The sequence below is a fragment of the Pseudorasbora parva genome, chromosome 5 (genome assembly GCF_024679245.1).
Source record: "Pseudorasbora parva isolate DD20220531a chromosome 5, ASM2467924v1, whole genome shotgun sequence".
NCBI lineage: Eukaryota > Metazoa > Chordata > Actinopteri > Cypriniformes > Gobionidae > Pseudorasbora > Pseudorasbora parva.
Genome location: NC_090176.1, coordinates 48,828,319 through 49,116,676, shown reverse-complemented (window position 1 = coordinate 49,116,676; position 288,358 = coordinate 48,828,319). Strand labels below are relative to the sequence as shown.

At 37.0% G+C, this 288,358-nt stretch overlaps 4 protein-coding genes across 14 annotated transcripts in view; 1 reads left to right on the top strand and 3 right to left on the bottom strand.

Annotated features, from left to right (window-relative positions):
• The window catches only part of tanc1b (tetratricopeptide repeat, ankyrin repeat and coiled-coil containing 1b), a 237,498-nt gene extending 149,583 nt beyond the window's left edge, over nt 1–87,915 (top strand). The window contains exons 9-27 of one of the 2 annotated variants that reach the window (XM_067444606.1): nt 8,577–8,858; nt 9,536–9,684; nt 41,349–41,580; nt 45,992–46,158; nt 50,507–51,114; nt 56,904–57,012; nt 58,064–58,186; nt 62,026–62,262; nt 62,338–62,520; nt 64,930–65,008; nt 69,443–69,576; nt 70,280–70,403; nt 73,111–73,286; nt 74,068–74,200; nt 78,342–78,371; nt 78,483–78,574; nt 80,248–80,394; nt 81,246–81,346; nt 86,746–87,915. In XM_067444606.1, the coding sequence (XP_067300707.1) occupies nt 8,577–8,858; nt 9,536–9,684; nt 41,349–41,580; nt 45,992–46,158; nt 50,507–51,114; nt 56,904–57,012; nt 58,064–58,186; nt 62,026–62,262; nt 62,338–62,520; nt 64,930–65,008; nt 69,443–69,576; nt 70,280–70,403; nt 73,111–73,286; nt 74,068–74,200; nt 78,342–78,371; nt 78,483–78,574; nt 80,248–80,394; nt 81,246–81,346; nt 86,746–87,877 (4,238 nt within the window). In that variant the 3' untranslated portion in view covers nt 87,878–87,915. The remainder of the gene's footprint in view (nt 1–8,576; nt 8,859–9,535; nt 9,685–41,348; nt 41,581–45,991; nt 46,159–50,506; nt 51,115–56,903; nt 57,013–58,063; nt 58,187–62,025; nt 62,263–62,337; nt 62,521–64,929; nt 65,009–69,442; nt 69,577–70,279; nt 70,404–73,110; nt 73,287–74,067; nt 74,201–78,341; nt 78,372–78,482; nt 78,575–80,247; nt 80,395–81,245; nt 81,347–86,745) is intronic. The other variant, XM_067444607.1, reaches the window with a different exon arrangement.
• A 21,761-nt stretch (nt 87,916–109,676) lies between these two features.
• Nucleotides 109,677–134,462, bottom strand: LOC137076197 (WD repeat, SAM and U-box domain-containing protein 1-like). 3 transcript variants are annotated; one of them, XM_067445133.1, is made up of 13 exons: nt 134,370–134,462; nt 134,224–134,267; nt 131,810–132,223; nt 129,529–129,716; nt 128,550–128,636; nt 126,588–126,681; nt 124,107–124,140; nt 123,504–123,544; nt 120,857–120,963; nt 118,088–118,114; nt 115,817–115,996; nt 111,701–111,835; nt 109,677–111,524 (listed from the first exon to the last, which is right to left on the bottom strand). In XM_067445133.1, the coding sequence occupies exons 3-13, from the start codon at nt 132,205–132,207 to the stop codon at nt 111,373–111,375; spliced, it is 1,443 nt and encodes a 480-aa protein (XP_067301234.1). In that variant the 5' UTR covers nt 132,208–132,223; nt 134,224–134,267; nt 134,370–134,462; the 3' UTR covers nt 109,677–111,372. The 3 variants fall into 3 exon arrangements, 2 of the variants coding, with proteins under 2 accessions (XP_067301234.1, XP_067301233.1); XM_067445132.1 differs by lacking the exons at nt 134,224–134,267; nt 134,370–134,462 and having other exon boundaries at nt 131,810–132,250; XR_010905243.1 differs by lacking the exons at nt 109,677–111,524; nt 134,224–134,267; nt 134,370–134,462 and adding an exon at nt 114,504–114,730 and having other exon boundaries at nt 111,703–111,835; nt 131,810–132,250.
• A 169-nt stretch (nt 134,463–134,631) lies between these two features.
• On the bottom strand, nt 134,632–242,610 carry LOC137075703 (bromodomain adjacent to zinc finger domain protein 2B). 8 transcript variants are annotated; one of them, XM_067444603.1, is made up of 38 exons: nt 242,455–242,610; nt 220,719–220,778; nt 190,537–190,642; nt 187,483–187,671; nt 184,399–184,545; nt 181,285–181,433; nt 180,731–180,943; nt 178,524–178,877; nt 176,036–176,462; nt 174,779–175,039; nt 174,072–174,126; nt 172,977–173,085; nt 172,792–172,893; nt 171,699–171,912; nt 170,700–170,792; nt 169,824–169,885; nt 169,559–169,624; nt 169,105–169,170; nt 168,472–168,516; nt 168,181–168,213; nt 164,367–164,432; nt 163,988–164,128; nt 162,820–163,074; nt 161,419–161,642; nt 160,462–160,536; nt 159,903–160,134; nt 159,442–159,504; nt 155,693–155,837; nt 153,346–153,890; nt 151,544–151,811; nt 149,171–149,326; nt 148,938–149,098; nt 147,793–147,977; nt 145,104–145,239; nt 141,428–141,574; nt 139,650–139,933; nt 139,416–139,559; nt 134,632–136,050 (listed from the first exon to the last, which is right to left on the bottom strand). In XM_067444603.1, the coding sequence occupies exons 3-38, from the start codon at nt 190,637–190,639 to the stop codon at nt 135,873–135,875; spliced, it is 6,093 nt and encodes a 2,030-aa protein (XP_067300704.1). In that variant the 5' UTR covers nt 190,640–190,642; nt 220,719–220,778; nt 242,455–242,610; the 3' UTR covers nt 134,632–135,872. The 8 variants fall into 8 exon arrangements, with proteins under 8 accessions (XP_067300704.1, XP_067300706.1, XP_067300700.1 ...); XM_067444605.1 differs by having other exon boundaries at nt 134,633–136,050; nt 168,187–168,213; XM_067444599.1 differs by having other exon boundaries at nt 134,633–136,050; nt 147,685–147,977; nt 180,731–180,940.
• Nucleotides 242,611–259,970: 17,360 nt separating this feature from the next.
• Nucleotides 259,971–274,012, bottom strand: cd302 (CD302 molecule). Its single transcript, XM_067444596.1, has 6 exons — nt 273,853–274,012; nt 272,069–272,194; nt 271,867–271,977; nt 262,371–262,553; nt 261,276–261,299; nt 259,971–261,055 (listed from the first exon to the last, which is right to left on the bottom strand). Exons 1-6 carry the CDS (start codon nt 273,938–273,940, stop codon nt 260,853–260,855), a joined length of 735 nt encoding a protein of 244 aa, XP_067300697.1. The 5' UTR covers nt 273,941–274,012; the 3' UTR covers nt 259,971–260,852.
• Nucleotides 274,013–288,358: the final 14,346 nt, after the last annotated feature.

Sequence of the window (288,358 nt, the reverse complement as noted above, 5' to 3'; positions counted from 1 at the left end):
TAAAAAATGAAGCCCATTAATTAGGACAATTATTTTTTCGGTCATAATTTGCATGGCAATTATTCTTATTTTCAACCCAAATTCATGCATATTATGTCTAAAAACAAAAAAAAACAAAAAAACATTTAAATTGTCATAGAAAAGGAGAATTTGGGGCTTAATTTTCTTCATGGAAAAATATACAGTATTTATGGTTCATGATTTTTAGTTTTGAAGTGAATCAAACGGACGCTGTGATTGGCTATTTGTTGCACGTGTCACAGTTTCAGGTGCACGCACTTGAGAGTTGATCGCAAACTCTGGATTAAAGGAACTGTATGTAAGAAATGTATTTCAATTAATCATAAAATGGCCCTGATATGTCACTAGACATTAAGAAATCATGTTAATTTCAAATACTTATATCACTGACAACAATAGTCTGGCCAGGATATTGTCATTTAAAAGTTGTTGTTGCAGCCCTCAACTGATGTTGATATTGACATGACTAGCTCCTCCTTCCACCTATCGACCAATCACGAAGTCAGTAGTGTTTCAACATTCGGGTTGCCAGATCTGCTCTAGTTACCACAGCTGCAGATCTACAAACGTTCCTGCTGATCCTGCAGCCAATCTGGCAACCTCCAGTCAGGGGGAGGGGGAGAGGGGGCAGTGATTGCAGTAACAGTTTTGGCCACAATCTTACATACACTTCCTTTAACCCTGAATTGACAGAGAACGTTTATACCGAGCTTTGAGAAACAGTTGAACCAGGCTGGATTTATCTGGATTTGTCAACTCTAAACCTACCCTGAAACTCAGTTTGTTCAGCTAGCTTCATGCAACAGGCCTCAGATGTGACGCTACAAGTCAGCTGATTTGACAACGCGGAAAGATCGGTGTATCCAAAATGAGTAGGCAAATGTGGAGCAACAAGGAGGTAAAATGCCTAATCAATATTTGGTCCGACGAGCATGTTTCGAAAATGCTAGAAAAAAACGCACAAAAAGCATGCCTGGTTCTTCTCATCAAAGGACCTGTGTTGCCCTCATTAGTCGGGACAGGCGACGGAACTGCCGTCTCTTTGCAGCAGATCTTCATTTCTGCATACAACAGAGGAAATCCTGCTGCTGTTTTGAACATTTTATGAGCTTTTTGTGAGTTCTCAGCCGGTAAAAATAAAACCATATGAACATGCATAAAATGGTCACGTTTATCCAGCACACAGCATTGTTTTTAATGTTCAGTAAGCGAGCTCCGTCGCGAAATATACGTCATAAAAGTTGACCAATCAGATTGTGACCGTATCCCTATGCCTTTGGTTCGGTAACTTTAGGTTCGCTGTTAAAAATGCCAGTGTGAGCGCTAAGCGGACCAGGACTTAGTGTTTTTTTTTTTCTTTTTTCGGTTGAACACACCCTTAGAAGTAAACGGCCACGGCTATGATTGGATAAGATTTGCATATTCAATAAGCTTTAGCTCCCCTGTCAGTTGACATGAGGGAATAATTGTTTTGAAAGTGGCTGGAATAATTATCTGACGGGGCTCAGTCTCAAAACGTATTCATCAGACAAACACATTGATTTATCTCTCATCCACCCGTGATTGATTTATTTTTGTATTACTTGGCCTGCCCAATCGGTGAATATAACCATGAGCCACACACACACACGCACGCTCTTGAGACACAACGTAAATCAATTAATGTTATTTTACTATTTAAGATTCACCGACCTGCCGACAGGCTTACGTTTTGGTAGCCCGTCTGGAAAACACACAGCCCCGGGACGTTGGGATTTGCCAGCCCTTGGAGTCTGATCTCGCAATAAACCAACAAATTAGGATTTCTCCAGCCTGTGACAGCGTGCTGTATGCTCTGTTAGACACGTCACGTACACATAATCAATACGATCTGTAACAATGAAATAGCTACTATCACATAAAAAAATAAAATAAATAAAAAACATGTTTTACTCATAAGTGTGTTGTACCATTCCTGTCGGATCCAATATAGAAGGCACAGCAGTGTGTTTTAATCTCACTGTCTGCAAATCCAGCTCGACCTGTAGTCTTGTTTACAAACGATTATCTTGCTATCTTCAGCGTGTTTATTGCTCGATAACGCAATCAGTTTAGCTCCATGAGTCGGTGGGCAGGGCTACAGAAGCAGCGTACACATTGAGGCGGCGGTTCACCAAAAGTTGATCCCAAAAAAAAAAGTATACCTGCAATTTTTTATATATATTTTCATAACTTGCACCTTAGGATGCACTGATACAGATTTTAACAAACAATATAACTTTTATTTTATTTTATAGATTACTATGTTGATCATGTTTTATATGAGTCCAAAAACGCATGCATTAAAGTTAACTAGCTAGTAGGGATGTCACTATCGATTATTTTTGCAATTGAGTAATCTGTCAACTATTTTGCCGATTCATTTTTAATTTTGTGGTAATACAATCAACCTAAGCAAACAATAGCCTTTAAAATGACTTGATACATGTATAATAACAATGAGGCAATAATAATTGGTTCAAATAAAGTATCAAAAGCAAGTAATCATATGGTTTTATTGAACAACAGTTCAAATGCATAATGTACAGGGTTTGAAATTAACTTATTCACTCTCAACTTATTCAGCCACTCAATTGGGCTACTAAATTTTACTGGCCATTCAGAACTTCTACTGGCTGAAAAAGAAGAAAGAAATAAACCAGATTAAGTATGTCACAGTTTATATATTTTGTGTCAATTTAATAAATTTAATACAAAGGTATTATAATAATAAGACACAATAGGGCTGTTACCAATCAAATGAAATAAATATCAACAAAATTGATCTTTGCAGTGCAGAAGAAACACAGAAGCTGCATCTGAAGTGACATGTAGATCATTTACACAGACTATTTACTGCAGCTCAGAGGTGACAAATTATTAACCTGCAGTTACGATATTATCGCAGACAATATGTATCGCACACCTCTAGCTTATATATAATATAAATTGGATCTCATACAGTAAATTCTTATTAAAAGAAAATCCTGTCATCCAGCCATCTCTTTCCTTCCTATTTCATCCTCATCCTTTCCACCAAAAATGTATTTTAGGTGGACAGATCGATAGAGTCAAAGAACATGAAACCACATGGAACAAAGCAAACCTGTGCTCTCAGGATAAGCCATGGTCTGCTAAAATTGTAGTGAGGAAGTGCTGTTTTTCAAGTATCACCACATTGTTTTGTTTATCTTCAATGCAAAGGGACAAGCGCGCTGTGAAATTATTATTTTTTTGCGTAGTTACGTGTATGTTAGAGTAAGCTAGATATGCGCAGATTCTGTGCAAATACCCTGCATGATGACTCATGAGTTAAGTATTTGCTCTAAATCTGCGCAGATTTGGCTTGCATTAACTTCCCCAGCAAAGTGATTAAACAATAATTAGTAACCCGCCAGATTGGCTAGGGATTTTACTGCATTACCCGCCACAGTTGATTTTTACCCACATTTGGCAGGTGTTAATTTCAAACCCTGATAACGTAATGTACATAATATTAGAGCCCGACTGATTTATCGGTCTACTGATTTTATTGAATGATATGTCACTGCAGTCGCAGTTATGTCGGCATTGTCGTATATGCCGCGATATGAACACGTGCCCACGCATCTTACAGCGCGTGAATATTCACACAAAATTATGTAAAAATACCTTTCTTGTCGAGTATCATCGTAAACATAGTCTTTGTGAACATAAGTGAACTACATAAGTGAACGTAAACATGAAATTTGCCATCACCACCAGCGTTATTGGTAATTTTCACAATTTTCTTGGCCAACATAATATCTTGTATGGATATCTGAACATGCAAATATATCTAAAGGAAGCTTCATGTATATAAGTTTCATGAAAAAAGCTAAGAAAATCGCGACTAACTTTCATACAGATGGGATTTAGAACGATGAACGTAGTTTTGATTTAGATGCTGTTTAATGTTGATGATCACATTATTTTACATATGCCTCTGCTTATATAAGATTGCTGGTTTCTGCTGTTTCTTCGCCTGTGTTTTGATCAGGAGACTCTTTACTCGTTCGAGAGATGTTTAATAGCGCCCTCTACCTGGAAATCTTGTTTAGACTTACAAGAAAAACATGAAAATAACTTTTTCATTTGTATGTTTGTTCTGTTGTATTTATAAATAATGTATGTATATAATATTATATACAAAGAATAACAGATGATATATTACTATCTGACTTTTTTTGCTCCATAATATTGGTATCGGCCCCCAAAAACCCATATCAGTCGGGCTGTACATTATATAAACATCATATATTATGTTTATACATAATATTTTCTGTAGATTACACAACTCAGTGCCTTCGTGCAGTTAATTAATCAAAACCAGTTTCTGGCTTTTTTATGCTATATCTGATATGCTGATGGTTGCACCTCGACATTTTAGTCTGTTTATTTATTTATTTTTTAAATTGTAAAATAAAATTTGACCCAAATATGTTCTTGACCACACTGGCAGTCTGAAACTGTTGGATGGTCTTTTGATAAAAACTTTTCCGTATAGATCTGTTAACCCACTCAGGACTTGGATGTGAATAAGGAAACGCTCTCCATGCACAAAAGGAAGTGTCTTAAATAGTTAAGTCCATTAATAATGCAAGGGAACATCGTTAAATACACATGTTTTTCCTCTCAGTCCATCTGTTTGTCTCTTTCTCTTATATAAACGCTTGTGTACCCTGAGGGTCGAGCTAATGTGTGTTCTGCAGGAGCTGCTGTGTGTGTGTGTGTGTGTGTGTGTGTGTGTGTGTGTGTGTGTGTGTGTGTGTGTGTGTGTGTGTGTGTGTGTGTGTGTGTGTGTGTGTGTGTGTGTGTGTGTGTGTGTGTGTGTGTGTGTGTGTGTGTGTGTTTGTGTCAGTGTTCAGCTGCTATTCTGACCCTGTTGAATGTTCTGATGAATAATGACAGACATCCAAGGTTTGATTCAATCACAGCCAATGGGAGCAGAGATTCTTTACCTCTGATGGGGGCAGGATTCGCCTCGAGTGTTTTTTATTCCAGTTTCTACAGGCAATGTACAGTCCCTGACAAAAGTCTTGTCGCTTATCTATTTTCTAGAAATACCTGATATTAACCTGACTTTTAATTAATTAATTGGTGTTAGAAATAGCTCATATGTAAGGCTAAAACCCTCCCAAATGATGTTTAATGCACTGAAATAAAAAAAATTCACAGAATTTTTTTTATCATTTAATCAAGACAGAAAGGTCAAATTTGGGCAAGACAAAAGTTTTGTCGCCTATACAGAAATTGAACAAATTTACTGCAAATACAAAAATATGTCAGCAAATTAAGTTTTGGTGCTGTGAGATTCAAATTTAATATCTTGTATGACTTCCATGAGCTTGAAGGACTGCATCCATGCGGTTTGGCAAGGATTCATACAATTTATTGATGAAGTCATCAGGAATAGCTAAGAAAGCAGTCTTGCATGCCTCCCAGAGTTCATCAATATTCTTTGGTTTCGTCTTCCATGCATCCTCTTTCATCCTACCCCACATATGCTCAGTGATGTTCATGTCTGGTGACTGGGCTGGGCAATCCTGGAGCATCTTGATCTTCTTCGCCTTGAGGAACTTTGATGTGGAGATGGAAGTATGCGATGGAGCACCGTCCTGCTGCAGAATTTGGCCTCTTTTATGGTTGGGAATATAATAGGTAGCTAAGATTTCTTGGTATTTTAGACTATTGATGTTGCCTTCCACCCTGCAGATCTCTCGCACACCCCCATACTGGATGTAACCCCAGACCATGATTTTTCCGCCACCAAACTTCACTGTTTTCTGGGTGAATCTCGGATCCATTCTGGCTCCAGTAGGTCTCCTGCAATATTTGCGGCGACTGCGGTGTAATTCAACAGAAGATTCATCTGAAAAATCCACCTTCTGCCACTTTTCCAGCGTCCATCCTTTTAGCAGGCTGTGGGCCTTGGCAAATGCCACACGGTTTTTCAATTGTCTTTTGTTTAGTGCTGGCTTCTGGGAGCTGATTCGACCATGGAGGCCATTTCGAGACAGATTCCGACAAACTGTTCTGGTTGACACAGGGACTTCAGGTGACTAGGTCTCGTGGAGCTCTGCTGCAGTGGAAAATGGGCTGGCCTTGGATTTTCAAGCCAACAAACGGTCCTCTCGAGCAGTTGTCTTGCGAGGTCTGCCTGACCTGGGCTTGTCAAAAACGTATCCAGTCTCTTCAAATCTTTTTTTTATCCTCTGTACTTGACGCTGAGACACATTGAAGGTGTCTGCCACATCAGCAGTGGATCTGGTCTTCAGCCTCTTGATAATCAAAACTTTAGTCTCAGGGTGAATCTTAGGCATGTTTGCAGAGGTCTAGTTGCAGTTGATGTGAAGGTCTAGCGTACTGGGGTTCTTTTTATACACACTTGAGACCTAATTGATCCATTATTAGTCACAGGTGAAGCTCATATGACAAGGCGACAACACTTATGTCTTTGCAAAAATTGACTCAATGGGCTTTACCAAGCTGTGAATATTAGAATACTTTTTGAAAGTTTAGTTTTTCACTGAAACATTATCAAAAAAGCTGGTGGGATTAAAATGAGCCATTTCTTGTAAAAAAGTCTTGATTAGAAATATATTTCAGTGGCACTTTAGGTCAATTTGTACACAAGTGACACGACTTTTGTCAGGGACTGTACTGTATCAGGTGTGTGAGGGTTGAGTGTGTGTTCGTGTGCAGGTGCTGGATTCCAAAAAGTCTCAATTTCATCTGAGAATGCAGTGCTGACATGCACACACATAGTATATGTATATTAATATCACTCTTTGTAAATATCAGTATTTCACTGAAGAATTACTTGAGCATGACCAGCACGATGAATCGTTAAAAGATCGCAATCACGTATCAAACACCCATGCATGACCAAATGACCACGAATTCACTGTGTGTTAAACCTTTTCCAGGTATATAAACCTAAAAAAGTACGATTACAGAGAACATTACAATCTGTGTTTTCTGACTCAGACAGTGCAGTTTGTATGAAACTGCTTCAAAACCACACGGTGGCATTAAGTCATAAGTACTGGGATAAAAGTTTATATTTTAGATATAATCACCGATGTCTACGGTAGTGATAAGGTTTTCAAGTTTTATAAGCAACTTGATGCTTCAAATAAAGGTTGTATCGATTACATTCTTATACCAGTAGGTGGACTGTTAAAAGTGTGTGTCATTGAAAAAACACTGATTTATCTAGTAATGCAACAATTACAATTTTGTCAGAACCTCTAATAAATGACTATTATTTTGTTATTTTATTTAGTTGTCTATTCTGACTCGTGGGAGAAACTTGATCTCTATTTTTAGCACAAAAAAATTGTGATTCTCAATTTATCCGGAATCAGCTCTACCAGCAGCATAATTATGTTTTGTTTTATTTCATTTCATTATTTCTTTATTTTATTTTTCGGGCACATGCCTATTATCAAGTTTTTTTTAGATTTCACAGGTGTTTTTCCTGAACGTCTCTAAAATATTCTTGTTAAAAAAGGAAGCAACATCAGTGTGATCATAATATGACCGTGTCCAGAGCTTTTTTCTTCTTGAAGTTCTTTAAGTGGAGTGTTTACAACGTATAGTGCTCAGTAATCTGCCTTAATGTAACTGCCTTTCTCCTGTTGCGGGCTTTGATCTTGAAATTAGCTGCTGATACAAATAAAAGCGAGCTACAGGACTGTGAAGCTTCTGTTGATGGACTCCATCTTCTCCATCTGTGTTTTGATCATCGCTCTGAATCCACTCCAGATGTAGTCTTTGACAAAAATGCGATTTTCTCAGCTTTTTGTTCAAAATGTAGCTTTTTTATGTACCATACCAACATTCAAGCGTTGATTAAAAAAGAATGCATGAAGCTAGAATAAAACAGGGTTTCTTTTTGTTTTTTGTTCTTTCTTTTGATATATTACGATATTCATAGAACAAAAATATTCAAGGGGCCATTAAACTTCTGTGTAAATGATCAAAAACGCTGGCGGTGGCTAGCTACATTTTTCAAAAACGCTGAAGGGGAAAGAGATAATAGCTGCTCAAACAGCCTTTCCAAGCACTTGACATCTTTATTTTATGTCAAAGGTGCCCAAATGGTTGAGAAACACTGATAAAAGTTCATATATAGCACTAATATCATCATATCAGTGACGCATGGATATCATGGATATCCAGTTTTCTGCCACTGTATGCCATTCATATTCACACAAGCAGCTACTAAAAGTGATAAAAGTTCATAATATAATGTCACAGTGCTGTATTATGTGTATCATTGTGTTCTTTTCTATGCTTATTTTGTATCATGCACAATAATAAATAAATAAAAATACTGCCCCTGAGTAAGTTAGCTGCAGGAAAATAGTTTTTTGTGAAGTATTATCCATGCTTCTAAGGTCTGGTCAGTTTCGGACTTGAATAAGACATGAAGATAAGGATGCATGTACATGTAACGTGCATCCCCTGATTTGTTTGCATGTGATTAAACCTGTGTGTTGTGTGTATTGCAGCTCGCTTTGCTCCGTACAAACCCACTGACATCATGCTCAAGCCGCTGCTGTTTGAGGTTCCCAGCATCACCACTGACTCTGTGTTCGTGGGCCGCGATTGGCTGTTTCAGCAGCTCGAGGATGACCTGAGGCCCAGCGAATCAGGCGAGAGCTCCGGGTCCATCCTTGTCGGCAACGTGGGTTTCGGCAAAACCGCCATCATCTCCCGCCTCGTGGCCCTCAGTTGCCATGGCGGCCGCATGCGACAGATCGCATCCAACAGCCCGAGCGCATCTCCAAAAAGTGAGTCCTGAACACACATGCTCAGGAGTCTGGATAGTCTTGCCTAAAAAAAAAATTACATTTAATTCATATGTTGCATTGAATTAAATGTAAGAGTTTACACAAGTCTTATGCACTCATCAAACCTGCATAAATATGAACAAAAATACAGTAAAATCAGTAATAATTTGAAATATTATTACGATTTAAAATAACTGTGTTCTATGTGAATATATTGTAAAATGTAACTTATCCTTGTGATCAAAGCTGAATTTTCAGCATCATTACTCCAAGATTAAAGCGTTTATTTGATTTACAAATCTTTTGTAACATTATAGATGTCTTTACGCTTACCTGCTTTGATCAATTTTATGTGCCCTTGGCTGAATAAAATATACATTTCTTATTAATTATTGACCCCAAACTTTTGAAAGGTAGTGTACTTCAATCTCAAGCTGAACAATCAGAACAATTTTATTAGCAATGTATATAATTCTTGAAAGAAAATTTCTGTGAGGCATGTAATCTACGACGTGATGCATGTACAATATGTGCGTTTACACAGACCTTTTATTTCCAAGAAACAATAATGACGGTCTGAGTTGTTTGTGTATTGATGTTTGACTCTTAGTCTTGGTAGAATAACACCAGCTGGTGATGTTTGAGCTCATGTGAATATTCATATGTCGCGTGTGCAGGTGAGCCGAGTTCAGATCTGCCTCTGAGTCAGCCGCCTCAGCCGACCCCTCCGCCCAGCGCCACCAACACCCTGCGAACCGGCAGCTGTCCCAGCACACCTGAGCTGCAGCACCGGCGCGAGGAGGCCGTCAGACGCCTGGCTGCAAAGGTACGTGCACAAACCTTTTCATTAAAAGTGGAAAAAGATGTTTGCATAAGCACCATAACTCCCTGTGTTTTCATGTGTTTGAGCGCTAGGACTGAGAGATGAACCTGTGAAATCCATTTTATTTTTTCTCAAATGAATTTAATTTCTCAAATAAAAAAGTTTTAATTCAATTTGAATTAAATGTCAGTAATCAACAAGCATGTCTAATTAAATTAAATCATGAAACATAATTTAAAATCAGGTGATTAAAAGTTTAACAAAAATTACATGTTTAGGGCCCTATGAAGTGTTTTATTAAAAAAATGTCTGGTTTAATGAATTGTTTCCACCAGAACGCTGATTCATTGATTCACTATTCATTCACTCTGTGGCATTTTGAAATGTTTTAGTAAAAGTTTAGTTTGATAAATATTGCTATCTGTATAATAATATTGGTGCATATAAATTAACATTATCAAAGGGTCATAACGCGCACAGTTTCTGCCAATCTTATGTTAATCTTGACTACCTATAGAGTAGTGTTGATCCTTCATATCTCTGAAGAGTCTTTAGTTTTATCAGGTTTATAAAAGGCAGATACGCTGTACCGATTCTTTCTGAACAGCCGCACTCGTGGAGGAGTGCAGTGGGCAGGGCTAAAGAGTCAAAAACACAAACACACACGCCTATGACACTCACACACACAATACATCATGCCATTATCCCTGGATAACTTTTTATTCACTATATGTTGTTGTTGTTCACATTATATGCACTTACACACCTATTGCCAACAACAACAAAAAACACATTTGATTCAGTTTCACTCACCGCCTGCAGTTTACAGTCATGACCGGGAACACACACACACACACATGCAGAACTCCAGAAACGCCATCTGCATCCACTGTTCCCTTAACACTGGGTTATATGTGAAGCTGAACAAGGTGATCTTTCCTTCACACCAGAAACACACTTCTTTACTGACATTGTTGATCTCGTGATCTAAAAACACAACGTTGGCGCCGACAGCTCCTGTTACAGACAGAAGCTTGTTGATGAGCCTGGTCTTGCGCTCTCTCTGGTTGGTGTGTGTGTGTGTGTGTGTGTGTGATTCTCATCTGGGAGAAGTGCCCATACAAGCAATTTCACCCTTTATGATGTCATACAGTTGTCTGGCTATCACCAGACCAAGCTCAATTTTAAAATTGAACATTGGTCTGGGGAGTCTGCTGTGTATTTTTTTTCACTGCACAAGAAGCGAGACAAACGAGCATTATTTGAATGACTCTGCATGCAATTGGATAGTCCTTCAACCAGTCAGACCACAAGAGGAGTGATCAACGGGCAACTACCCATCATTTTGCTATCTGTCATCATTTTAAACCCGCCAATAGCATGCCAGGTGGATAAGCCAGTCTGTGATTGGTTCCCATAAAAGTGTAACAGAAGCATTAGAAATTAATGTACAGGTTTTACAGACTGAGTTGCAGAGCAAAATCAAATCGCTGGCAGATCAGGCGGGGTTTACCCAGTCTGGTCATACAGGGCCATACTCGAAAAAATGCTAAAGGAGTGTATTTGGCACAGAAATAATTAATCAAATGTCTAACTAGTTTTATGAAACTTTGGCCATGTTTAGCATGAGAATCAAAGCATTAGAACCCCCTTCAAATATTAATGTGTTAATTTAGTGAAAACCAGTTTTTACTCCAACCCAGATCTCTAACAGCCACCCCATAATTTAATTTTCTGTTAGAAAATGAGCTGTATGTCGAGAGAATGTTGGCTGAACTCATGAAGCTCGTGTTTCAGGACTAATGCTTACACATTTGCTCGTGTCAACCTTAACCAAGCTCAAAATCCAGTCCATGTTGATTTGACACATTCCTGCATGGACCGAATCCTCCATCAGAAGCAACAAAGCCGTATCTGGTTTTAGCTTCCTGTATGTATAGAACATTTCACACAGCCGTGTATTGAAGTGGGCGGCTCATCCGATGGATCTTTCAGCTGCGGTCCTAATGAAAACCCACAGGTGTACAGCAGCCGAATCACAGGTGCAGGGTCACGACCCCTGCCTCATCTACAGTGCTGACAGTCTCTTATGTAAGATGTTTATGTCACAGTCCTGTTTGGATGAACGCTTAATGTGTTCATATTGTATTTCAAAACACTTTTGCTGATATTGAGGTGGGATACAGATAGAGTTAAGGACAGGTGTGGTGTATGGGTAAGTTAAAGGCTAGGGTTAGGTGTAAGGGAAATGTCAACAGTGTAGTTATAAATGTAATTACAGAAATTAATTACAGATGTAATTACATGCATGAAGTTTTTTAAATCTAAGTACAATGTAAAAGCATGTATGTAAACAATAACTGCATTGTATCAAATTATTAATTTAAATGTTAGTACATAGTAGTTAAGGCCGCCTAATATAAAGTGGGAATAAAAGTTTTTTATTCACATTGTGCTTTATGTCAATATGGGGTCAAAATTAAGTAATAACATTTGACATCAATGGATATTGTTTTGTTCAAAATGATTGTGTTTTTGATCTGTGACATTAATGACAGCATATGGAATTTATTGTCTTTGAGAGCCTCTGAAAGAGAACCAAACACATCCATCTGCTATACTATGAAATATGTATATGCATAGAATATATTAAATTTAATCAAAATACTTTTACAGATACATTTATTTAGCTTTCAATGATTAAAAGGCTTTTTCATGTAAAGTAAAATGTGTATAGTGCTTTTCATAATACACATCGTTTCAAAGCAGCTTTACAGAAAATCATAATGGTAATGTGCATAATATGTTCATGCCTCATAGTCGCATTTAGTAGATTAGAGCTGTTTGCTAATATAGTTAGATTTTGCGGTGACACGAGCAGTCAAGCAGTTGAGATTTTCTGTAAAGTATCATTTTACATGAGTATACATAATTTATGCATGCAGAAAACGTTGGACATACTTATTATATCCAGTTATATAGTGTTTTTGCCTGCAGAGTTGTGCATCTAACAGCAGTGTTTAAATGGACCGTGTTAACCAGCCAAACTTTCAACCCTTGGTTTGTTTGTCTTACACGTTCATGCAAACTCTTACAGTGTTTGAAAGTTTGAGAATGTGAATAATTTTAACAAAATAAGAGGGATCATACTGTCCTGAATAAGATATTTTAGATAAAAGATGTATGCATATATCATTTATAAAAATGACCCCATTCAAAAGTTTATGAACCATTGAATCTTAATACTGTGTTGTGTCCTGGATGACCCACGGATATGTTTTGGGATGGTTGGTCTTGAGTCTCTTGCTTGTTCTGAACGTTCTTCAGAAATATCCCCCTGGTCCTGAAAAATCTTCAGTTTTGCAGCATCTTTTCTAGTGATGAGGAGTCAACTCCAAAAGAGTAAATTCCTCGACTCTGAATGCCCCAGAGTCGGGGTGGACTCCAGCACAGGAATCGACTTTCAGTGTCGCTGTGTCGAAATCGCTCACTTGTTTACCGATTCTCTAATCCCTATTAAGTGCATGGCAGTGTATTATAAGCAATGAGTGAATTAAATAAAGCGAGGAATTCAGACACTGACACACCGCGTGTGTCAGAGAGCTGTCACCGAGACTGTCACATTTGAGTGCTTACTTTAGAAAAAGAAAACAGTCACAGCAACTTTAGTTTGTAATTATACATGCTAGCTTTAGTTTATTTGATGATATATTAATGCAATAAATATAGATTTGGTCTTCCATTTGTGCCTAACCTTGTGTTCATAATCAATAACCATAAATCATTAAAAAACGCACATCAAGAAGAAACACAAAAAAGTGTAGATTATTGTCTGTATTTTAGAATATAGTATCTTTAACTCACCTTTTAAGACAATCATGTGCATTTAGCGCCATCACTCTACAACAGCAGTTTTTGTGACTTTTTCCTCTGTAAAATTAGCATCGGCAACTGCTAGGTAGAAACGTTGATAGCCACTCATCGCTAAATTAGACTAATTTGGACGGTCACGCTAAAAGTGTGCGGTTTCAATTAGGGGATTTTAAGGCTTGTGTCAAGGGGAAATAATTTAAGTGTATAACAACTGCAAATTTGTCTTATTTCTGACCCTGTTGTGATGTAAAGTAAATAAGAGTCAAGGAGTCGATTCCATAGATCCTACAGTGGGAGTATGAAGTTTTTACGGCTCTTAGTGCGTCATGTTCCCTTCTGGAGCGTCAGTAAATGTTTGAACCTTTTTTTTTTTAATAGTTGTATTTGATTCCTTCAATTGTCCTCAGTGGAAGGAAATTCAACTGCAAGTTTAACTGCTCAGGACAAACAAGAGACTCAAGAGCAACCATCACAAAACAACACAGCCGTTGATTATCCAGGGAACGATACACAGTATTGAAAATCAAGGGTTCATAAACTTTTGAACAGGGAAATTTTTTTGTCTTTTATGTAAAATATCTTATTCAGGACAGTACTAGGAAAAAAACATGCATTTTGTATGATCTCTTATTTTATTAAATGTTTTCACATTTTCTCAGATTCTGCAAGGGCTTCACAAACTTTCAAGCACCACTGTATGCTCTGTATGCTCTCTTGCTGTTAGAATTGTTAGCATTTCCACTGTGCAAAAATTATTCCCTTTCTGTTTTGGAATTTCTTACATTATAACAATATAGCTGTTAAATTTATGTTAGGTACTTGTCAAAACATCTTGAGCAATCACTTTGCACACTGACCATTTAAAACAGTGGTTCTCAAACCTGTCCTGGAGGACCACCAGCCCTGCACATTTTGTATGTCTCCCTCATCTAACACACCTGATTCAACTCATGAGCTCATAAGTAGAGACTGCGAGATCTGAAATGGGTGTGTCAGATATAGGGACATACAAAATGGTGGTCCTCCAGGACAGGTTTGAGAACCACTGACTTAAAATGATATTACCGCGTTCAGGCTCTTATGCAGTCTAGACAAAACACGTTATTTTTGTGTGTAAAAAACGGGTTTTTTTTTTCACCATGCAGCAGCTCATTCTGTGCCCTCAGATGATTTCAGAGGTGTTTTGTTCATAGAAATAGGTTTTATGCAACTGCAAAGTCGCATTACAGATGAAGTTTCTCTCTAGCACAATGCATGGAGCAGACGAATGGAAAATTAAATGTTGGTAACACTTTATTTTAAGGTTCAGTTATTAACTATTAACTAGCTGCTTAATACCATGCATATTACTAGGATATTGGCTTTTTATTAGTACTTATAAAGCACATATTTATGCCTTATTCTGCATGAACTTATTCTACATCTCTTAATCATACCCAATACCTAAACCTAAATGCTACAAAAACTACCTTACTAACTATTAATAAGCAGTAAATAAGAAGTTTATTGAGGAAAAAGTCATAATTAATAGTGAATGTGTTCCCCATGTAAATATGTGTTCCTAAAGTGTTACTGAAATGTTTTATATTTTCTTTTAGTTGTTTTTCTTCAGGTAGATTTGGATATTTGTCTCGTTTTGATGCAGACTCGTGTCTTGTATGAAGAGCACATGCAGTTGTGCTGTAATGTTGCTAATGGACTGTGATAAATATGTGGCGATGTCTCTATTTTTACCACGGCTGTTTTATTCGAAGACCCGCGCTTCAGTGTGATGAAGTATTTCCCCTCAGACTGACTTGATGGAAGATGTAGGGGTGGGCGATATGGCAAAAATATCATATCACAGTTCCTTTTCATGTTGCTTTAAGAGTATTTTGCAAGTCACTGAGCAGCACAGCCAAACTTATTTCCATTTTTAAAAATGTTGCCTTAAAAGCTAACAAAGCATAAGAGAAAAAAGAATGGCAGACCACTTAGGTAGGGGTGTAAACTAACATTTAACAATCAGTAATTTTTTTAGGCAAAATAAAAAATAAAAAGTCATAGTTAATAATGACATTTTTGGAGCCTAATCTAAAGTGTGACCCAACATATTTTTTTTATAGTTTAGTAATGGTAATTGTCTTTTAGCTTCTGACATGTGTTGTGCACAGTAGACCAATCACAACAGACTGAGCTTTCTGGCCAATCAGAACAGAGCAGGCTCGTGGAAAGGAGGGATTTAGAGAGACTATTCATCCGTCGAGTCGTTTGAGAATCATTGAACAATGTGGTGATGTGTACTGTATATTATGAGAAGTTTTTTTTTACCTTTGATGCATGAACACCTGTTATTGGAGACTGAAAAACTAAATTAGGAGCCTTTACAATGCCATAAGAGGGGCACTTTAAATTTTAGAACAAACATGCAAATTATAGTACAAATACAATATGATACAGATTAAATAAACTGTGTTTTAAAATGTCCAGCTACAGTACGTAGGTGTTTAACAGTAGCATTTATCCAATACATTGAATAATCAGCACTGCATAGTCTTAACTTTATGAATTAAATATACACTGATTCTTATTAAAGCTACAGAGTTACTCAGTCAGGAGCAGTGAGTGATTTTGTCTTTTGTTGTTTAATTAACATTGGTGCTGTAAAAAAAATCAATTTAATGGTTCCTCGCTGAATAAAAGTATAATTTCTCTGAATATTGCATCTGTGCAGCAGGTCCTGCGGTGTAAATGCAGTCGTAGATTCCTCATTAGTGCTCGCTGTGGGGAGAGAACGAGAGAATCCCGGCGATGTGTCTTAGGATGTGTGCTGTTTCAATATGTCTGATTCTGCTTTTGAAGTTTTTGAAGTTCATAGAGGAGGGACTGGAGCGATGCCAGCGCTGTTGTTTGGAACGGCTTGTTTCAGCCTTTTGAAACGCCGAGGACTGAAGTTGAGATGGCATGAACCCGAAGACCCTTTTTATTCTTCTCTGTTTTTGCTGAACTCAATGGCTGTTCAAGTCCCTATCTCTGCATTCACTCTGAATAAACCAGAACTAGTTCAGTGACCTACTCTATATTGATTCAGGTTTTAGGAACATGATTGTTTTGTGTAACATTCTTCATGAAGTTCTAACATCACACCAGGCATAATGCATGCATAATTATTTAGGACCCACATATAATATACAGAATATAATGTCTAGGACTTCTGTTTTTAATAAGTCATGCAAAATAACAGGTAATAATATATATGTGGCCAGATTTACTAACAGCTTGCTCCAGCACAAACCCTGTCAGGATTTACTTAAGATACGCAGTGAAGAATTAGCGCTGAAAGGCCTGGACAGGGTTATTTTTGCGGCTGATCTTATTGCATATGCATTGGTAGGAGTTTCTCTTTCAGACGCGGTATCTACTCGTCAATTTACTGGTGTTTGTGCCATTATTTACCTCCCAATAAAGTAATCTTAAACCAGATGCTAACTGGTAGATTGTGTTGTCATTATGGAAATGATCGGCTATCGTCTTTAATTTGTGTGTCATTTGTAGATCATGCCTAGATTTTAACACTCACATCGGCATCAGTCCCTTAAACTGTTAAAACATACTTTAATGCTCCATTTTCCTGCAACAATAAAAATGTGAAGTTTGTACAAACATACAAACGTGAACCAAGCATTTAGACCCTCTATTAATAAGTTATTTATTTAATTGAGTCTTTAAAAGAATCCAATTAAAAACTGACAATTTAACAGATGTGTCTTTTAAATGTCTGCAAATTCACAGGTTCTTCTCCGAATTTCAACTGTTATACTGAACTCTGATTTTAGTATTTTCAGCGTGTCAGAGACGGGCACTCGAGTGGCCTTTTAATAGACTTCAGACTCGACTCGGATTTGACCTGAAAGGGAAAAAAACACTCTAGCCTTAACCTTAACTATTGAGGAAGATGTTTTTTATTTATTTATCTGTATCGAGTGCTTAAAGTTGGCCGGTGCTCACCGCTATGCACTATCAGCAATTCGACATTATATTACAGTGCTGGGAGACTGTAATTCTTCTGCTTGGGAGAGATTGAAACTTAGGCATGGTCATCCACGCATGGACATTTCTCTGGCACATTTTCACTTAACTCTCGTGCAGATGCACTCGCCCAGTTTAAATATCTCTCTAGAGCAGTTTCAGTGGAGAACACACCCTTATACAGGACAAAAATCATAACATGACAGGTGATGAAATAAACTGTTGAGGGATGCAACAGCACTGAGAAAGAATTAAGGTTAGAGACCACGTGTAAATATTTCTTGCAGATTTTAACATTTACATATTTGTATTCATTATTTCCAGGCAAAAGGGTGATATAAATGTTTTCGTCCAGAAATACTTTTTTAATAATTTTGCAGTTATCTCACAACTTTTTGCTTTTTTTTTTTTTATAGGTTATGAAGGTTAATGTTGAAAATGTTAACATTTAAAATAACATTTTAACAAATAACAAAAGCATTGTAAGGTTGCAACATAACAAAATGTCTTTCTGAATCCACTGTATATATTATACGCTAACACTTTATTTTGATGCTTGACTGACTATAGATGTCCTACTGACTATAAGTGACTTTGCAAGGTCATGCAACATAGGGCGAGATTAAACAGGGAAAATCAGCGTGAGAGCGCAATGGGAGTGTAAAGTTCTGCGTGGGATCTACTGGTAGAAAAATACTGATTCAGCTCGGACTGATTCTGCTTAAGACTAAGTGGGCAGTTCTTACGGAGAACATGTTGTAATATGTTGCAAAAAGTCTGTGATCTACCAGTTAGCGTCTGGTTTAAGACAATTTTTTGGGGGGCTGTAAATAATGGAACAAACACCAGTAAATTGTTGAGCACAAACCTTTGTAAATCACCTTGTGTGATTCATTTAAATCCTCTCCTCCCATAAATACTGCATCTGATAGAGAAACTCCTACAAATGCATATGCAATAAGATCAGCCGCAAAAATAACCTCCTGACAGTGATTTTTTTAATGCCAATAGAGGGTTTGCACTGGTGCAAGCTGTTCGTAAATCTGACATGTAACACAACCAATCACAGTGTGTTTTGTTTTGTCATGTTTAGGGATGTGAAAATGTAAAGTTGATGTCCCTGCAATTACAGACAGGCGTGGATCTATAAATGATTCATTTAAGAACGTTGTTCAAGTTTACTGCAGCGATGGAGCCGCAAACTTTAAAAAAAAAACTCGAAATAAAGTGTAACTGACTGCTAATATGCAAACATTGGGAGCACAAGCACCTATTTTTGTTCCACTTCAAGCACTGGTTTTGATTTCAGACTCGACTCGGACTCTAGATGAAAGACTTGTGAGCAACATATACAGTAATATCAATAAGACAGATCTGTGTGATCACAGCTTGTGTGTTATCTAAAGGGAGAAGTAAGCATTGTTTAAGAGAGACACTGACAAACAGACAGTTTTCTGTCGACTTCATCAGTTCTGTCGACATCAGAGAGTGTGTAAACAGAGACCCTTATGTATTTTCATAGAATATTGCATTTCATGAGGCTTGAAACGCAGTGCTTTGGATTTCAGCGGTTTAGCTGTCTCCGTACATGTCCGTCTTAATAGGCCGAGCTGTCCTCCGTCAAACGCAATGTGAGCTAAATGATGTATCAACCGTGTTTCCCGGGGGACCTGCCGTCCCTCGAGTGTTACCATGGCAACAGGTTAGCAGGATGGTCATTTGGTCGCATTTAAAGAGAATTGCACCCATGTGGGCACCGAGACTCAGGGACGACGGCAAACATGCAGCAGACAGCTGCAAATTACATATTCACAGATAAGACAAAAGCACTTAATTAGAGGCTCATCAGTAATCGGTTTACAGTGTTATGCTACATTTTTAACAAATGATTGTGTGCCATTTTGCAAAAGAAATAGTGTGTGTTTTAATCAGTCCCTGCATGCATCCGTCACATAAGCGCAGGCTGATTATTATGAGCTCTTTCCATTAGTTTGATGCCTGATTAATTCACATATTTGGGGCTGTGTTAATGGAGAATTGATTAATGTTATCTTTTTAATACCTTTTTTTCAATTATACATGGAGATGGTAAATCTAGACACACATACAACATATTCTCCCTAAGAACTGGCCACTTAGTCTTAAGCAGAATCAGTCCAAGCAGAATCAGTATTTTAACTTATTGTTTTTCTGTTCTTGCGTTGCTTCCGTAACATTATTGTTCTGTTTGATTAGAAATATCAGTTAATAACTTTATTTTTGGTCATTTTATTTATTTATTTATTGCCTGTACTTTATACGGAGCTTGAATTGAAGTTTATACTAAATTTTGAAACTCCAGCGGACCCTTAAGCTGTCAGCAGAACTGTCCTGCATTTTGCAGACTGTCTCTGCTTGTTTGCAGTGCAAGGGTAAATAAACAACTTTTTTTTTTATACCAATACAGCCAATACAGTCTATGTGTAACAGTTGATAAAAAAAAGTAATGCAATGTACTTACTGCCTCAGATGCAACCGTTCTAATGATGGACAACATTTTTTTGACATTCGTTGGTGAAAAACCTTGTAACTCCGTTTGAGCTTGATTTTAGAAAAATGTTAAAGGGGGGGTGAAACACTCAGTTTCAGTCAGTGTCATGTCAATCTTGAGTACCTATAGAGTAGCATTGCATCCTGCATATCTCCGAAAAGTCTTTATTTTTTTTATAATTATATAAGAAAGATGCGCTGTTCCGAGTCTTTCCGAAAAAAGCCGAGCGGGTGGGGGCGTGTCGTGTGAGCGGAGCTAAATAATGACGTGTGCAGCAGCGCGCTGCTATTGTGTTGAGTCGAGTGCGTCATCCCTAACAGCGGGAAAAAAACTTTATTCAAAATAAAAATATGGCTTTTAATCAGATACAGCCATACATCTATGATCCGGAATCAGACCCAGAGGCTGCAGTTGAACAGGAGCAGCAGCAAAAACGACTAGAGCAGGACGTCTGTATGTGGTACAAGTTATACACTAACTATATAATATGCTTAGCGGCTTGTGTTATTTACATATTTATACTTGAATTATATCGTCGTATTTTTGTCTTTGAAGGTGTACATGTGGGAAGTGCAGTTGTGCACGTGTGTTTGTGTGTTTACGCGTGGTTTGTGTAGACAGTAAGCGGACCGGTTTTGCACAGCAGGATTAGTTAGTGTTTACATAGAAAGACACGGAATAGTAGCGCATTTGAATGAAGAAGCGCGCTTATTTAGTTCAACATATTTCCCCCGTCTTTGTGTATTGTTGTTTGGAGTGCTTTTACAATACACAAACAACAAGTTACACATATAGTGGCCAGCTAAACAAATGTACACGCACTACACATCGCATGCTCCATTGATCAATTAACTATACGTGATCATGTTTGGGCTACTTGATGAGCATAGGCAAAAACACAGACATTTGAAGCAGTCTCACTCACCCTTCTAACGTTGGGACTGCTCCATCCTTCAGCATTAGGCGATCGGGAAAATCCTGTGTCGAGCTGGGCCTTGTTTATGAAACAGTCGGCACCGAAATGCAGCGAACAGATATAAACATTCGCGCAACTCAGTTGCTGATCCGGAAAAGCAAATTACATCCACTGTTGCCTTAACGCTGGGTTTTGGGGAATCTGTGCAGGACTGTCTTGGTCTGGCAACCAAAAACGCACTTTTTGATGTCATTGTTAATTGTGCACATTACCTGTGCAGCAAGCCAGCGCTTTGATGGGCGTAGCCTGTTACTTTCGCTCTCTCCCTCTCTCTCTCTCACGCGCTTCCGGTAGAATTGTCCGTAAGGCCCATACAAGGAAATTCCGCCCCCATTAACGTCAAAGGGGACGCATGATCTCAAAAAACTTGCCGAAACTTATGACTAACCGGAAGTAGTATTTTTGACAAAGAAATACTCCCATCAAACGTCCACCTTAACTTTTGAAACTTTGTCTATGTTTAGTATGGGATTCCAAGTCTTTAACAGTGTAAAAAGATCAGTATGCATGAAACAGCATTTCACCCCCCCTTTAAAGCAGCACCAGGTAGGTTTGCTCTCGGGGTCCCCCTACAGTTGGGAAACTGTATTGTCCTCTACTACTGTCGTAAACTCTGTCATCCTACATCAGGGGATGGGCGCCTGCATTTGTTGACATGACAGCCATGATAGCCCTGAAGTTCACATGCAGGAGTTCTGCTTGCGTCGCGTGTGAAATGTCTTCATCCCAGGTACAGTGGCATGTTTCAGCATGTCATATGAATATAATTTCATTGGTTTTATTTTTTTCAAGCGCAAAATGATCGCGATGCTCATGTTTACAAGCCAGCGTCATTATAGTAGCCTAGTCTATTGGTTACCGTTTTACAGAATCTATATGATACTTCAGTTCAATGTTTGAGTGGTAGGTAATAACCTTACATCGTCAATATCATAATATCAAGCTACCATAGATAAATCTGCAAATTTGAAAAATCGATTTGTATTATAGCTTTAGGCAAGAAAAATAGACAAATATGTTACTAAATATCAGACATGTTAGGTATCCTAAAATATGATAAGGTTTTGTACGTCTTATGTATTTACATTTTGTGATAATTGAATAAAAAAAATTTACGTAATAGTATACACTGTCGTATTTTGAGTTTTTTGTCCATTTTGAATTTGTTTGATTTTTGAATAAATTCACTTTTACGTAATAGTATACACTGTCGTATTTTTAGTTTTTTGTCCATTTTTACTTTTTGTGATAATTGAATAAATTCACTTTTACGTAATAGTATACACTGTCGTATTTTGAGTTTTTCGTCAATTTTGAATTTTTTTGATAATTGAATAAATTCACTTTTCCGTAATAGTATACACTGTCGTATTTTGAGTTTTTTGTTCATTTTGAATTTGTGATAATTGAATGAATTCACTTTTACGTAATAGTATACACTGTCGTATTTTGATTTTTTTCATCAATTTAGATTTTTTTTGATAATTGAACAATTTTACTTTTACGTAATAGTATACAGTCATATTTTGAGTTTTTTGTTCATTTTGAATTTGTGATAATTGAATAAATTCACTTTTACGTAATAGTATACACTGTCGTATTTTGAGTTTGTCGTCAATTTTGAGTTTTTTTGATAATTGAATAAATTCACTTTTACGTAATAGTATACACTGTCGTATTTTGAGTTTTTTGTTCATTTTGAATTTGTGATAATTGAATAAATTCACTTTTACGTAATAGTATACACTGTCGTATTTTGAGTTTTTCATCAATTTAGAATTTTTTTGATAATTGAATAAATTCACTTTACGTAATAGTATACACTGTCGTATTTTGAGTTTTTCATCAATTTAGAATTTTTTTGATAATTGAATAAATTCACTTTACGTAATAGTATACACTGTCGTATTTTGAGTTTTTTGTTCATTTTGAATTTGTGATAATTGAATAAATTCACTTTTACGTAATAGTATACACTGTCGTATTTTGAGTTTTTCATCAATTTAGAATTTTTTTGATAATTGAATAAATTCACTTTTACGTAATAGTATACACTGTCGTATTTTGAGTTTTTCATCAATTTTGAATTTGTGATAATTGAATAAATTCACTTTTACGTAATAGTATACACTGTCGTATTTTGAGTTTTTTGTCCATTTTGAATTTGTTTGATTTTTGAATAAATTCACTTTTACGTAATAGTATACACTGTCGTATTTTGAGTTTTTTGTCCATTTTTAGTTTTTGTGATAATTGAATAAATTCACTTTTACGTAATAGTATACACTGTCGTATTTTGAGTTTTTTGTCCATTTTGAATTTGTTTGATTTTTGAATAAATTCACTTTTACGTAATAGTATACACTGTCGTATTTTGAGTTTTTTGTCCATTTTTAGTTTTTGTGATAATTGAATAAATTCACTTTTACGTAATAGTATACACTGTCGTATTTTGAGTTTTTTTGTCCATTTTGTATTTGTTTGATTTTTGAATAAATTCACTTTTACGTAATAGTATACACTGTCGTATTTTGAGTTTTTTGTCCATTTTGAATTTGTTTGATTTTTTAATAAATTCACTTTTACGTAATAGTATACACTGTCGTATTTTGAGTTTTTTGTTCATTTTGAATTTGTGATAATTGAATAAATTCACTTTTACATAATAGTATACACTATCGTATTTTGAGTTTTTCATCAATTTTGAATTTTTTTGATAATTGAATAAATTCACTTTACGTAATAGTATACACTGTCGTATTTAGATTTTTTTCATCAATTTAGATTTTTTTTGATAATTGAAAATTTTTACTTTTACGTAATAGTATACACTGTCGTATTTTGAGTTTTTTGTTCATTTTAAATTTTTGATAATTGAATAAATTCACTTTTACGTAATAGTATACAGTGTTGTATTTTGAGTTTTTTGTCCATTTTGATTTTTTTTGATAAATGAATGAATTCACTTTTACGTAATAGTATACACTGTCGTATTTTGAGTTTTTCATTAATTTTGAGTTTTTTTGATAATTGAATAAATTCACTTTTACGTAATAGTATACACTGTCGTATTTTGAGTTTTTTGTCCATTTTGATTTTTTTTGATTATTGAATGAATTCACTTTTACGTAATAGTATACACTGTCGTATTTTGAGTTTTTCGTCAATTTTGATTTTTTTTGATAATTGAATGAATTCACTTTTACGTAATAGTACACTGTCGTATTTTGAGTTTTTCGTCAATTTTGAATTTGTTTGATTTTTGAATAAATTCACTTTTACGAAATAGTATACACTGTCGTATTTTGATTTTTTCATCAATTTAGATTTTTTTTGATAATTGAAAATTTTTACTTTTACGTAATAGTATACACTGTCGTATTTTGAGTTTTTTGTTCATTTTGAATTTGTGATAATTGAATAAATTCACTTTTATGTAATAGTATACAGTGTTTTATTTTGAGTTTTTCATCAATTTAGATTTTTTTTGATAATTGAAAAATGTTACTTTTACGTAATAGTATACACTGTCGTATTTTGAGTTTTTTATCCATTTTTAGTTTTTGTGATAATTGAATAAATTCACTTTTACGTAATAATATACACTGTCGTATTTTGAGTTTTTTGTCCATTTTGAATTTGTTTAATTTTTGAATGAATTCACTTTTACGTAATAGTATACACTGTCGTATTTTGAGTTTGTTTTTGTCCATTTTGATTTTTTTTGATAATTGAAAATTTTTACTTTTACGTAATAGTATACACTGTCGTATTTTGAGTTTTTTGTTCATTTTGAATTTGTGATAATTGAATAAATTCACTTTTACGTAATAGTATACACTGTCGTATTTTGAGTTTTTTCATCAATTTAGATTTTTTTTGATAATTGAAAAATTGTACTTTTACTTAATAGTATACACTGTCGTATTTTGAGTTTTTCATCAATTTAGATTTTTTTTGATTATTGAATAAATTCACTTTTACAAAATAGTATACACTGTCGTATTTTGATTTTTTCATCAATTTAGATTTTTTTTGATAATTGAAAATTTTTACTTTTACGTAATAGTATACACTGTCGTATTTTGAGTTTTTTGTTCATTTTGAATTTGTGATAATTGAATAAATTCACTTTTATGTAATAGTATACACTGTCGTATTTTGAGTTTTTCATCAATTTAGATTTTTTTTGATAATTGAAAAATGTTACTTTTACGTAATAGTATACACCAGCCTTTCTCAAACTTTTTTCAGTCAGGGCACCTTTCAAAAGTGCATACAATTTCAAGGCACCCCAGTTTAAAATATAATTTAAAAACACTGCATAACCCAAATATAAATGCAAATGTCCTGTTTATTTAGACAGGACAGTAATGAACAGAGTATAATCCGCTAATATGTTTAACCCTTTCACACGTAAATTTAAAACATTCTGGCTGACCCCCCATGGTGAGTTTTTCAAAGCGACCGTTATTAATGTGTCACTTTATGGTTTCCATGGTGACGCGTCATTGCTTGTCACGTGACGCACCGCAGCAACAACAGAGAATGAATGATGATCTGCTTTTATGTCATTTTTCCTTTTTAATTCAAAATATTCACAATTTTTTTAGATATGGCCTGAAATATCTGATATTCCGATTGTCAAATATATACAAGTGGCAGTGTTTTGTCATTTAAACATCTTTATAATGATCGCGTTAGTTGAGCTGTATGCACGATGGGCGCCGCCATCGCCGCAGCAGGCGCAGTTCAGAAAATCGGATCTGTTAGATTTAAGTTACAAGACGTGAATTCATCCACTTCTCCCAAAATACATAAAAGTAAGTGGCAGGTGAACTGGCAGAAGAATAGAGTAAACTTTAAAGTTACTTAGACAATGTGTATCTGATATGAATAAAACTAATTATAATGGAAAGGATTATTATTGCCTCTTCATTTTTCATCATTGTGTATTTTTACAAACTCTAAAGGTATTGTTTTTTTAGTACGTATACGTTTGAAACCTAAAATAAACATTATGTGGCTGAAAACACTGAAAAGTTGTGATATATGACAGCTCTGAGCGCGCCTGTCTCTGGCTCAGTGCAAGCGAAAGCACATTTGAATGAACGTGATGCACTGACCGTTCTAATCACATGCGTGAATGTGTGATCATATGTGCGAAAGGGTTAAAAAGAAGAAGAATGTATTTATGTACATTCAAATATATTCTATATATGAAATTTCAGATTATTATTATTATTTTTTTTTATCCAACGTAATTTTTTGGCGGCACCCCTGACACAGTCACGGGGCACCCCAGTGTGCCGCGGCACCCACTTTGAGAAAGGCTGGTATACACTGTCGTATTTTGAGTTTTTTGTCCATTTTTAGTTTTTGTGATAATTGAATAAATTCACTTTTACGTAATAGTATACACTGTCGTATTTTGAGTTTTTTGTCCATTTTGAATTTGTTTAATTTTGAATAAATTCACTTTTACATAATAGTATACACTGTCGTATTTTGAGTTTGTTTTTGTCCATTTTGATTTTTTTTGATAATTGAAAAATTTTACTTTTACGTAATAGTATACACTGTCGTATTTTGAGTTTTTTGTTCATTTTGAATTTGTGATAATTGAATAAATTCACTTTTACGTAATAGAATACACTGTCGTATTTTGAGTTTTTCATCAATTTTGAATTTTTTTGATAATTGAATAAATTCACTTTACGTAATAGTATACACTGTCGTATTTTGATTTTTTTCATCAATTTAGATTTTTTTTGATAATTGAAAATTTTAACTTTTACGTAATAGTATACACTGTCGTATTTTGAGTTTTTTGTTCATTTTAAATTTGTGATAATTGAATAAATTCACTTTTACGTAATAGTATACACTGTCGTATTTTGAGTTTTTTGTCCATTTTGAATTTGTTTGATTTTTGAATAAATTCACTTTTACGTAATAGTATACACTGTCGTATTATGAGTTTTTTTGTCCATTTTTATTTTTTTTGATAATTTAAAAATTTTACTTTTACGTAATAGTATACACTGTCGTATTTTGAGTTTTTTGTTCATTTTGAATTTGTGATAATTGAATAAATTCACTTTTACGTAATAGTATACACTGTCGTATTTTGAGTTTTTCATCAATTTAGATTTTTTTTGATAATTGAAAATTTTTACTTTTACGTAATAGTATACACTGTCATATTTTGAGTTTTTTGTTCATTTTAAATTTGTGATAATTGAATAAATTCACTTTTACGTAATAGTATACAGTGTTGTATTTTGAGTTTTTTGTCCATTTTGATTTTTTTTGGATAAATGAATGAATTCACTTTTACGTAATAGTATACACTGTCGTATTTTTAGTTTTTTGTTCATTTTAAATTTGTGATAATTGAATAAATTCACTTTTACGTAATAGTATACAGTGTTGTATTTTGAGTTTTTTGTCCATTGTGATTTTTTTTGATAAATGAATGAATTCACTTTTACGTAATAGTATACACTGTCGTATTTAGAGTTTTTTGTCCATTTTTACTTTTTGTGATAATTGAATAAATTTTACTTTTATGTAATAGTATACACTGTTGTATTTTGAGTTTTTGTCCATTTTTAATTTGTGATAATTGAATAAATTCACTTTTACGTAATAGTATACACTGTCGTATTTTGAGTTTTTCATTAATTTTGAATTTTTTTGATAATTGAATAAATTCACTTTTACGTAATAGTATACACTGTCGTATTTTGAGTTTTTCGTCAATTTTGAATTTGTTTGATTTTTGAATAAATTTCACTTTTACGAAATAGTATACACTGTCGTATTTTGATTTTTCATCAATTTAGATTTTTTTTGATAATTGAAAAATTTTACTTTTACGTAATAGTATACACTGTCGTATTTTGAGTTTTTTGTTCATTTTAAATTTGTGATAATTGAATAAATTCACTTTTATGTAATAGTATACACTGTCGTATTTTGAGTTTTTCATCAATTTAGATTTTTTTTGATAATTGAAAAATTTTACTTTTACGTAATAGTATACACTGTCGTATTTTGAGTTTTTTGTCCATTTTTAATTTTTGTGATAATTGAATAAATTCACTTTTACGTAATAGTATACACTGTCGTATTTTGAGTTTGTTTTTGTCCATTTTGATTTTTTTTGATAATTGAAAAATTTTACTTTTACGTAGAAGTATACACTGTCGTATTTTGAGTTTTTTGTTCATTTTGAATTTGTGATAATTGAATAAATTCACTTTTACGTATACACTGTCGTATTTTGAGTTTTTCATCAATTTAGATTTTTTTTGATAATTGAAAATTTTTACTTTTACGTAATAGTATACACTGTCATATTTTGAGTTTTTTGTTCATTTTAAATTTGTGATAATTGAATAAATTCACTTTTACGTAATAGTATACACTGTCGTATTTTTAGTTTTTTGTTCATTTTAAATTTGTGATAATTGAATAAATTCACTTTTACGTAATAGTATACAGTGTTGTATTTTGAGTTTTTTATCCATTGTGATTTTTTTTGATAAATGAATGAATTCACTTTTACGTAATAGTATACACTGTCGTATTTAGAGTTTTTTGTCCATTTTTACTTTTTGTGATAATTGAATAAATTTTACTTTTATGTAATAGTATACACTGTTGTATTTTGAGTTTTTGTCCATTTTTAATTTGTGATAATTGAATAAATTCACTTTTACGTAATAGTATACACTGTCGTATTTTGAGTTTTTCATTAATTTTGAATTTTTTTGATAATTGAATAAATTCACTTTTACGTAATAGTATACACTGTCGTATTTTGAGTTTTTCGTCAATTTTGAATTTGTTTGATTTTTGAATAAATTTCACTTTTACGAAATAGTATACACTGTCGTATTTTGATTTTTCATCAATTTAGATTTTTTTTGATAATTGAAAAATTTTACTTTTACGTAATAGTATACACTGTCGTATTTTGAGTTTTTTGTTCATTTTAAATTTGTGATAATTGAATAAATTCACTTTTATGTAATAGTATACACTGTCGTATTTTGAGTTTTTCATCAATTTAGATTTTTTTTGATAATTGAAAAATTTTACTTTTACGTAATAGTATACACTGTCGTATTTTGAGTTTTTTGTCCATTTTTAATTTTTGTGATAATTGAATAAATTCACTTTTACGTAATAGTATACACTGTCGTATTTTGAGTTTTTTGTCCATTTTGAAATTTTTTGATAATTGAATAAATTCACTTTTACGTAATAGAATACACTGTCGTATTTTGAATTTTTTGTCCATTTTGAATTTTTGATAATTGAATAAATTAACTTTTACGTAATAGTATACACTGTCGTATTTTGAGTTTTTTGTCCATTTTGAATTTGTGATAATTTAATAAATTCACTTTTACGTAATAGTATACACTGTCGTATTTTGAGTTTTTCATCAATTTTGAGTTTTTTTGATAATTGAATAAATTTACTTTTACATGATAGTATACACTGTCGTATTTTGAGTTTTTTGTCCATTTTTACTTTTTGTGATAATTGAATAAATTCACTTTACGTAATAGTATACACTGTCATATTTTGAGTTTTTCGTCAATTTTGAATTTTTTTGATAATTGAATGAATTCACTTTTACGTAATAGTATACACTGTCGTATTTTGAGTTTTTTGTCCATTTTTAGTTTTTGTGATAATTGAATAAATTCACTTTTACGTAATAGTATACACTGTCGTATTTTTAGTTTTTTGTCCATTTTGAATTTGTTTAATTTTTGAATAAATTCACTTTTACGTAATAGTATACACTGTCGTATTTTGAGTTTGTTTTTGTCCATTTTGATTTTTTTTGATAATTGAAAATTTTTACTTTTACGTAATAGTATACACTGTCGTATTTTGAGTTTTTTGTTCATTTTGAATTTGTGATAATTGAATAAATTCACTTTTACGTAATGGTATACACTGTCGTATTTTGAGTTTTTTGTCCATTTTGAAATTTTTTGATAATTGAATAAATTCACTTTTACGTAATAGTATACACTGTCGTATTTTGAGTTTTTTGTCCATTTTGAATTTTTGATAATTGAATAAATTAACTTTTACGTAATAGTATACACTGTCGTATTTTGAGTTTTTCATCAATTTTGAATTTTTTTGATAATTAAATAAATTCACTTTTACGTAATAGTATACACTGTCGTATTTTGAGTTTTTTGTTCATTTTGAATTTGTGATAATTGAATAAATTCACTTTTACGTAATAGTATACACTGTCGTATTTTGAGTTTTTTGTCCATTTTGAAATTTTTTGATAATTGAATAAATTCACTTTTACGTAATAGAATACACTGTCGTATTTTGAGTTTTTTGTCCATTTTGAATTTTTGATAATTGAATAAATTAACTTTTACGTAATAGTATACACTGTCGTATTTTGAGTTTTTTGTCCATTTTGAATTTGTGATAATTTAATAAATTCACTTTTACGTAATAGTATACACTGTCGTATTTTGAGTTTTTCATCAATTTTGAGTTTTTTTGATAATTGAATAAATTTACTTTTACATGATAGTATACACTGTCGTATTTTGAGTTTTTTGTCCATTTTTACTTTTTGTGATAATTGAATAAATTCACTTTACGTAATAGTATACACTGTCGTACTTTGAGTTTTTCATCAATTTTGAATTTTTTAGATTTTTGAATAAATTCACTTTATTCAATTATCACAAATTCAAAATGAACAAAAAACTCAAAATACGACTGTGTATACATACTATTACGTAAAAGTAAAAATTTTCAATTATCAAAAAAAATCTAAATTTTTGAAAAAAATCAAAATACGACATTGTATACTATTTTTTTGTCCATTTTGAATTTTTTTGATAATTGAATAAATTCACTTTTACGTAATAGTATACACTGTCATATTTTGAGTTTTTCGTCAATTTTGAATTTTTTTGATAATCGAATGAATTCACTTTTACGTAATAGTATACACTGTCGTATATTGAGTTTTTTGTCCATTTTTAGTTTTTGTGATAATTGAATAAATTCACTTTTACGTAATAGTATACACTGTCGTATTTTTAGTTTTTTGTCCATTTTGATTTTTTTTGATAATTGAAAATTTTTACTTTTACGTAATAGTATACACTGTCGTATTTTGAGTTTTTTGTTCATTTTGAATGTGTGATAATTAAATGTTACGTGCTTATAAGATGTAAACGGGATGATGACGCAACATTTATGCAAGATGTGACTGTGGAGGTGCAGACAGGAAAAACAACCATAAACAAGAATGTAGTGAAGCTTAAATGATTTATTAATGTAATAAAATCAAATGTAATATGTTCCAAAAGAACCAATAAACATTTAAACACAAATAATAAACAAGAGAATCGCCCAAATCAATAAAATAATCAAAACCAAACCCCCACTACTACTACCCCAAACCTCTAAACTAACTAACAAAGAAAAATGTAGAAACAAAACCGAGATCTTCAGCGTATACGACGCTTTAAATAAACTACGCTGAATATCAAAACAAAAGTACAATTGAGGGCGAATTCTCCCTTTAACTAACTAACACAAAAAGAACTACCTATCTAAATAAGACAACATTAATCCAAATTAATGACTAAAGACAATCGGAGACATAAGACCTGGCTGAGTAATATACTGCGTTTGTCTCTCAACATCAGCGTGTAACACATTGATCTCAGAACACCTGTGCGCAATCAACTCTAGCGTATGCACATATTCGCTCGGGCAGGACTAGTATAAGAACAATTCTAGGAAAAAGAAGTTAACGCAGAACCAAGTCAAGTGTCTAGTAAATAATATATTTCAGAAGACAACAGAAAGTGCGGAAAGGTGAGTGAGAGCTCGCGCTGATCAGCCCTCACTCCTCATTCATGAAAACCGGGGCCTTTTAAGATGCCAGCACGTCAGCGGATTGGTCGAACGTCACTCATTGCGTCGAACGTCACTCATTGCGTCGAACGTGATGCAATACTGAACAGCCGAGTCTCCCGATGGTCCAAAGAATACTAATAACACAAAAGAGAAACAAACCAAAACAATACAAAACACATGGAATGTAACATGAATACATTCACTTTTACGTAATAGTATACACTGTCGTATTTTGAGTTTTTTGTCCATTTTGAAATTTTTTGATAATTGAATAAATTCACTTTTACGTAATAGTATACACTGTCGTATTTTGAGTTTTTTGTCCATTTTGAATTTTTGATAATTGAATAAATGAACTTTTACGTAATAGTATACACTGTCGTATTTTGAGTTTTTCATCAATTTAGATTTTTTTTTGATAATTGAAAATTTTTACTTTTACGTAATAGTATACACTGTCGTATTTTGAGTTTGTTTTTGTCCATTTTGATTTTTTTTGATACTTGAAAATTTTTACTTTTACGTAATAGTATACACTGTCGTATTTTGAGTTTTTTGTTCATTTTGAATTTGTGATAATTGAATAAATTCACTGTTACGTAATAGTATACACTGTCGTATTTTGAGTTCTTTGTCCATTTTGAATTTTTGATAATTGAATAAATTAACTTTTACGTAATAGTTTACACTGTCGTATTTTGAGTTTTTCATCAATTTTGAATTTTTTTGATAATTAAATAAATTCACTTTATGTAATAGTATACACTGTCGTATTTTGATTTTTTTCATCAATTTAGATTTTTTTTTGATAATTGAAATTTTTTACTTTTACGTAATAGTATACACTGTCATATTTTGAGTTTTTTGTTCATTTTAAATTTGTGATAATTGAATAAATTCACTTTTACGTAATAGTATACACTGTCGTATTTTGAGTTTTTTGTCAATTTTTAGTTTTTGTGATAATTGAATAAATTCACTTTTACGTAATAGTATACACTGTCGTATTTTTTGTTTTTTGTCCATTTTGAATTTGTTTAATTTTTGAATAAATTCACTTTTACGTAATTGTATACACTGTAGTATTTTGAGTTTGTTTTTGTCCATTTTGATTTTTTTGATAATTGAAAATTTTTACTTTTACGTAATAGTATACACTGTCGTATTTTGAGTTTTTTTTCATTTTGAATTTGTGATAATTGAATAAATTCACTTTTACGTAATAGTATACACTGTCGTATTTTGAGCTTTTCATCAATTTTGAATTTTTTTGATAATTAAATAAATTCACTTTTACGTAATAGTATACACTGTCGTATTTTGAGTTTGTTTTTGTCCATTTTGATTTTTTTTGATAATTGAAATTTTTTACTTTTACTTAATAGTATACACTGTCGTATTTTGAGTTTTTTGTTCATTTTGAATTTGTGATAATTGAATAAATTCACTTTTACGTAATAGTATACACTGTCGTATTTTGAGTTTTTTGTCCATTTTGAAATTTTTTGATAATTGAATAAATTCACTTTTACATAATAGTATACACTGTCGTATTTTGAGTTTTTTGTCCATTTTGAATTTGTGATAATTGAATAAATTCACTTTTACGTAATAGTATACACTGTGGTATTTTGAGTTTTTCATCAATTTTAAATTTTTTTGATAATTGAATAAATTCACTTTACTTAATAGTATACACTGTCGTATTTAGATTTTTTTCATCAATTTAGAATTTTTTTTGATAATTGAAATTTTTTACTTTTACATAATAGTATACACTGTCGTATTTTGAGTTTTTTGTTCATTTTAAATTTGTGATAATTGAATAAATTCACTTTTACGTAATAGTATACACTGTCGTATTTTGAGTTTTTTGTCCATTTTTTTACTTTTTGTGATAATTGAATAAATTTTACTTTTACGTAATAGTATACACTGTCGTATTATGAGTTTTTTGTCCATTTTGAATTTGTGATAATTTAATAAATTCACTTTTACGTAATAGTATACACTGTCGTATTTTGAGTTTTTTGTCCATTTTGAATTTGTGATAATTGAATAAATTCACTTTTACGTAATAGTATACACTGTCGTATTTTGAGTTTTTCATCAATTTTGAGTTTTTTTGATAATTGAATAAATTCACTTTTACGTAATAGTATACACTGTCGTATTTTGAGTTTTTTGTCCATTTTGAATTTGTGATAATTGAATAAATTCACTTTTACGTAATAGTATACACTGTCGTATTTTGAGTTTTTTGTCCATTTTGTATTTGTTTGATTTTTGAATAAATTCACTTTTACGTAATAGAATACACTGTCGTATTTTGAGTTTTTTGTCCATTTTGAATTTGTGATAATTTAATAAATTCACTTTTACGTAATAGTATACACTGTCGTATTTTGAGTTTTTTGTCCATTTTGAATTTGTGATATTTGAATAAATTCACTTTTACGTAATAGTATACATTGTCGTATTTTGAGTTTTTCATCAATTTTGAGTTTTTTTGATAATTGAATAAATTTACTTTTACGTAATAGTATACACTGTCGTATTTTGAGTTTTTTGTCCATTTTTACTTTTTGTGATAATTGAATAAATTCACTTTATTCAATTATCACAAATTCAAAATGAACAAAAAACTCAAAATACGACAGTGTATACATACTATTACGTAAAAGTAAAATTTTTCAATTATCAAAAAAAATCTAAATTGATGAAAAAAATCAAAATACGACATTGTATACTATTTTTTTGTCCATTTTGAATTTTTTTGATAATTGAATAAATTCACTTTTACGTAATAGTATACACTGTCATATTTTGAGTTTTTCGTCAATTTTGAATTTTTTTGATAATTGAATGAATTCACTTTTACGTAATAGTATACACTGTCGTATTTTGAGTTTTTTGTCCATTTTTAGTTTTTGTGATAATTGAATAAATTCACTTTTACGTAATAGTATACACTGTCGTATTTTTAGTTTTTTGTCCATTTTGAATTTGTTTAATTTTTGAATAAATTCACTTTTACGTAATAGTATACACTGTCGTATTTTGAGTTTGTTTTTGTCCATTTTGATTTTTTTTGATAATTGAAAATTTTTACTTTTACGTAATAGTATACACTGTCGTATTTTGAGTTTTTTGTTCATTTTGAATTTGTGATAATTGAATAAATTCACTTTTACGTAATAGTATACACTGTCGTATTTTGAGTTTTTTGTCCATTTTGAAATTTTTTGATAATTGAATAAATTCACTTTTACGTAATAGTATACACTGTCGTATTTTGAGTTTTTTGTCCATTTTGAATTTTTGATAATTGAATAAATTAACTTTTACGTAATAGTATACACTGTCGTATTTTGAGTTTTTCATCAATTTTGAATTTTTTTGATAATTAAATAAATTCACTTTTACGTAATAGTATACACTGTCGTATTTTGAGTTTTTTGTTCATTTTGAATTTGTGATAATTGAATAAATTCACTTTTACGTAATAGTATACACTGTCGTATTTTGAGTTTTTTGTCCATTTTGAAATTTTTTGATAATTGAATAAATTCACTTTTACGTAATAGAATACACTGTCGTATTTTGAGTTTTTTGTCCATTTTGAATTTTTGATAATTGAATAAATTAACTTTTACGTAATAGTATACACTGTCGTATTTTGATTTTTTTCATCAATTTAGATTTTTTTTGATAATTGAAAATGTTTACTTTTACGTAATAGTATACACTGTCGTATTTTGAGTTTTTCGTCAATTTTGAATTTTTTTGATAATTGAATAAATTCACTTTTACGTAATAGTATACACTGTCGTATTTTGAGTTTTTTGTCAATTTTTAGTTTTTGTGATAATTGAATAAATTCACTTTTACGTAATAGTATACACTGTCGTATTTTTAGTTTTTTTGTCCATTTTGAATTTGTTTAATTTTTGAATAAATTAACTTTTACGTAATAGTATACACTGTCGTATTTTGAGTTTGTTTTTGTCCATTTTGATTTTTTTTGATAATTGAAAATTTTTACTTTTACGTAATAGTATACACTGTCGTATTTTGAGTTTTTCATCAATTTTGAGTTTTTTTGATAATTGAATAAATTCACTTTTACGTAATAGTATACACTGTCGTACTTTGAGTTTTTCATCAATTTTGAATTTTTTAGATTTTTGAATGAATTCACTTTATTCAATTATCACAAATTCAAAATGAACAAAAAACTCAAAATACGACAGTGTATAAATACTATTACGTAAAAGTAAAAATTTTCAATTATCAAAAAAAATCTAAATTGATGAAAAAAATCAAAATACGACATTGTATACTATTTTTTTGTCCATTTATAATTTTTTTGATAATTGAATAAATTCACTTTTACGTAATAGTATACACTGTCGTATTTTGAGTTTTTCCATCAATTTAGATTTTTTTTGATAATTGAAAATTTTACTTTTACGTAATAGAATGTATGCACTGTCGTATTTTGAGTTTTTTGTCCATTTTGAATTTTTTTGATTTTTGAATAAATTCACTTTTACGTAATAGTATATATACACTGTCGTATTTTGAGTTTTTCATCAATTTTAAATTTTTTTGATTTTTGAATAAATTCACTTTTACGTAATAGTATACACTGTCGTGTTTTGAGTTTTTCATCAATTTTGAATTTTTTTGATAATTGAATGAATTCACTTTTACGTAATAGTATACACTGTCGTATTTTGATTTTTTTCATCAATTTAGATTTTTTTGGATAATTGAAAAAAAAAATATTTTACGTAATAGTATACACTGTTGTATTTTGAGTTTTTTGTCCATTTTTAGTTTTTTTGATAATTGAATAAATTCACTTTTACGTAATAGTATACACTGTTGTATTTTTAGTTTTTTGTCGATTATTTTTGTGATAATTCAATAAATTCACTTTTACGTAATGGTATACACTGTCGTATTTTTAGTTTTTTGTCGATTATTTTTGTGATGATTGAATAAATTCACGTTTACATAATACGTATGTTTACGTGGGGGTGGTGGTGGAATTGACGTATATGCCAAAAAGCAGTCGAATTTTGTAGTTCTTTTTGTTCTCGTTTATGTTTAAATGTACGATTAAAAACGATACAGACCTCGTCAGGCTATGGCAGACGTGTCATTCAACCTATTGTAAGTCGATGTATCATCACAAGAGTCTTGAAAATATATTATGAAGGTTGAAAAGCACCTAGTGCTGCTTTAATAATATAACAACACAAGCTAGTGTCTGACCATACATGAAGCCACAACACTAACTTTGACAACAAAGTGTTTAATATGTTATATGGTAGGGGGTGCTATTACACATCATCTGTAAAAGTATAGAATTGCCTAAATAAAACATGTGAAGAAGCAGAAACGAGTGATATCATATGCAAACATCTGCATATGTCAAATAACGTGCTCATCAACATTAAACAGCAGATAAATCTAAACTATCTAATGTTACTGAATTAAATGTCACAGGACGTGCCAGGACAAGCTACAGGACTGTGAAGCTTTGTGGGTTTTGATGGACTCAATCTATTCCATCTGTGTTTTGATCATTGTTCTGAATCTGATCCAGATGTAGTCTTTGACAAAAATGCTTTTTCTCAGCTTTTTGCTCAAAATGTTGCTTTTTTAATAACAATAAAAAAAACAGACACACTGTGTGATTTATAATAGTCCTTTATTTTTGTTGCTTGTCAGTCTGTGCGAACATGATCCTCATGTCACACTGTGGGATCTCAGCTGTCATTAAATGGATAGTTCACTTTAAAATGAAAAATCTGTCATCCTTTACTCACCCTCAAGTTGTTTCAAACCTGTATGAATTTCTTTCTTCAGCTGAACACAAGGGAAGATATTTTGAAGATGTCAGTAACCAAACAGTTAACTGGAGCGTGCGTGCGTGCGTGCCTGCGTGCGTGCGTGCGTGCCTGCGTGCCTGCGTGCGTGCGTGCGTGCCTGCGTGCGTGCGTGCGTGCGTGCCTGCGTGCGTGCCTGCGTGCGTGCTGGTTACTCTTTAGCTCCGCCCACTGCACGCCTCCATGAGCTCTGCTTTTTTCAGAAAGAGTCAATACAGCGTATCTGTCTTATAAATCTTACTCTTGGTAAATATGAAGGATCAATACTACTCTATAGATACTCCAGATTAACATGAGACTGGCAGAAACTGTGTGTTTTATAGACCCTTTATATAGAACAATAAAATTATTTTATAAACTGGTTAATGATCATTTCAAATAAATCTCTGATCAGAAAGTTAAAAAAAAAATTTGTTTTAATGTTCCTGTTAAAATTTTCGTTTCTTGAACTGGTTCAGAGCCCTGGTAAGAAATCAAACAAAACATCCAAGTTTTCTCAAGTTATGTTTACCACAGACTTTATTTAACCCCATTATAAAACCAGCTGTGAATTAGACTTCCGGGTCCTTCCGTCAACCCTGCCCAACTCTATACAGTTCTGCTCATGGTTTAGTTACTGCTTAGTGTCTCAAACCAACGATTTCTTTTGCTGTCTAAATCCTGTGTGACGATTGTCTAATCAGTTTGTCGAAGGGTCAAGGGAAATGCACAGCAATCAGGAGATTGAGCCTGTTAATGTGCGCTCTGAAACAAGCGCTTTGAGTGTTCACTCAAAGTGAGCGAGTTAATGGTCCCTCCACCTGAAGGAGCTTTAGATTGATGCTCTTTTCCCAGACCTCATCTCAGGGTGAAGACCGTGCCGTTCCTATTAACCCCAGCTGTCCAAATGGGAAATATCCCCATCTGTCAAATGGAGGTTTCAATAATAAATCAGGACAAATTAAGAGGGTCCCTCAGAGGGCCGTGCCTCTCGGTGCCCTGCTGTCTCGCCCGTCTCTGCCAGGTTTTCTCACTCTGGCCAAACTAACTGAGAGCGCTTCTTTTGTCAATGGTGCTGAACTCTGCTGTTAGGACATCACTTCACTTCAGAGAGAAATATATTTCACTTAATGAATTCTCTTAGATGTGATTCTTCCTTTTGGCTATGTGAGATTTTTCACAGGAGGAACTGAATAAAGAAATAAATCTGCTTGAGGTTGAGCGTTACAGTGATTTTAACACAGATCAAGGCATGGAGTCCCTGAACACTCGTGTGCATGATAAACTCGCCTGAATTTACTTGGGATCTTTCTTGGTGTTGTCGTCTTTAAAAAAAAACTGTTACTCATTAAATACATACAGAAATTGTACATAATACATATAGTGAAAAAAAAAAACATAATAAACAACTGCTAAATAATGGGAAATAAAACAAAATTTGTTGTTGTCTTTAAATATTCATTAAGCTTAAAGTGTTAAATAAAATTGTAGTCTACTTAATTTCATGTGTGATTAATTAAAATCATGAGACTAATACAATTTAACAACAATATTAAAAGTTAACTATAACACATTTGCAAAATGTATGTTTATTTTTTTAATCCAAATTATGTTTTCTGTTTTCTGGATTCTATATAAACAGTTTAATTAAATTAATTGAATTCATAAAAACATCAATTTATTATTCTTTTTTTTCAGAAATTCTGTGTTGTGTTTTTAAGTTGTTCTGGTAACCAAATGAAGTCATAAAAAATTAATTTATCTTTTAACAAACTTTTTTGTCAAACGAAGTAATGCACAACAGAGCTTTACTGTTAAAATTTAAACACCGAAGTATAAATAATGATTGGATAATAATATTGTATTATTGTTATTAGTGTTAGTATCATATCAGATGTTATTTCATCAAGTTCAACAAATTTCTTTTTTTTAATGGGTTGCCTTAAAAACCTTTGAGTTTCTGTGTTTATGATATGATGATCTTTGAGTTTTTCTCAAATGAAATGATAAAATGCTCATGAAGTGACTCTCAGTGCGGCTGTGGATAATTCTGTGAAATTGTGTGTTATACAGTCATTTCTGTTTTTATGACTGTATTCTGCGTTTTCCGCATTGCAGAAATCATAGGGCCCCATGTTTGTCCATTTCTCCCTCCAGCTGTGTTCAGATCCTCACACTTTTATCTGTTAGGCGGCTGAACATTGGAAGCAAGATTATTAGATGTAGAGATTGGTCAGAAATGATCTGGCCATAAGAGGCTGAAACTCTAATTTGTGTCCTGCATTATTTATCAAGTGCAAACAGTGGCATGATTTTGGGCTCCAGTGTTAGATCAGCATGGATTTAGAGCAGCTCCTCAAGGGCTCACAGACCACATGCTGCTCTGATATGAGCTTCAGTTCAGCAGCCAATAATAATAATAGCCCTATAATAAAAACTAAATGAGTTTGATCTGTCAACCATCCCATACCACACTGCTCTGGATAACAACAGAATAGCCCAAACAAATGACATCTGCATATTATATTATATTATATTATATTATATTATATTATATTATATTATATTATATTATATTATATTATATTATATTATATTATGTTATATTATATTATACTATATTATATTATATTATATTATATTATATATTATATTATATTATATTATATTATATTATATTATATATTATATTATATTATATTATATTATATTATCCTTCCATATAGTCCTTTCATCATGCTTTTTTATTGTTTTTTTGTTTTGTTTTATTTCCTTCATGATTTGTAGTTTATTTTTATTTATTTTTTAACATATTGTTAAATCTGTGCATATATATATGGAAATTATTAAATATTCTCATTCACGTTTTCTTGGGGTCCTAAAATGTCTTTAAAAGTATTTGCTTTTACACAAATTACAGCCATAAAAAGGTCTAAAATCAGATCAGAAAGTCTTAAATTCATACAGTTTTGGCATTAAATTGCATGCACTGGAAATAAAATTATATTTCCATGTGTTTCTGTCTTGTTTTCCAATACAAATATCCAAACATCTTTGATGTGCCTGAAATATGCACATACAAGATGATATGAAGATTGATGCATCAACTTAAAATGCATAAAATAAAGACTTGCTTATGCTTCAAACAAGAATACATGTCTGTCATAATATCTATCTGTTATGAAAATTTCCCTTTGAATAAAGCTGTTTTTGGCAGGTCTTTTTTAATTTTTGTCAATTTCACAGAAAACAAGACTTAATATTTTGTGTCATTTCTGCATCTCAAGTAAATGTGTCTTGATTGAAGAATCTTTAGTTAATTGCACTGGAAATAATACTGAGGAAGAACAGATGTAACAAAAGATTTTTACTGTATTTTTTTTTACTGTATTTGATTATTTTGTTGAAAATAATCAAAATAATTTGATTATTTTGTTGAAAATAATCCCCCCCCTCTCTCTAGGTGGTGGCGTATCATTACTGCCAGGCTGATAACACATACACGTGTCTGGTTCCTGAGTTTGTGCACAGTGTGGCTGCTCTCCTTTGCCGAGCGCATCAGCTGACCGCATACAGAGAGCTGCTGCTGAAAGAGCCGCACCTACAGAGCATGCTCAGTCTGCGCTCCTGTGTGCAAGACCCCATTGGTGCCTTCCGCAGGGGGATTCTGCAACCACTCATCAACCTACGGAAAGGTACAGAAACACAACCGGCCTGTCAACATTCACAGACTAACACATTCATCTGCTTTAAAGGTGCATTAAGGGATTTTTGAGAAACACTTCATATTTGAAACAACAGCATATATTGTTTCTGTGAAACATAGCAAAACCAATTTTACTTGCATATGGAGCTGAAACTCCTCTGCGTCTGTTTTCAGGCCTCCCTGTTTACGTTTCTTTAGCACTGGAAAGCTTTTCTAATATTAACTCGGGGTCTAAAGCTCTTGCCTGATTATAGCCCTTCATTTTCTAGTGATATTCCTCTGACCATTTCTCTTTTGTAATGTCTCTCAGCCATCTCTCTTTCTACAGTCTTCAAATCTCCCTCTTGCTCGCTCTCTCTCTCTCCTCCCCCATCATGAGTGGACACGCCCCTTACTGCTGATTGGCTCATTCTCTCTCCTCCCCATCATGAGTGGACACGCCCCTTACTGCTGATTGACTCACTCTCTCTCCTCCCCATCATGAGTGGATACGCCCCTTACTGCTGATTGGCTCACTCTCCTCCCCATCATGAGTGGATACGCCCCTTACTGCTGATTGGCTCACTCTCTCTCCTCCCCATCATGAGTGGATACGCCCCTTACTGCTGATTGGCTCACTCTCTCTCCTCCCCCACTTTATAATCCACTTTCAACAGCGTTTCTCAGAAATTTCTTACTGCACCTTTAAAACATGTTTGTGGTTTTGTTGTGAATGATTCATCAGTTGAACAATATTGCACAGATGACCATATCATTCAAACATTCCTTCCCTGCATTTTACTAAGAAATACATCACATTATGGAATCAAAATGGGTTGCAAATGTTGCTGATTTTAATTCCATAATTGAGTGTTTTTTTGGCCTGTCCTCTGGCTCTCTTAGGCCTTCATCCATTACAGTTCAGAGAAGGTTATGTGGACAGAATGAACATCATGAAATGACAGATTTTTATTAAAGCGGATGAGTTGGGATGTCATGCGTTTAATGTTCGGCAGATGGTCAGATTATATGAATGGGGTGAATTTGCTTTGTTGTTGCATTAAATGCAGAGAAATCTATTTTCCCAAGGCTTATTAGCACATGCACTTATGTTCTGGCCCACATTTATTTCTTAGAATTTAATCAGTGAGATGAATTAAATCAATCAGACTTAATATTATAATAAGACTAAATTATAAGACCGTCTTAGTTTGTTCTCAAAAAGAATGATGGGATTGACAATCGAGGACCTGTTCCAGTTTATAAAAAAAGATAATACCTGAACTGAATGATTTCCATGACATTTGCTTTAGTTAATAGTTTATCCACATCTTATAAAACAACTCAAGCCTCTGTTTTTCCTCTTGATCCTCTACAGGTTTATATTGCATCATCTGTGCATTTATTTGCTCTTAAAGCTCAGGCTCTCTTTGAGTCTCTGAGATCTCAAGGTCATTGTGGAGGTCCAGTCTTTTGCTCAGCTCGATCGATATTTTATTGTAGAAGTGTGCATTTCAGACGCAGATAAACAAACCCTGTGTTAGTATGATGGAAATGGAAGACGCTTTGGATCAATAAAGCCTCGTGAGGAGAGAGGACAAACCAATCTAAAGCTCTGCCTGCACTGAATTTTTTTTCTTTAATCAATATTATTTTATATAGTTTTTCCTTTCTTCATATTGTTTTATTTCTTGTTATATGCTTTAAATTTTATAAGCTTAAATCTTACATATATGTGCACTTGCTGCCTAATATATCCCACCCATCTAATTCTTAATACATTATGCAATCTTGATTCAAGTACACTGGTCTTGTTTTTTAGAGTGTTTAAGATATTTTACCTGGAAAATAAGACTTAAAGAATTTAAATATCCCTGAATGTCCACTCCAGCCGTATACTGTTGAAACTGGCTTGAGGGAAAGAGTTTTTCCTGAAGCTCTCCATCATGCCATGAAGAAGTCAGTGCAGAGATTTGTGATGGATGTTTAAAAGCAGGAGGCTGCATGGCCATATTCCTCATTCAAATAATAGTTCAAAGCTGAGGAAGTGCAGCTCTTGATCTGTCCCTCGCTGAAGAGCTTTTTCTCCTGTGTCTCAGTGTTATTCTGCGGTGACTGCTGGGCTCTGGGAAGTCGCTCAGATCTCCTGTGTAATGAATTATTAAAGCTAGTCCTATCGGCTCCGGAGGGTAACGCTTCATTTGAGGCAAGACAATGTTCCACATCTGGAGACTTTAATTGTGAAGTGGACTGATCTGTGCTCATCATTTCACAGCTGCTGTGAAAATCCAAAAAATATATAGCAGATTGATAAATAATAAATGGAATTGTTTTATTAAGTTATTTATCTGAGAAATGTTGAAGTCAGTCTCATCTGCATGGGAAACTTCCTTATGTTATATAGCATAAGGATCTCTTGAAGAATAGATGTAATGACCACATAACTCAAATGATGGAACAAACGTTTGCACATCTAGAGCTGGATCTAAAATTACATGAGAGATTTCATTAGTACACAGGAGACTCATTAGCTCAGTAGATTTACAGTTGTTCTTATGATCTCTCTTAAACTCTTTATTGGTATATGACCATTTATTAATAGATAATTTTGACTCAATCTGGACGAGCTGCATTTGAAGATGTAGATTAACTCACCAGTTAAGACCACTTTTTTAATATTTATTATAATGCACAAAGTGGTTATTTTCTTGATCATAATCCATAAACTAATACAGTTAGAGTAATGAACTGTACATTTAGAATAAAGAAATCATGGTGACGTACAATGGGTCTCATCTGTGAACATTAGTTAATGCATTAATTTTCATGAACAACATTTGACAACAACAATGACACAAACAATTTATTTTTTTGTGAATGTTAATTTTCATGATAGTTAACAGCAGGGTTAGTATTGTTAACTGCACACCCCCAATTTTGGAAAGTGTTTTTTTTTTTGTGTGTGTGTGTTTGGCGAGCATAAATGACATGCCCAAAATAAAAAAGGTTGCTGCTCATAAGTCATTCTGAATAGACACATAACCAACATATATTTAGAAAGCTGACACTTGAGAGTTTACAGTTTACGGCTCACAACTGTTATTAATATGGAGATGATCTCAAATGTAAAAACAAATATAAAACAATATGACACATTGTTTTTTTTAAATGTATAAAAATATGATTTATCTGTGTTGTAGAAAATTAGATACGGAAGCTGAAGCCACAAGTCTGTTCATGCTTCATTTTAAATCTGAGAATGTTATCTCCAAAAAACTATTAATTTTATGAAACATTTATTAAGACCATGTCATGTGATATTTTAGAGAAGGGTGATAAAATGATATTTTATTGCCCCTTTAAACAGCAACTTGCAGTCTATTGTCTAATGTGTGCTGATATGAACTGCTCCATTCACGTTTCTATTGTTCTCACTCTTTCTGCCGGTATGAGACTTAACCTTCATTAAGTTCAAATTATTTTATCCTTCTTTTGTTTGTATTCAGCCATTATTAGCCTTTATTCTGGCATTATGGCTTGCAAACAAAACAGAAAATGTGGTGTGAATTATTTTAACAAATTAGTTTATGAAATAGAAAAGCTCCAGGCAGAACATGTGCAGTAGAGCTGCAATAAGCATCAAGCTACTGAACACAATTTAAAAGATTAATATTACGCTTTTACTCGAAACTCTTTAAGCCACCATTGAGTGTTTTTATTCACTTCTGATTGTGATCCAATGGGGATTGTAGTGATCTAATGTTGTTAAAATATGTTTTGTACAGCCTTTTATATGCAGCTAATTGCCGCACCTGCTTAGCATGTATAATGCAAACATCCATTATTGATATGAAAACCGCACCAATCGTATGAAAATCACACACAAACCATATACTATCGTAATCGTGTGTTTATTAGCTTCTTGTTTTACGTGTAGAAAGGTTTCTTTGGAGTTGTTTTTCAGAGAGCTAAGAACAAGGAAGTGTACTAGACAGTGTCATCTAGAAGGAAGGAATTATGGCCACTTAAGATGATTAACAGCTACAGATCTCGAATGAGCTCTCTTTGTGTCATAACTGACACCAACCAGGAAAAGGAGAGACCAAGCTCGATCTAAATGCTCTTTCAGCTCTTCAGGTTGCATCATTCAGTGGGAAATGAATAGATATTCTGTATGGCAAAGTTCATGTTACCTAATGTTAACAAATGAAGCCTTATCAAAAAAAATGTTGCCATTATAATTGATAAATGCAACTATTGAACATTGATGTCTTTTATAAAAGCTCTGCTTTGTGTCATGCATAACAAAGAACCATAATAAATCATGGTTTTCTCAACTCCTTGCAATTTGGCATTAAGCATATAATCCAGATTACTGAGGGCACCTGCTGCATTTTAATGTTTTTAATTTTGTCTCTCAGAGAGGAAGATTCCCGAGGAAGATTGCATCATCTTGATTGACGGACTGAATGAGGCAGAGTTTCACAAACCAGACTATGGTGACACTGTCGCCTCCTTTATCACCAAGATCATCTCCAAGTTCCCCAACTGGCTCAAACTGATCGTCACTGTGAGAACAAGCCTTCTGGTGAGACATGAATATGTGCTGTTATCTGGGAGATTTACAGCAGCAGGTCACGACCCAGAAACTGGTGGCCATGGTCAGCAATGCTAAATGCTCTAGTTAGGATAGCAAATGATCCACTTTTAAAAGTGTGTTTTGTTGTTGATGTCAAAGGTTGTCAAATGAGACAGATGTCAACACGGACTAAATATATATAAGGTTGTTAATCGATGGTATTTGTTTCTGTTCAAGCTGTCAGCCCACATTAATTGGCTTACTGTATATTTAAAATAATCATGTTTAACAGCAGAATTCATAATGAAAAACTACATTACTCATTAGGGCTGTCATTTTTGAAAAAAATCTAATTCGAACGGATATCAAATATATTAAGCAATGTATTCGAATATATTCGAATATCTACGACCTACCCTTATTTTAAAAAACGGACACCACCGTAACGGAGATTCAATCACTAATGCATTAACAGTCTGACAGTCATAAACAGGACTCAGGCCACAGCCTGTATGGAAAAATAAATTGTTAACTTAATGTTTGAAACAGCAGGTTATCAACTTAATCGATATGAAGTGCCTATGCAATCATCACAGCTCGGTTCTCCAGGTAAAATGTGTGTTATTTTGGCAAGGTTGCCTGGTAAAATTTGCATTCATGGGTCTATATATCACATAATAGTCGCTTCAACAAGCGGACATAGAAAACAACCCGCGGGGAAAAAAACGCAGACTTGGCAACACAGTGCTGTTGAGGTTTGTTGACATTTGATAACTAATGTAATGCGTCGCTTCGTTGCTCTGATTGGTTGTAGGTCTGTCCAATTGAGGTCTTTCCTGGTTGGGTTGAAACACGCCCCATAATTACAGCCCAATGGAGCAGTTTCAGACTCATATTCTGACTAGAATTGAGTATGACTACGTCAGGCTCTGAAATCTGATGCACACCTTAATAATATAAACTGTCAAATCAATCACATGAGAATATGAATATGTATTTTACTAGGCTATTGTATGGGCTAATACTTCCAAAACCTGCACCTCTGAAAAAGAAGGGCGCTGTTGCACTCTCTAGTCTTCTTCTTATTATTTAGTTTCTTTTTGGTGGTGAGAAGTGTTTTTGTCAGATTCACCCAAATTCTTCTAATGTCCTCAGATCAGGTTTGGTCTTATGTTCACCATTGCAGACTTTCTCCACCTCATCTTGTCACTTTGGGCTGGAGAATCTTGTAGCTCTAATGAGGAACATTGACCCTTCAAATGAGACTGTATGACAGCTAGACAGTAATCCAGACAGTAGGAGGTGAAGAGGAAAAGGGAGCGAATTCGAGAGCGAGAGAGTGTTCATTTTGACAGCTTGAAAAAGGTAGTGCTCGACTAGCAGAGCAGAATCATCTACGTTTGATACGTGTCAGACGGCAGATTGGAGTGTGTGTGAGTGAGAGTGTGAGCACAAATGTGTGTTTTTGTACTTATGAAAGCTTCCTAATGTCTTCGGCGTCTAGCTGTCACTATAAGTGAGGAGAGCCAGTCTAGGAATGACCGATATTTTTCAGCTTTTTTGACTATTTGTTACATCTTGATATTTATGAATTCGCTCTGAAATGGTTTAAAAGGGAGATTTTTTATTTATTTACAGTCACTGTAGCCTAGTAGATGTTTGATGTAAGCAGGAAAATACACTAAAAACAGTTAATCAGATTATAGGCATGTTTTCAACACAGTTTTTTACTAAATGAACACCAGGAAGAATCATTTGCAAGCATTTTTATTTATATGCACCAATATTACAATACATGCTTTTGCAAAAATTTTACTTACATACACTATCATTCAAGATACTAAACTTTTTACTTTATTGAAAGCTATATTTTTACCATAGCAAGGTTATAATAGAATCTATAATTTAAACTTCAATAGTAAAAACTGTGTTAGAGTTGCAATGTTTGGTTAATTTCAGTGAATCCATTCAAAACTCTGATCCAATGATGCATTTGAAAATGTTCATGAAAGTCTCCACATTTTAATTTATTAAAGCCGTAAAGCCCGACATATCCAATAATAGTCTGAAAAATCACAATTTTGTGCATTTCAGCGGGGCAAATAAAAATCTGACCCGGTCTGACTGGGCCAATAGAAAAAATTGAGCCCTGATATATTAAAGGCACAGCTAAATGTGACATTTATTATAATGGTTTATGTGAAGATTGCTTTGTTCACTTACATTAAAAGTTGTTATAGTATTTAAAGCCTAATAAATGTTCAAATTAATTGCTTTCGGTTATACTGTAATGGCTAAAATTGAGCAAAAAATCTATTTCATAGAGACATCATTATCTGTGATACTGCCCTTTATTTATTAAAAAAATGCCATTAAACACATATTTTTAAAATATATACTGTCTTAATGTTGTGTCTACATTTATTTGGAGATTAAATGTGAAATTATTACAATATAAAAATCTATTAAAAACGTTTATAATCGCGATTCATTACAGAAAAATGTGCGATTAATTTGCGGATTTGTTTTTACTCGTCAGATATGCATCACATAGGGTAGGCTTTATAGGATTAAAATGTACCTGAAAATATATGTACGTAAATATTGCTTTATTTTAAAGGTGCATGTGAATGATTGGATATGATTCTTGATACAGTTTGAAAAAACATGCCTTGATCATTTGAACTAATAATCAGGCATTTTGTCAGGTTTCTAGTGGGATTTCATCTGTTCAGTCTATGATGATGACAGTCTAATGCATCGCCGCAGCCTTTGAAGCCTTTCATCCAGCAGTTTCTCCAGGTAGCAGGACGCGTCTCACGGGGAACGTGTTGTTGTGGTTCCTCATCAGCGTGTTGTGTGGCCGCTGGATGAGATGTGTGTGTGTGTGTGTGGTGTAAAAAAGATTTCTCTCTCAACTGCGGGACTGTGTTATTGCTGCAATATGAGCAGCATTATTAGCCTTATTGACTTACAGGTGTGTGTGTGTGTGTGTGTGTGTGTGTTCCTTGTTTGGCAATACTTGTGAGGACACAAATGTCCTCACTTATATAGTAAAACATGAAAATGACCCACTAGTGAGGACATTGGACTGGTCCTCACTAGTTAAAAAGGCTTACAAATCAGCCAAAACATGTTTTTATTTAAATCTGTTGATCTGCACATGTTTCTGTGATGGGTAGGTTTAGGGATAGGGTTTGGGTTAGGGGATAGAAAATATCATTGACCTGATATAAAATCAATGGAAGTCTATGTAATGTCCTCACTAATATAGTGAAACAAACCTGTGTGTGTGTGTGTGTGTGTGTGTGCGTGCGTGCGTGCGTGCGTGCGTCCGTTTGTCTTCCAGTTGACTTTGTTGACCTTGGTGATTTTGAATGCATGGGTAAGAGTGTAAAGAAAAAGCCATTAAGTGTTTATCAGTAATGTGATGGCATGTTTCATTGTCTATAAAATAAGCTTTTTGGTCACATGACTTCCTGACATACTAATGTGTTATCTGTAATCAAAATATGGGGACAAACTTAGTAGTCATGAAACATACCATGAAAATATTTTTTTTATTTAATAAAAGTCATTATTTTATCAAATCTAATTTTATTAAATTATGAAACATTATTTATATTTTTGGGGGGGGGGGGGTGCATTCGTCTGGTACACCACTTCAGTGACTTTTAGTTGGTTATTTATTATGATAATATTTTTTTTAATTAGCATTAGTTCAAGGTCTAATAACTATTTAGACTATTTAGGTAGAACAAATATTTGACAATATAAATCCTTTAAAAATAATGCTTAATATGATTTAAATTGGTGTTTTCAGTGTTAAAACTAGTATAAATATTATAGTATATTATATTGATATTACAAAAAGTTTTCAGAGGCTGTTCAACGTAAATTTTTCTCACAATGTAAAAATGTCATTTTATACTCCTCTATATGATTGTTTTGAGTGTTTTTAGTTTTTTTGTGCTTTTAAAAAAAAATCTAATGTTTATGCGAAGGATTTTCATAAAAAAAAAAAAATAATAATAACAAAATATATATATATATACATTGAAGCAGAGAATGGAGCTATATATATATATTATTAGAAAAATAGATGAAATAATAAAATAATTTAAAATCAGGTAATTCTTTATGACTAATAATATTGTTAAGTATTTTCAATGAATACTTTCCACTTTTATGGGAACTGCACTGAACTGAATTCAGAACTTCAATGTATATGTCAAAAAATCTACAGGTTGAGAACGACCCAAAACATAATTTGACCACCGAGTCCTGTCTAAATGAGGTTTATGTGAAACATTCTGGATGCATTTCTCCACTTGACATTCCCGCCTTGTCTTTGCAGGAGATCACCAGTCTGCTTCCCTTCTCCAAAATCAGCCTGGACGAATTCCCGGACAACAAGGAGATCGGGACGGACCTGAACGCCTACATACAGTACCGCATCAACGGCAGCCAGAACATACTCAACAACATCTCCCTCAACGGCAAAGCCGACCCCATCATCGTGGGCAAAGTCAGCTCGCACCTCACCTCCCGCAGCCAGGGGTCGTACCTGTACCTCAAACTGACCCTTGACCTCTTCGAGAAGGGTCACCTGGTCATCAAAAGCGCGAGCTATAAGGTGGTGCCTGTCTCTCTTTCGGAGCTTTACCTGCTGCAATGCAACATGAAGTTCATGAGCAACTCTGCGTTCGAGCGCGCTGTGCCCGTTCTCAACGTGGCATTGGCGTCTCTTCACCCCATGACGGATGAGCAGCTGTTTCAGGCCCTGAATGCGGGCAACACTCGGGGAGAGCTGCTGTGGGACGACTTTCAGCAGAGAATGGAGACCCTCTCGTGTTTCCTCATCAAACGCAGGGATAAGACGCGGATGTTCTGCCACCCGTCCTTCAGAGAGTGGCTGGTGTGGCGAGCGGATGGAGAGAGTTCGGACTTCCTGTGTGACCCCAGGTGAGCTTCAGTGTTGTGCAGTTTGGCGTTTACAAAAAGTGTCTTACAGGAGCTTGAGAGAGTGGAGGAAAAACTGGTCTGCGGTTTCCAAAATATGGTTAAACAGCTGAGAAATTATCCCCAATATAAAATTTAAAGTCGTTATTGTGTTACAGGAGAAAATCATCACATACACTTCACAAAAAGTAGTGTTAGACATTTTTTTTATATTTGATTTAACATAGGATTTATTACACAAACTTTTAGGCAACAACAGCCATGAGGGTAAATGATGACAGAATATTGTTTTTTGGTCGAACTATATATATATATAGAAGTTAAAATGGTACAGCTACAAGGCTGTTGCTAGGCAAATATTTTAATAATAACATGAGTGAAGTTGTATAAAGAAAGTAATCAGCAGGATTGATATTCAGCGGTAAGCACATGCTGCTTTGTTGGATTCAAACGCTCAGTTTAATAAAGAGTCCATAGCTTGACTCTATTATTGAATGCTCAAGTCTGCGTTTCTATGCAAATACAGGCACAAATTCACCCCCAGCCAAAAAAAAAAACCTTTAAAAAAGTCACAAAATCTGCATAATATCCCTAGTGAACACTGCACTGCGTCTCTGAGCTCTTGCACATTGGCTATTAAAGAGCACTTAATGTAAGGCTTGAGTTTGACAGCTCTGTTAACACTCTTACGACCGGCAGTGAATCAGATGAATGTCTCCAGCTCTAATCATTATGATGGATGTACAGTATGCTATATTGTATGTTTAAATGGACGTTTAGGTTTAGACGTTGTTCTCTTTCATCTGCTGAGCTCCAGACACTGAATGTGAATTTACTGACTTCATTAAAATAAGAGCAGGAGTTTCCTGATTGGATACAGACAGATTGTGTGAGATCCCAGATCGGTCTTCCCTGTGGGCTAATGAAATATTGTGATCTCTTGAAGAGATGATGAAAGCCAGTGCTGATTTAAGATGTCTGTGCAACATCCCGTTTCCTCTTATTTAATTACTTCGAAATAAATAACTAGTCCAGCTTTGATAACAGTCTGACGTTACTAAAACCAAAACATGTTCATGAATTGATATAAAACAAATAACTGAAATAAATAAATAAATAAAAACTAAAACTATATAGACAAAAACGAGTAAAAATTGCATGCATGATATATCGCTGTCAGCCGATATACTGTGTGTTCATTTTTAATGTTATCAGTATCGGCCTGATAAGAAAATTTAGCCGATATATTGAAGCGGATCAAATGTATTGAAATAACTTCAAAGGGAAAATACAGTTCAGTGCGGCAAGTCTGTCATATGAGCTTAATTTATTGAGAACTTATAATATCAATTATAATGAGAACATTGTAGTTGTGTGCTTAAGGCATGGCTTTTATAGGGCCCTATGAAATCCATTTAATCTTTTTCCAAATTCATTTATTTATTTATTTTGTATTTATTTAATGGTGAAATTAAACTGTAGTTATCAAAAACCATGTCTAATTAATTGAAATCATGAAACGTATAAAATATTTAACAACAATGTATTAAAAGTTTAACAAAAATAGCTAGTTTAGGGCACTATGAAATACTTTTTTCTCAAATTCCATTTTTTTTTATACTAAATTCTGTTTTGTTTAAATTACATTTTAAATGTATGTCTAATTAGTTAAAATCATAAAAACATCAATTTATTTTAATTTTATTTTCATTTCTATTCAATGTTTTTCGCAGAAATTCTGTTGTGTATCAAATTAAGACATAAAACATTCATTTAATTTATCTTTTAATCATATGAAATAAAATTTAAAAAGTCAAACAAAGTGCTTTACAACAGAGCTTAACTGTCAAAATAAAAGAGGAAGAAAATTTCCATGATTGTTCTTTCAAAATTCCACTAAAATGTTACTATTATTATTACATTAAGTAGCTCAATTCTATTGTACAACAGTAATATGTTCCTGTCTCAATTTTTTCAAATTAAATCAGACTTTATTTTGACGGATTGCCGTGAAGACCTTTGAGTTTATGATTTGAGCATGATTTTTTTTTTCTTCCCAGACCAGTTCAGCAGAAATATAGTCAGAGGCTGAAAACACCATGTGTGTGTGGTAAATAAAACCATTCATTCTAGGGATGGCGAAAACTAAACATTTTTTTCACCGACCACCGAGCCTCATTAGCCGGTTGAAACCCGTTAACTGATTAGTTTAAAATATGCTGCGCTTTTTAAAATAACAGCCGCGAGCCGCGCCTGCAATTTCGCAACTCTGTCGCATCTCTCTGCCGCTCTGCCTCCCGTTCTCACCATAGACTGGAAAAAAATATGGACGTAGTGTCCGTGACGTCACCCATAGGATTCTGATAAGCCGTTCTGAAGCGTAAAGTAGGGGCGAGCTGGGCGTTGCCATCTTGTGAGCGAGTCATCGCATGGCACTCCCGGATAACATAAAATGGGCAAAAAGGTGGGATGTGCGCGGAGCTGAGGTGACGCAATGACTATAGACGGCAGACAAATGGCTATCCACTTGTAACCACGCCCTTAATTATGCAGTACTTTAAGGCTATAACGTAAACGAATGAGTTATAAAATAAATTCACCCCCCTCACAGTTGTCATGAAGATCAAAATTAGCCTTATAAGCCAAAACCACAATTTGCACCAGGCTGTAAACATGTTTTTTTCTGCTGTAAAGTTGGGCATTTTAACATGGGGCTCAATGAGATTCTGCTCCCTTCTGGAGCCTGTCTCTAGTGGCCAGTTGAGGAATTGCAGTTTACATTACTTCCGTATTGCCTTCAAGAGAGAATGCGGGAGGTTGCCGCTTGGTTCTCACACACACACACGCACACACACTGTGCCGGCGCTGCCACCTCCCTTCCACTCACGTCATTTTTTTAAAATCCCCTACAGCGCGAAACGTGTCCCGCAAACGCGGCACCGAGGAGCTTGTTTGTAATCAGAGAACAAATGGCTCCTTAGTTTTGAAATGGCTTGTGTACAACAGGGCTATTCAAATCTTACCCTGGAGGGCCAATGCAGTGCAGAGCTTAGCTCCAACCTTAATTAAGCACACCTGAACATGCTAATCAATGTCTCCAGGATCATTTGAAAATCAAAGGTGGGTGTGTTTGATTAGGGTTGGAGCTAAACTCTACAGTGCATTGGCCCTCCAGCGTAAGATTTGAATAGCCCTGGTGTACAAGGTGATCGCGTTGAAAATAAAGGCATTTGTCTAGCGTTAGAAGCTCATTTGACACATTGCCACGGCTCGTTTAAGAAAATGACAGCTCCGAAGAGACGCCGCTTTAGTTCGAGGTAACGTTAGTGCTAACAATAATAAAGAAATATGATGTGCTACTACTGTATTTAAGCACTGTATCACACAAGTTGCAACTTACATCTGTGTCGTTCTTTTTGGTGAAATGGTCCCACACTACTTTTCTTTGCACGCTTCATCCTGTCGTCTACCCTGGCATTTACCTCGAGTGTTTACTTTTTGCAAACCTTGTGAGCGCGCAAACCCAAACGCTGTGACCTCGCGCCAATTTTTTTATTGGTTTATTGAGTACAAACAGGCGAGTTATGAAAAATGGAGTGTGAGGGATTTGTTCACTTCACACAGAAAGATTTTGGAATGAGACGGCTAACTGTAGTAGCGTTTAGTCCACTGTCTATAATAGCCTAATTTAGAGATTTTTTTTTTTTTACCGACAACGTTGATACAGTCAACCATCAGTCAAACGGTCATCGGTTAACATCCCTAATTCATTCACACAGACACACGCAGAACATGCAGGATTCATATTTAAAACGTCTTTTGTGGTTTAATATTCACAGACGCTAGTCTGCTTCACAATTTGATTTAAGTGTGCTGACCAGCTTTTGATTTTTTCATCAAATATTTGACAAATTCCGTGTTTTACAGTAAATCCCATTTTTATGAATGGATTCCACAATTCCGTCCACGTTTTTCACGTCGCAGAAATCATAGCGCCCTAATTTTAATGGTGAGACTTTTGTTTTTGTAATCAGGCTTTCAAAAATTCAAAGATTTAGATGTATTGGCAAATGTATTGTTCATCGGCTTTCAGATATAAAGAATTTTCTGGTTCGGCCAATAAATCCCTAATAAAAATGATACTAAAATAACTGGTTTGTTGCAGATGCGGATGAACTGTGGTGATCCTAGACTCCAGTTTAATTTGAAATCCCTCTCCTATTCTCATTGCAGTTTGTGTCGAGTGCTCTGATTGGCTCGTCTGTGTCCTATTCATCACTCTCCAGGTTCAGACTACAAAAGTTGGCTCTAAAAAAGAGGGACTTCTAAAAAGTTCCCTGTGACTCTGCCTTGTTATTCCGCTGCTGAAAGAGGAAGAAAAGAAAGGAGACGGAATGAGTTTAATGTAGAGGAGATATAGTGCTGATCAAAGCCAGCTGCATTCATGCGTGGCCTTTTAATGAAGCTCGGTTAATTAACACCAGTGAGAGCTGGGGAACGCTAAAGCAGCCTATCCACACTTCTCCTGTGTTCAACGGGCTCCAGACGGACCCAACGCATGCCAACACGGAGACGCTTGCAGAGCCTTGCATCAAATACAGCTTTTAGCCAGAGATTAGGTTTGACCCTAAATTACATGGAATTAATCCTTGATTAAAACATGGGAACAATCTGATGTTATAAAGGCAGAAGCTGAGATGATAATGCTCTTGTATACACACTGGTTGTTTTCAGAGTAAGTGAGCTAAACAGTGGTGTGTCACATGACCTCAAAGCACTGCATATTTAACCGGCCACTTAACATCTTGGAAATTGAAATATAATTTTTGATTTAGTTTTATTTAATTGCAATCTAAATGGCCTTAATATTTAACAGTCAAATAGTAAGTCAAGGACTTGATGTTAAAAAGCACAAAAGTATGTTAAGAGTCTCATGGTTAAAAAGCTCACAGGCATTCTCATCCTTCACCCGTTTGCTGTCATCAAGGACATGAATGAGAATAAGGTTTTTTAATAAACTTTTCAAAATGCCGTGTGATAAATAGCAAGAGTGAGCAAAAGAGCAGGAATATACTGCAACCCTCTACGCACACCTTGGCAATAGAATCGCCATTGGCTAGTATATTTTTTTGTTTAGTCGCCAGACTTGTATACTTTATTATATTATATTATACTTTTAATTAAAAAAGCTGTGCCATTTTACAAAGATATTAATACATTTGTGTGTGTGTGTGTGTGTGTGTGTGTGTGTGTGTGTGTGTGTGTGTGTGTGTGTGTGTGTGTATTACACCAAATGTATTATTATCTTTGTAAAAAGCACAGCTTTTTAAATATCTGAACGAACACTCTTAACATCAGTCAATCAAGCATTAGAATATTTTATGATATTATTATGATCAAGCATTTTGTAATGATAGAACTTTAGTAATTAGTAAAAATGTATGAATGCATATTTTTTATTTAACTGAACTTTTGACTGGTGGTGGTGCTTAAGATATTGTTGGTGTTTCTGTAAAAAATATAGATAATAGTAATATAATAAGTTTGATTGAAATTGGATTGATGAGCTCCTGGGTTCATGAATATTAATCACGTTGACAGCATTCGCTCTGATTTGCTGAAAATCAAAACAGGTACAGGAAAAGATGAGCGCATTTAATGGCATTGTAGAGGGTTGTATTGTGTGTATGTGGTTCTGGCACTCAGCTTGTGTGTCTCTCGGTGCTACTCCTCATCTTATTCCTGCATGAGTGTGTGGTGGGACAGGCGTTCACACAGCTGTGTTTCTGCAGGAGTGGACACGCACTGATGGCCTTCATGTTGTCCAGGCAGGAGGGGAAGCTAAACAGGCAGCAGACCATGGAGTTAGGCCACCACATCCTCAAAGCACACATCTTCAAGGTACTATCTATCTATCTATCTATCTATCTATCTATCTATCTATCTATCTATCTATCTATCTATCTATCTATCTATCTATCTATCTATCTATCTATCTATCTATCTATCTATCTATCTATCTATCTATCTATCTATCTATCTGTCTGTTTATTCATCTATCTATCTGTCTGTCTATCTATCTGTCTGTCTGTCCGTCCGTCCGTCTGTTTATCTATCTATCTATCTATCTATCTATCTATCTATCTATCTATCTATCTATCTATCTATCTATCTGTCTGTCTGTCTGTCTGTCTGTCTGTCTGTCTGTTTATTCATCTGTCTGTCTGTCTGTCTGTCTGTCCGTCTGTTTATCTATCTATCTATCTATCTGTCTGTCTGTCTGTCTGTTTATTCATCTGTCTGTTTATTCATCTGTCTGTCTGTCTGTCTGTCTGTCCGTCCGTCTGTTTATCTATCTATCTATCTATCTATCTATCTATCTATCTATCTGTCTGTCTGTCTGTCTGTCTGTCTGTCTGTCTGTCTGTCTGTCTGTCTGTCTATTCATCTATCTGTCTCTCTGTCAGTCTGTCCGTCCGTCTGTCTGTTTATCTATCTATCTATCTATCTATCTATCTATCTATCTATCTATCTATCTATCTATCTATCTATCTATCTATCTATCCATCCATCCATCCATCCATCCATCCATCCATCCATCCATCCATCCATCTAACGTTCTATCTATCCAATCCATTTATCCATCAGTCATTCTGTCAGTCCATCCATCCATCCATCCATCCATCTATCTGTCATTCTATCTGTCATTCTATCTATCCACCATCCATCCATCCATCCATCCATCCATCCATTCGTTATTCATCTCTTAATACTGTATAATGTAGTTCCTTTCAGTTATTTTTGCTCTCAGTTGGTGTCGAGGTTTCACAGAACACACTTCACCTTTACAGATTAATGTCCACTATAATGTCAACTATAATATGAATACATATGAATGTACCATTTAAATATTTATGATACTATAATATTTATGATGTGTGTTCTTCTGAAGGGTCTGAGTAAGAGGACCGGTGTGTCGTCCAGTGTTCTTCAGGCCTTATGGATCAGCTGTAGTACTGATGGTCTGTCTGCTGCTCTGGCCTCCCTGAGGAACCTCTACACACCCAACGTCAAGGTCAGCACATTCATTTACATTGAAGGTTCACTATGTAACTTTCTGCAAAAACAAAACTGCATGCATTTTGTGGAAGAACATTGTTTTGGTTGTGTTTTGGCTCTGCTGATGAATATGGTTATCCTGCTGTTCATGAAAGACATGCGTCGAAGTAGCCGGAGAAGCTTCTCTATTTACAGATATGATAAGACACGCATGGACGAGTGACGTATGTACGCAATTTCCCATGAAAACCATCCCACTAGGTCTAAAATATACTTATAATATGCTTACCATAGTGAATCATGGTATGACAAAACACGTTTTGAAAGAAGAATGGATAATGTATTGACTCAGTATTCAAATTTGGTTACATAGTGTACCTTTAAATGCATTTACACTGTCTAGCTGTCTTCTCCATATAATGGTGTTGATGTGTAACTGTATCTTCACAAATGACTCGGAGAGAGCCAATTAGAATCTCGTGTTTGCCACTGACCTTTGACCCCTGAACTCATCTTCCCTGTTCCCTCTTAAATGACAATACAGCTCCTCATGTGTAATGAGAAGGCATCATTAGAAGTCCAGCACTCACCACCGTTATAGTTCAGACATGTCACTTCATTTTAACCAATAATGTGTTTATATAAAGATGTGTTTATGGGAATTGAACGAGCAGGAAATGACCCAAGCACTGATTCTTAACACTCAGTTTGACAGCAGGTTCAGACTGAATACAATTTTGCATTACTGTGATGCAAAACAAAATTGATTATGTCTGTACTGATCAAACATGGAGATCCTCTGGTAATCATCAGATTAATGACGCATGTCTTCACTCCATCGGTTTGATGTGAAGATTATAAATAGAAATCAGATAAACGTAGGTAAAAACACTTGACATTTTAAGTAATTACCAAACCATTTAAGATTTAGTGCTAATTTATTAAACTAAAGGTCAGTTAGAGAAAAGTCGTCCAGATGATTCCTCTGTGTGTGTAATAGAGGACACTGTACTGAGACTCCAGAGCAATTATCAGCACGAATGATGGATTTTAGCTTAAAGCAAAAGTGATTTGATTTTCATCCTCATCTATTAACATTCATAACGTCCTCTACCTTATGGTTCTTCTTTTGAACTCTGTGCTCACAAACACATTGCTCACAATGACAGATGGCATAAACACACTCTGTTTTATCCTCTAAAAATATTATTATTTATTTATTATATATTTTGAAAATTAAGCCTGTATTTTAGGTCCAAATTTGTATTGCGACATTTTTATGATAATTAAGCACTTTTACCCTATGAATCAGAATTAGAATTAGAAAATTATTTCGGTTTTTAATGAATAATTACTATAATACACCATAGGATATAATACATATATATACACTAAATTGCCAAATGTATTGGGACATTCCTCCAAATCACTGAATTCAGGTGTTCAATCACTTCATGGCCACAGGTGTATAAATCAAGCACTAGGCATGCAGACGCTTCTACACACATTAGTGAAAGAATGGGTCGCTCTCAGGAGCTCAGTGAACTCAAGCGTGGGGCCGTGATAGGTTGACACCTGTGTCCATTTGTGAAATTTCCTCACTACTAAATATTCCACGCTCAACTGTTTGTGGGATTATAACAAAGTGGAAGCAATTGGGAACAACAGCAACTCAGTCATGAAGTGATAGGCCATGTAAAATCACAGAGTGAGGTCAGCACATGCTGAGGGTCACAGTGCACAGAAGTCGCCAACTTTCTGCAAAGTCAATAGCTCCAGACCTCCAAACTTATGTGGCTTTCAGATGAGCTCAAGAACAGTTCGTAGTGAGCTTCATGGAATGGGTTTCCATGGCCGAGCAGCTCATCCAAGCCTTACATCACCAAGAGCAATGTAAAGCGTGGGTTGCAGTGGAGTAAAGCACGCCGCCACTGGCCCCTTAGAGCAGTGGAGACGTGTTCTCTGGAAAGACCAATCAGGTTTCTATGCCAAGCAATCCGATGGACGAGTCTGGGTTTGGCGGTTTCCAGGAGAACGGAACTTGCCTGACTGCATTGTGCCAAGTGTAAAGTTTGGTGGACGGGGGATTATAGTGCACGGTTGTTTTTCAGGGGTTGGGCTTGGCCCCTTAGTTCCAGTGAAATAAACTCTAAAAGGGATCCCCTGGTGTTAAGACTTGTATGGCTTAATATAACAAATGATGTCTCTTACTGAAATATGTAGTAGAAAACCCATAAAAGCTCTACGTTATCTACGTTATTTAAAAAAATATATATGTTTTGCGTTCTAGGTTGATGACGTAGAATGGTTGCACTCGGCAATCAGCTGGCGCTACCCGTAGCTAATTTTACCACAACGCAACTCAAAAATTGTTTCAGAGTTAAACAAAACCAATTCATTGCATTGTAATTGTACTTAAAACACACTCAAACATGCACACACAAACTCTCTCACAGACTCACACACCCCAACAGATCGGTGCGAACACACACATCCACACACTGTCCGCGAGCACACACATTAATACATGTGCACACGGACATCGTGTGCACACGGACAAGCAATGAATTGGTTTTGTTTAACTCTGAAACAATTTTCGAGTTGCGTTGTGGTAAAATTAGCTTCGGGTAGCACCAGCTGATTGCCGAGTGCAACCATTCTATGTCATCAACTTGGAGCGCAAACAAAATGGCACCGCCCATGGTCCAAATATAAAATTGATTTTTTTCAAATAACATAGATCTTTAATGGGTTTTCTACTACATATTTCAGTAACAGACACCATTTGTTATATTAAACCATACAAGTTTTAACACCAGGGGATCCCTTTAATGCTTCAGCATACTAAGACATTTTGGACAATTACACTGAAAAACAACCGCAACCCCAAAAAACAAAAAAAATTTGTGTAGTGGTGTGCATTACTTTTATATGAATGAATTTTGGGGAAATGGGCTTAAATGTCATAAATTTTCTTTTTCTTTTTTGTATGCTATGTAGAATTAATATATTATATACCACATTATAACACCACCATCTGTTAAATGATTATTTTGTATTTATACTTTTTTTTCTTGGTAAGCAGCTATGGGTGGATGTATTTTTTGCTCATAACCTTTGAGCTCTTTCATTGCAAAAAACTAATGATTTTCTCTCCTCATCCTGAGCTCATTAAATATGGTGTTTTCAGTTCCCGCTATCTCACTTGTACCAAACTGTTAAATGTATTTTATGTTTTTTCTCCTCCTGGTGTAAAGAAGTCGTCCTTGAACTCTTTACATTGCTCTCAGTGGATGTTCGTCGAGTTTGGCCCCTGTAATTTCTGCGTGCAGCTGTATTTTATATTTATCTTTCGCCTCTTCTTCTCCATCTCTCTCTCTATTCCTCAAGGTGGAGTCTAAACATTCTCATGTGGTTTTGGTAAATAAAACAAATTTCATTTCCAGGCGCTCTCGAGCCTCTGGGGTCGCGCAGCCGCTGCTGATTAAACGTTTGTTATTCATACGCTTATCAAAAGCAGAATCCAGGCTGATTAATGACTGGGACACAATGTGCCGCCTCGCGCTGGAGCACTTAATGAGTCTGTGAATTGTGATCAGCATGCTTTACCAATCAGCAGTTTGTTCGTAGTGAACTTTAAACACAGGATGAGGCATTGTTTTACAAAGAAAGACACAATATGAGAGCTGGCAGAAGATAAATGACAACCGACGGCTCTGAACGACTGAAAATCAAAGTCGATTTAGGGATTTGGTTGAAGAGTCTGAAAGAAAACTAAAAGATGTCTGGGAGTTCTTGATTCAGACACATAATAAACACAATCTGAGCTCTAAACGGTCTCGTATCGGTCTCTAGGTGAGCCGTCTGCTGATGTTGGGTGGAGCGAATGTCAACTATCGTACGGAGGTGTTGAACAACGCCCCGGTCCTCTGCGTCCAGGCTCACCTGGGCCATCAGGAAATGGTCGCCCTGCTGCTGGAGTTCGGAGCAAACTTGGACGTGGTTTCGGAGAACGGCATGAGCTCTTTGTGTTACTCAGCGGCCGCTGGTCATCTGGGGCTGGTCAGTCTTCTCTGTAAGAGAGGAGCAAAGGTAGAGTACAGATACTGCTACATAGATTCATGTTACATGCATATTGATTAATTCACACACGTCTTATGTGGTCAGGTGGATCACGTGGACAAGAGCGGCCAGTGTGCGCTGGTGCATGCAGCTCTGCGGGGTCATTCAGAGGTCATCGAGTGTCTGCTGGAGCTGCCCTGGAGCAGTGAGGGTCAACAGGACCTGAGTCTGAAGAACAAAGCCCTGCAGCAGGGGCTAATAGCGGCCTGCAGTATGGGACACATTCATGTGAGCTCTCACACACACACACACACACTCTGCCCCTGCCCCTAAACCTACCCATCACACACACACACTGCCCCTACCCCTAAACCTACCCATCACACACACACACTGCCCCTACCCCTAAACCTACCCATCACACACACACACTCTGCCCCTGCCCCTAAACCTACCCATCACACACACACAGCCCCTAAACCTACCCATCACACACACACACTGCCCCTACCCCTAAACCTAACCATCACACATACACACTCTGCCCCTACCCCTAAACCTACCCATCACACACACACACTGCCCCTAAACCTACCCATCACACACACACACTGCCCCTAAACCTACCCATCACACACACACACTGCCCCTACCCCTAAACCTACCCATCACACACACACACTCTGCCCCTACCCCTAAACCTACCCATCACACACACACACTGCCCCTGCCCTTAAACCGACCCATCACACACACACTCTGCCCCTGCCCCTAAACCTACCCATCACACACACACACTGCCCCTTCCCCTAAACCTACCCATCACACACACACTGCCCCTTCCCCTAAACCTACCCATCCTACCCATCACACACACTGCCCCTACCCCTAAACCTACCCATCACACACACACACTGCTCCTACCCCTAAACCTACCCATCACACACACACTGTCCCTACCTCTAAACCTACCCATCACACACACTGTCCCTACCTCTAAACCTACCCATCACACACACTGCCCCTACCCCTAAACCTACCCATCACACACACACTGCCCCTACCCCTAAACCTACCCATCACACACACACACTGCTCCTACCCCTAAACCTACCCATCACACACACACTGTCCCTACCTCTAAACCTACCCATCACACACACTGCCCCTACCCCTAAACCTACCCATCACACACACACACACACACACACACTGCCCCTTCCCCTAAACCTACCCATCACACACACACACACTGATTTATGTCAAATTGTGTCAATGTTTCACTTGAGTAATTTAATTAATTATAATAAATGCTCTGAAGTCTGAACAATTACAGCTGGTACCTATAAAATCAAATCAGCATCAAACACAAAAGCTGCTGTAAATAATGTTGATCTAAAAACACAAAATTTGATCTGTTAATATACCTTTTTTTTTTATTATTCAGCTCTGTTGTCAACCATAGCAGTAGATATTGAATTATTCACTGTTATCGTCTAACTCTGTGACAGGAGTGTCTGCAAAAACAGCCACACTAAACCCATAATTAATCTCAAAATATTATAATATGTGTCAAATGTTGGATTTAAAAACCCAGAGGAATTCATTACAGGGGCATTTTGTGCTTTATACACAGCTTCACGGTAATAAACGGGAAAAACCTGAATCCGTGACGCAAACATCAAATTCTGCGGGAACGCTGCTGTAATAAGGCAATAGTGTTGTTATTCAGCTCAAGTCAGTTCAATTTTAATTAAATTCAGTTTAATAACCGCTGCAAAATACGTCAATTTTGATGGTGTTGGTGGAGACAATCAATGATTTTACTGAATTATTTTTATTTTTTTACAAATAAGAGAATAACTAAGATCCAATAAGAGAAACTCTTCTCATAATGAACTTTCTGTTTGGCACAAAATTCAAAATGCACCAAAAAATGTCATACATGTCTTAAATCTACTCATTCTTCCATGACACTAGAACATGTTATCCAACAGACACTTTTTCACTGTTACCTAAAAAACACTAAGAGGAGAATTATCAGTGTTTACTTGTGTAAGATTTATTTACACATGAATGTCTCTCAGTCTCTGCTGTTTAAAATTGACTGCAGTATACAAAAAACTAATATGGTGAAACATTGTTAAAAAGTAAAATGATTATAATAATAATAAATAAAAGCTGAATTTTCAGCATCATTACTCTGTCTTTAGTCACACGATCTTTCAGAAATCATTCTCATCTGAGGATTTGCTGCTCAAGAAACATTTATGACTATTATCAGTGTTAAAAACAGTGTAACATTTTCTTTTCATTCTTTGCCCACATAAGACCTTGAAGTTCAACAAATGTTATAGGTGTGGTAAGGATGTGGTTGACCGTGGGAGAACAGCCATAGCAACAGAATGAACACTCTCTAATGTCAAGCTGTTTGAGCCTTTAAAGAAGATCTTTTTCAAGAGCTTTAATCTAAACGTATTCATTTAAACCAGCTAGTTTAATGATTGCAGTCAATGCACATGGTTTTTCGATTTAAACAATGTCAATTCCAAAAAATGTATTTAAACAGAATAACTTAAAAAACCTGATTTCAGCCCCTGTGTCTTGCATGCAGCCCGCTGGGGACGTGTCTGAGTCTTCATTTGCTGTTCTGTTCCAGTATTGCTTCTGATTGATTGTGAGATGGTGTTTTGGCAGGTGCTGGAAGGCTTGTTGATGCTGAATAATGAACTGGAGGTGCAGATTGATGCCCACGACACACTGTGGGGCGAAACAGGTACGTTCTGTTTTTCTTCTTCATATTTTTCTCTCAGTCATTATTCCTGTGTCGTTAGGAGTCCAAATTGCAGTCGGTGGGCAGCTTGCAGTCAATTGTGGGTATCTGTAGATGTTTTGTCAGATCATACATTATCACAATTAGAGATAGGGCTACTAAATCTAGAAAGGTTTAGCTTTTTAAGTTGGATAGATAGACAGACAGTAGACCAATCAGCTGTGCAGTCTGATTATTTAGTACTTTGCCCAGCCAAGTTTGTCTGCTGTAGATCGTGTTTGAGACGTGGCTTCTGTCACGAGTTCATTGATGTCAGACGTGGGCATTCATCTTATTTCATTACACATCTCTGGATCTGGTGGCCTGAACTTCAGTCAGTGAATTTATGTGCCGCTGTAAAGGAAGAGAAATGGTTGTATTGTAAGTGAGCGCTGTCATTAAGGGAATTATCCAGAAGAATTGTGAAGAGTCTTAGATTGACCCTTCAAAACCAAGTTTCTCAACGCTTTTAAGTCACATGTATTCAACAGCAGGAGACATGCAAAGATAAATACAAGACCTTGAGCTAATAAATGCATTCATTACATTTCTACCTATCATTCACTAAGAAGTTTTGCACTTTTGCATCCCTTCCCTGACACTTATTAAAAGGCTTATTTTTTACTGCCTCGTCGTCTTTAACGGTCACATATATGCATTTGGAAGATGCATTCAAGGTTTACACTCGTGATGTGTACTGTGAATGTGGGTGGTCATGTTGAAATTAATTAATTCGTCTCCTGTCTGAAAAGTTTTATATTTGCTCTGTTTTCACTGGGGAGGATGTGTTTGAGTTTTCATAGTTCAATGATTTAGAGTCGTCATGAAACGAGGCCACATAGAAACATGCATATCTCAGCATCATGTGTGTTTGTGGTGTGTGTGCGTTGAGGAAGTCAAAGACTACGGAGGACTTTTAAACTCCACAAGGATGTGAGACATGAACTCAAACAGAGATTGAACAGATGAAGCTCTTTCCCCAGGCAGCTGTTCACCTCTGAAAACATGAAAGCTGACACACTCTCACTTAACGTGGGTTTTCATTTGGCTTGTACAGTATATTAACACTAAAGTTGAGGTAGCGTTTGTGTTTATATATTATTTTTAATTATATATATAAAAATAATTTTATATATATATATATATATATATATATATATATATATATATATATATATAAATTAAAATTACACATACATTAACATTTAAATAAATATAAATTATGTATTTAAATATTGAAAAAAATATATTTTTCATTTGCAGGCCTGGAAAATCATTAGGGAAAAATGTGTATTTATTCTTATATTTTATAATAATTCATAAATACATTATTCCTTTTCATGCCTGTAAATGTCATGAAAAGTAATGAAAAAGAGCATTAGAGATTGCTCTTTGTCAGTTTAACAGTTTAAAAAAAAAATAACACCAGTAGTCATCATTGACAGGAACATATTATAAACACAGTGGGAAGCCTGGTTTTTCATTCACAAAATATGAAGTAATTTCTTTGAAATCATCCTCCATTAAAAAAACGAAATAGGTTCATTACCAGAAAAGCAGCCGTGATGTTCATTGTTTTAATCTTCAGACCCGGAGCAACCCTCTCTGGGCTCAGAGCCTCATGATCCCGCTAACAAACAGAGCTCAGGTGAAGGTCATTTCCATTATCAGACCGCGTTGAGTCGGACCTCCAAACACATCTCTCTCTCGTGTTATCCCTATCGAACGCTCTGGGTTCAGCACATGATTTATTAAAGGCTTTAGGAATAACTACGGATAAGATGGATAACATAGATGGATGGATAAACAGACAGTCAGATAGATAGATGGATGAATGTATGGCAGTTGCTGCTGGATGGATGGATGGATAAATAGATATTGATGGATGGATGGATAGATAGACAGATGGATAAACAGTCAGATAGATGGATAGATAGATAGACAGACAGACAGACACACACAGACGATTGATAGATAGACAGACAGACAGACACACACACACACACACACACACAGACGATTGATAGATAGACAGACAGACAGACACACACACACACACAGACGATTGATAGACAGACAGATAGATAGACAGACATTCAGATAGACAGACAGACAGACAGACATTCAGATAGATAGATAGATAGACAGACAGACAGACAGACAGACAGACAGTAATTCAGATAGACAGACAGACAGACAGACATTCAGATAGACAGACAGACATTCAGATAGACAGACAGACATTCAGATAGACAGACAGACAGACATTCAGACAGACAGACAGACAGACAGACAGCTAGATAGATAGATAGATAGATAGATAGATAGATAGATAGATGGATAGATAGATAGATAGATAGATAGATAGATAGACAGACAGACAGATAGATAGATGTATTTCTGTCTGTTTTTTTAATGTGGAAGGATTTTTGAGTTGTGAACATTAGTGTGTGTTTCACAGCACAATCAGCTCTTTTATCTGAAACGATCAAAGAGATTTTGATTCCTCATGACTGGAGTCCTTTGATGTTGTGTGGGATCCAGACTGCAGATTCCCAGTGTTTATACAGTTGCATTGTGGGGGATTGTGTGGGGCGTCTCAGGTTAGCAGACGCTGTGTCTCAGTCCCAGGTGGGACGTCCTAGTGAAGCCTGAACCCTGCTTCAGTGGGCTTAACTGCACTGAAACTAATGTCATGGCAATGTAAAATCACATTATGGTTCTGAAAATAGCCTTGATTTGCTTCAAGCAAAGAATGATTTCTTTTTGTTTTCTTTCGATTTTTGAAGTGATCTGGACATGTTCTCGATCTGTGTGAAGGTTCACTGTTGTTGTTTCTCGAGTATATGAGCTTGCAGGTCTGCTGAAGCACGGCCAGAGTTCAAGACGACCAGAAAACACATTCACCTTCAGCTCTGTGAGATCAGTGGGAATACTGAGAGTCATTTTGATATTGAAGCAATAAAAAGCCCTTTAAAAGCGTGTTCTAGATGAGTTTCGCACGCGTCCCTCTCTGTACTCTAGCATTGCTCCATCTCTCTGTCTCTGAATGAAAGCAGTGCTCTTGTGTACAGATGGATTTTGTGATTCTTGAAGACATCACTAATGGCTCAGCCATCTTCTCCAAATGGACGTGTAGAGTCTCGCTCCTTTAATCTCGCTCAAACTGCAGAGCGCTGCTAGTCATGTGACCATCCGTCACGTGTCCGAGACGACCCAATCAGACCAGAGAAGCTTGTGCTCTAATAAATCATCTACGAGTGATCTCATCAGATTTTATGGCTGAAGCTTTTACTATCCTTAAAATACTAGGATAATTATTATTTTGTAAAACTGTCATCAGTTATGAAATCAGTGCTATGAGTCCTGATTGGATGAGCTGTGAAATACAGATTAATACACGCCTATGATGCACTCATAATATTAATGCCTCAAGATTACATGTAGCTTGAAACCATAAACCAAATACAATTATTATGCTGTTTACATTGTTTACATAATTATTATTTTATATAATTTGTATTATAATTACTATTTTATATAATTAAATAATAAATAAAGAATAATAAATAATATTTATTTTTATTTTATTTCATTTATATTTTAGATTATTCATATAAGTCAATATATAATTATCGTCATATAAATTGTATTATAATATAATAATCTATAAATAATGTTATATAATTACTATTTTATTTGTATATAATTATATTAAATATTTTATTAATTAAAAATAAATGTTTTATTTCTTTTATATTTTATATTATGTATATAGAAGTCAATATTATATAATGATTGTTATATTAATTTATTATAATTTATAATATAATAAATTATATTATAATATTTGAACTTAAAAATAAATGTTTTTTCTTTCATTTATATTTTATATTATATCATTATTGTTAGTTTTTATTATGATTAATCATTTATAATATATTCAATAATAACCTATTATCATTTTATTATTATATATATATATATATATATATATATATATATATATATATATATATATATATATATATATATAAATAATGTAATTTATTTTTTTATATTATTTATATAGAATTTAGATTTAGATTTTTATATTTAATTTTGAATAAAATCCCATAATGCATGTTTGCATTTCTGTTTACCAGTTATTTTAATATCATTGAGGCACTATTATAGTTTTTGTTAATTAGATTTTATTTAAGTCAACTTTAAGTAATTTTGTTTTATCTAAACAAAATGTCAATATAGTTTATTAAGTTTTAGTTTTTATCTTTAGTTATTTAAAAATAAAAAATGTTGTAACTTTTTATTTCAGTAAATTTGATATTCTTATTTTTAAGAAATAAATGTTTTTGGTTTTAGTTGACGATATAACGAATACCTCTGCTCTTCACACAGCTCTGTCTGCGGCGGCAGGACGGGGGAAGGTGGAGGTGTGTGACTTCCTGTTGGAGCGAGGGGCGCAGGTTCAGCAGGTGAACAGGAGAGGAGCGTGCGCCCTGTTCTGTGCTGTTCGACAGGGACACTGGCAGGTGGGACGCTGCAAAACACACACACAGCAGTGCTTCCCTCTTCAGGGAAGAGTATTTAACTCTTTTGCCGCCAAACACAGATTTTTCCGTTATTTGTGAGAAAACGCTTCAAGGCCAAACACAGATTTTTCCGTTAAAAACAAATTCTCTAAATTTTTGATTCTCCTGATCAAAACACGTGAGGAAGATGCAGTAAAACAAGCGATCGCATGTAATCATATGCATATGTAAAATAACGTGATCATCATCATTAAACATCATATATCATAAATCAAAACTGCCTAATGTTAGTGAATGAGACGAGGAGCAGGATAAGCTCCAGGACTGAAGCATTAGAGGTGTAGATGGACTCGATCTCCTCATCTGTGTTTGATCATCTTTGAATTTTGATCTGGAGTCAGACTTTCAAAAAAACATGATTTTCTCAGCTTTTGTTCAAAATGTAGCTTTTGTTTTTATGAAACTTACCCATATTCAAGTGTTGATAAAAAAGGAATGCAGGAATATAAGATAAAACATATTTTGTTTGTTTAAAAGAAGAGGGTCAGCTCTTTATTTTGATACGCATGCTCAGATATTCATTAAACTCAATATTCTATGGGCTATTACATTTTTGTGAAAATTGCCAAAAACCCTGGCGGTGGCTGGCCACTTTTTTTAAACACGCTGGCGGGGAAAGAGTTAATGAACTGTCATCTTGCAGATTGCAGACCTGTTGCTGCAGCATGGGGCGGATGTGAATGTAAGTGACAAACAGGGCCGCACACTGCTGATGGTGGCCGCGTGTGAGGGGCATCTCAGCACGGCGGACTTCCTGTTGACTAAAGGTGAGTGCCACGCACAAATGCACTGTGAGGTTTATTCATCAGCATAATCTTTTGCAGTTTTTGGCTTTTACAAAGCAACATATAGTCAAGTCACCTTTCTTTATCAATCAATCAACTTTCTTTATATCGCGCTTTTACAATGCTAATAATAATAATAATGCGTTCGATTTATATAGCGCTTTTATATAGCAGCCATATTGCGCCAGAACGCTCACCACACACCAGCTGATTGGTGGAGAGGAGACCGAGTGATGAAGCCAATCAGGATATGGGGATTATTAGGAGCCCATGATGGACAGGGGCCAATGGGCGAATTTGGCCAGGATGCCGGGGTTGCACCCCTACCCTTTTTCCGAAAGACATCCTGGGATTTTTTTATGACCACAGAGAGTCAGGACCTCGGTTGAACGTCTCATCCGAAAGATGGTGCTCTTTGTCACTATAGTGTCCCCATCACTATACTGGGGCGTTAGGACCCACTCAGACCACAGGGTGAGCACCCCCTGCTGGCCTCACTAACACCTCTACCAGCAGCTCCTGGTTTTCCCAGTTGGTCTCCCATCCAGGTACTGACCAGGCTCAGCCCTGCTTAGCTTCAGTGGGAAACCAGTCTTGGGCTACAGGGTGATATGGCTGCTGGCTATGTTTCAAAGCAGCAATGCCGATTGTTTCAAAGCAGCTTCACAGTTTTAAACAGGAAAATCAGCTTATTTTAATTTATCATAGAGCGACAATGTTGGCAGACCAATATATATATATATATAGTCAAATAGCCCACACACAAATATGTCGAGATGCCGTTTTGTTAAGTATCCTCGTGTAACAGTCCGTTATGTCTTACGTGAATGTAAACACTGAGAAAGAGTGTGTGTAACAGTATATTGGGTCCGTGCAGCTCTTAAAATGACAGCAGCCTAATAAATCAAGCAGTTATTAATGATAATCAAATAACAAAAGACATAGTTTTAAATAAGGATTGTTCTATATTTAATGTATACCGCAGTGTTGTTTTATATTTGCTAGCTTTATTCAGCTTCTGTTGTAGGCTATTACTATCTGTATAGCACTGATAGTTCATCTTCCTGAAAAAACTAAAGCACTGTTTATTTCATTTGTATTTGTATTGGTTTTGTTTGTAATTAGTTCCTTTGTTCTTATTTTATTGCTGACTGTTTACTTAAAGTGATAGTTCACCCAAAAATCCTGTGTGTATATGACATTCTTCCTTCAGATGAACCCGGGGGGGTTAATAAAGCTGCGTGGAGCAGTGATATGACGGACAGATGCACTTTTATGGGCTTCAAAAACAGAGAATTAGCCAGGACTTTTTTAATTTAACTCGAATCGTGTTCATCTGAAAGAGGAATGTCATATACACCTAGGAAGACTTGACTGAGTGTAAATCATGGGCTGATTTTTATTTTTGGGTGATTTAACCTTTTAATGTCTGTAACTGTTTTAAAGACGTTTTACTTGCATTAATGAACCTAGTATTAGTTTTTGCAGAAGAATCGATAATTATGAAATTTCATTGGCATTCAAATGATTCGTATTATGAAATAAGACTTTGATCATATCACCCGCTAATAATTATGTTAAATAATCACGATTTCAATATTGACCAAAATCATCATAATTATGATTTTTAACTGTTACTGTCTGAGAAAGGCTGACCCACTAATGCTAGTCAATGAGAAGAAGCTCAGTCGACCAAATTTATTTATTCGATTAGTCGTAGAAAAAAAAGAGGTCACAACACGGTCCGTGAGGGACAGATTGTATCACGGCAAGCCCGTGTGGCGAATACAGTATATCAGGCAGGAAATCCAAACGCTCACCTATCATCCATCAAACTCAGGCAGGGCTTATCATTACATGTCAGTAGTAGCCTAACGTTAGGCACTTTACATGGCCGCTCGTGCTAATGTTAACCTAGAAAAATGTGCTATCATTAGGCGCATATCCAAGTGTTCAGAAGCTAAATTAGCGTCGCGTTTAACTTCATGAATGAGTTGAATGAATGATTCAATGACAAATACATTTTTAATAGTCACTTGGTGCCACTTGTGTAAATATGCAATTAATAGTCTTTATTTGAAGCGTGAAATAACTTTCAAAAGGTGATTTGCTCTATTTTGATCACTTCAGTAGTCAATATCTGAACTACAAACTTTTATCCCAGTACTTCTGTGATAATACGAGTTATTAAAACCCAGAAATAATGATATTGTGTGGTTGAAGAGACTGAAGCCATTTCATACCTAAACATGACAAACACAGATCTGAATGTTCTGGTGTGATTTATTCAAAGGTTTAATAGACACAGGCGACTCATCAGTCAGGAATAAGATTGCGTGGGTGTTTGAATCAAGATCGTGATGTAGAACAATGTTAGCAATTATTACAAATAATCTTTCTCCTTCCTGAAACCATTTTTCAATGCCATCCCCAGTATATATTTAAAACTTAGATGATTGACTACTTATCGACTAGAAAGTTTTTTAGTCGGTGGCATCCCAAGAAATAAGTTCAATTCAGCTATAAAGCAGCTCTACAGAGGACAATAGTGTCAATTATTCAGCTCGAGTCAGTTCAGTAACAGTGTCGATGTAAACTAAGTAAAAGAGCAAACCTGTTGTTTGAAAGTCAGGCAAAAAGTGGCAAGTTTCCAGCAAGAGTTCAAACACACATCCTCTGCTTTTCCCAGGTGCCTCTTTAGCGTCGGTGGATAAGGAAGGGTTAACTCCCCTCAGCTGGGCATGTTTAAAAGGACACAAGAACGTCGTTCAGTTTTTGGTGGAAAAGGGTGCAGTTATCGACCACTCCGACAAGAATGGACGCACACCGCTGGACCTGGCTGCCTTCTACGGAGACGCAGATATCGTGAGTGAATAACACTGATTAAAGCTCACGGCGGGCGGTGGGGCTCTTTTTGATCTGAGATGCGCTGTGGGAAGGTGCAGGAATAATCTGAGAAATGGGGTTTTGCTGCTGTAGATTTTGAACTGGTTATAAACACGAGGCAGGATGACAATATGAATTGAAGGTAAAGTTATCTGACAATGTGACGGATGTTTTGTGGTGCTGTTTAGTGAAACTAAAATCTATTCCGGTGGATAATTTTGACTGAGATGTGTATAATCATTTGAGGGAAACATTATGAGACACATCAGGGAATAGGCTTTTTGCAGTTATTATTTATACACTACCATAGAAAAGGGTTTTTAATGTTTTTCAAAGAAGTCTCTTCTGCTCAACTACACTACATTTGATCAAGTATACAGTAGAAACAGTGATATAATTTATTCCTGTGATCAAAGCTGAATTTTCAGCATCATTACGCCAGTCTTCAGTGTCACATGATCCTTCAGAAATCATTCTAATATGATATGTATTATTTTTATCAATGTTGAATACAGTTGTGCTGCATCAACACTAATACATTTTCTTTTTAGGATACTTTGATGAATAGAAAGTTCAAAAGAACAGCATGTATTTAAAATACATGTTATAACATCATAAATATCTTTACTGTCACTTTTGCTCAATTTAATGCTATCTTTTTTTCTTTCTTTTTTTAAATCTTGGCTTACCCCAAATTTGGTGTTGGACTGATTAAATTCCTCCTTTTCCTGACCCTGATGATTTGAAGTGTGTTTTGCAGGTTCATTATCTGGTTGAGAAGGGTGCTGTGGTGGAGCATGTGGACTACAGTGGCATGAGGCCGCTGGATCGAGCCATCGGCTGCAGAAACACCTCCGTTGTGCTGACCTTACTGAAGAAAGGAGCCAAACTAGGTGAGATGTGCACTTCCACTGGATAACACGGATAAATCTGTTATCAATATTCATGCATTTGCTTTGAAATGAAAAAAATGTTTTTTTTTTCCAGTCATAATTGGACTAAACAGTTTTGAAATGGTTTAATTCATGACAAAATTAGAATCAATGCATCTTTTTATTAAATCAGTTTAGAGTTGATTCACTAAATCAATGGTCACTATCGTCAATAACGAGATTGTAATATTTATTAGCCAATCACATCTTTCCTCCTGAAGCTCTTACTTCACGGACCCTTCTGAGTGTGTGTGTGTGTGTGTGTGTGTGTGTGTGTGTGTGTGTGTGTGTGATCTGCCCACAAGCAATCATAGTCTTTGTTTATGAGAATGTTTAACATCCAAATTAGTTTAGTTCAGTATTATTTATTATGATGTTATAAACTAGCTTTGATAAGATGTTTAAACATTATTTAAAGGTGGTTTATGTCATTATTTATGACAGAAATTACACTTCACATAAAATGAATAACTATCCTATTAACTAATCATAGTCACAATTAAAATTAAAACACCGTCTGAAGTAAAGTGTTTCTAGCATAGCAAAGATTAAATATATGGTGGGTTGCAGCAATTATAATTAGCAAAGTTTAGAGCTAATCAAGCATTTGTTGATCTAGGATTTATTTTAAAGATGTGTTGAGCCACTCAATGTTAAACACAGATTAACAAATCAGGGATTAAAATTCTAATCTGCGAGTCATTTTGTCTGCCGTGATTGATTCGTTTTTGTAATTAAACGTCGATTGTTAAAATTCCATTTTCGTTTTAACCTCCTGACCTGCGAGTTAATCTCTGACTGAGATTTAAATAATGGAGCACTTTACTTTTACATTTAAAGGCGTCCTATCATGCGTTTCCACTTTTGCAACTTTAGTTAGTGTGTGATGCTCCTGTTTGAGCATGAAAAAGATCTGCAAGGTTACAAAGCTCAAAGTCCACTCCGAAGGAAGATATTTTATTTAACACAATCCACTTTCCAAGAACTACAATCAACGACATGTTTGGACTACAACGTGATCTTTCTGGGTTTATTAAGTCATAATGTTACTCATTTTTAATAATCTCCGCCCATGGTATACATAAATAAGGATGTGAGGCCTGGTTGAGCTGTCGCTATGTTAAAGAGATGCTGTTTTTTTCACCCCGTTTCCAAAACTCATTTGATTGGCTTTCCTAAGGCTGATGAGTTGTTCAAATTGATTTTAAACTTTGTTCCTCAACATTATAACCCCAAAGTTTATCTGTACTGCACAATTTGTTGAGAACAGCTTGTTTTCTGTTTGTATAAGCTCTCGCTTTTGTAAGACGTTTCATTGCTCCTTAGAAAATAATAGCCATGGTTTTGTAATCGATTGCTGTTTTTATAACAATAGCTTTCCGACAAATATCACAATTAAATGGTGGATAACATTGAATCTATAATGTATAAGAAAATTACAAAACACACACCACTCTGAAATGTCCTGTGAAATCTTTTTAGCACTATCCTCTTGTCAGGGTCTGGATTGGGCTCAAATTGGTTTGAAAATAATGCCATCAGTAATATTTACATCTGAATAGAGCCTGTGGTTATTGGAGGGGCGGGACATTTCTTGAACACGCTCTAAGTGGTGCCAATCACAACACACTGGGCCAGCTAACCAATCAAAGCACATTTCGTATTTCTAAAGGAGTGGCTTCATCGAAATTGGCACACTCGAGCCAGACTGGGGAGAAAGGAGCTGTAATAATGTAAAATATTTGAACAATCAAGCATGAAACTTTATTCTAGTACACCCCAAACAAAATCAAGACAAAACCTTTACTTAATATAGATTTAAGCTTAATACTTATTGGTGCAACCCACCCATAGTGTCTGTCAAATGTGCTTTTTAAATCAGATTCCCAAATGTTTGGTCATCCAACCCTCTTTGATGTAAAATATTTGCTTTAAGTTCCCATGAGATTAAGATATTTCAATAATTTAACATCACATGCACATGTTCACAGTTCTCTGATGTCAGTTAATGCTCACATGACATGTAGTTAAACAGGGCTGTAGGCAGGGTTTTAATCACAGAGGTCCCAAATCTGAGCTTGTTCAGGGGCTACCCAGAGACCATTTTAATTTCTCTGATCTACATATCCATTTTTGTGCCTTCAAACATCTCTAAATGCGCATAAGAAATAGCTTTAAACCATGTGATTGGGCAGTAGATTATCTGTTAATACCTGCTCTTTCCTTATCTCCATCACTTTCTCTCAGTCATCACTCTCTTTTCTTGCCCTGTCTCTTCTCCTAAAAGCTGTGCTTTGACTGATAGTCTTTTATTCTGTCAGTGAAGAAAGTAAACATAGGGTTAACTGATATTTAATTTACTGATATTCAGTTTTAATTTACTGAAGTTTTCAAACACTAGGTAACTAAGTTTATTAAATTCATTCACGATATGTACACTTATGAAAGCAGCTTAATTAATGTTTCTTGTCCCCTCAAAATGACAGTTACTAATTATTACATTACATGAATCATGCAAATTATATTGGTCTATTTTCAATTAAGGGTGCGTTCACACTTGTAGTTCGGTCCGGACCAAAAAACAAAAACAAAACATATAGTCCTGGTCTGCTTAGCGTTCACACTGCCATTTTTAACAGCGAACTTAAAGTTACCGGACCAAAGGCATAGGGAGACGCTCACAACCTGATTGGTCGGCTTATATGACGTAGGAGCTTGCTTACCGAACGTCAATGCTGTGTGCTGGATTAAACGCCATCATTTTATGCGTGTACATATGGCATTATTCTTACCCGCTGAGAACTCATGAAGAGCTCATAAAATGTTCAAAACAGCAGCAGGTTTTTCTTCCGCTGTGCAGAAAAGAGACGGGCGTCTCTTATGCAAAAGAGACAGCAGTTCTGTCGTCCGCTCCTGCTAATAATGGGCAACACGGGTCCTTTGATGAGAAGAACCAGGTTTGCTTTTTGTGTGTTTCTTCTAGCATTTTCAAAACATGCTCGTCGGACCAAATATTGATGAGGCACTTTCTCGTTGCTCCACGTTTGCCCTCTAACGTTAAAGTTATTCATTTTGGATAAACTGATCTTTCCGCGTCGTCAAATCAGCTGCATGCGTCGCATCTTGTGACATTACGCCCTGTTTTTTGGTCCGTTTACATGTCTTTGGTCCGTGTTGTGTTCATATATCAATCAAACCGCACCAGAGTTCGTTTGGAAGCGGACCGAGACACATCTTTTTAGCGCTCTCGGTCCGCTTGTTTGGTGCGCTCCAGGGATCGGATGGCAGCGTTCACATATGTTCAAATGAACTGCACTAAACGAGCAACCGCACCAGGGTTCGTTTTAATCGAACCAAACATGACAAGTGTGAACGCATCCTAAAAATGGTGAAATTAGATAAGTTTGTTACCTCACACTTTGACTGTTTACTGAAGCGTTGAGTCGTGCTGGAATTTGAGCTCAGCAGCTCCTGTGAACATAAAGCCCGCCTACTTTGATTTGTCATGTTATTCAGCTGTAATATTGAATTTCTGTTTCTTCTTTTAAATAATTTTCATAAATACATCAGTAGCAGGTTTAGTATCAGTGATACTGGCTTTATTCATAAAATATGCCATTACAACAGCCTTTGTTTCTACATAAATTTGGAAAGTAACTAAACAATTATAATATTAATGATTTAAAAAAAAAACTATAGTTTTAATCTTGATTGATCACAGAAGAAATGTGATAAGTAAAAAAAAAAATGTAGTCGAGTGACAGCACTATGCACAACATTTATTATATACACCTCAGAAAAATACAGCCAAAAGGTGAATAAATAAAACTATTATTTTGACAGGTTTTTAAATGTTTTTTTTTTGTTTTTTTTACTTATCAGCTTTCCTTCAGCTCATGAACATTTAGTTTGGGATTTATTTCCTGATTTATATTAATAATTTATGTTGGTGTGATAGTGAAACACATTTAAATTTTGGAGACTCTGTCTGGTCTGGTGTGACTGAGGTGGATGGACGTTACTGCATTTTCTCTTTGCACGTCTCTTTCTGCTGTTTTTCATTCTTCTCTCTTTTAACTGCTTTCACTAAAACCATCGTCAGGCTACAGAACGTCACCTTATGATCGAACAGGTACACTCTTTAGGTAACTTTATTTCACGCTAGTTACATTCTTCTCCTAAGCTGTGTTTTTAAAGAGCGGTTTAATGTAACAGACCACCTCTTTCTCTCTCTGTATCCAAGGTAACGCAGCCTGGGCGATGGCGACCTCCAAACCCGACATCCTCATCATCCTCCTGCAGAAGCTCATGGAGGAAGGAAACCTGCTGTATAAGGTAAGACAGTTCAAGTTGTGTGTAATTACACATAGATTTTACTAGCTCCAAGTTGATTAATATCCATTATAATTCATAATTATATCATTTAAATAAATGACCCATCCATGAGGGTGACTGGAGTGCGAGAAATGTTGATTGTGATTATAAATTATATACATACACAGATCAGGCGTAACATTATGACCACTGACAGGTGAAGTGAATAACACTGATTACTGACTACTGTTAGTGGGTGGGATATATTAGGCAGCAAGTGAACATTTTGCCCTTACAGTTGATGTGTTAGAAGCAGAAAAAATGGGCAAGCGTGAGGATTTGAGTGAGTTTGACAAGAGCCAAATTGTGATGGCTAGACGAATGGGTTGGAGCATCTCCAAAACTGCAGCTCTTGTGGGCTGTTCCCGGTCTGCAGTGGTCAGTATCTATCAAAAGTGCTCCAAGGAAGGAACAGTGGAGAACCGGCCACAGGGTCATGGGCGGCCAAGGCTCATTGATGCACGTGGGGAGCGAAGGCTGGCCCGTGTGGTCCGATCAAACAGACGAGCTACTGGAGCTCAAACTGCTCAAGAAGTTAATGCTGGTTCTGATAGAAAGGTTTCAGAATACACAGTGCATCAATTTGTTGCGTATGGGGCGGCATAGCAGCTGACCAGTCAGGGTGCCCATGCTGACCCCCTGACCTCGCTGAAAGCACCAAAAGTGGCACGTGAGCATCAGAACTGGACCACGGAGCAATGGAAAAAAGTGGCCTGGTCTGAGGAATCACGTTTTCTTTTACATCACGTGGTTGGCCGGGTGTGTGTGCATTGCTTACCTTGGGAACATATGGCATGCTGGGAAACCTTGGGTCCTGCCATCCATGTGGATGTTACTTGGACATGCTCCACCTTCCTAAGCATTGTTGCAGACCATGTACACCCTTTCATGGAAATGGTATTTCCTGGTGGCTGTGGCTCTTCCAGCAGGATAATACTCCTGACAGCACAAATGCTTCAGAATTGGTTTGAGGAGAACAACAACGAGTTTGAGATGTTGACTTGGCCTCCAAATTCCCCAGATCTCAATCTAATCGAGCATCTGTGGGATGTACTGAACAAACAAGTCCAATCCATGGAGGCCCCACCTCGCAACTTACAAGACTTAAAGGATCTGCTGCTTACATCTTTGTACCAGACACCACAGCACACCTTCAGGGGTCAGTGGAGTCCATGCCTTGATGGGTCAGGGCTGTTTTGGCAGCTAAAGGGGGACCAACACAATATTAGGTGGTCATAATGTTGTGTGTGTGTATAATATACAAGATAATAAAACTATTGATTTATAAAGCTAATACCATTCAAGAGGGTGAGTTGGACTGACAAAACAGTGTAGCATAATCATTCTTAAGATATTTGACAGCTGAAGTCAATCATAATCAAGTATGCCCAGAGATGAGTCTTGATATGTGATAGTGTCTAAATGCTTATTAAAATGGGAATGGTTAACTCCACGTGTCTTATTAAAGCGGTGAGCTTCACTCTAGGAGAAATGGGACTGGAAATAAAGACACATTGAGTGATTGTTATCAGAGCATAAATGAGCAGATGATGTGTGTATGTGACATTTAACAGATTGACATTTGTGTCAGGATGATCTGAGTGATTGATGAACTTGTTTTCTCATCTCCTCAGAGAGGGAAGATGAAGGAAGCGGCTCAGCGCTATCAGTACGCATTGAGGAAGTTTCCCAGAGAGGGTTTCGGTGATGAACTGAAGGCCTTTAAGGAGCTGCGTGTGTCTCTGTACCTCAATCTCTCCCGCTGTCGCCGGAAAACCAATGTAAGAGACCAGCATTAGAGATCATTAGACACCTCACCTCACATTATTTCTCTTTACAGCAGGCGGCTGGTTATTTTAACTCTCAGACATCTTAAAATTTATCAGGAGATAGACATAAATGACATCCAGATTTTGTTCAGTATTCTGATATCAAATCAAAAAATAACCCACGATAAAGTTTTAAAATATAACAGCCTGGCAGTCTCATCTTAGTTATATTTAATATTACAGTATTTAATAATATTTAAGGTTTAGTTTAATTTTGTTGTTTTCTATTTAGTTTTTCTTTTTTTTACGTATGTGGTTTCTATTTATATTATGCTTATATACATTTTTAGATTTAGTAATTTTATTTTAGATCAATTAACAATTTAATTAATAGTTTAAAAGGGCTATGTGCAAGGTTTTTTTGGCCAGTGTGAACCGCTTGTAACGTAACTGTAAAAACTGAGATTTTGTGCCCCATCTGGGACATTTAAAGACATCTGGAGCAGTGAGCCGAGGTCTAGAGACGCCCCTGCTAGTTCTTCTGATCTGGATCAATCAGATTGTGTTTTTTCACTTCTCAAAATGTCAGACACAGCAAGACGAGAAAGATGCAAATGACTCTTGTGGGCTTGAATTGATTTGAAGGTCTATTCAGAAGTAATAGCCCGGCACCAAAAGGTCTCCCGACACAATACAGAGCCAATTTCCAGTCTGCACCTTTGATTGATGACACAATGAACAACATCTGAAGAGTTCATTAATTAAATCACCTATTATTTAGACCAATTTACAGCTATTCAGCAGTCCTGTGGTGTGAATCTAAATTCAGCAACTCTGACGTTCCCCTCCTCTCTCTCTGACAGGACTTTGGCTTGGCTGAGGAGTTTGCCACAAAGGCTTTGGAGCTCAAACCCAAATCGTACGAGGCGTACTACGCTAGAGCCCGAGCCAAACGCAGCAGCAGGTCAGACCACCGTCTTCAGATCCAATCCTAGTCACAATTGCATGAAATATGTTGTTTTTCTTGCAGCTCATATGTATTCGGTTCGTATTTTTGTGGAGACTGAGATATACTACCATTCCAAGTTTGGGGTTAAAAAAAGAGGTTAAATGAATACTTTTATTCAGCAACAATGCATTAAACTGGTCAAATTTGACAGTAAAGAGAAACACATTTGATGTTACAAAAAAATTGCACAAAATGCTTGTTTTCCACAGAAACATGAAGCAGCAAAACTGCTTTCAACATTGATAATCATCAGAAATGTATATGTATATATATATATGGGCTGGGTATCGATTTAGATTCAATAGCTCTTAAATAGATTTGATTTTCAACTCGATGCATATAGATTTAACACATACTATTAATAAAAAAAGAACAGTGTGCACAAGTTTACAAGTGGGTAATTAAAAAGAAAAGAAGAGTCACAAACCTGCAAATTAAACTGGTTTTATTTTAGGTACACTCGGGTACATTAAAAGTATTTTATACAGTTTTGTTTTATGGATATTTTTATAACATAAAAAGGATATCGGATGATTTTCAGCCCGTCATTTGTGCATGTTACTTTCATACACGAGAATCATGTTCAGTGCCGTTTCTAGGCATAGGCAAACTAGGTGGTCGCCTAGGGCGCCAACAGCTGGGGGGCGCCAGTGAGCCCCCGCCCCAACAAGATTTTTTTGTTATTTCATATATATTCTATTATTAATATTTAATACTTTTGCTATTTCAAGGCATTATGATTAGTTGCGATTATTGGAGTGAAGTCACCATGGTGATAGTGGCGCTGCTGTAATAAAATGAGATCATGTAGAGGGCGGCAGGGAACGTCGTCATCCGTGGCGTTGTAACGCTTGTGTCCGAGTGAAAAATGCGGATAGCTCACTTAATGTAACTGGAGTGGATGCAAACACGGAGGCGATTAACATCAAACAGATCGCACTTTATTCCCCGCTGAACTCTCATCACAAACTCCCTTTCCGTCCACAGCATTACTTAATAAAACAAAATAACTGACTGTTAGCAACAGAAAACAGAAAATAATCCCCACACATGGGAGCTCCAGACTCAGTGCGCACATACACAAAATGCAGACTTCGTTTGCTGGGAGCGCGCGCAACTCTTAAAGGGGCCACACCATATTTCTACTCGTTACAGCGTGCTTTAGTTTCATCATCATGAAAAGGTCAAAGCCATCAGGGGCTCAGTATCGTAAAAAGAAAAAACAAAGCGAAATATACAGGTATGTTAAACTACTTATTGGTTACTTGTTCTCTACTAAGCTGGTCTCATAACGTTGTGCAAAACATTACACTGAATATTAGTACTGGACGGACCACACGCAATGCTCATTTCAGGTGCAGAACATTATAGCAGTTCATTTGAATAAAAAAAACATTACATCAAAGATAGCTGTTTAGTGTAAATTGATCAAGTAGGCTTAAGCCTAGTTCACACTGCCCGATTTTTGCCCCGATTTTGAGTCGCCGACAGGTTTTGTGAAATCGCCGACAAATGCCCGAGATCACAGGCAAATCGGTGCTCGTGCACGCGAGTGACAATCACTCGGTGTGAATAATCAAAGACGCGATCAGCGAGAATCGCTGACGAGTCGCCGACGCCGGTGAGATATTTGGCATGCTAAATATCTGGACCTGTCGGCGATTCAAACTCCTGCTGTGTGAACAGCGTTCTGACTGAAAATTACACCGACAGCCAATGAGAGAGTGAGATACAGGGCCGCAGGAGGTTCAGGGAGGAGTTATAAAGCAGAATTTCAGTATTTTAATAGATATATTTACAATTCTATCAAACAGAAACAAAGGCCAAACATTTGCACATCCAGCCACAGCAGCAGCACATTAAATAATTATTTATTTACCTCAAACTGTCTTTGCAGAACTCAATCCTGGCTCCCTCTGTCTCTCCAACAATTTCTTCCCCCATAATCTTTTTTCTTTTTCTCCTCAAATCAGCGCACATACAGTTTGAAGCAAACTTTGTGCAGTTTATCATTTTTAATAACAATTCCAAGTTTCGCGCGAGAACTCCGGTCTGACGCACGTGTGATCTCGCGTTGTTTACTTGTCACATCGCACGTGTGTTTGGGAAACACCGGAGAGCGAGAGAGTTGTCGGCGATTCTTCCTCTTGTTCAGTCATGCAGTGTGAACTCCTCTGTCGTCAAACCATCGTGCAGTGTGAACACAGCAGTGACTGAATGATACCCCAGATAGTCATGCAGTGTGAATAGAGCAATGACCCAACGAGTTTGAAAATCGTGCAGTCTGAACTAGGCTTTACTGTCATAACCATAGGCGTCACTAGGCCCTTTTTTATGATCTTATGCCTCAGCCCCCCCTAAAAAAATATGTGATTAACCTTTAAAACATATGAAACTGGCGCGAGGCTTCGGCTACGGCTTCGTCCCGTCTTTTAGTCTTTGTGTCAGTGTGTTCTTCAATCCGCAGCAGCGCCGAGTGACATGGTTTTCAAGCTATTGTTATCTAATTTTTTGGCCTTCAGAACATCTTAAAATACACATAATTATGTAGATCATAGAAATCAACATTTTCTCGGGGGAGCATGCCCCCGAACCCCCCCCAACATCTGTGATCTCAGTGATAATAAACCTAGCTACATTATTCGATTAATGCATGTACAATATGCCCATGAAATAAGGAAGTCATATTTGCTTTATAAGTTATAGTTTAAAAAGGGGGGGGGGGGGGGGGGGTGCAACATATGAATCTTGCCTAGGGTGCCAGAAAGGCTAGAAACGGCCCTGATCATGTTCATACCTGGACACAAGTAGTTGCTGTGGTAACAGACAGCAATACCTTGACTAACTTTTATTTGAGGAAATCAGTTTATAATATAATCTATTAGGTTTGAATTATTGGTCCTGTGCTGTCTGACTCGGTTGATTTTAATGTGTCTATAATGGCTAATGTACGTGCTTAAGTGAACGCTCAAGTTTGATCCTAATGCAAGGCAAGCATTCGCATGTATGTGATTATTTTTAGCGGTTGTGTAGATTTGTAGTACTACTACAGTATTTCACCTCAGGATTACAAAAGGCGACAATGCACCGGAAGCTGCCATTTAAGCTCTGAATAAATGAGTGACATGTGCGCCTCTCGCTCCTTTGTAACATCACGCAAGGCAAATGGGTGAAATCTAGTGGAGAAGACTAGTAATTCGATTTACGTCAATCTTGTTTAAAGCTACACTGTTTATTCTTAGCTAAAAACACTTAGTTCTTTCAAAAATGTGTTAATGTATATTTATATGAATGTATATTTACTTCTTTCAAGTAATAAAGTATTCTCTCAAGTTTATAATATGCCATTGAAAATACATACGGGTGAGGGGTTCGAATGCCGGTCGCCATGTTGCCCCTCCATCTTGAAAGTACATTAGCCAAAGAGGGACATACTCGTTAAGTCAAGCTTCGCCTTTCGCTTAGCTCTCCCTCGCAACTCCGTCACATCAACTGATCTCTGCTCACAGAGAAAATGATATAGCTTACAATGTAAACTTTGCCATCGCTAGTGATGTCGTACAATATACAGAATAACGATAGCACTGATAAACGTTACTTTACTAACTTGCTTTCGTCTGGGAACCTGATAGCTGATGTTAGCAATGAAATGGTAAAAAAATTACGAAACGTAAAACTATTATTCATTTTACATAGATGTCATAACCTACATGTTAACTGACAAATTAAATAACTGCAAATTATAATTGTTTTCTAAAGTAACCTCAGCAATTGAAGGAACACTCATGGATGAGGTCGAACTGGAAGCCATGTTAATCTTGGACTAAATCAGCCACCGTAGGAGTTAAAACGAAATTGGAATTGGGAGGAACAGAAACTAATATTCACTGGATGGTCATATACCTTTTCACCGCTAGATGGGGGAAAAATATCACAGTGTAGCTTTAATGTTAGCGGAAATAAGTTTGGAAAAAAATATTGATTTGAGGACTTGATGGACGAGAATTGATTGACCACATTTAAAAAAAAAAAAAAAGTTAACCAGCCCTTTTATTTTATATATTTATATATATATATATATATATATATCCCATTCAAAATATATAACTTATAAATAATGATTGTTATTATAAATAAGATAACTGTTTTAATACTATGCATATAATATCACTTTACAATAAGGTCTCATTTGTTAACATTAGTTAATACATCAACTAACATGAACTAACCCTGAGCAATAACTGTTACCATATTTATTAATGTTGAAATACAGTTGTTCATGTTTGCTCATTAAAGGATTAATTCACTTCAGAACTAACATTTCCTGATAATTTACTTACCCCCATAGCATCCAAGATGTTCATTTCTTTCTTCAGTTGAAAAGAAATCATTCCAGGATTTTTCTCTGTATAGTGGATGGGGTCCAAGGGTTTGAAGGTCCAAAGGGCAGCTTCAAAGAGCTCGACATGATCCCAGTCGAGGAATAAGGGTCTTATCTAGCCAAAGCATCGACCACTTTCTAAAAAATAAAATAAAAACATTTATATACTTTAACCACAAATGCTTGCCTTGCATCTCTGCAGTGGACCCTCATTACATAATCAAATTGAAAAGGCATGCTTGACGTAGGCGAAAGGACCCAATGAGGAGGAGGGGTCCAAATTAAAATTTTCACCTGAGAATTGGAGCCAATTTTCAGGGATGTAAAAATGACTTGATATGTAATTGAGTTGAACACACAATACTGTGTTGAGATGTGTTGCCTTGAACACACATTTGGTTTTTGATGACTGAAAATGTATACAATTGACCAATTTACTCATGGAGCTGCATTAACATCTCCGTATCTGTGGGACTGAACCATCGAGGGCCTTTAAAATGAAAACACCAAAAGGAAGTCATTTTTACACCCCTTAATTTGGCTCAAAATCTCAGAAAATTGCTGAATTGTCATTTTGACCCTCCTTCTACTAACTCTTTAAATATATGTTGTTAAATATTTTGGCTTTCATCACTATTTATGCTTGTCTCTTCAGAATAAGTATCAACACAATCAAAAATTTGAGCCGGGGACTTCTGGCCCTGTAGAAGTGCAGTACTACATTAGCTTACATGAACTAATAAAACTAATAAATTGTAAATTATCATAATATAATTCATTCCATACCAAAAACATGATATATAATTGACTATTGTACCCAACTGTTGAGTATTGTCAGTTTAGTAATATTGTTTTGAAGATCTACCGTGTTAATTCTCCTGGCTCTCATACAGAGATTGATTTGTGTGCTTGGCCATTCTTAATTTTCCTTACGTTTCTCTCTCCTCCATCTCTTTCTGAACTCTGCTCACAGACAGTTCACCGCAGCGTTAGCGGACCTGCACGAGGCGACCAAGCTTTGCCCGAATAACCGCGAGATCTGCCGACTTTTGGCGCGCGTGGAGGACGAGTGTAAGCAGATGCAGCGCAGCCAGAGCAAACAACAAGGGCTGTCTAACCTGCCAGCGGACCAAGAGCTCGCAGATCGAGAGGAGGATGAGACAGAGCACATCGATGAGGACGAGGATGAAGAGGATGACTCTGAGGCCTGGTCTCAAAGCATCTACTCGCTAAACAGGACTTCTAACGGCCGCTCGGTTTCACCGCCTCGCAAACAAAGCCTCCGACATCCACACAGGGAGTCTGTTGCTCAAAAGAGCCTCGTTTTGCAGCCAAGCAAACAGGCACAGATTGTCAAAACCAACCAGCACCTCGGATCGATACAGGTCAGTTCTGCACGTCCAAAAAACACCAAAAGCCAGTCGCAATACGCGCCCTCCAGCCCGATCCCCAGCCGCCATATTTCCAGCGTGCTCAAAGCCGGACCGGGCATCGACATCAGCCCATTACCGCCAACCAACGATGATCCAGGACGCCACGAAATTGAGGATCTTCATCATGTCCAAGTGCACTCATCTCTAGATGGGACTGCCCTGTCCGTGACCTCTGGAGCTCAAAGTCAGGAGCTCAGAAAAGACACCAGCATGAGGGTTTCCAGCTCCACCAGCAGCCTGGCATCCAGCAGCAGTTTATCAGATAAAGGCCCGGACGTGCGCACCAAGGACAAGCCCAAAATCAGCCAGACGGGCTCTGTGGATTATAAACCTCGACCGTTCATGGGAATCATGGACAAAACGGCTCGATTTCAGCAGCCGGCGCCTCGCGGTTGGCAGGGTCACTCCACCGAAGGTCTGACGGGTGAGATAATGTACGCCAAACCGTCCGGCTCTTATTATGAGCACCTCAAGGGTCCTGCGATGGGCGGCCTGCACAACGGGAGTCTGCATGCTAAAGAGTTCTGCCTTAAAGAAACCAAACCGGTTCTGGCCATGGCTCATTCATTCACAGACAGTATGCAGAAGCAGCCCGGTTTAGCTCGAGACAACACCTCCATTCATGTAGCGTCAATCAAACCAAAGAGATCCTTCATAGAGTCTAATGTTTAGGACGTTCATATGCAACAACCCCTTGCAAACACACACATATAAATCCGTTCAAACATTTGGAGTCAGTAAGAAATAATGCATTTATTTGATTGAAAATAAAGACATAGAAAACAGATGTTTTAAGTTGTAATATTTCACAATTTGTATTGAATTTTGAATCAAATACAGTACTTATGAACAGAAGAGACTTTGTAGAAACTCAATGTAAAACTGCACACAAGTATTACATTTATTATATTATGAACATTTTATTTAAAATAATATTGTCTTTGAAATAAAAAAATCATAAGCTCATAATGTAATAATTTTTACATTGAAAAATGTATAACATTATGGTTTAAAACCTATATGGTGAGTTTATAAAAACATTATTAGTATTTCCTTACTGTACATTTAAAAACAATCTAAATCCAGTCTTAAACTACCTATGAAATGCAATCTTTAAAAATAGTCACTCAGTTATTATATAAAGCATTACTCCTTTACAGTACATTTTGATAAATATATCTAAAATCTTATAATAATTGCATGAACATTTCACAGGTAGTTTAAGACTGGATTTAGATTTTTAAAATGCACAGTCAAGAAATACTAGTATGTTTTAAAAGCCATTACATTTATGACAATGATGAGTTTATAATGTAATAATTACAGCTCAAGATTTGATTACATTGAGAAAATTATACATTATGAATTTGATTAAAAATGTAATATGTGCAGATTTTACATGATGGCTTCATTCGAAAACATTATTAAGAATCTTACCGACCTCAATCTGTTGAATTGGTAGGGTTTGTATAAGCATAGATTTACAAAAAAAATATACAGTCAAAAAGTTTGGACCCACATACTTTCATCATTATTGCTATTTTCAATATCGTAAAAGAATGTTTCAGCTCGTCCAATTATTATTATTTTTTATAAATTGCAAGTTTTATAAAGTAACTCCTATGTAGGCACAATTTATATGTCTACAAAACTTATTTCAAGCCTTTAGATCAAAGGGGTGGAAAGATCATGAGAAAATTAGTATAATAATAGTGATAAATATAAATATATACATATATAAAGAACATTCAAAAACAATATTCATTCATAGATATATGAAAATGTAACATTTATATTGTGAGGTTCAGACTTGTGTTAATTGGCTAAGCCGGTGCAGTTGTCAGCTGATTTATGGCTCTGTTTCTACTCGTTTGCCTGAGCATCCACGATGGCTATTTTTATGCCCTTCAAAAGGGACCATAATGACCCGTGTGCGTCTGAAGCGGGGCTCGATCACTGCGTCACATGACTGCACTGAACCAGTGGAGGGGCGGTGAGGTCACAGCACTGAAGGACTCGTGCACGCTCCACTATGTAAATATGTGTTTTTCACCTTTTACGTGAACACCATTATTTGACCGTCTATCTACAGAACAAGTGTACTTTGAGTTTATGCCTTTTTGTTTGACATGATGTTTGCGGTTATTAAACTTGTATCTGGTCTGTTTGTATGTTTGTATATTACATTTGAAATTACCCTACAATGTTGAAACGTTCTTTCCTGCTTGTTATTCCTGTCTAGGTTAATTTATTTGCGGCGCCTCCGGCTTGGTAACTGTCAAAGCAATATATTTTACATAGTTATTTTTGCACAGCTACTTTTAAGAGAGATATGAAACAGAAATATGTTTTATGAATATGAAACAACGGAGGCCATCTGAGTTTGAGCGCATGCTAAAGTTTATGTGAAGGAATTGGAGAAAAATATAATTCAAAGGTATAAAAGTGATGCGTTTGAGATGAGCAGATGTTCTTTGAAATGTGTATATATATTATTTTCTGCAATTGGTGCCTCATGAGTTGTGATTTGTTACTGCATATTCTGTATTAAAAATGAATTCATATCTGCCATGATCTACGGGAAATAAAAACCCCACTGGAAAAATTATTTCTTCATTATTATTAATCGTAGTGAAGTGTTGCGCTATAATTTGGACAAGATAGTTCCGATAAAATTAAAACAAACATACACTAATTTCCACACTAGCAGGAAATTGTTTCGACGTGCTTATAACAATCGCCTACATTTATTATCTTATTTATTTCCCACACTCAATGTTACAGCCATCAATAATAAAATGGCTTGTGTAGTTGTTTTTGTGCAGCTACTTTAAAATACATATGAAATGGAAATATGCTTTATAAATATGAAACTATTGAGGTCATCTTAATGTGAGCGCATGCTGAAGACAATATGAGAAAATATAAACAGTTACATATATAAAAGGTTTAATAGGTGCATATGTTGCACACAAAAATGTGTATATTATTTCTGTAATTGGTGCCTCATGAGTTGTGAACTGTTGTTGCATTATATATTTAAAAATTAATGAATTTCTGCCATGATAAATCTATGGGAAATAAAAATCCCACTAGGATATTTTTTATATAATTTAATAACTGAAGTGTTAAACTGCAGCAGTGCACCGAATTTGGACTGGAAGGTAAAGTCTTCTAAAACGTTTAATTAAAATTAAATAAATAAGATTTTCTGATCACTGTTATTGCATAACACTTTAAAGGACAACTCCGGTGAATTTTTACGTTTATCTTGATCGTTATATCCTTTTGGAGTTATTACAGTTAATGCCCAGAGCCCCCCCTCAGCTAAAACGGCGCTTTGGGGGCATACACGTAAAGGGTGTCTTTGTGCCTCTTAACTAACACAAAATGCAATTAAAATGTACGTCCAACATAAACAGGGCCCTCACACGACAACGAGATGAGTTTAGCCACTTAGCCATTGTTTAAATAAAAATAAAAATGTGTTAGACGACTAGCTGTGTCTCGCGTTGAAGTCCCGTGGGAACGCCGTTGTAGCCGGAAAAAAGGCAAATTAGTCCAGTGGGGAAGAGCGTCGTGTGTGTAAAGCATGATTATTTTATTACTGCACATCTTTCCTCAAGCCGAGTGTGCCCAAATGGAAGGATAAATAAAATTTACATTACCTCCACAGTGGTTGCACCCGTCTTCGACCACGGAATGGCATTTTTCTTCAACGGGCCCGGCTGTGTTGTGTCTGTGTAAGTTAGTCGAGTGTTCGCTGCAAATTTTCGCATTCTGTTGCTACAATTCGTAAAGGCACAAACATGAACCATTTCTTGAAAAAAGAATTTGGAAAAAATCCAAGTCCAGGCACTCAATAGGATGCAAAAGTAAAAAAGCCTTTATTGGTAGGGCTAAAACATTAAAACACCAACGCGTATCGGCCCATTGGCCTTCATCAGGGTGTTGGTAACAAACAGACAGGATCAAGCACTACTTATAGTTGCATTGGTTTCAGGTGTGCCACTCTGGCACTTGCAACACAACTTTTGCCCACTACAGGCAAAAGTTCAGATAATGGCTAATGCCAAAAGTTAAACCATACAAATACAAGGTAAAATAAGAGATCTCCAAGTGGAAAAAAATGGAGTGACACCAATACAAACATCTTGTGTACTCCATACAATTATGTCCCTAAAGTCAATAAATGTGAATAGGCTAGTTACCCATCTTACTTCTGAATTCATTGTCAAGATTTTTCTTCTGTCGTTTTAGAACTATGTTATGGGCATTACAGTACATTCAAAGAATAGTAAACATTCATGGACAACAATACACTGTCACTATTGAGACACAGCCATTACAAAAAAAGGTGAGAGGTCAAAATCTTCATTGAGACCTGGATGACTGGTGGCCCTCAAGGAACAGATCCAAAATGTCTCCCTTTAAGGCGTTTGATGATATCCCCACCCCTGGCATCAAGGCGAATAGCCTCAATGCCCACTACTCTTAGGGTCGAATCACTCCCATGTTTTACATCTAATGTTTGGCCATTGGATAGTTCATATTTCCAGTCCGAATGGCATATAACTAGCCTATTCACATTTATTGACTTTAGGGACATAATTGTATGGAGTACACAAGATGTTTGTATTGGTGTCACTCCATTTTTTTCCACTTGGAGATCTCTTATTTTACCTTGTATTTGTATGGTTTAACTTTTGGCATTAGCCATTATCTGAACTTTTGCCTGTAGTGGGCAAAAGTTGTGTTGCAAGTGCCAGAGTGGCACACCTGAAACCAATGCAACTATGAGTAGTGCTTGATCCTGTCTGTTTGTTACCAACACCCTGATGAAGGCCAATGGGCCGATACGCGTTGGTGTTTTAGGGCGTTTTCACACCTGAAAGTCCGCACCAAGGTCCGAACCAAAGTTTGTGTTTGGACATTTGGTTCTTTTTGGTTTGCTTTCACATTGCAGTTATGTCAGCGCACCAAAGAACTTTACATGAAGCACTGGCGTCCTGTCGTCATCATCTGTGTGGGCTGCAGCTTAACATTGATTGGTTTGTTAGCGGACGTGCGTCTGACGTCAGTGTGTTGTCAATTCAGCGGCTAACTTTGACAAGAATGAATGAACAGACGCATCGTTGCCAATACTCTTAATTATGGGATTACTATCTGCAGCACCAACTATACTCGAGGCAAATTCACCAAATGAACGTCCTCGTTGTGCAAATATTTGATCGGCGCCGACAGGAAAGGAGGAGCTCCTAGAAGATAGGCTTTTTAGCCAAACAATGCATTTTATTTTATAGTTATGTTTAAATATTATAATGTTATTTTTAAATTTCATCTAGGCTATATTGATTATGAAACGTGCAAAGATGTGCAATATATTTCAAAGTCATCGAGTCAGAAATAATTTTGACCACTTCATTAAGATTTGTTTTGTAGAAAGCTTTGTATTTTGTATCTTAATTTGAATAAATGTTTCATCATTTGCCTGAATTTAATAAATAAGCTTAAATAAATAATATAGCAGACATCCCGTGACGGAGCAATCATTTGCGTTGCTATATATATATATATATAGTCAAGCAGAGCACGCTGTTCACGCGAGCTGACATGACTACACAAGCGGTTCTGTTTAAAATGCTGCGCGCTCCATCACTGCATGTGCTGTAAGTTTAATCTGTGTTTTTTCACTAATCCTACACCAGAACTTCCTGTAAATGGTCTGAAAGTCCGAACTATACAGAAAATGCTTTCACACAAGAAACGAACCAAACCTTTGTTCTGTTTGGTCCGGACCGAGACTACCTCTTTTCGTCGGACCAAATTTCGTCTGTTTGGTCCGGACCATGGTCCGAGGGAGGTTTCACACCTGTAATCTTGGTTCGTACCAAACTGAAAAGTCCGAAAATCCGGACCAAACAAGGTAGGTGTGAAAGCACCCTTAATGTTTTAGCCCTACCAATAAAGGCTTTTTTACTTTTGCATCCTATTGAGTGCCTGGACTTGGATTTTGTCCAAATTCTTTATTTTCCAAACATTTAACTAGGGATGCACGATATTATCGGCACAACATCGGAATCGGCCGATAAACGCTTAAAATATATAAATCGGCATCGGCCAAAATGAAAAAATTATGCCGATATGCCTTGCCGATATGATAACGTGTTAATATGCGCCTGCAATAACTCACGTGTGCAAGGAGTGCTACAGCGATAAGACCATGTCAGCACTGCGGTCATTCTTGAAGTGAAAAAAACCTAATACATTGCATACAGTGATTTATATTGACTGTTTTTAAATGCTGCCTTAAATTTGTGAATGCACGTGACCGTCAGCAGCAGATTTGCCTGGTATTCACAACAACTAGTCCAAAACGAACCCAAAACAAGCCCAATCGCGTCTCCCCACTCTCTAGCGCATGCGGCAGCCTCCACAGTAGCAGAAGCTCCTCCAGGTCTTAGTGCCCGACCTCCAAACCGCTATATATTTATACATGTAGTGGGGGCGCTGTTGTTACAGTTATACAATGAAAAGTAGAATACACTACTTGTTACACTAACTACTAGAAGTAGTTATACAGTAGAATTTTAATAAACTAAAGTTACTTCTTGTTCTGAATAAACAAATCAGTAATGATGTCATAAATCACAAGCAAGACACTTGTACATTAAATACTTTTATATGCCGTGTATTATTCTGTAATAAAATTTTAGGAAATGGATGATGAAAAATAATCCAAGGAGCTCTACAATAGGTGTGCACAAATGCTAAATCCCAAAATACAATATTTAGGTTACAGCTGCATCTGGGGTAAAAAAATATTTTTTTATTTTATTTATTATTGGTTAAATGTATTATTGTTATTTTCAGGGCTTTTAATATACTCTTATCATACAAAGAACTTTATTAACATTTATTTATCTTCAACAAGAATCCTTTTAGTAAGGAGACCTCAGAAATCTGAAACCAGAATGAAAAAAAAAAGTTTTTGCTCAAAATGGTGTTGGTTCCAAACAAAGGTAACAAATAAACATATATCGGCATCGGCCAAAAGGAGCTGAAAAATATCGGCATATCGGATATCGGCAAAAATCTAATATCGTGCATCCCTACATTTAACCCTTCCAAGAGCACCAGAAGGTGCAAGGGATTCCAGCAGCGCTCCAGTTCTCTTTTGTCTATGAACCATTTCTTCTTCACTTGTGAGCCCAATCAGATCATCACTCTAGTGATGTCCGGTTCACGAATGAATCGTTCTTTTGAACCGGTTCTTTTTAGTGAACCGGGAGAACTAGTTCACCAAATCGGACTGAATCGTTCTAAACGGTTCACGTCTCAAATCAGCGCTGATGAAGTTACTTTAGTTGCTCACTTTCTGACATGAGTGACAGTCCCTCCGAATAGAAATAAACTAATGTCTTGAATTATATGTTGTAACTCCAACCGTTCACTGAACTGAGTCATGTTTTGCTGAGAGATCTGATGAACTCACGAGCAGCTGATACTGAGCACGCGCTTGAAACCGAACGAGCAGCGGTCCTCTGATCAGCAGTACAGAACCGAAAACTGTTTCTCTCGGACACGTTCGATACGAAGAATTGATGAGCCGATGAGCAGAGCCTCTTCATACACACGACGCTCTTCCCAACTGGACTATTTGCCTTTTTTTCTGGCTACAACAGCATTCCCACGGGACTTCAGCGCGAGACACAGCTAGCCGGCTAAAACAGGTGAATTTAAACAATGGCTAAGTGGCTAAAGTGACATCTCGTTGTCATGTGAGGGACCTGTTCATGTTGGACAGACATTTTAATTGCATTTTGTGTCTGTTAAGAGGCACAAAGACACCTGTAACCAACACTTGAGGTATACATTTTATGTCGATTTTACAACTGGACCAATATGATCAGAAGACTAGGTTTGTCTGCTGAGAGAGATGGTGCAACAGGAGTGAACAAACTCAGACGATCAAGAGTTTTGGTAAGAGCAAGATTTAACTGTATTGAAAACAACAATTGATTTCATTTGAATGCAATGACATATGAGTATTTACTCTATACTAAATGTGCACATTTCCCTTCTTTCCAGGAATGATATGGATGTTTCACTCTATGGAAACCGCAAATCAACCTTAAGTCAGAATTCAATTAGGTCAATTTAAATTTGCATATGTAGTGAGACTAAATAAAACTTTGCCTCTTTCTTTTCTGAGTCCTTTTCTTGAATTAAACCCTATTTAGTTTTCACTCTCTAAACAAGCATCCAATCAGTTTAACATGAACAAATTAAAATAAAACTTGAAACAATTCAGTTATTGACTGAATACCCAATAACCACAAGGTTCATTCACATTGAATTGGAAAACCTCAAAACGAAATAAAATTAAAAAAAATAAAATAAAATCAGTCCATGAATTCAGTTCAGTTTCTCATAAAAAAATGGAAAAATCCTTGATGTGGTGTAATTCACAGTCGGTGCAGCTGATCCAGGATTAGGACGAATACAAAAAAAAATCAAGTTTGTAGTGCAATTCCTCTCCTACCGTTCGATGAAAACGCGTTCAAGTTCACAAGAAGTTCTAAGGATTCACTCTACAGGGGGCCCGCCAGTCCAACTCTACCAAGATGCATAAAGTGCAGGAAGGAGTTGAGACGATTCACGAATCAGAAGGATTCACACTTGGATCAATCCACAACAGGCAACATTCAGCTGCTGGCTCCACGAACTCAACAAACATCACAGGAAGAAAAAAAAACCCGGCCAAGGAACTCACTCATCACATGTAAATCGACCAACGGGAAATTTCCGGAGCATACGCGTTCCAAAGTGTCACTCTTCACACAATCTGCTTCTCTCTGAACCGTTACTTTTCTCTGACTTCGAGGCACTGAATCTCCCGGGATGCCGAGAAGCGTCCATTTGCATCAGCGGTTATAGAGAAAAGAGACAGATCTCGAACGTGCTGGATATAATAATCCCGCGACGGCGGAGCTTTTGTGACGTCAGACGCGATCTCATTGGATACATCGTAATGTGAAAATATCATTGGAGGATTTTAAACCTTTCAATATTTTATACATATATACTTTTATACAATTTTATGTAATTAATTGAAAATAATTACATCATTTATGGTCTCAGCCTCTTTATACTTAGTGTGTTTAACTCAAGGATTTGTTTATTTCGTTTTATTTTTTTCTCAGCCACTAACCACTAGTAACCTGGGTTACACTTTCCCCCACTGAATTCAGGCACGTCCTCGGGCATGCTAGGGGTTGACTTGTCACCACTGAGGGAGAAACACCAGGCATGTTTACAGACTGATCACTGACAAACGTGGATTCTTCCAAGGTAGTTGTAAGTGCTGAACTCAAACCTTGCAGTAGTGACTGAATAACCAGTGTTAACGGATTTCTGAGTTTGTGATACTGGAATTTGTTAGGGGGTCCACACTGCCTTTTAGAGCGTCTAGGGCCAATGGCTCCTAGGTCATCCTCCATGACCGGTTGGTCACCAAAAACATCTGGGGCAGGTGGACTTTGATCAATTGACTGCACTTCTTTACTCACAGGGTCTGATAGGCTAGGACACTCCAACTTTCTTTCATTCACAAGCTCTGACATCTCTGGAAGCTCAGTCTTTTTAGTGCATTTGCCTCCGCAGTTCTCCACACCAATGGTGTTGTCATTTCGGCCAGAGGCAACTCCATCAGTGTCAGCTTCAACAGAATTTATCACAGGTAAGTGACTTTCTTCTTCATTATCCGGTTCATTATCTGCTGAGTCTGTTAGTCTGATATCATGTAACGTCTCTTTTATAGGGTGTATTGCAGCTGGAGGGAATTTAGAGTTGTCAGGTAAGGTTTCATTCACAGGCTCCGCTGCAGCAGGAGGTGACTCAATGGGCTCCATTTCAGGTAGGATCTCCACAGTCCTAGGATGGTCTGAAGAAGGTAAGATGTTTCTTGTGCTGAATTCCATTTGGCGCTCCGAATTCCTTATGGGAACATTGTCATCCTCGGATTCTGATTGACTGCTAGTCTGGCGTTCCAGGTTTTCTGCTCCATTTGCAGATTGAGATCTGGTTCTAGGCTTACGACGAATCTTTGGAGAACCCATTTCTTCACCTTCAACCACAGGCAGAAACCCACAAGGCAACAGCAAATCACGGTGTAGGGTGCGGATCGGTCCATCTTTCCCTTCTGGGCAGATTGTATACACTGGCATGTCACCTGCTTTCCAGAGTACTACATAGATCTCAGATTCCCATTTGTCTGATAATTTGTGTTTCCCTCTTAATCTGACATTTCGCACAAGGACTCGATCACCTGACTCAAGTGCAGAGGCAACTACATTTCTGTCAAAACGTCTTTTGTTCTGATCAGCTACTTTTGATGCATTGTGAGTAGCAACTCTGTAGCTCTCCTCAAGTCGACTTCTCAGGGATTTCACATATTGGGAATGAGACTGGAATGGAAAGTTGGTAGTAAGCCCAAAAGCAAGGTCAACCGGTAGTCGAGGTTGTCTACCAAACATAAGCTCATATGGTGAGTACCCAGTTACATCATTCCTGGTACAATTATATGCGTGCACCAGTGGTCTGACATGATCTTTCCAATGAGCTTTGTTCTTGTTTTCCAATGTGCCTAGCATCTGCAAAAGGGTCCGATTAAAGCGCTCCACCGGGTTCCCTCTAGGATGGTAGGGGGTGGTTCTCACTTTGCGAATGCCAGCAATCCTACACAACTCTTGGACAGTACGAGATTCAAAATCTGGCCCCTGGTCACTGAGCAGCTTTTCTGGGAAGCCGTAATGGACAAAGAAATTATCCCAAAGGCATCTAGCAACTGTTTGTGCTTTCTGGTTACGGGTTGGTATCGCGACAGCGTACTTGGTAAAATGGTCTGTGATGACCAAAATATCCTTGGTGTTACTGCTGTCTGGTTCCAGGGTCAGGAAGTCCATACAAGCCAGTTCTAGTGGCCTATGGGTCTGAATATTTACCAAGGGGGCCGCTTTCTGTGGAGGAGTTTTCCTACGAATACAGCGCTCGCACGTTTTGATTTTTTTTTCCACATCTGCTGCCATCTTCGGCCAGTAAAATCTGGACCGGAGAAGATCGAGTGTTCGCTCCAGACCAAGATGGCCCATGTCATCATGGAGACTGGTAAGTACAATTTCTCGAAGAGCTTGAGGTAAGGCCAGCTGGTTTAACACTTTTCCTCCATCCATTCGCTTCCGATACAACACCCCATTCTTCAGCTCGAGTTTGTTCCATTGTCTCATCCACAGGGTTAATGCAGGTAAGTAGAATTTCATGTTTGAAGGTTTGGTATTAGACTCCAAGTAATCTATCACCTCTTTTATCTCAGGGTCAGCTCGTTGCTTCTTAATCAGATCCTCTTCAGACAGGCATGGTATCTCTGGGAGACCATGAACAACCTCTCTCTGGATTCCTGGAGGCAAGGCCTTCACATTCATGCTCAGAGACTCTACCAAAGTCATTGAGACAGACCGAGAATCGAGGGATTGACTGACTCGATGTTTCTCACAGATGGCTTTCACCACTTCGGGTAAGATGGTCTTGGTGTTGCCCTCAAGATCTGCCAGGTGATGTAAAGTGAACTGTCTGATTCTCTCTTGCTCTTTTTTAGATTGCCAATCATCCGATGGTTCACCATTGGGACGACGGGACAATCCATCCGCATCTTGATTTTGGGCTTCAGCTCTGTATTGTATTTTAAAGTTGAACGTTGAGAGACTGGATATCCATCTATAACTAGTGGCATCTAGTTTTGCAGAAGTAAGGACATAAGTGAGTGGATTGCTGTCCGTAACCACCGTGAAATCGGCTCCATACAGATAGTCATGGAACTTTGTGGTAACTGCCCACTTGAGAGCCAGAAATTCCAGCTTGTGAGCCGGATACTTAGCCTCACACTTTGTCAATCCACGGCTGGCAAAAGCTATGACTCTCATGTGTCCTTGCTGTTCTTGATACAGAGCCGCTCCGAGACCTGTAGCACATGCATCTGTATGTAATAAGTAAGGCAGACGAGGATCGGCATACCCCAACACAGGAGCGGATGTTAACTTTTCCACAAGGCTGTCAAACGCCTGTTGACACTCAGTGGTCCATCTATCACCCAAGGAGTCTTTTGGATTTAGGCAAGTATGGTCTTTATCTTTCCTTCTTCCCTTCCGAACAGGGGGATAGCCAGCTGTGAGATGGTTGAGCGGCCTGGCAATCTTGGAGAAATCTTTTACAAATCTCCGGTAATATCCGGTAAATCCTAGAAAGGACTTTAATTCCCGGAGATTCTGGGGCCTTGGCCAGGTTTTAATGGCCTCAATTTTTGATGGGTCAGTTTCTACACCATTCTGGGAGACAATGTGTCCCAAGTAGCGCACAGATGTTTGAAAGAATTTGCACTTCTCGGGTGAGAGCTTCAACCCATATTCTTTCAGGCGGTTCAGAACTTGTATTAGCCGACGCTCATGTTCTTCAAGGGTTTCAGAGAAGATGATAAGATCATCTATGAATACCAAGACTTCTCTTCTATTTAAGTCACCCATGCAGCGCTCCATAAGCCGCTGGAATGTGCTTGGCGCGTTGGTGATCCCTTGCGGCATACGATTGAACTCCCAAAAACCAAGTGGGCATACGAATGCCGTCTTCTGCTTGTCCGCTTCATCCATCTCTATCTGGTAATACCCAGACTTTAGATCAAGGACGGAGAACCACTTGGAACCAGTTAACACAGAGAAAACTTCCTCTAGGTTTGGGAGTGCATATGCGTCTCGTATGGTCTGAGAGTTTAGCTTCCTAAAATCAATGCACAGCCTCACAGAGTTGTCCTTCTTTTTAACGACTACAATGGGGGAAGCAAACGGGGATTCAGACTCTTGTATAATCCCAGCTGCTAACAACTCCTGTAGATGTCTCCTCACAGCATCGATATCTTGTGGGTGGATGGGACGGGCTCTATGCTTAAAAGGAGTCTCATCACTCAATTTAATTCGATGCTTCACCTTGTCGGTGTGCCCATAATCCATTGCGTTCAGAGCAAAAACCTCAGGCATAGAGTTTAACAAGGCCGATACTCGTTCCTTCCACTCAAAAGGCAGTGGAGAGTCTCCAAAATCAAGAGTTATCTGAGAGTTTCTAGACTTTTCCGGTGTTTCAGAATCATCACTTGCCAAGGGCTTGTCTATAACCTGGTGGACAGCATGCATTTCTGCAATTACAGTCTTGGGAGGGATGATTATATTAGACTGGGTTTCATTCTTGACTACTACAGGCAAGGAGAAAAAACGCTTCACAGGTAATGTGTGCAGCCCATTAGCAACTAATAAACCCCCTGGCAGAGAAGACATTGCGGGAGGACTTATAACAGTCAGCTTTTCAGCTGGAAGACAAGTTAGGCAGACAGACCCATCAAGAACAGTGGTGTGTCCTGCTGGCACAGTTTCAGGGACTGTCCCTTTTAATGTCACACATCCAAGGGTTTCAGCACATGATTGCCTATGTCTCACATCAAGTGTCTTCAGTACAGCTGCATATCCATGAAAAGCTGGATTGGGGCTGACCTCATCTTGTACATATCTGGAGTAAAGTGCATCCAATGTATTTGTTCCGACAAGTACTTGAGGCACATTTATAAGATCTGGGACCACCAGTGCTAGCGTGGTAACCTCTGCATCTGTTCCTAGGAACTCTTTGGGAAACATCAAAGTTACCTCCACATACCCAAGGTAAGGTACAGATTGTCCATTAGCTCCCTCCACCTCAAGCAAAGACTCCAGTGGTTTCAAGGGGTAAAGAGACAAGTTATTTTCGTAAAAAGACAAAGGGATTGTAGTCACCTGAGAACCAGTGTCTAAAAGGCAGTTCACTTTAATTGTGTCAACATAGATTTGAGCCGTACACTTCATTCCGATTAGTCCCTTTGGCAGTTTCGTTTGAGGGCCTTGATGTTTTGTTCCAGTCTCCATATGCCCTGCTACAGAGACTGTCTGGCGTTTAACTGAGAGGTCTCTGTTTGGTTCTTTAAATCCCACTGGACTTGTCTTTCCCTCAACTGGCGTTTCTTTTCATCTACTTTAGAAGGGTTAGGATCATTTTCACAATTGATGGCAAGGTGTCCGTCTTCCCCACATCTAAAACAGTATCCAGGACGAGGACGAGTGAAAGTCACAGAACCACTTCTAAACTGATTGTTATCATCCTTGCCAGTTTGTCTATGCTGGAATGCTGGTGATGGGCCTTTGGAAATAGTCGGCTTCCCTGACCGATGTTGGGATATCTTAGGGGCTGTTAACTGAGCTTTTAACTCCGCAACTTCCTTCTTTAGTCCAGCTATTTCCACAGCTGCTGGGGTTTCCTTGGACACTTTACCAGGAACAGATGTTTTCATTGCTTCTACTTGTGCTTGTAATTCGATTAGCTCTTTCTTTAACTGCGTTACATCAGCATTTTTTGAATAATCAGGCTGGCACTTTTGGTACGTTGAGGCTTGCATAGCAGCAACCTGTGCATGAATTTCAGATATCTGCGCTCTCATGGTATTCACCTCTTCAGCCGGTCCACCAACTGCATCATGGGAGAATGCTGACGCTTGATGAGTAACAGTTCTCAATTTGGGGACATTGCTGTGTTTGTTCAACCCAAAATGGTTTCTCATTCAATCTTCTTTCGAGGTTTGCCGGTCTTCCTCCGTGCGAATGGACACTACCAGCTCTGCAAAGGAAGGTGGGTTGGTCTTTTTCTTCTCTAGCTGCAGGCTAGCAATTAATCCATTGTCCCAACATCCACGGCAGAATTGCCTTACCAGATAACGGTTTTGCTCACCCTCTGCAATGCCACCTCTCCTTACAGTTGTGCTCAACATAACATGCAACCGGTGCAGATAACTGGAGGGCTTCTCCCCCGGATTCTGTAGCATTGCCATAAATTTTGCTAAAAGTTCATCACCATCCTCCACTGATCCGTAGACAGACTCCAACAATTCCAGGTACACTGAAGGTGAAGACTGGGGACTCACATGCTTAATGATATCAGACGCAGGAGGGAGAAGGCTATCAAGAATCCTCCTTGTGCGGGACAGGTCAGAAATAGAAGGGTCATCCAAAAGGAATTGAACACTCGCCCGCCAAGTGTCAAAATCTGGTTCGTTGACTGGTCTAGGAACTTTCCCAGAGAAGGACCTGAGACGAAAAGAAGCAGGTTGTGATGCAGCAGTGTCATTTGTTCTGACAATGTGTTCCACTACCACTTTTTGCACACTGGGAGGATCAATCATGTCCATTGTGAGTGCTGGATGGGGTAATGCTGTGGCTGTAGGATAGCTAGTTTTAATGCTAGGTCTTTCCTTGGGCAGGTTTTGTGATTTCTTTGATTCAATTCCACTAACTGATGAATTTTCTGATGAGGGTGGGGCAACTTGTTCAGTTGTAACTCTCTGTGATTTGGCTGGGGACCACTGTCCATCCAGCGAGCTGGTGGTGCTACTGTCATGCATTTGAGAGTCTGCTGCACCTGAAGTTTTGGGTTCAGCAAGGGAACTGCCAGCTTTTATTCTCCTTAACTCCTCCTGGAGCACTTCTTCAATTGACTTTCCACTAGCCCTAGCAAGGACTTGGAGTTCTTCTAAATACCCCTTAGTGGCACTGTCACTAGCTACATGACCGTAGACACAGCTTAAAGCACGCACATTGAAAGTGGTCTCTGGGTTTGACGTACTAACCATCGTTACTGGGAGTAGGGGCACTAATGTCTTCATAGCAGAGCTATAAGTAAACTCTATAATGGCTTGGCGGTGAAATTCAGAGTTGGGATCGTCAATGAGGAAGTTTCGACTAATGCTACCATATCTTAACAGCCATGCTTCCAAGTCCTGGTCTGTTTCGGTTAATGTTAAGCCGCTGACTATCACAGCATTTGCGACATTTACATTCTCTCTCTTTACAACGTCCATGTTGTCAGTATTGTGTTTAATGTATTTTTTTTTTCAATTAAACTCAGCTCTTCTAACCAGTCACTATTGCTGCAGGCCAATCTCTCTCCTGGCTGGCTCGCCACTTTTGTAACCAACACTTGAGGTATAAATTTTATGTCGATTTTACAACTGGACCAATATGATCAGAAGACTAGGTTTGTCTGCTGAGAGAGATGGTGCAACAGGAGTGAACAAACTCAGACGATCAAGAGTTTTGGTAAGAGCAAGATTTAACTGTATTGAAAACAACAATTGATTTCATTTGAATGCAATGACATATGAGTATTTACTCTATACTAAATGTGCACATTTCCCTTCTTTCCAGGAATGATATGGATGTTTCACTCTATGGAAACCGCAAATCAACCTTAAGTCAGAATTCAATTAGGTCAATTTAAATTTGCATATGTAGTGAGACTAAATAAAACTTTGCCTCTTTCTTTTCTGAGTCCTTTTCTTGAATTAAACCCTATTTAGTTTTCACTCTCTAAACAAGCATCCAATCAGTTTAACATGAACAAATTAAAATAAAACTTGAAACAATTCAGTTATTGACTGAATACCCAATAACCACAAGGTTCATTCACATTGAATTGGAAAACCTCAAAACGAAATAAAATTAAAAAAAATAAAATAAAATCAGTCCATGAATTCAGTTCAGTTTCTCATAAAAAAATGGAAAAATCCTTGATGTGGTGTAATTCACAGTCGGTGCAGCTGATCCAGGATTAGGACGAATACAAAAAAAAATCAAGTTTGTAGTGCAATTCCTCTCCTACCGTTCGATGAAAACGCGTTCAAGTTCACAAGAAGTTCTAAGGATTCACTCTACAGGGGGCCCGCCAGTCCAACTCTACCAAGATGCATAAAGTGCAGGAAGGAGTTGAGACGATTCACGAATCAGAAGGATTCACACTTGGATCAATCCACAACAGGCAACATTCAGCTGCTGGCTCCACGAACTCAACAAACATCACAGGAAGAAAAAAAACCCGGCCAAGGAACTCACTCATCACATGTAAATCGACCAACGGGAAATTTCCGGAGCATACGCGTTCCAAAGTGTCACTCTTCACACAATCTGCTTCTCTCTGAACCGTTTCTTTTCTCTGACTTCGAGGCACTGAATCTCCCGGGATGCCGAGAAGCGTCCATTTGCATCAGCGGTTATAGAGAAAAGAGACAGATCTCGAACGTGCTGGATATAATAATCCCGCGACGGCGGAGCTTTTGTGACGTCAGACGCGATCTCATTGGATACATCGTAATGTGAAAATATCATTGGAGGATTTTAAACCTTTCAATATTTTATACATATATACTTTTATACAATTTTATGTAATTAATTGAAAATAATTACATCATTTATGGTCTCAGTCTCTTTATACTTAGTGTGTTTAACTCAAGGATTTGTTTATTTCGTTTTATTTTTTTCTCAGCCACTAACCACTAGTAACCTGGGTTACACACCCGTTACGTGTATGCCCCCATAACTGCGTTTTAGCTGAGGGGGGGCTCTGGGCATTAACTGTAATAACTCAGTGTTGCAAGGACCAGTCCGGTTTGTTTATTTTTCTATAGACTGTACTCACAAAGATATAACGATCAAGATAAACTTAAAAATTTGCTGGAGTTGTCCTTTAACAGTATAAAAAAAAATTCTAACTAAAATGTTTAACTTGACCTCACTAATGTGTACATTAAATAATAATAGGTCTACTGGCCTGCAGAAAGGTACAGAAATTTTATAAAAATACTGTTTATTATAAAACTGGCTTGCAGTGACATTCATTTCTTAATTTGTGTCAGGAGTGCATTATTATTGATCCGTTATGAACAATATTTTGAATAGATTATCACACACACGTTTACTCTCTCTCGTCTGCACTGGCTCATGTGTGTTCACAGAGATCACAAAGAACAGCTTTCAGTTTAGCTCTTAGTTCAAAAGTGCTCATATTTGGAGAAATATTGACATATCACATGTTTGCAAAATATTTCGTCATACAGAATACAATTTCTATTCATTTCTCACTGAATTATTCAATCTTAAAGAGTTAAAACATGCACAAAACTCTCTCTGGGTCTCCTGTTAATGATATGCGTCATATATCAGTCATCAGGCGTTCATTTGCTCTCTGATCTGCTAATAATATTCATGCTAATAATTTTCACACGATAACTGGAATAAGGTTTTTGTGTGATTTTTCATGTGATTTCGGCTATTTTATATAAAAAATGGATGTTTAAATTATGACAGCTAACAGGTGTAGCGATTAGCTCCATATCAAATGATAAATAACATGTTTTACCATCACCATTTGAATGAAATCCGATTATATCGCGACAGGAAACTAATACAAACACTTGATGGTGGTCTAAAGTGACAAAGAATGAAGATGTAATTTCAATGTTTTAAATAGTGTTATGTAGTTTGATGCTAACTGAAGCTCTAATGCACCTGTTGGACCAAGAGCTTTGTCTATTTATGTTACAATAATTCACATAATGTGCTTTTAGTTTAGTTCTCTTTTAGAAAGACTAGATAATTGTAGCTTACTAAATGAAATACTGTGCTGTTAATGGGCCATTTAGGCAAGGCATACATGTTATAATGGATTTGAATAATGGCTGTTAAAAAAACAAAAGATTCATAACAAAAGAATAATGAGGATTACGTCTTATACTAGGGATGCACCGATACCATTTTTCCAGAACCGATACGATATTAAAAATGTTGAATATCGGTCGATACCGATACTAAACCGATCCGATACCAATGCAGTTTTGTCTAATTTCTAAGCCTTAGTGTGTAGAATTGAATAAATTAGATTAGTGAATAATACAGCAGCAAAAGTTATAAAATCACGAGTGCACAATAATTGTATAAAATCCAAACATTTAGTTGGGAAAAAATAAAGGAAACCACAAAAGTGAATAACTGTAGCTGTAAATCTGGTAAAATATGTTACACAAAATATATTCATGAAAAACAAGTACATATATAGAAATAGGGCCTATATAATAAGAAATTGCATTTATTTTAAATGTATAATGCATATTTTTAATGAGGCAGCAACATATAGATAGAGCAGAACAAGAAAGGCTATTAATAAGGCTTTCATAGCGCAACAGTAGCATAATACAGAGCGGCACAAAGCGCTTATGTTCGCAGGATGATGTGCTTAAAGCAACACGGAGTCACATGCTCACAGCCACAGCCATAGACGCTCACAGCGCGCCGCGCTCCGTCCGCATCGAGAAGTTTACACCAAGATATAGACGCGTAGTATATCTATGCAGTATTCTTATAAGCCGTTTATTTTAACAGTTTAACATTTCAGTTACTGTGTGTGAAAAACAATATAATAACTAGTCCAGTGTTGTGATCTAACTGACACCCGGTAGAAAGTAACACGGTTTACAGCAATAAACGCCAGCAGATAGCCATTTTTTGAGAAACCATAACGTTAGCGCATTATCTACAGATCAAGCATAATAACAGAAACAATAAATAATCTTGGAAAGTTTCATCGTGTTGAGTGTCGTAACCGAACGTGACAGTTTAAAGCTGAGTGGAGAGTGACTGACAGCCGCAGTGGAGGGAAGCATTGACGTAAACTAATCTGTACTCGCATTAAACGATGGAATGGCTTCAGAACACTTATAATATAGTGCACGAATCGTTGATGCTTTATAAGGTTTTTGTGCCTTTTGTGGGGCGCTGGGGCTTAACAATAACACTGAATATTATGCGCACAGTATCGAATTTGGATCGGTCCTGTCTGTCCGATACCCGATCCGGCAAATAATGGCAGATCGGAGCCGATACCGATCCCGAGTATCTGATCGGTGCATCCCTATCTTATACATTCAAAAGTGTGAAACAATCGTCGAGTGAACACATTGTAGCATTAATTGAGCTGTCCTCCTAGCCAGACATTAGACAAAAGACTGCAAACATGTGATCAGGCCAACAAACTTATTTGATAAAAAAATCCATACATGGTCTTAGAAAATGTTTCATAAAAGTCCTAGTTTTGGACATGACATAGCCTCAGATTTTAAATAAAGGATGGCCACACTTATAACTACAACTAAAGTGATGGCACAAGTCGTTATACTACATTCACATAATATTTTTATACATGAAGAAAAATATTAAAAATATTAACATTTTTTATGTTTTAGCCTATATATATCTAGATTAATAACTGTCTGAGTAATTCTGAGTATTAAGCTGTAAACTCTCAAGTGTTGGCTTTCTAAATATATATTGGCTATTTGTATATAATAACTTAGGAGCAGCTGTCGTTTTACTATGAGTGTGTCTAAATGCTCCATTTGCCAAATCGGGGGATGACAGGCAAGGGGTTAAAGCAGCTTGCCCTGTCAGATGCTCTGAGAGATAGGCTACTTGTGCTGACAGACAGATACCCCGGTGCAGATACTCGCACTGTTTAATGCGTTTGAAATGTGGTGTTTTCTTTAGTGCATAACTTACATTTCAAAGGTATATTCTCCATCTGTAAATGTTAAAAAGTCATGAAAATATGTCCATTTTGTTCTCCGGAGAGGATGAGCCTTCTGTCATTTAATCTCCTCTAAACTTCAGGCTTCTGTCAATGAGCACCGCCGCGTGCATGCGCGGCAAACAGACGAAGCACAATAGAAAAGGAACGCAATAATTCTGACTAAAATATATATTTTTCAAAATATTTGTTGTCGGTCAATACATGTGCCATATGTGGAATTTTAAACCTACACGTATGTATATTTTTTTATGAAAGTGACCCCTATAATTGGATAAATAATCAAATATAGGCTAATATGCTTTTAATTTGATTTTTTTTTAGTTTGGTGTATTTAAAAACCCAATTATTATTAATACATGCCAACATTACATTATTCAATGTATTTGTTTATAGCCTTCAAAATCAACACTGTATTTTTTAAGGACATCACTGGGCCGGACGTGAAAAAATTATTATTCCAAAAATTTATTTATTTTTTTAAATAGAAGGAAAAAAAACGTAGCAAATACCGGAATACATTGTGTCGGCATTCAACCAAAAATAGAGATTTTTTTTTTGTTGCCATATCGCCCAGCTATATTAACTTAAGTATCATGATATGCAGCTTTATGCAGAACTCTCATTTTTAAGACATTAAAATGTTCACTTAATCTGTATAATTAATATTTTTTGGGGTGATTTATTTAGTACCCTGTTAAAACAATTGTTACATTACATAATTACTATAAAAATGTAACACAAAATAATAAAGGCAACATCTATAGTCTTTTTTTAAAATGGAAAAAAATGGTAGAAGCAGATCAGAGAGATTACAAATCAGTGAAGCATTGGAATCGGTATCGGCTGATCACAATGACAAGAAATCAGTAACAATCTCAGCAAGTATCACAATTATTTCCGATGTTCACAGTGGTAAACACGACATCAGATGGCGTTCATGTGCCATTTAAACCTAGGAAACTTGAAAGCACAAACAAAGCACTACTTTTGCTATAACTGAGCAGCAGTGTGAAACAGAACATGTGTGTTTGTTTGTCATCTTTTCAACAGAAGTTATATACGGAGAACAGACACCATGTTTGTACACATAAATATAACTAAAAACATCAATCTCTGCACTTTAGATCGTATGAACGACAAACAAACACTACGAGTTACTCTACACTGCACAAAACACCGCACTTGAATAGTCAACACCAAACATACTTACAAGGCTCTGATTCAGAAGCGTCAGATTGCCACTGTGTCACATCCGGCCTTGTAAATTACTCTCCCAGGTTCAGGAAACTGCTCTATAAAATATGCTGCATGCACACGCACACACACGTTTCGGTTGTACTGTTCTGGAACAGTGTTGTAAATAAATATTAACCACCGTTTACTAATTGCGTCCATTTTCGGAAGGCCAAATAAAGAGCTGATTTTGATTTCGAACACAGCGTCTCCACAAAATGGCGCCGACAACAACTGAAGCCACGCCTTCTTTCTTTGCGTGTGCATTTGGGCGGCATTATGCAAATATATCTACAGCATCGTAAATCGTAAAACGTTTTTTAATTTATTTTTGTTTTGTTTTCAGGGGGTTTCGGATGCTGTGGGGATTTTTTCTTCCCTCTTTTGAAAGTTTTGAAAACACTATTGTGTACTTTTTCACGAACAATATATTTAATTATCCACCACTATAAAAGTATGCTTTACCGCTACTACTATGACTTTCACTTCTGAGAAACCTGGAAATGTGAAAAGGGTCAATTCGATTGAGGCCTTATAGCTAGGTCTGAATATGTCTTCTCTTATAATTGCCTAAATTCAATTTTTTCATCATACAAAGCAATGAAGTCACTTCAGAAAAATGTGACTATACCACTCAATTCCTATGGATCAGCTTTACGATCTCTTTATGAACTTTATGAAGCTTCAAAGACGTGGTAATTGCGTTGCTGTCAATAGAGGGACAGAAAGCTCTCAGATTTTAATAAAAAAGATCTTAATATGTTCGAAGATCAACAGATAAACAAAAGTCTTATTGGTTTGTGACAACAAGAGGGTGAGAAATTAATGACAGAATTTCCATTTTTGGGTGTGCTATATTCCTTTAATAGCATGAGAAACACCGTCATATTCATGAGTGTTTGCCTTATTTGCAGTTTTAATTTTCTTCCTCATGCTAACAAAGTGTGGATTTGGTAAAAGCTTTTCCCAGAATGCTCAGCAATGTTCTGTTCATATGCAATTTTGAGTAAAAACACATTTCATTTGTGCAGTTAAATGTCTTTGTGACCCCCAGCTCTATTCAAATCCAGGTACATTAAGCTTGACATCTTCACAACCTGTTCAACTTCAGCACCTCAAATTAACCTCGGCTGAGTCACGCCATTGTTGGCCGTGACACAGAAAGCACAGCGGTGACTAGAGCTGTATAAACAAGTCAAACACAGTTATGCCTCTTCACTTGTGTGCTGCTGAGCACTGTGAAAATATGAACTAAACAAAATTAAGTTGCACAGCTGCTTGAAGTTGTAGGAGTAAGTCTGTTGACGATGTGTTGAAACTCAGATTAGGCAGTGATGGGAGAAGCTAAGCTTTTCTGTTTCAAAGCACTCAAAATGCCATACTGGTTGTCTGACTATCACCAGACCAAGCTCAATATTTTCAGACTTAACAATTTGTCTGGAGAGTCAACTCTTTATTTTCTACTGGACAAGAGGCGTGATCAACGGTCATAATTCAAATGACGCAATTGGATAGTCCATCAACCAAATCAGACTAATGATCCATCGCTTCTCTGTCCGTCATTGTGTTAAACCTGCCAATAGCGCGCCAGGTGGATAAGGCAGTTTGTGATTGGTCCCTGCAAATTTGTAACAGAAGCAGGATAAAATAATGAATGGGTTTCCAGCCTGAGCTGTAGGGCGAAATCAAATCACCGGCAGATTGGGCTGGGTTTACCCAGTCTAACACACTGGTCAAAACAGTGTAAAACTGCTTAATGCCATTGTGTTGAGAAATCGAGTCCCCCCAGGAATCAGGTCTCCTTTAGGACCCCGAGTGATCCCATTGGTTCAACTGACTTTAGGTAGTGTTTTAAGTGCCTGATTCCTGCTAAATCAATGTTTTGATTTATATAATTTAAAATGAACCTTAATGTCTTTAAAATTAGATGGTTCATATTCTAGTATATAACTAGCGCTATAGGTTATGAAATCAAGCATTTCTCATTCTTACTGTTTTTTAGTTCATTTAAGTATTAGCATAGCAAAGATCTACCCGATTAGCTTAGCTTATCTTATATTAGGTGTGTTTTGCTTCCACTATAGTTCCCAATTACATATTTTAAATGAATGACGTTTGTATGTACTTAGCATGCATTAATTTATTAAAAGTATTATAGCAGCCTTTACTGAACCACATTACTATTATTGTGTACAATTAATATTAAATAATTTATAAACAGTTGTTTTTACGCAAAAGTTTCAAAGCAGAGATTAGAAAACACCCATCACTAACTCTAGGTTTAAGTTCTGATGTTTGATGTTGTCAATGAGAATAAATTTAGAATAATCAGCATCGAAGACAAGACCTTTTCTATCTATTAAAGAAAATCGGCCACATTTACACAGAGCAAACTGCGGTCACTGGCTGGACTTCCAGTGCTGTATGGCCATCTTCAGGCTTCTGTTGGAGGTCAGTATAGTGGTTTGTAAAGGCAGGTTAGTCATCGGGCTTGAGCGGTTAGGAGTGTTGATCCAGCTCTCGATCGCCTCCCTTTCATAGGAATATCCATCTATTAAAAACACACACCAGTTAAACAGAAGTGTATGCATTGCATTGTGATTTGAAATTTCACAAACTGGATTTTGAGTGAACAGGAATGAATCAACTCCTGAAAAATTTAAGTATTAACAACTGCTTTATATTAGGTTTGTGATCAGGACAAACTAACTTCAATTCTACACCGACCTGCAGCTAAGACGGGGTCCTTCATGAGTTCTCTTGTGATTGGACAGAGGAAATGATCTGGCCCATCAGAGTCCAGCAGTGACAATCTCAGATCCTTGATCTTCCTCAAGACTCGACCCCGGAGACCCACAGACTCTGCAGGACAGAGAAATGTTTAGCACAATGTTCAGCTTCTGTAAATGATCCACTATGCAGTGCAACATGGTTTTGCTGTTTGCTTTACTTCTATGAAATTCCCAATATATTTGGCCATCACAGGTTAACAAACAAAACAAATGACACAGAACTACACCAGTCTGAGGAATTTTGCTGCTGTTGTCGTTGCCATGTATAGAAGTAGTGACATTAACAGGGGCAGACTGGGACTAGAAAAGGTTTCCTGGACTTTCTGGTACAAAGCGGATCATCACACCCAATATGCAAGACAACAAATATTTAACACTACTTACTAACATAAAATATCACTGTTTTGTGTACAGAATTCTGGAAAACTTAAGTGAAAATATGATCATGCAACGCAATAAAATAGCTTCCTCTCTTCCCTGCAAACGATACCACGAGGAATGTGAATATTTAGACTCTTGAGACATGTGGTCTTCACCTCACAGCCGGTAGGAAAGAATCGGGATAGGATTGGGCAGAAATCATGTTCATGGATGTGGTTATTAACGCTAATGTAGTGTGAAACAGAGCAGGAGCGAGTGTTATGGAGCTGAGCGATGCCGCTGAAGCGATTGTTACACACACACACGGCTCCCGAGCAGCTGGACTTTTATTATGACAGGAAAGTCACCGGCGCTACTTTTCCGGTCATGAGTATGAGGTAACACAGCTCTGTTTATTACATTAGATACATTTAAGTGTGTTTAAAATTATGTTATGACTTTACTCTGTGTTCGCTCAGCGGCTGCTGTGATGGATAAAGAGTATTACGTTTCTGCCAAAATAAAACCGCAAACTGAGGGTAACGCAAATATGACACAATAAACAGGCGACTCCCTAATAGTCCTTTCACACTGCGATTTCGGCAAATACACAGATAATGCGACCCGGCATTTGTTCCCGGGCCGCTAGATTTGGTCCATTCACACCGCCAGCAAAATACCGTAATATGTGCGCTTTCACACACAACCCGTAATGGTCCCGGGTCGAGTTGACATGTGACATCTGGATGTGACGTATAACGGCGAGCGATCTCAGCTTCAGCGCGGATAGTAAGGAGCTCCGTGGTCTCGACTTGTGTCCAGTTTGCGCACATTTCTGCTTGTTTAATTTTAGTTTCTTTTGTATATGAACACTCTCTGCGTTTAAAACACAGACGAGCTCTTCTAGCACTGCAGGGTTGTATTATTGAAAAAACAAGCTCTAGGAGTCGCACGATAACTATGTACACGTTGCAGCATTAGTTTTGGCTTTTGTTCACACAGCGCTCGTCCCGGGTCGAATCCCGCAATGTTACTAGGTCCCCGACCTGGGTTCAATTCGGTAATCAATCCCAGGACGTGGTTGCTTTCACACAGAAGGCGACCCGGCAATGTTCCGGGAATATCGCGGGTCCGACGTGCAGTGTGAAAGGGGCTTTAGATGGCCTGGCTCCTTGGTTAAAAATGGCAATTTTCTCACAATTTAATAATAGTTGGAAACATTTGGGATATTGTAAGAACTCAACTGAACAAAATATATAACACTGGCCTAGTGGTTTTTGGATATTTTACTGCAAAAATACAACATAGTGCACCTTTAAATTAAAGGCAAAAACAAAACAAAAGGTAAACAGGTAACCGTAATTTCAGCATCGGCAGCAGAGGGCGATCCTCTTAACTCTTTTCCGCCATTGACTGAATTTTCCGTCTTTCTGTGTTTCGGAAGGACACTTCGGAGGACACATTTCAAGGCAGGAAGGCATCAAGGCACGTCCGAATCTAATGTTACCATCATCTGATCGAGTTTTGAGGGCAGCATAAATGTATCCTTCACTGACTTTAATATCCCACAATCCTGTGCATTGTATTCTGTGACACTTGAGCTTTAAAAAAAAAAAGATGGCATCCAAAATTTGCATTTATGCAATATTTATGTTTGTCAACTGACACTTCTGATGTCATTTCTGCCTTAGAAGTCTGTCTGAAATCAGTTTTGTGAGGTGCCCTCTTACACAAACGCTGCCTTACAAATCATTGTCTGATAAAGCAGCGAGGCAACAAGTCAGCCGCAGCCCATATGTAATAATATGCATATGTAAAATAACGTGATCATCAACATTAAACAGCATACAAATCAAAACTATCTAATATTACTGAATAAAAAATGTCACCCCAGGACGAGCTACAGGACTAGCTTTGGGGGTGTTTATGGACTCAATCTACTCAATCTGTGTTTTGATCATCGCTCTGAATCTGATCCGGATGTAGCCTTTTCAGCAAAAAGCTGAGAAAAATCAAGCTTTTGTCAAATGTTGCTTTTTTATGAAATGCACCATTCAAGTTTTGATACAAAAGGAATGCATGAAGCTGGAATAAATCAGGTTTATTTGTTTAAAAGCAGAGGCTCCTCTTTTTTGACATATTGCATGTTCAGATATTCATACAACAAAATATTCAGGGGCCATGACATTTTTGTGATTTGAATGCAACTGCCGTCAGCATTACGACTCGTAAATATGAACTTCATGAGAGGACTTGAATGCACCGTTAAAGTAGTCCCTGTATATTAAGCTATAGTACAAAAGAAAATATTCTACTGAAAAATAACTCCCCTCATTAGCATGTTAACAATGGTCATCATCATGCCTCTAAAATCTCACCTGTCTGATACCCACAGATAGATGTGTTTTTCTCAGAGAGAGATGTGAGAATCATGGCCTGGTCTGCACTAACCCTCCCTCTCTCCGCAGGGCTGCGTGTGTGATCAATATGCAGTCAGTCTCTTGAGTGAAACCTGAAGCAGCTCGAAGATTACAGCAACAGCAGGTTATGATGACTGCAGTGCCTCTGTAAACGCAATTCATTAGCACAGAGCTCGTTGCTCCTCCTGAGGACCCCATCAGATCCAGACCAACCACCAGACAAACAAAAGACAAAAAACCAGCAGTCTGCATCACTCAATAACCAACATAATCAACTCCCTACAGCTGCCAGTCAGGATCATCCAAAGACGGTTTCCAGAGGTTTCAGGCATTCAGGTTATAGTGGTACAAAATAATTATTTTAATGATTACTAATGAATTAAATTATTAACATTTATTATTTATATATGCATATTACATTAATAACAATATATATTTCATATCAATTGTCATTTAAGATTGTATTATCTTGCTGGCTTGTTTAGAGAAAAACAGTGTTATAAATGAGGGTAAAAACACAAATTAAACGAATAAATTTGGCTCTAAAAAATGTTGGTTTGTTTGAACCCATAATTTGGGTCAAATATGGACAAACTCAACCGTTGGGTTTAAAAATTAAATAACACTTTACGATAAGGTTTCATTTGTTAACATTAGTTAATTTGAACTAACGTGACCAATAATTCTTAGTGTCATGTTAATCTCAACATTCATTAACACATAACGGTTGGGTTTATCCGTATTTCCCCCAAACGTGTTGAAACAACTTAACATTTTTTAGACCGTATTATATACAAAATACAAATTAAATTTACATAAACATTTAAATAATAAATCTAGAATGAATCTCTCTTTAAATAAGTCTAGTACAATACTATAGTGAGTAGGAAAAAAATGTATTGTTATAGAAACAACATATTTTTTACACATGCTTATGATTTTATTGTTTCCAGTATAAATGAGGTCTTTATACATTTTAGGATGGGTGTCCCTCAGATGAGAATGGTCATGAAAACCACTGGAACAGAGCATCTACTGTCTTTAATTTAAAGCCACAGTTTCCTCCTAATCTCTAACTGTTTAAGGATGTGGTTTTAGGGTGTTTTTGGTGGTTATTTACCAAAAGCCAAGTCTCTAATACTGTGGTCCGTCCTTTAGTGTAATATTTTAACTTAAATATTTAAAATGTTTGTGAAGGATATTCTTACGTTCTAGAACCTGTGATAAAGCATTAAAGAAAATGTCTGAAATGTTTGGTGTTTTTCCCTTACCAATGTTAAAAGCAGTGGTCAGTGTGTCCACGTTTAAGGTCATTAGTTCAGCCCCATCAATGTTGTGGGCCCTGAATGTGTCCACTAGAGCTTCAAATCCTTCGTCACGGAGCCACTCACACACATCCTCCTCTGACCAATCGCTGACCAGTGTTCTGGAGTAACCCAGTGGCTTCCTTCCTGTCCGAACACAAACAGGAAGCGCTTTATTATCATCCTCAATGCTGAACATCTCGCATTATAATGCAAACAATGTGTCCTTTCCGTCCCAAACCCAAACAACGCTTCTGCTCTCGGCCTGATGAATTATTCATATGTACGTGCCTGTACAGATCAAAAACATGTGGCGTGTTTATTTTGTTTACATGCTACATTCATTCATTTTAAATATACAACATTGTGAATGCAGTGAATATTAATCAAAACTATGGTAAATGGACTGCATTTATATAGCGCTTTTATCCAAAGCGCTTTACATTTTTGCCTCACATTCACCCATTCATACACCGACGGCGATGTCAGCCATGTAAGGCGCCATCCAGCTCTTCGGGAGCAGCTGGGGTTAGGTGTCTTGCTCATGGACACCTCGACACTTGGTCAGGTGGAACCGGGGATTGAACCACCAACCTTCTGGTTTGTAGACAACCTACATGAACCACTGAGCCACTAGCACTGCACATATAATTTAATTACTATAAAATTGTGGTATGATAACAGCAAAAGACTCAGAGTTATCTAAACAAATTTGCTTTTGTGTCTCCTTTAATTTCAGAGTAAAGACGACATCAAACAGTTATAAATAAGCACCATTGACATTAACTATGAGAAATCCGACTAATTTCTGTAAATCGTTTTTTTCTAACCATGATTCCGGCTGAAAAACTAATCTAAAATACTGCTGTATTTTTAAAGCCTACTCTGTGTGTGTTGATAAATGTCAAAGTCATTAAGATGTTTCCATTATTTACAAATCCTTGGTTCACTTCAAATGCTCTTACTATCAGCTAATTCTTCAGTTCTCAACTCTTTATGAATCAGTGGTGGTTGACTGTGATTTCCCTTTTTCAGCTGTAGTTAGTGTGTAATGTTGCTGTTTGAGCATAAACAACATCTGCAAAGTTACGATCCTCAAAGTTCAGAGCAAAGGGAGATTTTTATTTTTAAAGGAATCGCTTTTTAAGGACTTCAACAATTAATTTCAACAAACAAGGGACTACAACGACATCACTAGTGACATCACTAACCCTAAAATTTACATAAACACCACCCCCAGGAACACGCAACAAAGGCCATGTTGAGAAGAGGAAGAGTTGTTGTAGTCGAGCAGATTTGGCAGTCGCTCAAGCTGTCGCCCGTCTTTCACATTTATTGCAATGTGAAATTATTGTAATTAAACTAAACTATCCATGTTCTCTCTTCATCAGCAGATATTCTCTGGCTCTGTGCATCTACAACAGTTCCCACAGCAGCAGTTTATAGATCACCATGACAGAATATGCTAATCAATGGCTGAAGATCATTAACTCATAAATTCATCAACTATCCATTCAGAAACGTCATGTCTCATTCTACATGTTGTCTCTTCTTCATGAGTCACTTCATCATTGTCCAACTCCTTTTTGAAAACAAAAGGCTGAACAGTTTCTGACATTTCCAGTGTGTGTGTGTGTGTATGTGTGTGTTAACCGTTAAGTAATCAGAGCTGTTAACACAAGCTCTTGAAACTCCGCCCTCTCCTAGACAGGGGCAGGTGCAGCAGCTCATTTGCATTTAAAGGGACACAAAAACCAAGCATTTTTTTGCTCATTTTAAAAAAGTGACAATTTTAACAGGCTATAAAGAATGATCTGTGGTGTATTTTGAGCTCAAACGTCACATATACTCTCTGAGGACATTAAAAGGGGCATTATAGGACCCCTTTAAAAAGAGATGTTTTCAGTTGATTGACTCGGGAACTACGGGCTGATGTAATAAGATTCTTGATTAACGAATCATTCAGAAAAGTTTTGTGACTAATTGCTGTAGTTTAACCAAATCATTGAAAAGATTCGATTCAAAAGAATGATTCGCTCATGAGCTACCTCGGGTCGCAGACTGATGTGTATGAGAATATCCTGATTTTAGTTCCCTGAACAAACTCATTTAGTCAAATATATCTCATCCATTTGATCTTTACTCCGCTGATTTAATAAAAATGAATATAGATCTAGGCTAATGTGTTTCTGTTTTGTTCTATTTGTGAATGCTAATGGTGAGAACCTCTTACAGTACCTTGGACTGATGTTTTCAATGGTTCAGCTGGAAAATAAAGAGAAAATGAGTCACTAAATGTGAAAAGACATTCATGCCATTTTATTGTAAAGACTTTCTGTTTAATACGTGATGCCTGTACGTACACATTCAGTCACTCTGAGAGAAACTGCACTAGGGTTGGTTGATTATATCAAATATTCATGATCATTTTTCTGGCTATATGAAATTACCACAATGGGGTTGATGCACTTTTATTTGTCTCATTACAGTAGTTTCATGATTCGTAAGTATAGAGTGTTCAGACAGAGATGTTTTATTAGATCTTATTACTGCAGTAGAAATTAAAGTTGAAGCTTCAGTCTCCTCCTGAAAATCCAGAAAAACATCTGTTGGTGCATCGGTGACTACTTCGCTCAGATGTGTAATACCGCCCCGGTTACACAGACAAGGCTAACGCAAGTCCTAGACTAAAATGCACGTTTGAGCTGTTTTAACTGAAAGCATCTTGCACCAAAGTTATTTTAAAATATGTTGTTGCCATTGTTTTGTCTCAAGATGCACACCAATCGAGCATTCTGCGTTAGTTCAGGCAGGCCATGTAGTCAATCTTCGCTATCAGCTGATTGGAAAAATTCCAACTCCGTCCATATCTGATCTGATTCCTATGCACTCAATTGGCAACTCTCAAACAAAAAAGCCTCAGGCCGTGTGTCCACCAAAGCGTTTTTAGCCAGCTAAAAACGCTAGGCACCCAGCTGAAAACGCCTCGCTGTGAGCGCCTGAGAGCGTTATGGCAGGTAGCGTTTTTTCTCTCCTCAGTTGAGGCTTGCTTGTTGTTATGATACGGAAAATCCGCGGAGGTCTTTCTAATTTCACAGGTAATTTGTTCCTGTATTGATTCTATATAAAATTGCAGATACAATTTAAAGTATTTGCTCTGGCATTTGTTTTAAATCATTTTGTTCCTTTATTATTGCTTGTTGTCATCTGATGACGACACGCAGAATGTGGTGGTTGGTCTGTGTTGTGTTTGTCCCGCCCCTCCTCCACTGTGATTGGACGGCTGGGTGAAAAGTGACAGTGATGAGTGCTGCGTTTTACTCAAAGTTGAACATTCTTCAACTCTCGGCGACCAGTTAAAAACGCTGAGCGCTCAGCGCGTGAGTGTGAAATACTCGCTCAGCGCCTTGGTGCACTCCAGGCGTTCTAAAATCGCGGCGCTCTCATTGAAAACGCCAGCCATCAGCGTGAAAAAAACGCTTTGGTGGACATGCGGCCTTACTTAAGCGTAGCTTCAGTTCAGTCGGCCTGCTTGGCTGCTTCCACTGCATTCAACCCACCTCCACCCCAGCTCCTCCTTAAACTTGGGTTTAACTAAATCATTGTCATTCTGTGGTCATTGAGACATACTCTGTTCTCAATGGGGGATTTACGCTGCCCTCCCATTTAAAAAAATGGGAGGTTGTCCCAAAAGCTGCTGCTGTTCCCGGCTGTTCCCTGCCTTGGATGTGGAATTTAGAACAGAGCCATATCGCCAAATGTAAATTTAGCAAGATATGCCAATAAAAAGTTGACTAAAAGTTTTTCTATGGTGTTTTTGACTTAAATGGACCAGACTGAAGTAAAAAGAAATCTGTGGCATATTTATAAAAGTTACTTAAATGTCCTAATTGAACTAAGGCCTAATCCTGACTTAATCTAAACCCTGTCTGTGAAACCGGGCCATAAAGTCAGAATTGTGAGATATAAAGTCAGAATTATCTTTTTTTTTTAATTATTCTGTGGTGTAAACAAGCATCAATAAAAAAAAAGCGCAATTATCTTTTAAAATGTTTTATTCTGTGCCGGAAACAAGCTTACATAGATTTGTTTGTTTCATTCAAAATGTTTGCATGGCTTTTTTATAGATTAAAATGTTTTAGTAAAATATGTAGGCCTAATGGTAAATATTTCTGTATATTTTAAATGGTGCATATAAATGAAAATAATCATCTTTTATTTAGTGAAAATGTGAGTATTATATTTTTGTTGTTTTACATGGTACCCTTTATCTCTTTTTGACCACTGAAAAAGATCAAATGACTGCAGTTCTTGACTGTACTAGAGATTTTAAATAAAATAAATAAATATATAAAAAACTGGACTTTTGGGGGCAGTCGATGTGGTCATGTGAACTTGTTACTTGCAAAATAAGAGTGACCATTCTGTGTTTCAAAAAAATTATGATATTGTTTGTAATGCCATGATTAATGTTTGGGGGGGTGAACTGTTGTTTTAAGTCATAAACAATCATTATACAACAGATCGGCAGCTGTTCTGTCTGAGCTGTAAATTTGGATTCTTCATAGTGTGTGTAATCCATGTTTGGATGTGTGCCTGTCTGAGCTGGTCCCCATCTAATGGCCGGACTGTGTGCCATCTGTCAGCCTGGCAGTGACGCAGGAACCCAACATGCCCTTGGGTCACAGAAACACAATCACTGCATGCTCACGCATACACATAATGAGTTGTTACAAAATAATGACATTATCTAATTAAGCTCAACATCTTCATCACAAACATGAACCCAAATTATACAAATGGTTCATGTTTAATACAACTACTGTAACTATTGGGACTGTGAAAATCAACAGTGTAGAATACAAAACCTGCTGATAACCCTAAAGCTTGAGGTGTGTTGAACATGTGTTTAAATGCTACTCAATGGTCAGACGGGCAAACTCGACAGTGTCAGTATTCATGTGTGGTTTACATTTCAACAGAAGCAGATGGACTGCGTGTGCTTACATGCTTGAGCATCTCCATCTCCAATCCTCCAGATATTCACCGTCTTATCCATAGAGCCAGATACAAACATCATCACGCAGGGAGAGAAGGCGCACGCAGTCACATATCTACAGCAGAGACGTGTGGGAAATATAACAGAATACAGGAGTCACTCCAGAAAATGGGACCATTAAACAGCAGCATTTGGCCAAATGTGGATGGCAACAGTTTAAACCGTTTGGTGCTCCCTATGTTTGACAAAAGAGAAGAAATTTACTGAAACAATTAAAAAAAAGTCACACAACAGAGGAATTACATCAGTCCAATGCAGTGGCGGCTACTGGTCTGTCAGAGAGGGGAAGCTCATTTTCGGCCTACATCATAAAATTGTCTATTTATTTAAAAGTAAATTCTGCCCTACGTTCCTTTTCAAGAAAATGGTCTGTCAATGGACAGCAGAGCTATAAAAAAAATATTAAACTCTGTAAAACTGAAACAAGGAATGTGGTGTATAATTGTATGAAATGTATGATGAAAATCAAGCAAATTCGCCAAGCAAATATCAAAGAAATAGGTAGCAGCAGTTTTAATTTCGGCTGAACTTGAGAAAACCGCGATGGGACTGAGCGCGAATAGGCTAGCTTCAGTGATTCCTTATAGTACAGAATCGCTGTCAGTCAAAAGGAGATGCAGTCTTTCGGACAGACCCTCCAATCATCACGCAGAAGCTCGGAGTCCGGGCCAGCCCACTCCCCATTCACCCCCAGAGACGCTGAGCGTCCGTGGGCGGGACATAATCGCAGCGTTTATCCAATGACCGTCTAGTTTCTAAGCGCTGAAAAAAACCGTTTAAAGCAGCCCCATTGAAGTCAATGGACGCTGGGCTTCAATAGAGAAATGCACTGTGACGCTGCGGGAATGTATGAGAAATATATCGAGTCAGCCGACCTGCTATATGTAACTGATTCTGAACGAACTCTTCTTTGAGATGAACGTTTTCTAACGCATTTTAGTCAATAAAATGTTAATACAATAGTACATATTTTACCATTTATTTTGTGACATTATAAGGGAAGCCGAGCTTCCCTTGCAGTCTTAAAGAAATCGCCACTGGTCCAATGACATTTCATGACAAAACAATCATTAATTGTGACTATTATTAGCTATTTTCCTAGTATACTATGAGGAATATAATCATTCATTCTTTTAAAGCTGCATATATGTTTTCCGTCCGCTAGAGGTCGCCTATTCAAAACAAAGGTGTAGTTTGATGACGGCAAGTTTGAGCTCAGAATCTCGGGACGTGTTCTTCACCTCACAGCCGGTGGGAAAGAATCGGGATAGGACTCGGCAGAAATCATGTTCATGGATGTGATTATTAACGTTACTGTAGTGTGAAGCAGAGCAGGAGCAAGTGTTGAGGAGCTGAGCGAGGCCGCTGGAGCGATTGAACACAACACACACCTTGTGAGCAGCGGGACTTTTATTATGCCACAGTCGCCAGCCCATTTCTACTTAGTTGGAATATTGTAAGAGCTCAACTGAACATAATAATATCAAAATCCAGTGTTCGGCATTTTGCGTACGTGAGTTTTTGTTGTAGATGTCTAAAAAAAATAAAAAAATAAAAAATTGTGTACTGTGCTAATTAACTGAGATTTCTTACAGCTCTTACAGGTTGTTGGCCTTGTCTGTTTCGTTGCGTCAATTACTCTCCCCTTTTTTGTAAGTCGCTTTGGATAAAAGCGTCTGCTAAATGATTAAATGTAAAATGTAAATGTACATAATATATAACACTGGCCTGTTTTTTTTATTTTATATTTTACTGTAAAAATCCTACATAGCGCACCTTTAATGGATTCATTCAAAAGCATTGATTCATTCAGGAATGATACCATTAACAGTCACTGAATCATTCACGCAAACGATTCGTTCAAAAATACTGATTCATTCAGGAACAAAAACAAGCGCCATTCTATATTCACTCAACCGATTAACTCAAAAACACTCAGTGTGTCTGAATATGCCTACTTTCTGTCCTGTATTGTAGATGAAAAACAGTAAAACCAAATAGTAGCTATGTCCAAGTTCACAGTACTCATAAAAGAGTAGGCAAAAAATACCAAGATGATCGACTAGTACCGATGAGATTCTGAAGCGTGCATACGATGGGCACTTTACTACCCGATGAGGCCATGATGTGTGAAGTAATGTAACTGATGCTGGTAGGTCACATGATAATGACAACATGGCAAATGTAGTAAGTCCAGATTACATTCACACACATTCATACTATATAGATATACTTTTTAAATTTAGCAAGTTAAGATTCAAACCAAATGTGTCAACTATCTAGTATGCAATTTCAGAAGCAGCAACGGATTAATTCAGGAACTAAACAAGCTACTGTCAAAGTAAGTGATTGACTGAATCATTCATCTGATTGGTTAAAAACACTGATTTCTTAGTCAACATGTGTTGCTCGGGGACGTGAAGCAGTTCATTTTATTTTCTATTTTCAAACTATTCAGGAAATAAAAGGGATTTTTGTGCTTAATTTTTTCCATGCAGTTCTAGATATAAACTCAAAATAAGAGTTTAGATAATATAAACTCTGAATCAGACTCTGGATTGACACGAGAGTTTGAGAGCAGCAGATGAGACTCACCTGTCATGCTGCGTCAGAGTGTGTAGAAGTTCTCCATGATTCTGTTCACACACACACACACACACACACACACACACACACACACACACACACACACACACACACACACACACACACACAGTGTTTAGAGCATTAAACCTCATTCAGCAGATACAGGCACACAGATAAAGACATGCTAGACATAATAGACATAAACCTTTTCACACACATGCCATTTACAAAGACATCACTCACCAAATACAGATGATACTAGATTTAAACACAAATCATAATTGCACTGGCAAAACTTTTACATTGGAAGTTTGGAACTCCAGATCACATGGTTTAGGGAATATTTTATCAACCACTGATCATAATTCATCCATGAAACTTTGGATTCTTTCCCAAACTTCGGGTGGCTAATAATGCAAATACATCAAGACTTTGGTTAATGAATATGCATGATTGTTCATTCAGCCAGGGTTAATAAAGAACTGTGCAGGTCAGAGGTCAAGACTCTACAGTCTTTCACATTTCTCCTGATATATCTGGTGTCATTAATTTATGAACATTTGTTTCTGATGCGATTACCTCAAGACAAAAATAAAGATGTCAATCACTCACCGCCTCATACACCGCCACTGTTTTATCCACAGACCTGCAAAACAAGAGCAAAGATAAATAGAAATATATTCACAACACTTTGTGTTGTTTGTCACTAGCATCTGAGCTCAGACAGATTTGCGTCCTTTAATACAGTCCAAATCCAGCATGTTATGGATTTTTACGGTTCTTTGAAATGAATGCAGTGCTGTTTATAAGACTGAGATCAGAATCTGACACCACAGATCCCTCTGCTGGTCAAACCTTGCAATGTGTGTTTGTCTCACATACTATATTATTTATTTATTTTTAAATAGTAGTTATTGTTTACTAAAACAAACTGTTAAAAATAATTTGTCTTTTAATCTTTTAAACAAAAGATGAAATTATAATTTTTTTGATTACATTAAAATAATATATATATATATATATATATATTAGATAGATAGATAGATAGATAGATAGATAGATAGATAGATAGATAGATAGATAGATAGATAGATAGATAGATAGATAGATAGATTTAGAGAGAGAGAGAGAGAGATAGATAGATAGATAGAGAGAGAGAGAGAGAGAGAGAGAGAGAGAGAGAGAGAGAGAGAGAGAGAGAGAGAGAGAGAGAGAGAGAGAGAGAGAGAGAGAGAGAGAGAGAGAGAGAGAGAGAGAGAGAGAGAGAGAGAGAGAGTGAGTGAGTGAGTATGTGTGTGTATGCATTATATACAATGCATACATACATTGACACACACACACACACAAATATTACGTGACTGGTCATGACTAATTGATTTGAAAGCACTTAATATAAAAAATATATATATAAATTAGTGGTGTCAATCGATTAATCGCATCCAAAATAAAACTTTCATAATATATGTTTGCGTTGTGTATAATTATGTATATTGGAATAACCACACATACATGTATATATTTAAGAAATATTTACATGCATATACTATATATATATATATATGTAATTTATAGTATATATAAATATTTTATATATAAATATAACAAATATTACTTATACACAATAATTATATAGAATACACACATATATCATGTGAAGTTGTGAACACAAACTTTTATTTTGGATTCGATTAATTGTTGGACAGCACTAACATAAATAAAAGTCCATTTAAAATATTGATAAATACTACAATATTATATAAATAATACTAAAAAGTGAAGGCAGTAGGGTGAATACAGATCATATTAGACAGTGTTTGATCATTTGTCAATGGCGCTGTTTTGAAATATGATAAAATATTATGTCCCTTGACATACATACTGAGCTTTTTACACCGTTAAAGACTTGGATTCCCATCCTAAATATAGACAAAGTTTCAAAAACTAATGTTGGACGTTTGATGGAGTATTTCTGTGTTAAAAATACTCCTTCCGGTTTCTCACAAGTTTCTGAGAGTTTTTTTCGAGTATGGGTCTACTTGACGTTAATAGAGCGGAAGGTCCTTGTATGGGCTGTACGGGCTCTTCTCCCGGTAGGGTGCGCGCGCGCGTGACTAGAGGGAGAGAGAGGAAATGCACGCCCATACACTCCCGCCGCGCTCCACTTTATTCCTATGGGTGACGTCGAGCGACTTCAACGCTTCAGCACAGCATTCTGGGAAGGCAGCGCTGCATTTGAACCAATTTGAACGCAGAAATGACAGGAAGCTTCACAACATCGCGGATTTTCCACTATCACTGCTGTCACAGGACTTCACCAAATCATACCACAGAAGTGTGTTTTTGATGGAGCGGTCCCAGCGATAAAGGTTCGGTCCTGCTTTGGAAGCAGCCGGTGAGTAAAACTGCTTCAAATGTCTGTGCTGTTGGCTCGTCGCGTGAGTAAACATCAGTAAACGACACGATCGCGTGCTTCGTCATTCAAATGCGCTAAAGGTTAACGTTACTCCATTGTTGTTCTCTGTATAACGTTACACTAGTCTGACGTGCAAAACCGTTTTGCTTGCTACTGCTAAGGTTTAGTCGCATACAATAGTCCATAAACCGAATCATGTCCTCATAAACTGCACGTAAAGACACACAAAGGCCCCTAAATACAGTCCACACCACAGAGACGGACGTCCTGATGTTGCCGTTTCTCCTGTTCAGTTTATTTCTGCCTCAGATTTGATTGTGGATCATATATCTATTAGCTGAGATAGCCATGGGTTTCTCCATGCTTGAGGACGTCACCGCTTTGTGCACATTCGTCATTCTTTAGCTCCGCCCACACGATACGCCTCCAGCCGCTCATTTTTTTCCGGAAAGACTCAGTACAGCCCATATTTCTTTTTATAAATATAATAAAACTAAAGACTTTTCGGGGATATGAAGGATGCAATACTACTCTATAGGTACTCAAGATTGACATGAGATTGACTGAAACTGAGTGTTTCACCCCCCTTTTAAGAAATATTAAATACAAAATCAGCTGTATTCACCCTGTCCAGTATTTGATAGTGCCATGCAGTGATGTCATGAGTGGGAGGGGCTTACCCAGAGACGAGCAGCTGTCCGTCAAATGAGAACGCACAGCAGAGGACCGGAGCTGAATGAGCAGAGAGAGTATGCAGCAGTGACATCCCATAACCTGTGTAGAAACACACACACACACACACACACACACACACACACACACACACACACATGTTGGTCTATGTGGTTTACAGGGACTCTCCATAGGCGTAATGGTTTTTATACTGTACAAACCGTATTTTCTATCCCCTTACACTGCCCCTGTCCCTAAACCTACCCATCACAGGAAACATTCTGCATTTTTACTTTCTCAAAAAAACATCATTTAGTATGTTTTTAAGGCCATTTGAATTACGAGGACATTTGATATGTCCTCATAAACCACATTTATAGTGTAATACCAGTGTAATACCCATGTAGTTATACAAATTTGTGTCCTCATAAACAGGCTCACACACACACACACACACACACACACACACTGAAGCATTGTGGGAAAATATCCAGGTAGTGATCGGCCATTTTCAGGGATCATAGGTGCAGTCCCGATGCAAAGGATGTTCAAAAGGCTGTGCTTTAGACGAGACCAAATACTGGTCATACATAACATTATCCTGCATGCAGAAGGCTATCCCATAATGCACTGTGACAAAATGGATCCAATGTGTAAAAACCGAGCTGAAAAATGTTGATTACAAATATATATTTAGTTCATGCAAATCTAAAAAGGATTGATAAAAATACATGAAATTATTTCGATTTTTAACACATTTTAACAGTAAATAAATGTATTCTGTAAATACATATATTTTATACGCTGATTCATAACCGTTTGAATCTTTATTTGAGGATTGAAAACAAACGCAGAAGAGAAGACAATGCTGAATAAAGTCATAGTTTTTGTTATTTTATGACCAAAATGTATTTTGGCCGAATGCTTCAAGAGACTCTAATTAACCCACTGATGTCTCATATGGACTACTGTGATGATGTTTTTATTCCCTTTCTGGACAGGAAGATAGTGTGCATACACTTGCATACGCTCTCGGGCTAAATATAAAATATCTTAAACTGTGTTCTGAAGGTCTTAAGGGTGTGGCTTAAATTACATACATTTAATTTTTGGCCGAACTAACCCTTTAACTATAGCATAATGAGAACACAGATGGACGCAGCCACAGCTCAACAGCAGCATGACGCTTGCTTAAGCCAATTACTTTAGTTGAGAATTCACTTCAGATGAACTAAATCAAATCAATCCAATCTCCTAGACAGGCAATATAAAGAACTCCAAAACACAAGCGAGCTGGCGTCACTGATAACGTCAGTCAGAAGAGAAACATGCATATTCTGCCTCCACACACACACACAAGCCAATTTCCTGCGAGATGATGAGACGCAATATCCCAGCAACGCCTGTGATTGACTGCTGCTTATCTGCATGTGTGTGAAACAAAAGTGTGTGTGAACATTCCCAGCAGGCAGTGGCACAGTCAGCCGCGACGGTTGCCACGGTGACAGACAGACAAAGCCGTCATCAGAGCCTGTGCGGAGGATTATAGATTAAAGAGTCTTCATTTAACTAGTGCGGTTCACTAAAACTATTAGAAGGAAAACAATTAATGGCAATGATTTACTCAGAGCTCAAATACTGAAGCGATACATTCACACCAAACAAACTTCAATTGGGCCTGAATCCAATTTACTTCCCTGATATTTTAGGCATGATCTTTGGCAAATTCCACTCAAATGCATGTAGTTGCCTGCAGTCCGAACAGTAGAACAACACATTCAAATATTATTTTTTACTTTTTTCCACAATGAAAGGGACTATTTTCAGAGACATATATCCTGCTGACTTCCCGTTCTGATCCAGTAATATTGATCCATATTTGTTAAATGTCATTCATGCTACAGAAAATGTCTAATCGTCGATTCACTCAGTTTTAAGTTTATTTGGTGTTGAATGCAGACTGAGAGTACCTGCTGTTGCATGCTGGGAAATAATCCATATCCTCAGTTGGTTATCCTGCCCACCAGAGGCCAATCGAAACTTGATTGTCTGGCCATCTGAAAACACCGTACGCAAGCACACACACACACACAAATGCACTCACACACATGCACACACCACCACACACAGACACACAAACATGTGCACACCCACATACAAACGTACACACACGCAAATACACGCAAACGCATACATGCGCACAAACACACACAAACAAACAAATGTGCACACGCATACATACAAACACACACACACACCATTATAATGATGTTTGACTGCCCTGTAAAGATAATCCCATTATGATGTCTCTGGATATATACTGAATCTGGGTAGTTCACAAAAATCACTCCTGTAAATTAACCTCACAATAAATGTGAATATAATTACATTTAACTGTATAAATCACAATCATAAACTGATCCTAAACAGATGGACTTTTGGACTGTGTGGCTGAGACAAAAGCATTTAACATCTCATTAAACTCTTAATTCAGATTCCTTCAGTCAGACTTTTGATTATCGGCGTTTAGATTTTACATTTTGAGCTCATTGACTTTCATTCATCCGTATGCAAACACGGGAGAGTAAAAATAAATGCAAGCACAGGCCAAGATGTTTCCGTTTTTGTTCAAATTCAAGTTTATGTTAATATGATGTATATTTTGAGTTTATTAATATTTGTTAGTTTTGATGTATTTATGGAAAAACAAAAAAAGCAAAAGCTTTAGACAGAAAGACACTTACTGACAAGGGACCCAGCACAGCTCATTATTGTTTCAGTTTGTTCTTTGTTCTTCATCTAAAATAGATTGTTCCACATTATCAAAAGACAAACAGAAGGATATGCGAGACTACCCCACATCACACACACAGGTAGACCCTGTCTTTCCCCAGCAGAGGGCGTCATAATCCTAATCTACAGCAGGACAGGGTCATATTGTTGTTTTACCAATGCAGATCTGAGGGCTGAAGTGGCAGCAGTTGACTCCCAGATCATGAGCGTCTCTCTGCGTGTGTAAAGACCCCACATTCGGCGTCCAGAGGTGCAGTTCACCCAGACTGGAGCCTGTGATGAACATCTGTCCACAAGGCGAGAAACAGCAGGCCAGGACACTGCCCTCGCTGACTTTAGCACACCTGCAGGTTATACACATTAAAGAGATGCTTAGACTAAAAAATCTCTCTCAAATTTTTAATCAAACATTTCATGGACCTCTGTGTGTTTTGCATTCATGAAAGGATCATTATATAAACCTACACTCACTCAAAGGATTATTACACTGTAAAAAAAAATTGGTAGTTTAACTTAAAAAAGTAAGTAACCTGGTTGCCTTAAAATTTTGAGTTCATAGAAATTAAAAAAATTCAGTTGATACAATGAAGGAAATTGGTTTGATAAATAGAAACTCAAAATATTATTGTATCTAAACCACATAAAAAATTTGATAAATCATAAAAAAAGCACTATTTGGCATGTTTCACTGCGTCATCAGAAATAAAACACACACAATTACCCAATATGCTTCCAAAATCTTTTAATAATATTTGAATAAAGGTTGTCGATTCTCAAAAATGTTCATTGTATTAACTCAAATTTTTTATTTCAATTGAACTCAAAATTAAGGCAACCAGGCAACTTATTTTTTCAATATTTTTTTTACATTGTAGGAACACCTGTTCAATTTCTCATTATTGTAATTATCTAATCAGCCAATCACATGGCAGTTGCTTCAATGCATTTAGGGATGTGGTCCTGGTCAAGACAATCTCCTGAACTCCAAACTGAATGTCAGAATGGGAAAGAAAGGTGATTTAAGCAATTTTGCACGTGCCATGGCTGTTGGTGCCAGACGGGCTGGTCTGAGTATTTCACAGTCTGCTCAGTTACTGAGATTTTCACGCACAATCATTTCTAGGGTTTACAAAGAATGGTGTGAAAAGGGGGAAAAATCCAGTACGCAGCAGTCCTGTGGGTGAAAATGCCTTGTTGATGCTCGAGGTCAGAGGAGACTGATTCAAGCTGATAGAAGAGCAACTTTAACTGAAATAACCACTCGTTACAACCGAGGTATGCAGCAAAGCATTTGTGAAGCCACAACACGCACAACCTTGAGGCGGATGAGCTACAACAGCAGAAGACCCCACCGGGTACCACTCATCTCCTCTACAAATAGGAAAGAGAGGCTACAATTTGCACAAGCTCACTAAAATTGGACAGTTGAAGACTGGAAAAATGTTGCCTGGTCTGATGAGTCTCGATTTCTGTGGAGACATTCAGATGGTAGAGTCAGAATTTGGCATAAACAGAATGAGAACATGGATCCATCATGCCTTGTTACCACTGTGCAGGCTGGTGGCGGTGGTGTAATGGTGTGGGGGATGTTTTCCTGGCACACTTTAGGCCCCTTAGTGCCAATTGGGCATCGTTTAAATGCCACGGCCTACCTGAGCATTGTTTCTGACCCATCCTCTGATGGCTACTTCCAGGAGGATAATGCACCATGTCACAAAGCTCGAATTTTTTTTTAAATTGGTTTCTTGAACTTGACAATGAGTTAAATACTAAATACTAAAATGGCCCCTACGGTCACCAGATCTTAACCCAATAGAGCATCTTTGGGATGTGTTGGAACGGGAGCTTCGTGCATCCCACAAATCTTCATCAACTGCAAGATGCTATCCTATCAGTATGGGCCAACATTTCTAAAGAATGCTCCCCCAGTACCTTGTTGAATCAATGCCACGTAGAATTAAGGCAGTTCTCAAGGCGAAAGGGGGTCAGGAACAGTATTAGTAATGTGTCTAATAATCCTTTATGGTGACTATGTTATCATCTTGCTTTATGACATCCTATTGCATTTGTGTTCGCACTGTATTGCAATAAATGTGAAAGACGGATAACAGCTTGAGCAACCCCTAAATGTGCTCAACAACTCTTCCTCTTCTCAACATGGCCTTTGTTGTGTGTTCCCAAGGGCAGGGCTTATGTAAATTTTAGGGTTAGTGATATCCCTAACCCACAAGAAGCTTGTTGTAGTTCCTACCAGCTGTTTGTTGTAGTCCTTAAAAAGTGATTTATGTTAAAGAAAATATCTTCCTTTGCTCTGCACTTTGAGCGCTGTAACTTTGCTGATGTTTTTATGCTCAAACAGCAACATTACACACTAAGTACAGTTAAAAAAAAGTAAAATCACAATCAACCACCCCTTTAATGTTAATTAATTATTGACCTTTGCAAAGTCTTCAACGTCACATCCCAGATCGCCACAGTCCCGTCAGACGCGCCGGACAGCAGACAGCGCGAGTCAGGAGAGAATGCGCAAACTCGAACCGGAGCGCGCGCGGGATGCTCAAGCGCGGCCACCACTGTGCCTGTGGATGTGCTCCATATTATAGTGCGTGCGTCCGTGGAGCACGATGCCAGAAATCGCCCGCAGCCGCTAAAGCAGCAGCAATGAACGCCGTAAGCGTGCGCGCGCAGAGGAGAGAAGTGCAGCTCGCTGAAATCCTCACAAGAATACACGCGGACGGTTTTGTCTCCTGAGCACGAGGCCAGAAAGCGGTCAGAGAGCGCGCAGCAGTTCACGTCATCACGATGGTCCTGTAGAGTGCAGAGCAGCGATGCCATGGTGATCAACACACATCTGTGACAACAACACATAAAAACATAATGTGATATTAGTACAAATGCTGGAAGATACTAGTTAATGTGTTGATGTTCAACAGTGTTAAAGGGTTAGTTCACTCAAATAAAGATTCAAACAGTTATGAATCAGTATATTGATTCATGATTCGGATCGCCAATGTCACGTGATTTCAGCAGTTTGACACGCGATCCAAATCATGTATCAATACGCTGATTCATAACGGTTGGTATCTTTTTTGAGGATTGAAAACAAACGCGGAAGAGAAGACAATGCTAAATAAAGTCGTAGTTTTTGTTATTTTTGGACCAAAATGTATTTTCGATGCGTCAAGAGATTGTAATTAACCCACTGATGTCTCAAATGGACTACTTTGATGATGTTTTTATTCCCTTTCTCGACATGGACAGTAATGTGCATACATTTGCATACACTCTCGGACTAAATATAAAATATCTTAAACTGTGTGTGAAGATGAACGGAGGTCTTATGGGTGTGGCGCGACATTAGGGTGAGGAGTTAATGACATAATTAACATTTTTGGGTTAACTAACCCTTTAATTTATTATTAAGCAGTTCTATCTGTAAGTTTCTTGTTCCTTTAAGGGCGGGGTTTCAGCAAGGTCAGGGGGCTAAAGAGAGAGCTCAGTGGGAGAAAATTTTGGTTATTATTTTGGTTACGGCCAAAACAGTAACCCTGCAGTTCTTTAATAAAGCATCCAATGAGATAGAACCAGCCTGGTAATTATTAGAAGAGAAACGCTACAATTTACAATCATATACAGGGCGTTTTTAATATGTCTTGATGTATTGTTTTGTATATAACAATATTGAATAGACAAATATAATGCATATTTAAAAATGCATACAATTAAAGGGCACCTATTCTGCAAAATTCACTTTTATATGGTGTAGGAACATAAATGTGTGTTGGCAGTGTGTGTACACAACCACCCTATAATGGTAAAATCCCCATAAATCATAAGCAGTGTCTCAGAACAAGCCGTTTGCAGAGTCTTGGACATGTGACGTCACTTTTCACAGGCTCCGCCCACAAGTGTTGATGGACACTGACCTATTAGCATAGACCCGCCCTCAGAGAGCTGTACACAGTCCGTCATGTTTATCTCTCTACTAGACAGAGCATTTAACAGCATAATTCAGGTCAGATATGTGTTCTAAATAAAGCTACTAAAGTTATTCAATCAAGAGCAGTGAGTGAGTTTCTATGTGTCTTTTGTTGTTTGATTCATAATAACATCAGATATAGCAGTAAGTACTGTATATTACACTACTTTCACTTTAGTTAGTTACACAGATTTAATATACACACATGATTGATTTCTGTACTTGCTGCATAAGTGCACAGACATAACCAACTGTTTTCATGTGAACTTTGTGTGTTTCTGACGCATAACCTTGTATGCATTTGTAAGTTTTATCAAAACAACACATGAAAGAGAACTCGTCTCGTTTCATAGCCTACTCTATGAATACGTACATAGCCTACGTACGCACTGACATCCAGATCTCTGTAACTATGAGCTATATATAAAAATGTATAAATATATATACACACACACACACACACACACACAAAAACATTTAAAATAATTTAAATCCTATTAATTTGAGAGCATTTTCCCCCATAATAATGTATTAATATACTGCATAAAAGGTTAAACAAAAAATAATAAAGTATAATAATAAAAATAAATGAATAAATACTTTTTCCTAAGGCCACAAGAACATATTTCTCAGTATCACTTTCTATCATGGAAATCTTTCATTTTAACAAATTATCCTTGTCCAGCATAAACATTTGTAAGTATTATCAATAGATTTGATTCATTTGTCATGTGAATGTTGTTGTCAAACTACAGAGTTATGACCTTTTATGATCCGGTTTGAAGTCCCTAAATTCTAAAATCCTAAAATTACAACACATGTATATTTATTTCCAATAGTTACAGTTCAAAAGGATCTGCAGAACAACTCACCTGATGGCAGAAGATTGATTTACCTGAAGGTGCTGATAAAGACCCTGAAAAACACATTTGGGTAAATTCATTTCTGTAAATACTGCAATTTAACTCAATAAGCCATGTACAATATAGATTATACACAAGTTAATAAGCAAACATACACGTAGAGAATTATTAAAATGCCTGTCTCTGAATGCTCCTCTCTCAACACTTCCTGTATGACTGCAGAAAAGTCACATGACACACGAGTCTGTTGCCCGTGATAATTCTCTGTAGTTTCCACTCATAAACGCCCATGAGGTTATCATATCAGAGCTTTACGCAACACCTTCACAAGCAGTGACGGGTCATTAGATAGGTCTATATTTCTGTTGTAGGAGCAGATGAAGGTGAGAGAAGGAGAAGAGACACACAGAAAGAAATACAGCTGGTTATTACACTTCAGAGTAATGCAAAGACTAATCCTAAGATCATCCCATGCATACAATGCAGCATTAACATCACAAACACAACCAGGCTGCTTGAAAACATTTTATTAAGTATGTGACACAAACTAGAGAAAAATAAACTCCTACAAAACACAACGCTACACCTTCATTGCAATATCTTTACACAAGATAATTCAAGTATTCTGACTTTAGTTACATAAAAAAACACTAGCTATCTATAGTGGAGACGCCGTGTCTGATTGAGGCATACTGAGAGAAACACCTCAGAATAAATATAATGTAAACTTGTTTTTTTTGTGTGTTTTTTTTAATAGCAGCAGCATTTTTTTGCACATGCAAAATTTGCTGCCACAATGCAATGGTGTTGCTATGCATTTGCTTTTTATTCAGAAATTTCTAAGTCAGAATTGACGATATCTGAAATGCTTCAGGTGGGATTTTTCACCCGTTTTATTGTATCGTATATAAGCACTCGTGAGTCGTGATGATCACTGCAAACACTGGATGAACGCTTGTGTGTTTCCCGTGGAAATCAGACTGAGGTTTGAGGAGTTTTAAAAGACAAAAACGGTGGATTTTGAAAGGCACTGCTGTTTTCAGAAAGTGCCCCGGTCTGTCAATACAGTGGATTTGCCGTATTAAAACATATGAAAAGATACAACTATTGACAAGGCATAAACGATACTGGACGCCTGGAGTCTTGTGCGCACAGAATACAATATTACGAACCAATATTAAACATTAATAGGTGTATTACATGACGATGAGGTGTTTGGGAGTTTTTGATTTAAAACATACATGTTTTTACATAAATGCAGTTTTATAATGGAATCATTGATCTTCTGTCACTCTAGGAGCTCAGAATTATGTAAACATTACATTTTTCCCCTATTTTTTCATATTTGATAAAGAATAACATTCACTGAAGCAGTCATAGAAAATGAAGACCTTGTTACTCATAAATAATTAAAAACAAATTAAATACAGTACATTCACTATAATATTAATGTTTATTAAAAAAACAAATAATTTACAGGTAGTGGAAGGATATTTTTGAAACGTTGAAAGAAAAGTTCCTTTGCTCTTAGTTGTCCCTGTACTTGATTTAAGTGTGTCCTCCAACAAACCAAAGCCGGCCTGAGCCGTCCCGTGAACGAGGTGATCCGGTGTCTAATGCTGGTCTGAGTGACTCTTCAACATCCAGTGAAATCAGTCTCATGTGCCCAGACCCGGTTTCAGCGGGTTCTGCCTCAACAGCTCGGTCCATCTCCTCTGGAAAAACCTTCTCAGCGCGTGTCCCGCTCGTCCAATGTCCGAATTGTCCTCGTTGAACTTCTCACAGTTATCAAACACCAGGTTCACGTCGATAATAAAAGTCTCAAGATTCAAGTACCTGCAATAAGAAAAGTCAATTGTGACTACAGAAGCAAATGCTGTGCAACACACACTGGATGTTAAGCCGGGTGCACACTGTGCAATTTTGGCCACGATTTGGCCGTCTGAGACAAATTTTGCAAATCATAAAAGATTCCTCTGATCCTAGGCTAAAATCTGGCGTCTTTGGTCGTTAGTTTGACATGTTCACCGGCAGCCGATTAATGAGCGCTGCGATTAGATTTTACCTCAGACGAAATACTGGCAGTGTCAGAAGATTTGGCACACAATACTGCAGTGTGACTTCTCCTACGACGATCGTCAAATATCTCGGTTTTTTAAGACAAACTATGACCAAAACGAGAGCTAGAGAGTATTTGTAGCCAGCCTTTCAGTCCCGCGTGTAATGCAGCTCACCGCCACCGAACGCGGCATTCATTGATGATATAAAACTCCAGACGAGTTTTCTTGCGTGTGTCCGTTTTTAGGGCCCTTTGACTATCGTACAGTCTGACATTAATGACAACTGAGATCTTGCAGTGTGACATGGCTTACATCAGGGATCGTGTTCATACAGTCTGACAAGCAACATTCGCAAAGGATTTTGAAAAATCGCATCGTGTGCAGGACCCATTAAATCAAACATTCACAATCATTCTGGTGGTAAATATGGACAGAAGTTGTAATAGTTGGGTTAGCTTCTATAGTGCTGAATGGAAATTACAACAGATATCATATTTGTTACGGGTATGTTACATAGTTATCATAGCTATCAAAATCCAGTGTTCTGTATTTTGCATACGTGAGTTTTTGTTGTAGGTGGCTATTGTAGATGGCTATAAAAAAAAAACAAAAAAACAAAAAAAAAAATAATAATAATTGTGTACTGTGCTAATTAACTGAGACTTCTTACAGATCTTACAGGTTGTTGGCCTTGTTTGTTTGGTTGCTTCTATTGCTCTCCCCTTTTTTGTAAGTCGCTTTGGATAAAAGCGTCTGCTAAATGATTAAATGTAAATGTAAATATTTGCGTTCCCATTTGAGATAGATTACATTAGAAGAGAGAAAGATGTCAAATTTGCTATAGTTTACTGTACTGAGTATTTAATGTCAAGGTAAGAAAACATGTAGTATAATTTTATAAATTATACATTCAATTGCTAAAACATGACAATAAAAAAAACTTCCATTGTGGTTCTCCAGCTATGTATTATTATTATAACGATGTAGTAATAAATGTTTGTATGACCAAAAAGTGATCTTGATTTAAAAAAAAAAATCATATCAGTCGATATGGACATTATTTCAATAAATGTCAATATTTTTTTCTTTCAAATTTAAGGGCTGATTTGTGAAAGTTGTAGAATCCAGATGGTTACTTGTGGTGTTAGCTAATCTTTATTGTCAGAAAATGACAAACATGTCACGTTTTTTTATTTATTATACTTTTCCAGTTATTTTTCCGTAACAAATTAAATATCTTAAAAGAAAAAGATGATCTCTTAGTTTCTGTATGTGCTAACAGGAGATATTGTTTCTAGTCATGAAACAGGTTTGTGTTGCCTGTCTTTGGCACAGTTTGCAGTATAGACTTTAGGATTAATAATATTACATGTTTTGTCTCTTAGAAATGCACATTTAATAACAACAACAACAACAATAATTATTATTATTATTATTGTCAAATATTTTGAATCTACTTGACTATGATGACTATGTGGTAAAAATGTTGGTTCCATTAAAAGTTAGGGGTGACGAATAGTCGAAGATTTCACCACCGCTCTCACAGTCAAATCTTCGTGGGTGTTCTGAAATGAGGATCATACCATTTTGGCAATGTGGGGGTGCTCAATATCTTAAGATGGCGGATGGCACACACTGGCGGCGGCATTCGGCACCTGTCTACGGCGACTCAGGAAGTTGTTTAAAATCCTGCCGCGTTACAGAGCGTCATTTCAAGGTTTTATATTAAATGTATATTATACTTCCCTCAAATCGTCAATGTACATACTGATTTCACCCGGTGCTACAAGATACACCCATCGTGCAGCTCTTATGTCAGAAGTCAATTCAAAATTGAGCTTGTGCGTATATAAAGTGCGCGTCCGATGTGAGATCCTAACGCTGCATTCACAAGGGGCGTAGGCGTTAACGCTTCCCATTTACTTTGAATGGGTGACATCATCCGTTGCTGAACTGAATTGTGGGTTCCGTCGCGGCGCTTCACTCGCGTTGCAAGTGGCAGAAGTTGAAGCTTTCTCAACTTTTCAAGCGCCAGCGCAGGCGTCATCCAATCAGATCGCCGTATGCAAATATCCTACAGCAGACGCTAGGCAATTGCGTTCATAACTGCTCAAACAGTGAACCATCCAGATGCAGCTCCCGGACCAGAACGTGATATTTTCCCCACTGTTGCGCTTTTTCAGGATTTAATGTACTCAACAGCTTCAAGCACCTGTGCAGTGCACTGACAACAACTACACAGGCAATCGCACTCGTACATACAACCAAATCGGCATCCATTTCGTCTCACAGACTAGCTGTCATAAAAAGCCGTTTTTGGTGTTGTGTTGTGGTGCAAGCGACAAGTAAGTTAATGTGATTGGCTGTTGTCACTATGACGATCGCATCAGCACCAAGCTTCAGCCACGCCCTCCGTCAAGTGTTAACGCCTACGCCCCGTGTGAATGCAACGTAAGACGCGGCGCTGAGCTTCAGTCCGGTTTGCGTCCCCCTTTAGGCTCAAGCGGCTTCAGAACGTGCATGTAAACGCACTCAAAGTGTTCTTTTCCTCTCTAGGCAGGTATTTTTTTAGGTTTATTTATCAGAATGTTCTTTTATATATTTGTGTGATGTTCTGTATTTCGATTGCGGCTTTAAAATGTTTTGAGAAAACGTTTTACGAATATTTATCCACCACATTACCTTTTATTTAAGCCTAAATAAGAAAGCCAGTGTCAGTTCGTCTGTCAGTAGGCAGGCAGTTTTGGTCGCTTTATTAAAAGTTGTTGCTGTGTGCAGTGTGTCAAAAGAAAAGAAAAATAGTTTTACCCTTCTGCTGACTAGTGTCGTTCCCCTCCCAACCCATTCACAGACAGACAGACAGACAGACAGGCACGCACACACACACACACACGATTCAACTATCAGTCGACCATAGAGAGATTTTACAATTCTGATTCTAATGTGTAAATCCTTAATCGGGGACACGCCTATTAAAAATAAAATAAAAAACCCTGCCAAAAGTCTGAAAATATTTGCTTTTGGCTAAAAGTGTCCAGCCATATGAATAACTGTAAATTTCAGCATCAGAAAATGTTAGTGTATCTGAATATGTTCCCTCCGTTAATATAAAGGGCTAGTGAATACTGTAGTGATACCCACTGGCTGTTGGTGAGTTTGTCTCTGATAGTGGAGAAGTCCATGGGCTTCTTGATGATCTTGCGGTATCCCGGGACAGATTTGGAGCTGACGGGTGTCAGAAACGGCCCGGCGTCCTGATGGCTTTCCAGCTCGGCCAAGAGTATCCTGATGAGCGGAAAATAACCAAATCAATGACATCTGATTCATACGCGCATCAAAATAAATCTAATTTGGCAAGCTCTCAAGCGCTGGTACCTGCACATGACCAAGTCTCTACTGTTATCTCTGACCGTTTTGGGTTTCTTCACACACGCTGGACTCTCTTGCTTTGCTGAGTTTGGAGAAGGATTGTCCTCTGTCCTTCTCTTCTTTATCTCCTTTGACAGTTTTTTGGGAGTGCTGTTGGCACTGCCTGAATCGTCCTCCGAGTTGTCTCCGGCTACAGATGGCTTCCTGTGGCGTTTGGCCTCAGCAGGTTTCTTCAGGCCTCCGCTCGAACGGTTCAAGGGCTTCTTGGTCTTCAGGGACTGACTGCTCGCCTACACAGAGCCAAAGCGGTTTAGAGAGGAAACACAAGCCAAAGACTCTGATCTCTTCACTGCTGCACTTAAGATGTTCATTCTGTGCCCTTTAGGGGGCTTTTTGCTTTGTATATTCAGGGATGCATGTGTGCTTGGGAATTGGATGAGAAGATTTGGGGGGGGGGGGGGAGGGGGGGGGAGATTATATTATACAGTAAACAAAAACCCCTCTATAATAATAATCATAAAATAATAATAACAATTACAACAAAATGTTAATAATAAAAATAATATAATAATTCTAAGAGTTCTAAGTAATAGTATTAATGATAATATTAGGGGAAAAAAATAATAATAAAAACAATTAAAAATATTAATAATAATAATAAAAATAATAAATAGAGGTCGGGGATCACATAGTAATAATAACAAAAAAAAAATAGAATTTGCTTATTATTTCAGATTTGTGTTTTACTATTACTACCCAGAACTCTGAGCTTTTATTATAATATTTATTTTTTATTATAATAATAATTATAAGAGGCCAAGGTTCTTAGGCCGGAGACACACTGCAAGCATGGTGTGAGCGTGGCGTTTCTGCTGCGTGTCAGACGCGGGGCGGCTACCTGCCGTTTTCTCCGTCTTTGCACACCAGAAGCGTGTCTGACGCGGCGCTGCTGCTGCTATTAATGCACAGGGAAGCCCTATACTTCATGTTAAAAATAAATATATTGCCTATTGATACAGTAAAGACAACGTTGGCAGTAGCCTATTGGCCATACATATCTATGGTATTGACGGCAAAATAGGCTGCAGAATATTTTGTTCTGTATTGACAGGTTTAATATTTCAAAATCGATAATTATGTTGTTTTTATCATCACAATTAGCCCTATATCTGCATTTATGTTAAGCTACAGACTTTCAAACATGAAAATGTCATTTATTAATATGTATTTGTGTCAAAATGACATATAAACAAATGTTTCTATTCTATTTTGCCTGGAAACACTTCCAACATGCTCGCGTGTGGCGTGAAAAATAGGCGTCTCTTCTATTTGAAGCATGCACGCGTTTTCCACGCGGCTCGGGCAGCGCGTGTGACGCAGGCAGTATGCAAGCTCTAACCGGTTAACATGGGAGCCGAAATAAAAACGGACACGCCACGCAGCTGAGACGCTCACGGCACGCTTGCAGTGTGTCCCCGGCCTTAGAGTAATAATAATAACAACAACAACAATGGTAACAACAGGCTTACAGTATTTGGTTTTTTATTATTTTAGTTTTGTACATTATTATTATTATCATTATTATAATGAGAACTGAAATCTAATTATTATAATAATATTTCTCACATAAAAATTATACATATATATGTATGTATAGTGCCACATTTGACACCCAAAAAAAACTGTCTTCCCGTTTGAAATGACACAGGGAGAGTAAATAATGACCAAAGTTTCCTTTAAGGTCTCATCAAAGGCGGTGTTAATGATCTATTGAAGCGCTTCACCTGGGATATGCAGGCCGGGCAGAACCAGTCTCCGTCTGGGATGGTGGTGATCTTGGGCTTATGGCAGTACGTGTGGCAGCCTTTATCACATCCGTCACACAGCAGCAGGAGCTCCTCGTTGTCGCCCTTATGGCACAGCTGACAGTACTGAGCGATAAACACATCCAGGATTACTTCACTAACACTGCCAGAGTCTATTACACTAACCAAGATCTATGACCCACCAATTAGATTTGAGCTATTATGCAGAGGCGGACTGTAGTGGAGTATTTTTACTTTCTATTTTTTAGGTATAAACTTTATCAGTGCTTTTCTTTAGAAAACTTTTACTTCACTACATTCCAAAGCATAATATATAATGTCATACTTTTTACTGCGCTACATTTCATAAATAAAAGATGTTTTCTTACATTTAATACTTTCTTAAATTTAGTACTTTCTCAAGTAAAACTTTGAATACTTTCACTTGAGTAACATTAGAACTACATTTTTTATGTAATTAAGTATTAAATAATATTCAGTGTGAAATGTATTGCTGTAAAAGGTACAATATTATGATTTGGAGTGTTGTGAAGTAAAAGTTTTTAATTATTTATTTTATCAGTGCTTTTCTTTAGAAAACGTTTACTTCACTACATTCCAGAGCATAATATATAATGTTATACTTTTAACTGCACTACATTTCATGAATAAAAGTTGTTGTTTTCTTACATTTAATACTTAATTACACAAAAACATGTAGTACTTGAGTAAAAGTATACAGTACTACATTTTTTGTAATTAAGTATAAATTATTATTCAATATGAAATGTATTGCTGTTAAAAAGTACAATATTATGTTTTAGAGTGTTCTGAAGTAAAAGTTTTTAAGTATATATTTTATCAATGTTTTTCTTTGGAAAACTTTTACTTCACTGCATTCCAGAGCATAATATTGTACTTTTTAAAGGTGAACTATGTAGTATTTTTGCAGTAAAATATCCAAAAACCACTAGGCCAGTGTTATATATTTTGTTCAGTTGAGTACCTACAATATCCCAGATGTTTCCAACTATTTGTTAATTGTGAGAAAATTGCTATTTTAACTAAGGACAGGGACGTTGCAGCATTGCATTTGAGAGAGTCGCCTGTCAATTGCGTCATATCTGCGTTACCCTCGGTTTCGGCTTTTATTTGGCAGGAGCGCTTTACTCTTAGCAGTGTGAACAACTGAACGCACGGAGTAACGTCATAACATCATTTTAAACACACTTAAATGTATCTAATATGATAAACAGAGCTCCATTACCTCAAAATCATAACCGGAAGAGCGGATCTGTGCAGGCGCCCGGCAAATGAGTCCCGTCCCGTCATAATAAAAGTCCCGGTATTCGCAAGGCGGGTATTTGTTTAACAATCGCTCCAGCAGCTGTGCTCAGGTCCATAACACTCGGTCCTGCTCTGCTTTTCTGCTCATGCATGAACGTGATTTCTGCCCGAGTCCTATTTTTCACCGGCTGTGATGAGAAGACCACATCTCCCAAGATGCTGCGCTCACACTTTGCGTCATCAAACTACGCATTTGTTTTGCATAGGCGCCCTCCAGTGGACAAAAGCTGCATAGTGCACCTTTAACAGCAATACATTTTATATTGAATATTATTTAATACCTAATTACACTAAATTTTTTGTAATTTATTACTTGTACTCAAGTAAAACTTTGAATTTTAGGAAAACTTTTACTTTAGGAAAAGTATACAGTACTACTTTTTTTATGTAATTAAGTATTAAATAATATTCAATATGAAATGTATTGCTGTAAAAAGTGAAGTTGTGAAGTAAAAGTTTTCCAACGAAGAACACTAATAAAGTGGATATACTTGAAAAACAAAATTACTTAGAAAGTAAAAATACTTGAGTGCTTTCAGCCTCTGCTATCGCGTGTGTATAACACACTCTCAAGCTGAAGATACACCTCTCGCTGCAGCCTGTAGCACGATGACGTAGCTGGATCAGACGTCATACCGATCTCTGGGTTAACTTATAATGCGTATGTGCTGGTCTTAAGTGACATGTATGACCAATATTGTATATAGATGATTTTCTAACCTGTGTAGCAGGAGTAGCTACTGATAATTATTAAAGTAATAAATAATAATAAATAAGTAATTATTGATGAATAAGTCACCCTTTCATAAATGTGATGCTTAAGTTATCCTAGTTTATCTCTACATGCATGCAAAACAGTTAAAATTTGTATATATTCTGGTCATATGTGCTGTTGAGTGGAAGCAAAAATGAGTCAAGTAATTGTCTCTGTAATTTTAATCCTCAATGCAACACGATCTGTAAAGACCTTAAAATACCAGTAGTCTACACATTCAAGGGAAAATGCAAAACATCCTGTCCTGATGGCGTGAGCATGTAATTAATCATTATTTTTCCGTGAGCGGTTTGAGTATTTATCTATCCAGTTCACCAAAACTCTCTACTGCGCATGCGTATGTGACATCATCAAATTGTGAATGAAACCACCTCGCAGCAGCGCTCGTCCATAGAGGGCGCTGGGGCGGCGACCTCCCGCCGACCTGTCTGCCTGTTTTTATTTATATTATTCTTTATTTTTTAATAATCTCTCATTTTGAAACAATGTGTATTACTTATATGCTAATAATGTTTTTACTTTAGAATGTGTTTAGAACTCACTCTGATATTTGCATACATTTTTAACGCCGTTAGGTTGATCATGTTGCTGCAGCAGCCAATCGGCTGTCTTCCGTGGCTCCAGTTCGCTCAGCCCCGCAGTGCTGGAATTTAAGCCAATGGTTCTCCAGTTGCTACGCAAAAAAGTTTATATTTCGCCAATCATTGTCGTCGAATTTTCTGGTTTTGGGGCGCTGAAAATAACGCCCGTAGCTCTGCCTCTGAGATTAGAGCAGTGCACTGCTGAACCACGGGACACTCAGCCTGGCGTCGGCACGGGCAAAGTCGAGGAGAACTAATGTAGTCGTGGGAGTTGAACTTGCCCGAAATTTAGTTAAATTGCTACAAAAGAAGAACATCAGCAGAAAAACTCCTTGTAAAAGAACTCGGACCAGACAAGCCAGAAGGGAATAGGCGCGAGAAAAGGAGAAAACCTTCAAGAGAAGCTTTTCCGAAGGTTGGTTCGATCGAAAGGCTTGGCTAACTAGCGGTGGTTATGTCAAGGCAATCTTTTGCTTCCCTTGCTTACCGTTTGAAACACGTGTGATAGCTCGTGGACACAGACCTGAAACATATATCTAATATAATTTATCGTTATGCGTTTGCACTTTTTCTATCTGGACACGGAGCATAATAAACATGCAACTTGTTCATTATCATTACCTGTGAAACTGTTGATTTCTATGGCAGTTAAATTAATATTGTCTTTTTTATTATACTATTGTTATTGACTGGTTTAAATTCTTTTATCGGTATAGGCAAGGGACATGGCCTCAAACGCACCACAATGCAGGAAATCACATCTACGAAATCAAAACAAATTTCACATGCGCGTCCAGTACGTGTTGGATCTGATCCAGTACGTCATCGTGCTACAGGCTGCAGCGAGGACCTCTTGAGGCCTGAAAGCCCACCAAACCGATCTAATAATCAATTCCTTTCAAGCACAGTGGAAACTGCAGCAGTATTTACAGTGGACTCCCAGCACACTCACCACTTTCATGATGGATTTCTCCCAGGCGATGGACTTCTGCAGCTGCTGTACGCACAGAGAGAGCTGACTCGCACTGCGCACCTCGCAGACAGCTTTACGCCACTGCCTCATTCCTGGAGCCACATCTTCCTCAGCCCTGCCAGAGAGATAATACGCTAACACACTGCTCAAAAAAAGGGGAAATAAAGCATTTTCTAAAGTGCCCCTATTATGCCATTTCAAAGACTCCTAATTTAGTTTTAGAGGTCTCGTACGATAGGATTACACGGAAAGGTCAAAAACACTTCAAATGTATCAATATACATTAAAGCATCACCTCATTTCTCAAAGAGTCTGAAACATTTGATAAAGGATTCAGTCTCTCTAAACCCACCTTTCTGAGCGCTACCCTGCTCTGATTGGTCAGATGGCCCAGTCTGTTGTGATTGGTCTACCCTGCTCTGATTGGTCAGATGGCCCAGTCTGTTGTGATTGGTCTACCCTGCTCTGATTGGTCAGATGGCTCAGTCTGTTGTGATTGGTCTACCCTGCTCTGATTGATCAGATGGCTCAGTCTGTTGTGATTGGTCTACCCTGCTCTGATTGGTCAGATGGCTCAGTCTGTTGTGATTGGTCTACCCTGCTCTGATTGGTCAGATGGCTCAGTCTGTTGTGATTGGTCTACCCTGCTCTGATTGGTCAGATGGCTCAGTCTGTTGTGATTGGTCTACCCTGCTCTGATTGGTCAGGTGGCTCAGTCTGTTGTGATTGGTCTACCCTGCTCTGATTGGTCAGGTGGCCCAGTCTATTGTGATTGATCTACTCTGCTCTGATTAGTCAGATGGCCCAGTCTGTTGTGATTGGTCAACCGCTTATAGTACATGTCGGAACTGAAATGCCTATTGCCAAATCTGAATTTTAGCTACAGATCTTCCTCAGCACTTGATGCAGAGAGATACGAACAGTAATGATGGCGTTGGTTTTACTGTATCAATTCCTCTGTTTTAAAGTGCATCAAAGTGGATTTGCTTTCACTGCACTCAAAACTCTACGTGACCAAACTTTTCCAGTCTCAGCTAAATCTACAGTGTTTAAAGGCGGGTCAGAGTAGACATTGTTCCCAGGCAGCCAATGAATTGCAGCCATTTATCTGCACATTGATCTTTGAAACTTTTCTGCCCTTTTACACTCACAAACAGCTCTATAACACACTACATTAAAGGTAGTATCTGAAAAAGTATAATGGGGCACTTTAAACAATATGATCAGGGTCCAAAATTAACTTCTTGCCACTTTACTACATTTACTGGTCATATATATTTGTTATTGGCCATGAAACTTATGCAAAAAAATAATGCAATGAAGAAATATCTGCATATTTGTTTCTACCCAATGCAATTATTTAGCAGTTCTTCATTGCATTAGCAATGGCCAGATTATCATCAATTCGGTTTAAAGCATGTAGTTCCAGCTAAATGGTAAGTCAAAATGGCAATTTTTATTCTGATTAAGTGCATGTTGATTTTGGAGCCTGGATATGAACATATTTCAGGAAAAACATGACATGACCAGTAACCCACATTCATGCTGATAATAACCACAGTGCTCGAGCTGATGAGCATTCATATTCAGACTCAGCATGTTTTGGCATTTTCCACAAATAGGGTTTACTTAGGTGTCCCATCACTGTTAAAAAACATGAGGAGGCACAGTTAGTGTTTTCCCAAATTATCGTCTGTAAAACCTTTTATTTAACATTATGAAGTTTAGTCTGTAAAAACCTTTATTTAATATTATTTATTCTTCTTCTCTCTCTCTCTCTCTCTCTCTCTCTCTCTCTCTCTGTGTGTAATTTGATCAGTAACCATCTTATTATAGCAAACTAAAACCACTAAAACTCATATAAAAAAATAATAAACTTATTTTAAAAAAACATGACAAACAACAAAATTACTAAACCTTTAACCAAAATAAATTGAAAACAGTGATGGCTTGATTAATGCTTAAATTAATAATAATTATTGTCATAATGTTTTTGTTGGGAGAACTATTAGATGTTAGTCTGCAAACCCTTTTATTTAATATTACTTATTTTCCATAAAATACAATCAAATAAAATGATGTAAATAATTAAACATAAATAACTGTAGAAATGTTATTGTACAAGTACCACAACAAACCAATATTTGGTACCAAAATGATCAGGTTTAATTTACGCTACATTTGTAACTTTGCTTTAGCAACACATCTTAATTTAAAAGTTTACTTTGAAAATAGCACCTCTTTTCACTGACCAATAACAACAATAAAAAAAAAATTGTAAGTAATATTTTATATTGTTAAGAGTTTCAGGCTGTATTTAGTACCCTTTTTGTGGAAGCCATTTCAAGAAGTACTTGTGTGTGGAAGGCAGACGGCTGTGGTTATTGTGATAGTGCCTCATGCCCATGCTTCACAACCCAAAACATAGTATAAGCTGCAATGTAGATGGGAAACAGACGCCACAGCCATAAACCCACAGATGCACACAGTGAAAGTAAAGCGTGAAGAGAGGCAGATGGGCTTCAGCAGGAAGCGAGTGGAGTGAATCTGGATGACCTACCCGTCACCATCAGCTCTAGCAGGTGATGGCGCAGGGGCCGGTACTGAGACCGTGCCCACGTTATCCAGTCTGATCTGAATGGTGCTGCTTAAAGGGCTCTTCAGATACCTTCGCTCAATGTTCCTCTCCAGCTCTGCCAGGCGCGTCACTGCGATATCTAGAGGATTGTTCACACGACGCACGATGCCACAGTCGTTCTTGTCGCATCTTTCTTTGCTGGTATCCACGACAGGTTTGTGCTCGTAATAGACCAGGTCTTCACTTTGTGACTGGGGAACTGGATGCATCCAGCCCTGTGAAACAAGCAGAATGCTTTCATGTTGTTTTTATTTACTGCAGTTGAGAACACAGACATTGTTGACACTGTAATATAAAAATCTAAAAGAATAGTCCGGAAAAACTGTTTATTGACGCATTAGGCCTTTATGGCTCATATAGTATGATATAGTGAGACTATGGAGCTTATACTTGAGGAGGAAAAAGCGTGTCCATTGTATTCATAGTGTTCACACCAGACACGAATGAAGCGATAAGCACAAGTTATTTACACGTTGAGTCAAAGCAAAGACGCGAATAGACATTCGGCGGCACGAAAAACGACGACACGATGACACGAATTAAGCATATGACGTGCGAATCGCACAAGTTGAAAAATCTGAACTTTGGCAGATATTCGTGCCAACAACGAGGACAACGAGGACTCCGGATAGCCGGAGCTGTATGATACATCTTCGTAGTTTGTAGAAACAGGGATAAAAAGGATCTTACTTGGAAGAAAGTGAGTAAGGAGGACTGACAGTCTGGTACCATCATTTGACATCTTAAGTTTTCTATAGACATATTTATCATGTCTGTGAGGCTAATATACATAGTTTTGGTTAATTTTTTTGACACACTCGTTCACAGAGACCAAGACGGCAGAACGTCCTTTTTTGTTTTCGTTATTTTACATAAGGCACAACGTTTTCTTGTTATTGTGAGATTACACAAATAAAGTAGACCGCTTTACAGAAAGTGGGAATGATGTATTACTTTTATCTGTATGACAAAAAAGGAGGTCTCCGCTGTTATCAGAAAAAAAATGCAAGTCATCGTACCGGCACCTCAAAGTCATGCAGTAAAACGCTATACTTTAGCTTCCACACTCCACCCAAAAACTTGGATACGGCCTAATAATAGTGCACATTTATCTAGGTTAATGTTAGAGCGAGTAACCATGCAAGAAAAATAAATAAAAAATAAAGTTTTCTTACCTTAACTTGCAGACTGGCTGAAGTGACTTTGTGCTCCAGTTCCTCGACCTGTTGCAGGATGCCAATGTCCATGTCCATGGCCTGTTCTTCCACACACCAGCCTTGGACGGTGTCCTCAGAGACCTGATTCTCCTCCAGCTCAGAGACGTCGATTACAGTGACTGGAGAAAGAGCACAAACTAAGAGCACTGCACTCTTTTAAACAGCCTTTAAGGGCCACAATGAGCACCTACCATCTCTGTTCCTGCTGCACACTTGGCCGATGTATTCCATGTGTTTCTGCAGTTGTTTCTGCAGCTGTTTCTCTCGGATCCCTCGGGAATGGCATGCTTTTTCTATGGATCGTAGCTCCTCGATATCTGTCACCTTCCACCAGCCAGTCAACATCTCTACAACACAAAAAGGCATTCACACAGGTTTGTTAGGAAACGTGTACATAAATCTAAACATAAATCTAAATTTATTACATTTTTCAGTGGCTTAAGATTCTTGCAATTAAAGAATCAAACGGTCACTGTAATTAAAAAACTAAATTTAAAGCAGCACTTGGCAACTTTTGCTCTCGGGGTCCCCCTACAGTTGGGAAAAAATAATGTCCTCAACTACTGTCGTAAGCTCTGTCATCCTACAACAGGGGATGCCATCGCGCGTGCATTTGTTGACATGACAACCCTGATAGCCCTGAACTAGTGATGCACGGGTCGTCTCATAACCCGCGGACCCCGTATGTCTGTTTAATGGTCGCGGGTGCGGGGCGGGTTGTAAAAATATATACAGTGGTGCGGGGCGGGCCAAACTAACTTCATAAAGGCGTCCCCGCGGGTTGGTGCAGCACTAACAGTTCCCCTGAACACTGCAGGAGGAGTTCACATGCAGGTGTTCTTCTGGCGGCGCGTGTGAAATGTCTTCATCCCAGGTACAGTCAGTGGCATATGCTTCAGCATGTCATATGAATATCATTTCATGGGTTTTATTTTTTTCAAACGCCAAATAATCACATCATTATAGGAGTCTATTGGTTAGCGTTTTACAGAATCTATATGATACTTCAGTTCAATGTTTGAGTGGAAGGTAATCACCATAACAAGCAGACAGCATCGGTCGGGCACGCCTCCTTCAGCTCACGCCGACGAGCAAACGCTGGTCGCATGTTGATCCTCGTCCTGCCTTTAATCACATCACTTTTTCGTTTCCTCTTATTGCTTTCCTCCAACAAAACCTTTTCTTTCTTATTTGTCTCTGCTGCTTCGGACATGACTATTATCTGACGAACAAAGTTGGGCTCACACGTCCGAATGTAAGGAAGTGTGTGTGTTGGTGGAAGTGACGTATATGCCGTAAAGCAGTCGAGTTTTGTAGTTCTTTTTGTTCTCGGGTTACTACCCGAAACCCGAAGTTTAAAAGTACGATTAAAAACGATACAGACCCCGTCAGGCTATGGCAGACGTGTCATTCAACCTATTGTAAGTCGATGTATCATCACAAGAGTCTTGAAAATATATTATGAAGGTTGAAAAGTTACCTAGTGCTGTTTTAAAATGAATTATTAGAATCTAATGTAAAAATACGAGTATAAAAATATTATTATATATTCATTTAATAATTAATAATACAATGCCTTTTTTTGTTGAAGTATGTTGAAATAAACGCTGCTCTTTTGAAAAAATGTATTACTGTTTCCACAAAAAGTTTCAACATCGATAATATCTTTCTTAAGCAGAAAACCAGCATATGCAAATGATTTCTGAAGGATCACATGACACTGAAGACTGGGGAAATGCTAACAATTCAGCTTTGATCTCAGGAATAAATTACACTTTACTATTACAATAGAAAAGTTATTTTAAATTTTAATAATATTCCACAATAAGTGGCTTCTCTCAAAAACTATAAAATCTTACTAAACCCAAACTTTTAAAAGGTAGTGTATAATATTGATATTATTGAAACACTTTAATGTATGAATATTTAATATATGACAAATGCCACCTTTTGAACATCTAATGTAGATTTTTTGTTTTTGTTTTTGTAAACCTTCAATCAAAACTTTGAATCAATTCAGTCAATTTTTTTAGTGTGTAATGTCGCTGCTTGAGCAAGTTACAGCGCTGAAAGTTCAATGCAAACGGAGATATTGTCTTTTAAAGTTATGGCAGTTTATTGCCTACAAAAACGGCCGGTTTGGACTAAAGCGAGCTTCTTCCTGGGTTGGTGACATCATAAACCCTCGCTAGTCTCCGCAGATGTGACTTCTGCCCGTAATGGGAAGGGGCGTGGCGTTTCCGGCAACCTGTGCTTGGCACTTCAGGCAATAAAAATACAGGAAACTACATTTGGCCATCTGACCAATCTAAAACCATTGCGTTTTTCAGAGGGATGAGCTTCATAGAAGCAGGAAGCAAACGAGGCGTTCAAAGGACAGTGGAGACAGCAATGGAATAAAGCAATGTGGAATAAAGGGAGAATAGAAGAACAATACGGCGTTTAAAAAAAAAGAAGAAGTATTAAGACATGTTATACTGCGCCCCATAAACACAACCAAGCCTAGAAAAAAACCACAGCACCACCCCTTTAATAACAGTCTCCAGATGTCATCTCAGGCTTACCTTCAGGAATAGGTTCAGGTGATGGGTAATCCTGATTTCTAGCCACCTCAATAGCAGGTGAGGGTGTGCAGAGGGATTTCTCCACCGGAGACTCTGGAGAGCTGCTTTTACTGCGGCTCACATTGACGTTTGCATTAACCTCTGAGAGCGGCTGAACGCCACTGAGAATCTGGGCCATGGAAATCCCAGAGAACATCACATTTGGACTCAGATTTCCATTGGACCAAGCACAGAACGGCAGATCTATTAAGGGCACACCAGACTTCATCTGCAAACACAGAGATGTGTTATAGTCAAAGAACACAAACACAAAAAGAACAGAACAAACGGTCGCCAACAGGGTTTATCATCAAATCAAAAGCTGTGATTTAAATAAGTATAGTCTGTTGTGCTGTGTTATATGCATGCTGCTTACAGTATTTCAGCATCGAGTTAACACGAAATGCTGCTTCTCACCAATTCCATCTCTGTATGTGCAGGGATTTTAATGTGCATTTTGGGAATACAATGTGCGCTAATTTACTTTATTTGCATTCATGTAATATTCAATATTTATGTGCACAGAAATGTACAGCATTTTACCAATTTTTAGGATTTAAAGAAAGGGAAGAATGCATAATAAATATTAGTATTGTACTGTATAGGATTGAAGTAAATATTAGAATTGTAAAACAAAATCCTCATTTTTTTTCAACCTATTTACATAATAAATGATAGAATATTTTTTTTATATTAAGTTAAACAATATAATAACAATAATAATAATAATAATTATTATTATTATTATTTGCCAACATAAAAGTTTGAGGATTTGAATGCTTGAAAGTGAAGAATTTAAGATATTAATATTAGTATCGTAACTTGCAGTGTAAAACATAAATGACTAACAATAATTATAATAATTAATTTTTTTTATTTTTTTTATTTAACAGGACAATTATTATTTACAACAATATATTTACATAATACAATATATTTTTTAATAATTTAATAATTGTGCTAAAAATGATCATTTAAAAGGAAAGAATGCATCATATATCTTAGTATATTAATGTATAGTATTGACATAAATAATAATATTTTAATGTATAGTATTGACATAAATATTAGTATATTAATGTTTAGTATTGACATAAATAATAATAATGTATAGTATTGACATAAAGATTACTATATTAATGTATAGTATTGACATAAATAATAATATTTTAATGTATAGTATTGACATAAATATTAGCATTGTAACTTGCAGTGTAAAAGAAAATATCAAATTCAAATGATCCAATATTATAATAATTTTTTTACAGGACAATTGTCATTTTCAACAGAAATATATTTACATATTTATAATATGCATTTTTATAGTTAGTTAAAACAATATAATAATTAGATAAAAGCATTAGGATTTAAGGGCTTAAAATGAAAGAATTTAAGATATTAGTATTGCAACTTGCAATGTAAAACAAAATAATTATTATAATATTTATTTTACAAGACATTTGTAATTTACAACAGTAATATATTTATATAATAAAACAATCTTTATTTTTATAGTTAAATAGTTTTATCGCTAAAACAATGTTTTAAGCCCTATGTTAGTGCAGCTCTCCATATAAATCATTAAAAAATAAAAAACGCTTACTAAAAGAAGATTACTTTATCTGTTTACTTCTATGACATTATCCATTATCAGAGAACATGTGAATATGTTGTTAAAATATTAACTTAAAATCGAAATAAATATTTAACATCTAAGGAGTTGACAAAAAATGTTTGTGAATCCCTGGTCCACACGATCATACCCGCATCTGTGCTGCTAATGAAAAGCTGTTGATTCCTGCTGTGCTGGACGGACAGGTGGCAAACGGGGCTCTGCCATTGGACGTTTGTGCTGAGGAAGATGGCGGCGCTGAATGTGGACTTTCAGTCAGAGATGAGACGTCACATGGGGAGCGTGGGAGCAGACTGAACCAATGAGCGCTCCTCTCGGTCAAGACCTTGTAGAGCTGGTCGTTACGGATCTGCTGTTGCGCATTAGTGAGGTAGGCATTGTTGATCAGGTGATCAGGGTCAGGGATGCTGGATAATGTAGTCTGCTGTTTTGGACTGCCATTTTGCCGACAAGAGACCTTGGAGGACATCTTGGCCACTTCCAACAGCTTACTGAGCTTTGAGAAAGAGTCAGGTTTCTGCAGGAAGAGGTTGAGAGAATCTACATCCTGCGGAGGTTCGCGTTTCAGCTCAGCGCTTCCGTATTTTTCATCAGGCTCCTCTACCGGCTCCACTTTGACCTGGACGAGGTGAGCGTTCTTCAGCCTCTCCCGCTCTCTCTGCAACTCCACTGGACCTGAAGGAACACAGGAGATCAGCAGCAGCAGCAGCACATTTCTAAAGCTTGTTCCAATAACATTATATAAATAAAGTAAAACCTGCCATGGAAAAAGGTCTTTCCAAAATTAAAAAAGGGAAATATTAAAATCTTTTATATAATGCTTAAACATTGCTTAATATATTCCTTACATATTATAATATTGCTTACATGTATGCATGGATGTATGTACGTACATATGTATGTATGTATGTATGTGTGTGTGTATGTATGTGTGTATGTATGCATGCATGCGTGTGCGTACGTGCGTGCGTGCGTGTGTATGTATGTGTATATATGTGTGTATGTATAAATGCATGCATGCATGCGTGTGTGTATGTATGTGTGTGTGTGTGTGTGTGTGTGTGTGTGTGTGTGTGTATGTATGCGTGTATGTATGCGTGTATGTATGCGTGTATGTATGCGTGCGTGCGTGCGTGCGTGCGTGCGTGCGTGCGTGCGTGCGTATGTATGTATGTATGTATACAGTCCATACGACTAGAAAGTTTCAAAAGAACAGCATTTATCTGAAATGGAAAGCTTTTTCACTACTGTTTAAAAGTTTGGGGTCAGTAAGATTTTTTTGTTGTTGAAACAAATCAAAAATAAAGTAATACTTTTATTCAATGAGGATGCATTAAAACCCCATAAGTGTTTAAAAGTTTGGGGTCAGTAAGATTTAATCTTACTGATTCAAATGAATTTAATTCTGGAATGGTTTGGAATATGAACCTATTTTTGTATTTTTGGGCTTGTTTTTAAAAACACACTTGGAAATTTCTTGTACATGTGAAAGAAGCTGAATAAAATTTAAAACAAAAAAGTTATAGGTGTTTAAGTTTGTTGTAATAAAAAAAGTAATTTAATATTTATTTATATTTTAATATATGTGTGTGTGTGTGTGTGTGTGTGTGTGTGTGTGTGTGTGTGTGTGTGTGTTGAACTGAATTTCATGTCAAATGAAAAGCCTTAAGTCTAAATAAGTTGTGTTCGAAATTTGACATTGATATCACAAAAAATGAGATTTCTGTGTTATTTTTAGTCGCTATACCAACAATGTCCACTAGGTACTAGTCACTGTATGATTTGTAATGGACGACTGATTTGATTTACAATTTTTTTTTTTTTATTCAAACAGCAATAAAACATTTTAGATAGGTTGTAAATGATTTTTTAAACCATACATATGAAATATTAAAAAAATTGTATGACCATATACAATAAAACAACTACTACTGAAACCACATTGTACAGGAGTTTTTTTGCAAAATTTTCTTGTCACAAATTAATAAATTACTGTCACTTCATAATTTTAACTATAAAACAGTGGTCAAATATGAAAAATACAATCTCTAAGGTCTCCAATGATATATAGTTTGTCAAGATTAGTTTAGATTTAGTATAGAATATTACAGTTTTAAATATGTAATGGCTTTGGGCCCACCGGTGGGCCAGTGACACTTAAGGGGTTCGAAGTGATTGTTTTCAACATTATTAATAAGAAGAAATGTTTCTTTGGCATCAAATCATCATATTAGAATGATTAGTGAGTGAAGGATCATGTGACACTGAAGACTGGAGTAACGATGATACTTTATGATACAGCTGTATTTTGGATTTAAATAAATGAAGCCTTTATGAGAAGAGAATATTCCTTCACAATTCCACCCAGTTTCTGTTTTCCAGGGTGTTTCCTGTGGCTTCTAACTGAGAGATCAGTCCATTAGAAGAAGCCTTCGTCTTCATTATAATATATTATAATCTCATTCTGTGTTTCTCACCCTCTCCACTCTCCAGACCCTCCACAAAGATCCCGCCACACTGCGGCAGCACCCAGTAGCGTCTTTTATAACGGTCCTGACCGAACATCACCGAACGCAGGGAATGAGACGCCTCGAACAGCTTTCGACGGAGCTGAGTCTGTTGCTGAAAGAGATGAAGGTAAAAATCATTAAGACAGGTGTATCCATTTCAAACCTTTACTGAAAATATTTGCTGTGTGTTTGGTAAGGTGCAAGTGAATCTGCACTCTCATTCTAGCACACATTTATTATAAAACATTTATGTAAAGCAAGTATAGGCATGTTATCCTCCTGGGGACCAGCTATTCATTTTTGTCCTCTGTAGAGGACATTTGTTTTTTAATGAATTTAATGAGATTTTGCCTGTGGTGTCTTGCCTTCATTTTCTTAATAACCGACTCCTCTACAGATTTTTGTTCTATATTTCTTATGCTCCATGAATTTCAGTTGATGCAGTGTCTCGTGTTAGGTGACGCAAATGAAACAATGTATTGGAACAAGTGGAACATGTATAAACTGGAACATAAAAATTAGTAAACAAGTGGAACAATGTGTTAAAAAGAAAGAAACTGACACATGAAGCAATGACTGGAACAAATGGAATGGTGTGTTTGGAACATAGAATGTGAAACAATACGTGGAACAAGTTAGATTAAGATTAAAGGTCCTGTTCTTCGCGATCCCATCTTTCAAACTTTAGTTAGTGTGTAATGTTGCTGTTGGAGCATAAATAATACCTGTAAAATTATAAAGCTCAAAGTTCAATGCCAAGCGAGATATTTTATTTAACAGTTCCCTTTCAAAGCCTACAGCGAGCGGCCGGTTTGGACTACACCGCTGCACTTCCTGCTGTAATGACGTCACTAGAACCGTTTGTTGACTAACCCTCCGCCCACAAGAACACGCAAAATAGGGGGCGTGGTCTCGTTGCTCTCCCACGTGGAGAAGAGCGCGCATTCAGCGCTGGCATCGCCCCGTTATGGTAAAAGGCGGGACCTTTCCGGGCAAAGTGCGCTAAGCTGCTGTCCAATCACAACACGGGAAGCGCTGGCCCAATCAGAACTCGTTACGTGTTTCTGAAGGAGGGACTTCATAGAACAAGGAAATCAGCAGGCCGTTTTTAGGACAGAGGAAACAGCGCTGTACAGATAAGTCAACTGTGTGAAAAATACTGTGTTTTTTTAAACGCGAAACATGAACTCATGTTATATTGCACACTGTAAACATAATCAAGCCTTCAAAAACACACGAAAAATGGGACCTGTAATCATTCCATCTATATCTTCATGTTCCATTTGTTCAATATATTTGTTCCATGCTACATTTGTTCTGTCCATCTTTGTTCGTGTGGAACAAACTGAACAAATGGGACTTTGTTTGGTGGAATAACTAACCCGGATGAAACAATACCGGAAACGAATGGAACAGATTCACATGGTTTCTTGTTCCATTTGTTGTAGTGTCTCATGTGTTAGGTTGGTGTAATAATATACAGTCACAAAAAAAGTACTTCTTTATGTCTTTGCTATTCACCGTTAATATAATATAGGGCAAAACCCCCATAAACTTCAATCAAAATCGAAGAACGAACTGGTCCGATTTACTTTTGAACAAAATCAGGCCAAAAGAAGTTTATTCATGTATGTGTATGAGTATGAAAAAGCTTGCCAAAGCGACCTTTCCAGGAGGAGCTAGTAAACACATCCAAACTACTATTGGTCCCTGTGGCTCAGAGCCTCCCCCCTTCTTAGACATGGAAATCTTCTCATTTTTTTGTATAATCCATCAAGGTCAAATGTCCACAAGTAAAAACAGGAACACACTGGAAAGCTGCTTAAAAATCAAAATTGAGGTTGTAATTCCAATTGAAAGAGACACTGACAATTTTTTTTGTTTAATACTGTAAAGCTGCTTGATTTTAAAGCAGCACTAGGTAACTTTTGCTCTCGGGGTCCCCCTACAGTTGGGAAAAAATAATGTCCTCAACTACTGGTGTAAGCTCTGTCATCCTACAACAGGCGATGTCATCGCGCGTGCATTTGTTGACATGACAACCCTGATAGCCCTGAACTAGTGATGCACGGGTCGTCTCATAACCCAAGGACCCCGTATGTCTATTTAATGGTTGCGGGTGCGGGGCGGGTTGTAAAAATATATACAGTGGTGCGGGGCGGGTTGTAAAAATATATACAGTGGTGCGGGGTGGGCCAAATAATTTCATAAAAGCGGGTTGGTGCAGCACTAACCCCTCATTTACACTGAACACGTGTGCGGCGCATTACGGCTGTGACAAGTTTTTATTCCGTCCTCCACGCGGTGCTAACTCACACAGGGAGCATATCAGAAGCGGAGCGACTGGATGCGTGAGACCACGTGATTTGCCTGTCCGACGTCCATTTCTTGTCTCCGACCAAGGATATATTGCCAATATACATGCAATACGTTTAAGAGTATGCACAGGGTGTTTATTTTGAAACAGGGATTTTTATTTTGTATTTCCGGTGCGACTTGGACACGCGTCCGTCAAAAATAGACTAGGCACCTATATTTAGCGAAGCGTCTCGGAGAGCTGCTTCTGGGAAGCTTCTGAAACGCGCCGCGGCACGGCCGGTGTAAACACAAGCATTGACTAGAATGGGCGCAATCAGCTCTGGTAGCCGTGTCGCAGCCGTAATGCGCCGCACACGTGTTCGAGGGGTAACAGTTCCCCTGAACACTGCAGGAGGAGTTCACATGCAGGTGTTCTTCTGGCGGCGCGTGTGAAATGTCTTCATCCCAGGTACAGTGGCATGTTTCAGCATGTCATATGAATATAATTTCATGGGTTTTATTTTTTTCAAACGCCAAACAATCGCGATGCTCACGTTTACAAGCCAGCGTCATTATAGTAGTCTATTGGTTAGCGTTTTACAGAATCTATGATACTTCAGTTCAATGTTTGAGTGGAAGGTAATCCCCATAACAAGCAGGACAGCATCGGTCGGGCACGCCTCCTCCAGCTCACGCCGACGAGCAAACGCTGGTCACATGTTGATCCTCGTGCTGCCTTTAATCCCATCTCTTTTTCGTTTCCTCTAATTGCTTTCCTCCAACAAAACCTTTTCTTTCTTATTTGTCTCTGCTGCTTCGGACATGACTATTATCCGACGAACAAAGTTGGGCTCGCACGTCCGAATTTAAGGAAGTGTGGGTGTTGGTGGAAGTGACGTATATGCCGTAAAGCAGTCGAATTTTGTAGTTCTTTTTGTTCTCGGGTTACTACCCGAAACCCGAAGTTTAAAAGTACGATTAAAAACGATACAGACCCCGTCAGGCTATGGCAGACGTGTCATTCAACCTATTGTAAGTCGATGTATCATCACAAGAGTCTTGAAAATATATTATGAAGGTTGAAAAGTTACCTAGTGCTGTTTTAAGCAATCTTGACTGAAGTGCCAGATTGCAGAGCTTGAACAAACATTATCCAAACACATCGTCATGATCAGATGTTTTCTTACCACTCATTTTTATTGTGTTTATTTTGTTTTTAAGTGGAAAGTGTGCAGCATATTTACATATTCATCTAATCGCCGCTCTCAGCAGTGTGGGCGGTGTGGGATGTTTTCTAACAGTATACCGCTGGTCATGTATTTCAAACATATTTTCACGTGTTTATTTACCCCTATGCATAACACCTTTGCAGCAAGTATCTCAGGGCTTTAGGAACCTCTTGCTGACAGCTCATTTACCTTGCTGAGCTTCTCAATCTGTCTCTCCAGCTCCTCAATGCTTGTGGATTGATCACCTTCATCCTGCAAAAAGCAGCTCTTAATACACCATAACAACACACAGCGGACATGCTCCTTAAGTACAGAGCTAAAACAGTGGTGTCTGTTAATAATAAAGAATGAAAACAAGAAGCTTTGTTTTAATTATAGCAGAAACACTGGAGGAAATAATCTTAGGCTTCGGATATTGTGTAGGACCATGACGGTCCTTTGAGTCAAAAAGGCAGTTTTGCTATGGAAACACTACAAATTTTAGAACAGTGTAAAAAAAGGTATTTACTGACACTAAACTAAAAAAATGACTAACTCTGAACTTCAAACAGATTTACATTAACATATTCAGCAGATGCTTTTATCTAAAGTGACTAGCATTACATTCAAGCTAATCAGTTTTTCAGTTCATGCATTTGATCACGCTCTACCTCGTCTTCACACGCCTCGGCTTTCTTCCCTTTCTTCCCACCAAAATATTCTTCGTCTTCATCCTCCTCTCCCTGTTCATCACTGTCATCATCTTCCTCATCATCATCATCACTCTCCCCTCCTTTGCGCTTGCGTTTACGGCTGTTGGCAGGCGTACCGGAGGCTTGACCCTCCTCTCCTCCAATACTGCTTTCCCGCTTTCCCGTCCTCTTAGCGTAGATGCTCCTTAGTCTGTACAACATCAGCCAAAATAAAGGATGCATTGCAAACTAACCAAAACGTTATAGATCACATTATAACTAGATTTGCATTATCACTAAAATTGGAGGTGAGTATAGGTTTTTATTCTGTATAAATGAAATACTGCAGCAGTCAAATTACATTCTGTTTTTAATATTCAACCATAACGTGATCTTATTTTTTTCAAAAAAAAAGGAACTGTATATTACGGACCACAGGAAGACTAGCGACCACTATTTAAAACTAATAAGACTGTTTTACATTATCAGAGGAAGGAAATGTGTGTGTTTATGAGATGGGCGTAAACAAGTGTCTTACTTCCGCAGGTTCCCCTCGATCAGCCATTTGTCTCGTCGCAGGTTGGTCATGCTGTCAATGTTTCTGTCAATCTCACTGTGCAAAGACAACAAAGAAAATGTAATTGTATGCATGAGACACAAAATTATAAGCACCTTCAGAGTTGGGAGGTATGACCAAAATCTTACATTTATTGTAATTTTATATCAGTAATAGTATCATGATGCATAGGAAATTCTCAGTATTTTCCAGTAAAACATAAATGATGTGTTTAAAAATCCTTAAACCACGACACAGTTATCATAGATATAACACTGTTTATATATTGAAAGTCCAGCATAAAAAAGTCTCTTTATCAACTGTTTGATGGCGGGCCAAAGCAGCCAGTAGGCGGGAATTATGCAAATGTCTAAAAGGCTGACATAGTTTAGTCACAGAAATAATGGCAAAGAGGTGTTTTAAAATATACAAATAAAATTAATTAATTAGGTCTTATTTAATTCTATAAACTATAATACTGATCTGCAACATTGTCGCTATATGATAAATTAAAATAAGCTGATAACATGATAATTTTCTGCAGAACGACTGTACAGCCAAATCTAATTTTGTTGCAATATTGTCCTGTTTGACACTGTGAAGCTGCTTTGAAACAATTGTCATTGTAAAAGCACGATATAAAGAAAGTTGATTAATTGATTGAAGGCAAGTGTTTTTTTGTTGAACAGATCCCCTCTTTTTGGCAGAGACTTATACACTAAGGGAAAGGTCAAATAAAAAAATCATAATAGATCTTTCAGTCTTTCGACTTAAAAATTTCATGTTGAATTCAAAGTGTTACTTGACATTTCTCTAAACTATTTGTGAAACTTACAAGCAAAGTAAAAATTGCATCTATGCCCATTTTTTCCCCAACATACAAGTTTTACACCAGTTCCACCATTAGCATGCTGAACTAATGAAGTGAGATGAGCGCACCTGACCACAGTCTTGCTGCAGGACAGCTCATTAACCAGGAAGGCCAGTATAGCGGCTTTCTGAGAGGGTGTGTGGGCCTGGAAAGCTTTGGTCTTCAAGCTCTCGGCCAGCGACGCTAACTCAGTCTGTCCACAGTGAGCCTCCATGTAGATCTGCAGCACCTCGGAGACATTGTGCCGGTTCAGGCCAACGTTAGTCACATGGTCTCCCAGAGCCGTCTTAGCCTGAAATATTCAAAATACCCAAACAAAAGAACAAAGTGACACAATGAGGAATTTGGTGTGACAAAGGCCGTGAGATAGTGTTCAAAGAGAATTATCATGGTAATTGAAAGGCACGGTTAACTCGAGTTTCTTAGAGGGCGCAAAAGGCTTTCTATGCAGACTGTGAATGCATATGAGATTAGCACAGAAAATCTGCTGAGGGCCTGAACTGAATTCTTGCTCTTTATTGGAGATATTCGGTTTGAAGCCACAAAGAAAACTACACTTAAAGAAGACAAGAGGAACTGATGGTGTGTGAGAAATAAACTAGGACCAGACAGAATCTACAGACTTTAACATGCATGTAAACTTCAAGAGAAGATTTTACAATAAATAAATAGTATTGTTAAATAAACAAACCTATTTTTTATTTGTCCCAAGTGTAAGGTACAATAAATGGTTTTCCATTTGTCTTTAATGTGGAAATATATATTTAATAAAAAATTTTTAATAAACTATCATGCAATAGCAGAGCTTAAGAGCTGTGAACATTATACTAAATACAATTTTACATTCAATTTCAGGCCATTTACCATCAATTACTCACTTTGCTTTTTGTGAAAGTAAATATAAAAAAATGATATAAAAATAAATTAAAATAAATAAAAACCTGCTACTGTCTGTCATTAATGTTAATCAAAAAACATAAGAAAAAGAGAAATTCATTCACTTCTCTTGATTGAATACATTACAATAATTTGGAGATTAAATGTGAAATTACTACAATATAAAAACTTTAATGTTAGGTGTAATTAATTGCGATTAATAATTTGTTTATTTATTATTTAGTTATTTTTTTAATTGATTTACAGCACTAATACATATACATTTTATATGTATGTATGTATGTATGTATGTATACACACACACATACATGCTGTAGATTGATTACAAGAATGATAAACTATTTCAGCCCATTTTCCAATGATTACCACTTTGCATGAAAGGTAAATAAAAGTAAATAAATAAAAAAATGCATAAAAAAAAAATGTGTTTCTCAAGATCTCAATCTGAAGGATTCTGCTTAAAAGCTTGAAATTTCACAACAATTGTACAACAAACGTGAACTCCTTCAATACCCAGGTGTGTTCAGAGCTGGATCCAGACAAATCTAAGCATGCTCATGCTCTCCTCTCACCCTGTGTCCTGCAGGGAGTCCTGGGTCACACACCGCAGCAGACAGCATGCGCACCAGCAGGTCCTGGATGAAGCTCATGCTGTCACCAACGTTCAACAGCCCCGCCTGCAGCACGCCGAGTGATGGCACGTCAGCATTGAGGTCAAACCCCAGGACCTTTCCAAAACAGCGCAGGAACTGCATCACCATTAGACAGTCTGAGAAACATCCGCCCGGCAACACCAGACCCGCTATCCGTGACAGCACTGGCAGAGGCTGAACATGGACAAAATTAGCTGAAATTATTTTAATCTCAAGACATTGAAGCATAGTTTTATGATTTTTTTTTGATTGTATGCCTAGTACACTGTAAAAAAAAAAATCAGGTCTCCAATTGAAATTTTTCAAGTGACTGATCACATCTACATTTTTCAGTAAGCAGAATTTAATTTCTATGAATTAAATTGTATCAATTTACCGAACTTCAATTCGACCAACTGAAAAATTTAGTTTTAGTTTAGAAAATTGGAGACTTTTTTCTTTTTTTTACAGTGTATATTTATGTTTTCTGGATGGCTGCTAAGACCTTTCTAGGTGGTTTATATGTGACTAGGGGGAATGCTATTTAAAAACCAGTCAGATTGGCAGATTGCTTAAAGTTTGCAACTCAGATTGATGACCAGAATAATGCAGAAATAACCCTCTTAGGGCCAGATTTACTAACAGCCTGCTTCAGCACAAACCCTCTTTTGCCATTAAAAAACTACTGTCAGGATTCACTAAAGACACTCAGTGAAGAATTTGCACTGAAAAGCCTGGACAGGGTTATTTTTGCGGCTGATCTTATTGCATATGCATTTGTAGGAGTTTCTCTTTTAGACGTAGTATTTATGGGAGGAGAGGATTTAAATTAATCACACAAGGTGATTTACTAAGGATTGTGCTCGTCAATTTACTGGTGTTTGTGCCATTATTTAGCACCCAAAAAAAGCCTTAAACCAGATGCTAACTGGTAGATTGTGTTGATCATTATGGAAATGATCGACTGCATCTATGGCTTTAATTTGTGTGTCGTCAGTATATCACACTCTGAACTTGATTGCACTCTCACACTAATTTGCCCTGTTTAGGAAATCTGGCCCTTAAGCTTTAAATTTGTGCACAAAAAAGGATTTCCTGTGTGATTCACCTTCATGTCCGTCAGACACATGTCTTCGTTGGGTTTGTTCAGCTCTTTGGCCATTTCCAGCTCAAGCCGCCTGAGCTCTAGTTTACGCTCTTTGTTCAATCGTTTCTCATCTCGTTTCTCCTGTTTCAGACGCTCCTTCTCCTGCAGAAACATGTTTGAAGAGAAAACAAGCCTTGTGTGCCATCACAGAGACTGATCCACACATTCATAGTCTCTGAGATTGAGCGGAAGAAGGATCAGAGGAGAAAAGAGACACTACAAGAGAGATGATGAGACGAGCATAAGAGGAAGTAGTGAGTAATGGGAGAGAAACAGATGGAGAATGGAAAAGAGGGGTAAAAGAGGATGATGAAATGATAAAAGGAGCTGTCTAACACACCTCAGCTTTCTTCCGGGCCTCCACCGCCTTCATCAACATCACGTGCTGCCGATGTCTCTCCCGCTCCTACAACCAACACTGACACATTAGAGAAAGAACAGACAAACAAAAGAAGAAACAAAAATACACAGGAAAGAGTAAAAGAACAAACTAATGAAGAGAACAATTAAACACAAGAAACACAACCAAAATAATGAATTACAAGATGGAATGAAAGAAAGAACTAATGAACGAAAGAGCATAAGAAGGAAAGAATAAAAGAGCAAACGAATGAATGAAAGAATGAGCAAAAAACGAACGAATGAAAGGACAAACAAACTAAAGAAAGAACGACCAAACAAATGAAAGAAAAAAATTAAAGAAGGAAAGAAAGAATGTAAGAAGGAAAGAAAAAAAGAAAGAATGAACAAAAGAAACAAACAAATGAAAGAAAGAACAAACAAACTAACTAAAGAAAAAGAAAGAACAAACAACCGAACAAATGAAAGAAATAAAAAGAACAAATGAAATAGGGAAAAAAAGAATGTAAGATGGAAAGAATAAAAGAAAGAATGAACGAAAGAAAAACAAATGAAAGAAAGAACAAACTAAGGAAAGAAAGAAAAAAAAGAAAGAACAAATGAACTAAAGAAAGAACAAAAGAAGAAAACACAAACAAACTAACAAACAATGGAAAGAAAGAAAGAGAACAAAAACAAAATAATTAAGAATGAAAGAAGAACAAATTAACTAAAGAAAGAACGAACAAAAGCATAAAAAACAAGAAAAAAAGAAATAAAAAGTGCAAAAAAAAGAACAGAAGAACATCAACCAAAATAAAAAGTGAACAAAACACAGAGTGAAGATGAAGGAATATGAACAGGAAGCACAATGAGACACAGATGAGGTGCAGCAGCAGCAGCAGGCCTCAGACCCTTCACACCACAGCTATTACTGTCTCTTTCAGAACCACTTCATCCAATCAGAATCCATCCTGCTTTAGAGAGCTCCAGCATTTAAAGCGACAGGCGCACTTATAATAAGCAGAATGATATTGTGTGTTGTGTGGAATCTACTATAGTAGTTGTTCTTGGTGTGAACGGGCCTTGAGACGACTGCAGACCACGATAACAGATCTGTTAACCAGCGCGGATCAGTCGGTCAGTTCCTAAACATCTGGCAGAAAGTTAATCCAGGTGTTACATATTGAAGGGTTTGTTCACCCAAAAATGAAAATGTGATGTTTATCTGCTTACCCCCAGTGCATCCAACATGTAGGTGTCTTTGTTTCTTCAGTAGAACACAAATGAAGACTTTTAACACAATTTTTCATGACGACACACTGATATCTTAAAGACACAAAACGATCAGTTTGTGTGATAAATCAAGCCGTATTTATATAATTTTTTACCTCAAATACAACGCTATATCCAACAACCTAGATTAAGTGCTTCACTTCCGGTAAAGTCAGTATACATGCTCTGGCGTTGTGTATGAGATTCACAATAAGTTTCGCAAAGTTTGAGCGCAGCATCTTGGGACATGTGGTCTTCACCTCACAGCTGGTGGAAAATAGGACTCGGGCAGAAATCACGTTCATACATGCGGTTATTAACATTACTGTAGTGTAAAGTAGAGCAGGAGTGAGTGTTGTGGAGCTGAGCGCGGCCGCTGGAACGATTGTTAAACAAACACCCGGCTCACGAGCACCGGGACTTTTATTATGACGGGACGGGACACAGTCGCCGGGCACCCGCACTTCCGCTTTTCTGGTCATGATTATGGGGTAAAGCAGCTCTGTTTATCATATTAGATACATTTAAGTGTGTTTAAAATGATGTTATGACGTTACTCTGTGCGTTCGCTCGGCGCTGCGGTGACATGTTCACACTGCTAAGAGTAACGCAGATATGACGCGATTGACAGGCGACTCCCTCAAATGCGGTGCTGACACATCCCAGGTCATTAGTTAAAATAGCAATTTTCTCACAATTTACAAATAGTTGGAAACATTTGGGATATTGTAGGTACTCAACTGAACAAAATATATAACACCGGCCTAGTGGTTTTTGGATATTTTACAGCAAAAATACTACATAGTGCACCTTTAAGATATCAATGTGTCGTCATGAGCCACAGGGCTCTTTGTGCATGTTGTCTAAGCATGTTTTTTTTGCTCTCATAGAACTGTTAACGTTACCCATTGACAAGCATTTTATGACTGGCCCACAGCAACGGCTGAAGTTAAAAATCTTAATTTGTGTTCTACTGTAGACACACAAACACACCTACATGTTGGATTCCCTGGGGGTAAGCAGATAAACATCACATTTTCATTTTTGGGTGAACTATCCCTTTAAGCCTTAAGGGTGCAGGATAGACAGGAAGAGTCCAGAGAAGATGATCAAGATTCAAACAGACAACAGAGGTTAAAGCAGTTACCAATCAAACAACGATCCAGACGGAAAACTCTTTACAGCTGCCGAGTGACACACTATACTTCCCCCAGGATCTTTAGGAAATCATTGCATGTATATAAAACAACACAGATGCCTCGGGGGTCGGATGTTCTTGAATATCACAAATGAATGGAAAACGAGCAGGAATCAGAATGAATGTTTATGATGTTGAGTTGAAGGCTTGGTGATGTCACCTGCACAGGTGGAAATCTTGTGATTGATGTCTGTTAACAGATATTAGATTATGACTCCGTTCCAAAACAGTGAGCTGCCTTTTAAGAAATTAAACCCCCTACGGCCTTCATATAACCAGCAGTACACGTGAAGAAGAGGAGACTTGACTCACAACCGATTTCAGTAGTTTAGCATGTTAGTCTCTAATTTGAGTGTGAAATATTAGAAACACAATTTTTGGGTAAAATGAATTCAACTACTTTTATAAATACTTCTCAGTGCTGTATGATAGTATTGCTTTTTTTATTTTTTTTATTTTTAATACATAAATAATAAATCTACTTTTATAATTATATATACTTTTTTAAATAAATAAACACACACACACAAAGCTTTTGTTTAATAATTTTTATTAGCGTAAATATATATGTCTACTAATAATTTATGTATTTATATATATATATATATATATATATATATATTTTTTTTTTTTTATAATAATAAATACATAAATTATTAATTAAGTAATCTTAAAATAAAGCTAAATAGAAATATATATAAAAATAAGGTAACACTTTATTTGAGTGTCCTTGTTACACTTTACATGTAGTAATTACTATAAATTGTGCATAATTACACACAGCTAACCCTAACCTACAGTAAGTACATGTAGTTAATAATTATTACTCAGTTCCTAAATTAATAATTACCCTGTAACAAGGACACCTTAAAACAAAGTGTAACCAAAAAGGACAAAAGCACACCAAAAATGAATACAAATAAAAATAAACTGAAAATAAAAAAGGAATTCAAAATATTAATATATATAAATGAATAATACTAAAATAACGTGATGCATGAACTTTATTTAAAATGTACTTATAATGTATCAGCCTTTTCTCTCAAGACTTTGAGCGTTGAGCAATGCATCATTCTTTTCTCTGCAAATGATATATGCAATGCTTTCTAAGAACATATCTCAAAAGGCTTATGCTGTTTCTATAATGCCTTAAAATAGGCAGCTCAATAGGTTTTGGAAAAGAGCCTATTTCTCTCCTTTGGCAAGCAGATGAAAGCAGATGCAGGACGTCATGCAAGAGGAATGTGAGCGAAGTCCAAGCAGTAAGTTGCAAGTGCAACATGGAGCAAAACACCCGAATCAAGCATTTCACAATGTGTTAGATGTTCAAAAGTAAACATACCCATACCATATCTAGTCTATGTCTCTCCAACTCCTGGCAGAGAGAGTTGGCAAAGGCAAGAACAAAAATAAATAAATCAATGCAACTTCCCATTAGAGTGATTACCCATAATGCATTTAGAGGAATAGCTGAGCCAAATAAGAACATAAAATAATAAATGACAGAGGATTTTTCATTTTTGGCTCAGCGACTCCTTTAAAATAATCATATAAAAGAATAAAAGCAGAGACTTGAGGCATTGTTAAGTGAAATACTGTTTGTGAAAGAGATTTGAAGATGGTTTGCTCATACCTGGTGCTTCAGGATTATGGCCTGCTGTCGACGGAGCTCCTTCTCCTTCAGACAGAGATAAAAATAAATTAAATTTCCATTAGTGAGATGGGAGAGATGGGAAAGAGATGCAGATGGAGGGATGTCATAAACAGATAGGATTTTCTGCATTTATTTCCGCAGTATATTGAAATGGCTGGGTTTTGACTGACAGGCGTGTCGTCGGGTGGCACCTGAGTGTTAATGTAAAATGAGAAATGGAGTATCGGCGTCGTCTCGGGTCTCACTCAATCTGTGTGTGTGACTGACAGAAACGCATCCAAATGGATATCAAAATGTGCCCCGCCACCGTTTCTAAGCATATAAAAAACAGTGTCATCAAATATTTCAACTGAATCATTTGAAAATGAAATTATTTCTCAATTGTATCAATTATCGATGTTATCTATAAAATCAGACCCCCAACATGGTGTAGTTTTGTCCTGAGTAACTTCTATCGGACCCTGCACTGTTCTGAGTCTTATTTTTAATAAGGTAACAGATCCAATTAGGAATCAGTCTTGGAAATACCAGATACAGGTGAAAGAGACATCAGATATCCAGAAAAAAATGCTTCAATAAGTCAATAAATGCATTAATTACTAAAATAAAAACCTTTATTCGCTTTTCAGCTTCTAGGATTTTGGCATTGGCAGCCTCTTCCTTCTTTTTTCTTTTAGCCTGAGAACATAAACAGACATTATATCACTTAATACAATATTAATATAACATTATAATTAATTATAGTTTCTTGAGCATCAAATCATCATATTAGCAATATTTCTGAAGGATCATGGGACACTGAACACTGGAGTAATGATGCTGAAAATTCAGCTTTGATCACAGGAATAAATTACACTTTACTATATATTCATAATATTACTCATTTTTACAGTTTTTTATCAAATAAATGCAGCCTTGGTGAGCAGAAGAAACTTCTTTTAAAAAGCATGAGAAAAAAATCTTACAGATCTAAAACTTTTGAATGGTATAATTTACACCAAAAAAAAGTATATTTGTATTACATTTATACTATTTCACAGTATATAAACCTTTTCTTTAGGCGTACCTCCAAAATCTGCCGAGCACGGAGTTCTTTCTCCATACGGACCTGCTGGATTCTCTTGAACTTTTCCTGTGGAAAAAGGCGGGAATGAGAAAGTTGAATGAACTGCGGTCTGGATTTGATGAAAAGTGAAGCCACAGGCATTTTATGCATCAATGCATAAAGGTAAATGCTTATCCGAAGTGTCAAAAGCAAAGATGTGCATGCACAAACAAAACACAAACAAGTCTTCATGAAACATCGGGGGAAAGTATGGCCGTTTTCTGACCTGCTGTTTCAGAATCTTCATTTGTTCCTTGTGTTTCCGCCGCTCCTCCGCTGCCATGATTGCTGAAAGTTCAGAGGAAAATGTTGAGCAGATTTAGAAAGTGTACAAGAAACCAGAAAATCCCTTAAGGGTTAGTTCACCAAAAAATGTAATTTAGGTCATTAATGACTCACCCTAATGTCGTTCCACACCCGTAAGACCTCCGTTCATCTTCACACACAGTTTAAGATATTTTTATATTTAGCCCGAGAGCGTATGCAAGTGTATGCACACTATCTTCCTGTCCAGAAAGGGAATAAAAACATAATCAAAGTAGTCCATATGAGACATCAGTGGGTTAATTAGAATCTCTTGAAGTGTCGAAAATACATTTTGGTCCAAAAATAACAAAAACTACGACTTTATTCAGCATTGTCTTCTCTCCCGGGTTTGTTTTCAATCCTCAAATAAAGATTCAAACGGTTATGAATCAGCGCATTGATTCGGATCCAAATCATGAATCAATCAGCTGAATCATAACCGTTTGAATCTTTATTTGAGGATTGAAAACAAACGCGGAAGAGAAGACAATGCTGAATAAAGTTGTCATTTTTTTAATTTTTGGACCAAAATGTATTTTCGATGCTTCAAGAGACTCTAATTAACCCACTGATGTCTCATATGGACTACTTTGATGATGTTTTTATTCCCTTTCTGGACATGGACAGTATAGTGTGCATACACTTGCATAAGCTCTGGGACTAAATATAAAATATCTTAAACTGTGTTCTGAAGATGAATGGAGGTCTTACGGGTGTGGAACGACATTAGGGTGAGTCATTAATGACAGAAATTACCTTTTTGGGTGAACTAACCCTTTAAAAGCCTCCAGCTCACCTTGCTGTCTCCTGGCCTCTTTGGCCGCTCGTGCCAGCGCCTGCTTTTCCAGCTTACGCATCAGCTTCATCTGAGCCGCCTGCCGTGCGATTTCTGCCAGACACGGGAGATCGTTAGAGCTAAACTTTTATCAGCATTTCAGCAATGTCCACCTTATATTGCAACGAGGAAATAAGCTACTATTCTGAATGTGGAAGAGTTCTAATTCATTATAATTAGAAGAATTGCAGTAAGCAGTAAAACTACACAGTTTATTATTACAATGACAAATAAAAATAATATGATTTGAAATACCAGTTTGCAATTTCAAGCAGCAGAACAGTTTTTGTATAGCTAATAAACACTGGAAGCACATTCAAGTTACAAACGGCTGCATATGCTCATACTGTCAAAATAATATGGATAGACATATCCTGTATCATACAAATAAATAGTTAAAAAAATCATACATTGTGATTTCTGGATTCTTTTTTTTGACTGCCTCTCACAGTGGACAGGCACCTACGATGACAATTTCAGACCCCTCCATGATTTCTAAGTGGGCGAACTTGCAAAATAGCAGGGTGTTCAAATATTTATTTTCCTCACTGTAAATCAACTTCCTGACTACAAACATGTCAAGTTACAAAGCTCTCAGAGCTTGTATGTATGATTGATCTGATTCTGCACTAGTTTATATGCCTTAACTCTCATTCGGACAGGCTATATTTTAGTCATTTTTTTGGTTTTGGGATGTATAACAATATCTGTTAATTTAACAATCTTAGCAGTAAAATATTTTTAGCATAGAATCCATTTCATATATGGGATGAGGAAAAAAGACGAGGAAAAACATTGTTGGGTTTTAGTTCAAAAACTAAAGCACTTTTTGAGTTTTTGTTACAAGCCTAACAACAAACATCCTGTGTGAAGATTCTTCAAAATGTAAAACATTTTCATTTTGAATGTTTCCGTTTCATAAAACAGATAAGATGATGTGTGTGTGCGTAATGATTATACCCTGGGCCTCCAGTTTGCGCATTAGTTTGGCCTCAGACGTGCTTAGAGCATCAGCTTCACTCTCGTCAGGAGCTCGGCTTTTCCTGCGGGAGCGAGCGGAGTCAGCGGCAGGATTCCTCAAAGGGTCGAGATGCTTCAGTCGACCCCGCCGACCTTCCATCGCTAAGATACGAGGAACGACTTCCTCCTCTTTCATCAAGCACCACTGTAACCCCTGAAGAAGACAACATTGTTCCAAAAATTTATTATTTTGGAGGGGAAAAATCCTATTAAGTTATTATTGTTATTTAATATTTAAAACACTTTGACACAACGGACAACAACATTGTTCAGCAAACTATTCTTTAAAAAAAAGAAAAAATTATATATTATTATATATAATTATATTTACCATTATTAACAGCAGTAGTAGTAGTAATATAAGAATACAAATGATAATGATAAAAGTAATAATAATAATATTAATATCTAAAATTATTAGTTATTATTGCTTAGATGGCTTATTTTATTATATATGTTTTAAATAATGAAAACAACATTGTTTAGAGATTTTTTTTTAGAATAACAATTATAATTTTATATTCATATTTAAAACACTAACACAACAGAACACTGTTCAGAGAATAAATTATTTTTAGAAAAAAATATAAAATAATTATTATTTATAATTATACTTAGTAGTAGTAGTATTAGTAGTTGTGTAATATACTACTACTACTACTACTACTACTACTACTAATAATAATAATAATAATAATAATAATAATATCTCAAATGATTTGTTATTACTATTATTGCTTAGATTACTTAATTTATAATTTTTTTATCAATATTTAAAACACTAAAGAAAACAACAGTTTTTTAATATATTTTTTACGTAATAATTATTATATAATTAATAAATAATTTATATATACAAAATATAAATAAATAAATGTTTTATAGCAGCACACTTTAACTCTTTACATTTTATATAACACTGCAATGCTGCTTCCCACCCCAAATTAAATCAAAATCACATTTGTTCAACCCACACAGGTCCTGTCTGACTTCACCGTGGATTAAAACTATAATAAGCATTGAAACAACTTGCCTGTGGTCCATCTCTGGCTTCATAGAAGTCGCCAACCTTTATTTTAGCGCTGAAGCTAAAATGATCACGTGTAATGTCGCTTATTCCATTTCTGGTCAGATACTGTGAGGGGTGAGAACATAAGATTAATAGAAGCGCAGGAGTTCATTAAGAAGCCCACAGCAGTCAAACACGAGATCTCTTGCCTTGATAACATCAGGATACTGTCTGAGCTTTCTGCCGCATGGAGCGTAGTACGCCACCTCTCCTCGTAAACGTCCAGACATGTTTGTGATGCGCGTCTCTCTCTGCCATCTGCAAACCAAAGAGTTTTCATTTCATGCTATAGACTGTGTGAAGTCATACATAAATGAGACCGCTACTAAGTTAGTGGTTTGTAGGCTGAAAACCAGCTGGAGCAGATGAAAGGCTGCTAATGATGCATGTGCTCAGGTGTGTGCAGTCTTGTTTACATGGCATGGATTCTTGCATTGCTGGGCAATAAACCTCTGTGCTCAAGGGGGCGATAGAGTCCCCTTCAAATGTCTGTCATTAAACCTGATGTGCTGCTGCTTTAAAAATGCTGACTTTAAATAATTCAGAGATTTCACATATGTGTATTGGTCTGACACAAACAGCATTTGCAAAGTTAGAAGAAGATTTGTGAAGAGCATGATCTGGGCCTAAAAAGACTGCAAATGAGTGACAGCATTAAAGGGTTAGTTCACCCAAAAATGAAATTGATGTCATTAACTCCTCACCCTAATGTCGTTCCACACCCGTAAGACCTCTGTTCATCTTCAGAACACAGTTCAAGATATTTTATATTTTAGTCCCAGAGCATATGCAGTCTATGCACACTTTACTGTCCATGTCCAGAAAGGGAATAAAAACATCATCACAGTAGTCCATATGAGACATCAGTGGGTTAATTAGAATCTCTTGAAGCATCCAAAATAGATTTTGGTCCAAAAATAACAAAAACTACGACTTTATTCAGCATTGTCTTCTCTTCTGTGTTCCTCAAATAAAGATTTAAACGGTTATGAATCAATGAATCGATCAATTCGCCAATGTCACGTGATTTCAGCAGTTTGACACGCGATCCAAACTGCTGAAATTTAAGATATAGAATATCTTAAACTGTGTTCTGAAGATGAACAGAGGTCTTACGGGTGAGAAACAACATTGAATGAGTCATTAATGACATCAATTTCATTTTTGGGTGAACTAACCCTTTAATCAAAAGAAATGAATGATCAATGTGACGTGATAATGCTTTACTTTTTGACGTGACCCACCCATAGTCTAGAGGTTTCCGTAGTGCACATTCATCTGTGACTCTTCTCCTTTTTCCTAGGGACATGATACATAAGCAAATAAATAAAAATCACAGAAACATCACACTACCAGCCAAAAGTTTTTGAAACATTAAGTTTCTTACGTGCATCAAGGATGCATTTATTGAATGAAAAATACAGTAAAAACAGGAATATTGTGAAATATTTTTACAACCTGAAATAACAGTTTTCTATGTGAATATATTTAAAAATGTGATTTATTCCTGTGATCAACGCTGATTTTTCAGCATCATTACTGAAGACTGGCTTCAGTGTCACATGACCCTTCAGAAATCATTCTAATATGATGATTTGATGCTCAAGAAACATTTCTGATTATCATCAATGATGAAAATCGTTCTGCTGTTTTATATGTTTCATATATTTCTTATACTGAGGACTAAAATGCAGCTTTACATCATAAGAATAAATTACATATTCAAACAGAAATTTTATTTTACATTGCAATATTGTCAATAAAATTATCAAGTAAATAAATACAGCCTTGTTGAGCATAAGAGGCTTCTTTAAAAAAAATTACAGAAATCTTAATTCCAAACTTTTCGGCAGTAGTGTACTTGCAGGTTTAAAGTCAAATATTCTTGGCCTTAACTCTTTTTTTTAAATTAACCTGAAAATAGATATATTCATAACTTTATATGCAATACCTGGGGGTGTGGCACCACTGTAGGATGAGAAAAGTGGGCTGTGATTGGCTGAATTCCCCGAATTGGTTGGTGTGGCTGTGACAGGTGTTTTCTGAACCTGTAGATTGAGAGGGGTGGGGCTAGTGCTGTGGGAGGAGTCAAGTACAGACGCTGAGGATTTGTTGAGTTTGAGTGGCGTCCTGTCCATTTCGAAATCTGTGTCCATCTCTTCATCTTTACCATCCTCATCATCAGAATCACTGTCTAAGTTGCTGTCAGAATCTGCAGGAGAGAAAACAATACTCGTGTATGAATGAATAAAAAAAATAATCTAGCATGTTGCGTGTGACTTTAGCAGCATTTAGGATCATTAACATGCACGCAAAATTTTGACTGATGCGTTGTGGAAATTGCAAATAAGATTTCTATTATGATTTTTTTTGATGCATCTTCCAATGACAGTTTCTCAACTAACCTCTGAGGTTGTTTACATTTATGCATTTGGCAGATACTTTTATCCAAAGAAATTAACACTGTTGATGCCGTACATTCTTGCTGTACAATTTCAGTGGGAATCACACCCATGATCAGTAATTCTGTTTATAATGTTTAAAAATAAATAAATACTGTTTATATATATTTTTTGTAATACTGTATTGTGAGAACTATTAATGTTAAAGGTATACGTTTACCTGATTGTTTTTCATAGTGTGATTATTTGGTGAATCCAATCTGGGTCAATTTGACCTGTACCATTAAGTTTGTACCCTTTTTTTTAACATAATCCAATTTTTATTTATTTTTTGTTACCAGGAGAATATTTTGAGTTTGAACAGAAATTTCATAAGTAGTAATTTAGGCTACTAAGTTAGTAATTAACTAATCTCAAAAGATGATAATACTTTACAATAAGGTCCAATAAGGTTTCTGTGCTCCTGAATGTTTGTCACATTTGTGTGTGTCCTTTAATGAAAGCAGTGATACAGAACGGTGATTAAACTGACTTAGCTACCCGGTGCATTGAACGTTTTATTTCACACCTTCCAGTCAAACAGAAACGAGCATTCAAACAGACCATGGTATAAATAATATTAAGAGCAACTTCTGATATTAATTATGTATTGGTGTTCAAATAAGATTAATGCATGCTTTAGAAGTATTTTAAATAATTAGTTCATGGTAATTAATGTAGTTAACTAATGTAAAAAAATGTAACGTTACCCAAAAGATAAGCAAATCTATAAATATAAGATCTGAATGATTAAACATCACGCTGACCTGAAAGACTGTCGTTTGAAATGTCATTTTCATCCTCATCCTCCATTAATGAGTCATCAGAGTCTTTACTGTCGGGGTGGTCAGACTCCACCCCCCTGAAGTTCTCCACCAATGACGGTCTCTTCACTGTCCTCTGTGTCAGACCAGGTGAGGTTTCAGATGGACCCGTTTCTCTGGCCGCCGTGGTGCTGAGGTTAATGGGGGTGTTGAATGCAGGGCTGGTGGCAGCCATTAGTGGTTTATCAGGGACGCGTGCGCTCTGGCAGCGAGGTTTGGTAATCAGGGCCAGAGGAGCGTCCTGCACCGCACCGGGATGGTGGTTCTCAGTAGGAAGAGATGGGAGGAACGCACTGTATTGAAGTTTCTGGCTGTTCTGTGATTCCTGTGGAGGAAAGGCCTGTTTGATGGACTCTTGAGGTAGCGATGGCTGATGGGACAGAGAGCCGAAGGGAAAAGCAATTACTTCATCTGTCATTCATTGTGACTCTTTTACTCATGGTTGCCTTCGCACAAATATAGGAAAATATGCATCTAATATATTCAAAACAATATTTAGAATATAATGTTTTTATTATAATGTAGAAATTTTCATAAACAGTCAAGCTGAGAATTGAATTATGCACATGATATAAACTACCAATAAAAAGTGGGGTTGGTAAGAATGTTTTTGACCATGGCTGCATTTATTTAATCAAAAACTGTACAAACAATAATATTGTGATGAAAATATTGTGTTTCCTATTTAAATGCATCTTAAAATGTAATTTATTCCTGTAATCAAAGCTGACTTTTCAGCATCACTATTCTAGTCTTGTCACATGATCCTTAAGAAATCTTTCTCATATGATGATTTGCTGCTTAGAAACACTTCTGATTATTAATGTTGAAAACATTGCGCAATGACTTTTTGCTTCTTTAATAAATAGAAATTTCAAAAGAACAGCATTTATTTGAAATGGCAATCTTTGTTAACACTTTATTTTAAGGTTCATTTATTAACTATTAACTAGTTGCTTAATACCATGCATGTTTTTTTTTTAAATTTATATAGCACAACTAAACACAACACTAGTTGACCAGTGTGCTTTACATCAATACAAAAGACAAACTAAAACACAATATAAAAGCAATACATTTCATCCTCAGCCATATGCCAAATCAAAAAGATATGTTTTTAACTGAGATTTAAAAACAGCCAAGGAAGGGGCTAATCTAATATTTAAAGGTAACGCATTCCATAGTCTAGGCGCAGCTGATGAAAACGCCCGGTCCCCCCTACTTTTCAACTTTGTTTTTGGTATATATAAGTACCTCTGATTCGACGACCGGAGAGACTTAACTGGACGATGTTCTGTCAGTAAATCCGAAAGGTAAGGAGGGGCCAAACCATGTAAGGATTTAAAAACCAGAAGAAGACTTTTAAAATCAACACGATATTGTACAGGTAGCCAGTGCAAATGACGTAGTACTGGAGTAATATGTTCCCGCTTTCTAGTGCCTGTTAGAAGTCTTGCCGCCGCATTTTGAATTACCTGTAACCGGGATAAAGCTGATTGGCTAATCCCGACATACAGTGAGTTACAATAGTCCAGCCTCGTTGTTAAAAAAGCATGAATCAGTCTTTCAAAGTTTTTAAAAGATAAAATTGGTTTTACTCTAGATGGTAGTTGGAAACAGCATGATTTAACCACCGAGCTTATCTGCTTGTCAAATTTTAGACCGTCATCAAAAATGACACCTAGGTTTTTCACCCAAACCTTAACTGGAAGTGTTACATTACCTAAGGTAATTTGACTAATAGAATTCGATGAGCCGAATACTATAATTTCAGTTTTATTTTCATTAAAATTAAGGAAATTTCTAGATAGCCAAGCTTTCACATCAGATAGGCAGGCCTTAATTTTTTCCAGTCCATCACAATTTGGTTTTAGGGGTAAATAAACTTGAGTGTCGTCCGCATAGCAGTGAAACGACAACCCATGTTTTCTGAAAATGGACCCCAATGGAAGCATATATAATGTGAAAAGAGTTGGAGCCAAAATGGATCCCTGCGGAACACCACAAGACAAAGGAGCAGCCTTCGATGAATATTACTAGGATATTGGTTGTTTATTAGTACTTATAAAGCACATATTAACGCCTTATTCTGCATGACCTTATTCAACATCCCTTAATCAAACCCAATACATAAATGCTACAAAAACGACCTTACTAATAAGCAGTAGATTAGGAGTGTATTAGTGAATATGTGTTCCCCATTCTAAAGTGTTAACCGATCTTTTGTAAAATTATAAATGTCTTCACTGTTCTTTTTGAGCAATTTAATGCATCCGCACTGAATAAAAGTATTGATTAATTATTCAAATAAAATCTGATTGACGCCAAACTTTTGAGTACATGCTAGTCATATTTTAAAACTAAAGACATGACTAGGATGTACTCAAAAGTTTGGCAAAGTGTCTTGTTTTTCTGATCATGTGAATGTCACCTGTTTGAGTTTGCTGATGTGGTTAATGGTCAGTAGGGTCTTGTCGAGGTAATTCTTGCAGGTCTTCAGACGGTCCGACTGCAGAGGAGTGGATTTCGAGGAGGGCGGTGTGGGAGAGAAAGACAGAGGCTTCGGCGATGGGGTGAGGGAAGGTGGTTTTGGAGAGGATGAGTGTGAGGCGGTTTTCGTAAAGGACAGAGGCAGGTCTTTAGGGGAAGGTGCATCCCGCTCTCTGCGCCGCTGTGTGACTAACGCAAGTGGTTTTGCGCTGGCTGCTTGACCTGTAGCGTGGATGACACTGGTTTGTTTGCTGGGATCCTCCGTGGGCCTGAACGCCTGGATGTGCGATGCAGGCTGGAACGAGAGTGAAATAACTTTCTTTATTTGTAATAATACTTTTTATTAATGCCATCTACCAGATCAAAGGCTAGCTTCAGAATAGCATACTACCATATTTTTATGACATAAAGGTTTAGGGCCAGATTTACTAAAGCAAATTAGCGTGCAAGCTCAATTCCAAAAAAGTGGTGATGAGAGTGTAAAGTTCTGCGTGTGATCTACTGATCGCGCCAAAAGATCAAATTAAAAACAGACGCAGTCGATCATTTCCATAATGACAATACAATCTACCAGTTAGCATCTGGTTTAAGACATGCTTTTTTTGGGAGGTAAATAATGGCACAAACACCAGTAAATTGATGAGCATAAACCTTAGTAAATCACCTTGTGTGATTCATTTTAACACTCTCCTCCCATAAATACTGCATCTGATAGAGAAACTCCTACAAATGCATTTGCAATAAGATCAGCCGCAAAAATAATCCTGTCCACGTCTTTTCAGCGCAAATTCTTCACTGAGTGTGTTTAGTAAATCCTGACAGTAGTTTTTAACGCCAAAAAAGGGGTTGTGCTGGAGCAGGCTGTCAGTAAAACTGGCCCTTAAATTATATAAAGGGTTTAAAACAAAGATTACATTTTTAAGATCTTGGCAATTTCATTTTAAACAAGATTATTAAAAGATTCTTTTTCTTTATGATTACTTTTCATCAGTGTTCTTTTAATAGTACTTATACACTATAAGCACTTATACACTATATACACTAGGCAAGGGAACTTTATTTATATAGCACATTTCATACACAATGGTAATTCAAAGTGCTTCACATGAAAAGGAAACAAATACCTAAGAATAAAAATGTGATGCATAAGAAATAAAAATAACAATAAAAGCAGAGAATACCTCCATCTGGATTAGGACGAGTCAAAGAGTTTCAGTCAGAATATTTGTGCGTTTTAAACCCTTGCCAGTTCTGGCGCTCTTCACTCGCGGCTAAGTGCAGATATCCCACTCTCCCTTTCGGTCTCATCCACTCAGACAGCCCTACCAAAAATAATAAAAATCTTCCTACCTTGTTTGTTGCTTAGCCAGGGATGTCACCGAAGAATGATTGCCCTCGCATTCGGGATCGTTCCAGATGTATCCCTGGCAAACAACCCTGAATCTATCTCTATTTTGTTGTTTTTAACAAACAGCTTAATCCCTAACTGCCTGATTCACTAAGTTCAGAGCGCCCCTATCTGATGTGGAAGAGACAGAGTCAGGTTTGCGGTGCTACTAGATCTACTTATCCGATGGATTTTCACTCCGTGGGGGTTATCCCAGCACAAATACACCCTTTGTGTCCCACCGGAGCACGTACAATGTGCTGCCTTGACTTTAACACCCTACAGCAACTTCTTATACTCCCAGTATAATTATACATTTATTTTCATTTATGCAGCAATTTTGGTGTTTTTTAAGTATTTCTATTCATCTCTAATTTATTGGTAACACTTTACAATAAGGTCCCATTTGTTAACAACAGTTACCTAAAATCAACTAACAATGAGCAAAAGAGTATGCAGCTAGTTAATAAAAATACTGCTGTTCATAGTTAGTTCATGTTTTCTGAGATCCATTAAATACAACTAAACATTTGATTTTAATATTGTATTAGCAAATTATTAAATTAACAACAAAGTTTAATAAACGCTTTAGAAGTTTTTTATTTACAGTATTAGGATTAGAAAGTGTTATACTTTTTTTCACTTATATCTAATTCTCGTCTAATATTTATATATTTTTTTATTACAGCTTTATTTCAATGAATGAATTATTTTTTAAATAATACTTTAAATAAAATGAACAGTTTTTCAATGACACGTACCTTTCGGATACCTTTCGGATCTTTTCTGCACTTTTCTGAGTCCACACTATCATCACTATCATCATCATCATCATCATCATCGTCGTCGTCGTCGTCAACATCCTCCAGGTCATCTGAGTCAGAGCTGCTAAGAGCATCGCTTGAGCTGTCAGAGCTGGATGCTGATTGGCTGTCGCTGTTGATGGAGACATCTGGCACTTTGCTACGAAGCTTCTGTCAGGAAGAGCAATGTCAGTCGACAGGAGCAGCCAAACACGCACATTTTTCTTTGTTTACGCAAACAACAGCTTTCTGTCACCCTTCCAGTTGACATGACAAACTAAAAATAGTCCCAAAAAAGGTGGATATTTTTTGACAGAAAGTGTCAACTGTAGTAAGTGGTTTCACAGCATACTGATACAAATGCTGCATATATCAGGAAAATATGAAACTGTTTATCTACTGAGTCAACTAATGAACCAAACATTTGAATTCCACTAGAAAATACAACAGCATACGGGTTTAAAACAACATGATGGTGAGTAAATGATTATCAAATGTCGTGTAATCCTTACCTGGTCCTTTGTTTTGAGTCTGTTTTTCTCTTCTAGCTGGTGTAGTGCTGGTTTTGAGCTGGTTTTCGGACTCTTGGTCTGATCTGGAGGTTTGAGGGCTGGAGAAGGTGTGGAGTTTGTTTTTCCATTGACAGAGCCGTTCAGCCCTACTTCAGAAAAGATAATATATGAAACAAACAAATCTTTAGTTACAGTATGATACCGTACAGTAAACTATAGGTAGATCAAACTGAAAATGAATGGCAAACTTTCACCAAAAAGGTTGGAGTTTGCTTGCGTGGTGTGCATTCAGATCTTTGGATTTTATGCACAGCTAGCCGAGGATTATCCCACTTATACCATGGTCATTTGCCAGCATTGACAAGTTAAAGCTGTTACTAATATTTGCACCACAAGAGAAATGTAACAGTGATTCAGTAGCAAACAGACAGCATAGGTTTCTGTGCTCCTGAATCTGTGTGTGTGATTAATAAAGAACGGCTCCAGAACTGATTGGTTTTAATGCACACATTCCAGCCAGTCAGAATCAGGTATTCAGACAGACCATGGTATACATAATTGCAATACACGTCCAGGTAGCTCAACAAATATATGTACAGTAATGTAAAAAGGAAATCTGTGGTTTCACGTATAATGAATAGAAATCATCTGGTCTTTCAGAGGTCTTAAAATTAGGTATATACAACCTCTGATGAGCAACAACATGACATATTACAACAAAAATAAAAGGCACAGAGCATGTGAGATAAACTAAGTACACCCTATGATGTAATTGCTTGTAGATCCAACTTAAGCAGCAATAAGATCATGACTTAATCATTTTCTATATGTCTACATCAGTCTCACATAGTTGTGGAGGAATTTTGTCCCGCTCTTCTTTACACCGTTGCTTCAGTTCATTGAGGTTTGTGGGCATTTTTTTATGCACAGCTCCCAGAAGGTCCTGACTCCTGCCACAGCACTTCAATCAGGTTGAGGTTTGACTTTGATGGTGCAACACCTTAGCCCCTTTCACACTGCGATTCCGGCAAATACACGGATAATGCGACCCGGCATTTGTTTCGATTTGGTCCATTCACACTGCCAGCGAAATACCGCAATATGTGCGCTTTCACACACAACGCTTAACGGTCCCGGATCGAGTTGACACGTGACATCCGGATGTGACGTATAACAGCGAGCGATCTCAGCTTCAGCGCGGATAGTAAGGAGCTCCGTGGTCTCGACTTGTGTCCAGTTTGCGCTCATTTCTGCTTGTTTAATTTTAGTTTCTTTTGTATACGAACACTCTCTGCGTTTAAAACACCGACAAGCTCTTCTGGCACTGCAGGGTTGTATTATTGAAAAAACAAGCTCTAGGAGTCGCACGATAACTACGTACACGTTGCGGCATTAGTTTCGGCTTTTGTTCACACAGCGCTCGTCCTGGGTCGAATACCGCAATATTACTAGGTCCCCGACCCGGGGCGAATTCGGTAATCAATCCCGGGACGTGGTTGCTTTCACACAGACGGCGACCCGGCAATGTTCCGGGAATATTGCGGGTCCGACATGCAGTGTGAAAGGGGCTCTTGATTCTTTTCTTTTTCCGCCATTCGGTTATAGATTTGCTGATGTGCTTGGATCATTGTCCTGTTCCATGACCTAATGCTTTAGCTGTCAGACGGTTAGCCTCACATTTGACTCTAGAAAACTTTGCTATACAGAGGAGTTATTGGCCAACTCAATGACAGAAGGTGCTTTGGTCCTGTGGCTGCAAAACAAGCCCAATGGTCACCCCTCCATCAGCGTGATGCACAGTACAAGGTGTTTGGTTTTTGTGACTTATGGCCAAACATCTTCCCATGGGTCTTGTCTGTCCAAAGAACATTGTTCCAGAACCCTGTCGGTTTGTTCAGATGCAACTTTGCAAACCTTAACCATGCTTTGCCATGAGAAAAGAGGCTTTCTCCTGGCAACCCTTCCAAACGAGCCATACTTCAGCAGAGCAGGCTTTTTCTAATTGTACTGCCATGAACATTAACATGTTAACCGAGGCCTGTAGAGTCTGAGGTGTAGCTCTTGGGTGTTTCATGGTTTCTCTGAGCATTGCACGATCTGACCTTGATGTGAATTTGCTAGGACGTCCACTCCTGAGATGACTGGTATCTGTCTTGAATGTTTTCCACTTGTGAATAATCTTCCTCACTGTAGAGTGATGGACTTCAGATTGTTTGGAAATGGACGTGTAACCCTTTCCTAGATTGATGGGCAGCAACAATTGCTTCTCTAAGATCATTGCTGATGTCTTTTCTCCTTGTCATTGTGTTAACACACACCTGAATGCTCCAGACCAGCAAACTGCCAAAACTTCTGCTTTTATAGAGTTGGTGACGCTTGCTGATGATCAATTAATCAAAGACATTGGATTCGCAGTATATCTTAATTCCCATGGAAGCAGGATAGGGGTACATAGTTTGTCACATGGTTTCTCCACTTCAGCCTAGCTTTTGTTAAAACAAAAAAACACTGCGTAATATATATTGTTGTTGTTCATTTGAGGTTGTATTTACCTAACTGCCATAGCCAAACTACCTAACCTAATGATTTTGGTAACACTCTAGTATGGGAAACACATATTCACTATTTAACTATGACTTTTTCCTCAATAAACTCCTAATTTACTGCTTATTAACAGTTAGTAAGGTAGTTTTTGTAGCATTTAAGTTTAGGTATTGGGTAGGATTAAGGGATGTAGAATAAGGCATTAATATGTGCTTTATAAGTGCTAATAAATAGCCGAGATCCTAGTAATATGCATGGTAATAAGCAACTAGTTAATAGCTAGTCTGAACCTAAAACAACTGAACCTTAAAATAAAGTGTTACCAAGATTTTTTTATTATGTCCTGTTACTTAAAACTATAGAATTCAAAAAGGCTTTATTTTAATTTTAACATTACTGTTTTTACTGTTTAACATTAATTTAATACGGTGTATAAATTGGTGACTTTTTGCAATGCATTCGCCGTAACAAGAACTTGGCATAACTTTCAGGAAAAAAATTATGCATTATGACTTGACAGACTGTATTACAAGTAAAACAGAATGTAAACTCAGCCTCAAGGAATTATACCTTTAGCAGGAGTGCGTCGGGCATGAGACTGGAGGAGGGTTTGTTCATGGTTCAGCGATGATGCACTGAATAATGCCGGCAGACCAAGAAGATGTGGAAAAAAGGCAGCTGTCCCCTGACCTTGAGCATCTACAGAACGCCACCAATCTGAGGAAACACAGAGAAGCACATACAGTGGATCATAGGTAGGGTTAGGCGACTGTTAGATACGATTAACCAGAAGAAATTTGTCAACCGGTAGAGATATTAGACTATCGTCTCTACTGCGGTTACGCTCATGTGACGTTGCCATGCTAAGCAGTCATGAAACTGTATTATTTGCAAGTGTATTTTAAGCATTGCATTTTAAAAACAGGTGATTTTAAACCATTTAGCAGTGAGAGCAGAAGAGGTGAAGGCCACTATCAGAGCAACCTGGGCTCTAATCACACCTGAGCAGTGCCACAGACTGATCGACTCCATGCCACGTCATGCATCGCTGCAGTAATTTAGCCAAAAGGAGCCTCAACTAAGTATTGAGTGTTGTACATGCTCATACTTTTCATGTTAATACTTTTCAGATAGCCAAGATTTCTAAAACTCCTTTCTTTGTATTAGTCTTAAGAAATATTATAATTTTCTGAGATACTGAATTTGGGATTTTCCTTAGTTGTCAGTTGTCAGTAAAGAAATAAACATTTGAAATATATCACCCTGTGTGTAATGAATGAATATAATATCTCTAATGCATCTCTAGTGCTTGAAGTATTTGTTCTATTGTAGTTTGTTTTCTTTGCTCTTTCTTTATCACTGTTTACTTGTCCAGTGTCACGTTTGGTTTTGGGGTTTTCTTTCATGTCTTTAATTTTGAAATTCTCAGTCATGTTTCTGAATCGCTGTTTGGTGAGTTCATGTCCATGGTCCAGGTGGTTTTATGTTAATGCTCAAGGCCTAGTCAATCCAAGTCTTTGTTTTGTATCTGTTCACACTGCGATTTTAAAAAACTGCACATGGGTTCACTTCAACTAATAAATACAGTGAATACGTTACATCCAGCAAGCTTGAGAGGTGTTTTTTTTTTGTGTGTTTTTGGCTAGTATTAGCTTTTTAAATGATATTGAAAGGGTTTTATGATATCAATTTGAGATTAAAATAACTATATTGTGATATATATCAATAGATAAATTAAATTACTCATATATTGATATAAGATTTTGGTCATATCACCCACCCCTATTTCATAGGAAGTGAGACTCTCTCTTTAAACTGCATAAAGGCTTAAATAGCCTCTGTTTATTTATTTTTTACTTTCAGACAAAAAATTGTTGAGTCAGCATTCAAAGTTTTTATTTCATCTAATTGTATCTATTAATTTTACAGGTGTAATTTATTAAATAATTTCCTTAGGTGCAAAATTATTCCAAATACCTACAAAGTGTCAATCAAATACTATGAATCAAGTCAAATCAAAATTATCTATATCATTTTTTCACAAAAAACATTTAAGCAGCTTTATAAAAATGATGATGTTAATGTTTATTTATAATGAATGACTTATTATCTAAATATCTTCATGACTTATAGTCACATCCGTCAGCTTAGAGCTGCGCGATAATACGGTTTACATTTTGTGATGACATGACAAACAAAGCCATTAGCTATAATGTATAAATGTGAGTATACTGTATATAGTCATCCTCATATATTCAAATTTATATAAAAACCTGGGCGATGATATAGCTACACTTTGCTGAGAAAAATAAATAAAAAATCAGACAGCTGAGATTTGCTATTTAATATATTGCTGTATATATAGTGTATACTGTATGTATGTGAATAAAATTGGATATAATATCATCCACTTTTATATAGAGAGCTGTGCTAAAAAAAAAAAAAAAAAAAAAAAATGCTGGTCCTGTATATTGTTCTCATTCTCCATATCAATAACAAGGGACACATAAGCACCTCAACTTTGCTTGAAGTTTCCATAAAACAGCACAAAAATAGCTTTAATTTATCCTCAACTGTGCCATAACCACAAACAAACTAGCTCATAAATCCTCAGTGAGCAAACAAATCTATACAAACAGCCACTGCCTTCATTCAGGAGTGATGTTAAATGATTCAGAGCTACAGAAAATCCATCTTGTGATTACAGGCCTCCGCTCTTCAGATGTGTGTTTTCATTCATTATAAACCTGCTGAAGATGGTAAATCTAAAGCAGACATCACATGCTATTTTCTCCAAAACCTGTCTCAAACATGGCTTACACGGTTCTTGTAAACATACACATTATGACAACGAGTACAGCATGTGCTACACAATATGGAGCATCATATGATTATAAGTAACAACCTTAAAAGCATCACTTTAGTTCTATTTGAATGTTTGAGAGATTTGTAAAATCTTGCTCATCTGCTCCTGCCCAGAAAGAAGCATTGCGTGTCATGAAGCGTTTAAAGTCTGTGAGGGGCTGAAAGCGCTTCAGGAGGTTAAGGCAAAGCTCTGACCCCAAGCATTCAGGCCTTCATAAATGTCATGGCCTCAGCGTGGACCAATGGACTGATGGAAAGCTCTATAAAGGTGATGCATGTTATCCATGTGCTCACAAAAACATGTCCAGTTCACATTTAACCCCCAACCCGAAAAATATTTTTTTTTTATATAGGTGATATTATTTTGAAGCATGTTTTTTAGCACATTTTCTTTAAAAGCAACATTATATTGAATGTCATTTTTTTTACTTTGTAGTAGTATTCACACAAACTGAGGTAATTCACATAACTGCATTAATATCAGTGGCTTAAGCCTCCGTTACTTGCTCTAAAATTACATTTTGGAATTAGCAATGGAGGCTTGGATTTAGGGTAAGAAAATAGCCCTACGCACAAAGACTCGTGACCACATTACCACCTTACCACCTCATGAGTGCATTATTTTTCTAATAATTTAACAGCCCGTTGTCAATTATTCCTTACTTAAAAAGTAGATTGCTGGGTGTTTAAATCGAGATCATGATCTTTTAACGATCAAACGTGCAGCTCCAGCAGACACAGACCAGCATCATTTCACCTGAAGCTAATGACATCTTTTGGCCAACATACCTGGCAAAGCTCCGAGCTGAGAGTGGGCGGCCAAAGCTGCCGACATTCCCAGAGTTCCCAGACCTCCGAATTCAGATCGGACAGGGGAAGAGGAGTGCAGACTGAAGGCTGGATGATTGATCATGGGAAAGCCACCGGAAACTGAAGAAATTCCCAAGCTCTGATTGCCAACCATTCGGAACAAATGACCTGAAGAGAGAAATCAAAAAATATCTCATGCATGTGTCACAGTCAGATACATAAAGCCTGTCAGAGAAATGATCAGAATATTCACAGTAAGTGCAATTTTACATGACAAGATGTTATTTCAAAAACTATAACAGTGAAAGAAAAAAAATATTTGGTAACCCTTTCTATGAAGACAATGCTTAAAATGAATTATAGCTCCATTTATTTATTAATTAAATTTATTTCACATGGACATAACAATTGCATTGGACGGACCATATGCATTTTTTCTTTAAGTAAATGTCAAGTAACCATGAAGATGTGCTCACTATACATTTTAAGTTATTTACTTGAACAAAAACAACAGAAATTATTAATAAAAACAGTATATTTTTTAATGTTACATTAAAAAATATATTGTTGCAGTGCTTTTCTAATGTTTTTTTTAAGTATAATTCCAAACTGTTATTAGCAATACCATGCATATTGCGGAGATACAGATTTTAACTAATCAAAATGTCCATTCTTGACCTCTAATGCAAACATTAGCCATAAAGACAACTGATAACTAATTAGTATACAGTAAACAAGTGTCTCTGGAAATAATTTATCTTTGCTAACGTATAAATCAGTGTATAATGGATTCTGAGCATGCACATTGAAAAAGCAAATGCACGACATAAGTAATTATAAAAATAACACTTAACACAACTCTTGTTATAAAGCTATTTAGGCCTTAATGAATCTTAATGAGCGAATAGTAATATTTATGTATAAATAAAGATTAAAATGCGACTACAATTCATTATAAGCATGGGCTTCATAGAAAGTGTTTTTCTATATTAAAAAACGAATCAGATATCTCACGTCACTGAATTTCAGTAATGCACATTGCTTCTATAAACTGCATACATAAATTAAAAAAACCTTCATACATTTACGAACCCTTTTTCTTCGTTGCTTAGGTGGGCTGAAGGCTTTTATTTTTCCTGAAGTCATTTACAGCTAAACTCCTGAGGGATTCGCAGAGAATAGAGAACGACCACAGAAAAAATTCCCTTCAAGAGAAACAAAAAAAATGGCCTTGTCCCCTGAGCTGCTGTGATGGCCGTTTACATGCAAAAAAAAGGCCCATCTTTGCTTTGAATCTCATTCTAATGAGCTGCATATTTAGCGTCAGCTCCTTTGAGGCCCGGCCTGTCGATACAGGATGAGACAGTGAAAATAAATGGCTGGAAAAAAACGTCCGAAAGGCTGGTTTCCATCCCTCCCCACTGCCCCCTCCACTGCAAGAGGCAAAGGCGTCTGCAAACAGCCTTTAAATATTAATGCACTCCAAGCGGTTGAATAATCTGAATTGACCCGCTACGAGGAAAGTAAAAAAAAAAAAAAAGGTATGTAAAATGCATTTGCTTTACCACTTCTTTCACAAAAAGTATTCAAATAATTACAAATTATAAATAATTCAGTCAAAACTAAACGTTTTGTAATTTACTCACCGGTCACATGTCCTGTATTTTTTTCATGTCCTCAGATTCACTACACAATTTTAAATATGATCAAATCAAGAGTAACATTAATTTTTTAGGGCTCATTAGAATATGTCAATTTATATAATGTTTTATTGAGTCATTTTAAGGTCTGATTTTACCCTTCAGTTATCATTGCTCACCACTTCAGTACCAAGTTGGTACTAGGGATTTGTATTTATTTTTACATGAATATAAAGCACATGGGATACACACACAGACACACACCAAATCACTACCGTTTACTTTTGGTCAAGGGAGATTTTTTTACATTTTCTCAGAATTTTGTCAAGCAGTTCAGTTGAATTGATTTATCTTTGCAATTGAGTGAATTAGATCATCACTAATATATCAGCTCTAATATGCACACATACACACTGAATTCATTGCTCTGGTCAAAACAGGTTATCTTTTGAGCATGATTGTTTTTGTGCGTAAGAAGAGAGATATTCAGATACATAATTCATCAGTGAGGAAAGACACCTCTAGTAATAATGGAGGGAAAAAATAAGAGATTCTCTCTTGGCATTTCTCATAAGAGAGAACAAAGATTAGACGTAAAAAAAAAAAAAAACATGAATTGCAATTTATAAATTTGCATATTATTCTGCATAAACATCAGCTGTTCGCCCGCCGCGCATATAATGCGTTTAGGAAAAGGACACAATCTATCTCTCTGATGAATCTCAATCTAAGCGAGAGCAGGAGATCATCAGCAGATGGCCAGGAGTCCGTTTAGTTGTTGGTGTTCATTTATAAAGCAGCTCTTTATATTTTCTGTCCAACTGTCAGAAGTGTGTGAGACGGCTGAACTCACCATTTACAAAGCGTCATACTGATGCTCTGTTAATATGGTGTGTGTGTGTGTGCATGTACGTACACTCGTGACTCTTTAGCTCAACGCATTGCATCCCAGAGTTCGGCTTTTCCCAGAAAGATTTGGTACAGCGTATGTCTTTTATAAATCTAATAAAACTAAAGACTGAGAGATGTGAAGGATGCAGTACTATAGGTACTCAAGATTAACATGAGACCGGCTGAAACTGACTGGATTCCCTGATTCTGAAATTATAGGGCCTTTCTCGATTAACTAACAGAGAAATTTAACAAAATAAGGAGATAAAAGATGTTTTGCAATGCCATACTTCATTTGAGCCGACACTAAAGTAATATTGAATCAACTGTTACCACATTTTATATTTGCATTTTACCGAAAACCGTGCCATTGGAAGAAATCTCCAGATCATTCCCATCACATGTTCTGTAAAGCGTGTCTGAGCGAGAAACGTTGACCAGAGGGAGCAGAGCTCGTTGAGGAGTGTGATCAGCTCATGGCTTTCTGTGTGTGTGTTCTTACCGCTCTTGCTGTGTGTTGTTGGCGGCGAGTCTTCTGGGTTTGCCGTAGCTCTTATTGAGGTCTGACTGGAGGTCGGGGACACCAGCCTCTCCGCTGACTCCATATCCTACAAACAATATGAGGAACAATCAATAAATGATCAATGCACACACACCAGAATCAGACAAACATCATCCGTGTAGCCTAATCGATCACTTATCATGCAAATGGCCATCAATGAAAAAACAAAAGCGTCTAAGAAAACATTTCTGGAGCTCAAGTGGCGTCAACGTCCATGCAAATTCGAAATGAAATGCATACATACGGCCTCGTATGGACGTGGCAGACAGGCGCATCTATCATTCATATCTTGTATTGTGGCATCACTGCTCAGTGTGTGTGTGGTGATGGACGGTGAGAGACAACAGCAGACCATCAGCTGCAATCTCACACACACCACATCTATTGTGTGCATGTATGTGTGTTTATATGCATGGGTAAATCTCACAAAACCTGTCAAGAACGACCCAATCATATTTTACTATAGTATGTCGGATTTCTCATAATGAGTTCATGTGAAAATGTTGTACAGCTCAAAATGTCACTGCTCACTTAAATTAAAAATGATTTAAATATAAAATATTTATACATCTTTATTGTTTTTGTTTTACAGTATTAACATTATACATCTTTAACAAATACATATACAATATAAAAAATAAATTAATAAATATATTTTAAATAATAAAAAAATACCACTGATTTTTTCTTCACTGCTCTGGCCATCTAATTATGTTTTTATAAGAAAGCTTCTTTAAACATGAGAATAAGAGAGATTAAAAAAGACAGACATGAATACACACACACACACACACACACACACACACACACACACACACACACACACACACACACTATCTCCTACAGAATGCAAATGTCAGCATCATTACTGCTTAGGGTGCATCTGCATTACAGCGAATCACACCGACTGACGAGCAAAAATAATTTGTGATATTTCCTGCATATGAAGAGAGATACTAGGCTGAGGCGGTGCTGACACACACAAAACTCTCCATTAAAATGACCTAATGAAATTTGCATTCATCTTTAAAGCCTGATTTCCCACAATGATTTGATTTTCCTCTGTTAACGTGATTCTAATCCTTCCTTTAGATGAAAACTGAATTGAAACACACTGCAAATAATAGTCACAGAGCAAACAGGTGCAAAACTACTATACTAGGTCTACCATAAATGTTTGAACTTGTACAATATGTTTTTACAAGCACAGTAATATATGCTCCATGTGTGTTCAGCAGAAACAAATTGTTCAGAGGTAAATATTTGTTTGCATAATTACTCAGTTTTTACATATGCATGTTACATTTTTATAGTCTAATGGTGAGCTAAAAAAAAAAACATGTTCAAATTCTGCATATTGTTTATAAGACACTGATATGCAAAAATCCACAGTCAGACACAGGATTTCCAGTAATAATAATGAGATATTTGAATAAAGATAATAGGATGGCTTCACTGGAAATTAACAATGGAGGGATGTCTTGACCGTTTAAACTGACGACAGCTTTAATGCGCACAGACTGCAGAATTAATTTGACGTGGAGAGCAACAGATATTGACACACAGTTGACGTAGCACACACTGCTATTAAAGAAAAGGACATAATAGAGTCAAAGTGATGGAAGAGAAAACATCCAGGGCAAATGAAAGGCTTGAGTGGCCACACGGACAGACTGTGGCCGTCAGCTGCTTGAGTTTGTTAACAAGAGTCGGATTTCTCATAATGAGTTCATGTGAAAATGTTGTACAGCTCAAAATGTCACGGCTCACTGAAAGGTCACAAAATGTCCATATTTCTACCTAAAATCAAACGAAAAAGATTCTCTTTTGCTTGATAAAAAATTAAGCCTATTTTAATTTTTTACAGATTTATTATTGTATTGTGACATTATTTAATAGACAATTACGCATTGTTTAACTATGTATAAATTAAATACATGCATACCCAAACAATAAAAAATTCTGTTTAACAGATATTTAAATCTAATGATAATATTTCAAACTCAATTTCCAAACATAATTTAAACAGTAATTTTTTTTAATGCAAATTATCTTACATTTTTTCATGTATTTTTTTCCTTTTATATTTTTAGGTGAAATACCACCTAGACATGTTTTTAAATCTTATTTTTCAGTTAGTTGTTTGATTTGAGAATATAAATGAGTGTTGCACCTCTGTTTGCTCATTGTTCATATTGTAGCAGATGGCTGATGGCAACAGTGATAATTGCAGCAAAATGTGGACTAGGCTTTTCCACTTCCACACACGCATAGACCGCATTAACACTGCAGGTCTTGATGCCCAGTTCCAATTTGTTGACATCCAAGGTAGACATACTGACTTGGAAAAGCTTAGCCCGAAAATAAAGTAAAAACAGTGAGATTTGCAATGGACACAGATGAAATGATAAGACAAGCTTTTGCTTTCCACACCATCTTTAAAGGTCAGGAAACCATTTGAGTAGAGCCTTCGTTCTCCATTGCACCATTAAAAAGAGTCATGTGATCACATCAGGCGAGTTGACGTCATTCGCCACCGTCCCTTTTTCACTGATGTACCACTCGCTTTGACAGGGGAAATGCACGTATGCAATTCATATTAGATTTAGTTCCACATATGAATGAGACCAGTGCTTGACACACACACACACACACACACACACACACACACACACACACACACACACTTCAACCCGCCAAAGTGGGTCCAATGGGGCACTTTTTAAATGTAGTCTTCTAAAAAGGCATGTGAAATAATAAACTTTGTGCAATGCAGTGTTGGCAAAATATATATTTTTCGATACATATTGATACTGAAATTTCTGAAACTCTGAAAGAATGAATAGTTACTGTTACAGGGCTTGAATTTTGCGCACATTGCACATAATTTTACTCATTCCTGCAGATTTTGAGCTCACACCCAAAGTTTGCGCACATAAATCCGCCTCTCAGTGCTAAATTGAGTTATTTTCCACTGCTTATTGCACACAAAATATTGTCAAAATATCTTAGGCAAGTATTCACGTAAACACAGTCAGTTCTGTTCTAAGTGAAAGTAAACAGTTGAGAAAGAAAACCCATGTGTAACAGTATAATGGATCCATGTGTCAGGTCTTAAAGTGACAGCAGCCTAATAAACCTGTGGCCAAATTATGAGATATATATCTATATGGCAGTTTCCCCTCATGGTATCAATGTTAAAATTGTGTCCAGTGAAAATGCAGAGTGGCTAGTAACTTTGGAAAACCATTAGCCACAGTGGCTGGCGAGCTGAAAAGTCAATGTCAAGCCCGGTATGAGGCCTAAAACTGATCTAAAAATATCAGAATCCATGAGCCTTTTTCCTGCTTACATGCTCAAGGGTCATATAAACTCTGTGCCACATGGGTGGGGAGAAAAAAAACTGGAATTGGATTACTCGAACCATGTAATGTAAATGCGGCCATACATATGTTTATATGAACTGTATTAAAGGACAGCACGACCTCACTCAACATCAGAGCTCTGTCCACAGCCCTTTATAAAACCACCCAGAGTCACTCAAACCGCCCTAATCTCACTTCTCTTGCTCTCCACAGCGGTTTTCCAGCATGGCAAATGAAAATTAACAACACAATAAAGCACAGCAAATGTAATAAACATTAAATGCATTAAGTGCACTCAACTTAAATGGCGTTATGTTTAGTAGAAAGTCATGATAATAATAACTACTTAGAGGTGTATATTTAGCTGGAAAATATTAATAAAATATTTACCACATATTTGACGGCGATATAAATTAAACTAAATCTCTGGCACAGTATTTTCATGTATACATGTTTTACACTGAACATATACTCAAGTAAATAATGTAATGTATGCAATATTAGTGTTAGATAATCGCAAAACTGTTATATAAACCTATATTTTACTGTATTTCAGTAATTAAACATTTTACACTTACATTTACATGTACGCATTTAGCAGACGCTTTTATCCAAAACGACTTACAACTGAGGAGTTCAGGAAGCGAAGTGTCATGAAGAGGCAAAGAAACGCAAAAAGTGCCCTAAATACAAAGATTTGAATATTACTCAGAATAGAAAAAAATAGATTTTACAACTGAAATGATGGTTCCTGAAGCATTTAAAGCATTTTATAAAACACTAACACCATGATATACATTACCAGGATGAAAAAGATCATTTTTAGCTATATTGCCCTGCCGAAATTGTGAGTTTATCACCAGTTCCTAAGAAACAGTGTGAGCATTACACACTCAAATTAAACTGGCATCATCACAAATTCTGACCACACAGGAAGGATCAGACAACCTGAACCTGCAAAGAGACACAACAGCAAACACGTTAAAAGACTGCTCTCCACACAGCTCACTTGATCACATCTCACAACCGGATCAAAGAAAAGCTCATACGCGTCTCCGGCTGGTCGGGTCACGCAGGGAGATGAGAGAAGACACAATAAAGAAGAAGTAGTCGTCAAAGGAGGAGTGACTCTGACAGCTGGACTGAAAGAGAGAGGGTTAGGCCGTGCTCTTTAAGCTCACACTTCTCAGACACATACGGCAGGATTTTTACATCAAGCCTGAGGAAAACAGGAAGTAAAAAGACCAAATAAAACTGGATGCTTGGAGAAGCAACCCATTATGATTTATAGAGCTGCACGATTAATCGTTAAAAGATTTCAATCTCCATGTGATCTTATTCCTAAATCACAGCATAGTGACTTTGTCTATTAAACCTTTGATAACAGCGAACATTCAAAACTGTGTTGGCGCTGCCGCTGATCCAAAGAGAGCAGTTGTCATGTATAGGCATAAAACCACTTCACAAACAGCAGGACTCCAGATTGCGACCAAATGGTGGCATTTTGCAACCTTTTTTTCCTGCTGGTGCGACTGAATTTTGTTAGAGGTCACACTGATGCCACCACCACCACGGTGCCACACTGATAAGAGCTGCCATTTCTATTACATATGAGAAACATCAAAAGGCAAACTAAATGAAAAAGGAAACAAACCGAGCTACTCGTTTGAGCTGCGCTGCGTGGAGCTGATACGTGAGCTCATACACGGGCCGATCTCGATCACGTGACAGCAGTAAAAACACAGTAATCAACAGTGGACGATATACAGCAGATCTACTTGGTTTCTGCTTCTCAGCATGTGACTGTTTGTCATAAGAAGGGTGCCAAAAAATGCATACGGTACTGAACCGTACCACTCAGTGGAAACAAGACATTATTTAAAAAAATATAAAAATACCACTATATATAAACATTAACACTATAACCAGTAGTTGGCAGCAGAGGAGCACTTATTTAACTAAGTCATTTCCACTCCCATTTCCTTATATATCAATTATAGAAATATGAACAGTCATAATTATGAATATTTTGAATGGGACTTGAGTGGACTCGGAAATAAGTCTTAACATGTTTGAGTAGGAGTCAATTCCGAGTCTAAATGCACACGAGTCCATGATGAGACAGAGACCATTAAAATATGGTCTCGAGACCGAGTCCGAGACAGAGTCTCGAGTACAAATCACTGCTAACAGGCAATCATGTAACAGTATCTAGTTTGATCACTTCAGTCTCGTGTTGGATTCTTCAGTATCAGAACCGGCGCGGAGTGATGAGTGGAAAATGAGTGCTACAGCGAGCAAAGAAATTGTTGATAAAACAAGTCAGCTTGCCAGTATGGCAGTTTTTGGATTTTATAAGTCTGACCATATCAGACCAATGTCATGCAAATTTTGCAAGACCATCGTCCCCACCAAGACTGGAAATACTGAAACTTATTTAACCACCTTAAGCCTGGTTTATGCTTTCGTCTGGCTCCGCAGCTTGAGCCTCGTCTGTTTGAGGAGGAATTTATACTCGACACGTTTATACTTGGAAAAAAAAATCGTCTCATTCAAAAATGGTTATATTTTTGAGAAAACAAAAAGAAAAGAATAAAGCAAACTGAGCCAGCTGTGACAAGCGCTAAGGATTCATTACATTAAGCTCCTCCTGATTTCAGAAAACTGCACTTCAGTCTCTCTTCAATATTAGCTCTCTGCTCTAAAGTGATATTGCTCTTCAGTCTAAAAGCACTGACACTGCACAGTTTGTCTCCTTTCACCCAATTTATTATCAGCCACATTTCACAAAAAGCAGGAAATTTAAGGGAACCTTGAGAACACACTCCTAATATTGGAGTAAGACCTGCTGTTTTGTACTATAATCATTGAAAGAACTTTAGTAGAAGGATTAATGTCAGAAGGCCATAAAATATGACAAGAACATTTCCAGCTCACATTTCACCTCAAAATTTAAAGAAAGAAAAACAAATAGGTTAAAGTTAGCTCCAAAATTCTCATTGAAATAATCTGATTTAAAATGCAATTTATATCAGGAAAAATAAAATTAAAATTAAAATTAAAATAATAAAATAAAATAGCAATAAACAATATTCAATATTTAATATGGAAATTAAAATTAAATTATTTGATTTTAAATATATGCAATGAATAAACAATGCTTTGAAAAATGTAAAAAAAGGTAAAAAAAATCTAAATTAAATAAAATAAGTGTTTTATGATTACTAAGATTTTTTTATTGCATTTCTCAATTTTTTGCAATGAAAAATCACAGTAATTATAATCACAAATTGTCATTACCAATAAAAAAAAACTGTCAATACATTGTATAATTTGATATAATACCTGTTTAAGTAAATACATATTTTTTAAAAGGTTTATGTATTTTGTCAAATATGTATTTGTTAATATTTAATGTAGTGCTTTTAAATTTAAAAAGGACAATATTAGATTATAAATGAATACAGTATAATCTAAGGGATTATCTCTGAGAATAATGAAAAACATGCTTAATTGTCATGCAAAACTCATTTTCTTTTTTTTTTGACCTTTTTTCTCTGATGTTGAGATGAAATATGACCTAGAGACGTTTTCATAAGATCCAACCACTAGGAGAAAACTAAAGATAACACTTGAGACACGCGATTACTCCAGGGTTATTACACCTGATTACACAAACGCTTGTTTACAACCGCATCAAATCATTCTTGCAGATGCGTTTCTGCCTCTGGTGACATCACACCATCATATGTGTCTGACTAACAAATATGAAGATCCAAATTAAGGTCATGAAACAAGAGCTCAAACATCCAATTTATTTTTAATCAAAAGCAAGAAAATAAACGAGACTTCTGCTCAACTCGGCCTCTGGAGAATTCAATGGATGGGAAATTACTACACGCTGCATATTAGCATGTCTTTTGTGAGATTACAGACTTTTCCAAAAGATCATTAGAGCAATTAGTCTAAATTACAGGCATTTGTGTCAAATTGAGAACTGAAGGCCATGAAACAGGCAACTGATCGATGTTCAATCGAGTACAAGGCTGCTTTAACAAGTTTCATTCAATTTCTGAGTGTGTTGAAAATGAGGCTGGGAAGAAAGACAAGGAAATAAAGAAATGAGTGTGTGTGTGTGTGTGTGTGTGTGTGTGTGTGTGTGTGTGTGTGTATGACGTGCATTTTAAAAAGGCAGCTATTAGTATTCTCTTCAAGAACCATCCAGTTAGACAAGAGGAGACCGTCTGAGCATCATGTAAAGTGAAATGTGAGTGTTTTGTTTCCACATGCTGACCGGGACGGGTTTAACTGAGATAGTCACAATAATAAATCATTGAAAAACTGATTGAAAAATGATTGATTGTACAGAAATCACTGACAAAATGACTGGAAATGTCTGGGTACTGTGTCAAGCTTTGTCCCTCAGTGTAAAATGTTTTTCCTTCTCTGTCAATGTTAACAAGGTGGTGTCCTACAAATGCATAATTTGCATAATTTATACTTCAATCACAAAAGCAAATAGTCAACAGACGAATTTCATGACAAAAAAACAACAAACAACTTCCTGTGCGGAAGTGATTTGCATGCAAACAGGTGGAAGATAAATGACAGGCAATCATAGACAGGAAAAGAGAGTTGGAAATGAAAAACAGCGGAAAGGATTGAGCTCTGCAGAAAAGCAAAATGAGCCCTGGGGCTTGAGCTCGCTCCTCCACCTCACACTCTTCAACACACCGACGTCATCTTCACTGCAATCTCTAATCAGACTGAATAATGAGAGAGAGAGGGAGAGACGGACAGAGGAGGAGAGACGGACAGAGGAGCAGAGACAGACGGAGGAGGAGAGACGGACAGAGGAGGAGAGACGGACAGAGGAGGAGAGACGGACAGAGGAGGAGAGACGGACAGAGGAGGAGAGACAGACAGAGGAGGAGAGACAGACAGAGGAGGAGAGACGGACAGAGGAGGAGAGACGGACAGAGGAGGAGAGACAGACGAGGAGAGACAGACAGAGAAGGAGAGAGACAGAGGAGGAGAGACAGACAGAGGAGGAGAGACAGACAGAGGAGGAGAGACGGACAGAGAAGGAGAGACGGACAGAGGAGGAGAGACATACAGAGGAGGAGAGACATACAGAGGAGGAGAGACGGACAGAGGAGGAGAGACAGACGAGGAGAGACAGACAGAGGAGGAGAGACGGACAGAGGAGGAGAGACGGACAGAGGAGGAGAGACGGACGGAGGAGGAGAGACGGACGGAGGAGGAGAGACGGACAGAGGAGGAGAGACGGACAGAGGAGGAGAGACGGACAGAGGAGGAGAGACAGACAGAGGAGGAGAGACCGACAGAGAAGGAGAGACGGACAGAGGAGGAGAGACGGACAGAGGAGGAGAGACGGACAGAGGAGGAGAGACAGACGAGGAGAGACAGACAGAGGAGGAGAGACGGACAGAGGAGGAGAGACGGACAGAGGAGGAGAGACGGACAGAGGAGGAGAGACGGACAGAGGAGGAGAGACAGACAGAGGAGGAGAGACAGACAGAGGAGGAGAGACCGACAGAGAAGGAGAGACGGACAGAGGAGGAGAGACGGACAGAGGAGGAGAGACAGACGAGGAGAGACAGACAGAGAAGGAGAGAGACAGAGGAGGAGAGACAGACAGAGGAGGAGAGACAGACAGAGGAGGAGAGACAGACAGAGGAGGAGAGACAGAGGAGGAGAGACGGACAGAGGAGGAGAGACGGACAGAGGAGGAGAGACGGACAGAGGAGGAGAGACGGACAGAGGAGGAGAGACGGACAGAGGAGGAGAGACGGACAGAGGAGGAGAGACAGACAGAGAAGGAGAGACAGACAGAGAAGGAGAGACAGAGAAGGAGAGACAGAGAAGGAGAGACAGACAGAGAAGAAGAGACAGAGGAGGAGAGACAGACAGAGGAGGAGAGACAGACAGAGAAGAAGAGACAGACAGAGGAGGAGAGACAGACAGAGAAGAAGAGACAGAGGAGGAGAGACGGACAGAGGAGGAGAGACAGACAGAGGAGGAGAGACAGACAGAGGAGGAGAGACAGACAGAGGAGGAGAGACAGACAGAGGAGGAGAGACAGACAGAGAAAAAGAGGCAGAGGAGGAGAGACGGACAGAGGAGGAGAGACAGACAGAGGAGGAGAGACAGACAGAGGAGGAGAGACAGACAGAGGAGGAGAGACAGACAGAGGAGGAGAGACAGAGGAGGAGAGACAGAGGAGGAGAGACAGAGGAGGAGAGACAGACAGAGGAGGAGAGACAGAGGAGGAGAGACAGAGGAGGAGAGACGGACAGAGGAGGAGAGACGGACAGAGGAGGAGAGACAGACAGAGGAGGAGAGACAGACAGAGGAGGAGAGACAGACAGAGGAGGAGAGACGGACAGAGGAGGAGAGACAGACAGAGGAGGAGAGACGGACAGAGGAGGAGAGACGGACAGAGGAGGAAAGACAGACAGAGGAGGAGAGACAGACAGAGGAGGAGAGGCAGACAGAGGAGGAGAGGCAGACAGAGGAGGAGAGACAGACAGACAGAGGAGGAGAGACAGAGGAGGAGAGACAGACAGAGGAGGAGAGACAGAGGAGGAGAGACAGACAGAGAAGGAGAGACAGACAGAGGAGGAGAGACCGACAGAGAAGGGGAGACAGACAGAGAAGGAGAGACCGACAGAGAAAAAGAGGCAGAGGAGGAGAGACGGACAGAGGAGGAGAGACCGACAGAGAAGGAGAGACCGACAGAGAAGGAGAGACCGACAGAGGAGGAGAGACCGACAGAGGAGGAGAGACCGACAGAGGAGGAGAGACAGACAGAGGAGGAGAGACAGACAGAGACAGAAAGCTGATGAGATCACTGCTCAGAGGAGCTGATAATGGTTTAGTTTCAGGACACAGATTGTGCCAAAGTGGACCTGGGCCAATTTGTCAAACAGTCTATCTATCATTCTATCGTTCTAAATACCATCCATCTACCAACTTTTCTATCTATCATTCTACCTACCTACCATCCAGCCATTCATCCATCCATCCATCCATCTACCTATGTAGTTATATATTCCCATCCATCCATTATTCAATCTACTTACCTTTCTATCTATCGTTCTACCTACCATCAATCCTTCAACTTACCATCCATCCATCTAATTTAGTCTATCATTCTACCCATTCATCCATCCATAATCCATAGTTCTACCCACCCATCCATCCATCCATCCATCCATCCATCTATGGTAAAATAAATGGTAAATGGACTGCATTTATATAGCTCTTTTAACAGACCCTATGGCCATCCAAAGCGCTTCACATATTGCCTCACATTCACCCATTCACTCTCTCCATACACCGACGGCGATGTCAGCCATGTAAGGCGCCATCCAGCTCGTCGGGAGCAGCTGGGGTTAGGTGCCTTGCTCATTGACACCTCGACACTAGGTCAGGTGGAACCGGGGATTGAACCACCAACCTTTCGGTTTGTAGACAACCTACATGAACCGCTGAGCCACTGCCACCCCTCAGCCACTGCCGCCCCTCACCCATCATCCATCCACCTATCATTCTACCATCCATCCATCCAATTTAGTCAATCTATCGTTTTACCCATCCATCATCCATTTTTCTACCCATCCATCCATCAATCATCCATCGTTCTACCATCCATCCATCCATCCATCCATCCATCCATCCATCTATTATCCATCCATTTTTTGCACATTTTTTACTGCAAGATCAGGGCTAATTACAAAAACTAAAAATAAAGACATGGCTGCGTTTACAAGTCTCACATGCTCACACAAATATGCATTGAAGCATTTGAAAGCAGCAACCCAATCAGTAGTCATAGGCTGCAGTTTAGTGTGACCAAAAAGCATGTCCAAATTCACAGTACTCATAAAAGAGGAGGCAACAAGTCCCCGGATGATATTTACAGCGAGATTCTGAAGTGTGCATACAATATGCATACAACAATGTGAATTCCATAATTTTATATCATCATCAAAGATATAGTGATAACCCGATATATAAAAGATATAGTGAGCACCGCCCAGCCCTAACTGGACAAAACACAATACAAAAATTACAGAATGAGAACTTGCAGTCGGCTATGAATAGCACTGGCCTCACTCAGTTTTTATACAGTCTATTTATTTAATAATAACTTAAGTGAAGCCAATTTTAAAGTCCTGGCCCTCTCCTTCACAAACAATAGCACCTCAGGACCAAGGACGATAGCGGGCTGTTTGGATGGACGACACTTCAGATGTCAGTGACCAAATAAACAATGCAGGCCTGCTATTTATAGAGAGGGCAAGAGGGTCAACATAATTTCTGTGTTGTTTCTCTAGAACTGTCAGAGACCGAAATAAAAAAATGTCAAGATCAAGGTGAACAGCAGAATGACATGAAGGTCTCAACAGTGTGGAGGGAATTATATGATTGTGACGTTTGCATTAGAGTGTCTGAGCTTAAGTTAAAAGACAGCCATTTGATTTGATTATTAGATGTATTTCTTACCATTTATGTTATGAAGCATCATTACAAACAATCAGCCATTGCAGTAGTAAAAAAACAACAACAAGAAATTAGGGACGTGCAATATGACAGCATTTACACATTTATATCTATTTTTATGTATTTAATTATTTTATTTTAAGAATTATGTATTTATTTAATGTAATTTTGCAAATAAGGGAATAAGATTGATGAAATGAGTTACTGAATTATTGTGAGTACTGAGAAAAGATCTCGGTTCAGCAAGAGAACCGTCTTGTTCATACTAATACTTCCATTTCCACAGTGTGGAGAACAAACAGATTGAGGGATTTAATAATAATAAAAGAAAAAAAATCAAATATAAAAAGCTAAATAAAAATGTCTTCAAAATCAATTAGGGTTAAGTGACATGATATGAAAACTGTCATTAGATTCATTAGATTTTTTTTAATACGTTGATGATCAAATCTAACAGCCATTTGTTTGTTTTTTGAGTCAGTCAATGCTGATTATGTAGGCAGATAAATAGGTTCAGGAACAGAGCTGATGCTTTATCCCCTTGAGAATAAGCATCTTATAAAACCCTTGACTTAAATTTCTTTATTGCAATGATTTTGTATTGCCAATAAAAAGCAATGCTTAGAACCTCATGAAGACGGTTTTAATTTACACTCTGCAACAGATTTAAATCCCAGAAGAATATGAGCTTGATCTGTGGAAATTAGTTGTGATGAAAGTACCGTCACATTCAAAAACAACCACAATGGCACATTCTCCCTCGAGTAAGGCACAAAATGAGCCTAAAATCGGCCCTTTTTCTCTCATCAAGATGATTAAAAATTAAATTTAGTTCGTGTACAATTCACAAAATCTGCTCGAGTGTATAGTACACGTTCCTGCAATTACTGCAAAAGTAAACTCATGCAGACACATCCTCATTCCAATAAATATTCCAACTGTGATTGGTGTTAAGATTCAACATGTCCCTGAATGGTAAAGGAATTAGTTCAAGCTCAATATTGAAAACAGACAGTATGCAGTTGCAAACCAGACAGATCTTATTAGACTAGACTAGAGATATAAAAAAAGCAGCTCTCTTTCTGTATCCATACTGGAATTCAATTTAAATGACACATATGGTGCGAAAATCATATAGTAGTCATTTGTATTCAGTTGCCATAAAATGAAAGGGAGATTCAGGTCTGGTTTGTTTATAATGCAAGCATCCAGGCTTCATGTTTGTCCCAAATCCGCCTTTAGCAGTTAGTAAACGTACTTAATAGAAAATGAGAGCTTCTGAAAGATACCAGATATGAAGTCAAAGTAATCCAATTTCTTATTTTAAAAGAAACTGTTAAAGAGCAACTATTATGGTTTTTCGAATATTCCCTTTCATGCAGTGTGTAATAAAGCTGTCTGTGAATGTAAAAGTTCTGCAAAGTTGTAAAGTTGAAAGTGCACGATAAATTAATTTATTGTCTCCCAAAAGAAAGAATCGACTATGAACTGTCTATACGAGTCGCTTGTTTTTCAATCTCACTGCGTTACCGTTCTACGTCATTAGAAGACATTTGCATAATGCCCGTCTATGTTACACTTCATCCACTCGTGAACAACACGTAAGTTCAACGCGGGATTCGCAAAACACTTGCTTTGGAAACAAGGGTCAGACCAGCTGCTCCTCAGAATCACAAAGATTTAATTGATATGGTATATACTTTCTACCAGCTGTTCAAAATACATAGTTTTGTGTTTTATATTGTGTAAGTTTCCAGCTAACTCGCGTTATTACTGTCTTACTGAAACACTTCTGCTCATCAGCTGTGGGCCGCTATTACCAAAAACTGAGTCTATTAATGCAGATTGTCTGTCGTTCTTACTACTTTGAGTAAAGATAAAGGATGGAGCGAGATTTGTTTTACAAACATTTGTTACATCAGTCATTCACGTTAGTGTTCGCCTAACGTATGCGTGGTTATTGATACAGTTCCTGCATATGCACTGTATATTAGAAATATACACGTGGGTTTGTTGATAGACGTACTACTGTTAATGTTGATGGTGAGAAATTACAGCTGCAACATCCTATAATATACTTTAAAATGAGTAGCGTATCTCTTGCTCAAGCCGTCCTTTGTGCTGGAGGGTCAGATTGAATAACTAGCTCTTCCAATGTTTCATCATCAGACTTGCGCTCGGATTGATCTAGTAAAATCCACGTTGTCATTAGTCCTTACAGTGTGTGCAATCGCTGAGCTTTAGGAAGCTGAAGTTTAGTAATGGTAATGGTCTTTTAGCTTCTGACACGCGCTAGTGTCTTAAATTTGACTTAAATATTTTATTTCTTAACGACTCGCATTGTATGACACAGGTTGCATGGTAGACCAATCACAACAGACTGAGCTGTCTGCCCAAGCAGAGCAGAGGAAAGGCTCGTGGAAAGGAGGGATTTAGAGAGACTTATTCATCCGTTGAGTCGTTTGAAAAACATTTAAAAAATGTAGTGATGTGCAATGTACAGTATATATATATATTTTTTTTTGTACCTTTGATGCATGTAAACCTGATGTAGGAGGCTCCAAAACTAAATGAGGAACCTTTAAAATAGCAAAATATGGGCACTTTAAAGAAAATAAAGATGTGTGTCTATCTGTGTCTATAAGAATGTGTATATTCACTCAGCAACATACAGGTTTAGAAAAACAAAGGACATTTTCCATGGAACATGAAGGTAAAATTTGGGAAGAATTTTCAAGCAGCTCTTACATTCAGTGTCAGTCAGTCAGTATGTTATTCCATTTGATTTGTGAACTATATCACATCACTACTGACATGTATCGTTTGGATATGACAGATGCAAAAAAAATAACACCATTTGACATCATTTGTTTTATCAGAACACTTGACATATTGTGCATAAGTCATATGGACTTCTGGCTGTTTGGCTTTTTTGTTTTGTAGCACGACTCATCACTATGAACTGCTGTTGTTTGCATGAACATTTCTCCTTTTGTTATCCACTGGGAAAATAACAGCATGGATCTTCATGAGGCAGAGTAAATAATGACAGAATATTTATTTTTGGGTGAACTATTCCTTTAACAATTACAGAGGCTCTGTTTTATAATGCCACCGATTGGAAAATTCATTTGTTTATTGCAACAATAAACCTCAGAAAATAAAGCACACTCCCATGACAATGAAATAATGGCGGTGCTAGTTATTTGCAAATTTTAGACAGTAATTTGGGCTTTGACTGGAGCAAGACAATACCTCACCAAAGCATGATTATAGGCATAATCGCCTCAATAATCTAATAACTCTATCATTTAGTCTAGTAGTTCTGTGCTGGGCTGGGGGGGGAATTAAAAATGCCAACAACAAAAAAACTCATGCATTTCTAGGAAAGAATATATGAAGAATATGGACAGCGTGTGTGACGCCCTTATCTTCAAAAACCAGCAAAATTACACAAGGTCACAGAAAATGCAACCCAGGTGACATTAAACACAAGGAAAACATGATTTGTGTTGTTTTACTGACTAATTAATAAAAGAAAACATTTATGGTGAGTGTAAAGCCTAACCCTAACTACAAATAAAAACAAGCAATAAATGTCTCTATAAGTATTACATATCATAAGTGCCAAGCAGCGACCCCTGTGAAATCCTTGTATTCATTTTTTCATCTGGTTTAAAGCTCCCCTGATAGTAGAAATACTGCGAAGCTCAATGTTCAACTCCCTCACACCTGCTTCAGACAGATGTTCAAAGTAAATCAAGTTTAACCTCATAACATCTCGCCGTCTCCTGTGGAAGGCATGAAACCACAGCAGCTGCAGTTCAATACGGCTGTCACTCCTCTTCTGAGGGGTTCATCTCATTCAGTTCAGTTATTCACACACAGAAGATTCAGACAGAGACATGAACTGAACAACTCCTTTTTTAATGCAGTGACGTCACGCACTTTACTGACAGCTAAACAGATGCACAAGTTCATACTGTTGTTCAAGATGGGGTATAATGCCATTTCACTTCTATTGCACTTCTCCCGGAAGAAATTTTCCCAGTTGTATTTAAACTGGGTCATTAATGTAGTAGAAATGTGAAATTATTTTTGAATTTGGTGCCTTCTAGACTGAGAAAAGACAGAAAATGTATTTTTGTCTCATGGGGATGAAAAACTACAATTCCCAGAATGCTTCGCTGCCCTGTGCCATTCCAAACGCCACCGCTACTGGATTACTGTGACTGAGTTGGAGAAGACACTACAATTAAAAACTGAATATGTGTTCAATATAATGAGTGAGTCCGCGCGAGTATCACAGCACTGAGCACTAACTGCAGGAGTCAGATAAATGAGCTGATGAGCTCTCGTGATGAGAGCGGAGGTTATTGCGACTACACTCGCGGCATACATTCACAACGCGAGCTCAGTCTGGCACGTTTCAGTTCATGCCTTTGCAAGCTTAACTTTCATAGAAATTAATTTTAGAAGTTAAAAGACTTACATTGCTCACCATAACTCCGTTTAAATGAGTGCCTGCAGCTGAGCTGAGCTCTGAGTGAGATCTCCATCCCCCATGCGCGGGTTCAAAACATGCGGAAATGGCTCCCTCTGCTGGCTGTAGTCTTTAGCCTCTGGCCAAACGTTCCTCCTATGAGGCAAATATCGTCAATTTGCGTCATAGGAGGAATTTTTCCAGAAATAAAATGCATAAATCTCTCGTCTCAGGCAATGAGGGGGGAAAGCACATTTATTTCAATATACTCCAGGGTTTCTACTGATACAAAGCCATATGCTAATCGCTGAAGTAACCCTTTAAGCTCCGCCCACACGATATGCATCCAGCCGTTTGGTTTTATTTGGAAGGGATCGATACAGCATATCTGTCTTTTATAAATATGATAAAACTAAATACTTTTCAGAGATATGAAGCATGTAATACTACTTTTTAGGTATTGACATGAGATTGACAGAAACTGTGTGTGATACCCCCTTTTGTGATATTTGGACATGCTTTTGTGTATCATTTATGTGATACACAAAATAACCTGCACATAACACCTCAAGCATCTGTAAAAATTATGGCAAAAAAACTAAACAAATAACAGTAGCTGTGGTTGCACTAACTAACTAACTAACTAACTAACTAACTAACTAACTAACTAACGCGTCACAGTGAGGAAGTTCTCTTCTGTTTCATTGCGCTTGAATGTTTTTAAAGCATTTGCATGAATAAGAGCATGATCGTATAATGTAACGCTAGCCAAAGGATGACAGAAAAAACAGATTAATTGTCGTTAATTGATCGTTAAACAGATCGTCGTTAAACAGATCGTTAATTGCTATAAATATTTTTAAATGTTAAACTTAAATTAAAATCCCATGCATTAGCTCACTAACTTTTACAGCAATAATATATCAGTATATAAAGTAAAAAAGTATTTTTACAGTAAATTATAAGATGTTCTTTCCCTTCTGAAAACAGTATTTAACAGTAAAATTACATGAATTGTCCCATATTTTATTATCGCTTTTACAGTCGTTTACATTAAAATTACAATCATTTTTTACAGTGCATGCATTTTTATATTTTATGTCCCTGGATGACTTTGTCCTTCTCTAACATAATTTTGAAAGAGCAGAACAGCGCAAACTAGAATCCACCTATTGCAATTCTTGTATCCATTTCACAAAGCCCATCTTCTGTCAACAGCTCAATGATGTATTCCAGTAAAGCATGCACCACTGCAGTTTAAATGCTAAGGAACAAATTGCCATGTTAAAGTAATCATAAATCATCAACACCATCAAACACGCTGGCACTGCCCTTGGCCAACACTCATTCATCTCTAAAGAGCAGAGAGCGCTGCGTGCTTGTTACACCATGAAGGATTCATCACATTATAGTGCCACTTTAACGCAAATGACTGCAAGCGTTAAGATGCATTGCACAGTTAAAAAATACAGCCCTTTAAAAGCAAATTATGAATAGCATCAGCTCATCTATTGCTTGATGTAAAATCAACAGGAAAAAGGAGACATTCTGAAAACCGATTCTCAGAGCTGACAGTAATAAGACATTTTCCTATAACACAACCATGAGAGAAAATTCCCAGGGCATCCATCACCAATTCCAGTCTGAAGTGATTTATTCAGAAGGATGCAATCTGATTGGATGGCTATTTCGTGCTAAATATAATGCAGCTCTGTTGTCACCTGTGGCCTCACACTCATGCATCTGTGAAAACAGGAGCATTCTTAGTGACACTTGAATCCAGCAACCGCATCAAGCAATGTTAAAAAATGCATTTAATTAATCCAATCATAAATATACTGCAACCAGTGTACATTTAACAGCATTTTTTCCTAAGGGGGAAGAAAAAAAATAAAATAGCACTCAATATTCAAACAATGACAAAACCCAGTACGACACACAATGTGCATTCTGGTGCAGGAAGACACAGCGTGCATGTCAATGAGGCCGCTAATGAAAATCAGCCATCAACCTGCAATACATGCACATTACACCAGAGATTTACATTCGAGATGTTATTCACCACTCTTTCTTTTCATCGATTTTCTATTCTGAACATGGAATGCGGATGTCAGAGGAATTAGAACTCATATGTGTGTGATAACTGTAACCTCCACTGTTCCTGAACAACTTCCTCTTTCATTGGTTTGGATGGAAAATTCTAAATTAGAATTTCACTGCAAAAACAATTACATTTAAATGCGCAGTGTTCTTAATCTTCCCTTTCACCCAGCAGCAGAAAACGTGCACTGTGTTTGAACAGCGAATGCTGGGTAATTACTTCACTCCATAAAAGAGCCTTTAAATCATTAAATGTAATCCATTAAAAATCTTGTTTAATGATCGGGATAGTTTAGTCCCATTAATTATGCTAATTATTAAACAAGACAGGATAAACAAGAGCTGCAAACAATTTTCAAATATCTTATTTTGACCTGTACTGTACCGTACTGTCTTTCATGCAAGCATATTAGGCTTATTTGTGCAGGTAATTGTGAGTTAAATATTAACACCGCTTTAATGAGAGCAACCTGGATCATAATATTGCTCTTTATCGCTTTACTCTCATACAATAAATATGGGAAAAGGAAGAATAAATATTTTTATTATTAATCCATTAAAATGCATGCATAATGCCTTCTAAGCAACCTTATAATGTGTTTTATCATCTGACAGATAATCATAACAATAGTTACAATATAATTATTACCTATTTGTGGTTATAACTTTTATGAGTACATTGCTTTATAACACCAGATGAAGCTTGCATTTATAATGCATCATAAGGATATTCTCATCGCTTTATAATGCCTTAATGAACAATCTTATGTGTTGCATCTCATGAATAATTGTAAGATGATTTGCGTTGCGAATGTATTGTTCTTTTGTACGTTTACGCACAACTTTGATTTTACCTTAAAAGGAAATGTGTTACAACCACTTCATGCACTGTAAAAAATTTGTGGTGTTTTTTGTTGGTTTAACTTAAAAAAGTAAGTAACCTGGTTGCCTTAAAATTTTGAGTTTATTGAAATTAAAAATTTGAGTTGATACAATGAAGGAAATTAGTTTAATAAATAGAAACTCAAAATATTTTTGTATCTGAACCACATAAAAAATGTGATAAATCATGAAAATAGCACAATTTGGCATGTTTCACTGCGTCATCTGAAAAAACACACATAATTTCCCAATATACTTACAAAATCTTTTAATAATCTTTTAATAAAGGTTGTCGAATCTCAAAAAATGTTCATTGTATTAACTCAAAATTTTAATTTCAATTAACTCAATTTTAAGGCAACCAGGTAACTTTTTTTCTCAATAATTTTTTACAGTGTGATATCTAATGGCTGATTACAGGACAACTTAACTTTTGTTACTAAACTTAAAACAGACAAAGACCACTTATAAATATTATGACCACATTATAAAGCTTTTTATATGTTTAAAAGAAGACTTTATCTTTAAGTCCACTCATACGATCTAGCATGATACTGTGCAGATCTTAAGTAAATAATAATATCAAGATATGAAAAAATATGAAATGTATAATCCATTATAACTTGAGTGTATTAAATGTTTATTGTTTATTATAAATCATCATACTCTTAAAAGTTAACAACGAATAGGTTATGATTATTCATGAGATGATAACACATTATAAGGCATTATGCGTGCATTATAATGTGTTAAGAATACCCTTATGCTGCATTATAAATGCAGGCTTCATTTGGTGTTATAATACATTGTAAAACCACAAATAGGTAAGTATTATAATAAATTGTAACTTATGATTATCATATACAGCATAAGGCATTATGCATGTATTATAATGCTTTAAGAATGCTCTTATAAAATGCATTATGAATACAAGCTTAGAAATGGTTGCAGAAAAATTCAATAAAGCTAAAAAATAATTACATAATAATAATACAATAGCATTCAACTATTTTTACAATTTTTTTAAATGCAAAACAGACATTTCTGTGAACATTGAGTGATGAATCGCTGAATCAGTTTCGAATCAGATTTGTGCAAATTAATCAATTCTAATGCTGTTTTTTGCTACTGAGGTTTAACTCAGACACTGAATAAAATGATATTCACAAACCAAAATAAAAAAGGACAACCAGCTGAATCAAATATTTGTCCATTTAATGTTTCTCCATGTATTAAATCTGCTTTCACTAATGACTAAATTCATTGGCTGTCCAAACAATGCATATTTTGATCCTTTTCCACTTGCCATGTAAACAAAGAGAGACTGTTAATTGATCAAAGCAGTCGTGCTGGATCCCCCTGAGCGAGGAAGGTCATCCCTACTCTCTCGCCCGCCAGCGAGGGCCGACGGGGGGAGAAACTGCGCCGTTGCTCCCTCGCTGCCATTTTTCTTCACTGACAAAGACTCCATCTGCCACCGGGCCATTTGCAGCCTGCGAGTCAGAATATCAATGATTTCCAACCATTCTGCAAGTCTGCCTTCACCTTGGCGTCACCTCTACGAGCGGCAGGAAGAGCTGACGGCAGGGATATTCGCCTTCTCAGCACTGCAGGCCGCCGCCGGCAACACTCTCATCCAACTAAGTGCCGTTTATGCAGCTCCGAAGAGGAGAGCGGATATTACTGGAGCCATTTTAGACACATCCCTAAAGCGGCAGAATTTTCCAGCAGATTCCGGAGTCAATTTTACAGAGGAAAGAAAACAAGAGGTTGAAGCTACTTCAATCTATTGTACTCAATGCTGCTTAAATCAGTTCCTGCAGCAGCTCATCTCAAATTTCCCATGATCTTTTCAGATAAGAGTTCACTGCACAGAGAAACACATGGGGGGAAAGAAATGTTCATGGGATTCTGTATACAATCACAGGTTCTTGACCCAATTTTAAAGGTTCTATATAAACCTGAGGAATGTCTCAAATTATTACTTTCATGTTTAACAGAGTATTTACATTTTTCCCAAGTATGTTTACAAGCTGTTAGAAACTAAATCCATAAAATGATTCCATGATAGAAACCTTTTAAGGTTCTTTCTTGTGAGAGTAGAGCAATAGTATATACATTAAAAAAAAAAAAAAAAAAAAAATTATATATAAATTAAATTAAAAATATATATTTTTTTTAGTTCAAAATGTATGGTTTATGAAAATCTATCTTCGTTTTTATTAATTTGCTTTATAATAAAAATGTATTTTTTTTATAAATTTTAAAGAGTACAGCAATAATACTATGTGTGTGTGTGTGTGTGTGTGTGTGTGTGTGTGTGTGTGTGTGTGTGTGTGTGTGTGTGTGTGTGTGTGTGTGTGTGTGTGTGTGTGTGTGTGTGTGTTGTTTTGTTTTTTTAATGCAAAATATATGGTGTATGAAAATCTCTCTTCTTTTTTATTAATTTGCTCTGAAATGGCTCAAGTTGTCCTAATTAGAGGAAACATAATTTATATAAATCAAAATGATTAAACTTCACTTCATCTGTTCATTAAGTATCAAACTGTGTGAAAAACATTCCTTGATTAACTTAACTACACGTTTAATATAATTTACTTCTTACATTGAAGTTAGTGTTACTCTGATCGGAAAAAAGTGGAACATTTGAAAAAAAGCGCAAATTATTTTCAGTTATATGTAATATAATAAATAATACAATAGTATGTAACATATAGCCTAATACAATAAACAAAATATAATATAAAACTGAAACTTCTGTGAACATTGAGTGATAAACAAATCATGAATTGATTTGGTGTAAATGAATCAAACTTTCCAATTGTAACACGGTTTCTCCAACTGAAGTTTAAAATCAGAGACACTATTAAAGTGTCTGTGAACACTCTTAAATGGTCAATGATCTTTTCAGATGAGGATTTACTACACTATGAAAAATACAGCATCTGTCCAAACTCAAAACTTTTTCCCCATTGGAAAATAAAGATCAAAAGAGGATGAACGGACCAGAGGATGTCGCGACTCTGCGTGCAAACCTTTACACCATAGGGCTTCAGGTGGACAGGTTTGGGCAACAGATCATCCCTATCTGTGTGTTTGCCATGTTACTTAAGGAGCCCGACCTCACCTGACCCGCTGTAGGTTTATCCCAGCTGAGCCCCACAACTACCACATGCTCAGCTCTAATAAATTGCCACTTCACCAGCTTTATTTCAGTACCACAAAACACACTGATTAGTGCCGAGATTGATTTTTCCAAAGATAGGTCTCATAACGTTATGCTGTGACCTCAGGCCACAGAGTCATCTCAAAGAAGAACATCACAAAACACATCGGTCTGTTCATCCTCCGCACTCAACACATCCTGTGCAAACAAAGACCGACACAATCATGCTGAAAACCACAGTCACTTGTTTTGTTTTTCTGTAATTGACAAAGCTGAAATAAATATAAATATTTAAATATTAGATGAAAATCTTGAGTTAAAAAATAAACACAAACAGAAATAAAAATAAACTAAATAGAATTTTTTTTAACTATAAAATTGAAAGAAAAAGCACAAATATATATATAGACACAATAACAGTAGCATTTTTAACCCTGTAACTTTACTTCCAGTTTAAATATAACAAATTCCAGTTTTTAATTCTGTTAAAAATCTGACATGAATAAATATTTCTCCACTCAATATTTTTTATTTGAATACAATTTACATATTTGAAATCGTTTGTAATGATGCGTTTAAGAATGCACAAAACATTTTGGAGCTTTTGGATCCTAATGTATGATATCCCACAATCCTATACATGAAAAGAGTAAACAAATAAACGGCATCCTGCAGAACGGTTTAATTAAATAAATTAGTTTATATAATAAAATATTTCTTGATAGAAACTGAATTATAATTAGGGGAAAAAAGAAATTATGTTTGTTTGGTCTACTACATCCGGGTTTCCCAGAGATTTGTGAGGGAACTTGTAATAAATTAAAAGACTAAATTAATATAAAAAATTGTTTTAAAGGGCACCCATTATGCCCCTTTTTACAATATGTCCCCAGAGTGTGTATGTGAAATTTTAGCTCAAACTACCCCACAGTTCCTTTTTATAGCATGTTAAAATTGCTATTTTTTAAGGGCAAGCAAAAATGCACCGTTTTTTGTGTTTGTGTGTGTCTCTTTAAACGCAAATGAACTGGTGCCTCCAGCCCAATCTCAAGAAGAGGGCGGAGCTTCAAGAGCTCATGCTCTGGGGTGCTTCTCAATATCCCTCCTCGTTTCCTCGCTCCTCCGACCTCCATCCTATGACCCGGAAACCAATTAAGCTCAGCCATCTTGTAGGAGGAGATCTCAATTCTCTAATTGAACCACAAGGAGACGAGGATGGAGGAGTGAGGAGCTTCCTGAGGAGTCGTGAGCGAGGATACACTGGAGTATCTGAGGTGAAGTGTTTTATCGAATAAACGTGACGCGAGCATTAATACTCCTCCCCCTTCACATCGTGCCACAGTTTATTCATCATTATTATGTTTACATGTACAAGACACAAATGTATGTCATAACACCTGACAGTTGCAGAATTATATCAAAGCACAAGAAAATAAAAGAATCAAATAGAAACTAATGCAATGAATAAAAAGGGAATTCGTTGTTAATAATAACTGGTAATATTGATTAAAATATGGACAAATGTGATATTTTGTGGAGGTTGAAGCTTACAATATAAATATAGTTATCTCTAATGTTTAAGAATCCCGACTAAATCCAGTGGTGCAGAATCATCATTAACTGACATCGTTTTAAAGTGGCGTTAAAGGGAGTGAGGATATATCATTTCACTTGATTCAATTCCTCCGTCCTCGCGTCTTTTACTCGCTTCCTTCCCTCACATCCTGAAGGGGTGGAGCTAAGGAGCGAGGAAAGGAAGCTAGGAAAGGAAACGAGGATGCACAAATAAGAATTGGGAAGCACCCTTGGTGTCAGGACAGTCTCATCTCTCAGAATGAAAATTTCAGGACAGAAACTCTCAGTAGCCTTCAAACCGGAATCAAAAAGTAAGCCAGAGAACAAATGCTGCAAGGAGAGAGACCAGGTATCATCTTGCTTTTATCCACCATTAGTACAAGCATGTTGTCGCGGACCCCATCCAAATGATGGCCAAAACTTTACTAATGAGTTTTATGAAGTTTAATATATAATCACACAAAAGATGAAGTTTTCGTTATCATCCAGAAAAATCACTGTAAGAGCTGTATAAAACACAGTACAAGAAGTGTGCATTAAAGTCTAATCCATAAACACTCTCTCTGCATAATCATCAACATACACAGAGAATTACACACAAACGCTCGTTACAACTAACAGGAAACAAATACAAAAATACTTTTTCAGGGGGTGCTTAATAAACTGTACTGTGCTCGATTAACTGAGAAACACTTGCAGGTTGTTGCCCTTATTTGTTTCGTTGCTTCTATTGCTCTCCCCCCTTTGGGATAAAAGTGTCTGCTAAATGATTAAATGTAAGTGTAAACTTTATATCCATAAAACAACTCTAACTTTAGAAAACTGCGCTTTCATTACTGATATGACCAGTACCACTACTGAGACTATAAGCTGGATCATGAACAGATGGGACTGATCCATCCTTGAGTAACAACTTTTTTAGCAAAACCTGCCTTGTACTGCCCCGCATTCACAAAGCAGTCTGGAGTGAAATGATTTGTGTCGGATCTGATCCAACAGTTGAAATGTGCTCTCCTGATAAATCCCTAGCACAAATTCTAAGTGAACCAAATTAAATTCTAAAAGATTTACTCGTAGCAGATTTGCAAAAAGAAACATGACAAAACTACCAAAAAGGAATACAAGAGATAGATATTTTTGATTGCTTAGGCAGAATGAACGGTTGGATAAAAGACATTTGAAACTTGTAAATTAAATAATTGGTCAGGAAGGTTTTGAATGCGAACTGGAATTTTTGACTAATAATGTTAACGATCTTCTGATCCCAGAGGAACATTAGCGCGGTTTGTCAAGCAGGTAAAATGAATGTGACATACAGCATATACTTTGTGGGACATTCACAGAGACATGCACCAAGCCAGAAATACACAAACGGTCTAATTGGGGAGAAAAAAAGAGAAGTGAAACCATACCCGCATTACAATGCAAATAAATTGTGTTGCACTCTTGCAAATGGGAATGTACTGAATAATGCTCAAGAGAAATATACGTGTCATGCTTTGCGTGAGAATTTCACTGAGAAGTCACCCGGAAAGAGATGGCCTAAAGATATAATATATTTATCTGAAAGGTAACAGGAATCCAAGTTTTTATAGCCAAATAAGAAATATAATGCTGTGCTAAAAGGAAAAAACTCTGTAACGTATAGAAATTAGAGCATAAATTATGAACACTGTAACAGATCGGGCCGAACTTTTTGTGGTGAAGACTTTTCGCTGTTATGAAGATTACTTTATTCTGAACTGTCAATATCCATTACCTGAATCTGAATATTAAAAGATCCCTTAAACTCCAAGAGCATCTGAACCGTGACTGAACTAGACACTGACTCTAACCAACGGGTAGGTTACATGATTTGAACAGGTTATAGAGATGTGTGTTGGGGTAATTAGTGATTGGGTTTGGGTGGGTTGTCAATAAATTACAACAGCAGACATAAATTTAGGTATATTTTGGGCTATTACCTTCAAAAATAAACCGAATCCACTGCATCCTCAAGTGTTAGGAGGAAATGAAGACTCTTATGCTCAGTCTTACATCCAACAACAGAACACTGGAATTGCCTACGTGACATTGTTGTCGCTACAGCTGCTCGAGCACAGAGAAAATATAATAATATAATACAGGACTGTCAGTCAGTGATTGTGGGCGGGGCCAGTACAGTATGATGTCATACTGCTCCGAGAATCAAAACGGCAGGTCTAATGAGACAGCTTTGGTTTAATGGGGATTTATTTTTTTTGATTGGGGGGGGGGGGGGGGGGGGGGGTAATTTTAGGGTGATTGTGTTCACACACTGCCAACACACATTTATGCAAAATCACACCATGTGAAAGGAGATTTTTTAATAATTGGCGTCCTTTAAAATAAAAACGAATCAAAAAAGGAAATCTTCCCTGCATCTGAATATGCCTACTTCCATATATAGTAGGAGGAAAACATTATGGGAGCCAAGTAGTCGAATTCATAGTATTCATAAAACAGTAGGTGAAAGTGCCAGGATGACCTACTACTTCTGAAGTGTGCATTCACTGGATACTTTACAATCCCATGAGGCCGCGGGAGAGGATTTATAAATGGCAGTGACAGTGAACACATGGCAGATGTAGTACATCCGAATTTCATCGCTACACTACACACAATCATCCTACAGCTCTTATGCGCCAGAGAAACAAGCATGTAGCCATTGAATGTTGTGTTTGAACAGTAGCTCTGTATTTTAATAGCATCGCTGTTGAAGAGTACAATATAAGTAAATCCACTTCATCGGCTAATTAGAGTTTACAAAAGTTATCAAGAGCATTGCAAAGTTGGGCGCAGATGCCATGAATGTCAGTAGACTAGACCGGGAAGATTTTAAAATGAGTGGTTCATTCATAAATCCATATCTTTCCTTAATGCTGTGGAAATACAAACCAAACCAATGCTGAAAAAAAGCGGGGCTTCATTAGGTCTATATAGAACTATATAGTTTACCGAAATCATGCAAATGGGTTAATTTATTGAAATATTAACTCAAAATCTCATGGTTACTTCAAATAAATATGATGCCTTATGCTGCGTTCACACCACACGTGACTGACGCGATTCGCTCGAGTGATTTACATGTTAAGTCAATGCAGAGACGCGAATAAGCATTCTGCGGTGCAATTCGTGCGAATGACGCGGCAAGGATCACGTGAATTGAGCGTTTTTGAACGCGTGATTCGCGCGAATCACGCAAATCGCTCAAGTTGAAAAATATGAACTTTGGCAGATATTCGCGTTGCGTTAACCAATGAGGAGCCTGCTTACTGCTGTCACGTGGTGAAGTGCCGGATGGGAAACCCATAGGGGAAACCCAGAGGCCAGAGTAATTTAAAAATGCTACTGTTATTGTGTCACAAAATGTAGTTTTAATAGTTTTTCAGGCGAGAATTTAGTTGTTTATAGCTCAAATATGTGATTTATTTATTAAGAGAGCGCCTATTTGAAAATTTGATCTGGTGTTTTCGGAGGTGTTAGGACCCAGGCGATCACCGGAGCTCAGCGCTCATCAACCCCGGTGAGAACAGCCTTAACTCGGCTAGTCCATCTGCCGACTGCCGCTGCTGGCAGAACCCCCTCCCATGACGCGAATTCGTGTCTGTTGTGTAGTGAATGTCAGGCGCGAATGGATTCATAATGTAGACTCGTCCAACTTCGCGTGAATAGTGCGATTTTTTCGCCTCATTTGCGTGCGGTGTGAACGCAGCATTAGAACAGGGGTTTTCAAACTGGGGTCCCGGGACCCCCAGGGGTCCTCCAGAAGGTTCTAAGGGGTCCCCAGAAAAATGTCAGATAATGAAAGGGCAAAGAAAAATGGATAAAGTCTACCGAACAATCAAACTGTTTAATTTATAAAAGTTTCTCTCCTTGTTTGCCATATACATATTTTTCAAAATTGAATATGTTTGCTTTGTATCTTTCTAGTGAGTTTTTCTCACTATAGTCCATTTTTTATGCTCGCTGGGGTTCAATGGCAGTTTTCATAACATAGTACGTGAGCTGCTTACATGCATTTATTGTTAAAGTTACTTATAGAAGTCATTTTTAATTGAACATGTTCTTCTTCAGGTTTATACGTCCAACATTAAGTACAGCCTATTAAAATGTGGAAACAATGTTGTATTTAAAATGTCCCACTTACTATTTATCTATAATTTTTAAATATTTTTTTCATATAAAAATATATAGATGGATTCCCCCATAAAAGTTAATCATTTTTGGGGGTCCTTGGCATCATCAAGTTTGAAAACCGCTGCCTTAGAAAATAGTCTGAAAGCAGTTTCCTCAAGAAGTTAAGTCACTAAGTGGGCAGAGAGGCCGCTGCCTTCAATTTCAGGCAGTCGATGCGAGGCACTGACCTACTATGCTGAAGCAATGCAAGTGTGTGCGCGGCCACCCGCTGGCTTTGACCTTAAAGATGCGTTCTCGTCTCTCTTTGTGCACTGGTGATGTGATGAGTGTGTCATTACAGCTCAACACATTCCTGACCTAATGAGCCATCTCCTCTGATCGCATCAGAGCAATCTGTCACTCGCAAGACACCACTGAAGGACAGACGCACGAGAAATCCATACGCACACAACACACGTACATAGGCATGAACATGACATTTCTTTAGCTTCACCACCGGGTTTATTATGCCATAATGACCAGCTGATTGGATTGTAGGAATCAAAATGAGTTTTTGCAAAAAAAACTACATATTTACAAGTGCACAAGTACACTTTTCTGTCTCTACAGGATGTACATGCTCTCTTAAAAATCCACACTGCCATCTCACACTCAAGTTCAATTGCCACCGTTCATATCCATGTGATTTACATAGAAACACCCAAACAAAATCCCAGCAAAGCAACCACTAAGTAGTGCTTAAAAACGCAGCTAAAAGTGATTAAAAGTGTAAATTAATATAAAGGCTACGCACAGCAATACTTTCCTTCAGCAGCTCTCCAACAATAAAAATAAGGACTTGAGCTTTCACATTCACAATTAATTTCAATATTTATTGTTAACTGAAATAAATTTTTGCATTAGGTGTCATCAAATTAAGAATGAGAACTACAACGATAACTATAACCACAAATAAATACTAAAATAGGGCCCTATGATTTTCTCACTGTGAAAATTACAGACTTCTGTTTGTTGTTTTGTTTGTTTTCAATCCGCGTTCGCGACTGATGCTGCTGACGTGTTACCTGGAGCGCGCAAGCTTCATTTATAGTCTTAAGGACACTGCGCAGTCATGAACACGGATTAAAGAGAAGACCATGCTGAATAAAGTCATAGTTTTTGTTATTTTTAGACCAAAATGTATTTTTGATGCTTCAAAAAATTCTAACTAACTGATGTCACATATACTTTGATGATGTTCTTATTCCCTTTCTGGAAAGAGACAGTATACCGTACATACCATTTCAATAGAGGAACAGAAAGCTCTCGGACTAAATATAAAATATCTTAAACTGTGTTCTGAAGATGAACGGAGGTCTTACGGGTGTGGAACGACTTTAGGGGGAGTCATTAATGACAGAATTATCATTTTTGGGTGAACTAACCCTTTAACAAAAAAAGCTAATTTTTCAGCATTTCGTTCAAAGTATTGCTTTTTTTTATTAAACTACCAACATTCAAGTGTTGATAAAAAGAATGCATGAACAATGTCATAACTTTCAGAGTTATTTTTTTAAGTTTTTAAATTCAGTCAGAATCCCTCTGGTCCATTGAAATGTATGTTCATATACACTGTAAAAAAAAACATGTCTCCAATTGAAAATGTTCTAGTTTTTCAGTTGGCCAAATTGAATTTCTGTGAATTGATGCAATTTAATTTCCAGAAATTAATTTTGGCCAACTGAAACACTTAGATCTGATCAGTCACTAGCAAATTTTCAATTACAGACCTGAATTTTTTCTTTACAGTTTAGTTATCACTTTAGTTATAATTATAGTATCACCCTTGGTGTGAACAGGCCGTGAACCTGCTCATTTCACTTACGATTAATGATGGCCTCTTCTTCAACTCCGTGACATCACTGTGACATCATCGCTCCAGAACCTGGAATAAAACAAAAAAGCCATGATTACTGTACCGGCAAAAGAATAATTACTCCTCATTTAAAGGTGAAGCGTGTAATTGTTTCAATGTTGAAATGCATACAAGGAACCCATTGGTAGGTTCAAGTGTAAATACTGAACAGCTATCAAAACATTGTTCTGCTTATTTGAGTATCAACCTTATAAAAATGCATCTTGTTTTATTTTTGCTATTTAGATATTTTTACTGGCAATTAATTATAATACCTTTTATGGTGCATTTATGTCTCTCCTTCATTACAAATCAGTACTGGAAACCACCGCTTGTGTAACTTCCTCATCCTCTGATCAGGCTGCCAGTTTATCGTTGTATTAAATATTACCATATGGGTGTGTTACGTGGAAGTATTAAAGGGAAATGAAGCCTCGTCTATTTTAATATCTGCAATTAATCTTTCTCAGTCAAACACCTGCACACTTCAGTAATTTACATCTCAAACCTTCAAAGAGTAAAATCACAAGTGACTGAAATAAAACCCTCTGCAGTGAATTCCTTAAAAGGAAAAGTTTAACCCCCCAAAAAATCCCAGTCAAGGAACTTAAAAAGGTGGCATAAGATGATACCAATCCTGTTAATAATAGTCAATAGGGTTTCAAAAACGTGCTGAAAAGAAAAGGTGCAAATGAACTGCAAAAGATGTGCGATGAATTAATCGCAAAGACATCAAAGACCCTTGAGCTTCCAGTGTCACCATCATCCAGAAGCGCAGGTTACCCGAGTCTTCAGAGGTTCAAGATGTGAAGCTCTCAGAAACATTCAGGAAGATCAGGAGCTTTATGCAGGACAATGAATCGCATGTGCAGTACAACTAACCAGAAATCCCCTTTCTTCATCTGACTTAAACCCGCCTGAAAACTTGTGGGCTTTTCTCAGATATATAATTTACAGTGAGAGGAAACAATATACATTTCAACGAAAAAGAAACACTGACAGTTTATGAATGAGAGGATGTTCTGAAAAGAAAGGTTATCTATTAAAGTATTAAACCACATATTTGAACCATTTTTGTATTTTGTGCCTAATAATTATTCACACACTATATTCTGAAATAGATGTTTCTGGCAAAGTTTTTGCAATACAGTATTACGTTTCTGTCCTGTCATACTTCACTAAATTGAACCTTGTTCTTTAACTTTCACAGAACTGAACTTACTTTCATTTAGCCGCAGGCATTGACACTCAAATTACAGATCATAAAGAATAAGCTGACTTGAGACACTCAGAGAGAGCGAGACAGACAGACAGAGATAATGAAACTGGAGAAAGACAGACTGACTGAGATGAGCTTTTCACTAAACTCACGTCATTCCGTATGCTCCTTCTCAACACTGACATTTATGGAAATTACCATCAGATGAACAAAACAGCTGAAGGGAAATTTCTTCTGCCTGGGCCCTGGGAAACTCACTTTGAGCAATATTAATCAATGTGAAGGCTAAAAATCCCTGCAGATATTCTAGAACAGGCATCCATTTAGCATGTTCATAAATGGGTATGAGAGATCTGGGATCTGATGTTTAAACGTTACAATGTTATAATAAATAAAACTGGCATGCAAGTTGCTTAAAAATGTTCCAATGAAAATGGCTAAAAACTTTAATACTATTGAAAATTATATTATATATATATTTGTGGAAAACATTATTTTAATGTTGTTGAAAGTCTCTTATGCTCATCAAGCCTGCATTTATTTGATTAAAAAAAAAAAAAAAAAAAAAAAAAAAAAAGTAATATAGTGAAATATTATTACAATTTAAAACAATGGTTTTCTATTTTAACTCAGTGGAAATATTTTATTTCTGTGAACAAAGCTCAATTTCCAGCATCATTACTCCAGTCTTCAGAGTCACATGATCCTTCACAAATTATTCTCATATGATGATTTGATAAGCTATTTATTATCAACATTGGAAACAGTTGTGCTGCTTAATATTAATATTTTTTGGGAACTTGTATTACTTTTTTCAGGATTCTCTGATGAATAAAAAGTTAGAAACTAGAAATATTTTCTAACAATAGTAACACCACTATCAATTTAGCAAATTGTTGCTGAATAAAAGTAATAATTTCTTTAAAAATAAAATCTTAAATCTTATTTCTTACTTTTTATTCATCAAAAAATTAAAAAAAAAAAAAAAAAAAACCTTGATCAAAGGTTATAAAAAAATATTAACAGCACAGTAATGATGTGATGGAGTAATGATGCTGAAAATTCAGCTTTGATCACAGGAATAAATTATATTTTAAAGTGTATGAAAATAATATAAATAAAAAAAACATTTTAAATTGTAATCATTTTTCACAATATTACCGTTTTTCCTTTTATTTTTGAACAAAAATGCAGCTTTGAGCATAAGAGACTTCAAATACATAGAAATGTTTACTGGTACACACAAGTTTGAGGTGTGTAAGATTATTTATCGAAAAAAATGTAGTCTATACTTAAAAAACAAATAAAGATACTGCTTTTTTTTATTTATTTAAATAAATATTAAGATACATTTTACATCCCCCAGCCCTGCATGCACATATCTTTTGTCAGTCACACCTGACTGAAACAACACAACAAACAGGCCTGCAAAAACAAAACTATGAATGCCTTTCATTATATGATTCTGCGAAACAAAACCAGCCAGTCAGAGCCAGGTGGTAAAATATTTTTCCATAAGACAAAGCATGAACATTTCAAATGCAAGCTTGTCTCCTGTGAAGACATTCTGCATCACGACAGGTCTTTCCTGCCTTTCCGAACGGCCAGAATGTGTGACGGAAGGACTTGATTTCTTTTATGAACTCAATGTTTTATCCAGTGCTGGAGGTCACTGCAAAGAAAAGCCCTTTCCACAAACTCTTTGAAGAGCAGCGCTAAAGAGACGGCTTGAGTTACAGATCGGTCTCTCTGCCATTGTTTAAAGAGAAAGAGACAGACACAATGTCTTCTCATGAGACAGGACTCATAATAACGATAGAAAGGAGAACAGCCATGTCAGGGAAAAAAAAGAGACTTTCCTGTTCATCCACACCCCACCCACCTTTAACTCCAACAGACGTGACGGATTATAAGGATACACTATTTCCTGGTGAGATGGGAACAATCCTGCCTGCTAACAATCACTCTTGAACCTTTTCATTTTAACCTTAACCTCACGTTTGAGTTCTCCACCTTTACATCTCAATTGACCTGAAAATCAAGAATGGTTAATCCAGCGGCATTTTCATAGAGGAGGAAGGCAGTGTCACTTTCACCTAAAAAAACCCAAAAAACAACACCCTTGACTGAGTATATCAAATATGTATCTTTTGTCTGTCTTGATATTGCGGTTTCACATTTAGTTTTCAAATCTTGAATTGAATGTGAGCGGTACTCGATAAATACAGTTAAATAAAGGCAAAGTAGTGATGCACTGATATTGTCAAACGAAAATGAATCTTCAGTTTCAGCCAAAAATAAATATCTTGTAATGTGTGAGTGCCTAAACAATTCAACCACTCATCTAAATCACCACTTTCAGTCACATATGCATCAAATCAAACCAAGAAAGGGGACTTTGCACCCTCATTTTTCCACCGCGTTTCACTGGGCTGATCATTTTGAAGGAATATCCGGCCTTCACACATTCCCCAGTCACAACACTGTAATCTGGCGACCGATCTGACATTTCTGACAGAGGTTATGAGCGGTGCGTCATCATGTACTTCCATCTGGGTTTAAACTATTAATCAGTTCATAGATTCTTGAGAGAAAACAGGCTACAGATGTGCAACAATACGTTATACATTATTTTGGATTCATCTGTTGAGCACGTCATTCAGCGACAAAACAAACACATTTCAGAAACTTCCCCAAATCAAATGTCTGATTTTGATTTTTCTGTTGAAAGACAAACACAAATAGTGATGAAAGTCAAAATATTAAATGTCAAAGATGTACATTTACGGAGTAATTCACTGTTTTATAGATGCGGGTCAAAATGACAATTTTCATCTGAGATTGGGAGCCATTCTAAAAATGACTTTAGAAAGATGGCAGCATTATTTTTTTTTTTTACACAGATACTGGTAGGTCTATTAGTAAAATCTGTTGACTTTAGCAACCTTTGTTTCATTATATGCCAACGGTGACTGTTCAAAAATGGCAAAAAGCATCGTCTCAAGTTTGTATGCCTGTAACTCAAGACGCATTAAAGAGATCTTAATATCCTTTTAGATTCTGGTTTTTAACAAACTTTTCTTTTGGCATTTTCATTTTAAAGGTCCTCGATGGTTCAATCCTACAGATATGGAGATCAAGCTCCATGAGTAAATTGTTCACACAGAAAAATAGGGTGTCAAAATTGAACCTTTAGGGGTACAACAGCTTGTCGCTGGGGCAGTACCCTTAAAAGGACATCTTTGTACCTCCTAAAAGGTGCATATTAGTACCTTTGAGTACAAATGCGTACCTTAAGGTACTACTATGAACCTTTTTGTGGTAAAAATGGTACAAAAGATGTCCTTTTAAGGGTACTGCCCCAGCGACAAGCTGTTGTACCCCTAAAGGTACAACACCCTAGAGAGACAAGACACCCTATTTTTCTGTGTTCAATTGTACATCTTTTCAGAGATCAAATTAGATTTTTATTTTTATTTTATGTCAAATATGAAATGCAGTTGTTTCCAACAATGGTATAAAGCCTTTCAAAACATCATTCAATGTAAATTGTGAAAATCGTAATTAATGATCTCAATTACAAAGGAATAAATCGACAATTATTATTTCTGTCACAATACAGCCCTAATCTCTAAGATTGAACCATCAAGGGCCTTTAAAATGAAAACACCAAAAGGAAAGTTTGTTAAGAAACAGAATCTAAAAGGATATTAGAATATCTTTAATAATTCTTGAGTTACATCAGGAATGCAAACTTGAGGCAAAGCTTTTTTTGCCATTTTTGAACGGTCACCGTTGGCATATAATGAAACAAAGGTAGTGTTGAGCAGATTTGTGGGGTTTATATTTTTTCTCTCTCTAATGACATTTTTTTCTATTATTGTATTTTACGTTTTATTTATTTGGGGGGGGGGGGAATGTACATCAAAAGTACTTTATTAAAGTGTTTTATACGTACAATTTTGATTTGATTGATTGAACTTCATGTCATATATTGTTAGAAAAAAAGGTACATTGCTGTCACTGGGGCGGTGCCCTAAGGTACAAAACTGAAAAGGTACTAATATGCACTCTTAAAGTACTGATATGTACCTTTTAAGGAACTAATATGTAGCATTTAGGGGTTAGTAAGGTACAAAGATGTACTTTTTCACTTTTGTACCTCGCCCCAGTCACAAAACTGTACCTTTTTTCCAGAGAGTGTAGAAATCATCTGAAAATCCCCAAATATTTTTTTTCCTTATTTATTTATTACTGATTATTTAATAGCAGATAAAATAATAGAACGTGTGGTCTCGTGCCTTAAGAATTAGCGACTTATAAATCAGATGAAATGGACGTGACACTAAACTGGAGTAATCCACAGTGAAAATACCCGTGTTTGTGTGTGGATGAGGTAAACACCTCTGAGATCTGTGGTGTAACAGTCGGTAATTACTGGGTAGAATAGAGCAGCGGTGAGCAAGAGGTTATTAACAGAGGCCGCACGGTTTCTGAGAGTAAAAAACAGAGCAGCACATTTCACATACAGGTCACCTTCACATCAATCTCAATAATGGGGCGTTCACACATGCAGCGATCTTATCTTGTTCTGTTGGTCACAGTGGCCATTCCTACTGCTGGATGCTCTAACGTTATAGATCATAAAACATCCATCTAATCTAATCTAATAATCTGTTAAAGGTGTGTTTTCTAGAAGGAAACCTGAATATAATTATAGTCATCCAACATGCTCAATCAAAGTCAGGATGCTTAGAAGCAATTCTTCATTTTTACCGTGCATCACCTGCAAGTGCATGAGACAAATCATATAAAACACTGAAATCTTATAGTAACATTAATTTCTAAAATTAATATCTGACAGGATCTATAGTGTGCTCCACAGAGTGCTGAGCAATATCAATCAATAGCATAATAACATTACAAATAATCACAATATTTTTGTGTGATTTTAATTTATTCATTAAGTTTCGTAAAGACTTTCATTACACTATTTTCACATTTTGTGATTTGAGTATAAAAATGCTAAAATGTTTTAAAACCATCTCTGAAAGTTTTTCTGTGAATCAGTTCAAACAACTCGTTTGAGTCATCATCACAAAGCAGAAAAATATATGTATGCAGGGTTTTTTTTCCTTCAGTTTATCACCTTTTTTAAACCAATTCAATAAATGAATATTCAGATACGTATATTCAATATAAAATTATCAAGATAATCATGCAAGTTAATATAAACAATGCATAATATACTTTATAATATAAATTATTAAAAAGAATTTCTATTAGAGTGAAATGTCTTCACTAAAATCCCAATTTGAGGTTAAATTCTCCATTGTTTTGCCCACCAGGCATTATGACAGCCTATGACAAACATGAGGTAAAAGCACTGGCATTTTAACACGAGCTCTTAACTCCACAGGAAGCCTCAGTCCCTCCCTGAGCAAAGGACATCCAAGATACTTAAGTGACAGACGGAAAGAAAATGTGGGAACAAATAAGTGTAAAATAAGTCATTGGCAGTCATCTTTTAATAACTCCAGCTCAGCGTATCACAGAGTGTTACACTTATGTATCACAGACCTGTGACTAACAGCATTAAATCGGGGATGGCTGCACACGATTAACAAATACAATTCATCCGAAATAAAATCAAAATGCAGGATGCCTGGGCTGCTCCAACGGGTCTTTGGCTCTTCCATCCACTTTACAACAAGCCCTTATGTTTGGTATGACCATTGCAAAACAGGAAAAGGAATGGAAGTCAGCCTCGCTGTTTTAAGAGATGGCTTAATGATACCGTTTCCTGTTTACACCTTGAAGAAGTTCGGTTTTCTCTCTCTAACTCTCAATATAAGTTTAAGAAGATCTGGGGCCCGCTTATAGAACACATCAGGAAGGACAGTCCACAATCTGGGACTTAAATGCAATGCACTTTTTTTCTTTTCTTCGTTTTTTCATCTTTGGGTAAAATATCCATATTGAGACTTTGCCATTCCCCTCCAGCTCAGGCCTTCTTGACTCTCTCTGTGGCGGCAGTGGCTCAGCGGTTCATGTAGGTTGTCTACAAACTGAAAGGTTGGTGGTTCAATCCCCGGTTCCACCTGACCAAGTGTCGAGGTGTCCATGAGCAAGACTCCAAACTCCAGCTGCTCCCGATGAGCTGGATGGCTCCTTACATGGCAGACATCACCGTTGGTGTATGTGAGGCAAAATGTAAAGCGCTTTGGACGGCCATAGGGTCTATATATATATATAATATAAATGCAGTCCATTTACCATTCCCTTCTATACAATGTGTAAGTGTATCTGGCTGTATCTGTGTTTTTTTTTCTGTGCCTTAATTGTCTAAATTGCTGCCTTTTTAGTTTGTACTATGTGCACTTGTGTTTATAAAAAAATCTGCCTAAATAAAATGTACAAAAAAAAAATGCAGGATGCAATTTAAATGAAATTAAACATGGGGGGGGGGGGCACTGCATTCTTACACGTAAACAGCTCATTATCCACCTCTTGTGTTTTAAGGTTCGGTTCACTGTAAATGCTGCTCCACTCAAACTCCATCTCTGCATCTGCTCTGAGTTTGAGTCACCTAACGTGCATTTGAAAAAGTAATTTTTATATATTTGATATATTTGTATACATTTTTTGTGTGATTAAGAATTTTGTATTATTATTATTACAGTATATAAATCTAAAAATCTGATTATTGATATATCATCCCAAAATTCTGGCCTAATCTCATTTTAAATTGCAAACAATTATCAGAGTGAGAAAAAAAGCATGATTTTCATGAAAAAATCGTACAGCCTCCTGAAAAAGTTCCTGAAAGTTGCTGTCTGTCAGACAATCTGAGCTAGCAGTTTTACCAAGCGCTTTCCAGTTGTGTGCATTACGCATGATCGGATGGATCATGGGCGGTCCGTGGGTGTGCTGTCTGAGCTGAGACCATACTTAACGCACAAGAAGACTCATGTCACGTCTACAATCTTCCAAAACATTACCCAGAAACAAAGAGGAGATATTGAATTATGCATTCAAAGCCATGTCACATTTATCCTGCTGCATTGGGGGGGTCTAACTGCTGTCTTCAGACCCCAAACGGCTCAGCAGAAGACAGACCTCCCGAATCCCCCTGCAGGAGTCCAGCATCCTGATTAATGAGTGGAAGATTGTGGAAAAGCGAGAGAGAAATGAAAGATGGATGATGCAGAGCAGACGGAAACTCGCATCAAGAAAACTGCCCTAATTACTGACGGCCCTGTGGTTCATTTGCTTAAAACACACCCAATATTCCCCCTTTTTCTAGCCAGGAAGAACATCCCCCCTTCAGACTCATCTAATGACCTCATTCTCAAACCCACGGCGATTAGTCATTCCCAAACAGAAAAACATCCACATGGACTTCCCCTCCAAGAAGACCTGTGTACACGACAAAACGATTGCTTGCACAACACTGATGTGAAATAACAGGTCTATTCCAAAAATCAAGCAGCCAGAACCTAGTCTCACATACAGACTTTTAGACTATTAGCAAATTCTGTCCAGTTTGCTACTTATTCTGGCCAAAAACTGCCCATAAAGACATGAAAAGCATCCGATCACTGTCATTTCTATGTGCTCTTTAAGGGCAGGTTTATTTGAAACAGACCACACAATTTGGGGATTTTTTTTGAGATAAAGATTGCGATTTAAAAAGCAATTAAAATATGCAATTCAAATGCATTTAAAATTGCAATCACATTTTTGAAATCATTTTCCAACTGGTCCATTTTGAACTGTTCACTTGTCGAGGCCACCTGAGTGATGGGTAAAGAGAGCAAACACAGTTTGCAACAATCACATTATCCGTGTTATTAATCACATTAAAAAACTTTTCAGTTCTGAAGAGGATGGGATGGGTGGCTGATATGACCAAAATCTTATTATTTCACAATATATGCGTAATCACATTTTTAATATAGTTATGTTATTAAAAACTAAGCAAAGATTTTAATTGCTTTTAATTTTTCAGGCATTTTTAACAGTAAAATGATAAATTAATCAAATGTAAAAAAGATGCATAGTCTTCAATCTAAAACTATACATTGATTCTTAATAAATATATTAAAGTTAAATATATTTAGTCAAGTTGTAGTTGATTTTCTATTTTCTTTTGTTGTTTGATTAAAATGAATTACTTAGCAGAAGGTGTATTAGGCTGCTGTCCCTTTAAGACCTGCACGCATCAAATATAATGCTACACATTCAATTTCTCTCTCACCTGTTTACGTTCACTAAAGACATACTCTAATGTGTTTAGGGGAATTATCACCATTACATGCATTAGGGCTGAACGATATGGACAAAATTTCATATCTCGATTTTCATGCCAGATATCTCGATATCGATACAATACGATATGACTACGTGTTTGGTGAAAACCAAGCATTTCTCACATAAGTACAAAAAAAACAATACATTTAGAGTTTGTAAAATACACACTGATGTCTACGGAAGAGGTAATAGTAATCCTTTCCATTATAATTCGACACGTTTTATTCATATCAGATACACACATTGTGTAAGTAACTTTAATGTTTACTCTATTCTATTCCCAGTTCATCAGCCACTTATAGTATTTCGGGAGAAATGGATGAATTCACGTGTTGTAAACATAAAGGTTGTAAATCCGATTCTCTGAACTGCGTCTGCGGCACAAACTAACACGGCGGCGTCCATCGCGCATACAGCTCAACAAACGCCATCGTTATAAAGGGGTTTAAACAACAAAATTCTTCCACTTGCATGTATTTGACAATCGGAATATCAGATATTTCATGCCACAGCTAACACATTTGTGAATATTCTGAATAAAAAAGGGAAAATGACATAAAAGCAGATCATCATTCATTCAGCGCTGTTGCTGCTACGGTGTGTCACGTGACAAGCAATGACGCGTCACCATGGAAATGTGGCCCCCCCTCTCACAATATAGTTCCCACGTCCCACGTGTGATTTAGCGGTGTATTCAAGGGCACTCGTAAAACGGATGTTTGTTGTGACTGCCAGAGTTGTATGCAGGGCGAGCGCGGAGAGGGGAAATCTATATCGTCTATATCGTTGCTTTTTTCGATAGTAATACCTTGAAAGTTCATATCTGGATATAGATACGATAACAATATATCGTTCAGCCCTAACATGCATGGACATATTTTTGACCATTCAAGCAAAATAACCAATAAATAAGAACTGAATTTGCGATCACATGCTGTCTGAAAGGTGGCATTCTGTCTGTGCGCGCTTTTCTGAGGTTTATTGCGCGTCACACTTTATTTTCTCATGCATGCATGTTTCTTTGATGCACTTAGAGGTCTTTAATCCGTGATCTGCACAGATTATGTATAAGATGTACTTATATTGTTAGTATGGTTTTTACATCAAAAAATGCCATCATTTAGAAATAAAGGGCATTTTTTCTATACTGATATTAGCCCTCTGGCATGAATGCTCTGTTTCTGTACCGAATTCTTGAGAGCGCTGTGCGTGCGTGAATTTATTTAGTTTATATCTGAGAGCTCTGAATAAACACGAGTGAACTTTGCAACGTTATTTCTCTCACAAAATACTTTCACCACAACTAACAACAAAAACAACATCGACATGAATACAGTAAGAGCTTCTGTTGAGCATAACACCGTCATTCATAATAACGGCATTTTGGACAAGTGTGCACCCAGATATCTGTGTGATTGGCAGATCCGAGCATTATAAAGAGAGCTCTTTGATCACTCTCTGTAGTTTAATCATTTAAATAACAGATTGGTTTCATGCAGCTAACAGAAATGACGTGATTGTTTTAGTCACTGGCTTGATTCACTGATGCATCAAGACGGTCAGCGGCGGGACTGACAGTATTAAACGATTTAGAAAGAAAGTCTGTGTGAACTTGAATGATTAGCTACACATCAGAACTCACTGATCCCAGATCAGGCATTAATGAACACTGTTACTCACTGTTTGTGGTGGTGCTGTTGAATCCGAATGGTAAAGCCTGTGCTGCTGACATCCACTGATAAACTGAATCCTTCTCTACTAATTCTCTGGGTGGGCAAAGCAGAGGAAGGGGAGGACACCTTTCCTGTGATTACGTTATAACAGGAGAATTCAAGATCAGCTCGTCTGAGCTCTCATTTTCTCAAGGACAGACAGAACTCTGTTTACACCAATCAATATTTCTAACCACTTGGGGACACCATTTATGCTAGAGGAGCTCATATTAATGCTGAAAACACTTATAAAATTAAAAATTCATGCCATGGGACCTTTAAAGTACCGGTTTACTAATAAAATGTTGTATTGTACCGTTTTTAATAGCAGAGTATTGTGCTGTCTTGTACCCGTATATCATGCAACCCTAATAATTTGGCCAAATAATAGAAATATATTATTATTATTATTGTTAGCAGTTTACATAAAGGAACACCAGGCCACGCTTCACTCTAAAAAATTATTTTATTTAATAAAATTGAGAGCCTTTAAGATTTGATAATCGCTGTGAATGTTTGCCACAATGCAAAAAAACTAAACAAAAAAGGAACTGACTTTATAAGAATCCCTGTCTTTCCAAAGTCACCAAAACCAATAGTTTTTTTTTTTTAATAAATGTAACTATTAATTGAAAATTGGTGTCTTTTATCATACTGCTGTTTTATCAATAAACCAGACAGTTTCAGAAAATCAACAGTAATAACTGTAATGTACAGCCTCTCCTGGCTTTATCACTGTATTGAGACAAAGCTGATAAACAAACAAACACTGCAGAAGGGTAATAGTCTTTGTCCACAGCGATCACAAGCTGCAGCGTGTTCATTCTGTATTCAAAATGAATGCGTGTGTGTGCGTGTGCAGTATGTGAGTAACATTTCGAATAATCAGAATCTGTCCAGTGATTCTGCTAGCATTTAAAAGTGCTGTTTCAAGCACTATTACTGTAACCTTGAGCTAATGTTGTTGCCTGCCGGGAGAGCGAAGCCTGATAACATGCACCACATTCAAATGGCACCGTGTTATTTTTCATCCCGTTAAATAGCAGACTATGATGCGGGGTGGTTTGTATTCATGGGTGGTTGTTGCACTTTCAAGGATGACAGTTCTGAATAAATCTGTGTTGACCTTCTGACTGCAGCTCTGCTTTATTTTTTGAAACTCTGGCCAGATGAATTCACAGAACTGTCAGTATAATCTAATTTCCCTCATCGTTCTGGGTCTTCCAGCTGTTTAAGTCAAGCATTTCAAAAGCAGAATCCATCGGCGTATGTGTGTGTGCTTTACATATTAATTAGATTCACAATTAGGTTGTCTGGAGGGAAATCGCACGAAACCTATCAAGAACATGTCTAGATGCCATTTCATCAAAAATAAATATATAATTAAATACCATATTTTATATTGTGTGTTTTATATGTATAAATGTATTAAATATCATTTTGAAAAATACTGTAAAGCACTTGTATGTCTTGTCTGTTGTACTGCCTTCACTGATTTACATTAAATATATATTTTCTTTTCAGTAATTTTAATACAGTAAAAGAATCTAACGAGAACCACTTTCAAGAATTACAACAACAAAACAACAAAAAATGTTCAGAAGCATTACAGAAATGAGAATTTGGGGCAAAACATGTTTAAATGCCAATAATAAATAAATTAAAGCTCCCAAAAAGGCTTATTTTTTTAAACCCTTTTTGGGGGGGTTATATTGTGACCTTGAATTATGAGGGATCATTTTTTTAAAACAAAATAAATAAAAAAAACATCTAAGGTTTCAGGAAAGATTGCATACAGACTGACACACGTTAATCTTATCGTTACTTCATCAGTTATTGTTAGTTCTAGAATAATAGCATCTGTACTACTTCCTCTTTACCTCAGTGTGACTGGACCCCAAATGTGCATCATTAATGCAAATGTTTCTTTATATCAAAAGATCAAGGAAAATGCATGCAACTCCCATGATACATAAATTGCACATAAGCATCACATTTACAGTTGCTGAAATAATTTCCTTACATTCATATAAATACACAAAATAACAACCTCAAGAGTTTTTTTTTTCTCCACGCATGAGCAACGCCTCCAAACTGGTTTCAGCAGAGACTTTGTTTGTGAAACTGTATTTTTCTTTCAAGTGGCAAAAATAAAAGGTACAACCACAAAACAAGTCCTGACAGCTGTAGATTCTTCCAGCAGCTGAGATGCAACGAGTACATCACAGGCCGCTTTTGTGTTCAACAGCAGCTCAACAAAAACTAACAATAGGCATTTGTTTGCACTACAAAACGCGAGTTTGAGAGAATGTATTAGTATAATCCATGTCTCAGAGTGTGTGTGTGTGTCTAAGAAGGACGAGAAAAAAAGAGCAGGGTCTTTTGGCTTCTTTCAATTCATTTCCACTAATGGTTTCCAAGCATCTCCACACAATCAGGCAGCTGCTGCGTGGTCGATGCATCAGCAAGGACGAGAAGAGATGCGCATTCCCAGTAGAGATCCGAAGAACATCAGACACTCAGCAATACAGCTGCTCCCCTGCATTAGCTCAAAGAAAAGCCACGCAGAACTGCGCTTTAAAGCACTTAAAACCAACACTAAACGCTGTTCTGATGCAGTGTTAGGGAATAAATAAGCCTACTTTCAGCCTATTTGCCCAAATCTGATTTCTCTTCTTCTCATGACAGTGTGAACGACACAAACCACAGGAATCTTTTCAGTTCTTATTTGTGCCATTTCCATATGTGGTCCTAAATCCGATACATGTCAGATGTTTTGCAATGCGACCTCAGTCTGAACAGTCATATCAGAATTCATGCGGCTCTCACGATCAACATTCATTACAAATTCAAAAGGTAGTCAGTGAAGGACAGCGATGTGACTAGGGCATCATGGTATTTATGGTGCATCCAATCCGCATACTATCCGTCCTAAGTATTTGAAAACAGAATTAGTGTCCCAAATTGTAGTTGAAATGAGTATTCCAAAGATACCTGGATGGTCTACTATTTCCGGTCAGAATACAAAGTGCAGCTCGATACCCACTCTAATGGTTAATATTATCCACAACCCATTGTGTGCTGGATGAGGATTCGATTAGAACTACACATGCTGATAAAAAGTGTTAAAAACTACAAACATGGTGGATGTGCAAGACCGAAGGTTAAGCAGAGCGGTTTAGATAAAGGGGTTTGAGAGAATAATAATCACTATCTAACCTGTCGAAAATATATTTATTCAGTGTTATCCACATTATATTTCACCTGGAGCAGCATTGTGAACTTTTGTAATGATATGTTTGGCCATAGCCTTTTAAATGCATCATTATATTCAAATTGCAAATGCATGAGGAGAGTCTCCGCATGAAAGACCAACAACTGGCAGATCAACGTTCTCAACATTTCTCTCCAATACGGTGGGAAATTAAATGACATTGAATGTGGAGGATTTTAACTGTGACAAGATCATTGACAGGGCAGTTAAAACGGTGGCAGGATGCACGTAATCAAGCGATAGAGCTGTCCGTTAAATATGATGAAGTAGTATCCCAAAGCTTGCCTACTTTTCTGCTACACACTCAAAAGTATGTACTTTTTCCTTGAGTACATACTTTTAAGTTGTAGAACAAGTAGTCGAATTGGGACGCAGCAAAAGTTTAGGCATCAATATCGCGGTGTGCGCATCTGCGTTAGTCACGTCGCATGATGAGCGATGTCAAGTATAGGGATCGTATGTGATTTGTGGATTAATTGAAAAGTTAACCATCATAGAGTGAAAGTTTATACATGTGTTTTTAAGTCCTGTCAGTTTAAACATCAAGCGCAAAAAGACAAACTCCACACCACAGAGCCGCACAGACAGCCCGTTAACACTGAATTTAGTTCTCTTTCTCTTCCTTTTTTTAAGCTTGAACGGACATGTGCACGCAAAATTAAGCCAAAATGCCAGTCTGTGAGCATCCTCATAACGCTGTTGGTTATGTGTTGTAAACAACTGAGAAAAAAACAGATGCGTATCATTATATTGGATCCATGCATTTGTCTTAAAGTGACAGCAGCCTAATATACATGCAGCTGTTTGTGTCACCAATGTTAATCAAAAAACAAAAAAAGAGACTCACTTTTGTAGCTATATCAGATATAAATTGTATTATGTATTTAATTTATACAGTGAAGACTATGCAGTAGGGGTTGAACGACTTCCATTTAAGTCGACATTTATGTGATGAAAGTCGAGTCGACGTCGACTAGTTGCTGATGACATCATAAAAAAAAAAAAACCCTGACCCTAGAGCTGAGACGCGAACACGGGTCTTCTTGTGCACAGCTGATATGGCATATGACACAGCGCTGCCCATAAGGTTATTAATCCAACATGACAGCTTTTTTTATCAGTTCTTTTGTCTAATGGTCGTTATATTTCTCACAGATTTCTGCTCGTTCTGAATAAGATACAGATAAAGTAGCACAATAAAGATTACATTAGTGCTGCAACGACGCGTCGACGTCATCGATGACGTCGACTACGGAAATACGTCGACATTCGTGAAATGCGTCGACGCGTAGTGTCAGACGTTCATCTCGCGTAATGTTGGCTTCTGCTCCTGGTTCTATCACAAAAACCTAGACCGCGCATATCAAAAGTATGGGAATACTTTAAACAGAGGCCAAACAGTGTTTCCCACACATAGACTAATTTGTGGCTGACTGCCACATAATCAATAACGGCCGCCACATTCGTCATTCATTCATTTTTACGCTATTTAAAAGACGCACGCATATTCGTTTAGCTGCATTTCCTTAAATTCTCTCTCCGCCCTTTTGCGCGTCTCTTACTCACTCACACACACGCGTTGCATTCGACCGTAAAACAAGTTTTATTGCATTTTGGCGCATTTAGTATGACATAGCTTTTAAAACCAGAGCAGTTGAATAACAGAGTTGCGACAAGCCTTCCTCACGCGGCAGCGCGCGGTCACGGCGCTCATATAATTCTAAACAAACCAGCGCGGTGTCAATCAATACAGACCAGTGTTTCCCAACCGGGATCCCGAGCAAAAGTTGCGGGAACGCACTTACACTTCGGTTCATCTCGCATCTGATGACGCATCTTTAATATGGGTTGTAACTTGAAAATAATGCTGTATGTATGTTTCTGTCGATGGATACACGTGCTGACTCCTCAGGTACACTACAACAACAGCGATAATAAAAGAAAAACGTGGGCAAAACGGTCTCTCTTTGTAAACTTTATAAAACGCATGCGATTGATGCTGTACGTCCGAATATGAGCAGTCATTTTCACCGTCATCACCCCCCGTGTAGCCAGGAGACTCGAATGAGAAGATCTTTCTTTGTGCACTCGTCCCAAAGCGCGCAAATATTGAGTTATCTTTCAAATCCTGTGCTTAAACGGACAAACTCACAAAAAGTATGTCAAAATGTCATAGCCTACTCTATGCCTTAAGTGAACTTTATACAGAAAATACGACGACTATGCGTGGGTCTTAAAGGGGCAGTAGCATTCACTGCTGTCTGTTTAATGTCAAACAAAAGATAAAGACATCACTCACTGCTCCTGACTGAATAGCTTTTGTAAGTTTAATAAGGATTATTTTTTAATTTTAAACAGTTAAATGTGTGGTTATTTTACTTTTGATTACTTAATTCCATTTCTCTACCTAAAAACTAATGTTAGACCTACCTGAAAATCCTGAAAAGCATTGTTTATTTTATTCTCATCTTTGCTCAATAGTATTTATTTGTGCTGCTGCTTCTATTTAAGTTATCTGTTCTTATTTTCTTTATTTTCATTTGACAGTAGTCCTTTTTCCCCTGAACATAGCAAATACCGAACTGTACTGAAACGTGAACCTAAAACCGTGATACAAAGTGAACTGTCAGCAGTCTGTACTGTTACACCTCTAGCGTAACTTATGCGAGGGGGTGCCACAGAATTTAGAAAAATTTCAAAGGGTAAAAAAATTAATCGTTAGATTAGTCGACTAATCGAAAAAATAATCGTTAGATTAGCCGACAGAAAAAATAATCGTTAGTTGCAGCTCTAGATTACATGTATATGAATGCATTAGTAAGTGATTGTGTGTGAATTAATTCGACCTGCCAGCGTCTCTCTACTAATAGTGAAGCTGTGAGTTTAAGTTATCAAGAAATATATGCTAGATCTTTTCAGTTTCGAAGCTATTTTATTGATAAATCACAGAACAGTGTTGACAATACATTTCTGCGCTACTGAATGGTTTTGTGAGGCGCGCGCGATCTCCGCGTGATCAGGCAATGTGTGTGTGTGTGTGTTGCAATGCAGCACGCAGATTAGTGCGATGATTAACTTACGTGTACAATAAGCCTGCATTCTCACGATCAATTTTGAACATCCAGATGGTATAATCAAACATGTCTTGTGGAGAGCTCACGGAGCATGCATTTATTTGTCATTTTTAACTGTTCAAAACACAACCTGCGTGTCAGGAATTGTTTATCCTGTTGCGCCCTCTATAGGCCAGCGACTAGTCGACGTCAAGCTTAAAGCGTCATGACAGAGCATTATGGTCGATTAGTCGGTGCAACCCCTACTATGCAGTGTTATTTTCATTTGATTATTCAATGTTTGTACATGAATACAGTTAGATTTACCAGGGGGAAAAGCACTGCTTATTTTATTTGTATCTTTGTTCCACTTTTTTTATCGGTTTTAATTTGTTTATTATTTTCTATGCAGAATCAAAACTCTGCTCTCTTTATGCCAGCACATAAATTCGCTGGCAGATCACACTATGAATAACCCTACAATCTACACAGAAAAGCTGTGCATTTACTGAATGAGCTCTGAGCACTGTATGTCCGACTGATTGCACCCTATCTTATCTCTTTATTCTTTTTATAATTGTTTTAGTTTACCTTTGTTCTTATCTCTGGTTATTGTTTATTTTATATGTTCTTTTGAGTTGAATATGACGAGTGAAAACTGGGTTTGATGGAAATAGTAAGTTTGACAATAAGGTTTGAGTATGTGTAAATCTGTGGAGGGTATGATGAGTGAGTAAGGGTTTTAACAAGAAGGTTTCTGAGTAAAAATCAGGGAATAGTGATTAAAATGGATGTTATGAACGTGTTTGAGAAAGAAATGAATGAGAGGTGTTCTAATTAAGATGGTACATGTATGTAGGCAGTAAACTGAAGAATGTTTATTTTTATATCAGACCATTATTGTGGATCTGACCATTTTATTTTATTTTATCTTTTTTTTTTATTTTTTTATTTATTTATTTATTTATTTTATTATTATTATGATTATTTTTTAATTACTATATCTTTACGACTGTTTTAACTATGCTTGTTTTTAATTCTTTATTCATCCATATGGTATTCTTTTTTTTCTCATGCATTTGTTACCACTGTTTTAATTAATTTCTATGTAAAGCACTTTGAATTGCCATTGGGTATGAAATGTGCTATACAAATAAACTTGCCTTGCCTTGCCTTGCCTTACAATCGCTTACTTTAATGTCCTCCGTGTTTACGTCCGTATGACAGCGTGACGTCTTTTAATTGTTATTTTGCGCACAAGGGTCAGTTCAGCACCATGGTCTGTTCATTCCCCCCCCCCCCCCCCCACCACCACCATCACCACCACCACCACACCACCCACAAATGGTTAGCGCTCCTTTTTTAACACCAGGAGCGTAACGAGGCGCTGAGCGTCTATTTCCCTCTGAAGAATTTTTTTACTTTGGGTAAAACACAGCACGCATCAAGGTCAATTTTTACCCAGCCGTCCAATCACAGTGGAGGAGGGGCGGGACAAATACAACACCGACCAACCACCACATTCTGCTTGTACAACGTAGACAAATGACAACAAGAAGCATAATGGATGCACCAATATGAAAATGTTGGCCGTTTCTTAACTCTTTATATTTGATAGCCGATAATAAAATTATAAAAATTTTGCGAGCCTTAATTAAAAAAAAAAACTAAAGTCTTACCATTAAAGGCCATGTCCCAAACACACAATTATAATTTTATGTAGTCTACAGACACTGCACATTGCACTGAACTGTATTTTCCTTTTTGAAGTGATTTCAATCATATTTTAAGCATCATGGTAAACAGTGTGCATCTGAATTGTCTCAGCTGATGGAAATAATTTATTGGCTTTAATAAATCGGCCAAATTTTTCTTATTGGGCCAATAACGATAACTTTAAAAATTAACATATATCGGCCGATATGGTGGCTGATATATCGTGCATCACTAATAATAAGAACGGAACAAAATAACTTAAAACAAGAACCAGAGCAAATACTTTTGTATAATTTGTTTTAATGAAGAATCAATACAGAAACAAACTATCTGTGAAATTAAATACTTGTAACCCTTCCGCAGATATTCCGCATCATAGCAAGCAAACCATCCTAACGCTGACCTGCCAAATCGCTCACAGCTAGGTGTTTTCTGCTGGCTAAAAATGCTTTGGTGGTCACACCGCCTAAGGCTTGCAGTGTGAACGTAGCCTAAATCTAATCCTAACAATAACTTAAATATCCATATCAAAAGTGTGACAGCTGGTTTCTTTTCCAGTAACAAGCTTTTCCAACATTGGGGATGCATTCTAGTTCAACTCATAGATTCAAATCCCTATGCATTTTAGATGTTCTTCAAGAAGCTTCAGTTTTTGAAGCAGGTCTTATGCAGCAGTACGTTGCTGAGACTTCATTCACAGCTGGTATAGAGAGCTCAAATGCGGCGAGATTTAAGCTCATTTCACGGATCTCTCGTGGCTTACAGCACAATGTCATGCTGTTAGGAAGACGCTCGGATCTCTGGCGTCTTCAGTTCAGCTGGTGTCACCCAAAAGAGTGGAGCATTTGCACACAAAAAAAATGGCAAAGACAAATGGAGAAGGAGGGAAACCCATTGGGTGAATTGCACAAACTGGTTTAAGTGATGAATAGAGAGAGGGGGGAAAGGGTTTTGACATTTTCATGACAATTCAGCATATTTTTCCATGCAGACAGGCAATTCTCAATTATTATTATTTATTTATTATACAACAAAACACCCACTTTTATCTCTATAGCCAATGACGACAATCGCATCTTTGGCTTGTGAGCACGTCACCCCTTGAGGACTCAAGGTCTCATCATGTGCCATATCTCACTGGACAAATCCTAAACAAGCAAACATATGTTCAAGAAATCAAGTGGACATTACAATATCTTAAAGGATTTAAAAAGTGGAGACATGTTAACTCCCGACTTCTTCAAAAGTCAAACAGATCAAGCTATGCCAACTCGTTTCAACATCCCATAGATCTCAACATCCTTTCCCCACAAGCAAGCAACACATCACAAAAAAACTTTCTAAACCTGTTCAGGTTACATTAAACGCCACTTTCTTTTTAAATATGGACATTTTAACCCTTTGGATGCATGACTCATTAAATCACAAAAGACTTATAAAATTACAAATAAGAATAGGATAAGATAAGATGACCCCCCCCCCCCCCCCCATACATTTTAAGAGATACAGGTATCCATTTAGTGCATTAAGATACAAATATCAAGAATTTGTGCATCACCACCTTTATCAACTATGTATCTAATAGTAAATAAACAAAATGGCATCCAAAGAGGACAGTCATTAAGGAACAACATATGTAACATCAAACCTCTTCTTGCAGTCGACATAAGATGCAATCTGTAAAGCTGCTTTGTAAACCAATATCTATTGCAAAGACTTGTATTGAATGATAAAGGCTAACGTTAGAAAGATATAGTACTAAGAAACATTTTTTGGCTGAAAGCAAAGCTAAATACTAAGAAAAAACGACACGATTTCATGTTTCTCTCCTCTACCACTAACTTCAGTTGACATCAAGATCATGATGGTTTAAAGAAATTAATCTTAAAGCTCATTATTTTATTTTAAAGACGTAACGTTTGCACTCAAATCCATCTGTCGTGCAAAAAGATCGCTGAAATAAACCAGTGAAGAAAAGGAAACGGTGGACAGAACTGTACACTTTCCCTCACAGCATATGTAGACTTCAACATAAAAAACTTGGTTTTGAATGAGAAAAACCTCAGTGACATGTAAACTAGCCATTAACAAGATAATGCTAGTGTAAACAAAGGAGCTCGGAGCACTTGACGTGCCTGTCATACGCCAAACTACTTTACGCACGTACGGTTTAAAGATGGAAAACCGTTTGGATTTTAAATATTTTGACAGGCTTCATAACGTACACTCTTTGAAAATGTGACTACTCGATTAGTTTAAGAACAGATTATGCCTAATAACACATCTTTCGGTGAGTTTGTGACTTATCAATCTGCTTCAGTGAGCAAACAACAGCAGCAGCAACTCTACACAAACCGATGAGCGCGCAGCGTTACAGAAGGACGCGGTCTCCGCCAGATTTATGAAAAAAATCACTTACCGTTTTCTTTTACGTTGATACAGAGCATCCAGGGACGAGATAATGTCGCAACGGATAATTTCCTAGCGGTTTCCTAGAGTCCGGTTGTGCCGTGAGGAGCTGTATCCCAGCCCGTGTGACTTCAGAGCGCGTGTGAATCTTCAACGGCAGAGTGGAGCTTCAGTTCGTTTGCACTTGAAGGAAGCGGCGTGACGTCACCAAAGAGCTTATTCTCAACATATTCAGTGCATCATTTGTTTCATTTTCACTTACATGTGCATGTAACCGATACCTCTACGATCACAAAATTAATTTCCGTGCACTTTCATTTTTGGGTCATAAGCATTGAAATGTACCTAACACGAAGCCTTGAAACTTCTCTCTCTCCCCCCCTCCCCCCCCCCTCCCCCTTTTTTTGTGGAAAATCATTGTATCATATTTTTGTTCAAGACTATTTTTTCTTTATTACTTCGAATAATGAGGGTATTTTATGAAACAATGCAATATTTATAATCATTTTATGAGCTATTTTTTTCCATTAACCTCAAAAGACCCATGAAAAAAGTCTTACGAATTTAGTATTTTGTCCTTTGACATTGTTTAGAGCATAACAAACTAATTAAAAATATTTTATTAATATAGGCTAGGCTATTATGCTATGTCCTCGGGACTCAGTTGTAAATAAAATGACTCATAAAGGCAAAACAATGGCATTTCGTTTTCAATCACCAATCAGTTTTAAGGTTTCAAGTTTTTTTTTTTAAACCAACTTTGTTTAAAGATGATTCACAACTGTTATGAAAGATTGATATACCATTTTAATTTATGCAAAAATGGCCATATGGGTTTTCCCATTCAATGCAATTTATACACTGTCTCTAATTTGCATATTAATGTGTTCTTGGAGCAACATGTAATGAAAACAGAAGTATAATAATGGGAGTCAACATTTTCATATTTTCTAATACTGTATAGGGACATGCAATTTCTTTCCTTATTCACTTGCTATGTCTCCCAGAATACCTGATAAACATGATCAGTGCATCATTTGTTTTATTTTCACTTGCATGCGTATCTAACCGATACTACTACAATCACAAAATCTTTCCGATTATCCCTCTGAGCCCTTTCATTTTTGGGTCACATTTGGTACCTTAGCGGTCAAAAGAAGCCAAAGCCTTGAAATGAAACGTTTTTCACATAAATAAATATAGACTATTTTTGATCAATAATATGAAGGTCTTTAACATATCCGAATAATGTCCTTTTTTTCTCTCCCATAGTTAGCCTAATGTGCAAAAGTCACCAAGTCTCCCAATTCCGATGAAGCAAAAAAGACACACAAAAAAAACATAAAATATTTTGGTCAATTCTGACCGAAGAGGTCCAGAGTCAGCATGTTGCTATCACAAATTTTTCTGAGTAAGCAGAATTAAATTTTAGGATTGGATAGCCTAGAGTTCAGAAACTAACGAGAACAATTATATATAATCATATATATATATATATATCATTATGATCATTTATCAGTTTGTTAACCCTTGATCCATTTAACAGACTTATACTCTCAGGAAAAAGGTACAAAAAATGTCACTGGGGCGATACCACAAGGTACACTTTTGTACCTAAAGGGTAAGGTATATATATTAGTTTACATATTAGTAGCTTGTTGACAAGTGCTCAAAACCCCTCAAAAACCAGACCAGCTAATTATCCCAAGCCTAAATGATAATAAAAATAAACTTTATAGCACTTTAGCACTTTTCAGGTTTAAAATGCAGTTCAAAGTGCTATATATATATATATATATATATATATATATATATATATATATATATATATATATATATAAACAGTCTCTCGATATTTGATTTATATATATTTCAAATATCGAGAGACTGTTTTTATAGACTGTTTTTTTACCTCCACAACTAATGTGTAATATTGGTCGATGTATAATTTTATAAGAAGGTGAAAATGACCAAGTTAACTGTTAAAATATTGATACAGTGTTTTTTTCCACAAGGCCTGTGATTTCACACCTCGCTCCTGCTAACAGTAAGAGACCAATTTACTGACAAAGTCACTCCTGAATTAAAGATGTGAAAGAAAGAAAAAATCCTTATTCAGCTTGCAGAATTTAAAGCAGGTTTCCTGCGAGCTCATTGATTTTGCTTTGGTATTCTTGTTGCTTTTGGAGAGGCGTTGGGGACAGCAGAGAGATGCTGTGATTTTAATTGTATTGGGGAATCTTGATTGGGAAAGCAGAGGGGGAAGCGAGAGCTCAAAGCAAATTCATTACCGCAGAGGCCGTACATACCGAGCTTTTCTGCATGCAGTGAAAATGTCAGCCTCACCTCGGTCATTTGTAAAGTAATAAGCAGAAGCACAATGACGGCAAGGCGCAGCAGCAGCGCAACGGGGGGAAGGGCAAATCTGCCTGTCGCCTTAAAAAGGATTTTTAAAAGAGTCTTGATTAGAAAGTATAATGAGACTGAGAGGAACGCTGCACACTATCTCTCCAGAGGCTGATGGAAAACAAATTAATGTAGCTATTTTGTTTTAATTCCTATTTTTCCACATTAGTCCGAGACGCATCCTGAGTAGTTGTCATCATCGTCCACCAGAGCCCATGCAGCCAGAGTTATTGATTTTCTGTGGACACATCAAGGGAATGCAGAGAGTAATCTTTTTCTTTTTTCCCTTAGCAAAAACAATAACCATCCAGCACGAAAAGAAGGAAGAGGACAAAAGGAAAGGTTGGAGATGAATCAGTCTTGTTCTCCCAAACCTTTTGAACACTGTAAATCTAAGTTGATCAGATGGGGTGGAATGTTTTACCTGAATAATAACACAAATCAGCTTTATTATGAGAATATTATGTTTGAGCTGCTGTTTTCTCATCACTTCCTGGAGGAGGATGATATTTCACAATTTAAGACAAGACAGGAATAACATATGGATCATTTGGATTATAGAGAGAAAAAAGAAAGAAAGATCTGATACAGTGCACGGTCGAATAAATGACCCACACTCTTCTTAAGATGGTGACCAACAATTTACACAGTTCATTTCATTTATTAAAATTTTGCCCTAAACAAATCAAAATTAAGCAATTCACAATCACACCGTTTGTTTGCTATACTTTGCTAATAACCTGTATTAAATCAATAACAGAGTAATTATGGCGTTGTCTCTCTGGTAAATGTTCTCTTAAATAAAGTAATTGCTCTATTATTGCAGTTGAATCTGACAGTGGCAGGAATTAATTACTGTCAGAGATTGTACAGTGCGTATCATTTGGATGGGTAACTGTTCGGCTGCTTGCTGAGATGGATAATGTATTCAAATATTCAAACGATTCATCTCTCAATGGTGGTTTTGTGTTTGTTTTTATAAATTAAAAAAACTCTTTTATTTCACTCCACAATTTACATTTGCATATTAATAATTCATGCAGTTGAAAGCAAGGACATTTTGATTGGGCATCAAAGCAGGATGAGCATTAAAAGAGCATTTGAGTTACTGAAGACATTGTGTGTCTTTGTGTCACAGAGAAAAAGATTCTGACCTTGTAATACAGACAGAAAGAGATGCTCTGTGATCTCTAATAACGGTCTAATTGTTTTCAAAATGTACAGTCAGCTGGTCATAATCACAAATTAAACCCAAACAGGTTGAGCATGACCCCATGCACCAACCAAATATATAAACATGGGTTGAAATTATCTTATTATGTGACAAGACATGAAACTAGAAACATATTCGAAACTCAACAAAAAAAACGAATTGAAGGTAAAAATAACAATGACCCCCTGGTGGATGATAGTTAAAGGATAGTTCAAAATTCTGTCATCATTTACTCACCCTCATTTTGTTCCAAACTTGTATGAGTTTCTTTCTCCTGCTGAACACAAAAGGATATTTTGGATTAAACTACCCCTTTAAACGTCCTCATGAAATCAAAATTGACCCTATTTACTTTTTTTTAGCACATATTAAATGTTTTAGTTAATACACAAAATATTTGTTTGTCGCAGTAATCTTTAAAGGAACTGTATGTAAGAAATGTATTTCGATGAATCATAAAATGGCCCTGATATGTCACTAGACATTAAGAAATCATGTTCATTTCAAATACTTATATCACTGACAACAGTAGTCTGGCCAGGATATTGTCATTTAAAAGTTGTTGTTGCAGCCCTCGACTGATGTTGATGTTGACATGTTGTGTTTGGCCTGAAGCTCCGCCCTCAACCTATCGACCAATCATGAAGTCAGTTTCTGCATCCCGGTTGCCAGATCTGCTCTAGTTACCACAGCTGCAGCTACAAACGTTCCTGCTGATCCTGCAGCCTATCTGGCAACCTCAAGTCAGGTGGAGGGGGAGGGGATACACCTGCAGTACCAGTTTTGGCCACAATTTTACATACACTTCCTTTAATCAAAATCTGAAAAGTAACTCCCGGTCTGGAAACAGTGTTTCTTCTCAGATGACGGCAGATTGACGGCTCAGGTTTGAAAATGCTTCACCGATCCCTCCAACCGTTAGTCTGCTATGAGCGAGAGATGGAGAGGAGGAGCGTTGAAGTCAAACCCTGCCCTCTGTTCGATATTCAGTTTCACTTAGAAATACGTCACAACACTGAAAAAAACTCACTTGCTACTTCTGGTTCACTGGGACTTTATGTAGGTAGAATTCAGAAACCCTTGTTATTAGCGACACTAGTGGCCATTAAGTGAACTGCAGCAGCAACGTATTGCTCACTCTCGCACACGTAATGCCGAGTTCAGACCGCAAGATTTTCAAACTCATCAGATCACTGCTCTTTTTTTACACTGCACGACTGTCTGGAGTATCATTCAGTCACTGCTGTGTTCACACTGACCGGTGGATTGGCAACAGGAGGTTTCACACTACATGACTTTACAATAGGAAGAATCACCGGCAACTCTCTCTGGTGCACGTTTCACAACCAAACACACGTGAGATGCATAGACTGTAAAAAAATATGGACGTAGTGTCCGTGACGTCACCCATACGATTCTGATGAGCCGTTCTGAAGCGTAAAGTAGAGAAGTAGAGATGAGCTGGGCATCACCATCTTGCCTCCCGCGATATCTCTTAAAGCCAATACGGAAGTAATGTAAACTGCAATTCCTCAACTGGCCACTAGAGGCAGGCTCCAGAAGGGAGCACAATCTCATTGAGTCTCATGTTAACATGCCCAACTTTACAGCAGAAAAAACATGTTTACAGCCTGTGGTTTTTGCCTATACGGCTAATTTTGACCTTCATGACAACTGTGAGGGGGGTGAATTTTTTATAACGCATCCGTTTACGTTATATAAAGCCTTAAAGTTCTGCATAATTAAGGGCGGGGTTACAGGTGGATAGCCATTTATCCGTCGTCTATAATCATTGCGTCACCTAATCTCCGCCCACATCCCACTTTTTTGCCCATTTTCAGTTATCTGGGAGTGACACGCGATGACTCGCTTGCAAGATGGCGACGGCCAGCTCGTCTCTACTTTAAGCTTCAGAACGGCTTATAGGCATCCTATGGGTGACGTCATGGACACTACATCCATATTTTTTTACAGTCTATAGTGCTCGGATAACAGAAAATGGGCAAAGAGGCAGGATGTGGGCGGAGCTTAGGTGACATGATGACTATAGACGGCGGATAAATGGGTATCCACCTGTCAATCAAAGTGGCCACACCCTTAATTATGCAGAACTTTAAGGCTTTATATAATGTAAATGAATGAGTTATAAAAAAATTCATCCCCCTCACAGTTGTCATGAAGGGCAAAATTAGCCGTATAGACCAAAACCACAATTTGCACCAGGCTGTAAACATGTTTTTTTCTGCTGTAAAGTTGGGCATTTTAACATGGGACTCAATGAGAGTCTGATCTCTTCTGGAGCCTGTCTCTAGTGGCCAGTTGATGAATTGCAGTTTAAGTTACTTCAGTATTGGCTTCAACAGAAACTGAAGGAGGTTGCCGCTTAGTGAGATGTGACAAGTAAATAATGCGAGCTCACCCGTGCGTCAGACCGGAGTTCTTTTCCAGTCAGCGAGACTGGAATTGTTATTATGATAAATTGCAAGAAGTTTGGGATCCAAATTGTCTGTGTTCTGATTTGCAGTGAAAAGGAGAAAAAGGAAAAAATGATGAGGAGAAAATAGTTGGGGAAACACAGGAAGCAAGTATTATGTAATGTAAAAAGAGTTTGAGGTAAATAAATAATTTTGCAATGTGCTGCTGGCTAAGCAAATGTTTGTGCTTTGTTTCTGTTTGATATAATTGTAAATACATCTATTAAAATACTGATATTCTGGATTAAAACTCCTCCCTGAACTTCCCGCTGGCCTGTATCTTGCTCTCTCGTTGTAGGTCATCGCCGATATCATTTTCAGTCAGAACACATTTCACACAGCAGGAGTTTGAATCGCTGACAGGTCCAGATATTTAACATGCCAAATATCTCACGGGTGTCTGTGATGTTTGCTGTAAAACTGAACGCGCTCCATGAGAGCCAGCTGACAGCATCGATTGTCCTCCATTTGCTTTTCTTCTCAAGTCACGTTTGATCTTGCGAGTCTCTGTGAGATCTCGTGTCACTGTGAAATCGCTTCTACAATCAACAAGGTGTGTAGGCCCGCGGTCCGTCTGTCTCATGTTTGCGTTCAGAGGATTATAATATGGAAAAAATTAGTTAAAACTCTTATTATGTCTGTGGTATCCCACCGTTTTGAAATCAGTTAAGATGTGAAAATCATTTAGTGTGTCCTATAGGCCTAACGTACAAGAGACTGAATGTGTTTACATTTCTGGCAAAGTTCTTTTTCGTTTTTTACTTAGAAGTAAAAAGAAGTTACCTTTTCAGTTAACGAACATCCAGACGTCATCCACCCTGCTGAGAGAGATGTTTACATGAATATGTAAATATGTGCTGCACACTTTCCTCTAAATAACAAAATTAGCACACAACAAAAACAGCAGTGAGAAAACAGCAGTTCAGAAAGCATCTGATTGCAGAGATATGTTTGCACCAGCTCTGCGATTCGCTGGCATCACGTCGACAGATGAGATCATTCAAATTACATTGTTATGATAGTTTGATTATAAAGTATGAGACCACGGCGGATCACTATGGGACATCATCTTATAATTTTACAGTTTCTATCCATTCAAAGTGAGCAGTGCAAAAGCAACAGAGCGGTTCACACCACAAGCGTTCAGGGTCGTTTATGGTAATGATCTTTCGGCGCTATATCCTGTAATATTTTTAGCCAAATGCGTTTCATTAAATCTCTTTCCGCTCTGTGCGTGTTGCTTCTCTCCCGCTAAAGACATAAAGCGCCACATTAAGAGCTGCAGATGACAGTTATTTTAACAGCAGCAGAAACACTGTGAGCAGCAAAATAGATAATTTTACTAAAACACTGCAGGAAGCAAGAACGCAGCAAATATAATTATTTGTATCTGTCATACAGATGACTCAGACCGTTTTACTAAACAGGTTTGTGACAAGTTAACACATGGCACCTTCAGCCGCTTAAGCATTTTATTTTCATATTTAGCATTATTAATAAGCATATTAAGAGCATTTCATAATAAACACAGTTATAATTTGGAAAATTATGTAAAGATGGAAAGGGAAGACAAAAACTAATACTAGTAATTACTAGTGCCTTTTGTTTTGTGGTCATGATGAGAGTTTTGATTTTAGATTATATACTGTACATTGTTTGCTTTTAGTAGTTTATTACTTTGAGCAAAATATAAAAATGGTCTATACCCTGAACCCCCAGTTCCATACATAAAAAAATATTAAAAGCCTGATAAAAAAAATCTGATGTAACCTTTTTTATAATAATATCTAAATGGGAGAAATATATATACAGTATATGTATATATATATATATATATATATATATATATATATATATATATATATATATATATATATATATATATATATATATATATATATATTTTTTTTTTTTTTTTTTTTTTTTTTAATTTTTTTTTAATTTTTTTTTTTTTTACTAAAGAAATATAGTGACCAGACCTCTTGGAACTTTAACTGACAACCCTTGCTATAGATAGACTATTTAGATTTGTCTATGTGAGAATATAGTTTGAATCAATCCCTTTTCTTTAGACAACACTTTGATATTACAGCTCAGATCAGCTCTTTCTGCGTTATCCTGAACATTGTATAAGCATTAGTTTCATGTGTCATTGAACAGAAGAGAGACTCTCAGGAGCACAAGCGTCACATACTTTGGATTTTCCCGCAGAATCCGGCCTGAGTTCTTCACATATATTTCAGACTACTGGCTTTCATAGACAACCTAGGAAGTCGGGGAAGGTCTCTTTTTTAAAAAAATTACTAGCTGTTCACACATTGGCAATACAAAAAGCTATTAATACATGACAATTCTTACATATAGTCCCTTTAATCATGATGCATGCATTGACATTTCTAAATGAATCATCCAGGATCCATTTTACAGATTTAATTTTCAATGAACAACTTCGTCTTGATTATGTGTTGTCTTAAAAAAAACAACACATACACATAAAACAAATGCTATTGAGACCAAACGACTTATTAAATCTTTCAAATCAAGAGAACAATCTGGCCATAGCAAGAGTCAAGGGTTATCATATGACCCGGGAAAATCCCCGGCATTTTGTCAGGCAACATTAAGGAATGTTCCATTAAGGAAACACATATCATCCAGCAAACAGCGAGAGCATGCAGTGTCGATTTGACAAGATGAATGAGTACAGGATCACAGGACTTGTGTTACCCAGCAGCCTCTTGGTTCCTTCCAGTGGGCGGCCGTCTTAATGGTCCTGCTTGTTTTGGCTCTGTTAATTGGGGCATGCTCACAGATGAAGGCCATGCTGGAGACTGCAGAGCACGAGAATAGAACAAAAGGAGAGACAAGCACTATTGTTAAGAAATAAGAATGAGTTTAGCTCGACCTAAAGAAACAGATGTGAACGGAAAACTCACTTTCAATTATATTTTTGACAGTCCCTCTAAAGCCTCAGAACATTTCCCTTGAAAGTAACACTACACTATAAAAAAAATAAAATAAAAAATAAATAAATATATATATATATATATATATATATATATATATATATATATATATATATATATATATATATACAGTATTGTTCAAAATAATAGCAGTACAATGTGACTAACCAGAATAATCAAGGTTTTTAGTATATTTTTTATTGCTACGTGGCAAACAAGTTACCAATAGGTTCAGTAGATTCTCAGAAAACAAATGAGACCCAGCATTCATGATATGCACGCTCTTAAGGCTGTGCAATTGGGCAATTAGTTGAAAGGGGTGTGTTCAAAAAAATAGCAGTGTCTACCTTTGACTGTACAAACTCAAAACTATTTTGTACAAACATTTTTTTTTCTGGGATTTAGCAATCCTGTGAATCACTAAACTAATATTTAGTTGTATGACCACAGTTTTTTAAAACTGCTTGACATCTGTGTGGCATGGAGTCAACCAACTTGTGGCACCTCTCAGCTGTTATTCCACTCCATGATTCTTTAACAACATTCCACAATTCATTCACATTTCTTGGTTTTGCTTCAGAAACAGCATTTTTGATATCACCCCACAAGTTCTCAATTGGATTAAGGTCTGGAGATTGGGCTGGCCACTCCATAACATTAATTTAGTTGGTTTGGAACCAAGACTTTGCCCGTTTACTAGTGTGTTTTGGGTCATTGTCTTGTTGAAACAACCATTTCAAGGGCATGTCCTCTTCAGCATAGGGCAACATGACCTCTTCAAGTATTTTAACATATGCAAACTGATCCATGATCCCTGGTATGCGATAAATAGGCCCAACACCATAGTAGGAGAAACATGCCCATATCATGATGCTTGCACCTCCATGCTTCACTGTCTTCACTGTGTACTGTGGCTTGAATTCAGAGTTTGGGGGTCGTCTCACAAACTGACTGTGGCCCTTGGACCCAAAAAGAACAATTTTACTCTCATCAGTCCACAAAATGTTCCTCCATTTCTCTTTAGGCCAGTTGATGTGTTCTTTGGCAAATTGTAACCTCTTCTGCACATGCCTTTTTTTTAACAGAGGGACTTTGCGGGGGATTCTTGAAAATAGATTAGCTTCACACAGACGTCTTCTAACTGTCACAGTACTTACAGGTAACTCCAGACTGTCTTTGATCATCCTGGAGGTGATCATTGGCTGAGCCTTTGCCATTCTGGTTATTCTTCTATCCATTTTGATGGTTGTCTTCCGTTTTCTTCCACGTCTCTCTGGTTTTGCTCTCCATTTTAAGGCATTGGAGATCATTTTAGCTGAACAGCCTATCATTTTTTGCACCTCTTTATAGGTTTTCCCCTCTCTAATCAACTTTTTAATCAAAGTACGCTGTTCTTCTGAACAATGTCTTGAACGACCCATTTTCCTCAGCTTTCAAATGCATGTTCAACAAGTGTTGGCTTCATCCTTAAATAGGGGCCACCTGATTCACACCTGTTTCTTCACAAAATTGATGACCTCAGTGATTGAATGCCACACTGCTATTTTTTTGAACACACCCCTTTCAACTAATTGCTCAATTGCACAGCCTTAAGAGTGTGCATATCATGAATGCTGGGTCTCATTTGTTTTCTGAGAATCTACTGAACCTACTGGTAACTTGTTTGCCACGTAGCAATAAAAAAATATACGAAAAACCTTGATTATTCTGGTTAGTCATATTGTACTGCTATTATTTTGAACAATACTGTATATATAACAAAAAAAGGTTGTTAATTCTGAAAAAATTTCATTGTATTAACTGAAATTGTACTTTTAAGTCAACCAGGTAACTTGTTTTATTTATATATATATATAAAACAAGTTACCTGGTTGACTTAAAAGTCCAATTTCAGTTAATACAATGAAATTTTTTCAGAATTAACAACCTTTTTTCAAATATTATTAAAATATTTTGTAAGCATATTGGGTAATTGTGTGTGTTTTATTTGTGATGATGCAGTGAAACCATTTTCATGATTTATCACATTTTTATGTGGTTAAGATACAATAATATTTTGAGTTTTTATTTATTAAACCAATTTCCTTCATTGTATCAACTCAATTTTTTTAATTTCAATAAACTCAAAATTTTAAGGCAACCAGGTTACTTACTTTTTTAAGTTAAACCAACAATATTTTTTACAGTGTATAAACTATATGAATATGACTGTTAAGCTGATGACATTTAATGTCACAGACAATCTTTGTAGTCCCAATTAGACACTTGTTAGCAACCACCTTTTTCAAGACAAGCAGAATCAGAAGGGAGTAGAATAATAACCCCTGTACCATCGTGCAGGTGACTTTTGCATGGTAAGCGCCACTCTTTTTCTTCGGAAAATGGAAAATCAAATAATCTAGTTCTTGGTTAATCAAGCAAATCTATCATGCCGTTCTGTGTGCAAACACCATATTGTCTTAACAAAGGACGTGAGAAAACGGCACATGTCAGGTGGTGTGCACACAGCATCTGCTATGCACATTTCCATGCCAACTGTCAGTTTGTGTCTTGTCATATTAACGCTGAACGTTGTCCCTTTTAATTAGCCGTGTCAGGTCAACGCTAACCTTTTCCTCCTTCATGCATCCGCACGAGAAAGCCAGAGACGTGCGAATGAGATGCCTTTGGTGTTATTTGATCAAAAACAGGCCATTACAGCCATAATCACAATGGTGGCAGGCTTCTCCATAATGTATGCTCCTCAGAAAGCATCCATCTCCTGGACAACAGACGGCTGGAAAAAAGTAAAGAGGGAGATGGAAGACAAAAGCAAAGGTCTGTTTGAAAAATCAAGCACCGCGTGACACCGTGTAATTAAAGTGGAAGCGGGTGGCATCATTTTAAAGGACTCTGGCTTCTGCTGCATTGGTACCAAGAGCTCAATTAATCACGTAAATCATCCAATTTGAGAAATGCAATGCAGGAGACACATAATTCATTAATTTCCAATGCTATAATATCTTTTAAGCAGCAGGAGGGATTCTTTTTTTATAGTGTCAAATTAATTAATCAAAAAGGTCACCAGCACTAAATCATCACATATAAACAGTCATTTAGAAACCTTAGTGAATCTAACCAAAACATTATCACCCTTAAATCAAAATAAAATTAAACAAATAAGACATTATATTTTACATAAATAACATGACGCCTATTTTCGGTCAATTAAATAAAATTAAATGTATTTGTTTTTGTAATTTCACTGACAACCAAAATTAGATTCTCTGCAATAGTAATTTTTGTTGTATTACACAAATATTTAAATCAGTATAAATTAGTGAATCTTACATAAAAGTGTGTATGTTAGATACAATTAATCAAGATGAATTCATTTGACAGCATTAGTATAAATGAAAGGCAGTACATAAAACACAACTATGAGGTATAAATGATTTGACTTATAATATATCATATTTTTTCGCATTACAGTAATGAGAATTAGATTGTTTTGCATTATAATAATGATAATGTGTGTGTGTGTGTGTGTGTGTGTGTGTGTGTGTGTGTGTATGTGAGTGGGGTGGGGGGTGGGGTTATTGTTATTAAAATAATTTATGGCTTACAGATATGAGTTTTTTAATACCCTGATGCCAATAGAGAGAGCAGATTGGTTGATACACTGTAATACAATTTGATGATAACAAACAAACAAGACACAAAATGGCTGAAACATGCACTTATTTATTCAGAACTCAACAAAAACATGAATGGAAGGTCAAAAAACAAACAAACAGATTTATATCCTTTAAGCAAAATATAATTTTGGGGTGAAATAGGATCCAGTTTTGTGAAACTCACCCTTGTAAAAATACTGCTGCCCCATTGAAATCTGAAAGAAAGAAAAAAAACGGAGGAGTCACTCAAGGGAAACACTTGGGTTTGTCTATTGTTTCATTATTATTATTAGGCCCCGTCTCTCTCTCACACACAGATGCAGGAGGCTCCCCTCTGTACTGCCCCTCTCCCTGAGAACAGCTATTGTGTCCCCCTCTAATAAATTAGGCTTTGTTGACCTGGCTTTTGTCATGTCCTAAGAGGTCCAGACAACTAGCCGAACCCTGGGAAAGTGTGAGAAACCAGTACAAATCACCAAACGGTCCTCAGCTGCCTGGAGTCTGACAGCATTTCTGCCCTTCGCACCCAGAACACCCTAGCAACTACATAGCAACACACTGACAACCACTCAGAACTCCATAACAATTACATGACAACACCCTGGCAAACCCATAGCAACACACTAACAACCAGAAAGAGCATCTAAAAAAAAAACACACACACACACACACAGTAGCAACACCCTGGCAACCACCCAGAACACCCTAGCAACTGCATAGAAACACACCAGTGACCACTCATAACACCTTCACAACCACAAAGAACAACTTAGAAACCACATAGCAACAGCCTGGCAAACAGGTAGAATACTCTAGCAGCAACATAGCAACACACTGGTAAACAGGTAGAATACTCTAGCAACCACATAGCAACACACTAACAAGCACTCAGAACACCTTAGCAATCACATGACAACACCCTGGCAACCATATAGCAACACACTAACAACCAGTAAGAACACATTAGAAACCACATATAGTAGCAACCCACTGGCAACCACCTAGAACACCATAGCAACCAAATAGCAACACACCAACAACCATTCAGAACACTTTAGCAACCACATTGGCATCTACTTTAAAAAAGCACATAGCAACTACCCAGAACACACCCCGGCGACCACATAGGAACACACAACCATTCAGGACATCTTAGCAACCACATAACAAAGGCCTGGCAATCACATAGCAACACACTAACAACCACCCAGAACACCCTATAAACCACATAGCAGGACACCAACAACCAGCACACTTCAGCAACCACATGCCAACCACCCTAGCAACATGAACACACAAAAAATCACATAGCAACACCCTAGCAACCACATAGCAACACACTAAGAAGCACTCAGAAGACAAAAAAACACATGGCATCATCCTGGCAACCAAAAAGAATAACAACCTAATAGAATAGCTTAGCAACCCCATAGAACACCCTAGCGACTACACAACAACACACTAACAACCACTCAGAATAGCATCCACATAGCAATGCACCCTTATAACCACCTGGAATGCTGCAGCATTGTGATATTGAGCTTTGCACATGCAAACATCAGGGCCCGTATTTATCAAGCTTCTCAAAGTGCTATTTTAGTCTTAAGTGCTGAGAATTCATGCAATTTACTCCTACTTTCAAACTTAAGTATAAAAGCAAGTTATCCAATTTCTTAAAGCTAAGAATCACTCTGACTCTCCCAGTTATTTAAGACAGCTCGAGAGGTCTCTCAAGTGGTTAGGAGGAGTTGCCTTTAGGGGCTTGAGATGGCACTGAGGAGACAGAGACGTGCACAAATCTTTCAAGAGAGGGAGAATGTGTTCGAAATATTTGACGACGAGTTAATCAAACGGTAGGCTATTAACTGGACAGAGCAGGCATCATCTTTTTCAGCGCTGGTTAATGTTGGGTTTTATAATAATAATAAAAAACGCTGTTCTACTAAATCAGCCAGCAGTAGCGATCGCTTCTTCTTCCTGCCAGTTCGGATTTCTTTTGGAATCCATGGTGGCTGATTATATACAAAAAATCTAGGCTATAGGTCAGTTAACAGCACACCAGTTTAAAAATTGTAATTAAGACATGGATGAAAACATGTTTATCTTTCAATTCAAATGTGTATATTAATATGCATTCTCTTGAAAACTTTATTGTCAAATGTGTGTTGAATGTTAGGAACCTGCATTCAATGTGAATTTAAAGTGTTGTAAATCGACTGACACTCAAGATTTAGTCCAACACTTTACTTAAAGTATGATTGGGATGCTTAACCGTAGCTTTGAGCCAAGAATTGTTTTACTCTTAAGTCGATTCTTAGCAGTGTTCTTGTGAGTAATTCTAAGATGTTTGATAAATACGGGCACAGGTCTAGTGTTTTCTATAATGTTCAAAACGGCCTCGCAAGACAAACGCAGGAAGCACAAACTGAAGTGTGTGTGTGTGTGTGTCTTTAGTTGGACTTTGCCCTGACAGTTACTTGCAAAATGATTCACAACGACTAAACCACACAAGAGATAAGAATCATATCTCCCATCAGCACAATGGCACTGTGGTATATTTTTTCATCAGTTCACAGTAGACTCATAATAAAGCACATGCCTTCTCCTTGAGAAACAATCTGACTTCAATCTGCTGGCATGCAGTATGTGTTCTTAACTTTGGTGTTTGATGCTGTTGTGTTGTCTGTACAGTGTGCATTGATGTCTATCAGACTCTGTAAAGCTCTTGTGCTGTTTTCAAATGTGCAATTGAAACAGCACAACACCACATGAAATAATATTTTTTACAAAAAGCTTCAGACACATCATAGGCAAGAATGTGTAAACATCACTTATGTTGTCTGATACTCTTCATGTGAGTTCTGCATCTTTCATTACTCACAAAATGACACTGGCAAGACTCTGTATACCTAAAGAGTGGATTTGAGATTTGTGTGCAGTGTCAAGTTTTTTTGTTTGTTTTGTTTTTACCACAAGTGCAATAAAAATCAGACTTTGTGTCTTTCCAAGTGTCTTTGTTTCCTTGTTCCATCTTGCATTTTGCTGAGGTCTGATGTTGTTGACGTGACTCCAAGTCATTACTAATTCATCCAGCATAAACTTAAAACCCTAGAAATATGTGCAAGGTGAGTGCTTTCAGTTCCTGTCAACAACAGAGCGTTTTATCTATGACAATCTGTGCAAAGAGGCGCTTCGCTCACTTCTGAACTCTCCCTGAGAACTGAGAAAACACGGACCAATACAATATCCTGATTCAGACTGGACACACAAGTTTAACAGATAAGAACTGCATTCGTATTAGGAATTTAGAAACGCACTGAAACAAGATAAAGGAACTGGAACAAACTGATTGTATAGTCAATGAAAATGTGTCAGAGGTTTTCTGATTGGCCTGTGGATATGCAATACTCAAATGCAACTAACCATACAATCATGCATAGTTAGGATAGCATTACTTTAAAAGGAAGGAGAAAATATGTCCAACTTATACTCTTACTTATTTTACTTTACTACTTATATGCTAATTTGCACAAAATGCATCTGTCACTTCTTGTCCGATTTCTCTGGCCTGCACAGTCTGTCTGCAGCAGTGATGGCCAGCTTCGGTCCTGCAGAGATTGAGCTCCAACTCTGATTAAACACATCTGCCTGTATCTTAGTAACTCTGATTAGCTTGTTCAGGTGTGTTTTTATCAGGGTTGGAGGTCTGCGGGACAGTGGATCCAGGACTGAAGTTGTGTCCAGGGATCATTTCAGGAGTAACAGCGTCCTCTAGTGGTCATCAATGACAAACCTCAATGTCAGATGATGACATGAATGTCTGCAGGTTGCTCACGAAAATTACTTGCATGAATCTAAATAAGTGCACATTTATAGCGGCAGATCAGTAACTTATGCTGATGGAAAGCTGGGATAATTATTGGCATTTATAAATAATAAATATATAATAATATTTAAAATGGTCCCCATTTAAGAAAGCTTAATGCTTAGCTTTTCATTTTGAGAAGGGTTATCGTGTTCTTATTTTTTACCTGTTGTAAAACTCAAAGTTCAAAAAGAAATGGTGAATGTGAATGCGTGTTATTTCTGTAGAAAAACAGATTCATATCAAGTTGTTTTTTGCTTTTCCTGTAATATAAGCAAAATATCTAACAGCACAAAACATCTCAGAATTCATCAGATCCACTGATAATACTGACGTTGGTGCATAAATTGTTTTACCATCAAAACAATGTCACTTCCAGGACGATGATGACAAGCAGGATGGAAAGTGACATGAGGACACAGGAAAAACATATCGATCATCACCCTCAAACTGTGTGCTACTGGATTACTGCACGGGTTTAGATACAAATCTGACTTACAGAACTTGACATCCTAATGCATTAGCAGTCGTAACATGACCAAACACGTGTGTAGATGAAGCAGCTGGAGACACAGAGACAAACTGACACTTTCAGGGTAGAATAATGACAGTGATCTATTAAACCCCTGAGGGTAATTCATCTGCCCTCAATTAGCTGTCCCACTTCATCCTGATCTCTCTCTCTCACACTCTCTCTCTCTTTCAATACGCAGATTCATCTGCAGCTCATCTGGATACAAGCGTAGGAGCTTCTTCATTCAGCAAATGCCTGCTAATTCTGCAAGTCTGTTTGCTCAGGTCTCAATGAGCTGCCGTGTGCTTGAAGTTAGCCTGAAATTGCTCACTGCGGCATTAAGTCTAAGCTCATGAGTGTATTTGTGCATGTATGAGATGAGTTTGTTGTTGTTCTAGGTTTTAGATCAGACAGTAAAGACAGAAAGCAAACTGAAGACGAATCTTTATTCGCTTTTAAAGACAAACAGTTGATTCGTTTCTCTTTGAGAAATGGCTCGTTGTTCATGTATGGATGAATAAAGTCTTAATCTATGTTTACACAATTTGATTCATTTATGGCAATACAAATACAGACGACTGATAGTGGCAAATCCAAATCATAAAAACATCAACATTTATAAAATATTGTGATTGGCAATAAGGAAGTCTGCATATCTAAAATCTCGAGGTGCAAATACAGCGCAAGCAGTGACAAACATATATTTGTAACCTTTTCAACTGAGAATGCAAGAAATAAACACTGGTCCTACTGGACAAAAAGAAATCAGACAATTTTCTAAATCTTACAACAGAAACAGAGGCAAATTTGGCACTTATAACATTAAAACATGATTGATTCGAGAGCTAGATTTGACTGAGATCATGACTTAAACTTCAGTCCGTTCCTCGCACTAATCTATAACTGACCTGAATTTTAGTGCACAAAAATATATGCCATTTTTTTTGCCCTTTTCGGAGCTTGATAGTAAAGAAACTAATCTCACCAAATTGACACAATGCAGCTCAGAGGAAATATTAGTAAAGCAAAAATAGTCAATTACCCAGTTCAATCTTCAGGGAGAAAGTAAGAAGTGCTTAATTTTCCTGCATAATAAAGCCCTCTTTTATGGCATTCATTTTCCCCTTCCAATCCTCCATTCCACCCATGAGAAAGAGATCATTTGAGTTGCGACTGCCTGTGTTTTGTTCTGTTGTGTGGACCGTAGCTGAGGAACCAGTGAAGAGGGAAGAGTTCACTATCTCCATGAACGCCCGCTGCTTATTCTAACCTGGGAATGGCCGCAAAACGCCACCATCAGCACAGCACTGAGCGCTAAGGCATCTCCTCAATCTCTTCCGCTTCTACCAAACAGGTCTGATCTGTGGACGGGGATCTGAAGGGCGGGTGGTACTCAATCAGGTTGAGGATGGATGCATTCGGGTTGTTTCTTTGGTGAAGGAACCAAACCCCTGCAGAAACGAGCAGTATCAGCACCACGCTGATGATGACCAGAGCTGAGAGGAGAGGACTGTTCTCTGGAGAGGAGGAGGAGGAGACACAAAACAACACGATTTACTCCAGTCATGATGGCTCCAGACAAATAAGCTGAATCAGGAACTAGACAATTTAATTACACATTTTGGACATTATGTGTCTTGATTGGGAAAAAAATTAGAAAAAAACTCCTCAATTTAAATGTAGAGTTATAATAGCAAGATTGTGGTAAAAATATAACAAAAATTAGATCATACTTACTGGGTGGGCTTATCCAGACTGCCTCTGAAAAACATATCAGAAAATTTGGGGGTCAAATTACACATCTTTATAAACGTGGATAAACGTTGTATGTTCTATCCAGTTCAGCCTGCCTAACGTGTTTTCTCGGTTTATATATATATATATATATATGACCCTAAACCAGGAACATTTTTTGAAATTGAATAAATAATCTTTCCATTGATGTATGGTTTGTTAGGATAGGAATATTTGGCTGAGGTGCAAAAAAAAATGTAAATATTGAGAAAATCGCCTTTAAAGTTGTCTAAATTAAGTCCTAAGCAATGCATATTATTACTAATAATATTTTTTATATATATTTATGGTAGGAAATGTACTTAATATCTTCCTGGAACATGAGCTTTGGTTTAATATCCTAACGATTTTTGGCATAAAAGAAAAATTTATAATTTTGACACACACAATGTATTGTTGGCTATTGCCACAAATATTCCCGTGTGATTTATGACTGGTTTTGTGTTCCAGAGTCACATGTGTATATAACAATATTAAAACTTACATAACCCACCCACACAACAACATTGCTAGAACTTTAAAGGAACTGTATGTAAGAAATATATTTCAATTAATCATAAAATGGCCCTGATATTTCACTAGACATTAAGAAATCATGTTCATTTCAAATACTTATATCACTGACAACAGTAGTCTGGCCAGGATATTGTCTTTTAAAAGTTGTTGTTGCAGCCCTCGACTGATGTTGTTGTTGACATGTTGTCTTTTGCCCCTAAGCTCCGCCCTCCACCTATCGACCAATCACGAAGTCAGTAGTGTTTCTGCATCCGGGTTGCCAGATCTGCTCATTACCACAGCTGCAGCTACAAATGCTCCTGCTAATCCTGCATTATATCTGGCAACCCTGAGTCAGGGGGAGGGGAAGGGCATACACCGCTCTACAGTCATTTGAAAGTGATTGCAGTACCAGTTTTGGCCACAATGTTTCATACACTTCTTTTAAAATTAAAACAAAAAATACAAAATATATGGTACTATTATGGTATCTCAGTGCTACTAAAATAACACCCGAGGAGAATTCTGGAATTGTGAACTTACTCGTCTGACACACTACTCCGTTCTCAGGTTTCTCCGTGCAGCTGATGTTTTCCCACTTCCCTGTGTTGGAGTGAAGAGAGACACACGTGTCCAAGATAGACAGATCGGTGTAATCAGAGCCACCATCCTCCCAGTTATTATAGCTCAACACGCTGTTATCGTCATGCCACTTGAACACATCATCTGTGAGGGACACAGAGAGACAGAATGAGAGAGTAATGCTTGTAACAGGGCATATTTATAGAAATATTCTCAGTAAAAATAAATTAAGCACTACATGGCTTAAAGGCACAATATGTAATTTGCGCCACTAGAGGTCACTTATTCAAATCAAACGCGTAGCTTGATGATGCCGTGATTTTGTGGAATCATGGGAGTTGTTGACTTCAGCTCTACAGCCGGTGGAAAAGAATCCAGCGGGACTCAGGCAGAAATCATATTCATGGATGAGCAGATGTATTAAAGATGTGTTAGCATGTCTGTATATGAATCAGGGTGAAGCTGAACGAGGTGCTGGAGCAGTGTTTTTCAAACTTTTTTTTAAGAGCGACCCTCTTTTTTTGTTGTTGTTGTTGCCGCGACCCATGTATAGGCCTACAACCATTTACATTCAAATAAGTCCTGCCAAACATGGGCTATTTGACTGTATTCTCCATTAAACCACTAGATGGCACAAATATTCAGCTCAGCACTTTTCCACACAACCGCTTTTGATCCTTGACGCATTCGCAACGTAAAGTTGATTCTTCAGGTAACCGACAAACATTTTGAGAGGGAGAGAAAAACAGGTAAGTCAAGTATAAGTCGCATTTGATTGCATTCAGAAATAATACCAGTAAATGAAGCTAAATAACACCACGAACACTACTAACATAGCTATAGGTTCAATCAATCAATCATCTTTCTTTATATCGCGCTTTTACAATCACGATTGTTTCAAAGCAGCTTCACAGTGTCAAACAGGACAATACTGCAACAAAATTTGATTTGGCTGTACAGTCGTTTTGGAGAAAACAGTGATGTTATCAGCTCATTTTAATTTATCATATAGCGAAAATGTTGGCAGATCAGTATTATAGTTTATAGAATTAAATAAGACCTAATTCATACATTTTATTTGTATATTTAGTTGAATAACTTTGATCATAATTTTAGTAGGTTATTTTAGTTCCCGTCACTCCACAACAAATCCTTCAAATTTAACGGTATTCAGAACAGATCAATAATTAAACAATATTAGAAGGCTATAACTATAAAGCCAAAACTAAATTATTTATTAAAGAACTGAAAGAAACCAGCGCTAGGCTCACGTACCCTATCTCTCTCATTCAAATCCAAATGTTTCCATATTTTGTGATGTATTTGGATGCTAAACCATTTTTTATTATTGGTTTTGTCAATACTTCAGTCGCATCCTAATAGGACTCTTGATGGGGAAAAAAATCATCCGCTACAAATGTGCAAAAATGGGAATAGAGACCTGCACTGCCGCGGTACTCACGGGACCAAACGCATAGAGTGCGGCGCGGGTCTAGATTTGATGGATGAGTACGGCCGCGGGCGGTAAGGTAGCTACGTGTGTGTGCGGATTGCAGGAGAATAAGACTATTTGCGGGACTCAACGCAAAATAGAAATGTCAAAAAATAAAACATCTAGAAACAAATAAATTGTTATTCATCTACTACAAAAACAAAACAAAACAAGAACTAAAAAACATTTAAGAGGCAAAAGCAAATAAGCAGAGTTTCTGTTTAAAACATGTTTTTTCCTGCGTTGTGCAGTGTAACCAATATGTGTTTATTTCTAGAACGCAATGGCCAAAGAGAAGTTTATCATCCACTGGCAAATCCTCTGATTATAACAAAGAAATTGTAGACATTATGGAAGATTCATTGTGCAATATTGTTTTATTGATAACAGAGCTTTGTGAGATCGTGATGAACTGAGATGACAATTTTTTGGAATTATGACAGGAGCGCACGTTGTGTGTATTCTGCCACCCCAAACCATGCACACGCTTGCTTTTATGTAAAATTACTTGAAATAATGTCATGGGCGTTGAAATAATGTCATATTATACACAATGTATTTATACTTTAATGCGGACAGGAGCGGAACAAAACATGAATGTATGAATGTGTAACTTTTTATATTAAAGGTCCCATTCTTCGCGTGTTTTCGAAGCTTTGATTATGTTTACAGTGTGCAGTTCATGTAAAAAAAAAAACACAGTATTTTTCACACAGTTGACTTATCTGTACAGCGCTGTTTCCTCTGTCCTAAAAACGGCCTGATGATTTCCTTGTTCTATGAAGTCCCTCCTTCAGAAACACGTAACGAGTTCTGATTGGGCCAGCGCTTCCCGTGTTGTGATTGGACAGCAGCTTAGCGCACTTTGCCCGGAAAGGTCCCGCCTCTTAGCATAACGGAGAGATGGAAGCGCTGAATGCGCGCTCTTCTCCACGTGGGAGAGCAACGAGACCACGCCCCCTATTTTGCGTGTACTTGTGGGCGGAGGGTTAGTCAACAAACGGTTCTAGTGACGTCATTACAGCAGGAAGTGCAGCGGTGTAGTCCAAACCGGCCGCTCGCTGTAGGCTTTGAAAGGGAACTTCTGTTAAATAAAATATCTCGCTTGGCATTGAACTTTGAGCTTTATAATTTTACAGGTATTATTTATGCTCTAACAGCAACATTACACACTAACTAACGTTTGAAAGATGGAATCGTGAAGAACGGGACCTTTAATAAATAAAAAGTTAGGTTGGCTATTTTATGTTGATGAACTGACTGCGAGGTCAAGTTTGCAATGCTGGAATTTGTTGTGTGCACGTGAGGCGCCCTCGCGAACGAGATGGAAACAAATAAAATCTGTCATTTTGGTCATACAAATGATAAGAGACAGACATTGTTCAAAATTGCAAAGTGTTTACTTACATTGTGCTATTGCAAAATAAAGAAAACCAGATTTGCTTTCTGTCTTCTGGGTTTCCATTCCGTGATGGAGGACGCCGCGCCGCGCCTCACGATAATGAACCAAACTCAGCAGCTACTGTCACATTTCTTTCTTTCTTTTCTTTTTTTTAGTGTTAATCTGTTAATTATTTAAGTCAAATATATTTAATGTATTTATTCCTTTTATATAGGCCTATAGACTGATGTTATGAAAAATATTTTATTTTTATTTTTTAATGTAACTCCTTTTCCCTTACTTTCTCCTGGCGACCCATTTGCGCTGGAGCGATTGATAATGAGAGACGAGAGCGACACACGGCTCGAGAACAGCAGAGCTTTTATTCTGTCACAGATGAGCGCTCGTGTGTATTTGGGGTAACGCAGCGCTGTTTTATCATATTACACACATTTGAGTGTGTTGACATTGTTATAATGCTAATCTCGGAGACTATGAGACACTTGTTCACACTGCAGTGAGCTATATCAATATTAGGCATGGATGGTACTCGCTGTAAATCCAGAGATAAGACTAACAGTGTTGTGCTGGAGAACAATGATTCATTTTCTGTCCATAAATGATCCAAACAGTTGCTCATCTGTCTAATAAAACACTTCATTTTTATTTTTTATTTATTTTTTTTATTATTTTTTTATTTTATTATTTTTATTTTTTATAGGGGAAAATAATTCTCTGGGCATCTTTGTACTTTAATGTTTTGTGTTTTCATCCTCCCCTGCTTCTGTTATGTTTTAATTTATGTTTGTATGTTCTTGTTTTGTAATGTTTAAAGTGTATAAATAAATCTTAAAAAAAAAAAAAAAAAAAAACTTCATATATTAAAGTGTCTTTGTTGTTTCCATGGTTTCTACAAAATTAAACCAGAAATCGATGGTAACGCAGGTATGGTGGTTAAAATTTCTTATTTCTCTGGATTTAAACATTCTTGGAAACATTTGGGAAAATAAAAGTGCACAAGCCAACAAAATATATAAATATTTTCTAGTTTTTTTTTTTTTTAATATTTTAATCCAAAAATATTACATATTGTGCCTTTAACAATAAGCATCAGGATAGCTTTCACTGTGAAATGTAAGATCACATCCTTTAGTATAATGAATGTAAATATAAGCTTGCTTTTGGGGTTTGCTCACTTAAGTCCATCTAGACAGCTTAATAGTGAAGTTATTAATAAATGAAAGAAATAAAGGTGGATTTGTACTGCTTATATATGCATTGTGAAGCATTATGAGTGACAGGACTAGATCCTCCAAAACATTAATTTAAAACTCATATACAGTACAGGCCTAAAGTTTGGACACATTACCATCTGTAATGTTTTTGAAAGAAGTTTCTTCTGCTCATCAAGCCTGCGTTTATTTGATCAAAAATACTGATTTTTTTTTTTTTTTAATATTGCGATATATAATTACAATTTAAAATATTTGGTTTACAATTTATTATACTTTAAATGATCATTTATTTCTGTGATGCAAAGCTGAATTTTCAGGATCATTCCTCCAGTTTTCAGTGATCATGATCCTTCAGAAATCATTCTCATATTCTGATTTATTATGAGTTCTGCTGCCTAATATATTCGATGAATAAAAGGTTCAAAAGAACTGCATTTATTCAAAATAAAAACATATTTTCAAATAATATAACTCTCCTTTACTATCAATTTTTATCAATTTAACACATCCTCGCTGAATAAAATTATTGATTTATAAAAAATAAATAAATAAATGACTGACCCCAAATTACTGACCAGTAGAGTATAGTTGTTACAAAAGATTTTTTTTTTTAAATGTGCTTTTTTTTTTTTTTTTTTTTTTAATCAAAGTATAAAAAATGATCACAGGTTATGAAAAAATATTAAGCAGCAGAACCGTTTCCAACTTTCAAAAATGAATCCTCATCTGAGAATGATTTCAGAAGGATCATGATCACTGAAGACTGGAGGAACGATCCTGAAAATTCAGCTTTGCATCACAGAAATAAATTGTAATTTAAAGTATAATAAATTGAAAACCAATTATTTTAAATTGTAATAATATATCACAATAGTATTCTTTTTTTCTGTATTTTTGATCAAATACAGAAGAAACTTCGTTCAAAAACATTACAAATAGTAATGTGTCCAAACTTTTGGCCTGTACTGTAAATATTTTTGCTGGAAAACAATGACATACAGTAACTTGTTTATCATTTTCAACTCAACTGCAATTAATTCTTTCATTCACCTCATCTAGATGATATTATCTTAATGACATACGGTCAGATGTTTAGGTTTATACATGCAAACACACGATGTAGGACTGTCTGAATCTCCAGCACACAGGTCATTGGGTCATTCAGATGATCAAAGTTCACATTGTCCGGTGGTTCATTGTTCAATAACTAAGTGAAGTCTTTCTTCACAACGCCTAAACAGTCTTATGCAAACATGCGGCGTCTGAAATATGTTTCTTTAGTTTTCACTTGAAAGCATGTGGACTCTGGGTGTGGATGATGTATTCTTTGAATCCGCCAACACCCCAATCAGCCTTAAAATAACAGGATTTCCTTGTGTTGTGAGAAGACACGTGTGGAAATCGCACTAGAGGAAGACAGCTAGAAAAGTTCATCATGTATGGACTAGCAATATAACCTGAAGAGATGGAGCAGCTTTAAAGAGCCAGCTGTCATCATGCACTCACTCTCATGCCATTCAAACCCATATTATATTTAGAGTCAATGATGTCAAACCTGGCACAGCAGTCAGAACAAGCACAAAAGAACAGCTCAAACATTCTGCCAAGAAAAAAAGACATGAAATTGCAAAATGTTTGCTTAAACCCTTTAAAACAGAAAGTAGCTACTCATGATTCACTCAATTAGAAGTTATACAAACTGTCAGCAGCACCAGGCGTGTAATCCTCTAGAACTAAACCAACTGGTTCAGATTTCTCAAAGCACTTCTCCTTTAATGGTCTAAATGTAAAGCACTGACTCGGCAACAGTTTGGTAAACAACTCTTTTCCAAGGCCCCTGGTTTGAACAGATTAGTGAAGTTCAGCTGCATTCCAGTGCAGAGGATCTGGACCACGTCCAATAACATGCTTGGGCACCGACTGCATACGTTTTTTGTTTTAACGGAAAAAAAAATCTTAATTTTAGAACATATAACTCAAGAATAAAGTAGAACCCACAGATGAATCAAATAGTAAAAATGACTTACTGAAGAATTAAATATAAAAGTTACATGCACAGTCATGGCCAGAATTATTGGTACCCCTGGGAGATATGATCAAAGATAGAGTAAAAATAAATCTGCATTGTTTATCCTTTTTGATCTATTATTCAAACAATTCACAAAAACCTAACCATTCATTGAAGTAAAAGAAAGACATTTTTTGGGGAAAACACATTATGAAATTATGTTTTTTTTCAAAACACGTTGGCCATAATTACCGGCACCCCTAGGATATTTTAAGAGTTACATATCTCTGAAGTATATATTCTCATTAATATGTACATTTTTTAGCACACCAGGGTGACTAGGAACATGAAATTGTCCAGCTATGACGTCTTGTTCCACAGGACTGTACATACAAGGAGGCACAAAGGCCAAATTACCTTAAGCCTCCATCTGAATGAGTAAAGCCAAAGAATATAGTTCTGATGTGCAGCAAAAGATTGTTGAGCTTCACAAAATAGAAAGTGGGTGTAAGGAAACAGCTAAAGCATTGAAAATCCCCATTTCCACCATCAGGGCAATAATGGAGAAGCTCCAATCAACTAAAGATGAGATGAATCTGCCTGAAAGAGGACGTGTGTGTATATTGTCCTAATGCACGGCGAGGATGAACGTTTGAGTGCACAAAGACTCTCCAAGGATCACAGATGGAGAATCACAGAGATTAGTTGAGGCTTGGTGTCAGAAAGCCTTAAAAAAAAAAAAAAAATCAAACAACCCCTACATCACCACATGTTGTTTGGGAGGGTTTCAAAAAATTCTTCTTGCTAATCCAGAAACAAACTATTCAGACACGACTGGAACTTCAAAAGGGACCGGGTTCTGTGGTCAGATAAAACTAAACAAAAAAAGAGTTTTTAGCAGCAGCAAATCCACCAGATGGGTTTGTTGCAAACGGGGATAAAAAGTACCCCATGCCCACGGTTAAAAATACCACTGGATCGTTAATGTTGTGGGCCTATTGTTTTTGCTGGAGGTCCTGGACATCTTGTTCAGACATATGGTATCATGGATTCTAGCAAATACTAACAGATGAAAAAAAATCTAAACCTGATGGATTCTGTCAGAAATCTTATATTGGGCTGCAGTCGGATCTTCCATCAGGACAAATCAACACAACAAACGTGTCACTGGGAACAAAATAAAGATTCTGCCATGACCATCCCAGTTTCCTGACATGAACCCTTTAGAGAATGAGTGATGAACTGAAGAGAAGAAGCACCAGCATGAATCTTTGAATCTTTGAATCTGGAGAGATTCTGTGTGGAGGAATGGTCTCTGATCTCTGGTCAGGTGTTCTCCAAACTCATCAGGCATTTTAGGAGAAGACTCAGAGCCAAAAGTAAGGTGCAAAAAGTATTTAATAAAAGGTTGCCAACAATTATGGCCAAAATGTTTAAAAACTTTTATTTCGTAATATGATTTACAAACACGAAGAGAAGACAATGAAGACATTTTACTTTTGGTTTAGAATTAGCGGCAATTCAGGTGCGATTTGCTTGAATGGTGTGTTCAAATTTTTTTTTTTAATGAAAAACACAACAATACAAAGAGAAGCTTGCTCAAATAGGCGCTTTTACACTTTGCTTTGAAACCAAATCTTTCCCGATCATCTTGTCAGACAGCTCCTCGCTCTCGTGATGAATGAGACCTGTCTACTGCTAGTGTGTGCTGCGTCTCTCATTATGCTTACACTGTATTAAACACACACGTTCAGTTTTTATTTGTACTGTCTGTTCTCTGACTGAACAAAATTATTTTATTACTATAAAAAAAATCTAAATGACGATGAGGAAGTGATATTGTGTCTGAACACCGGTAACATCGGCAACACCGACTATCGCAGCAAGCCTAATCAGTGTAATTTACTTTAAAAATGTTTTTTTTTTTAATTGTACTCTTTACTGTTTAAATTACTATTTATTATTTCACACTGAAATTTCACTTTTTAGATAAAAACAATACTTAAAATCAACATGGAATTGTATTTGATTACCTCCATAATCTTACATATTTCTAATTCTATTCAATGAAGAAAAAAGAATGCAAGGCGGTGCTTGATTTTATTCGGGAAATTGAGTGGCTACTGAAAAGTTTGCGTTAAAAGGAATAGTACACCCAAAAATGATCCAATAATTGACTCCCCCACAAGCCATCCTAGGTGTTTATGACTTTCTTCTTTCAGACGATACAATCACAGTTCTATTAAAAAATGTCCTGGCTAAACCAAGATTTAATGGCAGTAAATGGGAGCCCAAAATTAGAAGCCCAAAAAAGTGTATGCATCCATCATAAACATACTCCACATTGCTCCGGGGGTGCTGATGGGTTTGTATATTTAAAACTTTATAAAGTAAAATCTAGCTTCTGGCGGACCAAGTAAAATGCATGTTTCAACTGAAAGCAACTTGCCCCGAGATGTCTTAAAATACGTCACTGCCAGTGTTTTGTCTCAAGATAATGTAGATAACATGACCACAGTAATGTTTTTGTCTAAGGCATGTTTATGAAACTACTTAAATGTCCTAATTGAACTCAGGCCTCATCCTGGCTTAATCTAAGCTCTGTCTGTGAAACAGAGCCTATGTCTACGTTATTAATATTATAAAATTGCATATGAATAGCCCACAATACCATGGTTACAGTTCGTGTTACTACAGTAAATCTATAGTAAATGTTGGTGACTTGTGGACTGAAAAGCTCTAACTGTATTGTTTTGGCTCAATGTTTCTCCTGTTTGTTGCTGAGAAGGTCAGCGCTTTTTTTGGCTTTAGTTTAAATCACAAGGCATCAGATTTGGCTTGTATGGGAGAACTCTGAGCAGCTGTTTCGTTATGCTTTTGGTGTTTGCTATTTAACGTTTTTACATAGGCATCAGAAATGGCAGCACCTCGAAGATATTAGCACCAGTGCGATGGTTTGCAACACACATATGCAGCATTATTTGCATAGTAGAGCATAAACATTATATCAAACACTTAGTTATTATTTTATTGAGGAAAATCGATTTATCAAACAGCCCTAGTGTTACTTTCTAGAATAAGGCTGATGGTTTGAAGGGAGGGGTTTAAAAGTAAAAGGGATTTGTGATGCCAGCCGACAGTTAAATTTGTTTCAGAGGTGGAGCGAAGCATTACACTTTGATTAAAATATTATGAAAATACTTTTTTTGTCTTTAGAATGAAACACACAGGTGAAATGATACTGCATTAAGAAAGCAAATATAGTAGTTAATTCTGCCGTTTAAAGACCTACAGCACTAGGTTGAGACACAGATATGTTTCTGGATGAAAATTAAACTTACCATCCGTGTCATAATACATTCCCAGCCAAACGTTCATTTTGCCTTTCCACACAAACGGGCTGTATTTAACGATGAATTCATTCTCCTCAGCACTTTTTACTGTCAAGAGATCTAAAAATTAAATGGGAAGGTTAAAGTCTACCATATTGCGTATAAAAAAGTTTAGATATTTACATTTCACAAAATGTAAAAAAGCAATTACCATATCTTCCACACTTGTCTTTTGCATCTTGAAAAGTGTAGCTTTTGGCAACGTCCTCATCTCCATGGATGAAATGATAGCAGTTGAGGCGGAACGTCAACCATGTTCGTCCATCTGCAGGGCAGTCTGTACAGACAAGGCATTTTTGGTTAACATTTCAATGAATCCTGACTAGGTTTGTACACAAGGTAACAAGTGATAAAATATCTCTCTTTTACGCTAATTTGAGGTTTTGTTTTAACCATGAACTACAAACCACATCTACATAAACTTCGGTCCCTTGGCCTCACAGTGCAAGCAGAACCAGAGTGGTTACATCGGTGCCTTGACCCGGATGAGAATAAGGTTTAGGGGGTCGGTGTAACAGAGACCAGCTAATGAGAGGTGTGCGAATAAACCTAATCCACTGAGGCGCACTAGCGGCTGAAACTAAAGGCTGCGGTATTTAGTGTCCTTGTTAGTACGCCAGCCTCCAATGATGCTCGAAGCTCTTCGAGTACAACTGGAGGGGTTACATTGGCTGTGATTGTGTTGTGCCATGCTGCATTTGGTTTAAGCTAGGACAGATTGTGTTTTTCATGGAACACAAGACATTTTGAACTGGAACAACAGTTTACAGTAACACGTCAGACTCAAAAAGGACACAACTTCACAAAAGTATCTTAGCAGTAGTTCACATGCCTTATGAATGGTATTCCAAATGTTCTGAAACAAGAAAAATAGCTGATGTAGCTGTCAAGTAAAAAATGGCACCAGACAATACATCAAGACCCTGCAAAAAAGTATGCTCTTCCTCTGCATTTTGTCTTGTTTTATAGTACAAATATCTAAACTTTCTTAAATTAAGACACATTTACTTGAGATGCAAAATGTCATTAGATATAAAAATCAAAATTAAGCGAGTTTTTGCTGAAAAAAATAATCTGCCATTGGAGTAAGAAAAATATATTTATTCCTTTTAAATTAAGTTTTTCTCTTAGCCCACTGGGAGATAATTTTCTAGTTTTAGGCATAAACAAAATGGTTCTGAAACAATATTTAATATCTATCTAAGTAATGTTCTCCAGTAAATGCATCTTGATTTAAGAATACTTATTTAAACTTGAAAACAAAACAAAAATAGTATATTTTTGCAGTGCAAAAACCAGTGATGTTTTGACAACAACAAAAAAATTCCTTGCTTATGAAATAGAAGTAGAAAAGTAGAAATTAAAGAAAAACACTAATGGAATTAAATTCCAATTACTTTAAAATTAAGATTATAATAATTTTTTTATGACTTTTGCATGCACGCAAATAATAATTTCAGGAAAATCTAAATACCCCGATATTTCCAGAAAGTTCTGTCAGTGTCACCAAAACCCGAGACAACGTGACACAAAATTTCAGAAAGCTAAGGAATTCACAAGACAGTTCATTATGTTTTTACAGTATTAATAATTATTACTAACTATCAGTATTACTAACAAAATGTATGTGGAGGTTCCCCTTTCATTTTTTGAGCTCGACTAGTTTTTTCCAGTCTTGCTAAGTTAGTAGTCAAAGCTCGTGACGTTTGGATGCAGAGCTACTGAAACAAAGATAAGTTTGTCGAAACTTTAAAATATAATTCAAAAGAAACAACGCACATGTGAACAATGCGGCGAGAACAGTGAAGCTGAACTCAGATGAACTTCTGAAGTTTTAGTTCACTTCTGTTGTTTACGTCGACATTAAAACAAACTATACAGTCACGAGCTGTGCGATAAACGCCTGACAAATACTCGTTAATGCAAATTACTCACCAGCGTTGTCTTCTCCTTGTGCAGAACGGCATGTTAGAATAAGAAGAACGGTGTAAAACACTGTTAAATGACGATAAGTGGACTCCATGATTTCAACACAGCGCAGAGATCATGGCTGAGCCTGAACACTGAAGGACCGCGTCACATACACACAATCACGCTCCCTCGCGCGCGCACACATACAGCGTCAACAATTAAGATTTATTTTCATGATTACTACAATTTGGCAACATTTCAAAAGCAAATAAACCGCTTATACTACATAATGAAGATAAATACGGAAAAGTAAATAAATACGGGCCATTAAAGGCACAATATGTAAGATTTTTGGATTAAAATATCTAAAAACCACTAGAACAATGTTAGTCTATATATTTTGTTTACTTGTGTACTTACATTATCATATATATATATATATATATATATATATATATATATATATATATATATATATATATATATATATATATATATATATATATATATATATATATATAATGTTTATCAGTCTTAATGTTTAAATCTGGTGTTCTTGATTTACCGCGAGTAGGCCTAACATATTTTACCCTGTCTAATAGGATCTAGCTCACTGCAGTTTGAACTTAAGTGTCTCATAGTCACCACCGAGCAATCACACACAGTAGCATTATAACATGAATGTTAACACACTCAAATGTGTGTAATATGATAAACAGCGCTGTGTTACTCCACATACAAATGAGTGGAAGAAGCTTCGCTCATTTGTGGCAGAATAAAAGCTCCGCGAAATCAAGGCGTCATCAAGCCTCACCTTTGTTTTGAATAAGACCTCTGTCACAATAATGACATATTGTGCCTTTAAATAAAGCTTAAAAAAGGTGTTTAAATTTTAAAAATAAAATAATGTAATGCATATTTTTGAATCATATGGAATGTGTTTAAACAAGTTTCAGTTGTTAAATAACGTCAAAGTATTTAAACTATTTATTTATTTATTTATTTTTTACTTTTGATGTCAGGCAGTACCTATCCAGACTTTTTTACCAGTATTAGCGAGATCTACAAAACTATAGAAAATATAGTGTTTATAAAGCTTTTATATTCAACAATTATAGCGCCACCAATGGGCTGATCTCCGCAAAAGTATGCATGCTTTTGAATCATGTGCTGCATCTGCTCACCTAATGATGTAAAGTTCTGAGTTTTTATTTAGGAACGATAGGCATTTTGGGTAGACGTTTTTCAAATGACCCAGCTATAGCTATCCAAAGGACAAAATTATTATTATTATTTTTTTAATAACTATTGACCCAGAGAGTTCTGAGTGTGTGGTTTTATGGAATTGTGTGGTTTTATCGAGGTTGAGCCAAAAATTTAGAACTAGTTCGCAAAACCTGTTTTTGAAATAATCTCCGGTAATTACCAAACCAATTACCAAGATGTATTTTTTCTTTTTTTTTTGAGATTTGTGAGTATCCGCATAGACAATCATGACACCTTGGATGAAGACACCGCATGCTAGCCTAGAAATCTAGATGCACCCTAGCGGCAGCAAATTTTATTTGCCCGCAAGTGTCGTCTAGGCACTCTCAATACCATTCTGAGCTGTGTTCCTCAAAATCTGGACGGCCCAATCACATCATGAATAGAGTCGGCGGGCGGGGCCATAATGACGACGGCCGAGTTGCGTTTGCGTGCTTCTAGTAAACACAGAAACTGGCGAACGGCGGCGGTCTTTCGAATCAGCTCTGACCGCGACTCTGGAAGACTTGGAGTTAAGCTTTTCTCTGAGAAAAGGACAAAGAGCGGGAAGATGTGTTCGTAGTTTAGCCGACCGGATACGGCGAATGTTTAATCAGTCAGCGAGCTCCCCTTCACCGTCGTTGCTCCGGTTGGTGTAGCGCTATCCTATCGCGTGCAGAGGGAGTTGTGAAAGACAACCGTTTATCCCGCCCCTCGTATTGAGCCCTGTCTATAATAATAATAATAATAATAATAATAGATTTTATTTATAATGCACTTTTCATTCCGAAGAATCTCAAAGTGCAACAAAGGGGGGAAAAATAACAAAACAAAAAAATGAATAACAAGTAAAAATATAGAATACTACAAACAATCAACCAACACAGAAAACAGAACAGAAACAGAGCTGATGGTGAACAGAAACAGAGCTGATGGTGAACAGAAACAGAGCTGATGGTGAACAGAAACAGAGCTGATGGTGAACAGGAACAGAGCTGATGGTGAACAGAAACAGAGCTGATGGTGAACAGAAACAGAGCTGATGGTGAACAGAAACAGAGCTGATGGTGGACAGAAACAGAGCTGATGGTGAACAGAAACAGAGCTGATGGTGAACAGAAACAGAGCTGATGGTGGACAGAAACAGAGCTGATGGTGAACAGAAAACAGAGCTGATGGTGAACAGAAACAGAGCTGATGGTGAACAGAAACAGAGCTGATGGTGAACAGAAACAGAGCTGATGGTGAACAGAAACAGAGCTGATGGTGAACAGGAACAGAGCTGATGGTGAACAGAAACAGAGCTGATGGTGAACAGAAACAGAGCTGATGGTGAACAGAAACAGAGCTGATGGTGAACAGAAACAGAGCTGATGGTGAACAGAAACAGAGCTGATGGTGAACAGAAACAGAGCTGATGGTGAACAGAAACAGAGCTGATGGTGAACAGAAACAGAGCTGATGGTGAACAGAAACAGAGCTGATGGTGAACAGAAACAGAGCTGATGGTGAACAGAAACAGAGCTGATGGTGAACAGAAACAGAGCTGATGGTGAACAGAAACAGAGCTGATGGTGAACAGAAACAGAGCTGATGGTGAACAGAAACAGAGCTGATGGTGGAAGTCTCTGTTAGCTCCGCAGCACACTGTGGTCCACTCCATGTTTTAAATTTCTCCCAGCGGCAGTGTCCTGATGACCAGATGATGGGTCTTCATGACGATTCAAACGATGGGGATCGCCGCAGCACCATGCAGGAGGCAGAACATTTTTCCGGGCACTTCTGTGGACACACCGGGGTCGGCGCAGAAGTCCAAGCCGCTCCACGGCCGCAATGCAGGACGGAACAGCGGCGCAGCCGAGAAGCGGAACATCCCAACATCATGCCGGACGCCGATTACGATGGCCCAGATGACGCTAGCCCGGTGCAAACTTCAGCCACCATGCAGCTTAAGCCCAAGGGAGACCACCAGTGAGCAGCCACGGCGAGAAACATCAAATGTCCTCCAAACCAGAACCAACCGCAGCAATTCAAATGTAAACATTAGAAGCGGTGGAAAACGGCGAAACGACGAACAACGTCCTCTCAGTGGCTGCCAGCAATCAGCAACAGCCCCAATTGTAGCTCTGACTGTTAGACTAGTCACAAACATAAGAAAATAAAATAAAATGTAAATCTAATAGTACATTAACATGATTTGTGGGTGGAGAAGCGGCGAACAGACAACGCCAGCGTCCTCTCCCCCACGTTGCCTAGCAACCTGTCTATGGTGAGTTTCCAGACCAATCTTGATGTGGGTCTGGCTTGTCAGGCTAACCGCATGCCACTTTTCAAGTAAATCGGACAGTGGGGTAATTATAGCCATTTTCATGTTTCCCCCCCCCTGTTATAGCACCCCTAAGTGGCCAGTTTTTGCGTCGTTTTTCAGACGACCACAGAATGAGATCTTGCATGTGTGCTGAGTTTCAAAATTCGAAAGAAATCGGCCACTAAAGGGCGTCTCAGCTTTTTTCATGTGCGTAATTGATTGTGTATCGAAAAAAAATCCTAAAAAATGTGTGCTGGGCAAATTTGCCTCTAGGACCACAACTGTCAATCGAATCGTTCATTAAATAATGACAGAACTTTCATTTTTGGGTGAACTATCCCTTTAATTAAGAGTTATCCAGTTTTGTAATGGCATTGCTATATCCACATAGAGGGAATGCACGTGATGTCACCGTCAGCTGTAGCGACTGCGATTACGCCCCACTGGTGGGCAAAATGACTGAGAGGCCCCATTGGTTTACAGCGCGAATGCAGCGAAAACACACAAAACCAGGCCCGGCGCCAGAGGGAGAGTAGGGGGAGGCTTGTCTACTTGTCTACATCGCCGTTCCGGACTTAAAAATAGTGTGCAATTTTCTCACTCAAACTACAGCCACCTGCTGCTGCTTCTGCTTTTAGAGGGAAACACTATAATAATAATAATAATAATAATAATAATAAACTTTATTTTATATAGCGCCTTTAAATGTTACATCTCAAAGCACTTTACATAAAAATACACATAACATTACAGGCAGTAAAAAAAAAAGAAAAGAAAAAAGAAAAAAAATAGACAGCAACAAAGTAGACAAATGAATCACATAAAAGCTATCCTAAAATAATATGTTTTGAGCGATGATTTAAAAACAGTAAGGGATTCTGCATTCCTAATCTCAGAGGGCAGGGAATTCCACAACTTAGGAGCCAATGAAGAAAAAGCCTGATCACCCATAGTTTTCAACCGTGTTGTTTGGACAGTTAAAAGACCAGCTTCAGAGGAGCGTAGAGCACGTGTTGGTGTATAGAGGGTTAAAAGCTCACACAAATAATGAGGGGCCAAATTATTCAAGGCCTTATACGTGAGCACTAGAATTTTAAAATCAATACGAAAACTAACAGGAAGCCAGTGCAATTTTTGCAGGATTGGAGTGATGTCCTGGTTAGAATTCTAGCAGCTGAATTTTGTACCAACTGTAATTTATTCACTGTAGCTTTAGAAACTCCAGCCAGCAATGCGTTACAGTAATCAATGCGTGAAAAAACAAAAGTGTTGATTAACTTTTCTGCCACAGAGAAGGTCAACATGGGACGTAATTTTGCAATGTTTTTTAGATAAAAAAATGATGTTTTGACTATTACGAACCTGATGGTCAAATGTTAAGTTGGCATCAAATATCACCCCCAGATTTTTCAGTTTAGTTTGAAATTGTAAAGCAGAGCCATCCACACTTAAGGTTATGGACTCTGCTTTACGCAACTGATGAGGTGAACCAATAAGCATTACTTCAGTTTTGTCACTGTTTAGACAGAGAACATTTTCAGACATCCATTGTCTAATCTCAGTAAAACATTGAGAAAGAAAAGACACAGGCATATTGACATCAGGTTTTGAATGTATATAAATCTGAGTGTCATCGGCATAAAAGTGAAAGTTAAGACCAAGAGTTCGTAAAAGTTGGCCAAGTGGAAAGATGTAAATATTAAAAACTAAAGGGCCCAAAACTGATCCCTGGGGAACACCAGAGTGCACTACACCGACCTCAGACCTGCAATCACCCATCACAACAAACTGCCTGCGATCAGAAAGGTAGGACCTAAACCACTGTAATGCAGTTTCAGAAACTCCAAAGACAGTATGTAAACGGGTGATTAAAATGGAATGATCTATAGTGTCAAAAGCGGCACTAAGATCAAGAAGAATCAGTAAAGACAGACGACCAGAATCAGAAGCCATTAACAAGTCATTAGTGACCTTAACTAACGCTGTTTCAGTACTGTGGAGTTTGCAGAATCCAGACTGTAGTGGCTCAAAAAGGTCATTGGAGGAAAGATGAGAAAGCAGTTGAGAAACCACGGTTTGTTCTAAAATTTTGGCGAGGAATGGAAGATTTGAGATGGGACGAAAATTATTCAGATTATCAGAATCCATGTTGTTTGTTTTTGGTATAGGGGTGACAGCAGCAGTTTTAAGTGCTTTTAATGATTCTCAAAACAACAGGAGAGAAGGAATCAAAACATGATTTAAAAAGACTAGATGGTATAGGATCAACTCTGGAAGTTGAGGCTTTCAGTTTTAAAACCAAAGTAGAAAGAGAGCACTGAACACTGCCCATAACTGCTTGTCTAGAATCTGTAATCCTCAGAATTCGTAATAGTAGCATATTATTAACGAAAGGGAGCTAGCAAAAGATCCAGTGTGTAGGCTATCTGTATTTGCACTCTTCAAATGATTACATTTCCAACATGTTTTCGCCTCGGTGAGTAATGTAGCCTATCACAGACATGTTTGTGAACGCATCTGGCCAATCACAGGTGTTGAATTTGGAATCACTCACCGTCGTGTGTTTGTCCAGGTGCTGAGTTCAGTTAACACTCGTCTGAAAGTGCACATTGTGAAAATACGATTAATTGTATACCAGCTTCACTGATTAATATAACTTTGTGAGATTGTGTTTATTGAATGAGTGACAGCTTTTAGTGATTATAAAGTATATTATTAATGTTATTACCTAAACAAAAGCTGTCAATCATTCATTACCACATACACGCTTCAATACAGTCACTGACCCATTCACATATAACGTTACATGCGGGATTCACTCGAAAAATGTGATGAATGAGTTCAGTCAAAATCAGACTCATAAAAATGTCCGGAAAACATGATTCCTGGCTGCATGTCATTATTCATGGATCACTGAATCTTTGGTAAGTTGTAAGGAACACTATCGAGCCCAACCTTTAGTTTAAACTGATAATTATTTGCTCTACTCGTGTTTTCCTCCATTAACTCCAGTCACGCAGCAGCTCTTCTGCCACTCAGCCCCGGCTGAGGGGGCGTGTTCCGGCAGGAAAGTGACGCTGATGCATTCCCTCTATACACTCACCTAAAGGATTATTAGGAACCCCTGTTCCTGTCCAACCAATCACATGGCAGTTGCTTCAATGCATTTAGGGGTGTGGTCCTGGTCAAGACAATCTCCTGAACTCCAAGCTGAATGTCAGAATGGGAAAGAAAGGTGATTTAAGCAATTTTACGCGTGGCATGGCTGTTGGTGCCAGATGGGCCGGTCTGAGTATTTCACAATCTGCTCAGTTACTGAGATTTTCACACACAGCCATTTCTAGTGTTTACAAAGAATGGTGTGAAAAGGGAAAAAACATCCAGTATGCAGCAGTCATGAGGGCGAAAATGCCTTGTTGATGCTCGAGGTCAGAGGAGAATGGGCCGACTGATTCAAGCTAATAGAAGAGCAACTTTGACTGAAATAACCACTCGTTACAACCGAGGTATGCAGCAAAGCATTTGTGAAGCCACAACACGCAACCTTGAGGCGGATGGGCTCCAACAGTAGAAGACCCCACCGGGTACCACTCATCTCCACTACAAATAGGAAAAAGAGGCTACAATTTGCACAAGCTCACTAAAATTGGATAGTTGAAGACTGGAAAAATGTTGCCTTGTCTGATGAGTCTCGATTTCTGTGGAGACATTCAGATGGTAGAGTCAGAATTTGGTGTAAACAGAATGAGAACATGGATCCATCATGCCTGTGCAGGCTGGTGGCGGTGGTGTAATGGTGTGGGGGATGTTTTCTTGGCACACTTTAGGCCCCTTAGTCCCAATTGGGCATCGTTTAAATGCCACTGCTACCTGAGCATTGTTTCTGACCATGTCCATCCCTTTATGGCCACCATGTACCCATCCTCTGATGGCTACTTCCAGCAGGATAATGCAACATGTCACAAAGTTCGAATCATTTCAAATTGGTTTCTTGAACATTACAAAAAAAAAAGAGTTCACTGTACTAAATAAAATGGCCCCCACAGTCACCAGATCTCAACCCAATAGAGCATCTTTGGGATGTGGTGGAACGGGAGCTTCGTGCCCTGGATGTGCATCCCACAAATCTCCATCAACTGCAAGATGCTCTCCTATCGATATGGGCCAACATTTCTAAAGAATGCTTTCAGCACCTTGTTGAATCAATGGCACGTAGAATTAAGGCAGTTCTGAAGGCGAAAGAGGTCAAACACAATATTAGTATGGTGTTCCTAATAATCCTTTAGGTGAGTGTGATCTGAGACTTTGTGTATTATTATGTTTTATTACTGTATATTAAAACACAGAGATGACCAATGACCTTTCAGATATTCTTTTGGCACTGTTAACTAAACTAAAGCCTCAAGCCATCAAATCCCTCAGGAATGTGAATACGTGACTACAACAGTAAACCCACACCGTCGTCACACTCACAGCGGATTCAAAAACCTGTCTGACTGAACTGAGATGACACATTTAATGTTTGATGGCTTTTATTTTACTTTAAGTTTAAAAATGACAGAAAATACAAGTTTTCATACAACAATAAATGCATTAGAAACATTTCCCTTAATCAAAAATGTTTTCCCACGTTGACCATTTTGAATTAAATGTTTAAAATGAAATAAGATGGGGAATTTATTAATTATACTTTACATTATTATATTTATTCATGCAAAAATAGATGCAATTATTCATGTTTTGGTATTATTACCTCATTATTGGTATTGAAACATCACAAACTTACACGGTTTTACAATATGTAAGAAACTTTATTAAATAAACTTTAATTTTAGGCAAGCACACATGGAAACGTTATGAATATTATATATCAATGTCTGAGACACAGTGCAAAATTAAACAGAGTTAACGTTACAGTAGTTTAAACAAACGAAACACTCTCTCGCTCCTCAGACGTCTGTGGAATAATAACAGGCATAAAATAAATGTGTGATCATTGCCAGCTCAACATGCTGAGATGCTCTTCACATTTTTAAAGAAATGTATTGTGTAAACCTTATTAGGTCTTTAAAAACTTCCCCAAAATGTTGAATATTTGCTGTGGATCTCAGATGCGTCCTGTAGATGGCGCTCTCGCTGCATGGATCCAGTGCGTCTTAAAGGGATAGTTTACCCCAAAATTAAAATTAACCCATGATTTACGCATTCTTCTTTCAGACAAATACAATCGGAGTATATATATAAAAAAGTCCTGGCTCCTTCAAACTTTATAATGGGAGTGAATTGTGGATTAAAAGTGCATCCATCCATCATAAAAGCACTCCATACGGCTCTAGGGGTTAATAAAGGCCTATTTACTTATAACTTAATAAACAATAATGACTGGCTTCACTCTTTAATATTAACCCTCAAAGCGTCCATTATTTCCCAGCAGGACTCATATTTACAGTCAAAGTTCACATGATTCTTTGTCATTTGCAGTGAAGAGACACTTGTAGCTCTTGTTCTGCTAGTGTGTGACGGCCGTGCTCATCAGTTACACACACGTCTCTTTATGCTCCAGTTTTTCAGGACACACAGCTTCTCACTGCACTGACAAACGTTCATTAAGATGCTTCATATGAAATGTGAAAGTTTTGTCTGAATAATGCAGTCTGAAGTTTCATATTGATTTCATGTATCAGAAAGAGTGCTGTAAACCCAGTTGAACCCATTTTACTGTACGAGTCGACTCCACAGAATTACACCAGTTTTCTCTTTTACTGCTAAAGTTCGGGGACAAAAGAGTCCCAGGAGTGAACCTCAGAAAACCTCCCTTTGGGGACGCCCTGGAAAATCAGATCAGATTCATAAATACAGTTTTCTTCAGGGTTTGGGGTAGTCAGTAGTATTTATAAATAACTTATATAAAAACTGAAGTATTTCCATATTTCCATAACCCTCTATACTCTCTCTCTCTCTCTCTCTCTCTCTCTCTCTCTCTCTCTCTCTCTCTCTCTCTCTCTCTCTCTCTCTCTCTCTCTCTCACACACACAACACACACACGTACACACACTATGTAAATTACAGTTTGATATGAAATTTAATTAATTTTACAATTTTATTTACAATAAATGAGAGCGCAGGACAAGAGTTTTCTCAAGTTCTCTCTCTATATAAATATTATGTAATAAATTCATATATGACTATATCAGACATTGTGTCAGAGAGAGAGAGAAAGACACACACACACACACACACACACACACACACACACACACACAGAATTCAAAATTGTTCCTAGAATTCTAATTGTTTACAAATTGTTCAGCTTATTACTATTATTATTATTTATTTAATTTTATCTATGTATATATATGTACATGTATGTTAATGCTTTAGCAATACTTTAAAACAATTGTCATGCCAATAAAGCACATATGAATTGAATTGAACTGAGAGAGAGAGACACACACACACACACACACACACACACACACACACACACACACACACTTGAGTTCAGATGGGTGTGTGAAAGAACTGGATAGATTAGTTTTTGATATATGATGCATGTTTTATTCTTTTAACATGTTTTATGTCACAGAATACTGTCTTCAGTGTTAGTGCAGGAGCTCCAATGAGCTGGAGTGAAAAGAGCAGCTTCAGTCTTTCTTCAAATGTCTCTGGAAGAGTGACGATACGAATGCATTAAAGCTTTGCTCCAGGTTAAGGATTTGGGATTTCTGAGCCAAAAGCAAAAGATGCTCAGTCTCAAATCCAGCTTTGTGCTGACACACTGACACCTGCTGGTCACGTGCTAAACTTACTTCACTTACTGTCAAAAGAAAATACCGTACAATATAACTACTGTATGTGACTTAAGGCTTTAGGTGTAGTGGATGGTGTGTGTGTGTGTGTAGCAGGGTTTCTGCAGTTTTTATTAAGGAACATTTAAGACATCCAATTTTAGGGCTAATTATGGCTAGGTTACGACTTTTTAAAATCATAATTTCGACTTGTCATAATTAAATGGTTAAATTAAACTGTATTTGTCAAAATGTCTAAATAAGTGAAATAATGAAATGTGTACAGATTTTACAGCAATTTAAAAGTTTAACAATTTCTTTTTTTTTTGGAATTTGGTCTTCTTTTTTTATTTTATTTTTAACCAAATTCAGTGTTTTCCATTTTTGGGTGAAGTATTTACTGACATGGGGGCGAGTAAAAATGACAGAATTTTCATTTTTGGGTGAATTATCCCTTTAAATGTACTGACCCGTCCTACATTTGATTTATTCAACCAAAAGTTCACAAACTCCGTGACATTCTGCATTATACAGTAAACTCAATTTTTATAAATGGATTCTGTTTGTACCAGTGTTCTGCATTGCCGATCATAGGTCCCATGAATTTAAAACTTTCTGCTCCAATTTAAGGCCTTCAATTGTAGAGGGTCAAATGAAGTCCTTTTAAAGGGGTGGTTGATTATGATTTCACTTTTTTAACTTTAGTTGGTGTGTAATGTTGAAAGTTGCACTGAAAGTTCAAAGCTTTTTAAGGACTACAACTTGCTTCTTCGCAGGTTAGTGACATCACTAACCCTGAAATTTACATAAACCCCGCCCCTGGGAACACACAACAAAGGGGGGTGAGATTATCATGACAGAATATGCTAATCGATGACTTGAAGATCGTTAACTCACAAATGAATCAGCTATCCATTCAGAAACATTGGTCTCATCGTCTACATGTCGTCTCTTCTTCTTGAGTCTCTCCATCATTGTTTGACTCCGGTTTGAGCATAAAAGGCTGAACAGTTTCATTGCCTGTCTGCATAAGGTAATCAGAGCCGTAAGCCCTTGAAGCTCCGCCCCGTGAGTAGCAGCTCATTTACATTTAAAGGGACACAAACAGAATCCGGCGTGTTTTAGCTCACCCTCAAAAAGTGACAATTTTAACATTTTATCTGTGGAGATTTTGAGCAAAAACTTCACACACACTCTGGGGACATCAGAGACTTATTTTACATCTTGTGAAAAGGGGCAATCAACCACCCCTTTAAGACAAACCCTGATAGTGTGTGTGTGTGTGTGTATGATCAGATGTTCTCGATGCTCATGGCATCATCAGGATTAGTTCATGTACGACCAGTACACACTGACACGCTCATCTTCAGTCAAATATTTATGCAAATAATATCATTTCTCATGCAAAATGTTGACTTGAACCAGAAAGGAATGCAAAGTATAGCTGCATTAGATCACGTGTGAAGGAACGACACCACATGAATAAAACAAAAATGTGTGTTTTTATTCAAAAATTCTCAAAGAAATGAACAGAAATAAAGCTTAATTAACAATCTACTGGAAACAAAGGGGAAAAAGGGAGGAAAAAAAAGCTTTTTTTGGCTTCAACAAACACTCCAGAAAACAAAAGAAAATACAGAGGAAGGTTTCTGATGAACCCGACGCACAGATACCACTGGCAAGCGTGTGGCACGTGTACAACAGAGAGAAAGAATTACAAAATCAACTCTCATATAGATATCTCTATCAAAATCTTTTTATTGTTTTTATTTTTTCAAACAGTCTGTACAAAACTTCTCTCTTCATAAATTATTACTTTTTTTTCATATAACTTAATGGCTGTCTAGTACATGATTTTTCATTTTCATGAGCAATTTCTCTCTGCACAACAACTCTTTTCACCTCTTTGACCCAGACACAGATTGGCACTTCGGATTCAGATGTTACTAGCAGCATGAGCCACACAAGAACTCCACAGAAACACACTCGCTGCCACACACACACGCGCACACACACACACACACGCACATCAAGAATGGACTCGGCTGTGAGCTGAGCACCACGGGTACGCCGGTTAAACTCTGTCTGGACTCGCTCTCAAAGCAACAGTGTCGAAGCACATTTCTGACACAAGGAAAAAAAACATGCTTCTGTAAATCATAATTATTATAAATCATAATTATGAGATAAAAAGTCAAATTTATGACGTACTAAATCATCATGACACAAAAAGTCACAATTGAGATTAAAAATAATAAATAATTTTGACATAAACGTCAATTAAACAAAATGAAGACATACTAAATCATAATTCAGATGAAAAGTCATAATTATGACATGCTAAGTCATCCTTATGGACAGTTATAATTTTGACTATTTGTCAGTTTCGACTTAGTATGCCATATTTTCTATTCATCTCAAAATTATGACTTGTGTCATAACATTCACTTTTTGTCTCACAATTTCAAGGTCAATTTTGACTTCATAATTAAAATGAATTTAAAATTATGGCTCATAATTCCAAGTTTTTAAAGTAACAATTTTGACATAACTATGACTTTAAATATTAGTTTCCGCTTTTCATCTCAAAATTACGACGTGTCATAATTTTCACTTTTTGTCTCGCAATTCAAACTTTTTAAGTCACAACTTTGACTTTTTATCTTATATTTCTAACTTTTTAAGTCATAACTTCAGCTTGACATAACTATGACTTTTTTAAATATCATAATTAGGACTTTTTAAATAATACTTTAAGTATTATTATACTATAAGTAATAAGTATTAATTTTATCTTTTCATCTCAAAATTATGGCTTAATTTCATAACTTTGACTTTTTATCTTGCAATTTTGACTTTGTTACAATTTTGACATGTCATAACTATGACTTTTTAAATATAATAATTATGACTTTTTAAAATAATATTTTTGACATTTTATGCCATAATTATGATTTAAAATGTCAAAACTATGATTTAAAAAGTCAGTTATTTTTCACCATTTTTTTAAATTATGCATAATTACAGCAAATAACCTTAATCCTAACCCAAATGAATATTACTCAGTTCTTAAATGTATAATTACACGGTAACAAAGACACCTTATAATAAAGGGTAACCCTTAAGCTGGAGTAGTTGTAACTATAATATTAATAACTACATGTACTTACTATAGTTACAGTATGGGTTTGGTTGAGGGTTTGTTACGTGTAATTATGCGAAATGTACTGATATTACAGTAAGTACATGTAGTAATGTGTAACTACGTCACCTTAAAATAAAGTGTTAGCATTTTTTTAGTCATGTGCCAGAAATGGGCTTCCGTACAACAGTGATGTCTCGGGAAAACCGCATCTTTCAGCATCGCTGTTTCTCACTCGCTTTCTGTCTCTCTCTCTATCTCTCTCTCTCTCTCTCCGTCTCGCTCTCTCCCTCTCTCTCTCTCTCTCACGCACACTTTCTTGTCTACTTCCTATGGACTACTGGAATATCTTGTGATGAAAAGCAGCATTGTTTTTTTGCTTTCGAAACGATGAATCTGAATGCTAAACGACACTAAAACAAACGCACAACTCTCCTTATAACGATAACGATAATAAAAAAAAACCTTTTTTGTTTTGAAGAAGAAGAAGAAGAAGAAGAAGAAGAAAAGGATCAAAGTATTTGAAAACAAAAACCTGAAAGAAATCAAGTGTACATGGACAGCTCCTGAGCTGGCCGTTTGGTCTGGAGGGGCGGGCTGAACCTGCTAGCCCGACCAATTAAAACAGAGGACAACAAAACTCTGAGGTAGATAACCGGTCAACAAGACCCACCAGGTCAAAAACACAGTCTTTTGGAAGACAAATCAATGAGTAAAGCCTTACTAAAGTATATTGTGAGTTTAGAAGAAAATAAAAGTTTTCCTGTAATGGATGCGATTATTATTTCAAAAGCCGTGTCCCAAACCTAGTGAGCTGCTTAATGTATTTTCCGAATAAGTCACGTTTTTATCATATGAAATGGAAGTTACTCTACTCTTGTCTTCCCTATTGTGTCGTATATCTGAGGGAAATGCTTCTCAAACAAGAACAAATGTAGGGCGGGGCTTGACTTTGTCTGTGGGAAATTGATTGGATGGTTGTGGCTTGCTATTGGTGGATCTCGTGCGATTGACAGGTTGCTCCGCCCTCTTTTTTTGATTCATGGA

Bases quoted from the DNA above. Each gene is read 5' to 3' on its own strand.
- cd302 (XM_067444596.1), bottom strand. From the start codon at position 273,940: ATGGAGTCCACTTATCGTCATTTAACAGTGTTTTACACCGTTCTTCTT. The intron at 261,300-262,370 runs GTAAGTTCACAA...TATGTTTTTCAG, and splicing joins CGGAGTAGTGTGTCAGACGA to AGGCAGTCTGGATAAGCCCA. The intron at 261,056-261,275 runs GTAAGTATGATC...CCTCCTCTCCAG, and splicing joins AGTCTGGATAAGCCCACCCA to AGAACAGTCCTCTCCTCTCA.
- LOC137075703 (XM_067444597.1), bottom strand. From the start codon at position 190,639: ATGGAGTCAGCGGAGAGGCTGGTGTCCCCGACCTCCAGTCAGACCTCA. The intron at 174,127-174,778 runs GTATTGCATATA...TCATGTCCCTAG, and splicing joins CAGTGGTGCCACACCCCCAG to GAAAAAGGAGAAGAGTCACA. The intron at 139,560-139,649 runs GTACCAGCGCTT...TCCGCTCATCAG, and splicing joins AGAGACTTGGTCATGTGCAG to GATACTCTTGGCCGAGCTGG.
- LOC137076197 (XM_067445132.1), bottom strand. From the start codon at position 132,240: ATGTGTTGTTGTCACAGATGTGTGTTGATCACCATGGCATCGCTGCTC. The intron at 111,836-115,816 runs GTAAGGGAAAAA...TCTGTCCTGCAG, and splicing joins GACCACTGCTTTTAACATTG to AGTCTGTGGGTCTCCGGGGT. The intron at 111,525-111,700 runs GTCGGTGTAGAA...TGTTTTTAATAG, and splicing joins GGACCCCGTCTTAGCTGCAG to ATGGATATTCCTATGAAAGG.